Below are 219,938 nucleotides of genomic sequence, written 5' to 3'. Positions count from 1 at the left end.
AGCGTGGCGTACATGGTATAAAATGCTGGCTTAAATTATTGTAACTATTTCTATTCTCAGCTGTACCTATCTTCTGCTATAGACGGAAGGGGAAACATAATGTAAGTTTTTGGAATTGCTTGCCTAGTTATTATGAGATAGGAGACCTCTAAGAAACAGAACTTTGTAGTATGCATTTGGAAAATACATGCTAACAAAATTAGCAATAGGTATAATTTTTCAGTCTGCAGTGTTTCTCTTTGCCATGATGAAGAATTTGAACAGGAAGAAGCTTTTCCAGCTGCTCTTCTTCTTGGTTGGATAGCAAGTCTGCTTTGAAGGAGTTCCTCCACTCTCATCCAGAGGGTGATTAAAGAAAGAGATGACATCATAGTGTAGTAAAAGGGTAATTCTAATTGTCCCACTCAGGCCAAGACAAGAATATGGTGTAGATTATCTGTAATATTAGTTGAATGAATGAGTTACACCTCATTATCAGTTTTTATCTCACAAGGATAAAATTGTACTTTGTCCTGCACTGCATTTTTCCAATAGCAACAGCTGACTTTCATGTGTAATGACGTTATTCTTCTTCTAGCTTTGTTCTCTAAACTTCCTCCTCCTGTAAAGGATTCAAACATACTGCCTGGATGGTCAGAAAGTTTGCCTTCATGGGAGTTAAGGAAACCCAGAGGTCTTTACGGGTAGCTGTGAAGAACATATTGCTGATTCCGTGTGTAGTGGGTAAGATAACACATGCAGGACTGATTGTAGCATCCATTCCCTCTTTTAGGTTTCAAATCCATTCACCAAGCATGTTTTGTGTGTTCCAGTTGCTGAGCATTTTTGTAAACGACCGAGTGCGTAGAACAGAGGTTCAGCTTGATAAGGCACTTCCTATTTGTACCCTATTTGGTTGGGTGTAGGAATCGTATCATCTGTTCATGGGCTATTCCCTGCCAAATGATTCAGTCAGCACAGAAGGCAGAGCTGTCATCTTCTTCTAGCTTGTAAAAGTGGAGTCTTGCCCCTTCTTGTCCCTTCCCCTGCTTTTGGTGGAAGGAACTGAAGATGGCAGGTGGTGCCATGTCCCTTCATAGCCTGGTCCCAAGCACGTGGGCAGAAGTGTGAAAATGGGTGGTGACTTCTCTAACAGGGAAAAGTCACCTGTTACAGTGACTTGCATATATGTTATAATTTTCTTTTATATATACCTATATGAGAAAACCTGATATAGAAAGGTTTTAGCATCTAGGCAGCAATAGCTGCCAGGTACCATCAGCATGGATGGTATTGTTTGCCCTGAAGAATTGGGAATGCAGGTATGAAAAGAAGAGACTTCTTAAGGTTCAGGTTCATGGCAAGTAAACGGGTCTCAGAGGAATACTTGTGCATCCTGCTAAACTCCTCATGCTATGATGAAAAATAATTTTTTTTGCCTGTGGTGGGTAGAAAGGCTAGAAATGAGCTGCATGTAGAAACAGAGGTATGTGGACACTTAAACACGCAGTGCCTTTTCATTACTGGATTGTTTCAGTGCAGCAAATTACATGTGTTTTGTGTGAGCAATAAAAGTTAGCAATATACAGCGAAGCATAAACAGCAGGGTGTTGACACTTCTAAAGACTTTACTATATCTGTAATTATTGCTTCCTCTCTCTTGATTGTTGTCGTATGTTGCTTTTAATGTGATCACATCAGATTTGTTCTCCAACTTAGCAACAGCTGCTTTTTTGCACAAGAAAATTTTTGTGCTCTTTTTAGATGTTAAAGCAAGCGATTGAAATGAAGATTACTCTGAAGTGTCTGCACTGTAAAGGATGTGAAACTGTATTAGCGCTTAAGCTGCAAATAAAATTGACCACTCCATTTTCATTGCCTATGGAAGTGCAATGCAAATGGTAGGCAAAACAGGATACTGAAACATTCATTTCAGTAATGAAAGCACTTCAGTTTATTGGAATCACAAACGTTTTTTACTAATGGAGTTATGTAAAATGCTGCATATACTTTTGCAACTTGCCTAATTTTTTTGTATGCATGAGATTCTTCAGCTCCATTTCACTTTTTAAGGAGAAGAAATAATGGGACATATTTTTAAAACCTTGTGTCTTTTTTTCTTTTTAAGACATGAGAGTGTTGCTAGTCAGGAATTACTCATTAAATTTGTGAGTTGCTTCTTTCTGTGGGTGAGAGTGGTGAAGCTGCTCCAGGTTGAAAGGACTGTTCTGCATCATTTATGTGTTTTGTTAATATAAAAGTCATATGCTATGCTAATATTTTGTTTTTCAAATTGTTGTGAAAAGGTCAAGTTCTCAGAAACAAGGTGACTCTTTGCATTTCTTGTGCTATTGGCCATCAATCTTTTCCTAGAGAAATCCAAGTATTTCTCTCACTTCTGTTGCTTCTCAAGAAGGCCAATGGCATCCTGGCCTGTATCAGAAATAGTGTGGCCAGTAGGAGTAGGGAAGTGATCGTGCCCCTGTACTCGGCACTGGGGAGGCTGCACCTCAAATACTGTGTTCAGTTTTGGGCCCCTCACTACAAGAAGGACATCGAGGTGCTGGAGCGTGTCCAGAGAAGGGCAACGAGGCTGGTGAGGGGTCTGGAGAACAAGTCTTATGAGGAGCGGCTGAGGGAACTGGGGTTGTTTAGCCTGGAGAAAAGGAGGCTGAGGGGAGACCTCATCGCTCTCTACAACTACCTGAAAGGAGGTTGTAGCGAGGTGGGTGTTGGTCTCTTCTCCCAAGTAACTAGCGATAGGACGAGAGGAAATGGCCTCAAGTTGCACCAGGGGAGGTTTAGATTGGATGTAAGGAAAAATTTCTTTACTGAAAGAGTGGTGAAACATTGGAACAGGCTGCCCAGGGAAGTGGTTGAGTCCCCATCCCTGGAGGTATTTAAAAGACGAGTAGATGAGGCTCTTAGGGACATGGTTTAGTGGACATGGTGGTGTTGGGTCGACGGTTGGACTCGATGATCTTAGAGGTCTTTTCCAACCTCAATGATTCTATGATTCTATGATTCTCGTCCTGAAGAGCAGAATCTAGTGAGATGTGGTCCCTCAGGGCGACCAGGGGTGTTTGTCAAAGGCAGTCCTTTTCAGGATGCGCTGTTTTCCTGGCTGCCCTGTTATCAGTCAGCCTCGGCATCTGTTTTTGAGCAGACTCAGAATCCGGCAGGTGCAAAGGTCTGCTCAGGCAGAGCTCTGTTCATCCTGCGCTGAATTTCCTACAGCGTTTGGTTCTTGTCTGTTACTGAAGGACCAGCTTGCTGGTTGGGGAGTAGGGAGGAAGAGCATGTTCATACAGTCTTCAGCCCCTTCAGCCATGGGCAGTGCCCAATGCCTCTGTGCTGGATCTCAGCACATGGGTGCAGCACCCTTGTCTTCTCTCCCACTCTGTAGTGCTGTGGCTCTTTCTATCTCTATTTATAATTTGTCTGTTTGTGAAAAAGAAAGTTAACTAAATGAAGACCTGCAATGTTCATTATTCAAAGCAAAACGTGTGAGATTTGTTGTCTGAATCTTAGTGACTGGTTAATGGAATGGTGTCTTCCCCAGAGCAGTGTTCACCTGTGCAAATGGGACTTGTCAGTGTTTTGCACCCCTAGACAGAGCGCCTGCTGGCTCTGGGTGCCTTGGTGTGTGCGGCTGTGTGATTTTATGTCTCTTTTTTTGGGGTAGGGGTGAGGGACATCCTCCCTGGTGAGCTAATTGCCCTTCAGCTCTGGCAGGAAAGGATTTGGCATAAATATTTTTCTAAAGCTTCCAAGCGCCCTCCTCATGCTGGAAAAATACACGTTGGGTTTGTTTTTTTTGTTTTGTTTCGTTTTTAAATATAAAGCTTGGCAGAACGAATTAGTGTTGCTGGGAAGAGAAGGCCACCGCAGCCCTGCGTGACGGAGCAGGAGTACGAGATGCTCGGAAGACGGGATCGGTCTTACCCCCACGCGTCTCCATCCCTCTTGATGCTCCGTGTGCAGGGGCCTGGATTCCGCTGGGACTCTCGCACCCACGGCACAGTTTCTCCTCCGGTGACAACGTTCCCTGGGGGACTTGGACAGGAGGATGGAAGTAAGAGCAGGGCTGCTCCCGAGGCTCCGTGCTGCCCCCGGCGCTCCGTTACCCGACCGCTGCTGGCGGCACAGCGTCGCGCCGGGCCGGCCCACCGCCCCCGGAGCCTGCGGCCCCGCCCCCGGCCGCCCAATGACAGCGTGTGGGGGGCGGGGCGGGGCCGGGCCGGCGCTGGAGCAGTGCGCGCGGGGCCGGCGCTCGTGCGGCGGCGCGCGGCGGGACGGCGCCCGGCCCGGCCCTTGACGGTGAGGTGAGGCGAGGCGAGGCGAGGCGAGGCGCGGCGTTCCCCGCGGGCCGGCTCCGAGCCGTCCTGACAGCCGGCCTCGCAGGCTGGGCGGTGGGGCCACGGGGAGCGGGCGGCGGGGCGGGAGCTGAGGGGGGGCCCCAGCCCCCGGGCGGGCCCTGGAGCGGGGCTGCCGGCGAGCGGCGCCCCAGGCCGGTGGCTCGGCTTGGCCCGCCCCGCGGCTCGGCCCGCCTGCGTGTCGGGCGCTTCCGCCGCCTGCGGCCGCTGTCGTGCGCTGCGGCCCCGGGCGGAGGCTTTCGGGTGGGAGCCCGGCCGAGGAGGGGACCCGGCCCGGCCCGGCCCGGCCCGGCCCTGCCCGCGCCGCCGGAGGGTCTGCAGTCCTCGCTCCTCCAGCCGTGGGGACGGGAGGTTCTGGCTGGCGGGGAGCTCTGGAGCGCCTTCCCCGGCGTGCTGCCGGGGGCCTGGTCTGGGCGGCTTCGCCACTTCCTTCTCAGACTGGGAGGGTTTGAGCACCTGCGCCCCCGCCCATCCCCTCCCTTCTGCATCCGCCTCCCTGCGAGGGACGCCCCCCCGGAGCTCGCCGGGCACAGTGCCGGGGGTGCGAGGGGATAGTGCTGCACCGCCCTGCTGATTCCCTGTGGTCAACTGAAGAAGGGAACCTGAAGCCCCACTCATCTGGCACGCACCAGCTGCGGTCCTTCTCCACCTTCCCTGTGCGTCCAGCTCCTTCTAGGCAAGCGCGTGGTCTCCGGCGGACGGTGCTGCCAGCTGCAGCAGTGCACCACTGCAGGAGAGAGCCATGAGACCCCTTTCGTGGTCGTGACGAGGGACAATGTTCATAACGGGAGTGAGGGATCCGTGTTTCAGGGAGAGGCGTCCCTCCTGGGGCAGCTGGGCATTTGTAGTCTTCATCCCTCTTCGTTGCAGTTGTTGGATTCCTGATGCATCAGTTGGTGCCAACTTGGTGTAGTGATGTTAACGGGTTGCTGTTGCCTAGTGAAACAGGTAAAAGAGGAAAGTTTGCTTCTGGTGGACTGAAGGGACCTGATTTGAGAGCTCCTGCTGAGAGTGCTTCCTTGCTGCTCTGCGTGGGCTCCCACTGTGCACAGGTGGTGGGGATCCCTTCCTATGGGAGGCACCAGTCACCCTGCTCACACTGAGGAGCTGGGAAACTGGCATTACTTCAGACCAGCCTTCCGCATAGGTGAGAGAATGGAGCATCGTAGTGACTCTGTCACTGACCAAAAGATGCCGTACTTGGAGGATTTTCTTTGAAAGCCCTTGGTATCTTGTGTGGGCACATCCTCGGGTGTAAGCTGCCTTTCCAGATTTGCTGCTAGCTGAAAAACACTGTCTTGCTTCTGAAAAATAAGTTTATTGCATCCAAGTAAAGGTAAAATTCATTGCGACTTCGAAGCTACTTCAAAAAGCCAACAAAAAGTACATAGCTACCTAAATTTTGTAAGTTTTGTTCCCAGCTGCTCCTTCAGAGTCACTTGGGGCTGAGAGCGACAGTCATTCTGCCACTGTGCTTCAGGGAGCTGATTTAGCTTTGATGCCTGGTCCCTGTTTATAAGAAATTATCAGGATAAGCATGCAATGCAAAGGAGTTCAGGGTGGGTGAATGCAGGGAAGATTTTTTTTTCTTAGAACTGCTAATATTACGGTAACATTGCATTTTAGTTTTGCATTGGTGAGGAGGTAAGTGAGACCTTGTTCTGGCTCACCTGGGGTGGGAGGCTCTCAGTGCTGTTGGACGCTTTCTCTGCTCTGCCCATAGAGCCTCTCTTTCTTGCCGGTGCTTGCAGTCTGTCTCAGCCTTCATGCTTCCACTTTCCTCTGCCTTTCATTTAGACAGCCCCTTTAGCTGAAATGCTTCCTAAATCATGGCACAATGTTTTTTGTTAAGAAATGTCATATGTAGTCATCTTACATAAAACACGATATGTAACTATAATTGGTGGTGAAACTGGAAATAGTGCTTGGCTTGGCTAATACTCCTCGCAGTTTTGGTTTTTGAGGCAGTTGGAGCAGGCCAGGCTATTTGGGGATTTTTAATAGTTTTAACAGTATTAGTAGCATGCACTGGGAGGGCACTGGATGTTGCATGGGGAGATGCTCACCACTGCCACACAGGAGGCAGGGCACTGCTTTTCTAGGGAAATGTGCCTTGCTTCTGCGCATTGTGTTTTCTGCCTAGGTCGTTGTTAGACCTTAAAAATCTGAATATATGCTGGCTGGGTACTAGTCTAGCAGTAAATATTTTTAGGAATGTGTCGTCAGCAAGACACGAGGCCAAGCCCCGTTGAGTTCACTTTTCCTGTTAACACCTGTGAGGAAGGACTTTGACATCTGCAGTTTCTGTTTGACGTGACTTTGGTCTCTCCTGGCTGGTAACCAAAGCTAGTAAAAGTACCCAGGAGCTCCTCGTTTAGTTCAGAGTTGGATTGCCTGCCTGCCTTGCCTTCAGGAACCGGCTGGCTTCAGCTGGAGGGGAGGCTGCCGAAGCCTTTGTGCCACGGGGCTGCTCCGTGCACTGCCTCGGCTGTGACCGTTCACATCTTTTTCCTTTTGAGTAACTGCTGTGTCTGTCCCTTCCAGTAGCCGTTTATTCAGAACAGGATGAATGTGTTCATGGAGTGCTAGTTTTAAGAGCAGTTGTCTAATAAATAGCCTCCTGAGGAGTATAACTGATTCTAGGCAACTTCAGTTGCTTGTAAGCTTCTGAATAGCAGTAACAAAATCTTACCATACGGTTAAGTTACAAGGGACACAGAATCAAGGGGATATAGGTGACACCAAGCTATGGTTTCTCTTCAGATTAGCAGTTAACGGTGTAATCTGGGCAACTGTCTCTGCTGATTTTTGCTGTTGTGGTTTAAAATTTGTGACCTAAAAGTTTTTCTCCTTGGCTGTGTAGCCACACAGACTGGGAAGTTCAGTGTCAGGATATGCACAAAACGGTCTGAGAAAGACACTTTCTGCTGATTTGTCACCTGAAACTGGTAGGTCAGGCACTGGGCAGTGTACGCATACTTTTAAAGTTGAGATCATCCTTCTCACACTTTCTCGTCATGTGTGTCATCAGCTGGGAGGCTGGAGGCATCTCTGTGGTGGTCTGTCTCAAGCCGTGCAGCTCAGGCAGGGCTCTGCAGCACTCGCAAGGGCTCTGAGAGACCGCTAAGCCAAACAAGCCTTGTGGTAGGTGTAATTAGGTAGGAGGCATCTGTCTCCTCTCCTGTGATAAGTTCATCTGTACAGGGGTCTGCAAGTATAAACAGAAAAAAAAAAACCAACCCAAAACATTGAAACCCACTGGTCTGCAAGCCAGGAAGATGTTTGGCCAATCGCTGTGTGTGCAAGGATTAAAACCTAAAACCTCCCACTGATTTTTAACGACATGTAAGGCTGGCTGCATTTAACTCCACAGAGCGGGCTGCCTACCTACTCAAAGCGTAGAGGGACAAAGGAATGTTTTCATGACCTGCTTCTCTCTTTTTTAGACAAAACACGTTTATTATGAAACAATAATCTAACACTTCATTGAATTTTTCGTAGTGTGGTGGCCATGCGAAGGCTGTCCCAGCGTCGGTATCCACATACTTTCAATTGTTCAGACATAGTGTGGTATTTGGGAATTGCAACCAAAAGCACTGAGGAGCCTGTCCGTTTCTGTGTGTGTTTCTGCTGAATGCCTTGCACGTTGTCGCCAAATACTTCATGCCAGTGGTGAGTGTGGGGCAGTGGCTTTGTTGGATGTGTTGCATCCTGAGCACATGTGCCTCGCATTCATGTAGACCCCACTGCAATCCCCCTGCAGATACTGCCACTGCTCCCGTGGTGCAGGAGAGCCAGGGGGAGGCATGCAGGTTTTTTTCCCTATGTCAAATTAAACATTTGCTCTGCAACAACTGCTGCCAAACCATGAAAGTAAGGATCATGATGTAGGAGTCAGCCTACTTGAACTAGTGTAGATTTCTGTAATTGAGATTTTTGCCCACTGACTTAATCTGGGTACAGCACAGGTTTGCTAATAAGGTGAAGAACTGTTATCTGCGACAGAAATCTGTGTTACGAAGGCTCTGAGCTGCCAGTATTGGTTGGAGTAGTTATGGTTTTGCATGAGTCATCATTTTGGGGAATGAAGAAAGAATTGTTCCTGTTATGTCGGGGTGTGGTCCGACGTTGTAGCAAAGTCAATGGGATGGCTAGGTACTAGTGAAAGGCAGAATCCTGCCTTATCCTCCACTGCCTGTTCCAGGTGGCTTTTCTTGTGCTGTCAGCAACGCTCATGCTGCTTGTGGTGACCTGGTTTGGGAGCTAAATGGGCAGAAAAATTAACCAGAAATTAAAATGGCAGTGTGTAAGGAGGGCGGAAGGCACAGATTTGAGTATCCTATTTCGTAACAGTGTTTTGGAATAGTTTTTTTTTTTTCCCCAGTTATTTTTCTTCCTAGCAGCTAGATTTTTGACCAGAGTTTCATCAACTTTATTACTGGTTTTGATAGCAGGATGAAGAGCATTAAATAAGGACTTTGTGTGTGATTGTGTTTCAGTGGGTAATATTTTCATATGGGATATTGGTGGAAAACTATCTTTCAGGCTGTAATCCTCTATTTTCTTCCAGGTTTCTTTAGACTCTGCTCACTGTTGAAAGATGGGAGAGATAGAAGGAACATACAGAGTACTGCAGACTCCTGGCTCTCGTTTGGGAGTCCAGAAGACTCCGGGAGTGAGTACCTTGGAGCCGGGACAGAACCTCTCTACTGCAATGGCATCATTGCCTGCCAAAACACACGAGCGGGACCTACCGATCAAAATAAAGCTGTTGGACAACACGGTGGAAGTACTTGACATTGAGGTAAGAGAGGTTTAAATCTGATTTCAAGTACACTTAGCCTCCGATAATGTAAAGCTCACAGGATGTGCTACTGTACAGAGCTGGGACGTTTTGAGGCAATATCTGAATAAAGATTCCTGTAGGGATTTTACCTACTTACAAGTAGTTAAATGAGCACATCTTGTTTTTTAAAATCTTTTAAGTATAACAGATGTTTTGTGTTTTTAACAGACTTTAAATACAAGCACATACTGTAAAAAGAAGCTTTAACTGTTATTTGCTTTGGGGGAACACCAACTATCTTCTGCCAAACTGTTCTTGCTTCCTGAGCCACATACAGCTTTGTTGATTTGGCAGTTGGGAGAACACAAGGGCTTTTTTTTAGTTACTACTTTTTATTAATTATTTTAATGGTTTGTATCCTCTTCAAGTAAACTTGCTCCTATTTGAAAGTTTTTGCTTGTTGCCACACTTTGGGAGGGAGGCACCAGAGGGGTAGCAATGTTTCTGAAAATTTGTATTTAAAAGTATGCTTGCTTAGCAGTGGGGGAAATCTGCCTTAAGAAATACAAACCGTGCTCAAATTGGGGTGGTTCTGTTTTTAAAGAATCAAAAATTTTTGTTCTTCAAATTCTTGTTTCATTCTCAGCATTAACCTCAGACTTCAATTTTAGCTTGCTTAAAGATCTGTTGTTAGAAAACAGCTCTGTTCTAGTGAAGATACTCATCTATCAGATATTCTACATTAGTATCAAATTGACTTTATAATTAGCACTCGTAGCCTTAGTTTGTTGCATAGTCTTAAACAGGTTTTTCTAAATAGAGTGAAAAAGATGTCTGTGGAGCTCTAAAGAAATAGTGGCTTTTGGGGATGTCTTCTACGGATTGCTGTCCAGCTATTCAACTCTCAAACTTGAAATCTGGGGTTTTTTTGGGTTTTTTTGGTTTTTTTGTTCAGTTTGAGGCTGTGCCTGTATCCTCCTACCTGAGGACACAGCAAACCCATCCATCCCTCATTTACTGCACAGAACACAAAAGCCTCTTCCCCCTCCCCCCCCAATTATGTTAGAATGTTTTTAAAAAAAAATCTGCTGACTTTTGTTCTTTTGAAGTGTGATTTTTTTTTTTTTCCAAGTTGGTGTAGACATTGGTGCTTTTGTGTTTTGATTCTAAAAAAGAAAAAAAAAAGAAAGAAAAACAAGCAACCCTCCCCCCCCTGTAATTTTGAAAATCAGTGCAAGTCTACCATAAGCTGTTAAAATCAAGAAAGAATTTATAACTCCTAGTTCCTGCTTTATTACATGAAAGACATATTATGTAAAAAACATAAATTCCTCACTCATGCTATTTTTTTGACCGCTGTGAGTCATATTTCAGTCTCACCTGTCTGACCAATAATGTAGTTTCTATTCACCTCTGATTCCCTCATTTCCTTTAGTGGCCCATCTTCTGCGGGCACGCTGTACAATCTCTAGGATGGTACTGTTTAACTAAACAGTTAAAACTCATCCCATCTAGGACCACCTAAATTCACACCTTCATTGTTGTGATCACCTTCTTGTTGGCTTTAGCCTCTCCAGTCTTGCTGCATAGGTACCCATTTCACATGTTGCAGTAAGAGTCAACCTGCTCAGTCGTTGCTGGCAGCGGCTACTGCCTGACCATTTTTTGCATCCCTCCGCTGTCTCTCTCTCTTTATAGCTTCAAATGTAGGTTGCTTATTTCTGCTTTCAAGGTCCTTCAGGGCCCTACTTGTAGTCTTCTGCAAGAAGGTACTTGGCTCCATCCCCTAACTGGGCCACAATGCAGTACCATTGTTCTTGTTTTCCCATCACGACAAGAGGTTTCCTATAATTAGGAACTATCTTAGTTTTCTCTTTTTACCTGGAAAGCTCTCTCTGGTTACAACATCCACAGAAATACCTGAATTTGGGCAACTAGCATGCTGAGGCCACAGTTGATATCATACTGTTCTTCTTTACGAGGTCAGTCGGAACTGAGCAATTTAAACTTTTGCCTGGTGGTGTAAGCGGTGAGGAGAAGGGGTCATCCTTTGTTCATCTATAGAGTATCGAGCACAAAAAGGTCCATAGTCAGCAACTGTAGCATTAGAGTCCTACTAATACGCTGCCTACGTCTCCTTTCATTTTTGTCTAAATGAGGTAGCAAATGATAGCAAACAGGGATGAGGTATTAAATTGTAACCCTTTGCCTCCTGATTTGTTGGGTGGACTGGTGGGATAGCAGTAACTGCTGACTGCTGTTTGTGATGGAAAATTGAAATTTTTCACTTGGGGATTGAGGACAAGAATTAGGAAAAGTCAGCCACATTTGCTGAATAGGTGGTGGGCTAGCACAGATGTTTTTTTTTTAAAAAGCAATGAGAGAAATTAATGAGTAAGAGCTGTCCTAGAGGGATTGAGGCTCTGATTGCAGTGCCACTTGCCCACTCTTTGCTTTTGCAATTTTTTTCACTGGGTGTGGAAACGAGAGGGGGCGTTGTCTTCATTACCTGCTTCATGGGGTTTGTGTTTATTGATTCAGGTCAGCAATAATTTTTCAGTGTAGTGGGACACTGTTGGCACTGCCTTCTAATGGAGATGTAGCTTATGGCAAAAGACCTTTTTTTCCATCTTCAAATCATTTTCCCTTCTGTATTTAAGAACTATGCCAAATAATTTTTTCCTGAGAAAAGTGTTGTGTTGGTGGAAGAGACTGACTAGGCACAGTGGTCAGCTTCTGGAGAGGAGCCTTCTCTTGCAGGGTGGTAGGGAAGCTGACGCAGGAGCCCTGTGTACTGTCTTGCTTGTGAAGCTGCCTAAAATGAGCCACATCAGCAATTTTAACCGTACAGGATAAACAGAGTAGCCACAATAACGATTTCATCGATGCGGCTTTTCCTTGTTATCCCCTCCTTTCTCCAAGACGCATTTAAAACACTTGCTTATCTCCTGGCAGGTGTTGGTGGATACTCTTGTTTGGTAGCTCTTCTCTGTCGCTTGGGTTTTTTAACTCACCAAAGAGCAAGAAAACAGACTGCCAAAGTGGCATAATGGATGGGATAAGAACAAAATAGGAAAGGACAGTCTTTCCTTCATGATGTTCTTGCATCTAGAACAGTGTGTTAAAAGTTCATTATAGCTACAATCCACTGCCTTTTGTCTAAAATCCGCTGTCTCTGTCCATTCTCACCATCTGTACCGTGAGGTTTTCTTTGTAACTGAATTTTGTTAATTAGTGAGAGGGAGTTATTCTTTAAAGTATGCTGGGGCAGAGCTCCTCTCCGGGGAATCTTTTGAATGTTAGGGGATGGAGAAATGCTCAAATGTTTTCTAGAGTTTAAAAAACTGGAAACTGCGTATTTATGGTTTCTCCTTTCCCTCCCAAAACAGAAAAGAGAATGAAACATATCCATCCAAAGCTAGACTAGAATATGAATTGCTTTCATGACTTGTGTTTTTTTTCCCTTTTTACAGCCAGCTTCTTTAGTCAGTTCAAATCTTGCATGTGCCATATCACGGTGTACCTGTCCTCTTCCCTCCCAGCTAAGTCTGTCCAAATGGGTGGTTTTGCAGACTACTAGATGAATGATTGGAAAATTCAATTTAATTCAGACCATGGGCACACTTCAAAGTAATCAGGGTTTTACAATGGAAGTTCTGCCAGCTTTCCCGATTTTCTTAAGAGATTAAACTTGGAGGCCTTTGATCAGCATAAAAATATGGCAGACTCTTAAGTAGAAGGGCCTGGGCTGGGTTTAATTCGTCAAAATGACCGCTTGGTGAAATTATACTTGTCTGGTGTTGGCTGTGGAAGACAATAAAATGTACTGCAACAAAGGACAACTTAGGCTATAGGAATTTAGGGTATAGGAGGTTGTGATTTATACTTGCTGAAAGCTTTTGCATTGATTTGTGGTAGAGTTGGAAGAGAAACGTATTACAGCGACAGACCTTTGGGCTGTCGAAGACAGAGTACAGTGTGTGCATTTGGGTTAGAGGAAACAAGGGGTCTTTTGCATGCCATAGTTGGAAGGAGAGTGGTACTGATGGTAGGTGAGAGTCTGGTGCTGTCTTAAAATCCTGGTAAGTGAAATAGCAGGTTTAGTCAACAAGAAAGGGGTCAGACTTGCCACATCTTCCAGCTGCTTTCTCTGATGCAATACTTTTTTGGGGGGTCTGTAGTAGTCTGTAGTTTTCTTTTTGCAGTAGCTTATAAGACATTTAATGGCATTGCTGCCATAATGTGATGTTTAATATTTGGTCTGTATGTTGTTCCTTATGTAGGAAATACATGTGCTTGCTTTCCTACGTGAATTATGCTCTATGCTATGAGGAAGTGCCCTGGAAAAAGAACTTTAGATTATTATGCTTCAAGTTTACCAAACTCTGTTTGGGGAGAACTTGGCACCTCTTCAATTGCATGTACTTCCTCCTCTTCTTCTGCTTGAATGTAAAATAAAATTTGGGAGTGAGAAATACTTATGTGTTATAGTTAAATTTTTCTGTGTTTTCACCTGCTAGAGAATGAATTCTGTAAAAATGTAATAGCCATCATAAAATCATAGCACAAGTTCTTAGCGCTCAGTGAAATAGGTGGGTCTGCCTGCCTGTTTTACTCAATGAGAAAACTTAAACTAGAATTTTTTTCTTCCATGTTATTCTTTGTTGGGTTGCTTTGAGCACATGAGTCTGTTCGTTCTTTTTTTTTTTTTTTTTTTTTTAATATAATGAAGTAACTTGCTTCTCAATAAAACGTAAGTCTTGGTGTTATGCACATGTTAATAGTATGAGTTAGCTTTATGTTGGTTTGAATTTGCCGTAGATTTCAACTACCTTTTGTTGGAATTTTGGTTTTGTCCTGCTGTCTTACCATGCTCTGAAGTTAAGTATTGTTTGAGGCCTTCTCTGTGGGTCAGGCTAATGCAAGCATTCTTGTGCCTCGGAGTGTGAAGCTGGGCCTTAGGAAAATGCTTTTTCATTTTGTCAGGTTTTTTCCTGGTATTTCTACCAGGCCTGTTGTTTCCTTGCACATGACTCAGTTTCTTGAAGGTGGTTGTATCTTTTCTCATTTTCTTACCAAGTATGTGAAAGGCAGAGCATGTTCCGCATCCCTGCAGTGCTGTGCAATGTGTCCCTCTCCTTTTGAGAACAGTGGGCTGCCTGAGAGGGAGAAGCTGAACTCCACTCGGTTCATGAGAACTGGCTAGTCAAATAAGATTACACTTTTTCCCCCCTGTATTTTCTTATTAGGTATTGTCCTCTCACTGCTCATGTCTATTTTAGAGTTTACTGATGTACCTCGTGAAACTTACTAGTATATTACTACAAAATTTAGGTGGCTTATTCTACACTAAGTTGAAAACAGCTACTTGATGATTACTCTGTCCGATAGTGATACTGTCTTTGCTGGCCACCTATATGACTCTTCCTTGGTTTATTTAAATTTACAAATTGCATTATTAAAAGTGCAAAATTACTTTCCATCCATATGTTTAGAATAGAATAACTATATTTAGTTATTCTGGTTTCTGTGCAGTTTGCAGGCATCTGTAATTGAAAAGGTGTCATGAATATAGCACCTCTTCAGATGCCCATTGTTTCCGACCAGCCGTCGAAGCCCATGGCCGTGACTCACTGCAGTCGGGGGCCCTGAGATCAGGAGCTGGGCTGGGACTGTGGGAGGTTTTTGGGGTGACAGAGGAAGCGATCAGCTTGTACGTGCTTCATGACTTCCCACGGTTTGGAGAGAGTGTTTTCAGCTTGTGCACACTGGAAAATACTGCTTATCAGTAACTTCTTATGGTAGCATTAGTACCCCTAAGAACTTGGTTGGGGCTGAAGCAGAAATTACGCAGCTTAAAATGCTGCTATTGAGCAGTAAGAAAGAAATATGCATCTGTTAAAAATGGAGAGCGTGTTGTGGGCACTGAAAAACATATACTCTGAAATGATTTTTCAGAGAGGCTGTCCTTACTGCAGGCCATGGCGAACCCTGAGCCAGTGTTTCGGCACTGCGGCTTCTCCGGCAGGACGGGGCAGCCTGCCGCCGGCTCTCTGGCACAGCCAGGCTCCGACGTGAGCTGCCTTCCTGCCTCTCCCTTGCTCTCCCTTTGCCTGCTTAGACCTTCCTTTCATAAAGGCTTTTTTCCTTCTGTGCTGTAAAAGTATTAACAGCTTAAATATGTTGGAAGTGGGAGGACGGGCTACTTCTGAATCCTATTAAGCGCTATGCTGAAGGAATCGAGATGATGTGTTAGTCAGCTCAGTGTTTTTCTTCCTTGGCCGGGAAGAAATAGTCAAAATTCCAGAAAGAATCATAGCCAGATGTTTGTTATTGCTCTGGTTTGACTCTCCTAAATATGGCAAATAAGCTGCCTTAGGACTTATTTTTGTCTGACCTCAGAAGAGAAAGTTAGTAATTCACTATTTAAAATTTGCAGTTACTGTAGGGTTTAAAAAGAAAGTAATTGAAGCTTTGCAATTTGTGTACTGTTTGATTCTACTATATTTTTTTTTTTTTTAGACCTGTTATTTTGTGTTTGGGGGCTTGACTTTTTTGATGCTAAGTGGGAATGTGGTATTGGGTGGGGAAAGGTAAAACTGCAGCCATTTTATTGACAGACATTTGGGGTGTGTGGGGTTGGGGTTTTTTTTGTTGTTTTTTTTTTTTTTAAAGGAAGATGTGAACTTAGATTGTATTATAAAAACAATTTACTATTTTACATTTCTCTGGACGTTAGGTGTCCCGTTATGTGAAAAGAAAATTGAGTTATACTGCAACAAAGGAGAAACAATCTGAATATTTCTGTACAAAAAGTCTGTTATATGCACATATTGTAAGTTAAAACACAGAAACCATTTAGTAAAATGGTGATCAAGTGTTATCACAGTTGTTGAAATATGAATTTAATAGATTGAGTTCATAACTGTTTGTATGGCTGTGATACACTATAGTGAGTATGCTTCATCACATGATGTGCATAGATGAAAAACTTATCTTGTATGGATTCAGAAGAGTGAATTGAGGAACAGTACGAGAGCCACATTTACTTAGTTTAACATTGAGTTGGTGTAAAGCTGAACTCTTTTTAAGCTCTCTTTAATTTATTGTAAGCGTACTGAGAACTTTCTGCCTGTAATTGTTCTGTCTGGATGAGATCTGATAAAGTAAACCAATGTGTAACTTAATGGTCTTGGCATATGTGCAGTGGTACAATTCTTGTACGTAATTCCTTTTGGGTGCCTTCCGAAGTAACTGATATACAACCTTGTAAAGAAAAAGCTGTTACCTGTTAGCTTCCTTACTAATTCCAATAATGTGTCGTCATCAGAAAAGAAGTACTGTTAGTTTCTTAAACACTTCTGCAGAATGCAGGGGTTCATTTCTTTTTTTCATAATCTAGAGATGAAGGATAGTGAAAATCAGCTGAAATGATTCTTATGACATTCTATCAAAATAATGGTAAGAAATGGTGTATTTAAAAAAAAAAAAAAAATAGTTCTCTGGAAGCCTCATTTGGGTGTGGGTCACATTCAAAGTTGGTTCCACAGATGGATAATTCTGTAGAATATATAGAGCCTGAAAGGGAAGAAAAAAAAAACCCATGGAACAACCCACAGTCAGCTAAAGACAGCTACAGAAATGCAGTGTGCTAAGAGGCAGTTCAGAGAAATTTTAGGTTAGTGCCTACTGAAAAAAGGGACTTGATGTTGAGTAAGGATGGCATCACCTAGTACCTGGTTGTGTTCAGAGAAGAAAAGCCTTGTGAATGTGCGTTTAAATAAACAGGGTTGCAAAAGCATACCTGCGTGTCATCTGTTTCTCCTTGCAACAAAACACATTTCTGGCAAGGGCAACGTTGCCTACTTGTGTGAGAGGGAGACCATATAAATTGAGTATTTAAAAAACTGTGCTGTGGTGACAATACCTAGTGTAAAAGATTTACTTTTTAAGACTGTGATGTTGGATATGGAGGGGGGAAGACCTGTCTGTCTGACAGAGCAGTCATTCATGAATAAAAATAAGAAGTTGAAAAGAAAAGAAAAGGAAAAAAAAGAGTATTGAGCTGCCAAGTGACTATATTTTGACTTCAGAGACACTCCTGGAAGTCTTTGAACAGCTTCTGCATGCGCTGCTGCCCTGACCTGACCTGAGCTGCGTGGTCGAAACCCACAGGTACGAAACGTGGAGGGGAAGCAAAAATTGGGCTCTCTAAATTGGAGTATATTGCTCTTTAGTAATCTCTTTTCACTTGTAGTGGAATTTGTGATGCCATTTTGACACATTTGTAGCACCGTACTTGGGTTTTGCACACATGCATGTATTTTGGAGCGCTCTTGTGATGGTGAAAGCAGGTTTGAAAACATAACTTAAGAAGTCGTTTCTTCCCAGCCTCATGGCAGAGGAACGGGAGATGAAGTATTTTAACTATTAATGCCTCCTCACTGCTCAGGCAAGAGAAATGATGGGAGCTCAGTTGCAGGCCTGCTTTCCCAGCAGTGAGATCCGGGCTGACAGGTTTAACATCTCTGCTACCTGAGCTGCTGCTCTTCTACTCCGGCTGTCCCTGGCAGAAGGCTTGGGCGCAGCACTTGGTGGAGCCTGAGCACAAAACGGGAGTGGTACAATACCCATATTAGTTTAAAAAAAGGAAAGAGGACTTTTTAGAGACTCTGTGTTAGACCTGTCCGACATGTACTTCAACTGAAATAATGAAGGATGAACATTACTGTGCCCCTCAGCCCACTTCTCAGGCGACTAGCCCGAAGCCAGAGGTGTAGGAAAGACTCCTACTGGAAAGAGGGAAGTTAACAAAGCTTTGGCCTTATCTAATCTGGCCTGTAGGTATTTATTAACCCATCGCCATGGTATCGAAGCTCTGCTCAAAGTACAGTGGGGAACGATGTTAGGACAGCTGGTACAATTTCAGTTTTGCACAAAAAAAAAAAAGATAGTTTTGGCCTTTCCTGTAAAAATACCTAATTTGTGTAAAAAATCTTTCATGATCATCTTATTTCCTTAAAGTTTTAAACTGTTTCCTTCAGGCAGGCTTCCTCAAGTGGTGTGCCAACCTGGAGTACCGTAACACCTCATAGGAAAAGCCCAGATCAAATCTTGTTGATGTGAGCATGGATGATGGTTTTGAGGCAAAAGCATAATTAATGGAGAAAGACTAGCAATTTTAGTAATCTTTTTTTATGAACAAAGGGAAGCAAAGTAATGTCTGTGTTTAAAATGACTTTAAAACATAGGGTTTTATTTATGTACATATATGCACATAAGAAATGATGCTGTGCAAGTTCCTAGAGTACCTACAGTCTAAATGCATGAAGTGGCCAGGCATGGTAGAGGGAGTGGGTGTAGGAAGGTGCAGTGGTTTGCACAAGTGTGTAGGGTCTTGTAGCAAAGTTTGGGGGGGGGGAAATTGAGATCATCAGTCTCCTAACTTCTAGTTTCTTAGCTTTATTATACTGTTTTACAGCTTGTATGAACAAAGTAGGTGCTTAGACATTCTATTATGAACCTTAATTTCTTGAAGTGGAAAAAGGCTTTTTTTGAGAATGGCTGTTAATGGCATACTGCCCATTTTGACAGCGGGCCATTTTTATAACTAGGCACTTGTATCTGTCCTTGGTTATTTCAGCCACCAAGTTTTTTAAAGGCTTGAAATAGTGCAGATAGTTAATGCAGCATTCTGACGAGGCTGAGCCCTTTCAAGTGTGCGCTTGATGTTTGAGGAAGGCTGTCAGTGCGGTGTTGCTCTGGCCCTTTGCAGATTATTTGAAATAGTATGTGTTGTAAAAAAGCCCCAGCGTCACCGTTAGTGCAATTTTCTGGCATTTCCACTGCCGCGATCTTCGCTGCTGCGTGGGATCAGCCACCCCAAAGCAGCTGCTTTGCATGATACTGTCACTGCTGTTCTCTGAATGTTTAATTATTAGCAAGCACCAACTCTGGTGCCAAATCGTCAAGCAGTAGTGTCCTGCAAAACTTTTCCAGTTATGTGGTCCAGGGTTTTAATTTGGGTGACTTACCAGTTCCCCAGGTAGTCTAGAGCACTGTATGAAGCAGAGGTGATGGGGGGTGCATGTTTGTATTTTTCTCTCCAGGTAATGAAAGCGACTGAGAATTTCTGCTTGACGCCCAATATTTTTTATGTGGCTCTTCTGTGTGCTGTTTGTATATAGCACTTGGGGACCACGTGTTGGTTGAATGCTCAACCGTGGTGCCGTTTTGTTTTTATCTGAGCACAATGTGTTTTATTTCGAGTGCTCCAGGTATTTCAGCACGAGAGCACTTTTGATACTTGGGACCATTTTTTGTCTCTACATGCTATCTACCTAAGTATACATTTCCCAGTCTTGTTCACATAATTCCCTCCCTTTTGGGGATCTTTTCCCATGTCAACAAATTATTGTTTTCCTACTTTCAGGCATCCAGCAAGTCTAGCCACTCTGGAAAAGCATGTTTGTTGGGTAGAGCTGGTTCATTTGGCAGTGAAGTGCTTTAACACTGCTTGAACCTTTTAAATGATGACAGGTTTTAAAGCTAACCTTAATTAAATGAGCCAGAGGCTTATATTTCTAGAATAATTTGTCTGGCTGTGGATTCTGTTTAAAAAAAAAAAAAAAAAAAAAACAACCCAAAAACCAAAACCCACAACAAAACCAACCACTGAAGTCTTAGGACAAAATATCTTGGAGGGGAGTCTTAGAATTTTTTTTAAAACAAAAAATTGTGCCCAATATGCAGTGTAATAATGTAACTTAAAATAGGTCAGAAATTTGTATTTGGTTTTGCAGCTTCCATATTTGAGTAAATTGGATTTCCATGCCATGTAGAAATACCATGAGACACAATATTTAAAAGAAGTAGTACATTTTCAAGGTGAAAATGTATGCTATCTGAATTTGTGAAGAAGTTACAAAATGGTTTTCAGGGTGGCGGTGTATTCCGAAAGTTCAGTCTGTGAACGTGAAATAAGAAGTGCCGCGCAGCTGCGGCTCAGGGCTGATGTGGATGTTCATGTTGCTCTGACGGCGGTGCTTTCCAGCATCCGGGGGCTGCCCTGACGGTGCAGTGATGGTGTAGGCTGCGGGCGTGGGAAACGAGGTCTGGTGATGGGTTCAGCTTCCTTGGGCTGAGCCGGGAGGTGCCGGGGGTTCTCCCAGTGCCATGTAGAAAGGCAGCCGCTGCAAATGGGAGACCTCTAGTGCACTGGCAGCTGGACCGTGCTCCCTCGGGTGGAAAAAAAAGTTTAAAAAAACCCAGAACAAAACATGTTTGTACCAGTGACTAGGGTAGATAAATGGAAGAAGTTTCACAAACCTTATGTGCGTGCTGGGTTAATTCGTCTAGCTCTTGACCTGATTCTGGAAAAAGTCAGGATTGTCTTCTTCAGTAAGCGGCAGGTAGAGACTGTGGTGGTGTGAAGCAGTGGGGAGGACCCTGTACGATAGAGTCAAATCCCCTGACATCACAGGCTGTGCACCCGATGCTCTGTAAGTTGTTAAATGCACTGCAAACCCTTTTTGGTGTTGTCTTAGCAAAATAACCTGTAGTTAGCACCTGTCAGTATATAAGAGTGAATAAAACAAACACATGTATTTAAAATACAGGTTTTTTCACAAAATATTAAAAGAAAAATTGAAATAATTGAAGCTGAAAGTTATTGTTAAATGTTCAGATAATCAAAATGAAATAGTGTTTAAGCAGTATTTGGCTGAGCGTGTGAAACCAGAGTTTGATACATCTGTTGTTACCAGGTACCCATTTTTGTGGGGAGGCAAGGACTGTTTTCATTTGAGTTACTTGTTCCAATCAAAATTGAAGAAACTAATAAAGTACTGAAAAAGACGACAGTTATTTTTTTACTTTTCCAGTCTGCAGATTAAAAACTAGATATGGAGCCATAAGTTGTTCTTGTTTTAGCCATGAAAACGAAAAGTATGGTATTCCTTGCCATCTTGTATTATTTCCTTCTTTCTAATAAATGTGGTTTAAACGTACACCCTGTATTCGTAAATGCAGTTTTTGTTTATACGTGGCATTAATGATAGTTATTAATAGGGAGTTTTGAAGGCTTTTTTATGTATCACGCTGTATTTGGACAGAGATCTAACAGATTACAAAAGGGCTGTAGATAAACAGAGCTATAAATTCACTGAAATGTTTGTATATTTCTGGTTAAGAAAGGAAATAACAAGCCTAGTGTAACTACTATGTTTAGTTGCTGATTGTCTTTTTTTTAATTTGCCAAAAGATGAGAAATCACTTTTTTATTAGGAAGACCACTAAAGTGCACCAAAAGGGGAGGGGAAAAAAAAAATCCATGAACGGTGAAGGGGTCTTTATTTAAATCAGTTCAGTTTACCTTTTCATGCCTGTGCTTCTCTTTGCCTGCTCACGGGCTGCTCTGTGTTGGCCATTTGTCAGTGATGATGTCAAATATAAATATAAACTTCTTCCTCTCATGCAGATACACTGTTTACTGGAGGATTTGGTCTCTCAACAGTTGTAGATTTCTGTAACACAAAATCCAAGGTCAGCTGGTGTTTGCTAAAGTTGGGGGCCAGTGGCTCCTCTGGCTCTGGCTGCACAAGAGTTTCTGTTCTATACCTCTGCTTTATAACTCTCCGTTTTTTCCAAACTCTTGGCTTTTGGACTGAACTGATTTTTTTTTTTTTTTTTTTTTTTAGATTTCCAGCCTAACTGTTGCCAAAGGTGGATTTCATTTTTGGAAAGTTTGAGCAAGGGCAGTTTGTCCATTTTGGAATATGAGAATGCTACTCACTATGGAAATACAGGGGTTTTTTTTTGTTTTTTAAGTTAAAATACATGGAAGCAGAAAGTTAAGATGTTCTGGAAGACATGTTTGGGAGTTACTGAGGAAGAATTGGTTTTGATAATACTGAACTATGGTCTACTGAAAATCATAGGCTATGTGTTCCTAGTTTGGTTTTCTGTCTTCCTAAGCTAAAATGTTACAGCAGGGGGAGGATCTGCCATGTAGGTAGTGACGTTTGAGAAAATAGGAAATAGCAGTTAGGATGATAAAACAAAAATAACTTGTTGTTCCGACTTTTTTTTAATTTATTTACATTTTCCTCCTCTGTCCTAAAAATTGCTAACATTGAATATGTTTACTTTTCTGACTGAGTGAAAAATACAGATACCTCCTTCAGTCAAGAAACTTAAGCTTAAAATGTTTGTTCCTATTCATTTCTATTCCTGCCTGGCGCTAGCTTAGCACTGAGCCTGGTCTGAAGGCGTTACTCCTCCTGCGTGTGGGCAGGGGATTGCCATGCAGGCGTTTTGCCAGTGCAGGGCCCTCCGTAGCATCATACCCTGCTTGCACAGCTCTGAGGGATCTTTTCAAGCTTGATCTGAATATACAAGTCGATTTGAAAAAATCTATTGTACTGAACTGTCTTCTAATGATGACTTGTTAAAATAGTCTGTAGTACAGTTAGGGCTGGGTCACTAGGGAAAGCTTTTGTTAGCTGCCTATTTAATATTTTTTACCCTGTTTTTTTCTTTCTTTCTTTTTTTATGTGGAATAATTCAGTAATTCAGTAATATCAGTAGTCGTCGTCTTGGCTGCATATAAAGAGTAATTGAGATGTCTGGAATGGAAAGCATGCCGTGTTGTGAATTTGTATTGAAAATGAGACCTTTCTGAAATGCATTCATGCAGCTTCTTGCCCTGACGTCAAAATTACAGTAATTAAGTAATTACTTAGAAGATTTTGCTTTGTGCTGCTTTTATGGAGATTAAACAATGACATGGAGTTACCCACTATATAACCTTAATTTTTGTCAACTTCAAAATGTTAAAGAAGCTTTTTGGAAAAGATGGTTATAAATGTAACAAACAATTTGAGGAACTAAATAGCTCTAACAAGAGTTTTCCCACAGCATTTGGGACATAATAATAAAAGATTGTGTTCTGTTTCAACCCATTTTTATTTAAAAATAAAATAAAATTAATACTGTTCTTTTAAAATGTGGCATTGTTATTGTTGCTTTATACTTTGAAGGAAGTACTATGAAATGATATTCAGCTTAGAATGAGGTTTTTCTCAACTTGTTATTGTAAATGACACCCAAAATTACAGTTGATAGCCCGGTCAGAATAACTTTACACTTTTAACATTTGGATGGCACCTTTATAATTTAATCAGTTCCAAAGTGCTCCCAGCTCCAACCATCTCAATTTTTTCATCTCCAGTTTCTCTTAAAGGGAGTGCAGGCTCGGCAGTGGAAGGAGAGAGGTGCCGGGGTACATAGGCCATACAGGTTCCCTTTTTGGGAGAAATGAAGGCAAGTTGGACTGTCATTGGGCACGGAGCTTGATGGAGCCACAGACGTAACTCAGTTTAAACGCTGTGCATGGGAGAGACCTGCATATTACAATCTGATCGGGATAATTTTAATGGCTGTATATAACTAGTGATGGACAGGACACAGTTTCCTTAATCAGTACAGCACACAGTTTGACTGTAAAACTTGTCTAACTGTTACCAGACATCTTTCACAAGTTAATCCAAGTTTATAAATTCTAACAGAAGGTGGTTGGAACCAGGATTACTGCCTATTTCACAAATGAGAAATTTGACACTTGGGATCACAGGACATCTCCTGGTCAATAGCTTCTAGAGGTTAATAGATCCATCTGTGAAAAGGCAGGCTGGTGTGGTCCATCTTCTGCAGGTGGAAGTATATGAGCTTGGTCAGGGTATCGCTGTATCCCCACAAATATCACTGATTCTTTTCTCAAATTCCTTTCTCAAATCTGTGGTGCCTGTAAACAGTAGGCATACAATAATAATAAATGCAAGTGTATCTGTACCTTAAAAAAAAAAAAAAAGTCCTACTATATTTAAGGATATTTTCTTCTGTTACTATTTTAAGATTTATTCACAAGTGCAAAGCAACAAATGTATTTCATTTGAAAGTTAAAAATTTAATATTCAAAATGCATTTCTCCAGGAGCATGTGGGTCCTGTGGCAAGCAGTCTGTAACGTGCCTGAGAAACATGCCTGTAGACAGAAGAACAAGAACGTTATTTACTGAAGATGTGGTTTACCATTACCTGTATCATTCCTTATTTCATAGTCATCATTTAAAAACCAAAACCCATACCCACAGAGTCTTCTGCAAGCACAGATTTTGGCTAAAAAAAATTCAGCTGTGTTTTTACAAAGAAAATGCCATTTTAGACATCACAAAACTTGTCCAGAAAAAGAGGAGGGCGCTCCTTCTCGCCATACTATGTCATCTCCCAACGAGGCATCTCTGTATCCACTGAAGTGACGAATCATTTCTCGACTTGCAGTTTTATTTGGGGATTTCGGCATCAGTGGCCTGATCCAGCATGATACCAAGAAACTTTCTGAATGAATGGTGTTTGTGCCAAGTGAATTCGCCTGACCTATGCTTCACACCTGTGGTTGCCCTTATAGGTAACCGTGACTCGTGAAAGCGTGAATGAGAAAGACGAGCCAATCTCGTATCATTCTCTGTCCTTCTGTTTCTGAACTTTCCTCCTTATTTATAGTACTGGATTCAGTCAGCTCCATTCACATCAGTGTGATTACCAAAGCTATGTCAGATTTGCAGTACTGCAGAGCTGTCATACTTTTTCTCACTGAGGTTTTTTTCTTTTTTGAAGTGGTACAGAGGTATTTAGTTAAATTTCACAGTTCTAAAAACATCAACAGTTTAATCTCTCTTTCCTGTAAGAAGCAATTGCTCTTGAATTTTTATGCATCTCAGTACTGTGAAACAATTTCCCCAACTTTCACCATCTTTTTTTACTTTTTTTAAACCCTCTTTATTTTAACCTAAAGTGGCCCATTCTTTCTGTTAGATATTTTCATTTGCACATTTTATTAAATTATTCTAATTCTATTACTAATTTGTTATAATACTTAATACTTTTAAAAGATACACCATTCTGAGTTTAAAGAGTCAATTACAGAAATGTGTGCCAGCTTTGATGGGAAAGTTGTAGAGTCTTCTGGCACTTTGACTTTTCCAAATAAACAAGACTGCAGTGGCATGCAAGCCCAAGGTGTGTTCTGCCAGATAACCCGGCCGACCAGTTGATGCCAGACCCTGTTGCCGCAGTTGCGGGATTACTTCCGTGGTCCAAGGTAGAACATGGATGTCAGTGGCCATGCTACCTCCTTCTGCAGCCTACACTAGCTGTCCTGCTAGCTTTTGTGCGTTGCTGGAACAGGTACCAAGGCACACGAAAGCCCTTTGGATTCTTTTCTGTGTGATCCGGATGGACTGATGTGTGGGTGCATAAATGCTATTTTTCTTGTGGTGGCTGCTACAGTCGTACAGTAATAGATGGTGAGAGCAAGCTCGTATGCAGACCCAACCGTAGTTGTTCTGGGTGTGCTGTGAAAGTTTCCTGTTTTCTCCCATGTTACCATAGCTGTTTCTGCCAATGTTTGTTTTGTGACCTTGCACCTAACTTGACTGTGAAAAGGGCTAGTTGAGTGGGTTTCTTGAGGGAGGGATTCATCACAGAGGACTTTACACAGAAGGCATGGTGCGAGAGGAGGGTGTTTGGGTTCCCACTATAGCCTTCCTGTTTATTTCTTAATTAACAGAATAAATACTGTCACCTTGGGTTTTCTTGAACACTGTTGTAAGAAAAAAGTTAGGGTTTTTCAGAGATGTTCTTTTGTAGAAGACAAGTTCTAGTTCTATCAGCAAAGGCCTTGCATGTGCTGCAATGAGCAGCCTCTGCTCAGTTGGCGTGATCCCTGGCAGCGGTCGGCCTGGCCCCATGAAGTCCTGCTTGTGCAGCTCTTGCTTTCCTGTGGGGCCGGATGGGGCTTCCTAGGTCAGGGTAAATTCTGGTTGGGTAGAAACTGCCCTGCACCAGCCTTCCTCGGCTGTCTTGGGCTCGCTTAGAACATCTGCATACGTTTTCAAGTCTTGCTGGTGTGAAAGTTGCACATGGCTGTGTGGTCCCTGGTGTTGGTACGAGCGAGGGGGTATGCAAGTGAGCAGGATTTTGGCAGCCTCTGCTTCAGTCCACTGCAGCTGGGGGAGAGCCACACCATCCAGCTACACAAACAAATGGTGCTGGTTTACTGAAGGAGCTGCAAATAGTTTGCAGGTGATCTACTCTGGCCTCATATCTGACCCTGCTTTGAGCAGGAGGTTGGATGTAGGTGACCTCCAGCGGCCCCTTCCAGCTTGAGTTCCTCTGGTTCTGTGAACATTGTTTGTATGGAGCTGTGCCTGTATATTGGATGTTTGCATGTTACAGTGACAAAAATAATGTGAAAAATCTTTGAGATATTGTTCTACAGTTTCTAAAGATGCTATAATTTTTTTCTAATTTGCTGTAAACTTACTCATCTTCATCTCACCGTATTTTTTTTTTTTTACTTCCTTAGTCAAAATACTATGGCCAGACATTATTGACAGAAGTTTACAAGCATCTGAATTTGATTGAATCAGATTACTTTGGGATTGAGTTCCAGAACATCCAGTCATACTGGGTATGTACAGTTCCCTGATGAATTTGGTATAATAAAAAGGTTGGGTGAAATGCGGTTGCTTGAGTGTCAAAAATTTCAGTCTGCTGGAGTCTTCTGTAGGATTATCTCTTTGATTCTTGTAAATCTGCTTCGCTCACCAGAACAATGACAACTAATAAAGCAGAGGGGAGGAATCAGATTCTACTTCGTGTTAAATCTCAAAAAACATAAAGCAGTTAAATAGTTGCTGATGTTCCCACTTTCAGGGGCATAAATAAAATCCTCTTTCCCTCTGAAAGGGGGAACATCAACTCCAAGTGTAGTCTATGGAGTACTTATAAAATCATATTATAGTGTGTAATTTTGGTAGTGTTCATATTTATCTTCAGTTAATTCAGTCTTCAGTTAATTTCCCTGAAGAGTCATTATGAACCTCTTTCTAATAAATATAAACCTCAGCAGACATGTAGACCTGCAAGCTTTTTAAATCATTGATCTAGATAAATGCTGACACTATAAGCCTCCTAGTCTCTTATCCTGTACCTTGCAAAGAGGACAATGTAGCTTCTAAACTAGAAAATGTTCCCAAAACTGTCTTCATTATTTTTTTCTATTACTTTTTCTAGTTTTAGGACTCACACGCAGAAAATATTACTGAGAACATAGAGAATGCTAATAGCACTAATACACGCTACTCTTGAGCCAGGGAAATACAGTAAAGCTTGTTTAGTTTCCATTTCTTCTGCAAAGTGTCCGAAGTGTTTCTGCATCTAATGAGGTTCTTAAAATCCTCAGGTCTATCTCAGACAGAGAAGTAATTAGTAAGGTCCAAACAGAATTGTCTTGTTACAATTTTTTGTTTGGAGGAGTTAAAAAAAAACAAAAACAAAAACAAAAAAGTTGAGCATCTAGAATACTTTGCGTTAGTTTTATGGATACTCCTTCTACTAGAACAACAATAGTTTAGTGTTTCTTTAAAAATGTGCTTGTCAAAAGAGAAAAATTTGTGGGAAAATTAATATCGAGTAAAAATACTTGCGTAGGTAGGTAAGAGAGATGGACAAAGAATGGAAGGGAAAAAAAGTTGGACCTTGTCATGTTCTTCAGACCTTCTGTAATTCTGTAGCCTGGCTCCTGTCTACAGTCGTGTGTCTTGGCATGATTTCTGTCTTCTCAGCAGTGGTGTGCTTTTGCTGACTTGACTCCTCTTCTGTCCAGATGAGCTTTAAGCATGGATCAGTGTTTTTTCTATTGGTACACGATAAATGTCAATTCAAATAGATAAGTACTTTTTTTTTTCTCAAAGCAAAGGAATTACTGCATTACTGCAGTGAGGAAGAAATGCATACTCATAAATTACTGCTTTATTTGAATTTACTTTTGATGTTTTCATATTGTATTCAAATATGAATGTCAGTTTGTAATATTTTTTTTCTTTAATTTCAGATTTGGCTGGAACCTATGAAACCTGTTATTAAACAAGTACGGAGTAAGTAGTTTTAAAAAAGGAAGTTTTCCTTAATTTGCATCTGCTTTATGTGGGTTGCTTTCACAATTACTGCTTGATTTACTGGTTATGCTTCCCTGAAAGTTGTACTTGGTAGGGGTGATAGTGGTTCCTGTTTGGGCATGCAAACCTGATGTTTTTAATATGTAGTATGTGGTGGGTGGAATGGAAACTTACTGAAGGTATGATTCTTTCTCTGTGATAAATATCTATCTAGATTGGGTCAGCTGGTGTTAAGTTTAAGTGAAACATGGCATTTGCTGTTTGTGAGTTTCTGTAAGTTGTGTTGTCCTACAATGGAAAGAAAAAGGAATATTCTGGCTTACTGCACTTGTTGCATGGGAGGAGGTAGCATCTGCAGTCATGAGGTCTTGTCTGAGAGCTGATGCACCTTTCAGAAGGGCTGCAAAAAGCTGCACTCAGAGCTTGCTGACACGCAGGGAATTTTAGTGGGGTGGGTATTCCCATCTCATTCTCAAAAACTCTCTCCAGTGTGCTCAGGAGCAGCTTTGCTAAGAGAGCAGAGGTAGGGATCTCCCACCTGGTGGGTGGCTGCAGCTTCAGAGTCCTCTTCGCTTCAGTTGTGAAATTTGGTTCTGCTCTTTGGCCAGGAGGATATTGCAATAGCAATGCTATCTTTGTTTTATGCTACTCTAAAGAGTAATATGAGATGCACTCTAAAGGCTAAAAATAATTGAAGAATACAGTACACTAGTTCTTCTGATGTTGAAAGATTAGATCAAACTTTTTTTTCCCTTAGAATGGGGTTAAGCTGTTTGCTTATTTTCTGTTTCTGATTGTAAAGTCTTTGTGGAAAAACAAGATCATGAGGGTGTGGTGGATTCCTACTCCTTTCAAAATCTTAATTGAAAAATGTTGAAAATTAGTACTGGGAGGTAGTTTTTAGTTACTCTCTGCCTAAAACTGATTGCCAGAAAAAAAGAAATCACCAATTCTAGCTAGATCTTTTTAATTCAAGGTCATGGTTTTAACTTTTACTGACATTGGTTTTTAAGCAGAAGAGCCAAACCAGCTATAAAAGAAGGCTTCCTTAGGAGGGTATATAATACCGTCATTCTCTATTCATGTGTGTCCCCGTCCCGTCCCCCGTCCCTCCCCCCCCAAAAAAAAAACCCAAAACAAAACAACCAAACATTGTTGGAATGCCATTGTTTTATATACTCCATGCAGTTAGGCTTGTTTTGTTTTTCCGGTTCTCCTGGCTGGAAGGAATTATGTCTTAGTCAAAAGATTTGGTGGACCACAGGCCTGTGATGCTCTTTGGTTACTCCTTCTGTACCGTCTTCTATACCATATAAATTGGGGAAACTTTTCTTAGGCTGTAGGCTGATGGCCGTGTGTTCCCTGATGATGCATATATTGTTCTAAATGGTTTAAAACCATGGGGATGTGCTAAAATTTATGGCTGCACTGCTGCTTGGTGGTCTACCACCCACATTATTTTGCCAGTGACACTGAAAGATTATTTTAAAATTTTTTTTAATCTTACTCTGTAGGAGACACCAGTCAGTTGTCTGGCACATGTTCAAGTTCTGAAATCAATTTTAAATTTGTAAAGTTTTGATAGCTCGGGTGAGAGCTCTTTTTTTTTTTTTTTTTTTTTTTCTTTTTATGCTAGTTGAATGCCTTCCCGGCATTCTCCTGTTTTTAAAATTGAAATGAGATATGACTGTAGAAAGCCCTGAAAATGTTTACAATTAAAACGTTAATTGCATGCCTAGTAATTTAAGCTGTTCTTTCATTGAATCCAGTAGCTGACATATGATTGCATAGGAGCATCTTCCTAAGAACTCCTTTGACAGTACTGCTGAATACAAAGACTTAAGAGGAGAATTAATTTAACTACTTGATAATGTGGATATTTCAGAAGCAAGGGACTAAATAAGCTGCAATAATGGAAAGACGTTTACATCTGACAATACAGTTATGCAAGGCTAGCCACATCTACGATGGCTTCAGCCTCTACGCTCCCTGGCCATACGGGGCTGCCCTTCTGTGGTGCCCCTCTGCCTGGGCTCCCTGGGGGTGGCAGGTAGCAGCTGGATGGAGGCAGGCTAGCCTGGCAGCAATGCACGCAAAAGGCAGTCTGCTTCCTTCGGCGTGCCCCTGCTCTGCGTGTGGCTGCTGGGTGTTTCCCAAGGGAAAGTGAAATTCTGTAAGAATGAGATTTGGTGGGTTTGCTCATGCTGTTAAGCAATGCCTGAACTTGGCACGGATGGATGATCTTTTCCTATATTCTCACTTTAAGAAGTTTCGTTGAGGTTCTTTTTTGTTGTTTTTTGGGGGTTGGGTTTTTTGTTTGTTTGGTTTGTTTTTTTACAATTTAATGATTTTGGAGTTGACCTTGTAACTTTTAGTCCAGCAGTAGGGGAATATTAGATGTTATCATGGACTTTAAGGTAATACAGCTCAAACCTGTTACTTTATGTTGATGGCGATTGCTGTGTAATTGTAGGCATGCAGTTCTGAGTCTTTGACGTGCTCTCTAAAAACAAAAGATCTAGATTATTAACACTTACTTCAAATTAATCTTGGCTAATGACCTATTCTTGAGATATATAGAACTTTGTTTTGTATGATAAGGATTTTATTTTTGATTAATTTCAAATGAATGCAGTTAGTTTTACTACTGAACCACTCCGGAAGGCAAGGAGTTTACATCCAAATTTTTGACTTCCTAACAGGTGCACAATATCAGGTTGGCATTTGGGTACCTTCTCTGAGGTGTTGCCAGTTTTATATAGTATTGTGTTCACCATACCTGCATGGGTAATTTTTCCTGACTTCTTTTTTTTTTGTTGTTGTTCTTGGTTTTGCTCAGATTGGTTTCTTACAATAAATTCTGCATCTTGGTTAAGACTGGCCCAGTGTTTCTTTTCCTAATTAGAATGGGCTTATGCATAGAGGAAAGGCGAGATTAAAAAAAACAAAAAGAGGAGTTGTTGTGCTACAGAAGCAAATATGCAGCATTATGTTTTTAATTTTTAATATTTGTTATTTAATGTAAGTGATGCTCAGAACACTGCCAAAATCGCTCCCACAGCAATACTTTCCAGTTGATTGGTGTGAGTAACATGCAGGTCTGTTCTTAACATTGTGAAGGTCTTCCAAAGGCTCGGGGTATTTTCAGAAATTTGATGTAAAGCTTTATTTTCCTCACTTGGTGTGTCTCAAGAACTATAAAATCCTTAGCATGGCTTTAGTCTCTGCCAAATGTGAGCTTTGTGTATTGTTATAGGGTGTTATTTCTAGCCTCCTTTAATTTCTAGATATTACACTGTAATTAGGATGAGGATTTTAGTTTTTTTGGTTCACCAAAGCTTTGGTAATTCTGGGATCGGAGGCTGGGAGCTGCTCTTCTGACAGCTGTGATAGTCTGAGAGTTAGTTCTCCCAGCTACTTGGCAGAAAGCAAAGTTTGTTAGTCCCCTGTTAGCAGACAAGAGGGTGAGTGAGCGGAGGAATGTTGGGCATGTGGGAATCAGGTATTCTGGACGAGAAATCAGCGTACTTTGGGGTTGATGGGGTTAAATTGGACTTTGTCAAGCTTTAAGAGATCTTGGTGCTTAAAATAAATTCAAGCAGGCTGGCTTGTGCTTACCAACATGCTCAAACAAATTTGATTTTTTTTTTTTTTTTTTTTTAAATTTGGCTAAGCTTGCTTTGAAACAGCAGCGGCACGCAGAGTCCTGGGGTGGCTGGGGCTGGAAGGCACCTCTGGAGGTCACGCATAAGCAGGGCTGGCTTGAGGTTCAGTCGGGTGATGAAATATGTGGATATCCTGCCCATAGCGCCTGGAGGAGAAGAGTCTAGCAAGAAGAGGGGTTGCAGTTTTTCCCTTCCCAGGTTTTCCTCTGCCTTTTAGAGGGGGTCTGTATTTCCTCAGTTTGTCCTGCCTTTCACTGGCTCTGCATGCTCAAGGCACACTGTCCTCGCTCCTTGTGGGAAGGTGCATGCTGGGGACAGGTCTCAGTCCATCGCAGTTGGGTGGAGATGCTGTCGGTGGAGCGTGGGGCTGCGGTACATGAGTGGCACTCCTCTTGTCTGGGGGATGCCTGCAAATGTGAGATGGATGCTCAGTAGGCTTCTGTAAGCAAAGGTTGGCTAGTGTTCTGACTGCCTGCAAAATACTCAGCCTTGTCTACTTTAAGACAGGAAAAACAGCAGCAGAACGGTGGTGCCCAGTTGTGGCACGGTAAGTGATTGTGGTACCCTGTAATATTCCTCCAAAAATACTGGTGAAATAGGGGATTGTGGGCATCAAGTCAGCCTGTTCAGCAGGCCGAGTTGTGACTCTGAAACTGTTAATGCGGCCTGGTCACAGTTGGGTTTTCTTGTTGCAAAATGTTACACAGAGCATTATGGACTATTCCAAATAGTTACTTAGGATTCTGGTTAGATTTAAAAGTTAAATTAGTATTCTCCCGGTTGTCGAGATTGACAAGAACAGTGTTAAAAATGGGAAGAAATGGGTGTTAACGGGCATGCCAGGATCAGGTTGCAAATGCACTTTTATCTCTGCGGGGAGCCAGCTGGGTCTGGCTGGACTCATGGATTCGGCTCATTGACAGCTCTGGTGGTGGCGGCTGGGGTTGGGAGAGCCTGTGGGATGCGTCTCCACCCTCCTCTCCTTCTGGGAACCTCTCACTGGGTCATCTGTGATGCCTTTGTATGCAGTCAAGTAGTTGCTTTGGGGTATTATAGCTTTCGTGTTGCACAAAACTATTTTTACAGCATTCAGACCGCAGACTGGCCTTGGAAGTAGTATAGATAGTTCCTCTGAAAACTATCTGCTGTATCTCCATTGACATGGACAATCTATACCACATAGGCCCGCTATCGTTAGCTGGCAAGCTGAAAGCTGGCTAGACTTCAAGTGCGTTGTATTTCTGTGCATGTTGGAAAACATATTATGCATGTGCTTATGAAGAGCAAGAGTTTTTTGTGAAATGACTAACTTTTCTTATAGGACCAAAGACCACAATGCTTCGTCTAGCTGTAAAGTTTTTCCCTCCAGACCCGGGTCAGTTGCAAGAGGAATATACTAGGTAAAGTATTTTTTGAAGTATTTGATTTGCATTACCTACTGAAACAAAAGGCAGGTAAGAGTAGGAGGACATTGCATCTGTTTCCAACCAAAACTTACGTTGAAGATGAGTGAAATCAGTGTCACAGTTTTAGCACACACAGTTTTGGCAATGAATGTTATTGGAAAAAATATTTTTCAAAACAGAAAACACTGCAGGTTAAGGCTTGCCAAACATCAGTGTCAAGAGGCAGGGTATAGAGGAAATACTCATATTTATAAACAGTACCTGTATAAAATAATCAGTATATATTTTAATAAACGATTTATCATTTAAACTTCCAAAGCCCACACTTTAAGTATTCTGCAACTAGCAAACATGTTTTACTGTTTTTGTCTATTTCTGGAGTATTTATTGTGGAATTCTGGTCTGTGCTTAGAGCTCTAGGTATTTCATAATGCTATTAATGATATGTACACTTTATTGTGAGTGTCTTGAAGAAACCAAGATAGCTCAGCCATATATGCAGAAAACAGAGCATACTTTATAGAAGTCTTTAATACATACTTACAGTACTTTAAAAAAAACCCTCCACATTCAAAATGTATACCTTTTATTATCTTTTTGCTTCAAGAATGTGATACATAATGTTTTAAAATTAATTCTTCTTTAAAAAAATAAATTACTGTTCTCTTTCAGGGTGTAATTCAGTAAAGAATATTGATCAGTCTGTCAGTTCAAAGGTTTATAGTAATGAGTTGTTGCCTATTTACTGGAGTCCTTATTGCGCCTTCTTTCAAATAAAAAGCAAAGCACAAAAGACTTGCCAGGATTACATTCATAAAAATATATTAAAATTAGGTTACTAAATCAGTCCTTATCAGCACACTTTCAAGGCTGCCACATTTTTCTTCTAGCCTTGTATGTTTTGCAGGCAGCTTATTACTTATACAAAACTGTTAAACAGAAGTCTATTCCTCTTTAGCAACTGATTTGGGAAATACTTTAGTTAAATGAGTATAGTGTTATAAGAGAAGGAAATTTAATTTCTTACTGTCTTTGTAGGCTGCTAACATTATAGTCCTGGAAAATACAACCACTGGGTAAATTAATTGAGTGCTAGCAGAAACGTTCATTATTTTTCCTAGCAAGATATTGGAATCAGTGATGTTCTCCCATCCTTGTTCTAACAGATAAAATCACTTGAAGTGTTCATTAAGTTTCTTTCTAGCTAAAAATTACAGCTGCTGTATTACTTCACAAATCAAACTTGTTAAAAGCATGGTTCTCCTTCTGCTTCCTTGTTCCTGTGTGTTCATTTATGCTGATAAATTGCACTGGATTAGTCACAGGTTGTTTGGTTTGATTTGACTGTCCTTGGTAGCAACACTTCTGTGTTATCTTGTTTTTGGAGAGAGGAATAATTGGAAGATGCTGGTTTTATAAAATACTGCTCAGTCGTTTTACTGTTCTTTCACATGTCAATGTGGTACTTGTAACTCCAGTACTTGTAACTCTCTCTCAGGTACCTGTTTGTGTTACAAATCAAGAGAGACTTGGCAGAGGAACGACTGACCTGCAGCGACAATACGGCCGCTCTTCTGGTCTCTCATCTTCTGCAATGTGAGTATCTCAACTGTGGTGACATCGGGTGATGTTGCCATTGCTAACCCCAGTTAAATAGCATACAGAAGCTTTTGGTAACTAAAAGCATTTTCCGTCTCATGGTAATCCCTTCTGTACGTGTAGTAAACCCATTGATTTTGAACACTGGGATTATCATCAGGGCTAGCTGTGGTGAGGAGCAGCTGGTACTTATGTATGAGATAACTTTGGCTTCATGGAGACTGTATGAATCCAAACCCTTTGCATGTTGTCTGTTTTCCCTGATTCTGCAAACTGGGTCACTAATACTCCTCATCTTCCAGACAGCTGCTCCCGTCTGCCTCTGTGCTTCCTTGGCTTCATTTCTCAATTCCCCTGTGGCTGGGGGGAGATAAGTGTATAGAGACTGGGCTGAAATAAAACTAGAAACGTACCAGAACAAGTTCAACAGTAGGGTTGTCAGCAGCTTTCCTCCTTGCTGGGAGTGCAAATGGAAATGGGAAGCAATTGACTTGGAAGCTCTCCATGTTGCTGCTCGCTCAGTCTGTAAGCGCCTAAAGAACTAAAAAAGTGGCCTTTAAGATGAGCAGGTTGAAAAACTTTGGGAAATACGTTCAAATCAGACACCAAATCAGTTCAAGCAGCAGCCAAATGATATAGTGTTTACAAATCTGTAACCTGAGCTGCAGAAATGGGTTTTTGTGCCTCCTTGCTGGTTTGAAACAAAAGCTGTTAAATGATACCTCTTCACATGTGCACTGCTAAATAGTTATTAGTTATATAATTCTGCACTGTAATATAATAATACAATTATAATAGTTATGGTGATTTTATTGGAAGAGCAAATCTATCTTGTGTGTGTGTGCCATCAGTGAGTGACACAATTAAAATTTGCTCATGATTTTCCAGTTTAAGTTCTGCACTCCACAGTGCGGTGTGGAACTGGTGAGCAAATCTCAGGGTCTGGTCTTGCTTAGCTTGCTTCTACCCTACTAGAAAATTAGAAGTGAGAAAGAATATGATTATTTTTAACATAATTATTTTACGAAAGTGCCTTTCAATTTTTTTTTTCTTGTTGTTTCATATGCTGGCTTGATTTTAAACAGGATATTGCTGTGTTCTTTTTAAGAACAGCTGCCTTGGATGAGATTATTAGTTCACTTAGTCCACTCTCCTTTCGCTGATGGTAGTTGATAGCAGATGCTATGGGGAAAGCCCTCAGAAATGGAGCAAGCATATGGTGATTCTTCCTTTGCTGCATTCATCTAGTAATCTTTGTATGTGGCCTTTCTAAGTCAAAGATTGACTCTGCATCTCTTTGTTTAATTGCCTTTGGTGAACTTTGCTTCCATGCATTTGTCGAACTTTTGAATTTGCTTATATTTTTGGCATCCTTCCATGAAAATGAGCTTCACAGCTTAGTTTTTGGGAGGTTTGTAGGCTAACTTATATCCTTTTGTCTTTTTAAAACTTTTGCATTTTAATTTAATATTGTAACTTCATATTTTATTATCAGAAAAAGTAAATAACTTTTTAAAAATTTATTCAACTTGTAATTTTTATATATGTCTGCAGTATGTTCTGCCTGCCTCATGCTTTTCTTTTCCAAGCCCAAGACTTCTGGTCTTTTCATGTCTTATCAGATGGAAGCTGTTCCACACTTTTGATTCATGCTTTTTTCTTCTGTAAATCTCTTCCTAAATCCACAGCGTCATTTCTGAAAGGCGTGAATATGTGAAGGGGAGACCAAAACTCAAGATGTAGGTGCTGTGGGGATTTATAGTCAACACCACTTTCTCTTTTTGCTATGTATTTATTTTTGGACAATTCCTAAAATCTAGTTTGCCCTCTTCCCAAGTAGGCTTGTCCTTAACTATTTCACATATATTTTGGAAAATTAAATTGAAATATGCTGGTTTGGTATGAGGTATCTGTAAGGAAGAAATGTTTAGACCACCTCACAGATCTTCTACAAGTCTCACATCTTTCACCGTAAAGACGTCTAAATTTTCCAAATGATGTTCAAATACTGCTATAATCCCCAGGAAGTCTGCTTGGGATAAATGTGGGTGTTTTGTAAAATGAAGCTGGATACAAAGTGTAATGCAGAAATGTGAAGCACTTAAAGGAAAATACGTTCTGGCTCTTGGGGTCTCTGTAATTCCTTACCAAGTATTTTCTGTCATTGTTCCTTTTCCATTGTTTGTTCTTACTCTAACATTTTTTTGTTTTCTGTAATAGCCGAAATAGGGGATTTTGATGAATCAGAGGATCGAGAACACCTTAAAACAAACCAGTATTTGCCAAACCAGGAAAGAATTGAAGGAAAGATTCTGGAGTTCCACAGGAAGCATGTGTGAGTGAGGATTAACGTATACCCCTAATGTATACTCCTGGGGAGCAGATGGACTTGTTTGGTGGAGGTCGAGCACGCTGCACAATAGGATGACGTTAAGATTGTATAAGTTAAACACCGTTTACATCTAACAAGAAAAGTTGGATGTAGCAATAGTTACATAGTTAGGACAGAGTTGTTGGGCAGTAGTTTTTCTCAAGTGATTTTTCAGTGTACCTTTAATAACATACCAAAGAAAGCTATCATGAGCTTGTAATAATGGTTTTGGGCAAAATAATTCTTCAGAATTTCCAGTCCACAGAGTTTAAGTTCAGCTTGCCGTCAAATGCATAGGTCTTGCTTTTGTCTAAATAATGAGAAATCAGTTGCATTGTACTCATTCTGTACTCATTAAGTATGAAGAAAATGGAGAAGGATGAAGGGAGTGGGGGAGAAATAACTTTCATCAGAATTTATGCAATACCTTAACTTACAGCTGGAGTATTTTTGAAATAAGTAAAGTTTATTAGGGACAAAGAAACTATATATCACATCTATAAAATTAATTCCAACACGCAGTCAGGAACTGCAGAAACGAATGCTTTATTATTTGAAATGCCCACTTCTCCCACTGTGCATGTTCAGTGTACAGTAAGGTCATGTGTTTTACAATCTAATCTGGCTGGTCTTAAAATGTGAAGGTCTACTCGGTGTGTGCAGTGTAAAATATTTTGATAAGAAGAAGGATTTGGAGCAGACAGTTGACATGGTGCTCGTGAAAGAGAAGTCAACCTACAGGGTGGCTCTGTTGTGACCAAAATACTACTTGGAAGATCAGGGTTTGCATTGCACAATCTGTATTTGCCACAGCTTCGTTCTTTTATGCTTTTAAGCAATGTTAATATCACTGAGAATTTTCAGACTATTACCTGCCATAATGGTCCTAACCTCGCTTGTGCAGTTCTCAAGTTAAATCAAGAGAAGGTGTTTGTTAAAATGGTGACAGAGGTTTGATTTCACCCGATAGGTCTTTCTTTTCTGTAATTTTTGAGACCTTGCCTATTAGGATTTAGCAATTTGAAGTACATTAATTAGTTGTGAATATCCACACCACAGTTCATTGTGCATGGTTATGTGTTATAATCCAAATACTGTATTAGAAATTTAAATTTTCTTTTTGCTCTGTGTGGGTAAACTTGGGGATTATTGCCGACTGACTTTCTTTTAAGACAGAACAAGGAGGTTTTTCAGGGCAGCATCTGTGTTTAAGGCTAAGACATATCCTGTATTATTAGAAAATCAGTTCCTGACAATTTCAATAATTAACTATTTGCTTTTTATGATGACTCATTTTCAGTTGTACTGAAATTATTGGTACTGATGGAATTTAATCTTTGTCGATTCTTGATGAAGTCAGGTGTTTGTTACTTTTTTTTTGCTTTTGAACCTTTGAGGTGCATGTGGAGAAGATGAAGGAACAAACTAAATGTTGTTTTGCAGTAATTTTGAAGTAAATTAAAATGTATGCTAGAATTCTTCACCTTGGGAGAAGGTAGCTGAGGGAGAGAAACCATTAATTGCACAGAAATATTTCATTATTTTTCTTATGTCTTAAGAAAAGTGCTGAAACAATTAGGCAGTAACTTCAAAGCAAATTAAAAGAAAAGGAGGAACATCCTTTTCATACAACTCGTAACGACATTGTGAAACTTACCGCTGCAAGATGCTGTGGAGTCTAAAGCTACAAATGGCTTCATGAAAAGGTTTGATGACATCATGCAGTATAGGCTGATGGCTTTCACATTTGAGATGAAATGTGTGATTTTGTAGTTCTGGGATAAGTACATCCAGACCATGCACAGAACAGCCCTTTGTTAATACGTGCCTGGATCCGATTGAGTTGCTTCTGCTTGTGGGGAATTTTCTTGGTGTACTTTTCTTGATGGAAAGGTCGTGACTGTCTTCTGAGTGAGTCAGGGACTGGTAATCTTATTAATTAGGTTTGAGCTTTTTTAAAACAAATTACTTCTAATCGTTCTTTACAGTAAGGAAAGTTTGTATTTTTGCCTGTCAGGAAGAAGTCAGAGGAAGGTTAGCAGGAAAAGATTCCTTGCTTCATAAGTGTACTTTTCATTAGTTTAATGAGAATTGCATCTAATACAGCCATATTATTAAAATGATTGCAAATCTTATTTTAAAGCAATGTCTTAGAAGTTACATTCAAACCACAATAAGATTAAAAGCTGAGGCATGTGGTTAGAAAAGGTTACAATCAAACGTTAGTGATACCTGAGTACCTTGGATGCATGTTTTAAATCCCCCCTGTGCCTTTGGAAAAAATTGTGTTGAAGAGATGTAATTTTGGAAGCACTGCAATCCTAAAAATAGCTGTGACTTCCTTACACGTCTCTTCTCTCTTCCCTTGCCCAGGGAGTATTGGTCACCCTTTTCCATTTTTAGTAGGAGTTGTGAAGGTCCCATGTTTTCTCAGAGTTTAGACACATTTTTCCTCATTTCTGTTCCAAGGAGCAAGTGGGAGTATGGATCTTGGGTGTTCATCTCCTGCCTGGTGATGCACAGTGCGGTTAAACAGACAAAATGCTGCTCTCTCTCATCATCCTTGTGCGTCATATTTTTATTTTTGCGTTTTATTTTCATTTTTTATTCCCTTCAGTTGACCTTATTATTCCCCCACTTACCTTTAGCAGACTGGTATTTTCTTCCACTGATGATTGCTTTTGATAGAGACTTCTCATATAAACAGAGCCTCCAGGAAAAGAAACCCGTTTCTGGCAGGATGGCTTATCTCCAGATTGCTACTGCATCATCTTCTTTCTGCCTCAGTTTTCCTTCTTTGCAGCCCTTGCTTTGCCTTGAACACACTTACTCATACGCCAGTTTACAGGGGGTTTCTGTGTCATATCAACCCGGGAGCATCGATTTGGCTTTCTCGGGCTGGAGTTGCAGCAGGACGCCTTCCAGCGCCGTGCGTGAGTTGGGGGAGCAGGAGGGTGCTTATGCCTTTGCAGAGGGTGCTCAGTCTCTTTGGATGACGCTATGGAGTGTCTCTTCACATTAGAAAGTTGTGGTTTGATTATTATTTTTTCTTTAATTGCTTCACCGTAGCTATTAGAAGTGGTAGAAGAACACAAAGCTGAATAAAACAGATCTGTGTATCCAATCCATTCTGTATCAAAAGAAGAGAAAATATATTGAGAATGTTGTATTCAGAAAGATGGGAATTGAAAGCTTATTTTCTATTAAATATCCTTTAATTTTTTTCTTTCACTTTGACAAATACTTTCTTTTACTTACAAAAATATAGAAATATGGTTTTTATATTTAACTTTGCAAATGTAGTAACAGTAAACAGGATGAGTTATGTTTTTGGTATAGCATGTTACTTAGTTGCTTCAGCAAGAGCCTGAATTAACTTTACTTATTTTATTTCTATAGTTTATTAAAAAAAAAAAAGTTTATATTTTGAAGATGGTGTATCAGTGGTGGTGCAGTTAAATACTGGCACCCCACACATTCAAAATGCAATGTTTACTACCTTCCTGCAAGTAGTGTGAGTAGAATATTTGCTGCAGGGTGAGTGTAGTCCAGAATTAAACATAACATAATTTGCTTGTGTTCAGATGGCTGTGGGTTTTTTGTGTGTACATACATAAATCAGGAAAGAAATAGAAGATTTAATAGATTTATATTTACGTTTACTGTTATCCCTCATGTCCTTTCACAACTTGTTAGCTTAGTTGCCCATGATTTAAATTCTTTAAATTGTTTGTAAATTAGAAAAACTATCACTTTAGGTTGCTACATAGTCTAACCAATTTCTACACATGCAGCGTTTTGACACTTCATCTTTAAAATTCTATATTAATCACTGGTTTTAAACGCTCTGTAAATCACCTAACAGTTAACAGCATTTATTTTAAATCGATCGCCCTGATTGCAATATGAATATTGTAACACACTCCCAATATTTGTCTAGATGGACGTATGTAAGGAACCTTTACACTAAAACCTATTGCATTGACACCAGTTTTTGCTGGAAGATACTTGTAATATATAGTCTGTTGTCCATTGACCTGGGGAAGATTAAGTAGATTTATCTGCTTAATGGATGAACAAAATTAGACCAGATTGTTTTCAGGCTGGCCTGTGCAGCTTAGTCTGCAGCAAACATCTGAGGGTAATTACTCTGAAACTGCTTCTCATTTGTAACCGTTTGGGGTGCCGTGTGAGCTGCCTGGCATCACTCCCGGCTTTCCCCACTCAAGGCTCTTCTTCCTTCTTTGGTAGGTACAGGCAGGTTGTGCGCATGAGAACACTCTTAAAATTACTTTTTTTTTTTTTTTTTAATCTTTCTGAGATGTGCTGTGCTTTGGATCATATCTAATGGAATGTAAAATAACTGTCAGTGGTTCTGCATCAGTTATACTGGACTGTTCATGAAGAATTTTTAGTACTATATAGCTCCAATTTTCTAGTTGCCATTTTATCCTAATTTTCATTTCCCTTCCCTTCCAACCCCACTTCCCAACCTCTGGCAACCTTAGCATCCTCTTTAAAAGACAAAGCACCACTTTCATTCTTAATGTCACTCTGTTCAGGAGAATTATAGCAGGAATTAGTGTGGGTGGGAGCTACACACAGTGCTCTTAGAGTGTAACTCGGGAAGCTGTAGCCAAAATTAATATTTATGATCTACCTTTTTTGTCTTGTATGTGTTTAATAAACAGGAACCATGGTACTTCAGCTATTTTGGCTCAGTTAAGGAATCTGTGGAAGAAATGCTAGTAACACTTAAAGCCAGTATAAAACCACTTATTCCAGCATTACTCATTTCAGTAAGGGGAAGAGAAATCTGCTTTACCAGTTTAAGCTCTTAGACATAACTAGTACGTGTGGTGGTATCACGGGTAGAAATGCAACTACAAGACTCTCTATGTAGTTTGGCATTTCTTTTTCCATTTGAAATGAGATTTTTCTTCCTGTGTTTGTTCTTTACAATCCCTTTACACGTACACGGTCATATAATACTGACGTTTGGATAAGGTTGGAATATGGACTGAACTAGTAAAGTTAGGAACTTCACTGAATCCCTGCTTTTTCCAGTTGGCAAAAAAAAAAATTTTGGATTTCCTGTCATAGTGGTTTAGATTTTTATTTTTTCCCCTCCAGAATGAATAAGGCAATAGAAGACCATTGAAAACCTATCATCAAATGTATGTGCGTTCAGGCTTACTTTCTCAGTGCACTTTTTTGTGTGTGTGTTTTAGTCTAAGGAGCATTTTACTAAGAATCAAAGAAGCATTGTTTCTTCTAACAACTTCCATTTTAAAAATGTTAGCATACTAAATAAGTTTCATAATAACACTCTGAATTTTAGAGACAGTTCCTACATGCAGTTCATATCATCATCCCTGTTTCTGATAAATTCAGATGTAATAATCATTCACTTTAATATTCTCAAGTTATATTTAAAAGAAATCTATATGGAGCAAAAAAGTTGTTTAATCTAAAACATGACTATAGGTAGGTAGAAGGGAGGTATTTTTAGAGAGCATGCCTAGAAAGGCAAGTCAGGGTAGCAGGAGAATTTATTTAGTACTAATGTTGTGGTTAGCACTACATAGTACACGAAAATAGATCTTGCTACAAATAGCTATCTATTTTAATGAAATGAAATACAGATTTATGGAAGGAAGACCATTTCTTGGAAAACAGGATTTTTAAAATTTGTCTTTGACTATGCGTGCAGGAATCTAATCTGGTTTCAGCCCTAGTTGGTGTAAATAGAATAATCAATTTTTATCTCCTTTGTCTTCCTTGTACCATTACATTTATCCTAGCAAACTTGCACGTTGCAGGAACAAATCAATCAATGCACTAGATCATAGGTGGCTCATGCAGCACTTGCTTGGAAGTAATGTCATATTTATTATTTCTAATCATTTTCAGTGGGGATGCAGGGGTCACATTATACAGCTGTGGCTGAAGCAGCCTCACCAGTCCTAGTGCCCCAGCAGGTCCTGTGCTGCTTGTGTTTCTGTGCAGTTAGCACAGGAGAAGGGTCTCCTGCCTTAGCTAGTCCTCCTGGACCCTATTTATGCCTAAAATTGTCCAGTAGTGTTGTCTTGCATTATGTTTTTAGTTCAGAGACTACCTGAGTCAGGTGACAGGCTTATGTTTGTCATAAGGGCGTTTTTACTTTGCAGCGTAATTGGGGCACGTACAGTAGCAAGAACTCCGGCATTTCCACGGCAGCATTTGTTTGTTCTTGGAATCTCCTAAACGCTCCCTCAGGACCCCTGAACTGATGCAGACAGTTTTGACTTGTAGGGAAAAGGTCTTGTCAATACAAGTACCAGTGCTTCACTAGATCATTTCAAGGCTTGTGAAATTATATATTTTGGGGTGGTCCATATTTTGGGGTCTTGGCCCTCGCGTGTCTTGGTGGCATGAGAGCTCTGCACCGGCTTCTGTGTCCTGGGCAAGAGGTGTTTCAGGCACTGCATCTCTCCTGCTCTGTGGGGGCTTTGTCTTCTCTGCGCTGGCTCTGCTGGTGAGCCCGGATGCATGGGCTGTGGGCACTCCTCCTGTTCCTGAAAGCTAGCTGAAAAATGGACTGTAATCCAGTAAGCTCCCCCTCGTGGAGAAAAATGGGGGGGGGGGATGGACAAGGGGGGGGAGAAAAAGAAGATACAGGACTGTTTTGTCATGCAGGAAAACAAAATGTCAGTTGTTTGTCTTCAGCAAACTTGTGGAGAAATAAATGAAGGCTGAATCTGTGACTGGTGTGTGCCAGAGTCTGTAATAGTCTCTGTATTGCTTGCTTGGACTTTGTGCACACTCAAAAAGGAGATGCTCCATGTGTGTACATCTTCCTCCTGTTCTCAAAGTCATTTCAACAGCAGATGATACTTCAAAAACTATTTTAAAAATCTTTCTCTGGATTCCTTGGCAAGGAGGAAATCATACAGCCAAAGACTGGGGGAATGCGTTGTACCCCTGATAGTACTAGCGTAATAATTCTGATGTAGTCCTGAAACCCTACCTGAAATGGGTCATTCTGTTGCAGTATTTGCTTTGTTTCTATCCTGCTGGCTGTGCAGCTCTTTCGTCTCTCACTTTTTATCTAGTTAATGTTAATGTGTACACAAGCAAGCAGAAGAAGGAGCATTGTGGATTGAATTCCGATTTGTTCAACTTTATTGTTTCTAAACTGAAAAAGCTCTAAACTAGTTAACATTTGTTTCAGTGCCTCTGTCTATGGAATGCATTTTAGGTTGGTCATCTGCTGTTGCATATTGCTCCTATTACAAAAGTTTCAGTGTAATACTTAACTTGGAGTGAAACTGCCCAACTAGATGAGATAGAAAATTCTCATTTAGTGCCAGAGTTAAGACTTAAGTGCATTAGCCATGTTGGCAATATTGTAGAATCAGATTGTTCTTAAAACTTTATTTATTTTTCTTCCTCACTATAGGGGTCAAACTCCTGCTGAATCAGACTTTCAAGTGCTTGAAATTGCTCGGAAACTGGAGATGTATGGCATCAGATTTCATCTTGCATCTGACCGTGAGGGCACCAAAATTAATCTAGCTGTTTCACACATGGGTGTGCTGGTATTCCAGGTAAGGCAGGGAGGGCGGACTGGGTACGTGTGTCTGTCTTTCCATTACCACATCCTGGGAGTAAGTCTCTTGTTTTAACCTCAGGTGTCTCTGATGATTTTAAAACTTAGCACATTTTTATGGTCAAGGGAGTGTCATTTAAGCCCCCAAAATAGTTTGGTGCAGTTTGCCTTTGTTGGTGCAGAGAGAACAGCATCAAAACCCACAAAACCAACAGTGACACCAAAGTAGAAGGTTTTTTGTTGTCTGTTTGAAAGTTACGTATGTGTTCAGAAAAAATGCTCAATTCATTTGGTACCACCCTGGAACAGGTCTGTAATTCTGGAATTTTGGTTCGGTTTCCCTTGTTTTAATGTTACAGTGTATTTTTGCTGGGATAACATTGCTCATAGAAGTGCTGTTTCATTGAAGTGATTGGACCAATTAGAATTACTACTTTTGTTGTAGTAAATAAGCGACTCGATGATCAGAGTTCTGTTTATGAATGCAATCATATTATTTTCTTCCCCCCATAACACACAGGCAGATGACCTACTGAAATATTTCCATTTGGGCACTCATTTTCTGTTCAGTGTCTTACCTGTTCTTCTGTTACTGTGGGGCAGCTTCTCTTTGGAGATGCATCAGCCACTGCGGTCCTGCAGTTCCTCTCAGTCCTCCCTAGTGGCCTCTCAGCCCCTGAGGTTTCCATCATTTCAGATCATTTGGGTCTTTCTCTTGAAGTGCCATTTTTAATCTCCCTTTTCTTATAGAGGGCGACAGGAGAATTGCTGCGGTAGGGAGTGCTGATGGTGTCCTTCCCCGAGGCTTTGGGAGTCAGTGCTACCGGGAGGGGAGGGCTGATGTAGGGCAGCAGGGTGAAGGCAAGAGCCTGGTTTTAGTCCGGTTTTAGCCAAATAAGCAGGCTTGTGAGCGAGAGAGCTTGGCAGGATTTCTTGCGTGTGTGGCAGGTACTCCTCAGTATATTGAACTGCCAAATTAGAAAAATTGGCTTGGAGGAGTGTGTCTAGAGTTCTGTCCAGAGGAAAAGGAAAGCATGTTAAATAAAATGAAACCCTCATCTTGCTCATACCATAAAGTATCCTGAATATCGATGGGATTGAAACGTTCCTTTCCCATTCAGTTTTCTAGGTTTTCATTCAGTTTTCTAGTGTCTGTGCAGACAGACATTGCACACTTGTAGCTATCCCTGTACTGAAAGATAAAATTGTTTAAGGGAATATTGTCACTAGAAATAAAAATCCAACAGAATGGGTTGGGGGGGTGGTGTGTGTGTATGTGCATGTCTGTATGCCCACAACAGAATTTTGTTTGCTGCTCTTACTTCTGAAATTTTTGCCAACTTCTAACTATTATCATTTTAATTCAGGGTAATACGAAAATCAATACCTTCAACTGGTCAAAGGTCCGTAAACTAAGCTTCAAGAGGAAAAGATTTCTTATTAAACTCCACCCAGAGGTCTGTGTAAGTTTTGCTGTAATAGTAGGCTGGTCACTGTTGGAAAAAAATATGTATACTTAATTTTATTATGAAAAATTCTAGAGTTTGTAATTTTATAAAACAACTTCAGCAGGGTAGGCTTGGCTTCATCATTCAAGTCAAAATCTTTCCTTTCTCACCCCAGGTCTGTCATCTCAGATTTTTAGATTTCGTGTATCAGCCTCAGCTTATCCTTGACATAGGCATACACACGTGTAAATGTAAGATAGGAGAAAAAAAAACCAAACCAAGTATTTGGTGCATCCTGTCTCAGTACTCTATTCTGAAAAAGTTACATTTAATATTTCCCTTAGATATAAATGGGGGTTAACGCTCTCATGAACGCTCTGATCCATTATTGTCAAAATGAACTAAGGTAACTTAAGCATTGAAATAGTAAACCTCTGTTGTTTAGGTGAAAGTGTGTTAGGGAGTGCTTTTGGCTGTAGCTCCTTAAAAGAACCCTATAGTACACTGCTGATACAAACGGTGATTGCTTTACATGACTGTTTCCTCCAGGAACTTGTTGAATATGTGCTGCTTAAATGAAAAAATCTGGTAGAGTGTCCCTTGATTCAAATGAGAATAACCTGATATACCTCAGGAAAGAATAGATGGCTGAGTTTATATTGTTGGAGCTTAATTTTAAGGACTGTGTGATTACTCTTGCTATGGCTTTATCTTTTCTGTATGTCTGTATAGCAGAAGTGTTATTTTTCATGCTTGGCTGATTTACAGTAGATGTTTTTGATTGCATATGTCATCAAAGTTGTTGTTGCTTCCACACTGGGTGACTAGAATATGTTCAACGTAGGGTTGTATTAAAATGGGGAAAAAAAATGTTTGGACATATTATAGTTATGTGTATCAAGGAAACCTGAAGCAGGACACACTGTTTGCATGTATAGTAATGTGTCTTGCAAAGAGACCCTCAGAAATTTCATGTGATGACTGTACTCTGAAATACGCAGTATTTTCCAGTCTCATCTAAGTCTCAGGAAGTAAGACAAGCGTTGGAACTTCTAAGGAAAAAGTATTTAAAATCACTACTATTTCACTTTAAATATTTTAATTTCTTTCAGATTACTAACTTTATGATCCATATTTCATAAGGTGGATTATATTGAGCATGTTTCTAAAGTCCAAGTGAATTTTAAATGTTTTTACAGTTTCAAGGTAAACAAATATTTTTGAAAGCTATTAAATTATTTAAACTGCATTCAAAATCACTTCCATTGCTTTAAGGCATATGAGAAGTGACTTAGCAAAATATTGCATCTCACTGGAGTTCAGCCTCTTTGTTGGCACTTATTTGTACTCTCCTTTTCTCCTCCATTGCCATTTTATGTGCTACTTTGCTTTTGTGTTTTGTTCCCAGGGCCCATATCAAGATACATTGGAGTTTCTTTTGGGAAGTAGGGATGAGTGTAAAAACTTCTGGAAAATCTGTGTTGAATATCACACGTTCTTTAGGCTCTTTGATCAGCCAAAGCCAAAGGCTAAAGCAGTGTTCTTCACCAGAGGGTCATCATTCAGATACAGGTAGGGAGAAACATAACAGATTTATTAAAGCTGAATTCCTTATATAGTAGAAAATGAGATCAAAAGGAAGAAGTATTCTAAAGTCATTCCATCTGTAATTCTCATCCACTGTGTTTCATAACGTTTGTACTTTTGTGGGTTCACAGTGGACGAACACAGAAGCAACTAGTGGATTATATTAAGGACAGTGGGATGAAGAAAACCCCATATGAAAGGTAAGTACAAATAGTTGTGTATGGTGAAATCTAGTTGAGACGTTCACAGTGCCCTTATTTCCTAAATTTCAGTGTTTCTAAATGAAGCTTGGAGGCATGCTCACTTGCTGACCTCTCAGTTAATGAGGTCTACCTCAAACTTAAGGTAACTGAACTAAATTAAAAAAAATAATTTTGTGATGATGTAAAGAAGCTTAGGAAAGTTTCAGTATTGCATTTTAATGTCTGTGGACAACGTGTGACTTAGCCATGTAAAAGTTCAGTATGTTTCGAAGATTCACTGAAATTAGTGAGGACTTGTCTGTATGTCACTGTAGCTATGCAAGCAGCCAGTGGCAGAGCACATAATTGAACTTGGGATCTGCAAGTCTGAAACTGTGACCTTAAATACACATTCATTTCTAAACATATAAATAAATAAATAAAGAATGTGCATTTTCATTCTAAAATTGTCATTTACTTACTTGACTATGAAACCATCCTGTCTACCTCTGGGAAACTCTTCATAGTCTTTCATCAGAAAGATTATAGGAACTTAATAGGAATTTTAAGAAGTTTGCATTAATATACTATTAATAAATAGTTTTAATGTCTTGGACTCCAATTGAGCTCCTTTTCTGTATGAAAGACTGATTTTCTAGTAAATTATTGACATAGAATGAATCTAACCATGAGTGTGATGCAGGATACCACTTTTTGGGGTGTAAGGTATAGAATTTTATATGCCATAAATTATATGGTTGACTGAATTGTAAGTTGTTTGTAAAATTGTTACAGATTAACTCATTCTGTTTTTGAAGCCATTCATTTGTAGATGTTTATACTGACGATGAAGAAGTTAAACTAAGTGTGCTATTTAGTCTAGTCTTCTGCCCCAAGTTGTTCTTGAGTTCTCCTTCAGTGGTATGAATGATCTGGATCTTGCTTTATTCCATTTTTTGTATGTTTCTTACTCCTGCGTTGTTTAATTTACAACTCTTGTGACTTTTTAAATCTTGAATTAGTTATTAACAAAACATGATAAAATACAGCTTGAGATGTTTCTGTTGGCTACTAGAATGGAAATAGCTGAAAGGGGAAGGGAGAAGGCTGACTCATGTCTTGGATACTCACAGGATGCTCTCTGTTTTGCAGGAGGCACAGCAAAGCCAGAGCGTCCACTTGTGCTTCGAACACCAACATGCTAAAACAGGTCAGTTCTGCAGCACTCTCGATATTGCAGTCAGGGAAGCTGACAACCAGCTTTCTGAGATGACTGTGAAGGAAGGGTGATCTGATGTGATGCGAGTGAACTGTTTGTCTGGAATTGCTTTCACTGTTTGATCTTTGTCCCTGACGTACAGTTTTTCTTCTTTCTGCGAGTGGTATCAGTTTTGATAGTTGTAGCCAATGGAGTCTAAAGTGAGGAATATTTTCCTTTTCAGAGTTCAGCTTAACTGAAAAGAAAATGTCATACTTTCTAGTATGTTGTTATTTCAGAGGATTAGTTTGTCTTCGGGTACTGTCTAAGTGGTTTCTGTGGCAGTCTGAAGTTCATTGTATAGATGCCTTCTACAATCAGTGGCAAGAAACAAGTGTTTCACCAAATGGGCTTGATTTACATGCGAGAGGTTAAGGAGGCATCACAGAATTTCACTGTCCTTGTTTTGTGTTACTTTCCCTTGTGGATGCTTTTTCAGCAGAGGCTATAAAATACATGGATTTAATTTTCTATCCAGAATTCAGGAAAAAAGATCTCGCCTCTTCACTGGGGATGCTGGATCTGTTCTGTATGCAATGTTTTATTTGCTGTAAAGTGGGCTCTTTTGAAGCATGTATTCCTTCTGCATCAGGAACTGGATGTTGCGTTTGTTTTTATCTATTATAAGACCTTTTTATGTGTTCTGTTTCTACTTTTTTCCCCTCTTAGAGTGTCCCATTCACTGAGGACTTGAGAACCCCAGGGTCTCCTGCCTCAGCAGCTGCCCCCTTCCAATCAGTTCACTCATCGTCCACTCCTCCTACAGTCCTGCCCATCTTTGCAGAAACCAGCCCTTCCTCTTTGGGCCCCCAAGCGCCATACACAAGGATTCCAGAAAAAAACACTGCAGCACCAGCAGAAGAAGTGGGGAGGAAACTGATGCAGCAGCCTGGATCTCCCATGCTCCAAGGTGTTGGGTTTGGTAGTGTTGCAGGAAACTGTAACCCTGCTTGTCCTGTTGTTAAGAGTGGTTGCGGTTTAGATCCAGATGTAGAGAAGAGTAGTAAGGAGAGCAGGGTCACTGTTTGTAAAAATGACAATGATGAGGATGACTTTACCACAGGTGTTTTCGTTGCTGAACAAGAGCATCAGCATGGCAGTCGGGGTGCCCCTCTTTTCACATTGACAAATTCACAGTTACAGGTGTCAGAGGAATTTATTGATGATGACCCAGCAGAAATTTCCTTTTTTGCTGGGGGCTCTGAGGCATTTTCATACATGTACAGTGGTTTAGAGTTAAAGGGTGGTGATTTTTCTAAGTGTGTGTCAGAGTCGCCTGGCTTAACTACAGATGCCCTTCAGCAAAATATGGTCTCTTCTCAGTCAAGCCCTGACAGGTACTCAACTGAAGCAGTAGATATGAATATGGAAGAGGAGTTTGAATTTGAAGAAGGGAGCGATTTCAACGGCAATGAGAGACCATCAGATACCTCGGAGCTGTTTGAGGTGAAGGCCCAAGCAAGTAGAATGCAAAGCCTCCTGAGCCCGTCCGAAACGAGTTCGCTCATCAACAACCGCTCCGAGAGCAGCTCTCTCAATAATTTGCCGCTGAACGGTACGTCCTCCCTGCACGCGTACAGCTCTGCAAACCATTCGGAGGCCAGTTCTATGGTGAACTTTCCTGCCTACTCGGTCCGCTCCGAGTCCAGCTCAGCCTTTCAGTTCACGGACATTATTGACCAGCTGGAACAGCTGAGCTATCCACCTACCACCACGGAAGACTCCAGCAGCACAGACACAGACTCCTGGGACTCCGAAACTGCTGCGCCACTGGATGTAAACCTTTTCTTTAGTAACCCTTTTGCTCAAGCCACCGGTGAAAACTTTGTTTTTGACTTTCAGAATAATTTAAAAAATCTCACGCAAGAAGACTGGACAGAGAAGGCACATGTCAATTGATTGATTCTTGATTTTTGTGATGGATCCCTCTATGCTGTTCAGGCTTAGAAATCAAAAGGGTGTGATGTCAGTCACTTTAAGCAAGAAAACTCTAATCCAGTGGCTGGATTTTAAATCACATAACATTGTTGATTTTTTTTTTTTTCACGTATCTCTTCAGTTTCCCTCGAAGTATCCTAGCTTTGGTGCTGCATTATATGCATCACACTGCATCCACAATGTGTCATAATAGGCTACGATGTTTGCAAAATACTGCATTTAGGAAAAAACACTGATTTCAGAGAAGTTAAGTATCATCAGCTGGCTCATGCAGACATCACAAATTACAGTATATTGAAGGATTTCTTTGGCTATAAATGTATCTGTAAGAATCTGATATAATATGCTGTTCCTCCAACACCCGAATGCAACAGTCACTTTTGCACATGCTTGTTAACAAGCAGCTGCATCCAGTAAATTAGCTATTTTCCTGCACTGCAATGAGAGTCCTCATTTAGGTTTTTTTTTGTTTCCACAATCAAAGAAATGGACAATCTTCAAATCAACTATGAAGGAAAGTTTTAAAATATCAACCTATGCAACATATCTGTGGTATACATCGAAAAAGAAATAACCTACGTGGTAATTTAGAAATGGGAATGTGTACACAATCAAATGAGAATAGCAGTCGCCAAAACTTCTTGTGAAGACAATCGTATTTTCTGACTTCAAAGTGCCTTCAGCAGTCCAGCAACAAACAATTACCCTTCTGCTTTGCAGCAGTTTGGAGATACATGCATAGACTATAAAAGCACTTAATCCCCATTGCATTTTGTCTCACCTTCTTTTTCTTTATTTAATCACTGCATAAAAATGCTTACAAATGAATTCATAAAAGTGTCCTTTATATGTGGAAGACAGGTGGTGGTAAACCCGGTGATAGCTTTAACTTTTTCTTTAAAATATGAGTTGTATTCAGAAAAATACCATAATCTTTCTGAGAAATTGATTTGTTAGAAGGAGCAAATACTGTAGGCAACAGTTAGAGCTTCACTGCTTTCATAAATTTCTTTAGTCAGGTGACTTTGACGTGAGACTTTGATCTGTAAGTTTGAAAGCCTAATTGAAAAGACAGTTACTGAAGTGGTCACATCTAATTTAGCAACATTTATTGAGGTAAAACAGTGAAAGTTGTGAAACATCCTTCCTATCTGCCAACCTGATGGATTGGGGGGGTGAAATTCTAAACTTCAGCTTGAAATAGCATTTTTTTTTTTTTTTTTTAGAGTATTTTGCTTTTGTATGAGCAAGAATGTGAAATACCTGACTGAAACCTTGTGATGGAAAGCATCATCTCCTTCAGCCATTTGGTTTTGGGGTTCCCTGTTGCCCAGTTTTGAGTCCTTTGCAGTTTCCAGGAGAGAGTGCAGTACTAGTACAACCAACGCCTCCAAAATAAGCAGCTTACAGTTACAAGCATAACTTTATGCTTGATATTATTCATACTGATTTTCTTAAACGTGGTCTTGATATATCGTTAAAAGACCTTCATTCTTTACTCAAACGTTTTAAAAAAAAATATTATTTCTCAAAATTCTGATAACTAAAACTTCAAGTGAATTCCTCTCAAGCTATGGTAGAACACGAGGAGGTAAAACCTCCTTTAGTCACCCATTTCTTCTAGTTTAGCTTTTACCAAGGTATGATTACTCTTCACAGCACTTGCTTTTATGTTGTGGTTACTGTGTTTGAGTGGAATCACTGTTGTTCCATGAGAAACGTGTCGCCTTTGCCAGTGGCACAGAAAATCAAAACACATTTAGAACAAAGTATTAGGTTGGACCTACAGGAGTGTACAGCAGTTTGATTGCTCTTTTTTGTTTATAAGTGCTATACATTTTTTTTTTTCCTTCTGTTGAATGTGTGTTCTGGCTCTTTGTGTGACTTTATTCATACCTGTGGAGATGCTGTCATGGATGTGTAATGTGACATTTCTAAATAGGCACTTGGAGGAGGTCTTCAGTTGTGTCCAGAGCTGGTACCTTTAAGTGTGTTTTTAGGTGGTTTGTCTTATTTCCTTCCCACAACTAACTACATCATGTAACTTAAAGAAAAACAACAGAAAAAAGACTTCTGTCTGAAAACTCTCTGACAGGTGGTAGAGTCAGGGACAAATACATAGATAAAGATTTAGAGGAAGGCTGTTAATTTCTTTGATCTTTTAAAAAAAGAATCAGGATTCAGCTATTTACATATAACCGTGTCTGCCTCCGCTTCATGTTCCGTGCCTCAATCACAAGCATTCCCTCTGAATGTTTTAGAATTGCTTAATACGGGAATAAATCCAACTAAATTCTCTAGGTTTTCAAAAGATCTTAGGAAAAAGCTGCCTGTGTTTTCAATAAACATGCTTGGCAATCCTGAGAGAAGTCTTGCCAATATGTTTTCTTGCAATGCAGTTAATTTGAAAAGGCGTCTTCAATGTTTTTCTTCTTGTATTTTGCAACTATGCAGATCTTTTATTGGCAATTTTAAATCTCAGGGAGTTTTGGGTTTGTTTTTTTTTTTAAAGTAGTAAGAGTCTTGATGTAATGCCCCCTTTGTTTTCTAGAGGAATGGGAGTGACTAGGATCTCACTCCTTTTGCTTAAAGCAAGATGTGTGGAGCCACAGGTGAGGGACCAGGTGGTGGGGTGGGAGGAGCTTTGACCTGGGTGCAGAGCTGTTCAGTTGAAGGTTTTAGTTATGGGTGTCACCAGGAACACTGGCCTTCATGTCATCTGACTCCTTTGTATACCTGGATTTGGGATGCTTGCGCAAAGACAATGCTGGTCAGCACCTACAAGTCGATATCCCTTGCCGGGGTTGCACATCATGGAGTATTTGCAGTGCTGCTGCCTGTGCCCCTGCTGCCTGTAGTTATATCTGTGCTGTTGTTAATTGATAGCATACAGCTGTTGTGGTTTCTTTCTGTGCTTTTCTGCTTTTCAAAGCTATATGGCTTTTGAGGATGTAGTTGCATACTTAGCTCTGTTGCTTTATTCATGGTTTCCCAGATATGCACAAAAGAGGAGAAAATTTAGTTCGTACGTAGAGTTTTTATTATAGGAAGCAAGCTGTGAGAAAAGGTTCTTCATCATTTCCTCCAGAGGGATAAGTTCAGGTTCACTTTCCAATAGAGATGGAGAGAAAAACAGCCTTCCTTCAAGGGAACGGGATGGCTCAGTGCTTCGCAGTGAACTCGAGCACCAATTGTGAGTTATTTTAGTGCATTAGAGCCATGCCAGGCATCCTCTCCTCTCCGAGCTGTCTCCTGAGGTGGCAGGAGAAGGTGAGAGAAGGAAGGGCTTTCCTTTCTCTGTCTGTTGTTTGTCTTTGGGTAGCATAAGGGAATTGGTGAACTTCAGTGCAGTGTGGTTATGTCCCAAGTACCAGCGATGCTGTTAAGCTTTCAGTGTTGCTCCTTGCGGTTTGTTTTGTTTTGTTTTTACAGTGTTGATACTACTAAAACTTAGTTCCTGGTACTGATTTCTGTTTTTTTTTCTGAGAACAAAAGTTTTCTTTTCAAGAAGGTGAGCAGTATGCTGGCAGGTGTGGAGTTGGTGCCAGCCACCTAACCGAGAGAGCTGGGACCCTTGCAGACCCTGAGCAGAGAAAGCTGCTGCGGGAATTGCATGGCATGAAAAAAGGTGTGAGATTACATAAGAAAAATCAGAAGATCTTTGTCAAGTATCCCATGCATGCTCGCCTTGAGAAGAAAGCATTTGAGGAGCTGTGGTAGGAGCAGAGAAAAGCCTAGGTGCAAACCTTCACTTGTCTGTGGCAAGTGAGTGGTCGTCCTCTCCTCCCCCCAACACTGTCACTTCTGCAGGTACGTTCTTTCATGTTTGCTTTCTGCCCCCATCTTCGGGAGGCGGGGGGGGACACACATATATAGGTACTTAGATTTCTAGTCGACGTACAGGTTTTAGTGCCATGTTTTTCCAGTATGGAGAACCACTGGAGTTTCCAAGTTTGTTCTACTCCAGACTGTGCATCCATCAGCTGTTGCAGCGGTAGCTCAGCGGAGGGAGCATGCTGGAGCTATCGCTCCCACTCCTCAGTGAAATAGGGCTGTTTTCCATCCTTCCACTTCTCCGTTTTCCTATTTTAGCAAATACATGCAGCCATAGAAAGCATGTCAATATTAGTGGCTTTTCAAAATGAGTTAGGCTGATGGGTTTAGCTTTCTTGCAGTACTCAACTTGCGCGTTGCAGTGCAACTAAAAGGCACTAAGAAACGCGTGTCTTGAGTGGGTAATTTAATCTGCACCTGTAGTCCTGTAGGTGTATACTTAGAACCGTTCTATGCTTAAACACATTTATTAAATGTAAAGCACTACATCAGAACACTTTTGATCTTCGTGTATGCAGTTAGTGGAACTCTTTTAATTTGCACAAAACACGGGTCATAGAATATTGTCTGACCTATCCACCACCTGGTTAAACATTGGTAAACTTCACTAGCCTGTGTTATCTATTGTGTATAGACTTTGTAATTTTAAGGTACTCATTCATTATTCAAGTAATACATGATGTATATTTCCCAGGACTTATCATATTTTATCTTAGGATGGAATAGGGTGATACATTGATCTGCTCTCAACTTTCACTTTTATTTCCAGTGAATTTCAGAGTTGCTGGATAATACCAAGTATTGATCTCCTTTTTCCTGTGTATATTTGTATTGTGGTCATAGGTGATTTTGTTTAAGGGATTTTTTTTTTTTTTTGGTTGGTGGCTTGGTTTTGGTTTGGTGTTGGGTTTTGTTTGTTTGTTTTGGTGGTGGTAGTTTTTGTTTAGCTGCAAATCTTGATAAGGGTAAGATTTCGTGGAGACACTAATGAAAGTCATTATAATTTTATGGTTTTTGATGCAAACCTGTCGGTAAGTCATTCCCATTATTGTCATTTTGCAAAAAGTTCTAAGCCATAATTATCTGGTATTGAATGAATGAGTATACAATACAATTTTCCTTGTAGTCCTTTAGCTGTCATTACCTGTAGTTTTTAGTAGATCCTACATCGCACTTGTCACAAATGCTACGTGTATATGTATGGGTATACATATACACTCTCTGTATGAATATGGGGAGACTTTACAGCTCCAAACATGTATCTTAAAATCCACTTAATTTATTATCTGCTTGTGGGCTATCGTAGAATTACTCCACCGGGTGAGCTGTAGCTTTGCAGGTTTCAAATTTGGAGCATGGTTAATTGAACCTGGTTTGCGGGGAAGGTGTTGCTATAAATTTTCCAAAGTCACAATATTCTGCTGTTGTTCGAATGCACAAGGCTCGGATGGCAGCTGAGAGCACGGCTTGTGACAGCCCTGCAGATTGGTAAGAAACGCGAAATGCCTGTTTATCAATACGTACAGGGGTTCGTGTCCCTTGGTTAGAGTGACTCCCCAGTTAAATAGGTGCTGCTCTTTTCAGGAAAGGATTACGTTAAGAAAACAAAGAGGGCTGGAATTTCGTAATTGATCTCTTGAACTTAATCTTTTATATGGTAAATGTTTTATTGAATTACATGTTGGGATTTTTAATATCATTGTGTCTGTTCAGCTTGCCGGTTATGAACCTACAGATTTGTACTAATTCATAATTTTAATTGTTTATGCAATAAAATAAGGAAAACTTTGATATAAATGACAATGTGGGCTTTTTAGCTTTATTTTTCGTTACCCTTGTGTTTGAAATAGAATAAATATTTGTTCTCCTAGCCAAGGCATCTTAGAGTTTTATTACCAGATTTCTCCAGGCAGTTTTCCTCCTGTATACCTTTGTTGAAAGTACAGCACAGCTGGGGCAACTATCAGTGTGTGGTTTTCAAATTACTGTTTTGTGCAGACCTTTTGCTTGGGATACAAATGAGACTAAAAGTCCAGATTTCATTATAGGAATTACGTTTATTGTGGAGATACTTTCTTTTAAACTGGGTATGTCCCTTGAACTCTCTCCTGTATATTTGTTTTTATTGGTAGCCTGTCCTTTATTGTAAACATAGGGTATGGAGGCAATTGCATGTTTTCTAGGTTGAAAGTTCTCTTTCAGGATTCTGACCAATGTATGAGTAAATCCTCTTTTCCTGAATCATGTAAACATTTGCTTAAAAAAAATCAGTAGTACTTGCATAAGTAAACTGAGCAGGCTTCTCGACTAGTTTGAATTGACAATTTTTAAAAATTATTCTTCATATTATGTTTGTTGAGTTATAAAACAAGGAAAACACCCACTCCAAAAAACCTTGCTTTTCAGCAAGGAGGAATTATTGGGCGGCATTGACTCTGACTTCCTTTTGAACATCAGGAGATTTTATAGTACTTTAGTAACAGGGGTTGAATTTGATTAACTTTGCTTTGATTGTTTTTGTTGCAAAGTTAAACCAATTTTACATAGACTTAAGGAAAATATGTATCTGACATAAAGAAGTGATTTAGGTTGAAACCCTGACCATTCATTTCAGCGATGCTGCAAACAGAGGTTTGTGCAAAGTCGTAGTTTGAGCACAGACAGGTCAAAGCTATTAATACAGCATAAAGAGATTTCTGTTTAACACTGTGACAATCTGTAGTCTGTAACAACAGATACATATTCTTTCTTGCCTGCAAATAGTGTAGCCTTTACAAGCGGAGGGAAGGTGGCAAAATAAGGGCAGTCATTTCAGATCCTGGACGTAACTGTAAAACCGGGACCAACGTTAGGACTCTTCTACAGTATCAGGTGTATGTGTAACTTCACAGGTACATACGGTTTCACTGGGGCACGTGCCAAGTGCTATAAACTTGTTCTAACATTTAATGTGATCTGTACCCATTTGAGGATAAGAAAGAAAGAAATCTTTGAATTTAAAGTCTCTTAGATAATTTTTTTAGGCTCTTGGATAATTATTTTTTTCAAGATTCTCTATCTCCCAACTATCCCTCATTATTTTAAAGGGAAGATTTGCAGGGGTAAAATGTATTAGTTGTGATATTTTGAAATAAAGAAGATTGGGGATATTCCAGGATTTCGGTTGTAGTACATTAGCTTGTAGAACACTTTCACTCTAGAAATAGTAATTTGGTCTGTGCGTGCGATGGGTTCAGCAGGGCATTGGGCAGGAGGGGGGTCTGAGTGAAGTCCCATCATCTTCTGGTCAGCCACTGCAGGGCTTTAGCATAAAAAGAATCTCATCTGTTTGTAGTAGTAGTAATAATAATAATAATATAATAATAAAGTTATATCTTTAAAGGGAATCAACCAGTGAAATGCAAGAGGCTCTCCCTTCTGATAAGGAGTCAAATTGCTAACATTTGAACCTCACATAGGTTTTAGTACATCCAATAATGCTCTTTGTTATTGGGATACTATTTTTGTTGTCTGTCTTTGAATTGTTTTAAGCATTCAAGCGTAAAGCTTACAGAACCAGTACTTGCATGTTATTTTTGTCAAGCTTTGCACTCAAATCGGCTTTCTGTGTAGAGATTGAATTTAGATTGAAGAATGGAAATACCCTCTGAAAATTAACTGAGAAGTGATGCCAAAAGCTTATTATCTTACTATCTTATCATCAAGCTTGTTATCTCAGTGTAAACCAAATGAAGTCTGCTTCTGCTTAAACTTTTAGTAAAAGCTAGTCGTATTAATATAATTAGCAAAACCTGTATTCTAATAAACTGGCCTAGTCCCCTAGTGGGAGCTTTTACCATTTAAAATTGTATTAATCTGGGAGAAAAGCCCACAGAGCTGTGAGCTGTGTGCTTTTTTTCTGAAACAACAGATGGCCAGTGATCTTGGTAATGTAAGGTATGACAAATCCTAGATTTGATATTTCAGATCTGAAAATCAAACTCTCGTCTTTTCAGTTAGTGTCACCATGGCCGCAGTGATTTTTTTTAGATTCTGCCTCGGACCTGGACCGCCTCCCTTTTCCTGCTGGAGCTGAATGTTTCCCATAGACTAGAATTTTTCCAAAAGAAACAGAATTTTGCTTTGCACTTCTAAAGGTATGCAGTACTGACAAGGGGTGGCAGGGGAAAGGCAAAAGCTTTTTCTGAGTGTCAGCTGACGTGCTTCTGAAGGCACACAGAGAAATGAGATGTGGGGGTTTAGCATGCCGGTTTTCTAGAGCCACTTGTAAAATTAAAGCTGCAGTTAAAACTCAGATACACAATTTTAAGCCTTCCCCCCCGCCTTTCCTTTTGTGGGAGTTCAAAGGCATGAAACTTAACTTAACTCTCCCTTAACTATTGTGTAAGTATGCTTCAATTTAGCTTGGTTTATAACTGGGGAAAAAAAAAGTCTTAGTATATTTATGGACATCTAGTAGTTTATTAGACTAAAGGCATCACATGACTGATTTCAGACAATAGGAATTTAGAGGCTCCTGATGGTTCAAATAGTAAAATTTAGTGTTATGGTTAAGAAAGTAATCTAGCAGGTTGTTACTCAATTTATTAATTTATTCTTACTCAATTTTTTCATTTGCAGAAAATAGTTGTAATTTTTCAGTATCAGTTTCTTTTTAGTCTTGGAGCTTGATCGGGAAGGTGGTTTCACCTCCCTAGCATGTTGCCTGCTGCTGTCCCTAATGTGAGACCAAAACTGGTTTATGCTAATGTAGTAAATTACAAGTCAGACTTAAAACCTGGCTGCTGCGTGCTTTCTTCCTTGCTTTCTCTGGCATTGCTGATTGTCGTCAGGTGATAGTTTTCCAAAATTTTCCTTCACTACCCATATCTCTGAAGTTTGCAAGGGCTAAAGAAGGGTATTCCCTGTGAAATGCCTGACAGGTTAGAGAAGATCTCTGCTGTATTTCTATTAGCAAGGCAAATAAGAATGGATTTTGGATATTGGACACTAAATAGATGTATTGAGGAAAACAAAAACAATTGTATGTTAACTGTAATAATGTCAGTGAGAGGGATGGGATTTGAGTACTCTTGAAGAAAATACAAGGTAAGGTGGACATGAGCCGGCAATGTGCACTCGCAGCCCAGAATGCCAGTCATACCCTGGGCTGCATCAAAAGAAGCGTGGCCAGCAGGTCGAGGGAGGTGGTTCTGCCCCTCTGCTCTGCTCTGGTGAGACCCCACCTGGAGTACTGCGTCCAGCTCTGGAGCCCTCAGCATAAGAAAGACACGGACCTGTTGGAGCGGGTCCAGAGGAGGGCCACGAAAATGATCAGGGGGATGGAACACCTCTCCTATGAAGAAAGGCTGAGAGAGTTGGGGTTGTTCAGCCTAGAGAAGAGAAGGCTTCGGGGACACCTTCTTGCAGCCTATCAGTACTTAAAGGGGGCTTATAAAAAAGATGGCGGCAAACTTTTTAGCAGGGCCTGTTGCGACAGGTCAAGGGGGAATGGCTTTAAACTAAAGGGGGGTAGATTTAGACTAGATATAAGGAAGACATTTTTTTACGCTGAGGGTGGTGAAACACTGGCACAGGTTGCCCAGAGAGGTGATGGATGCCCCATCCGTGGAAACATTCAAGGTCAGGTTGGACGGGGCTCTGAACAACTTGATTTAGTTGAAGAACCGCCCCCCACGGCAGGGGGGGTTGGACTAGATGATCTTTAGAGGTCCCTTCCAACTCAAACTATTCTGTGATTCTGTAAGGTCATTGTTACAGCAGCTGGCTTAAGGTTGTTTTGTAATCCCATCATGAACTTCTCATGACTGGTTTTGTATAATATTCTAAACATATTTCTTTTTCAAATTTGAGTATGAACCTTCACATCTGTATACACTGAAGATCCTCTCAGTAAAAAGTAGAGTGGACAAACATTTGTATTAAGTCATAGTTTTATATATTGGGTAGAGGCTTTCGCATTTTTATACCTGGACAAAAGAAGAGGCAGCATAAACAATAATAAAACAATTTGACAATATTATACAGTAACTGTGAAAGATAAGGCTAGCATCCTCACTGAAGTCCGTAGCTGTGTTCATGCAAAATGCAGTGCTTTTGCAATGTTTTACTGTTAAACTTGATTTTTTTTTTTTTTCCCCAATTATATGCATGCTGGTCTTTTTATGAAACTGTGGTTTTGTTTGCTTAAGGATACATGGTTATAACTACATAGTGTAATTAACTAAGAAGTATTAGTATTCTTAAAGAGCTTTGCGTACGTGGAGTATTACACCGAACTGTCACATTTTTTTGATGTTGCATTGAGTTAAGTGCATTTGTGTGTGATGTGAAAGCAGAAATTTGTCATGTACAGAATTCAGTCGTGTCTGTGAGGGTCTGGTTTACATCGCTGAATACCCATGTCATTGCTCGGAAACCTTGAGTAATGCTTACAGTGACGTTTCCCATTTTGGGATGTTTGTGTTATGACTTACATGTAGAGAACAAATTTCCACTTCATGCAGAATGTTGAAACATGGCAACATCCCTCTCAAAGAATAGTCCCTTTTAATATACCTGGAGGATGCTGCTGCCTGTGGGGCAGGGAAGACCTCTGTGCACCAGGGTTTGATGTCGGAGGAAATCATTCACGTGTTTTGATCTTCACACCAGTATTTCTACCTAATTAGGAGTTTTCTACACTGAACAGCTGTTCCACAGCAGCAACTCTTGCTCCAGCTGTTGTATGGATTCTTCCTTTACTATCCTTCCCCAGGAGAATAGAGAATTGCTGTACATCTACCTGCTTGACTGCGAGCTCCCCCCTTGCTGCTGTAGTGGAGAAATACTGTTGGATTACGAGAATGAAAATTTTGGTACATGCTTGTAACGTCATCTGCCAAGATATGCCATCATACTGAGTTTATATCAAACATTTAAACAAATGTTAGCAAAAAAGCTAACCCGAGCTGCTCCATGACATTTTATAGCCTTTTCTAGAAAATACAAATTTCGGAAGTCACATTAACCTCGGAAAGTCCCTTTGCAGAATTTTCCATTTAAGTTGACAGCCTATTACAAGTTGCAGCTGCAACAGCTCCTTCCTGGATTCTTTATTGCTTTCATCCTAGGGAAATAAACAGTAGACTACAGGGTGTCCTCCTATAGCTATCAGCGTGCAGGGGAAGGGTGCTTCTGGCCCCGAAGAAGCGATAGGCATTTGCATCTGTAGGTTAGCCCCCTCCCAGGCCTGGGGAGAGGGGAAGCCCTGTGCTTCTGCATCATGGGTTCTGCTTTTTGTTTCAGGCTTCTTGAGGAGCTGAACATGCCTCTCATTTTCATAAATCACTCTGGCTTTGAGCAACTGGGTTATTGCTGTCAGATACAAATGGTCAAGCGTTTGAAATGAATTTAATGGCCAGCTTCTGCTGTTGGAGGTTATAAAAACTAGAACAACTCAATTGACATAGGCAGGCAGTTGAGTTTGTAGCAAGTTATATCCCTTTTGCTCCCCTTGTATCTGAACATTTGGTCTGTCCAGAAGCAATTCAAGTTTCAAATTCTGGAACGTGTTGCTACATCATGTTAAATTCCAAGAATTTAAAGAAGCTCCTCACCCCTGTAAGCTTGTAGCTTATTAGTTTCTAAGCTGTTGTTTCAGCATCCCTGACATGTAAAAGCAAACTTCTAATAAACTCCTGTCCCTGTATAGGTGAAACAAATGCCAGATGTTGTTGCTTTCCTGTGCTAATATTAAAAGCAGTGGGAATGAAGGAAATGCTCAGGCAGAAACAAAAATCCGCTCCAGAATGACTGTGCTTGACTAGTGTATTAATAGTTAACTCCACAGCCTCGAAGATCTGAATCTCTTCCAGGTGACCGAGTTCAGCACTGTTTAGCTTCCTGCATTTGTCAATGTGAAAATACGTGCTTGGGCTCCCTCGCCATTGACACGCTGCTGGGCGCCTTGCAGTGGTTTTGCTTCCTGAGCCAGAGAGCAGCAGCCGTTCCTGCCAGTAGTGAATCGAAAAGCTCGTAACTGCTTCTCCTCCAGCACGCGTGCCCTGTGTCTGTGTCAAGAAATACTGGATATCCACAGGGGCTGATTTTTTTTTAAAGCTTTTTGGGATGATTTTTAAGTAGTCTGGGCATGGATGAGTTGGCATTTTTGGCTTCGCTGTTGATTTTTCTGTTTGCCTTTGGTCAGGTGATTTAGCCCTTGCTCTCTGCTTGTAATGCACAACAAATCATGCTGGGGAGGGTTGCAAGCGTGGCTGAGGGTTTGAGCAGCGTGGTGAAAGTGGTAGATACTGAAGTGCTTGGTACCCATTCAGTTGCCTGATCTGATGAAGCTTGTCTGTTTATCATAGGGAAGATCAGAAAAAAAAAAAAAGGTGAGCTTAGGTAGGAATTTTGTGGGCGTAGTGTGAGTAATTGGAGTGTCTGTTGCCTTCGTTTGGTTCCAAAAAGCAGATCATCTTGAACAGTCGTTTTCACTGTGAACCCCCAAGGGGTGTCTGTGTGCTCTTTCTAAGGGGTCTGCAGAGGAGGGGAGAGCAGCTACTGTTCATAGGCTTAAATTCACTGTAATGGTGCTTTATGTCAGAAATCTCTAAAGGGTCCACAAATGAAATAATAATATAAAAAAAACCTGACAATTAATAATCTAAAGCAAAGCAGTGCATGTTACTCCTGCTTCAGACAGGTTTTGCTGTGCAAGAGGATTGTGTCCATCTAGTTAATACTCAGTGCTGCAGAATTGTTCTCCTTTGAGATCAGTAGATTATTCTATTCATATACTTAGAAGAACCAGGAATGAAATCTCTTGCATGGTCCCTTTTTGTATAGCAATATGTTTTCCTCTCCCATCGGGACAATTTTGGAGATTCCCTGATTTCTGAGTGTTTTTTTAATGAGCTTTATCTTCTGGATTTTTTTTCTGGAGTGGAGAGTAGTGGAATGATTTGTCCTAGCTTTTCCCTCGGGTGAAAAGCAATTCTTATTTTAAAAAAGAATTATTAAAAGCTGTATTCTTGTTACTACGCTGTAATCCTATGTTGCAAACCCCGCTGCTACTCAACAAAATCCAACAGGATTTGAGCACTTTTTCCTAGACACTAAACAGTTTATCCTTTCCCTTAAATGCAGTTGTAAAGGTGTCTGTCCTTACTGCGCTGCCACATTAACAGCTGGGTTGCAGGGAACACGCCATTTGCTTTGAGATATGCACTTAAGTCTTTGGATGTATATGCCTTTTTTCTTTTTTTCTTTTGCCTTTTTTTAATAACGTGAGATTGCAGTTATGGTTTACCGTAACAGTGGGTAATCGTCTTAGATGCACTACCTTTGAAACCTTTTTCTCCCCTTTTCCACTCCATCTTCTTGTTCTCTTCCCACCCAGGCCTCCCAGTGGACCATCCTCAGCTCTCTTCGCTCGTGCTGAAGAGTCCCCTGGGCTTGAACCCGGCATTTAAGGTGAACTTGAATGCAGCCGGCCAGGGTTCATCTCCTCTTCTGAGTCCTGTCCTTAGTGATGCTGGCGGTGCCAGGATAGAAGAGGATGATGAAATGAAACGTAAGGTAAGATAATGATGAGACTGGGAATTTACATCACGAGACAAGTGATGGTTTCAGATGAGGAGCTGTGCTTGTTGGACGCTGAATGCTGATTGCATTATATTTTGTGGTAGAATAGATGTGTTTGGTGGTTAGTGTTAAAAACTTCAGTGCTGAAGGTTTGGCCGGGTCTGTTTGTTTCGCTGTTGTGGCTGGAGTGCCCGCTGCCATCTTGGCGTAGGGGTCTTCTCAGCCTCAGCTGCTGGGACCACCTCCCGCTGTTTTAGCAGTAATCACTGCCAAGGGCCCCAGCACAGCAGGGAGCTGAGCTCAAAATCTGCCTTTTATACCTCAGAATGGAAACAAGAGTTTCCATTGGAAACTCCATGGAACTCCATGTTTCCTCCATGGAAACGAGTTCAGATTGGACGTTAGGAAAAGGTTCTTTACCGAGAGGGTAGTCGGTCCGTGGAACAGGCTCCCCTGGGAAGTGGTCACGGCACCAAGCCTGTCAGAATTCAAGGAGCATTTGGATGACACTCTTAGTCAGTGTTAGGCAGTCCTGCAAGGAGCAGGGAGTTGGACTCGATGATCCTTATGGGTCCCTTCCAACTTGAGATATTCTAAGAGATGTGGCTTCCTGAGATAAGCTGTTTGGGGGAAACGGTTGATATGTATTTGATATAAAACAGTAGCAGTGCACTTGGTGCCTTTTGGGCTGTAATTATTATATTAGAATGTAAAAAAACCCTTGTCTGTGTGCTGAGACTATTGAAAGGACACTCCAAAGCAGGTGAATTGTTCAAGGTGATTCGTCAGGGTGGTATTCTGAAAGGCTGGTGGGGGAGGTGTCTGTCGATTCTGGAAATCGGTTGCCTTTGGCTCATTCAGTAATGAAAAATTTTGTCACATGGTGACGTTTAATCTGTCCTTGTCCTTGCAGAATGCTGTCATGTGTTTAACCTGTGTCAGCTCACTGGACTGTGCTGTCAGTGCAAAGTGCTGTGTGTCATTAATAAAAATGTGTTTTAAAAAATTTCATTTACCAGCGTAGAGAACAGCACAGAGCTACCATTTCTTAATATATAAGGTACGTTCTTCCTAGGTTCCTTACTTCCCACACAGTCTCACCACGGTCTCATTGATCCATCTCACCATACATTGGTCCTCCAAGCCATTCTTTCTAATCATAACAGGACCTTTAGAGTGGTCCTGAGGTGTCTTCTCTCGGGCTGTAGGGGACCTGAGCTCAACTTCAGCTCTCTCAGCAGCAGGCATCACGATGAATCCTCTTACACCCAGTCAGTCACGAGCTTGTTCAGCAGAGCTGGCTGTATCATTGAAGCTGCCCTCTCCATGGCTGACTCTTCTGTCTGGTGAGAGGTGGACAATGCTCTGGCCTTGCGGAAGCTTGAGGCTTGCTTTCTGAAAAGAGGGGGGCAAAAACACCTCTGACTTTGTGGGTGCAACAAGTGTCAAAGCAAGAACAACTTTAGGTCTTCAAGATGTCTAGGTACTGATCCTTAGCCTAGGTTGCTTCCCTTAATTTCCACCAGTAAGCACTGGTTGCCTTAACTGGGAACTCCCCAACATGATGTGGGGTATTCCTCACCCCCATGTAGAGCTCAGGATTCACCCTTGCTTTCTCAGGTAATCCTAATCACAAAATGTTTTTGTTTTGGAGGTGATTTCACCTTTAGTCCTTGAGACATGAACTTCAGCTCCTCGCTCTGTGCTTCAGCACCACCGAGCAAGGCCTCTCTGCCCCAGTGCATCATCTGTATCCATATCCTCTTGCGCACTGGAACACTGCAGAGCCTTTCTGAAAGGTGAAGTAAGTGGTGGTAGTCCACAAATTCTGACCAGCGTCTCCCAGGAGCTTCTCCAGAGTCCCATGTACTCTGTGCAGCAAGCCTCCTCTTGTCTATGTGGCAAAGCTGACGTACTGCTTCATACTGACATTTGATCGTGTACTTTGGTAAGCAATGGCTTCGTGTGCCTCCACAGTTTTTCAAAATGGCAGAGATGGCCAGATGTCAGTGTGTGATTCAGATTTTCTTTTTTATCCACACTGCACCATGTTATCAGGCTTTCACAGTGGTTGCTAGCAATAACAAGAATCTGCAACCACAGAATCGTTGAGGTTGGAAGGGACCTCTTGAATCTTCTAGTCCAGCCAGCTCCTCTTTCTTAAGCAATGACTCCAAGCATTTAGATGCACTCAGGTGAAATAAATGAGTGCGTGTGTATACATACATTGACACATGCATTCTTTGACTACTTTTCAGGTGTGGATAACAAATTACGAGACTTTGCCTTTGTAGGGGCATGGTATATAGTAACTGACAAACTGCACACCACAGAACACTGCATTTCTCCCAGTAAGATAGAGAAGTCCACCTAACAGCAGACTTCTGTGACCATTTTTCTGTAAGCTGCTTTGCTCCCCTTGCCTTGCCTTGCCTACTTGCAGAGAAAGAGCAGCCAGGTTTGTTGACTCTTCGGTACTTGAGAAGGATCCAGGACCTTCCATTACAGTGCAAGGAAGGCTCCATCGTCCAAACTCAGTTCCTTATGCAGCCAGTGGGCACACTGTAATCTATAGTTTTAATCTCAAAGTTACACTTTGAGTGTAATCTCAAAGAAGAAACCACCTTGTGTGCTCTTTACTCCTGCTTTTCTGCTCATCCCATCCAATGTTCTGGTTGTCTTACCTCTGTCAGGATCCTCAGGCAAGAAGGTCACAGGCCCATGCTGTTTGCTGTCTTCACCATGTCGTTGGGTACTTCTTGGTGCCAGCAGGTGCAAGCTTGCTCACTCTTGTTTCATCTCAGTTGATGATCTGGAGATCTCTGCACCGTATGTCCTGACTGTCAGCTGCTGAGGGAACATACAGCACTCTTGCCACGAGCAAAGGTGCCACTCTGGATTTAGTGCTTCCAAAGCTCACTTCTCCCGTGATTGCTTCTGAATGCTAAGGGACCTTTCTGAGATCTGCCGTGCAGCTCGGTGGAGCCAAGTGCTGCAGCATGAGAGACACAAGTAGCTCTTCGCAGGACAATCCTCCAGGCACTCTTCTCCTGGAGACCCCAAATAACTGAGTCAGATCGTGTGATGCTGTTAAGGACTACCCATAGTGTGGATGTGATATGAGTACGTGCTTGCAGGAGAGAGGAAGGTTTAACCAGTAACTGGGAGTTGAGATGGAAACAACCCAAGTCTGTTGGTTGTTTCCACCTACCTACCCCCAATTTTCAGCCTCCCTATCTCATTTAGACTTTTTGAGGTAGAGTTTATAGCTTTGACAGATCACTCGACCGTTAGTTTTTCAATAGTTTTTTTAAAAATACTTCCTCTCATTTATCCTTATAATTGGCATAGTATATACCCTAGAAATAACGAGCAGTGACTGCCTTGTCTGTCCTAAATGCTGAAGCCCAATCCTTTCTGCCTCATTTTGCAAAGTCTGATATTTCAGCAGCTTGAGTTCTCTTTCAGGTTGAAACTAATTTATAAAAGTGAGAATCCTGGAAGGGAATTTTATTGTAATTGGTCTTAAGCTTGGCCAACTTCTGAGACTTCTCCATTTGAAGACAGTGTTTTAAGGGAAATAAACCCAGGCAGAAACCAATGTTGAATTGGTTAAATTTAACCAAGTTAAATTTCACAGCAGTTTTACAGCTTTATTGTACAAGAAAAATGTAATCTTACAATATCACTATTAATAGAGCTCTGATTTTAAGGGTACTGATGCCGCTGTAATTCCACCTGGTTAATCAGGGCATTTATATGTAAACTCTTCAGCAAACTCTTCAACTCTTGCAGTGTGTGCTTTCCACTCCGTGCTGCTGTGATGCTGTTGTTGCTGTACTGAAACCTTGAGAAAAGCTGAGTTTTTTTTGTTACTTTTGAAGTCACTGTGGTTTTCCTTCATCTTACTGGTAGATTTCTCCCTGTTCCTTTTCTAATGGAGGTTGGTTGTAGCAACCTGGTTTAAAAGAGGGTAGAAGCTGGGCTTTTTTGGTGTGGGTTTTTTGGTGGGTTCCCCCCACCCGGAGTTATTTTTAACACAGTTGAAGTCTGGTGTTTGAAGTGAAAAGTTAAGCATTTTTGGTTACGTGGAATTATTATTTACTTGTTCATTTATTTCCAGACTCGATAGTTTTGTGACATTGTGATCTATGTGCAAGGCAGACAGGAAGGTCTTTCTTAGTCTCATAGTCCTTTATCTTTGGCCTTTGTGAATTCAGAGTAGAGCTCTTCACTCGACATGAGCTGGTGTTACTGCATCTAGCGAGTGTTTGAAGGTTTCCAGGTGGGATCGTATGTACATAATAAAGTGAAATACTAGTTTTTCCAAGTGGGGATATTTGCCGTGATGCCTGCTATGGTTGTAGGGATGTTTTCTTTGGACTTTGAAAGCAGACTGCCTCCTCAGAGAGTTTCGGGGTTTATTTTTTTTCAGGCATGAATTAATTTTCTTTCCTCTTGCAATGACCGGCAATGAAGGTGTTTGGCAGGGCCAAATGAAGGTGTTGCACTGTGACAGCCGTACCACTTTGTGGTGCTTCTGGTACAGGGTCTGCCTAGCAGCTGCTGCCAGGACTCAGCACAGGGGATTCAGTTAGGACTGGTGTAAGGCCAAAAAAAAGAAAATTAAGGGCACTAAATTTCAGCAGGGAGCAATTTGGAAAGCAGCAGGAACATCAGAGAGTAAACAGAAAGTGATGATGCAGTGGGGAGGGAGAAGGGAAGAGAAGATGCTTGAGGAATGAAAAGCATCTTCTGTTCCTCGAGCTGGCACGCAGTCAGCTGGAAAATAAAGTGAAAAGCTGCAGAAGTGCTCAAAGGTGGTGAAAATGGTAATTCATGCAGGCTATGAAAAGTGCGAGGTTGTGGGCACGGTGTGTTTTGGCCTTCACGCTCTGTAGGTTTTTAAGGAAGAAACAATCCAGAAAAATATTTTTGAGAGTGGGGGAAAAAGCACTCAAGTGAGGATCAAAACACAAGGTGTGAATTAGGGACAGGCAGGGTCCTTTCTAGAGTTCTCAAGAGTATACTAAGTTATATACATTGCTTGAGAGTAACTCTTTAAGCAACTGTTTTAAATGGATACGAGATGGTGGCGGGTCCAGGTGAGCTGGGAGGCTACCAGGGAGTCCCCAGAGTGGAGAGGCGATGCTGAGGAGAGGGATGAAGCCAGTGGATGCGCATGTGTGCAGGGATGCTGTGCAGAGCTTGCAGCAGGGTCATCTCTGCCTTGGCTACAGAGAGGAGGCTCCCTGTGATCACCTCTTGTTGCAGCCTGTGGTTGATTCCATAATCTAGGGTTTGCTTTGCCTTGGGAAACTCTCTATTTTTTTTCCATAGGAGTTCATCCCTTCTGGGCATTGTGCACTATAGTATCCTGTGCAGAACCCAGGAGGAGGCGTACACAAAGCTGTGTTACACAAAAAAAAATCTGTTAGCAGTAATTCTCATATCATGTAAGAGACTGCTGAAGTTATAGTCAAGCTAGCGTGCGTTGTTCCATCAGCTTATAAACAGGGTGTTTCAGAACAGCTAAGTGCTGCAAGAGGAAGTTGGTAAGTGAGATAAAAGAGCTGTGTCACCTTGGTCTCCAGGGAGGTCAGAAAAATGATGTCGTATCCTTTGCGAAGAGGCTGTTTGAGAAGGGTGCCCACTGAGGTTCAAAAGCATTTTGAGGGTTTATGAGGCTACAGTTAGGTAAATAGCCCAAGAAAAAATAAAAAATACCTGAAGCCAAGATTAGTTAGGACTTTCCCTGACACCATGTACCTGAGACAGGTACATTAAAGTTAAGAGGATGGCTCTGGAGGAAATAGAAGAAAGTATGTCCTCTGGTACCCCTAGGGAGGTGGCTGATGTGTGGGACTACAGTAACTAGCATAAAATAACCTGAAAAGAGGCTAGACAGTTTCTCAAAATTAATTATTTGGGGATACACACCGCCGGGGGTTCTGTGTGGCTAAGATGAACTCAATAGATACATTACTGAGCAACCAGGAAAACATCTCCTCCATGAGCAATATTGAGATGGAGGATTTAGAAGCACTGAGTAGCTGTGCTGGTGGCACTGGAGGGCATCTCAAAGTGTCTCTCAAAAGAGAATTTTTTATTAACGTGGTACGTACAAGGAAAAGGGAGAAATAATTTCAAAGGGAGAGAATAATTTCAAAGCTGTGTTATCCTCAAGAGGGACAAAGATGGGGAAGGCCAGATTTTCATGTAACTCAAATGGGTTTGCTGTCATTTGTTTTCACCAGGTGAGGATTTGGCACAAAACTGTGGCACAACATAGTGAGCTAAGGGGGCAAAGCAGCATCTTAGCTTGAAATGTGATTAGTTCCTTAATATTACTTATGTAATTTTTAATAATGTATGTTTTCAGGCTAACTCTGATTGTGGTTTGTTGCAGCTGCAGAACATCTCTTTTCACCATTTCATTCTTTTGTGCTTTCATGTCCATTCTGTCTTCTCTTTTCTTTAAATAGCAGCCCTGGAGCAACCATGCAGCTAACAACTACTGTAGTTTGATTTTGTGTTTTCTTAACTAATTAATATGATCTTCAAAGGATTTGGGTAAAAGCTGTGATTGGAAATAGAAAAGTTTTGGTAAAGGTCTGTGTTGCGGATCTGCTGAACTCCGTTCGGTTAGAGAAGTTAAAACCTAGGAAATCTGGAGTAACTGTTTCCGTATTTTTGTAAAGTGCTTCCTTGATTTTGAAACGGGAGTTCATATAACTGACATTATTTTTTAATAATCTTGAAATAAAAGAATATTTTATAGTAAAGTCAGTATTTGAGAATATGGTACTGAATACAGAGATGCCCTGTTAGTAATCGACTGCTCCATTTGCACACAGCAAGGGGAAATGTATGTAAGGTTTGAGCTTGTGCTTAATAATAAATAGAGCATTTATATTTTAATACCTGTTGATTACTTTGTATTCTTTCAGCGCTATCCAACTGACAAGGCATACTTCATAGCAAAGGAGATCCTTGCTACAGAACGGACGTATTTAAAGGACCTGGAAGTTATTACAGTGGTAAGGGTTTTTAACTTTCTTTAATGCTTTTCCTTTTCTTAACAGATTTGTAATTGTTAATTTGGAAAAACTTGGAATTTCTTCCAGGTAACAGAAGGAAGAAGTCCTATGATAAACTATAACCCATGAGCCATATAGCTGTTACCTTCCTTGTCCTGTAGGTCCTCATGTGGGAGAGCAGATATCTTCTCTGGACTTCTATTGTTAGCTCCAATAGTTACATCACGTGTCATTTTGATGTCTTAAGCAAACTTTCTCTCTGAAAATTGTGAACAGGGACAGCCTAAAAATATTTTGCATTCAGCTTCAATGATAGTCATTGCTGTCAGCTCTGCTTATAATCTAGTCATCATCTCTGCGGTATTCCTTGGGAAGCTTTACTTTTTGTGCCTTCAGATCATGAGAGCAGATGAAAATTGCAAAGGGTATTAAGGTTCCATACGGGTTTGAGGAGTTACGTCTTTTTTTGTTGCTGCTTTTTCTTTCCTCTCCTTTTCCCCTCCTTTCACCCATAGTAGACAAGTGAGTACTTGTTTGGAGGACAGCTTGAGTTTCCAACTCCTTTTCTTTAAGAGCTTTTTGGTCGTTTATTCCAGGTTTGAACACTGACTGTTGTGTTTCAATAAGCTATTGTTTTAATTTCATCAAAGAGAAGTTTGAGTCCCTTAATGCTGTATGTCTTCTGTTGAGGTGTTCTCTTTGAGCTCAGTGAGCACCATCTCACTCAAATTCCTCCTACAGGCTTCCCAGCACTTCTCCTAAAAGATGGGGGAACATCTGGCACCTCAGAGGATTTTTGTAATATTCACGTCCCTGCCAGAAAGCAGGGAACTGAAAGTGATAAAAAGTGCAGTGTGTGACACACAACAAGATGTCTCCAGCTACTGAGTAACTTGCACAGGGCTCCAAGTTTTACGAAAGAGGAGTTGTATCTGCACTGAAGTACAAGCAGTGGTGTAACATCAGCTGTGGCAGCCACTTGGTAATTGACTGTAATTTAGAGCCCTTACCAACCATCTCATCATTGCATTAAGAAACATGCTTGTGCCCAGAACCAGTAATAAGCCTCATATTTGTGATGTTTGGCAAGGAAAGAAATTACATCTTTTCATCTTTCCCAGATTATGTCTTCCCTAAATATTTCTCCTTCCTTCCTGCTGTTGCCCTGTGCACACACTTTCTCCTCCCCCATCGCTGCAGGAGCAGAAACCTTTACACTAGCGATTAATTTCTTAAATAGAAAAATTTATCATAATTTATGATTTTTCCGGCAGTGGTTTCGCAGCGCAGTGATAAAGGAGAACGCTATGCCAGAGGGCCTGATGACATTACTCTTCTCTAACATAGACCCAATTTATGAGTTTCATCGAGGCTTTCTGAAAGAGATTGAGCAAAGACTATCGCTCTGGTAAGCATTAATAGTGCAGTACATGGGCAATGAGCTGGGGGACCTTTTCCTACGTTCTCCCGTCAAAACCGTACTTAATCTATATTGAAACTGGTATTTCTGCTTAAATAGAATTAAGGAAAAAGTATTTTAATATATTATAGTTTTTAAAAAAAAAACTAAATAAATTTTGCAAAGCCCATTTTTCAAGCACTGCCTTGTACATAATATCCAGTAGCTGTATGAATTCTCCACCAGACCAAGGTTTTTGTAATTACAGAATTGTTTAGGTTGGAAAAGACCCTTACGATCATCGAGTCCAACTGTTAATATAACCTATGTTGTCTCTCTAGCCTTAGAAAAGAGAAGAAACACAAGGTCAAAAAAATAACGTGTGTTTTTTTTCAATACCTTCCAGTTAATGAATCTCCAGGTGAAAATCTAGGAAATGCTTTTTGGTAATTAAGATTAGAGTTCAGTTCTTGCAGCACAATTTATTTCAAAGAGCATGTCTTTAGTCTTTTAACCTTTGTACTACTTTCTCCTGACCTGAGATGTAATATATGAGAATCTATTTACCATTCAAAAGGAGGTGGTTAACGTAAACTAAGTACAAACAAAAATAAGTTCAGATGGGATCATGTTATGACATTTATTCAGAAGTCTGAGAGGTTAAACTCCAAAATAGACTTTCACACAAATTCATTTCTATTCCTTTCTCAGTTTTCTAAGCATGGCTTTATGTTTGTTATTTTATGCAGCTTCCATGTTTACTGTACCAAGTTTTCAACCTGAACAATGAAATGGGAATGTCAAGTGGCTAAAAATGGATAGAGGAGGCATTAATATTAGTACTACTTCCCTTAATTTTACTAAAACAGTCCATAAAATACACAGGTACCCGGGAAGCGTTTCTTAAAGATTATGTCTTGAAGTACAGGGGAAGGTGGAGGGAGGAAATTGAAATTTCTTGATCTCCCATGTACTGCTCCTTCTTATTTCATCTCCTTATGTGTGTTTCAGGGAAGGAAAAACCAATGCTCACATGAAAGGAGATTATCAACGCATTGGAGATGTCATGCTCAGGAATATGCATACTCTAAAGGTAGATAAAGGATTAAAATAATGGAATCTCAGGATTGTTGAGTCATTTTTTCCTTTTGTCAAGGATGAGAGTTCAAGGTTTAGTATTTCCACTAAACTTGAAGTGACTTGCAAACAATTATTGTTGATGAACAGATTAAAAGGAAAACATAATAAAATATTTACAGCAAGGCTTTATACCACTGTTGCTTATTTAACCACCTACATTTACCTTGAGAAAAGGTTGTTTGTTATTGGTTATTCAGCAGAAGGCAAAGAAAAATTATATCATTAGCTTCTCCGTCTCTCCTATATTTGCACAACTTGAACTCTCCCCTATGGAGACACTGTTTCATAAGGTTGTTTAATTCCAAAATATAATTTTTTTTTTTAACTGCAGAGTAGTTTATTCTGAAATGAAGTCACCTTTATTTGGAGTAGAGTGCCTTCATGGGACAGTTACACTTGTGCTGTAGTAGTGGAGTAATTATTCCATTAAAACCAGTGGCTTGAATGGGAGTGCAGAAGTGTGTGACTGCTATCCCAGCAGGCATAGGTGTAGTGCTGCACAGACACCTATTTTGATCCGGACTAGGAGCTGCCTGCCAGTTTCTTCAATAGATAAACCTAGATGAGACAACCCTCTCAGCATGCTTCTGCCTGTCCTAACTTGAAAAAAGTCAGTAATTGACAAGAATTGTCTTAGAATGGCAAAGTATTAACGGGTGGTGCTACAGGCTGTTCTCATCAGAGGCACGGCTGTGGTAAATAGTTAACAGAGGACAACCAAGCAAATATTTTTATTTTTAATACTGGTTGGTTTTTTTTTTTAATGAAGCCATTGAAACATAAAATGTTGTTAATGCTATTTTTGTCGATATTTATGACAATATATGCAGTCTTGGATTATATAATCATGGTCAGAGACAGAAGCAGAGAGGGGAGTGCATGTTTTTCTTATTCACTGTGAGATCTATTAAAGACTGTTTTCCTTTGATCTGAGTAATTTTTTGTACCATTCAACAGGAGTTTACCAGTTATCTGCAGAAGCATGATGAGGTCCTGACAGAACTGGAGAAAGCAACTAAACGCCTAAAGAAGCTGGAAGTGGTTTATAAGGAGTTTGAGCTGCAGAAGGTTTGCTACCTGCCCTTCAACACGTTTCTGCTCAAACCAATCCAGAGACTGTTGCACTATAAGTTGATCCTGGGGAGACTTTGCAAGCACTACACGGCAGAGCACCGGGACTTTGCAGATTGCCGGAGTGAGTGAGCACTCAGCTGTATATGTGCTAGGCAGAAACCTATTCCCATGTACATACAAAATTTTGCCTGTACCCCAGGGGGGACAAGCGTCACATTACACTTTTTCTCCATTCAGGACCTCTCTGACTCTCGCAGAGTCTCCTGTGCGAAATACACAGGAACTTGATTTAGATTGCTGAAAACACAACTGCTTAGTGAATACTGTAATTTAAATATCATGGAAAAAAACCAGATTATACCAAGTAGAACAGCATAAAACTGGCAGGAGGCAGCTTAATTAAAAAAAAATGTTTAGCTTACATTTTAAAATTAACTTTGTTTTTCTTTAAGGTTTTTGGTACCAGGTTTCACTACTCTCCTACCGTGCTCTGGTTCAGGACTCTGAAGCATTCTGCAATAGATAGAAAATTGCCTTAACTGCTAGTTTGGAAAATGCAAAAGATGACTTCGATGTAGACTGTTCTCTTTGCATAGGATGAATGCTTTTTCTGGCATTCCAGAAAGTGTTCTTCTCATGGTAATCTTGATGGATCTTAATGTTTCAACCATAGCTGGAAAATTAGTCCTTTTCTTGTCCCCTTTTTTAGCAGAGAAGAAAGTAGGTTTTTTAGGAACTCTTCGTCATTTATAAGTAAGAATGTGACAAAAAAGAATTGCTTTGTAGTGTCAAAAGCTTGCATAGTAAATTCCATTCATTTATAAAGTAATCTTTGGCAGAAATAGTTGGCTTTAATTTTTTAATTTACTTTTGGCTATGTGGTAAATACTTTTTATATGCACAAAATCTGAGATATGCCATAATCTCCAGAAGCATAGGAAGCGCTATGAAGTTACTTGCTAGTCTCCATTTTGCCCCTAAGTAGCTATAAAATATGCTTTAAGTTGGCAGTTGGACTAGACAATCATTGTAGGTCCCTTCCAACTGAACTATTCTGTCCTATTCTAAATCTGGCTATAAATTTCAGATTCAGTTTTCCAGGGATAAAATTGGTGGCGTGGGTTTGTCTGCTCTGTTCTGATCCCCTCAGTGCCATTTTCCTTACAGATGCGCTGAAAGAAGTCGTAGAAATGACGTCGCAGCTGCAGCACAGTCTCATCCGCCTGGAGAATTTCCAGAAGCTGACAGAGCTGCAGCACGACTTGATTGGTATAGATAATCTCACAGCACCCGGTAGGGTAAGTACCTTTGCTTAGTTTTTAGAGCCTTTATTGGTTTTATTGCCAAGGAAGTGCCTTTCAAGCATGTATTTGCCATCACTGCCTCTCTGTTTTATGGAATGACTGTAAAGGCTTTGTATAATTGTTTTCATAGCACATAGTACACAGACCCATGGACGTCTTGGTGATGTCCTAGGGAATAGATCAAAAATGCTTCTGCTTAGACTCTGGATACAGTTTGGTGTTTCCAGTACAGCAGATACTGAGTATGCTGGGGTACGGTGCTTTGTGTTTGAGTGGGAAGCGGTATGTCACGTACTCAATAGGAAATCCGTTACCAGGTCTGCTTATGTCTGGCTGATGCAATCTCTGTCTGTGGACTGAGACTGTATGGAGAACGTAGTGATGGTGAGAGCCATGTCACTGGGCAAAACTGATATCGGTGAGAGACTGTTTCTAGGAGTTTGTTTAGCTCCTGCTTGGTTTTTTGTTTCTTTGTTTTTGATAGATATACTGAGCATAAGTACAGGAGCATCGCATATGCTTTTGGGATGCTATGGCAATCACTGCGGTGGGATGTAAGTGTAATAGGTGAACTGCTGGTGTCCAACAGGAACTCTGCTCCTTTTTCCTTCTCTTGCTTCATTGATTTAAATGCTGGCTGTAGTAAGGAGCCGATTCATGTTACAAAATAGAAGGAAAGGTGTCATCTGGTGTTTAACAAATCTGTTAGTGATCATTGCTGGGCACCGATCAACACCTGTATACTCTGGGATGAAAAAAAGGAACGATTAAAATTCTCTATGTTTGGGAAAGATCAAGCTTTGTCTAACTTCTTATTTTCTGCTGCAGGAGTTTATCCGGGAAGGTTGCTTGTACAAACTCACTAAGAAGGGTTTACAGCAGCGGATGTTCTTTCTGGTGGGTGTTGCTTCTGGTTTTCATAAACCCAAAGTCTTCAAGATAAAGTTGTTGTGAAAGTGTGTTTTCATGTGCTTGTGATGAAAATCGGCAATTGTAACTGAAAACTCACTCTGAGGGATTTTTAGATAGAGCATGACTGTGACAATACTGTCTGTTCAGTTTGCTTCCTTAATGGCACATAGTTTTAACAGAATTTAAAAAATTAATTGCCTCTCTTGTAAGTAAACAAAAGAGTAGTTTTAAGGAAAGTAGGCCGAATTGACTGAGAAATGGTGTTTGTTCATGCATCTACAGTGGTCTTTAAACAACAGTTTTTTAAAAAGATGTAAAAAAATACTTGGCCCTACCTGCTGCCTTCACAATGTTGATTGTATTCTTCCTGCCTTTTTCAGTTCTCAGATATGTTACTGTACACAAGCAAAGGGGTTACAGGGACAAATCAATTCAAAATTCACGGACATCTTCCTCTGCATGGCATGTTGGTAAGTGGTTTCAAAGTTGCATCACAGCATTAAGGAAATGACTTTGCCTGAGGCAAATGTTGAGGCATTCCTTCAGGGCACGAGGACCAAAGCCACAAGCTGCTCCCAGGCCAGTGACAGCAGCCTGCAGTGCTGCTGGCCGTGGACTGGACCTTCACATGCCCCAGCCTGTGTGTCAAACAAAGACTTGTCTGCAGGCGATAAGCTTATTCCTTCCATTGCATTAGCAAAACAGCTGGCGCACGCCCTTTTGACCATTCATTTTCATGTTGCTGTGAGAGGCTGATCTGGAAACAGAGATTTGTCCTGGCATTTTACCCCTGTGCACACACCTAGGCATGTAATCAGTCCTCCTGTCTTCTCACCCCCCTATTCTAATGGGACTGTTCTTTCTGTGTTTGATTTGCAGCTGATAGTGCTCGACCCACCGGTAAGTAATAAGCTGAATCCTGCTCAGAACCCTCCTTTTCTTGCCCCGTTGGATGTGGCACTCTGCTGCTAGAGATGCGGCAGTAGAAACGCACGATATAGATTACTGCATAGAGCCAAAATAGACTTGAAGTAGGTGGTATTCATAAAAGAGTAGCTGTTTTGCACTTATTGCAACCGGGTTGTGATCATATTGTGATTCAAATTCCTAGCCAGCCAAGGAGGACAGTTTTAGTGTTTGTCAGTCACTGAGTAGTGATGAGATAAACCTTTTCTTTTTCTGCAGGTGGAGGAGAGTGAGAATGAATGGGCTGTCCCACACTGCTTCACCATCTATTCAGCACAAAAAACCATAGTGGTGGCAGCAAGGTAACGTTTATTTTCCTCAAATGCCTGTAGGTTTGATAGATACCTTCTCCAAAGAGTTACTGTTTGATTGTGTGGTGCAGAGCCAGGGGGGTGTTTCATGCGTCCTCTGGAAAGCATGTCTTCAAAACAAAAACACAGGACACTTCACAACTCCTTTATCAGTGTTGTGTTTTGGGAAGGAGTAGTTTATCTCACTGAACGGTGTGTTATTAAACATACAGCAGCAGCAATAACATTGCCATTGTATTGTTTTTTAGTTAGCTGAGTTGTCAGTGTCATCCTTTAAACAACTGCTATAAAGCAGGAGACAAAACCAGATCTAAACGTACAAATATTTTAGAGACCCAAAAAGAATTAAAATCCAGAACATGCAAATGGATGTAAGGAGGGGAGAGTTCCTGCATGGATCTCATGGAGGAAGCTGGGAAGGGAGAGGAAAAACTAAAGGCTGGCTTGGAGAGAAAACCAATCTCTTTTCTGTGTAACTTGTCCCGGTGCAACGGGTTTGGCACCTTTTTTTACTTTATAGCTGAAATATACTTAGGATGCCTACTACACCTATTCTCTCAGGATCAGCTTTAGGAGGTTTTGTTCCTCTGCAGGTCTCCTAAAAGACAGCCGGAGTATGCTAAAAATGTAGGATGGGAGCACTAAAATTCGACCTTAAATTTATAGGGTTTTTTACTGCTTGATAACCTGTTCTTGAAAAATAACCATTACTGAACATTTATAAATCAGGTATGTAGTGGTACAGGAGCCAGTACTTTTGGTATGCAGACGTATTCAGCAAGCAAAACTTTTTTTTTTATTCCAGCCTAACACCTGAAAATGTCAATTATTTTTAAGATAAACCATTTCTCAGCAGCTGCGAATCAAAAAAAGTGCTTGAAAGGTTCTTGGATCTGGAAAAATAAATACAATTTTTACCTTGTCAGACGTAGCTCAAAGGTGGTTGTTTTTCTTGTTACCTCTCCCTACCTGTCAAAAAAAAAAATTGCTGCTGGGCTTAGACCGTGCATGGAATTTTCAGTCTAAATTAAAAACTTTCAGAAAAGAGATGACTATCAAAAAAAGTCCCACAGACCCTCCCAAGCAAACACAAGAGCGTGTAACTGTGTGTGGCACTTCAGACAACAATTGTGCACACAGGGAATGTAGCCAGAGGTAAAAAAGAAATGACATGGCCATGTGGCCATGTCTAAAGGAAAACCTTATGCTCTTGAATGCTGATGGATATAGATAACGCGTATATGAGCTGTAAAGCTCTTACCCTGTAATCATGGCGTGAGCCATGTAACCTGTAATGGAAACTGTGTGGGATGAAAGAAGTCCTCATCTTCCTGCATGCTGTGTTTTTACTTGCTTGAGATGTAAGGTAAATCCTATATCCCCTTTAAAAGATGTGCTGTCTTTCAGGTTGCTTTTTATCCTTCGAAAAAATAATTTCCAGTATGGTCGTACCACCCATCTCCAAAATGCTTTTTGGAGTGAAAACATGATTTCATGTTTGAAATAACCCATCAGCTATAAAGCTCTCTGTATGAAGAACAGCGATGGCCTAGACCACATAATTCCTGTTCTGAGTCCAATAGCTCCAGAGGGGGATATTATGTGGCCCTCTGGCTGTCTATTCATTCTCTTTGCTGTAAAGTCCAAGTTTTTTATGATTTTTAGTCTTGTTTCAAGGCTTGAAAGTAGAGGTGAGGGCTGTATGAGGTCAGCTTCCTGTCTGGAAAGCTCATGCTTTGGAGGAATTTTTGTTATTTTTATTTATTTAATGGAAAGGGACTGCTCCTTTTATCGGGCAGTGGCTTGTGCCTTCCTTCAGCAAACTTGCACTCTGCCATGGCTCCAGGCTGGGGTGGTCTCCATTTGCACCATTTGTCTTGCAGTACCCGCCTGGAGATGGGGAAGTGGATGGAAGACCTAAACATGGCAATTGAAATGGCCAAGAAATCTGAGAAATCTGGCATGCTTCTGGAAAACTCAGTATGCAATCGCTCTAACAGTAAGTGGTGTTTCCTGCCTTCTTGAAAAGCATCAGTTGTCATGTCCTTTTCATTTTTTCCTATTGTGAATTTGATGACATAGATGGGAGTGTTTTTATAATTCATACAGTAATGGAGAATTATTTGCTTTTCTTTTGTTTTAATCAAAAGAAATGTGCTTGTCTTCCTAGACTGATGTTCCTGGTAGCTTTAAATGCAGCAGAGATGCTCCAGTTGCAGAATTGTTAATTTTAAAGGTCCTTATTCATCTGTTACATAGATTTTTCTCAGTTTAACCATGTAGTGTATTTTCTGTCCAGAAATTTGGTGTCTTTGGAGATCAGCAAGTTCTTTTATAGCCCAGTATTCTTGTGCCTGTCTCTGGTGGTGGTATGGATGTGCTGAAACATGTAGTATCCCTTCATGGAGCACTTCTTCCTATTCCTCACTAAGAATCGACTGAAGATGAAGTGTGGGGATTTTTTTTTTGTTGTTTTACACAGTATTGAGTCAGCTGCCCCAAGTAGAGCTGAGTAATGAAAGACACAATGATCTGCTCTGAGTGGCCTTTAGAAACTGTGTAATAAATTCAAGTTGACATATTTTAAAACTGGATCATTGCAAGAGAAAACAATTTTTCTCAGGAATCCCTGCTTCTCTTGCTCTTTGTATTGCACATTTTTCTTAAACTGCTGCTGAATTCTCCTCCCCCCAGGATCCTCTGATGAGGTCTCTCTAGAACAGGAGTCCGAAGATGACATACACTCTTCTCATAGCTCCTTGGACAGGCAGAGCCACCACCGTGCCAACACAACCATGCACGTGTGCTGGTACCGCAACACGAGCGTCTCCATGACTGACCACAGTGTGGCTGTTGAGGTACCCGCAGGGCGCAGCTCTCACGTCTCACTCTGTCTGTCCTGGCTTGCTTGGCCACCGCTCGGCCTCCACTCCATCTCCCATTTTGCCTTGGCAGCATCTCTGCGTCCGTGGGAGAGCATGGGCCATTAAAAGGCTGCTGCATGCTTGCCCTCCTCTGTGCATGTTTGTGTGTCTGCATACACACGCTCTGCTCTCCTCGCAGCAAGGCTTTGCTTCGGCAAAGGCACTGAAAGAGGGAAATTTTAAAGAAAACCCAGGATATCCTAGGACTGAATTGTTCCTTTGGGTTTCATCAACCTTGCTGGAGGATAAGTTATTTATCCATGATATTTTCCTTTAGAGATTGACTCTGCTGTACTGAGGTCTGGTTAGCTACTGTACTGCACCTAGAATTAAGAAGAGTGCATTAAGCTCAGTGGGAATATGACTTCTCTGCCCTTCCCTCGCTGGCAGGGGTGAGCAGCAAGAATTAGGAAGTGCCATTTTACGGCACTGTTGTGTTATGCTGAACAGAGATTTATTATGTGCCCGCTGAGCTGCTGTTACCTCAGGTCTTACTACTCGGCATGGCTTGATGCAGCACTGGTGGCATCTTTTGGTACTGAATCCTGCAGATTTCAAGACAGATGTCTGTTCAGCGCTCCTTATGCAGAGTGCTGCTTGCCACCGGCACTATGGTTTCACTTTAGGCAGCAGTTTGGCAAGATCAGTTGGGTAGGACACCTTCCTGCAGGCTGGCATGCTTGGAAGACTTCCAGAAGTGGGAAGGACCCTTCCTAGACAAACAGGAATGGGGCAGGGTGCTGCATCCGTGTGTTTGTACCTTCCTACCTTCCCTCCCCTGCTGTTAAGGCACTTTTTGTTTAATGGAAGGAGTTAAAAGCTGGGCACTGAAGCTCCTGGGTTTTCGTGATATAGAGAGCATATCAATCAGTTCAGTAAAGGAAGTCCTATAGATGTTACCTTGGCTTAGACTCCAAAAGTTGGGCACTTTAGCTGGCACAGAAAGTGGTTTCTATCGGAGGGGACAAGCCTTCCTTTCCCTGCCGATACCCTTGTGAAAGGCACCATCTTGCTGTTCTGTATCCGGATAATGAGACCTCCTTGCTACAGACTCTGGGATTAAAGGTGTGAGTTCTTGCAGCTCCCTCTCGCTTTGATCTGTTCCATGTTCTAATACCATCATTTTTTTTCACAATCCATTTTCCTTTAACAGACGCCTTTCTTGCATCACTTCTCTTATCCTAATGTTCTGTTTTTCTCTTTCTCTTTTCTTTGCTCAGTTTTCTGCTCTCTTGCTGTTTCTCCAGAGCTTCCTCCTCGCTATTTGCTGGGCCAGGCCCAACGGCCCAACACAGTCACCCATGTTTGTTGGTACCGGAACCAGAGCCTATCCCTGTCTGATTACCTGTGCATGATCCAGGTAAAAATGCCTCTCAAGTTCACTGGTGGGGAGGAGCCATGGGATGCCAAGAAAAATGTACTGCTGCTCACTTCGTAATTGCTCAGGGAGCCCACATGTGCTGGTGTGAGGATGCCCCAGCCAGCCAGCAGCAGAGTTGTAATGTTGCCTTGTTGATACAGGATTTCCTCCTGTTTATGCTTCCCAGAATGGTTCTCTATGTAATTCTGCTGCATATCCTGTCTTTTTCTCTAATTACAAAATCCACTTGCTGTCATTCCATGCCGTAGGTTTCCTTATCTCGCTGCACAAGCGCTCGGTGACTCTGACTCCAAGGCAGCAATGTTCAACTTCCCTGCTTGCCATGCCGGGCTTGGCTTCGCGTAGCTGCCACATACAGCTTGTCCACAACTCTGGCATCCTTTGTTTCCTCTTCTGCTTTATTTTCCTTCTCACACAGTGTGTTCTACGTGGTTTTTCTGCATGTAAAAAAGGGTGGCTAAAGGGATGGGTGCCCTTGTGGCTGTCACCATTCCTCTGACCGTAGGCTGCAGAGGAGAGCGGTTGCTGGAGGGATGAGTTGGTGCAGCACCCTCCTGTGCGCTGTCTGAAACTGCGCTGAGATGCGACGAGTGCTTAAACATAAAGGGGAACTTGCTATTAGTGGAGAGAAGTCACTCACTTGTTCATAAGTGGATGGTTGTGAATTAGTGAAGATACAAAGTCCTTCAGTCACCATGTGAAATATCTGGGAGGCCTTTTACAACACGGGAGCAAGTGCAGGAGCAGTTACAGCAGGCAGCTTCAAGCTTTTTACCTGCAGCAGCTGTCGTTTTTTTTCTGAAGGACAGTGACCTGTGGTTTCATGGTAGGTTTTTGGGGTTTTTTTTTCCATTCTGTGCTAGAACCAGCTCTCTGGATACTTGCTGAGGAAGTTCAAGAACAGCAACGGCTGGCAGAAACTGTGGGTCGTCTTCACCAACTTCTGCTTGTTCTTCTACAAAACACACCAGGTGAGCAAACGTAGCTGAGGGGACTGCATTTGGGGTGTCGGGGGGAACCTGGAGGTCCTTGGCTTTCTGCTCTGGGTGCAGCTCACTGCTATTTGAAGGAGAGTAACAAGTGGAAGAGGAGGTAGTTCATAACGAAGCCAATCTCTGTAAGGCCACAGGCCCTTCTTGCAGAATTTAATCAGTATTTCCAATTCTGTTAATGATACTGACCTTCTGTGGGTGAGGGGGAAAATGTCTCTTCAGGCAGTGACTAATGGAGGTGAGGGAATGGCAGCCTTTGGTCAGTCTCTGTCCGTTTCTCTCCCTGCTGGGCTTCAGCGCAGTTAAACAGGCATCGGGGATTTTTGTGCCCATGGTGCATTCAGCGCCTGCTTGGTAACGAACTGTGCTGCAGTGCAACCTGTGCCTTTTCATCTTATTAACCCAATAAACTGTGTTTATTTTATTCAGGCTTCTTGCCTTGAGGGTACATTTCTTTTGGGAGGGATATTTTAACTTTTGTGTCGGATCTGTGCTTGGAGTTCCAGAGAGAGGTGCGGAGGGGGAAGGGAGGAGCCCAGGAGGCAGTGACAGGCAGGGGAATAGAAGGAAATAACTCTATAAGAATAGTGAGAGGAGTTGGGGGAAGGTTTCATTATAAGCTATCAGAGGCCTCGCAAAAGATAAAGGCTGCTCCTCCTCCCGTTCTCTCCTAAACAAAAATATAAAGACCTTACCTGTACAGTACAAAAGAGTGAGTGTGCATTGGGATGAACTGTGTGGCGGGGGATGCCTCACACTAAGGGCTGGGCTATTGGGCTGTTCCAGGACGATTATCCCTTGGCCAGTCTCCCACTGCTTGGCTATGCAGTCAGCTCCCCTGTAGAGGCAGACGGCATTCAGAAGGATTATGTCTTCAAGCTGCAGTTCAAGTCCCATGTGTATTTCTTCAGGGCTGAGAGCAAATATACCTTTGAGAGGTAATTTTCCTGTTTTCTCTGTCTGTCTTGGTATATAACATGCTCTTAACTCACTGGTTCATCATCCAGAGCCCTCTCTTTCCTCCTGACTACCTCCTAGTCTGAGTGACCTTATAGCACATTCTCAGTAATAAAGTTCTCTTCCTCTTCCTACTGATGATGTTTGGAGATCCCTCCTCTGCCAGAACCATCGTCCTTGTGGGGGAGAGCTGGTGGTTACACCTAGAGCTGTAGGCTCTGCTTTTGTCTCAGGAGCCTGGGGCTTCCTTGGAGCTGAGGAGCAGCGCGGGTGGAAGGGCTGTGAGATGCTCAACCCCACTAGGTCTTGGGAGTCAGATTTCTAGGTTAATGAGAGTTCTGATAAGAATACTTTTTTTTTTTTCTGCTTAGTCTCTGGAAACAGGAGTTATAACACAAGGCTGAGAGCAACAAGTGCAGTGCTGCTTTTCACTTTACTGCTTTCTCTATAATTATGTTTAGCAGCGCTGTTAGGGGCTTCCACACATGGTCCAAAGTGAGTCATGTTTAAAATGCATCACCTACAAAACTTTGCTATTATGTTAGCTGTTGAAAACCCTTGCATTGCGTTCTGCCTTGCAGGGTAGTATTGGTTGTTGTGGAGTGTGGTTGTATTGAGAAGGTGTCACATACTCTCCCAAGGAAGGAGAAAGTATCACACACTTGTGAGCAATGTACATATCAGCTACCCAAGACAGCAGAGTTGTGCTCTTCAATCCACTGGTCTCATGTAGTGATTTCAAGGAAAAAATGTCTAATTCACAATGGATGTTTGTCTTGCTTTTTTCACTGTTGCTTTGCTTTCTTCCATATGAGCAAGTCTGTTACATAATTTATTGTAAGAAAAGCAATCCATTGACTAAGGAAAATTTTTGTCAGCCTGTCCTCCTTGGTAAACACTTTCTGTACACTTACAAGAGAATACAGTGTGCTCTCATAAGAGCTGTCTGGAGCTCAAAGCGCTGTAGAGCTGTTACTTGGACAGGCAACCATGTTGTGCAGTGTATTTACTACATCTCAAGCTATTGATTTGAAGAGTTAGTTTCCTAAAAGAATTGTAAAAGAAAGGTAGAAGATGGATGTTTTGTGAGGTTTGGTGAAAGGGGTACAGCTCATAACCAAAGGACAAGATTATGCATCTGTGAATGAGGGATTGAGCATTTCTCATGTTCTTCCTTGCCAGGTGGATGGAGGTGATCAAGAGAGCCACCAGCTCTCCAGCCAGGTCGAGCCTGCTGCTTCCAAAGGATGAGAAGGACAGTCACACAGACTGAAGCGGGCCAGAGCTGGATCTCTGCTGTAAACATCAACAAAAGAGGCAGGTGGAAACAGGAGTCTCTGGAGTTGATAAAGCAAAGAACCAGGAGGCTCATTTCCACCTCGTATGGAAAGTGGGAGCAAGGGAGTTGCAGAGGGGATCACATCCATTCCCAAGGGTATGGAAGAGGGTCAATTCTGTTCCAGTTGAACCTACTTAGAGAGAACCTAACAACCGCAGAGCTCTGGTGTGCACACATCGTGGAAGGTTTATTGTTCTGGTTGTACCTGTACAGTAACACCCTTGCCTGCCCTGAAGGCAAATGACACCTTGTTTTTACATTTTGACTGGATGATCAGCACATATGGGAGAAAAATAGCAGCTGTCTGGTGCGAATGGCTCACAGCTGCTGGTGCCAGGGCTTGCTGGCTCCCAGAAGTTCCCTTCCCCTGGTGCTCGGCATGGCTGGCTATACAACTGCTGTCTTGCTGCTGTTAACGTCAACCTGCTGGCACAGTTGTCTCAGACTAACAGGGGATCCACAGATGCATTTGCTTAAACACAGTTCATTTTGAACAGAAACCGCAGGTCTCATAGGACAACCCTGCTCTTTGGAAACTGCCACAGCAGCAATTTCCAGGTGAAGCGGGAGGACTGAACCTCTGCTAAGCTGTTGAGGTTTCGGTATATTGTGGGTTGGTACAGGTAGGGTGCATGTTTTTTCCTCTGAACTCTGCTATGGCGCATGCTGAGAGGGTCAATCGCTATACTCATATCACAGCTCCAGAGTTTCTTTATCCTGTAGTAGACATTACTTAATGCATGGGATGGCAAACACACTCTCCACCCTGATTTGGGTCATGTTTTCAAGGCATTTAAGCAATATGGGAGAACAAGCTTCTCTGAAAGTCACCGTTACTTGTGCTTGTGTCATGCAAAGACTTCTGAAAATCCCTATTCTTACCTTTAAATTTGGGGTGGGATCCATCTTCCATTTCTCATGAAGGTGTAAAAGTCACTGGATTCCAGATGGACCATTAGTGTCTGTGGACACTATTAAATCTCTGTATTAAATCTGAAATGTTTGCAGTTTGTTCTGTTTTTGTGAAGCTGTCACCTTTGGTTGCCTCCACGGAAGGACTGAAATAAGCTAAACTCCACAAAATGCTGTTGGACGTGGCTTTGATGGGCTCTAGGGATTCTGCTTTTTTATTAGATAGAAGAGTATTTGTGTACTAGAAGAAGGAACAATGTGAAAAAAGGTGTAGTGAAAGAAAAAGGAAAGTGTTGCATGTTGTGAGGATGGAGGAATGTGGAGATCCCTGTGAAAATGGGAAGTAGGGAGGCCAGCATTTGCATTCTCCAAGGCTGTTTCAGGTTATGGTCTAACACATGTGCAGGATGAGGACTGCAAGGAGGGGGTTCCAGAGGGATTTTCCAGACCACTCACTTGGCATTTGCATCGTAGAGAAGACGAATGACTGCAGATCCAGCCTCCACTACCACTGTCACAATGACCATTGTCCCATGTAAGTTAAATGTACTTAATTTATTAGTGTCTCTTTTCTTTTTTTTTTTTACCTGTTGTAGGTGTATACATGTGGATTGACTAGATATGTTATAATGCAGCTGAATATGACTGTTGAAAGTAAATAGCATCTTGGTGTAAAATTATCTCAGCCTCTTATTCCTGCGCCCACCATCCCCATCCATGGCCACGCTCGTGGGGAAGGTGGACGGCATCTGCACAGAAGCATTGCTTTTCCTCAGACCTGAGAGAAGAGGTTTCACGCTATTGATTAACAGGTCTTTGCATTTGGTGGTTTTCCTGGATGATAACTGACTGCTCCTTTGTCATGGTCACATACTGGAGTCGCTTAGCAGGAGTGCTTTCCTCTTTCACAAGAACTCTCCCATGCAGTTACTGCCCTTCGCTGGTCTCCTGCGGGGAAGCTCTGCAGGAGCAAATTGCAGAGAGGAGGAGCAGGGTGTCTGTCAGCAGCTGGGGGTCTTGGCACTTAACCCCAACCTTTAGTTGCACTCACCTACTGTAGCAGGGCTTTTTGAGTGTTCAGGTTACTCAGTAGTTTCTAAAAACTGTGGTTCTCAGCTCACCCAGCATCAAACTATGCTCCATCCACCGCAGAGAGACAGCTCCAAGTCAGAATGATGTGGAGGTGGCAGAGCACACCTTTATTGAGCCTGTGAGTGCCACCAGGCTGGGGGAGCAGCTCCAGGGCAGGGCAGGAGGAAGGGACTGACAAACACTGCCTGAAATTCAACAAGGATAAATGCAAAGTCTTGCATGGGGGACAAAGTACCCTCTGCAGTACAGGCTTGGGACTGCACAGCTGTGTCGCAGGCCTGGGGCAGAGGCCCTGGGGTCCCCAAAGGCAAGCTGTGTTTGTTGAAGGGTAGTGCACATGCTCTGGCATGTGTGTGATGAAAGCTAGACCTGGCCAATTGAGGGTGCAATGTTTTCTGCCTGGGGTGAAATAGCCTGGTATTTGGCCCTGGTGGTTTTAATTTTTTTTTTTTTTTTTAACTAGCTGACAGAGATAGCTTATTCTCTTAGCATCAGCTAGACTTTGTCTAAATTACCTCCATAAATCAGCTGTCAATCTCCCTAGCACCATGCCTTAAAGATCAGACTGACATGTACCAGGTGTTAGCGGAGGCAGAAGGAAATGTACAAGCCCACCTTGCCCTCAGCAAGCAGCGTGGAGGCTTGGCTTTTGTACGCTCCCTTGAAGGCTCCAGTGGAGTCTCTTCCCACCGGACTTGTTTTCCTGCCTCCTATCATAGGGAACACTGCTTTAGCCTGTAACACAAGGAAGCAACTTCTGACACTTAAAAAAATGATCAAGGAACACAGTGGAAGGACACGCCCTAAAGGTGTTAGTACATGACTGGTAGGTACTTACATGGCTAATCCACACTGTTTGAACACCTACACTCTATTTATCCTCCCGATACCTCTGTGTAGCAGAACAGTACTGTTACAACTCCTGTTACAGGAGAGATGCAGTGAGCAAGAGTTCTTCCTTAAGATTTTTGGGCAGTTGAGGAGTGCGTGATCCTTGAGATGCTTATGTGCTTAACCTGCAGCTCAGTACTTCCCATTTTGAAGATGCATGTGCTGTCTGCAGTGGCTGAGATGTGGTCCCTGAAAGAGGAGCCTCTGGTGCTAGCTGACCAGAAACCAAGAGGGACAGCAGGCAGCAAAAGTCCCTTCTTGGGTGGAGAATACCGAGCTCAAATGTCTGTGCATTTAAAATGCAGGAGCACAGGCTATAAAAGCCAGAAACTTCACTATTTCTGGCAAAACTGCTTACCTCTCACCTTGGCAAGCTTTCAAACTGATGAGGATTTCAGTGGTGTATCAGTTCTTCTGTGAAATACCATGTAGTATTTTTACTTCACCAGAACTCTGCAGGAGTATTTTTTCTTTGCTACAATCACGAGCAGTTTCCTTAACAAGAGCATGGGGAAAGAACAGAATACAACTGGTCCTTACTCATTAGTTTCTTGCTAGCAGGATGTACGTTAAGGGAGAGATGAACCCATGGTCTTGGGACCTCATGGCTTAATATCCATGGTCTCGTTTCATTTCAGAAAGCCATAATTTCTGGTAAACACTACCAGTTTTCCCTGCTTCCCGCAGGTAGTGGCTGGCTGTCCTTCATTCAGTGTAAGAGAGTCCTGCTTCATTGCTTAAGAAACCAGAACAAGTAAGTTTTTGCAGTAGTTCCTGCCATGTATTCAATGCGATGTACTGGAGCTGTTCTGGTAAGTGCTGCCTTTGTCTCCCCCAGTCACAAGCCCCTCTTTCATAATGGCCACGTCATCACAGCTTTATCTCTGCTGAAGTGTCAGCAACGTGCATGTACACGAGGCGTTCAGCATCCAGCTGCACTCATACCGCTTGGGTGCAAGTGGAACATGGCTCGCGTGCGGTGAAGTTAAGTACTGTGTTGTGAAGGTTTAGAGTCTGACAGTTGGGGGAACACTAACTGTCAGAGCTTTAATTTTATAAGGCAGAGTTTCAGTCATCCACACAAAATACAAGCTGCACCCATCCATATAGCTCTGCATGCTCACCTTCTGGCTTGTCCCCAATGTGCTGCACTAAAACTACCATTCCCCACTTCAGCTGCAGATGAGAAAGGCTGCACCATCACCACTGTCCTGTCACCAGTCTGTTGAGCAGAGGTGAGTGCAAGCATGTGGCTTTTAACAAAGTTCCCCAAAAAGCACAGTCAGAAGTACATTTGTCAGTCTCTTTTTGGCTCCAAGGAGAAAATAGCTGAGACAGTACTGCACAGCTTGAACAGAACCAACTGTAACCTCCACCTTTGTGTTGCTGCTTAAGGACAGACAGGCATACACAAGGTTTTAAACATGCTTAAAGTGGTGTCTCCAAAGTGTTCATCCTGTAACTCACAGAGTGGTTGGGGTTGGCAGAGACTTCTGGAGGTCATCTGGTCCAACCCCCACTGCTCAAGCAGGGCCACCCAGAGCTGGTTGCCCAGGACCGTGTCTGGACAGCTTTTGATTATCTATCTCCAAGGATGGAGACTCCACAGCCTCTCTGGGCAGCCTGTGCCACTGCTCAGTCACTCACAACTGCAAAGGGAGAAAGATGAAGGCAGAGATAGCCTGTTGTCAGCTTTTACAATTGAACCCGAGTCTAATACTGCAGATCAATAAACAGACTCCAGCAAAAACTGCACCAAAGCATTCTCCAGAGCACAGCTACACTTTTGCAAACAGTGCGTGCTTCCCTTAACACCAGTGTATGTCAGCAGAAAGGACTAACGTAACGTGCCTTTCACCGTATTCCCTCCTTGCACAGAAGGTACTTAAACAGGTCTGTCTCATGGGTCACTGTTAGATCTACATGAGGCAGGAAGATGCAGGGGAAGACCAAGAAGAATGCAAAGAAAAGCAGCTTGAACAAATACTTTTTCCCTAATAATACAAAGTTACACCAGCCTCATTTGTTTTGTTACTTTATTGAAAGTGGCAGATCCCTTTCAATGTTTTTAAAAACTAAAACCGTTGTTGCTTTGAATACTGGACGAAGTTTGTGGGGATTGTTTGCTTTAAAAAGTTTTCTCATTACACTGCAGTGCATGTGAGTAATATAATAATACAAGGTACCTTATCAACACAATTTGCTACTGTCATGAACAGCAACTTTAAAAGCAGCAGGAGCCCTTCAGCCACCTTTCTGCTAGACTGCAGCCTGTGCCTTCCAGCTCAGCAAGTTTCCTGTCTATATGTTAACGCCTTCTCCTGAGGAAAAAAAATGGGTTTGTCCTGTTCTTCATAAACGCAGGCTCTCACCACTGAGAGACACTGCTCTGCAACAGATCTCCAGAAAGATCAAACGGCAGCACCTCTTCTCTACTAGACAAGTTCATGGTATTTGCCGAGCCTGTATTTATCCATCAGAGAGGAAAAGTAAAGGATAGTCATAAGCTAAAGTGAACACTGCACACTGGGATGAGGGAATGTATGGTCCTTTTGAGCTACTTTTAGCCCAGCACTTAAAATCTGCAAGTCTGAATCAAAGTACCAAAAATCAAGCCTTGTCACTAACAAAGTGGCCTATCTTTTAAAAAAAAAAATGCTGAATATCTACAGCTTTTGTTCTCAGTGGCTTTGGGGTGAGCCACATCATTCACACACAAACACCCAGACAGAAAGATCTGGATATCTAAGGTCTTGCTGACTTAATGGGAATATCTTTACAATTAGAGAGCAGATCTCTAAGCAACCAGCTGTCAGAACTTGTTTTCCTAAGTCTATTTTTCTAGACCTTTAAAGTATAGATTTAAGATCTGTGCATTTACCTGAATTAAAGATTTGCTTTATAAACTAGCATACAGAAAGCAAAGCTAGTTGGGGATGGCTCCACTGGGATACCTTAAGCAGCCAATATGGCAGTAGATGCTTTAATTTCTCTGCTAGCAAACACCACCACAGCTTGTCAACTGGAAGCAGAGCCCTGGCTTCAGCAAGTTTAGATCCCAGACTGAAAGAAGAGCCAGAAAGGGAAAATTGAGAAGGGGATGGAGGCCTAGAGTGGCTTTTGCGACCCCCCTGCCACACCACATGGATACCATTGCTGCTAGCCATCCAGTTTATATCCTTCTGTAGAGGAGAGGTTTCTTGCTTCAACTGCTACGCAATGTCGATCTGCCTTTTGAACTGAAGCCCTGTCAGTGCCTTTGGCTGTTGTGTTCCCCCTGCCCCATTTTTTTAATCCTTCTGCAACATTTGGGCACACACAGTAGATGTCTACTCAGCTTAGAGACTAGGACTGCCAAGCCTGTATGTATCTAGTTGCTTCAGTTGCAGAAAGCACCAAGGAAAGGAACTCCACCAGCTCCCAAACCAAATGTAACCATTTTGCCTTCCAGTCCCTGGAGACCCAAAGGCAAGTTCTGCTGTTGCCTGAATTAGATGAACCAAGGCCTAATACAAAATGATATCCCAGAGCCAAAAAAAGTAGAGTCAGCAAACCCATCCTCCTGTGAAATGACAAGCTGGGAAAGAGCAGCAGCATATTAGCTCAGCTGCTGCTATACTTGAAAGCTTTTCGTTACTAGTGTGTGAAAGAGTTGAAGCAATCCTCCAGAACAATTGGAGAGCTGCTCTGATGCATGGCCAAGTAATGCATCGAGAGCTTCCAAACATACCTGCACTCACACATTACTGCTCACAAACACTTCTTTAGGAAGGGCAGGAGGCTAAACCCATGAGACTCGCCTTTGAGATATGTTTCAATGGAAGAGAATCTCCCTCTTTTCCAGCAGTCAGGCATTTACCAATAACAAGCTGTGAATCAAACCAAACCAAAATGGATACATCCATAGGGAAACAATTAAAAACTGCATTGATTACATTGTAAAAACAATTAGACCACCCATCTTGGGTTCTGCAAAAGGTCTAAATTGTACTTGCATTGCAAACCCCACCCTGGGTTATCATGGAAACACGTGTAATATGAAGGCTCTGAAATGTCCTGGAGTCCGTAACACAATATTACATCCAACAGCAGATGGTGGTCTGGATTAGAGATGTAGTTCTTATGAAGCTGGAAAAAATCCTTCCACCCTCAAAACAGCAGCAGGGAATGTAGGTATCAGCGGGCAGAGGTCAGGTGGTTCCGACTGTGTGAAAACCTGCAAGAAATAAAAATGGGTGGAACTGGTCACTGCTGTCCATTTCAAGCCCTCACCTGGAAGACAGTCCACACACACTGCGCCAGCCAGCATGTCTGCAAATGAAGAGGTAAGTCTGGATGTGTTTGTCCCCACTCCCATTGCCACTACCAGTTTTCTAGATAAAGAAGTATTGAAAGAAAAAACCAGCAATTTAACAAAAAGCCAAGGCAGCACTTTTTTCATACCTCTAAGATTCAATTTTAGGCTAATAAGAAATTTTGAGCACTAGTGTTTTACAGTAAGAAACCAACCAGGGTCTCTGAGGTTTTGCAAACCTCCAAAAAAACAGTCTTGTGCTTATGCATCATCCAGTAGTGCCATTTCTAGGCTGATAGAAGGGAATGATACTGAAACAGCTACCCCGCAGACTCACCCAACGCACATCTGCGAGTACCTCCTGCTCAGCTAGAAGCTAAAGTTTTTGCAGGCATCACCAGGATACTTTCTGTGACCTCTATGGGTCAGCCAGAAGAGACAAGAGTGTTCTCTTTCCAGCTTTAAGTGATTATTAGATGAGGGAATAGCATATTTGCTTGAAAGCTTGAATGACAGTAACAGAAGCCCTCAAGGATGGCCAGTATTTTCAGTCCTTAATATCTAAGGCTCTTCTTTGCTTGACAGCATCCAACCGATACTTGAGCTACAAGGCACAAACTATGCCAGCTTAAACCCATCAGAAATAAATGCTTAGAAACCCCAAGTTCAAGGTTGTAAAGACTGTAAACCTTGGGTTGTATTTACATTAGCAACCAGAGCACAGAATGGCTCCTTTGGTCACACATACAGCAAAATACTTTACTTCCAGCCTTCTGACCAGTGAGGGGGGCCAAATGTTAAGTTTCTCAGCTAGTGAGGAAAGGGCGAGATTTAGGATAGCCTGCTGTGAAAGGCAGAAAATCCAAATTAATGTTAAATAAAGCCTGATAAACCTGTGATCAGATCTGACATTGTTGCCTGCACTACATGGATGTGACTGAGCTTGGTGCCAGTAGTGGAGGCCAGTTTGACACAGCACCTGCTGAGCAGCAAAGAACCTAATTCTACCAGACTATACTCCTTCCCTGGTTTAATAAGTAATTCACTTCAGGGAAAAATAGCTTCCTGCTACTTGAAGCTGGGCAAGCAGAGTGACTGGCTGCACGTAGTGCTGTAAAGCACATTCCTTGCAATGAAACAGATAGATACTCACTATTCCAGAAGCGATCCCGATGACATTTTGCATAGTCCTTGCTACCTGGGTAATGGGACCAGCAGGACGTCATATATATATATATATATATATATGTGTGTGTCTATATATAAGCAAGATGAAGGTGAATAGCAGCATCTTTCTGTGCTCTGCAACATTCGTCTACACTACAGAAACCTGTTCAGTGTGAGAAAGGACTTCTGAGGCAGGAAGAACTGCTTCCATTAAATGAAAAGCAGTTAAAATAAGTGACTTAGGGACTATTAGGTCAGCTGTCATCAATATTCACTTTTTGGGTGTCTTCACTGCTCAACACCAACCTTTACCATAGCTATGGAGTATGACAATGGTTGGGTTCACTGCCAGCTCCACCCCAGCTCCCACTCTAGAGGACACTCACCTTTGTACCCGCTCTACCATGTGTGCTATCAGTTTGTCAGAGATGCCTGGGCAGGACTCCTCAGCCAAGCTAAAGGCATTCTCCAGCTCTTCCATAGCTCCCACATTGCCTCCAGTCTGCTTGTGCTTATCTTTAAGCTGCAACCCAGAAACAGTGCGTTAGTTCCTTATCTCATTGCAGAAAGCACTGGTCAAACAGTGCAGTACAGACATTAAGTTCCTTTCCCTTTTAGTATGACTCCACAAAAGTGCAGGAGGGCACCCACATTCTTAAAAAAATATAAAAGGGCTCTTTTTTGTAGGTCAGGAAGATGAAAGTCCAATGTCTGGAGTTCAGACTTACCTCCAGGTGCTAACAGCAATTGACATCCTTAACAAACAGGCCCTGATGTACTGTTAAACTGAATGATATTAGAAATAGATCAACAGCCCTGAAAACCCATGAGTAGTAACAGAACAAAGAACTCCAGCTGTATCTGAACCAGTACCATCACCTTTGCTGCTAATGACAGCTTAGCACCCAGACACACACAAAGGCTTGCAGACAGGTAGGGCAGAAAATATTGTATCACCAGGAGTTAGTCACCACCACTTTTAATAACCACAAAAAAGTTTCAGTTACTTCTAGTGACTGGAAGGCTGAGGGAGACTACTGCCACGCTACAGATCCTGAGCCACTTGGCCTTTAACACTCCTCCCCAAGAGAGAGCTTTCCCCAGGATGACAGGGGAATGAAGCCCACACACCAAGACCTCCACGCGCAGCATCTGATCTAGATGAAAAGCCTCAGTTTGCATCTATCATTATTAGCACACTCCAATTAGGCCTCACCAGCCACAAGTCTACTTGCGCATGGTTCCAGTTGTTAATTTGAAATAGCTAAACCTCTGTCATTAAGGAACTCCTGATGGGTCACTGATGCTGAGCCTGAAGGAGTCTGTCACTGGAAAACCCAGAGTCACATCTTCTGCAGCATTTCCCCACCTCCTTCACACAAGCAGCTCATGTGGAGCCCCTTCCCTAGTGCGCATCATTACGCAACGAGATGAACAAAAATCAAAACCTTTTGTTGAACAAGCAATGTCTGCCAGCTAACCACTGTCCAGTTCAATTAAGCTCCCATTAGGCTACGCTGATTAAAGGGCTTTATATAAGCCTCACAGTTCTTTGCCTGCAACTCTAGGATCAGCCTTTCCTGTTGTTGGAGCTCATCTTCTCTCCATGGTCCAGAAAGTGGGACAATGTGAATACTAATCCCCAGCTGGAGCCGTCCCTGTGCTCCAAGTCCCCTGCTGGAAACAAATGGTTCCTAGCCAAAAAGAGCTGCTGCCTCTTCAGTGGGGTAATTGCTCACTAACACAAAGCCTCAGCTGTGGGAGCAACTCGCACATGTCTCTGCTCATTCAGAAGTGGCAGGGGGCATGGAGGGCAACTCAATTACACATCAAGGATACAGATGTCTTAGGCCAAAAATAGTTGTGATGCTAAAGCCAAGGATTTGATTTGACATCTATCTGATCAAAGACTGCCTGCTCAGAGCAAAATGAGACACAGGGTCTGTCCTGCAGGTAAGTTGCCAGTTGCCAGTAGTTGCCAGCTACCAGCCTTTGATGCCAAGCCACTGACCTTTAGTTTGCCCAGCAGCCTGTGATGTGAGCAGTCTGTATTATCCTGTCACTTTCCACTGCAGAAGAGCTTTCTGGAGGTTAGCAGGGGGTTAGAAAGCTGTACTGCGCAAAGCCTTACAGGTTGGCTTTTAGTCACTTCTTGGCCCTCCAGGCCCAAATACCTTACCTTTCCTCCCTGGTTATTTCAGAGACTGCCCAGAACCTTCCCTGCACCTGATTTCGCTGAGTGGGATCAGCAGAGCCAGCAGGGAAGTCTAATCAAAGGAAAGGAGGATCAGCAGATCTGGGGCAAGGGAATCAAACTAGCAGAAATGAAAGGCCCAAGAAGCCACTTCCCACCTGGAACTGGTGCAGCAATGTTGGTAAGGAGAAGCATGAACATGCATTCATTGGTTTGGAGAACTCGCAGCTCTGAGCACCCCCTCCCCCAGAAGGCTCCTAAACAGAAAGGACTGAGAACCAGATGTCAGTGATTATGCTGCAGGAACAATGCCTGCATCAGAAGCCAACATTACTTTTATCCGTTTTTATCTCATAGGTCTAGGCCTACAAGACCCAGACCATCTGCCTCATGCTCTGACCTCTGGAAGTCAAGCCCAGTGGAGTACAGAAGAGGCCAGTTAGCTGAACTCTCAATTTCCAAAGCAGTGCTGTCTCAAGAGTACTGCATGCCTACTTTTCAGAATGACCACTGCTTCCTGCCCTGCAGCAAACCCTCTTTCCACATAGCACTAGACCTGAGAAAAGAGATTTAAGTCCAGAGACTATCCCTGAAAAAGCACAGCTCTCTGCTGGGCCACGCCTGGAACAGCATCAGGATCCAGAAGACAGCAAGTCATCAGGACCAGAGAAAGCGTCTCTGTGACCCAGCACCCCAAGAAAAGAACCCTGACATGCAGTGTCTGTGTAAGTGATTTCTTCCAAAGCAGAACCTCCTTTCCTACACTCCTGCTGGAAACAGCAACTGAAGCCAGTAGCCCCCCCTTATGATTATCATTCTCTTCTCCTCCCTTAAAACATGACCCAGCTGGAAAGACAATTCATCTCTCTGCTGATACAGACACTATCCCATCATTAATGGTAGCTTTTACTTCAACTCCACATCCCCACCCAAAACATAAGGCAGGGAAACAGGGTGGATTTTCCAAAACCATTTTCTCTGTCTACCTTCCACAGGCAATATAGTAGGTAACTCCTTAGCCTTGGCATGCTAGCAATAGCAGGCATCTATAAATCAAGAAGATGGCCTACTAATTGGCAAAGCCAACTCCTGCTCTAAGCCACCCACATTCCCTTCAGTGACGCTGCTGTGGGTAGCAGCATATAGCATGAGGGCAGGGAACATGCACAGCAACAGGCAAGCTCAAATACCTGCCTGCCCTAACAGGAGCTGCACTTCAGCCACGGAGGCCAGGGACATCAGAGTCCAGAGTTGCCTAGGCATTAGCAAGCCTAAGACACAGATAAGAAACAGGTACTCCTCTACCTTATCCTTACCAGAAGACAACACAGTAATGCTATGCTTCTGGGACTACAAGTGTATTGGAGAGGACACTCCAGGGACATACCCACTTTCCTAACATACTATATAGACCTCTGAACAGAGGCACAAATGCTTCATAATCCCTTAACCGTAGTAGGTACCTCACCCCACCTCCCTTCTCCAAATCCTTCCCATCTGTGCCAGGTACCTCTTTGTCTCCAACCTTCACAGACACCAAGAAGGTTCTACTCACCTCCCCAAAAACTGGGTGAACAAGCGTGGAGAGACACTGTGACCGTGGCTGCCTCTTGATGGGCTCAGTAGGCTAGAATGCAACATGAAAAGAAGTTACAAGCATAGCCAAAGGCTCCCTGGGCACACAAACTATTAGTCCTTTGGTAAATTCACAGCACCTCAATGGCAGCCCCCTCACCAGGTCTCAGGACAGCCACAGATTGCAGTACCCTGATGATGTGGAAGAGGCAACTCTGGGGCACTAGCCCTTGATACCAGACTAAAGTAAATTTTAGACAGAACGCGAGTAACTGGTAGCTTCCCCAAGACCCTCAAAAGCTTGTTAGTTCAGTCCACTTCTGAAGGAACAGATGGCAAACAGACCTTCTGGGAACCATGAAGAGCCATTCCTTTGTGCAACTTGCTCAAGGAGTTGGGGCGAATAGTTGGTGGGAATGTCCAGATTGGACCCTGGTCTCCATCCTCTGTGTCTCCATCACTGCAAATAAAAAGGAGGAGGTCAAGACAAAGCCTCAGCTCCATACACCGAGTGTTTTATCCATGCATTCCCATAGTCACAAGCTCTCCCCTACCTGATTGTCATATCACCACAGGGCTCCAGGCATTTCCCTATCCCAGAAAAAAATCCTAAAGAGAAATCGCTTGTCTCTACAGCCCATATACAGCACCACAGAGATCTGAGCCAAGTATTACATCATGTTTCCAAATCACCACAACCACCTTTCTGCTCTAGCCAGCTTGAAGACAGTTTCAAGTACTAGTTAAATTTAGGAGAATTTCAAGACAACCCAAGTTCACAATTTGAGGAGCCAGGCTTAGGTGTTGCAAGCCAACCTCCCAGAGTCATTGGTCACTGGAGTCACTGCCACTACAGGTGAAGAGAAGCTCTGCGACACCAGCCTGCCAAAAAAGTGCCCTTTCCTCACCCAAGGCTCATAGCCTCATTATCCTCCACATCAGTAGCAAAGCTCTCTACCCCTGAATACACAAACACACATACACAGCTGTTGCCACAATTACTAAAGCCTGTAGCTCTTTGGAAGGCGATGTATTTAACTGAACGTGCATAAAATACAGGCAACAAGAGCCTTGTTTTACTAGTTATGCACATGCTAGATGTTTCTTGTTAGTACTTCTGATTCCTTACACACAGCAAAGAGGCTCCACAGGTTAAGGTAACAGCCTGTTTTTTCAGGCAGCAGTCACCTGCTCCCACAAACAGATGCTCACAGGTCTCCCTGAGCTAAGATTTTCCCCTAAGTAAGATTTCCAACCCAGGTGGGGAAAAAGACCTGAGCTGCTTGCAGTAGGCTACCCCGGCACATGCAGGGTATAGCAGGGGCACCCTTCCATCCAGAACATGTACGTACATATCAGAATCGCCAGAACTGGAATCTTCTCCATGGCCCTCCGACTTCCAGCGCTTGAATCGATCTATCAGCTCCATTAGGAATGAGGTTTTCTTGGTGTAACGTGTGATGAACTTGTGCTTTAGTAACTCTTTAGCTGTCGGCCTCTGGAGCAAATAAGGAAAATATGCTACATCTAACCACCTCTGTACACTAAACATGCAAGTGCGCTGACTTCAATTCTTGCCAGGCTTGCCCGTCCATTCTGCAAGCCCAGTACTTCCTTCTCTCCAGAAGACTTGCACCAAAAGGTCTTCCTGCTAAATACATCTTTGACCTCTGCAATACTTTACCCAAATTCACAGGTGGACAGCAATACTCACAAATCTAGGATCCTTATTGAGGCAGGCTTCCACAAACTCCTTGAAGGGCTTGCTGTGGTGACCCTCAAGTGTTGGAGGGTTATTTTTGGGGATCAGGAAGAGAACCCTCATAGGATGCAAGTCAGAATTTGGAGGCTCTCCCTTTGCTAGTTCAATGGCTGTAATTCCAAGGGACCAGATGTCTGCCTGAAAGAAGAGCAAGAACAGTGACAGCACAGAACAGCGACAGCACAGAACAGCAAGGAGCAATTCTGCAACATGGAAGCATGCAACTTTAGCACAGCTGAAGGGCTGATCGGCTAAAATCAGATAGGGTGTTTCATGTCTAATAGACAAACTTCTCCAACAGACCCTGAACCGTAATAGGAAAGTATCATTCTTGCAACAAACAGCACTTCCAATATTAACCCTAGCACCACCTCATATATAGTAGCATCAAGTAGCAATCCTCCTCCTGCTCCCAGCTCACCTTGAAGTCATAAGCAGACTGTTTGATGACTTCTGGTGCCATCCAGAATGGCGTCCCGACAAAAGTGTTTCTCTTGATTTGTGTGTCTGTCAACTGTCCAGCCACTCCAAAGTCAGCCAGTTTCACATCTCCTTGTTCAGAAAGTAGCACGTTGGCAGCTGTTCACACAAATAAGCATTAAGTCCACTGGTTTCTGAATCATCTCCACCTCACACAGAACTGAATACTGAGAATGGATCTCCTGTGGCATCCTCCTTTGCCCCACTGAAAACCCTCAGCTCGGATTTCCAGCCTCAGACTCATTCTCATGCCAGGCCTCTGCTGGGTAACACGCAACAAGTTCATACACTTGGCTGGATCAGAAGGGGAATATTTCTAGGGTAGTAGCAAGGAGTAGATGTGAAGGGCCACACAATCAACTAGATGTGATTCCTGGCCACACAAAGAAGAGAAGGCAACATGGCCCAAGATACCTCAAATGGTCTCAATTTTTTTTCAGAGCAGCATTCAGCACAGGTTAAATAGCAGATCCTTCTAAAGAGCTCACAAGTCCTGGTCTTGTACCGCCTCCCACTCACTCAGCTTAAGACAGTGGCATTACTCAGGTTTTGGGGTGGGGTTTTTTTGTAGGACTTTTCATTCTGAGAGAGACCCCGCCTACAGACTTTCAGCATTTCCCCACTCTGCTGGCAGCCAACAGTCCTGCACGGCCTGCAGTGCTAGAAACATGTAGTCTCACATACGCAACGGAATCTTTTCTACATATCTCCCTGCATGGGGTTTCTCTGCTCTGCTTGTTCATATCCCCTCCTGCAGAGGGTCAGAGCAGTTAGCGTCCAACACGTCTCCACAGCACTGTCCTCCTGCCCTCCTGCTGTCCTTTGATGCTCTGTGCTCGGTGTGAGACTGCTCTTTGAGAGGCAGATGCCAGGTGTCCCTACACTGCATACGGCCAATGACTATAAAATCAGTAACAGGATAAGCTGACACAAGCTGCGCTGATTTTCTAGGGCTGTGAACCCTGTGTGAGGACAGCTCACTTTCACAGTAAGTTATAACTACGATAACCAGCATACACAGGCCTTGGGGTCCAGCAGTAAAGCAAATGTCCAGAAATAACTGAGAGTCAGCTGAAGTTTGAGCGTGCCTTTCATTGACTCCTTTGCTTCAGCCCCCTGCCTGTCCAAACTACAAATGCCAGTGAAAAGCTACAGATCCTTACTGTTACTCTAAACCCTAAAGGCACGAAAAACATGAGTTGCAATGAAATTACAAGCGTCAGTTTCAGAAACAAGCAACCCAACAGGAAAAGCAGCACTAAGAAAGAGTCTTTGAACTCCTTCTCAGATTATTGCTGTATAATACTTCTGAATCTTATGTTAATAACAACATCCCTTACAAGAAAGAGAGCTGAGCTATCCACTCTTACCTTTGATGTCCCTGTGGATCTTCCTCTCAGAGTGTAGATAATCCAAACCCTTTAGGATTTCTCTCAGGATAGTAGCTATGTAAGTCTCCTCCAGGGGTCCCGGCTTCAGCTGATAAAGGGCAGAAAGATGACTTAAGGAGGGTGACTGATGCCTTGGATTTTCCAGCCTCTCAGTTTGTTACTTGGAAACCTTGGTCAAGCAGGTCATATTCAGCAGGAAGCACCTACTGCAAGCCTGGTGCGCATTCTGCAAGCAGAATGCTGGACTTTGCACCTGGCAACATTAAATGGAAAATCTTGGGGGATTTTCTGTTAGTCTATTAAAGGCTTCCCAGACAAACAGCAGGATGCTCATCTCTCGCTTTGGCCTGGAAATACATTGGTGAACAGAACATCTTAACAGTTTCTCTTGTTCAAGTCTCTCTGCTAGCATGCAAGAACTGAATTTCAGCCACTGCAACAGCCCAGAGACAACTTCTACCCTCTGGCTGTGGAGCATTGTATCAAAACTCTTCTCCTTTCAATCAGTTCTCCTCCAAACAAGCCCTGCCTTCTCAGTGCAATAATTGAGGTTCTGACCCTAAGATGACTTCTACAGATGACAGCCCCTCCCCCCCCACCTTCCTCCAAGTCAGTGCAGGCTCAGCAGTTTTCACTACATGACCTTAGTTACTGCTCTGGAAAAACAGGCTTTATTGTCCTAAGGAGAAAAGCAAAATCCTGTGACAAAATACAGCACAGCAGAACTTTGCCCATGTGTTTATTCTGCATTTGTACTCCCTTAAAATCTGAGGTAACTTGTTAAATGTAATTTGCATTATCAAACACCTGGGAATCCTGATTATAGACCAGGTCCCTGCTGAGCTTGATGCCATGCAAGCACTGAACAATACCACGAACTCTTTGCAGGCACAGAACTTTGATTAGGTGAAATATGGATTCACACTGCTCAAAAACAACTGGCTGCTGTCCCATTTCAGTTCACTGGCTCTTTCCATTGTAAAGCAGCAGAGCATGCTGGAGAATAGTGCTTTGACAGCTGAGCTCCGTGCAAACATTTCCTCTGTCCTAGGATATGCATAACCAGCATGTCTGTCCTGCACTGCCTACCCTTCAGGCACAGGGCTGTCAAAAAGATGGTATGTGGCAAGTGAGTGTCTGGCTTACAGACATTTCACAAACCAAGGCTCCCGCCAATGTTCTTCATGGTCCAGAGCTTACCACGTACTTACCAAATCCAGTGCTGAACCTCCTCCTAGGTACTCCATGATTATCCACAGCTTGGTGCCCTGCAAGCAAGCGCACAAATCAAGAGCAAAGACAGTAATAACAGCAGGCAGAAAAGTTAAACACCCCAGAGGCAGCAAGACACATGAGTAGTCCTGTACACAATCCAAGAGATGCTGCACATCACAGCTCTCGGAGGCTTAAGGAGGGAGCTCTGAGCTCCCTCTTTCCTGCTGACACAGCATTCTAGCGGTGGACCTGCCCCCAGTTCATTTCTTTCTCTCGGTCTGCAGTTTCATCTGAGCAAGCTTAGTGCCCCTACAGGCACCAGACTACACAGCCCACAGAGATAAGCATATTCTCAGGTTGGAGCCATTTAACATCGCTCCAACAGATCTAGCACATCTCCTTGACAATGACAAGGGAGCTTTGCAGCCTTTGATCTCATTAACAGGACTGCCAGCTTGAAGGGTACGATCAGCAAGACAATCTCTTACTCCTCAAGGGAAGAGATTTCCAGACTGAGGTTCACAGGGTTCTGGTAGGAGATAAGCAGCAGATCCATGAAACCACAGCTTGCTTGGTGCTTTCAGTAGAAGGTTGAGAAAATGCATTGTGGCCTTTGAAAAATATGTAAGGAATAATCAGGATCCAAAGAGCTCAAGAACTGTTTGCTACAGAGCCAGTGTTGCATACACCTCCAGCAGCCAGCATGCAGAGGACACTTCTGGTCATCACTACTAGTAGCTTGCACTGGGGATTCCTAAACCTGTTCTCAACGGAAGTGGTATCAGCACTCCTGCGAAGACTCAGGTCCTGTTGTTTTCATCATTTCTGATGAAATGATGATCACAAGGTCACAAAGTACAGTTTCAAACTCCTCTTCTTTCCAGAGTCGTAAAGCCTTCAGTGGTACTACCTCAAAACTGTGGCATTTCGGAAAAGCATTCCACAAACTTCCTTTCGAGAATGGTCAAACAGGGGAGAGGTCAGCCTCTTCAACGAATAATTTTCTCTCCAGTGAAGTGCCCTGCTTTTGGGACCACACTGTACCGGGCACCTCATTTCCATGTGCTTTGCAAGTGTCTTAAAGCCCAGCCTCCTACTAAGACCACATAAATGCAGTGAGCAGAGCCACTGCTGTTCCTGCTGCCACACTGACACTCACAGATTGGGCACCTTTCAGTGCTGTATGCCACCATCAGCTGCAGCACCCATAGAGAAACCCACCCCATTCCCAAACTGCTGGCAAGAGAATTGCCATGGCTTTGTCCTACCTTCAAGTAGGAGCCATAGTACCGGGTGATGTAGGGACTATCACACTGGCTGAGCACCGTAATCTCCTGCTGAATGTCCTCAATTTCATCCTCAGCCTCCTCCAGATCAATGATCTTGATAGCAACCACCTCCTTGGTGCGGTTGTCAATCCCTTTATACACTTCACCAAATGATCCTTTGCCGATCCGCTCCAGCTTGGTGAACAGCTCCTCAGGATCCACCCTTGAGTGCTAAAGCAGAAAGCAGAGATGGGAAAAGTCCGTGAAGTCCCACAGCAGCCTGTAGAGCGCCATGCATACCCAAACAGCTCATTTCCCTATCTATGCATCTACTGTGTTGTTTAATTCACCTGAAACTCACATATCCTAAAAGGTCTCCACATGCTGAGAAACTTAACACAGAACCTATCCAAGAAGAGAAGAACTGAAGAAGCCTTTTACATGGGCTTTCCACCCCTGCAGACTATAGTGGGACAGGAAGGGGAGAGAAGCCCAGAAGGAGAATGTCAGCAAGTATCTCTACAGAAAGCGTCAGCTCCTTTGGGACAGGACTGCTCAGCTGCAGGCACCAAATTGGTGCCAAAGCAGCTCCATGAGCAAGCACTTGTTCACACTTGAATAAAAAGGCAGGCAAGGTGTACCAGAACCAGCCTTCTTTTGAAGACCTGGATGAGAAAATGGGCACAAGCAAGAGGCCATAGGAAGTTCACAAGGATGTTTTCCTAGTCTGCTTCCTGCATTCAAAGATTGGAATGATTTGAAAGATTTGCACCCTTCCCTACTTGTTTGGAGGGTGAAATACTCCAGTAATATAAATACCAGTTCACATGAGCTGTCTTCTCTGCTGCAGCCTGATTTCCAGGCAGCACCCAGCCCAGCTCTCTTCAGATGTTTGCAGAGGGAGCCTCACATCTTTCGGAAGGTCAGCAGCAAGGAGGCCAGACACCTGCCTATCCCAGAGGAGACAGGAGACCTGAATGGACACTCCATCTGCAGACCTGCTTTTCTGGAACAGCCTCTCCTCTGGCTGGCACGCCCAGATGCAAAAGCAAATAGCAATTCCCTCATTAGATAAGCACATCAGCTGGGAAGCTACTAACACGATCATCATCGGAGAAATACTGACTCTTTAACAGCAGCTTCAAAGTTAACTCTTTATTAAGATGAGTATGGATGAGAAAGGGAGGAAATCAGAATCATTTTCTGATGCTATTTCATTCTGCCCAGCTGCAGACCACGAGGTCCTGCTCTGCTTCATGCTACTAAAAGGCTCTCTGTGATTAGTTTTTCTGCCTTTTTTAAAAAATAAGTTTAAAACAGTTTAAAAAAAAAAAATCTGGAAAATATGGCCTGAACTACAGGAAGCAGCCAAGCCATTACAGTGAGTTTTCCACACCCAGAACTTCTCAGTCTCACCTCCAACACGTCACCCAGAGGGACCACTCCCTTGCAAGGGCCTTGAGCTGGCAGAGATTTTATCTGAGAACAGGGCAGCTGCATTTTTCCATCTAACACCAGGTTCTAGCAGCAGTTCATCACTAAGCAGCCCTAGGTGCTACTTAATGATTAAGTCAGCCAGTCATTACAGGTTGTTTGCCTTCTGTGTCCAGGGCATTGCTATATGGAGTAAGCCAGGTCCAGAATGAGCTTTACAGTCAGCTCACTCAACAGGATTTCCACATGCATTCCAGTCCAAGATACAGAAGGACAACTAAATATCCTTGTGCATCCATGGCAACACCCAAACAGGCTGTACTTTGAACAAATGCACTGGAAACAGACTGGAAGGGATATGCAGAGATGAAAGGAACTGGAGATACATAACAGGGACTGGAGAGAGGGAGGCGGGGGACAGGAAGAGGATTTGAGCTTGGGAAATGCCAGGAGACAACATGAGACTGCAGCACAGGGAGAACAGTCAGGCTAGCCCAGGAGCAATTTCCACCTCTTGACCAACTTACAGGAAGGGGCAGCAAGGTGGCCCAGACGTTACCCTGCACAGTCACCTACCACACCATAAAAATGCCACTCACCACATCAGCCATTCCACACATCAGGGAGAAAGGAGAGAAAGAGGATCATCTCCTACAAGCACCTGGCTCAGCTGGTAAAGGAAACACTATCCACATGAATCCTGCAGGGAAGCAACCCTGCAAGAAAACTTTCCTCCCCTCCCACATAAGTAATTTTTCCATGAGAAAAGAAATGGCAAGGTTAAGTTACTGCTCCCCTCCTCAGCCTGGCATGGCACATCAAAGAACCAGGACTGATTCTTCAAGAACGGGACATTAAACACAAGAGCACCGGCAGCTTTTGGGACAACCACCATTTTACATATCGGGCTCTGTAATCACAGACAGCTTTGTAAAGAAGCTTCCATACTTCAATGCTGGTTTGTCGCGTTTTCTGCAGAACAAAGCAGTTGAGGTAGGGGTGGAGAAGGAGACAAACCTTCCTGACAAGCACACGGAAAGTTTGCCCAAGGGACTCAGGAAAACAATACAACTCTGATGGGCAGAAGAGACAGGCCTACCACATTAGGTTGGAGCAGGAAACTTCATTTGTAGGTACTAGATTTACTTTCCCAGTACTTGTCACTTCAAAACTGATCCGGAAATGCTTCCGAGCTCTCAGGTGACAGGGCAAGAGTATGACTCTATGGAGGGCCTGGGGATGTGCATCCCTTGACAGAGTTGCCAAAATCACAAAGGCCATATCCAGCAACAGCCAGAACCTAGTGAGTGAGTACGGGGCAAAGTGGTAGAGAGTCATTCCAGCCACGGTTACAGTCTCCTGGATGCCTGCTGCAGACCAGAGTCTGCTAACAAATTTCTTCACTTTCTGTAAACATGGAGGAGGAAACAGGCCCATCCCCGATTCAAGCAGGCCAATGCCTGCCCAGTGGAACACCTTTTGAACTACCATTGTGGACACCACAGAAGACGTTGCCAGGTGGCATTTTCGTGGAAGCAATTCTGAATTCCCATGACAAACTAAGATAGATAAAATTATGCTAGCCTGCAGGACGTGCTCAGAAGCTCTGGTCCATTAAAAAAGTTCCTGTTGGAGCTGCCACATGGTAACTCGCAGCTGACGAGCAAATGTTCAGATCGATGGACATACGAGCCTCACCAGACAGCAGAACAAAAGCAGTTATGCCAGGAACAGAGAGCTATGCAAGTGCACCGCTCCATCAGAAGAGAAGCACACTGCCGTACTCGGGGGGCTCAAGCAGGGGGGAGCAGGGGAGGAGAACTCATTTTGTATAGCCTGACTCTCCCCTACCCCAATAAATTTGCACCTGCAGAGCACTGCAATGAGGGGTGTAACAAGCAGGATCTTTCCCTTTTCTAAATACAAATTGATCTCAGCACCAGTCTTGTTGTCAGAGAACCACCCTGGCTGCAAATCCATGTTCTGGAGCTGCACAGCTACGAAGACACCTGAAAAACTTCATTAGTAGAAAGTAACAGAATCCGGATGAACTGCTTTACACCTGCATAAATGAGCATAGATAACCCAAAGGAGCTTATTAGCACCTGTCAACTTTGCAACTGCTCACCACCTTGGGATCTTTCCATTTTCTTCCACATTCACAGAACCCACCAGGGCTGCAAAATGGACCTCCAGGCCAGAATCGGAAGAGCTGGCTGACCAGCTACTGCTCCTTGTTCTACTACAATGTGTAAAGCCTTTAAGGGATGGTCACCTCATCGTACCTTTTTGCTTGACTGAATGTCAATTACACAGCAGTTCTGGAGCAAAAAGCCTCATGCTGTTTCTCCCCATTGACAGCAGTCAGTGACTAGAGATGGATCAGTCAGGCATGAACAGGCTTTGGGGGGAGACCACACAAAGCACTATCTTGGTTGTACGTGCAGGAAGGGGAGGGAATAACTATGAGAGGGATGAGGACAATCTACGAGTAATGTGCTCCACTTCTGCCCTCCAGGAGCTAACCTCACAGCACAGGAAAGAAGGATGCTCTGTCATGACAGGTGTGGGGGTGTTTGCCATCACGACTGATGATGCCATGTTTTAAAACAAAGCAACTCACTGCAGACATCAGGAATTAAGAGTTGCTGTGTGTTATGAGACAAACCTGGCAGTAACACCAGCTGCTTCATGGGCAAAGAATGGGTTTGGCAGCTCTGCCACCTCCAGCTGCAGAGACATGATATCCACAGCTGTTGAGAGGAGACTAGAGAAGTTTCATTTCAAAGCTACTACCTGGAAAGATAAGCTGCATATTGGGAACAGAAGCAAATACCCTTTAAACCAGCTCAAGGTCTTCTCTCTGGGCTGTGCCCAGCTGGATCTCACTCTCAAAGGAGTCATATTCAGCATCGTGAGCAAAAGTCACATCTGCATCTGCTGCATAAAACACTGAGAGGTGCTTAAACCCTTTTGGAAGTGAGAGTTCCTTGGTCTGGAGCAGGTCAGGATCAGAATCACTGTTCTATATGGGAGAAGTCTGTAACAGAAGAAGATTGTCAAGGCCATACTACTTTAAGAGCTGAAGCTGACTGGGAGTGTGGCAGCCTCCAAAGTTCCTTTATATGGAACTACAGCAGCATTTAGTGTTACTTCTGACCAGAGCACTTCCCAACCAGCCAAACAAACATCATTTTCCTCTGCCAAACACAGTGGAAGGAGGAAGTTGGTTTTAATAAATATCAGCTACTGACCTTCTTTCATTCATTGCCTCCTCTCTGCCCCAACTTCCCATCCAGCATTCACCCACATTGCATGCTACACGCTAACCTCTGGGCCACCAACAGCGATATCTGCAGCAGGCACTATGTTCTCTTTGGGAAAATCAGCTTTGTATCTGGAAACATTTGAAAGCTTTCCTGTCTATATGAAATTTGTGCACAGCTCTTTTCAACTGCTAAACGTGAGACAGTTTTGAACTTCTGGAGTGTAGACAAGAGGGAAGTTTGTGTTCAACACTTTGAAACACACAAATTTGTCTGAGACTCCCAACTTGCTTCACAGATAGTATTCTTTTGCTTCAAGGGAGTGAAGCATTACTTAGCCAGAGAACTTGAACGGCTTCTTCAAGGTCACATAAGGAACAACAAAACTAGAAACAGAGCTCAGATCACAGCTTTAAACACTAATGCAAATACATCATCTAGCAGATAGAGCTCCCAAAAGAGACCAGAGGCCCACTGTGCTGTATGTACACAGCAAAGAGCAGCCAAGAAAAGAGAGGAAGCCAACTAGCTGAGACAGGGAAATGGAGGCACAGAGGTAAAGCAGTCTGGGGATTTGCCTAAGGTAACCCTGCACATCAGCGACAGAACTGGGAATCAAAGACAAGTCAAGCCTCTGACATCCCCATCCAAGTCTTAGTCTCTCGATTTTCACAATACCTCCCACCACTCCCTAAACTAGGGTGAACAGAACTTTAGGCCAATTCCTACTGTCCTTCCAGCAAGCTTCAGTTACACAGATAACAAGGTTCCATCAAGGATTCCTGAAGAGACCCAAGGAATGGACAACACAGACTGCTTTCCCATTCCAGGACCAGACAGAGAGTCATGGGATGACAGAATCTGAGAATGCCTTACGTTTGCATAATAAATTCAGAGATGAGACCACTGGAACTCTGATAAGCTTCATTAGTCAATGTTGTGTACAAAAAAAGCTTCAGAGCAACCTCCTCTGTAGCTACAGAACTCAGTTCTCAGCCCTAACCAGACAGCATCCTTTCCTATTCCTTTCATTTCTCTCCCTGTACTGTGACTCACTCAGGCACTATATTTGCATTTAATTCCATACACGCTTTGGGGAAACAGTTTATGTGAAAGACAGCATGCAAACTAAGATGCACTGCAAATCAATTTTAAATCAGAAAAGGCTTGGAGAAAGCATCATCTCAAACCACTAAAGCTTTTAGTATTATAATTCTACACCTAGGAGCAGAACAGAAAAATGCCAAAAATTCTCACAAAACATGGTTTAACAAGACCTACATTCAGTATTGACATCTGCCAATAATCAAACACACCCCACAACCAAATTCAGAGGAAAGAGGATTCAAGCCAATACTATTAATGTGGTTTAGCTTTTAGTCCCAAGTCATGACATCATCCTTCCACATTCCTCTTATGAAAATGTCATCACAACAACAGGATTTAACCACTTCCACTGAGGCTGATATCTCTCTCAGAACAGTTAAACGTTCAGTATCAAATATCACTACCTCTTACGCATTAAGGTTGCAAGCACCGTTTTTCTCAGGCTACTGCTATGAATACTTCAGTAAGGTATGTCTGGCACAGCCTGCACACGCAGCTTTTCTGTTCCCATTTCTAGACTTCCCCTCCCAAAAACACTCAGAATGCCAATGATTCCTGTCTCCCTAAGAAGAGCAAAGTTAACCTCAGAGAAAGGCACCATACTGGGCGAAGAATTCCCTTTCTATACAGCTGGCAACCTAACACTGTCAGTCCAACACCACCACAGAGTAAGACACAAATCAATCGCCTAACAGGAGTAAGCCGAGACATGTGCAAGAGAGATAAAGAGTGGCAAAAAGTGATTTTCTGGTGATTTGTTTTAAACTCATTTAAACAAGAGTTTAAAACAAATTTTTAATTGCCACTTACCTGGCTGGCAAATTCTCTCAAGTGAGCCATGCCTACAGGATGGTCAGACATCAGCTTTTGCAAAATCAGGGAGGGTTGGGATGTTGTAGCACAGCGGGAAAGCGATGCTTTCTCATCCACTGGTCAACTGCGACAAGCAAGAACACAACAGCTCTAACTTGAGGTTTGCAGAGCCTGGCTCATTCCCCAAAAGAGCTACCCGCATCTTTTTTCTCCTCGATTTGCAGTTCTCCTTGAACCTACCAGCCCATTCTAAGTATGCCAGCCCCTCCTTGCAAATGCCATTTCTCAATTCTTTCCAGACATGCCTTCCAGATGTATCAAGGAACCTCACTTTAAAGATATACACTGACAAAGCCTCAGGCACCATTTTCCCCACCATCACCTCAGCGTGCTCCCCAGTATTCTAGTTGCTTCTACAGCACTATCCCCTCATCACCACTCCCAGCATCTTTCCCAGCACAGCCCACAGCGTTATCCTCAGATACCCCTTTCCTCCTACTACTCCCCAATAATCCTCTCACTGAGGGTACCCCTCCGCTCCCATTCTCCCCAGTACACCTGCTTGCAAAGCACAGCTCCCCAGTGCACCTCTTCCTCCTCAGGGAACCCCAACCCTACACCATCCCTGGGCCCTCCCCCACCAGTGCTCCCCAGTTCTGCCCCCAGACACCGTGCTCCTCAGCAACCCTCTCCACAGGGCTCCCTTCCACCCCAGCAACAGAACAGCCCCAACCCAGCACGACCCCTCAGCCCAGCCCAGTCCCCTCTGGGCACCCGCGGCCCGGTCCGACCCAGCCCAGCCCTCTCCAGGGCCCCCTACCCCGGTGCTCCCCAGCACGGCACCCTCAGCTCCCCACAGCCCCCCTCAGTGTTCCCCTGTCATGGCGGCCCCCCGCCCCCCCCCCCCCCAGCCCCGCTCAGAGACCCCTCACCCCACCTCACACCTCAGGGCCCCCCCTAGTCCCCCTGCAGGGCCCCCCCGCCCTCCCCAGGGCCCCCCGCCCCATCATGGCCTCCTCAGAACGCCCCACGCCAGCCCCCTCCACAGGCCCCGCCGCCCCGCACAGCCCCCTCACGGCCCCTCTGTTGCGGATCCCCGACCCGCACGGCCCCCGAGGGCCCTACCGGCCCCGGGCGCCGCCGCACCCACCCGGGCAGCCCGCCGCACCTACGGCCAACGGTCCCCGCGAGAACGGCGGCGCGGTGCCATGCCGGGCCCTGGCACATGGAGCCGCCGCCACCCCGCTGCCGCTCCGGGCTGCCCTGGGACACCGAGCTCGGCCGCGGCGGCGGCGAGGGGGGGGGGAGGGGGCGCCGGGAGAGGGGTGGGGAGGGCCTGGCCGGGCGCAACAACACGGCGCGGCGGGGGACGCGAGGCGGGGGAGGCCGCGCTGCGCTGCGCTGGCTGCCGGGAGGCGTAGTTCCCGCGCCGTGTCGGCCGGCCGGGGGGGGACGCCTCCGTGGACTACAGGGCCCGGCAGGCAGCGGGCGGGGGCGCGGCAGGAGGGGAGGGTGGGGGCCAGCGCGGGGGCTGCTGGGACGGAGAGTCCTCCGGCGCGGGCGGCACGGGCTGCGCGGGGGGGGGGGGGGGCGCGGACTACCTATCCCAGGGGCCCCCGCGGTGTGGGCGGGGCTGCACCGGCCCAGGCCTTCCCGGCGGGGCGGGGGGCCGCGCTGGGCCGCCGCGCGGGGCGGGGCGGGGGCGGACCTCCTTTGCCCTCCGGTGGGGGCGGGAGCGGGAGGAGTTCCCCTTTGTCCTCCCGGGCTCGCTTCCCGCCTCATGGCGCCTCCCCTCAGGCTGGCAGCGCTTCTCGCCAGCCCTCACGGGGCTGTGCCCGGGAGCCCGCTCGGCCGCGGGGTACCACCGGGCCGGCCTGTCCTCAGCCCGCCGCGGTGGCAGCTCCTCTCCTGCCCGCTGCCCTCCGTGAGGGCGAGGGGCCGGGGCCCTCCACCCCGCTGTGGGGAGCCAGGCCCTCGCCAGGCGGGCAGAGGAGCCCGGCAGAGCAAACCGGGCGGTGCGCCGTCACGCTGGGAGCAGGAGAGGTGAGGCGAGGCGCGGGGCGATGAGAGCTTTTTGATTGCCCTTTTCCCAGGGCTTGCTTTGTGGGGTTGGTTTTTTCTCCACGTGCTTTAATGCTAGTGGCTGATTCACGTTTTGAAAGGAAAAAATAATTCTCACAACTTCTGTTGCCAGTCAGCTTTAAAACTGGACTTGAATTTTCTTCCTCAGAGTTAACAAAACAGACGCAACTTTTTACCAAGCTCTGGCGTGGCTGCCTGCACACAAAGCGTTTTTCATAAGCGGTTTCTTCTGATGATGAACTTTTGCTGCTTTTGTGAAGAGCTGTAGCAAAAGGAACAACCTTGGCACGTGTCGCTGCATGGACAGGTGGGTCTGCTGCAGCGAGCAGCCCTCTCACATCCCTCTCGTTTCCCTGCCCCCTGATCACACCATCCAGCACTTTGAGGTACTTGAGTGAAAACATCAGTTAGATAGAGGACTGGTATGAAATACCCCTGTAATGAGACAATATATTTAAATGAACTGTATCTCAGCTGGAAGGTTTTCAACAAAGGTCTTACCTGTCGGATCCCTGGATTGCTTGAGTTTTGAGTTTATACCTGCAGGACCAGTCTTCTAGCCCCACAAAATACGATCATCTTGTCTCATAAACATCCCTATTCCAGCACAACACCTTGACTTAAGAGATCTAGGAGCAGACAGAGGAATCAAAGCTTCCTTGTGAGGTGGGAAAGGAAGGAGAACGGAGTTCTGCTGCAGCAAGGACCAAGGGGTGAATGTTCCCTGTTTGCACATGTACAAATCGCCCCATAGGGGGGTAAGTTGTGAGTCCCTGTGTACTTTACTTGGAAATCATTTCACCCCAAGGGCTTGGCTCTCCACCCCCTGTCATGGAGACTTATTAATTTAGCCATGTAGTTTCATTCTTGGCATCAGGCAAGATGCCAAAAGTCTCACAAAAAAATGTTTGTTAATTAATGTGCCAAGTCTGAACATAGACCAAAAAGTGGTCTCACTAACCTCACCTATAGACCTTAGGATGGTGGTGGGTGTCGGGATGATAGTGACATGGAGCTGCTAATGACTGCAGGGAGGAGCAGCAATTAACTTGTTTTGTCAGCTTAATTTAGGGTAAGTCTTTAATAAGGGTGATCAGCATGTGGGATTAGCATGGCATGCCCATCTTAAATTGCAAAAGCTGGCTAGCTGTTTTAGAGCTGGCCCAGAAGCACAGGAGACAGAGGGGATTCAAATGTAGGCTGGTGTTCCTCCTTGTTTGGGACCTGTGGGCAGCCTGCCTTGTAGCAACAGGGTCCACGGACAGGCAGGAGATGTTGTGTGGGAATTGTGGTCTAGGTTGCCACCTAGAAGAAACCATATACGGGTCAGTAGCTGGTCACTTTGGTTTGGACAAGTTGTATGTATAGGGTTGGGGATGATTGCTCTGTTGTAAGGCAGTTATTTCTGTGACTTTCTTGTGTGGGAAAGGATTATTAATGCGCTCAAAAGAATGCGGAAACAAATTGCTGACCCTGGGGAAGGAGGCTTCCCTGACTTCTCCACGGCTGTCGATGGCATGTTTGTGTCCATAGCTGCCTCCATTTGATTCCCAGAATATATCAGCTGGAGCCAAAGGAAAATAGAAGTGTCTTCTTACTCTCCTTGTTCCTCTGTTTTTCAGTCAGTGCTGTATTCATAACAGTCTAGCGCTTTCTTTTTTTTTTAACTTTAGCAATTGTGACTACAGAGTTGTAGTCATACTACATACTACAATCATACTACAAGTTGTGTATATATATTAAAAAAAAATGTTGCTTCAGCACCCAGAAGCTACCTGTTAAGAGCCACACCTCCACAGAAAGAAACCCAGTCCCTGCCTCCAAGAGATCTATGTTTAAAAAAAGCTAGCTAAGCAAGTGCAAAAGAGGAAATGCTAGAGGAAAACAGCAGAGAGTTAATTACATGCTGGAGTGCCCAGGCCTACAAAAGGTCTGTCACTTGCTATTTAGGGTTAAAGCTTTCACCTGGCCCTGGGAAGCAGGGCTGTGTTGTCCTCTGACTCTGGCTCAGTGTAAGCAAGCAGCTCCTCCTGGGTCTGTCACGGTAGTACGGAAGATTAACTTGTTCCTGAAGCAGGTAGGCATGAAAGTGAGTATGGCTGATGGAGCAGGCAGCTCTAGGAGCTGAGCCAGCCTTGCTGCTGTCCCTTTCTTCTATGCCAGTTCTGACACTGCTGGTTAGCCTTTTCCTTCATAGCAGTATTAGTAAGCTCTTACCTGTTCTTACATTTTGCTTCACAAAATTGTAGGCACTTTGTGCTTTGGGGGTTCCTACTCTTTTTCCCAAGCTGATTAAAATTGGTCAAAAACTATGAGCAGGAAAGAGTCAAATAGATATGCATGTAAGCACACGTATTTGCTATTCATGTGTGCTGTATGGCTGCCCAAGCCTGGATGCTGTGGGGAAATAGGGCTAAAAAACAAAGATGTCTGTCCATGTTGTTGGGGTTTCTTTTCATAATAGAGAAGAAATAACTTTTTAAAAGTATTCTTTTTCAAGGGGATAAGCTGGTTTAGTTAAATTTTTTTCTTCTCCCTTTTCTAGTTCTTTCTGTTAAAGCAGAGGAATAAATATCCAGAATAAAGAACAATTAGGTTAAAAGCTGGTGACAAAAAAATGTATTTAAACAAGTCTTCTGCTCAACAACCCCTCTGCCCACAAACCCCACCTCAATTCTGAAAGCTGCTTAAAAATAAGCTGTGCTGCAGTCCCCATTCCGAAGTCAAGTTTTGCCTAATGACTGTGTGAAGCCTGCTGTATTCCTGTCCACAGAACTGGAGCCTTTGTTGGAGATGAGTGGGTCAAAATTGCTTAACGTTCTCTTTATAAAAAAGTAGTTATTTCAGAAAACTGTTGTATTCTGCTGACAATGTGGCATGAACACTGCTTGAGATAACCTATGTAATTCTCTCGTAAAAGAGAAATCTTGACGCAGGCATAGGCAACTTTTACCCAATAAGCTGATACACCTGGCTATGTTTCTGTGAAGTCCAGAGAAGAGTGTGAATAGTTGTTACAAGAAACTTTGACTGATGTGTTCTTAAATGTTCCACTAAAGTAACACAGCTTTTACTTTTTGCTAGGAAGTGTTGAGTGAATCACAAGGGGTCCTGTAGCCTGCTCTCCAGCTGTTTGCTGCCCTTCACCAGATGTTCTGAGAACAAGAAACTCTTCAGTGAGACATTTCAAAGTTGCTGCCCCACTTGAAGGTAAAAGTGCTGCAGCTGTATTACCGTATCCCCACCTGTTGCATACGTACCTGGGTCAGACAGAAAGTGGAGGGGTGGGGATTTTAAAAAGTGTGATAAGACATCTTAAGGAGGGTCAGCCTGGAGCCCAGTCAACTGATAAAAGCAAGAATGCCGGTGAGTAAACAGGCGTCTGCAGGCTTGCCCAGGGCTGTAACTATGGCCAAAAGAAACCATGAAGAAAGGACCTCAAGAGCTATTGCTCTACATCTTACCTGCTCTGGCTTATGAAACTCTTCCAAGAATGTTTGTGGTTGGTTCAAATTTTTCTGTATTAATTACTCAAAACACCCAGATCTACGTTGTTCTGTACCTCTTGAGAAACTTCTTGTGACGCTGCTGTCAGAGAGGCTGTGCAGGCATCTCTCAGAGCTGAGCAGAGCGGTATGGTATGGCCTGCTGTGAGATGTCCTCCAGTCCCTGGGGCGTGTGGCAGCTAGTCTGTTTGAGATGAGGACGCGAGCCTGGTGCTGTTGTCCGAGGTCTGGAGAGCCCTTCCAGCGCCCTCGGCAGACAGACCGTGCTGTCTGAGAGCTTTTGTGGTAAGCAGTTTTAGAAGCAAACCTGGGTTGCTCTTTTGCTGCTGCCACCAGGTGGCAACAGCGCATTGCAGCCCCATGGTCCTTGCAGGAAGGCAGCAAATAGCAGCATCCACTCCTCCCAAATCCCTGTTACTCTGTTGCTGCTCTTCCCTTTCCTGCGTGGGTCATGCTGTCTGCCTCCTGCAGCCCTTCATGCCGGAGCATGAAGTGGTGCTCAAAGCCAGTAACTCAATACTGTGCACTCAGCTTTAAAGCACACATCTGTTGCTTGCAAAGCAGAAGGGAGTGGCTGGCTGGGGAGCAGGGGAGGTGGTGGCCAGTGGCTAGATCACTGGGACTCTAAGGTTTCCTGCTGTGTGGCCCAGGCCAAGTCTGGTTCAGTTTCTCATGTCTACCCTGGGTACAATAATAGCAATTCAGGCACAGCGAAGGTAAAACAGCAGAGAGTAAAATGTGTGCACAGTCAGTCACCTTCCGTGACACACAGATGGAAACAGCTGCTAAGTGACTGGGTTACATGGTGGCTGGATGACATCAGGTCTGGCTCCTCAAATTTTTCTGTACTGCTCCGTGGAGTCATTATGGGATGTTATTTGCAGCAGCAGCTTAGGCACCTTGAGCCTGGAGAGCCCTGAAAAGTGGTAGTACTTTCATAGCATAAACAGAGCTGTGCAGCACAGTGGTTAGCCTTAGAGGGTGTGCTAGGTGTTAAGTGCTCTCCCTGAAGATAAGAGTTACTTAGCAGGATAGATGGGTTAAAACTTTACTGTAAAAAGTGCAACAGAATAACTCTCTCAGTGCTGCAGTGCTTGTTTGGAGAGGAGCTATTTCTAGCACCATTAGTATGCCGAGAGGCTGAAGTGGTTTTCTGTATTGTACTTCTGGAGAGCAGCGACGTGGAAAAGCACTATTGCTGCATTATGCAGTTAAGCAGTAACACTATGAGAATAGAAGGAAAGTTATCTTCCTGACAAGAAGATCCTTTTGAATTTGTCACCTTCCCAAGGTATATGCTTTTGCCCAGTGCAAAGTGGAACTTTCAAGCCCTAGGAAAGAATGCACTTGTACAGAGAGAAGCAAGAGTTGGACTTTACCAGCAGTTTTCCTCTTTGCCGTGGTTTATAGTTTGCATATGGACTTGGCCACTGAGCTTCTGTATACCAGATGCTACTCAAGCTCATGCCAAAACAGTCTCTGCTTGAACTTGCAAGCTACGTTGGCAGTTTTAAATGGGGATGTTCTCCCCACTCACACTTCTTTTTGGTGAAGGTTCTGAATTGCAACAGTAAATATCTTATCTGAATTTAGCAAAGCAAAATAGTAGCAGAAAGTGCTCTAAATCAAAATTGCTCCTCTCTTTGGTGTGAGGCATAGGGCTGATTAGTTCTGCTCTACCTGGGTGCATCACAGGTACTGATAGGCATGAAGTGATTGCTTTGTTTTGGCAGTAATGTACTGCTCCGGCCCTTAAACCTTGCTCCTTGTAGGAATGCAAGGGGGAATTCAAAGAGGAATCCATACCCTTACAAGGTAGATCAGACTGAGCTGGTACTGTAGAAATCCACTTGCTTTGATGATAGCTCTTTGAGATCCCTGCTTGTACGGAGACTGCAGCAGACTGTTAAAGCTAAGTACTTTCGTTCCTGCTTTCAGACTGTATTGCTACAAATCTTGCAATATTGACTGCATGGGGCTTGCTTTCTGCTGATATTGTGGCTCTTAAAGCTGTCTTGAGTGTTCAGCAAAGAAAAGAGCCTTTATCGCCCTATTCTGCTGGCAAAGTGGAATAAGTGAGAGTGATGCTTGCAGCTGTAAAGCTGAGAGTGCAGCTGACTCTCCTGTTGGCTCAGCATCCCTTTGCTTCTCACAGTGACTAATGCCTAAATTAAACTAGGGTTCTTCCAAGCTGAGAGCATGGAGTACTTGTTCTTCCAAGCCATGTTCCTGTCTAGTGGTAGAAGACAGTTTAAGATGATGAAGCTGAATCCTGGGCTCTTGCAGACCTCTGTGCTCTGCTGAGGCAGGAATGGATGTGGCTAGTGTCATTCCTGGAGAGATTTTAGCTTTCCTGCTAGTCTTTCCTGACTACCCTGGAAGTTGCATGCAGATGGATGGGTGGATCCCTGTTTAATTGAGTGACAAAGGATAGGTGCTGGCATACAGTTTACCCGGGGGATGGACCTGGCACTCACTGAACACTTCGACTCCTGTCTGGAATCACGGACTATCTATGGAAATTAGTGTAAATGCTTCTTGAAACAGAGGACAAAATGCTCTGCTGGAACTGATAGCATGACATTATGCTTCAGTTACCTACCTGCTTTTAAACTGGAGCCACTAAATGTGGTTGAACCCGTTTGGAGTTATCCACCCAGGAAAATGAGGAGAAAGAGATGGCACTATCCAGAACTGCTGGAGGAAAGAAGATTGTTTTAATTGCCTGCCTATTGCCTGTGCAGATTGGCCAAACATCTGCTTTCTCACCCATGTCCAAATAAGGAACAGGAGTACTCAGCTATAATTCTGTTAAAACCGCAGTGTGGTCATGCTTGTGTTTACAAAGATCTCTGCAATTGAAAATGACAGCTTAACTCATTCTTCTGAGATGCCTCTGACCCCTTTTGCATTTAAGCTTTCCTCTATGAAACTTCCACTGCATCTTTCTGAAGCTTTTACTGTCTGAGCTGACCTGCTTTGTGAGGACAGCTCCAATGAGTGGGAGCCATTTTGGAGACTCCTTGGAAAGAAAACTATGGTTTCTTTTGTGTGTTGAGAACCACAGTTTCTCCAGTGGAGTAAACCCATTGTAGTGCTGATCCCTGGGTCCGAGTTCAGTATGCAAGGTCTTACAGAGAAAAAAACCCCATTCTTTCTCTCCCCAGGTGACTTGATAGCTGTTATTCCCTTGCTGACAGAAATTTTTTCTTATCAGTACATGTTTTTTATGTCATTAAACTAAAATATAATACTAAATAAAACCGATTACTAGGATGCATGTACATCAGAGAAAAGAACTCCCATGCTGTGCATCCGAGATGCCTTGTAGAAGGGAAAACTAGCAATCCATGTTTTGTTAAGGAAAGACTCTTCTTTGCTCATATTTGTCCAGAAACATTTGTAAACATGAAGATGCAGAGCTACCTGATTGAGTGCATAGTTGCTTGAATTAGGATTCTGAAAAGCTTTTTCTGTCCTCTTGTAAAGGAAGAAGGTGCAAAGCTGCCTGTTCTTTTATGCATCTTTCTGATGAGTGGCTTAGTGCTAGCATCAAACTTCTGTTTATTAATGAACACTTTCTTGGCCTCTGCTGTGTGGACCAAAGCTACCATTAACAGCTCTTTCATGTGAGTTTCTGCAAGGTTCAGTGATAATTTATGTAAATCACTTAGTCTCACACTGCAGCGGCCTGATCTCCTGGCTGCTTCTAGAACTGAAGTTCTCCTTGAATCACAAAGATTATATTTCTTCTAACAAAATGCTCTATGTATGTTAGTGCCAACAAGAAATTTTGTGCTGCTTTGGCTTCTGTCCAGAGAAACTGGTCTGTAGTTACCAGGAAATGAGAAGTAAGACCTTGAGTGAAAATACGCCTTGGGAGTGTGCAAGAGAAATAGAGCATAGACCCTGTGCAGGTCTGTGTGAAGCTGATTTTGCTCTGATAACTCACGATGAGCATTATCTACTTGTTTTAAATCAAGAAGTTATGTCTGTTAAATGACTCATGCTGTACATCTACCCTACTTTACGACTTCTACTAGAGGGGAACCTCTGCCCCTTAAACAACAAACGTTTGGCAGGAAGCATACAAGACGGCACGCTGGCTGCCTGTCTTCCTCACAGTGGGCTGTGAGAGATGTGCTTAACTGCTCCCAGTATCTTGGCTGTAGTGGAAAGCTCACTACCTGGGAGGGTTTCTCGCATTGCTTTCCCCTCTCCAATGCAGCCACTCTTAAATGCATGATCTGATTGTGTGTGTGTTATTTCTCACTGTCTTTGCCACACAGAATGATGCTAAGCCACACTAACTCCCTCCCTTACAACCACTAACACTTCACTTACAATTACTGAAGTAACTATGCACTTCAGCTGAAATTAGTCACTTGAATGAGATACCTCTCTTCCCCAGAACTGTAGTTTTATGTATTTCCACTAAATTCTTTGAAAACACTTCCCCTAATTCTAGTTTCACTGATTAACCTCCTCCTTGCTGCTGAGAGACTTCAGATTTAAGCTGGCTAGAGTATTGCTGGTGTTCCTTCCCTGTATGAGCTGTGGGATACTGCACTCTTACTGCCAGTTCGTGTGCACCTTCCTCAGGTGAAATTTCTGGAATGTTAAAGGGAACTTTTAGTGCAAGTTTTCACTTAAAGTTTATTCATGTAGGTAAGTAAATATTTCACAGAATCATTTAGGTTGGAAAAGACCCTTAAGATCATCAAGTCCAGTTTAAGCCCTTTCTTTGCTGTAAAACAAAAATATTAGAGCTGTGAGCATCTGTTGAAATTCTGAAGTGATGTAAAGCACAGCAGAGTGATATGTGAGTGTCTTGCAAAATACAAGCAAACAGCATTGCTTATGTTGAGGTTGTTCGTCAGGCTTTTTGTGAAAAGTCATTCGTCTTGCCCAATATGTAGTAGGTTTTTTTATTTTTTCCCCCCCTACCTCCTCATAATCAAATTACAAACTGAACTAGCTCAATAAGAAAGACTTCTCTGAGGTTGCAGCTTCTCTGAAGTTTTGACTTCCTCCAAAGGCTATTTGCCTCAAAAGCTACGTATTCATTTCAACACTTGACTCAGTTCAGTAGCTGGATAAAAAGTCTGTGTTGTGTGTGGGGGTTGGTTTTGGTTTTTTTATTGTCTCGGAAGCTTTTCTGCATTCTAAAAACCTTTTCAACTTCATGTTTGCTAGTTTAGTTTAGCACATAAAATAGAAATAAAATTATGTCTTTTTCTTTAATTGCATTTGTATGAATGTTCAAGGGGATGTACACTAGCAACATGAAGTAAAAATAACCTAGTATGTAGAAAACACCCTGGACACATTCAGATTTCTGATTTGTATTAGCTGTAGAATTGCTTAAATACACATCACTTTCCTCCTTTATAGCTGAGAAAGAAAACAGCATTGAGCTGTGTTCAGATGCAAATAAACAGGTCTTAATTCCTGCAAGTCTGAGACTCACCCTCTCTTAGAAACAAATATAAACCCAGATTAAAATCAGTGACCTCAAACAAGATTTCCTGCTTGCTGATTCTTACGTATGATTAAAATTGACTTGAATCACTTTGAAGTGGGTCCACCCTGAGCATCTTTGGCAATGGCTTTTAACATCTGGCCAGATGTTTGCTGTTGTCATGCCAGTGTGCAGTGCTAGAGTCTGATACACTGGAGGAGATGTGCAGGCTGGGCAAGAAGCAGAGCACGAAGAGCTTCTTGGCCCTTGTCGAACTGATGGTCCAAGACCTGTAGCAGATCTTTCCTGAGAGCCTGGAAAAATAACGAGGATGTGCTGTGGAGCCTAGGAAGGGACCACTAACAATGATGGTGGGGTTTTCCTTTTTCCCTAAGCAGGGGTGGGTATATGTATTGCCTCATCCCAAACATTCAGAGCAGCTACTGCACCCAGCTGCCTTTCAGAGTCATGTAAACACTCTGGTTCAAAGGTTTCCGATTGAAGTAAGGGAGATGATGGAATTCAAAGTCAACAAATATAAGTTAACCCTGCTTTGGACACCCACTTGATCAAGCTCATGTTTCAGCCAGAAGGAAGGAATTGCTTTTGTCCTGGCTATTGTACATGCCTGATTTGGATATCTCAATGTCAGGTAACAAAAAGTTGCCATCTCTTTTCTTCCCCCACCCTTTTAATTAAAGTCTCTTGCATCAAAAGTCATGAAAACTGTCATCTTAAAAGTGCTGGGAAACCCAGGCATGCTGAGCAATCATTGCTTTTGTGGAAGGATCTGTTGATTACCTTCTGTGAGCATTTCTGTGTCTTCTACAGTGGACTAGGAAGCTCCAGATCACCACAGCTGCATTTTTATATGCAGAAACAATCTAGCGCTATAGTTTCATGGACATTTGTCTTGATGGCAAAACTGAAATTGTTTCCTTCTGCTTGTAGCTATCTTGGTTGTACTAATGCAACTCTGTCTGCAGATGTGCTTTGGATTGAAGGTTTATTGCATCTGGGTGAAAAATAACCAGCCAGCTCCCTGAACCAGTCCACAGTGCCAGTGAACACAAAATTATAGCAGTGCAATTAGGAAGGACAATTTGGGAATGGGTACGAGCAGCTGGAGGTGAAGTTTGCTTTAGCTGACCCTGCTGCTGAAAAAAACAGCCTTATACTGCCCCACCAAGTAAGAGGGGTAAATCTTGTTAACCAAAGCAGTCTTGAAGAAAATTTTTGTCAACAGGGAGTTCTACAAACTCCTGGGGTGTAAGGAGTGTGTAGAAACACTTTGCTGGCAGTCAGGGTGGAACTGTGCATCCTAATGGCTGAAATGCTGCATGGCATAATCAATTGCATATGAAGGAATCATGCGCTCCGAATTTGATCTGTGCAGAGACATCGGTCTACCTTCCTTGTCTGACAACTTGAAAAGACAGATTTTTTTAAAAGCATAGTTGCTGCCCTGCCCGGCACTAGAAGCTAAGACTGAAGAGCCCTTCTGAAAGTCAGTAAGGGTTTAATTAAAAGTAGGGCCACATTCTGGATATGCAAAATTTGAGTCTAAATCCCTTGGAGCATGTTGAGGGCATGAAGATGTGTGCAGGGTAAAGAGTCCTGCCTTGTGGTTATCAGATCCGGCAATCCATTTGCTCATGTAGGACATGTCCGTGCCCCAGCACATTGTCTCGAAGCAGCAGATAAATGCATCAGAGCTCATAAATGCTGCTGAGCCAGTGCAGAAGTGCCTGCACCCGCTTCAGGCTCTTGAGATTTCAGGATCGTTGCAGGCAGAGGCACCTGCCTGTCTTCATCTGTCCACGTGCGTGTTTCCTGTGCGGAAGTGTGAACTGATTCCCAAACCTTGTGGGTGATCAATCGCTAGAATGAGACAAAGGCTTATCCTCTGCCTTTGTGGCTTAGAGCTTGAAAGGGAAGAGTCCTCTTTGCTCTCTTGGGGATAGTGACCTCATTAGGTGTTTTCTGCCTTTTCTATTTTGGTGGTACAGTATGTAAATATTTTATTTGTGTTTCAAAGCAAAGCTATAGCTGTCGAACAACTTAAAACTTCTTATTTCTTCTGTGTGTCTGCCTTCTTCTTGGCTTATGAGATGATCTGTTCAGTAAAACGTGTCATTTTGAAGCAAATTAGAGGATAGGAAACCATGAAAACAGTTATATCTACTCAATTAGGTTCTTAAGCTGATGATGCAGCCTCATCAAAGTCCTAGATTTAGCTAGAAGCTGCTGTTTTACAGTGGACAGCTGGTACCTGAGTAGCAATGTTTGGTTAAACTCTTCTCAGGCAACATTTCCAGAATAAGATTCAGGAATACTGGTAGACATTCAACTTATGGTACTGCTTGCTAACATTAAATTCATGCTACAGTTTCCCCTTCAATGTGTTTGTATGTCAGTTCTGGAGTGCACTGTATCTTTGTTCTGCCTTTGTCAAAACATACATATAACAAGGAAGTTGTGTCTAGAAACAGTGGTAGTGAGCATGGCAGTGGGTTAAGAGAAGATAACTGGGTATTGGTGATAATCCATGTCAGAAACCCAAGTAATAGACTGGTTGCTAAACTTGATGCATTTAAGTCACTAGACCCGTATCCTTATGAAGGAGGACAGTCTAAAGGCTGTAGAAGGTAAGTTCACTGTGACACAGCCTCTTTCGTCTGGCATGTGACACTTGGCACTGCAAAATCCTGCTCCAGTGTGATCCTGATATGCAAGTAACACAAGAAACTGGCTTTCAGGAGGCTTTGAATCAAACCCTTCAGAAATGAGAGAAAGGTTCAAAACGCCTCAGTATTTTGCTTGGGTTCCATTAAGCTGCCATTTCCATTTATTGTTTTCCTGTTGCAGCTGGCAAAATATTTCTGTATAAAAAGAAGCTTCTTCTAGCATCCCTGCTCCTCCTGTATGGTTTTGCAACCTAAAGCCTGACATTGTAGGTGTTTTCATAGTGGTAAGTGATAACCTCACAAACACAGAATTGAAGTATTGCTGCAAAAATCAGACAGGGAGAGGCAGTGGGGAGAAGATGGTATATTAAAACTGGGTGAGATAATGCAGAAGAATGCCAGTGTTTTGCCAGAGCATCTTCTCTCTGAAGGGAAACCTCTTGTAGCAGGTGGGGGCTAGTGGGGTTGTTTCCCAGGCTCTCTGGCTATGAACTGTGTGTCTCTGGCATCCCTCTGCTTCTCTGAGCCCTTACTCTGCAGGTGTTTTAGAACATCAGATCTATGTGTTACAGTGTATAGTTTCTGCTGGAATTGTTGTAGGCTGTGTGAAGTGGCTGGGATTGGCACTGTGAGGTGAAACAAAACAATACCTCTGATAGAAACCAGGCTGTGTGAACACAAGGCTGGAAATGACCTCCTAGGGCACTCAGGGTTATTCTTGTGCTATTGCAGGAAATCGTATTACGCAGACCCTTTCATAAGCTTAGTGTGCTCACAATTAGCACAATTAGTTGCTTCCACTGCAACTGTTAAAAGGCCCTTCCAGAGACTTACTTATCTAACGGTTAAACTATTTAATATTGAGCATAAGCTGTCCACATTTAGACTATTGCTGTGTTCTCACTGATGTGGTTTCTCCAGGGTTTGCTTCCACTTGACGTACTTATAAAATGTAGTCATATCACTGTGGTCCCCTGGTTTTACTAAACGAATGCTCCGAGCTGTTTTGGTCACCCCATTGGAGATAGGCAGAAGCTGTGGTGTGGATCCTGTTGTTCCAGCCAGAACACTGTCATGCTAGTAATAGCTACACTGTGAACAGTGGTTTTGGGTGATATAAGCTGTTTCTGCACTGTTTCCTGGTACTCCTTTGCCACAAGGGTTTTTCCAGTATAGATCTAGCCTCTAAGTGTTGTAGCCTAAACGTACTATGGAAAAAGGGGCTCAGATTACACTGGCAGCTCTTTGGATTGTAACACCCTGGTCTTTTGCAGTCAGCTGATCACTGTATGCTGTGGTTTCATCTATTTTTACTTATAGGGGTATCTTTCAGTGTGAAGCTGTATTTTTAGTGTGTAAATAATATAGGTAGAATACCATGCACTTTTTTTTATACAAGGTTTTGTTTATTATACACAGCCTTCACGTTTCTAGTTTTTGTGTCTTTGCTGCAGGGTGGAAGTTGAGGGGGTGCTGCATGCTGTGACAGTCGGGCAGGGAATACATGGGATGGGTTTGGCACCTGTGGAGAGCTGGAAGGCACTGTGGCACTTGCATATTTGCCAGAGTTCTTGGAAACATTATCATTAGTTAAGCAATACTGATATTTAAGCACTCATCTTTGTTTCAGAGCTCTACTGAATAGGGGCAGTTTAAATAGGACTAATGTTTCAAGCTGTCAGCTGCTGCAGGAAGCTAAGATGTAATTTTTAATGATTTTTCAGACCATCAGGTGCACTCTGCAGAGAAGGGGTGGGTTAGGGATGGGCAGTAGCACAGGATCTCTGGAGTCTTGATTTCAGCTTCTATGGGACAGGCCCCTGTCTATAGTGACTATATTTAAATTTGAGGAAGGCTAGTGGATAAAAACAAATTTCTGAGAGAATCTTTGAGCAAATACTGCTGGTGCTGAAGATGCACAGTCACTATTGCCATCTTAACATGATCATCTCAAGCTTAGCCAGGGGTCCCCACCTGACTACTGCTGCATACACGTACCTCTCCTTAACCCTGCTCATTTCCCAGAAGACAACAGCTCAGAAAGAGGATCTGTCGCTGGAGGGAAAACAGGCTTTACCGCATCCCCCCTCCCAATGCAGCAAAACACTCTCCAGCAATCCACTTAATGGCAGACCAAAACATACACTCTGTGTTAAGCCTGCGTGCGAGTTGTGTGTTGGATGCTGGCCAGAGTATTTGATACATCATATAATAAGGCTTTTTCATGCAGTTCATTTGTTCCTTTTTATTACTCAATTTTGAGACTGGCAGTGGTGCAGGTTGTGCTTGGGGTTTTATTGTGATCAACACCTTGGAGAGCTGTACTTGCCTCTGTCTTTTCTCAAAGGCGACAAGCAAGAGATGGCAACCTCTTGCTTCTGACCTCCTTTTGGAAAGGTTGTATTTTGAACATGCTGCATACCCAGTTGTTAATCTACAAATTGTTATTTGTTGAGGAGAATTTGTGCTTGGGCTGGTAGAATTTCTTGTCTGCAGGAAACTTCTATTTCTAAAACTTCTTTTGTTTCAAATCATAACACAAAAAGCCAACTCAATAGAGTTGAAATGGCATCACACACACACGGAAAAAAGGTTGAGCATTGTGGCATCAATACGCTAATGTTGCAACAAGTTGATGTTGAAATTAATTTCTAAGTATGTTGGAACTAATTGAAATGTTTTCCTTAAACTTTATATGTTAGTTTTCTTAACACACTGAGATGAAATGGACATGGTCCTGCAAAACACTTCATTCTGGACAAACTATTTCCTATCAGCAAACCCATTTCATTTTTTTTAACCAGACTACTCATAGTTTGGGAGAATGCAAGCACCACTTGCTTTAGCCCTGAGCCATAGCTCTCTTTGTTAATCACCTCCACCGTTTAGGATTGAACTGGTGTGACTAGCCCACTGTTGAAGTATGACGTCCTGCAGTTGCCCAACTCGGGTACCATCTGAAAATGCCTGGCCAACATCAACTCTGCAAAAGCCACCACAGGAATTCACCAGGAGCTGTTCCTATTTCAGCAGTGCATTCATCGCTGTCTGTTACATGGGGTAACCTGGTCCAGAAATTATGCTCCTACTCTCACGCCAAAGATGAGTCCTTGAACGAAGCCCCTGCGCACTTGCAGTAGAATAACAAAGAACCTCCTTAAGAGAGAAGAAAGGGGAGGAGAAAGCATTGCTCTCTGGCTATAGCAACCCCACCTCCCGGTTATTTCATCTTCCTTACAAGGCTAAAGCTAGAAGCTTTCCTCTGCTGCCTGGGTCACTTAAAAGCAGCAGAGCAAGCCCTGAGGATCCCAGTGGAGTGCAGCCAGGATGCGAGGCTGATGGAGATGGGAAAGGAGGCACTGGCGTGAGCCCTGCAGAGAGCACAGCTGAGAAGGCTGGTGCTCTCCAGAGGAGAAGTGTGACAGTATCCTATGAATCCTAAACCAGGTGTTCATTGATGCAGATCTTCCAAAGAAACATGAAACCAAACCCAAAAAGAAATCACTGAGGGGGAAAAAGTGCAACATGAGAGGTAAATATATTTTTCATTGGGAAAAACAAAAATAACTGGCTTTATTTCATTTGGAAATCGTTATTGTAAGTAGATGTCTAAAACTAGGGACTGAAAAATACATTTACTAACATCTGAATAAAGACTTTGGTCTGACTCCAACTTCAAAAGCAGCACTGGGTTAAAAAGTCAGATCAACAGATGAATTCAGGTGCCTCTGAAGAAATTTTTTTAATTCACACCTGAAAACTTTCTTAAAATCTGCTTTTCTGTTTTGCTCTCTCTGCTATTGCTAAAGGGTTTTGAGAAGTAGTATGCATGTTGCTTGGGGGAAAAAAAAAAGAGAAAAAGAGTGGCAGAACCAAAACCTAAACTGAGAATGTGGTAAACTGCCTCCAGCGAGACATTTCAAATGCTTCCGTACCTCTGTTCTTGCATTAGTGCCATTTCTTCAGAAAGATCCATGACCTACTGAGCTGGAATGTCTGTTGACATCTGGTTGAGGTTACTGTAGCTGGTATTTGAGGTTCAGTTTTTTCCAGTTTAATTGAAACAAGCTGAGATTGTCTACACATTCTATGAATTGTTTCCACACTCTGACCATCTAGTCTCTCTGAAGGGTAATTCTAGGGCTGCTGAATCTGAACTGGAAAAGAGGAAATACCTTGATAGTTCAAAACTGCAGCCCTTCCGAGGGTCATGCTGCCAGTGAAAGTCAGAGCGGCTGAAAGGTGGAAGACTTTGCCCTTTGTCTGTAAGATGCACCGAGACAGATGTTTTGCAAATATGATACTACTGACTTTAGCGTAACTGTAAGATATAATACTTGGGCTTCTGATTTACATCTTTGTAATGCTAGAGGACTTACATATGCTTTTATTCACCAGGTAAAATGAAAAACTGGCCTTTTGAGAATAGCTGCTGGGAGCTGTGACAAACCAAGAGACCAGAGGATTACTACACAGCTCCTGCAGATTCTCATCTAAGGCATTGGCTCAGCCTTCCAGCAAGTGTATGCTGAGGTGTGAGTTCAGCAGCCAAGGATGGAAGTGCTACGCCGTTCCTCAGTCTTTGCTGCAGAGGTGATGGAGGTTTTTGACAGGTCTCCCACTGACAAGGAGCTTGTGTCCCAAGCCAAGGCTCTCTGCAGAGACTACATAAATTCGAGGCTAATTCGAGCGGGTGTCAGCTGGAGCAAACCTGAGTACAATGCACCAGTGCCTGGCGGTAAGCTGGCTGAGGTGTCCACCATACTGCTGCGACTAGGTAAGTCCCTGCGGGTATAGGTGGGAACTGAAACTATATGGAGCAATTCAGACCAGACTAAAGTTTCTGGAACTGATGAGTGCCAAGAGGCTTTTCATGTGATGATATAGAGGTTTTTCTTCTCTGCTTTGGGCATTTAGATTTGTTTTTGATGATCTTCCCTAAACAGCTCCTTTACTTGCATTTCCTCAGTCCCTTGGAGCACTGCTCAGCACAGTGTTTCTGCAGAGCTACTTTTTTCTGAGGACTTGCAACAACTTAAAAGCATGATGCAGTCCAAGAAAGCCCAACAGCAAACTAATTTTATCTGCAGAAGACTCCAGCTGTGTAACAGTTTTCACAGTAGTTTCGGTAGTCTTTCTCAGCTTGGCATTTTAACAGGTCTTGCAGTGTTTTCTCCAGACGTGGGTGACTTGGCTGCCATGACGCAACCTAAGCTGGCATCTTAGTAGAGTACTGCTACCTCTAGACTTGGGCTTCATCAGTTGCTCACCCAGCTGTGAGGACGTTTAATTTGAGGGTAGTTGCTTAGACCATGTGCATTGGAGATTTTATAAAAGCTGCTTTTCAATGACAGTGTGTTGACAGTGTGTTTAATTGTCCTTTGCCTACCTTAATCATTCATCAGGACATGAGTTTTCTTGTGTTTTGTTGGAGCAAGGAGGAGTTGGCTGATGTTGCCTGGCATACACTGCCATTCAGTGCCCAAACTAGCCAGCTCCGCTCACGGCCAGGTGACTGCCAAGGCTGCAGGGAGAGTGATTTGAAGGTTATGCCTGTAGGCTGCTACATGAAGACATGCTCTGGAGTTGTGCTTGTACCAGGAGAACCTTCTAAATGCTGACAGTTGCCTGGCCTTTTCTTTAGGTTTTGGCCTCCTGCGTGCTCAAGTCTAGCTGTTTGTCTTTTGGGATCCCAACACCCTCATTCTTGGAAGTTGCTTCCAACATCCCTCTTTGCCTGCAGGCTGTATATTAGTTCAGATCTGGCTTGGAAACTACCACTAGCATTTGCATCTGATTTAATTACACCAAAGTTCAAATAAGTCTGGTGAAGTAACATTTAGCTGTGCCTAACAAACTCAGGAGCAGGCTGGTCTCCCCGCTTTCTCCCCTTTCTTTCTACTTCTGTTTGATATTATTCCAAATTTCTTTTTAAGGCATAGCTGTGTTTCTTTTAACTGACTTCTTTTTTTCGTTCATTCTTTTTCACTTTTTCTCTCCTATGCTGACTTTACTTCTATTTTTGTTTCCAGTGGTTGTTTGGTCTTTGGGGTTTTTTTTTTTTGTTCTTCTGTCAATCTCACTGCCTCTTTGTCCTCCATTTCTTCTCTGCCTGACTTGGCGGTTGAGATTTGTTTGCTTTCAACCAGATCTTCTGTGGGTGGCCAGGAGCATGTTAAAGGGCAAGCAGGTGGCAGACTGGATCTGAAGGCGTCTCCTGGATGACTCTCCTGTTACTTATTCGTGTCCAGATGGAAAGATTTGGCTGATAGTCCCAGGAACTTGGTGCCTTCTCTGAGCAAATCTGTTTCGAGAGCGCCATGTGGTACCAATGCAACAAGAAGGGTGAGCAGTCCTCCTTATTAGGATGAAGAGTTGTTTCCATCCTGTTTGTTCAGAAACTCTGCCTGCCACGTGGCCTGTCCCTTTCTTTTCCCCTTCGCTGCTATAACCAGTACAAGGCCGAGTGGTATCCAGCCACCTGCCAGGAACAGTAGTCCTTAGCTGCTTACTAAGCAGTGCAAAAAGCCAGATCAGTTTTTTCTCCATGGTAGTACTGAGAAGCCTGTGGAGATAAGAAGTTGGAGTATTTCCTAGCCCTCTTGCATGTAGGGAGTCCAATGAACTGGCTGGTGGGCCAGCAGAGGTGCTGGGCACAGGTGATGCAGTTGCAGTCTTGGGGAGTGAAAGCCCATCAGCTCAGTGAGGCTTAGCAGCAATTAATGAGTCAGAGGTGGCAAAACCTAATGAGACACTGCAGATCAACCTGCTGTATGTGTCAGAGGTCTGGTTTATTTGAACTTGTCTATTCTGTGGCCAAGACCCAGGCAAGTGCCCTTTCACCGCTGCACTGAGCTTCTGCATGTGGGAACTGTCACTGCTGCCCTCCTTGTTCCTCCATGATTACTGGAGGGAGGAGGAGAAGCACAGAAATTGCTCTAAATGTTGCAAAGTGTGCAGCTGGGCATCTGAACATGGACACTGAAGACTGCCACCAATGTAACATGCTGCTGGAGCGGTCCTGGGGCTGCCAGGGTGAGGAGTCTCCATGAGCCTGGGACTGCTTTCCTGTGCTTTTCTTCCCCTGCCCGCTTTTGTCTGCTCTGTGCACTGCTGCAGGGCAGGGCCCGCTTTAGCAGCATGTGTGCCTCCAACCAAAACCTGATCTCATCTGGGGCCTCCAGGCACTGCTTGTCAAAAGCTGTAACAGTGGCAGGCTACCAAGTGCTGATCCCAGCCTCCCATGCCTCCCTCTCAGCTAACCACCGGCAGGGCTATCCCCGTTTCCTTGCATTCACAGGGAAGCCTGTGTGCTCCCTGCAAGGAGAAAACAGATGTTGAGTAGTGCAAGTAATGTTTCCTCTTATCAGGGTTGACCATGTGTTGGCAGGGTTTCCTCTTGCCATCAAATTGTGTGGGAGAATCACACACAAAGGGCCCGGAGAGCTCATCTGTGGAATTCTGTAGGGCTGGGCTTTGCCTGTGCTGTGTGCCAGTGACCAGTTAGATGAATTAAGGTCCAGTGACATGACTGATAAAGCTAATGACTCTATAACAAGCTCCTGACTAGGGTGTCATCTTCCTCTTCAGTCCTCATCTAAATGAAATTTTCAGGAGGATCAGTTGCCCCAGTTGCAAGTCATCTGGGTCTTGCAGTAGGACATAAAGCTGTTGTGACAGCTCTCCTGTTCCTCTGGGTGCTCCAGAGCACCCTTGTGCAGGAGAAGGATGCAGAATGTCCTTCTAAATCTAAACCAAATAGGACTCTCCATGCACAAAGGGCCTTGGTCCCATGCAACGTTTGCATTGTGTAATGCTTCTACAGCAGCTGTGCAACCCTCATTAAGTATCTGTGAACCCCTATAGAGAGATAAATCCATTGGAAACTGGGCTTTATTAATTCTACTGCTCAAAAATGGTTTGTTTTGCTACAGAGGAAAAGCATTGCTGCCGTTGCCCAAGCTCCATAGCACAAACCTGTGGGAGGAGGTTCCCTGCTTGTCCTTGGTATTTCCGTCTTGGTCTTCAAGCTAGCCTAACACCTCCAACCATTTCCCAGCTGGGGAGAAAACAACCTGGAGGTTAAAGCATGTGTCTGTGTATGTCGGGAGCCTTGTTGCTGAGGAGTCAGCCAGGCAAATGAATGTCTCTTTAACCATTTGGAGGAGAGAAAGAAGTCCAGATCGTCACTCAGTGCCTGCGTGAGCGTAAAATAGCTGAGCTGATAGTCTCTTTGCTCAATTAATGTTGTGCAGCTCTGGGTGGATCCTTGGCTTTCATCAGCCTCCAGCATTCTTTAGTCGCTCTCATCTTGAGGCTTTTTTGTACAAGTCTGATGGGGTGTTGAGAAAGGGTGTATCTCTCAAAAGCTTACGTAGAGGTACATGCCTCCTTTTCGCTTCTGAAGAATAATGAGATGGCTTTGCTTATCTGAGGCCTGCCTCCTGTGTTGGAGGAAAGGCAGGCATCCAGCCTGGGAACATCATTTATATCGGGGATTACTGCAGCCACACCACTGGTACAGGGCCACTGCCTGTCCCCACTCCCTTTAGAAGTCTCAGGCACAGGGGATATTAGGAAAGCATGGTGCAGGTGGCAGGGGGTTGCATCTAAATGACCCTAAGTGCTCTGCTGCCTGTTTAAAATAAGATGGAGCTGGGGTTAAGTCTCTTCGACTGGAGGAATATGTGGGGTGGCCCCAGCTGTAATTCCTACATGGTGAGAGCAGGACTTGGTGTTCTGCATGCTGACGCCTGACTGTTTGTTTCCAGGGGATGAGCTGGAATACATTCGCCCCAACGTCTACCGGAATATCGCCCGCCAATTGAACATCTCGCTGCACTCGGAGACAGTGGTGACGGATGCCTTCCTGGCAGTAGCTGCGCAGATTTTCACTGCAGGTACTGTGCCCTGACAGATACACAGACAGGGCTGGGCAGAAAGGAACAGGATAGAGCCACCTCTCTCAGAGAAGGCATGTTTCTGGGATGGCCTGCAAGGTGGGGCATAGTTTCTGAAAGGGCTGTGGGCAGTTTGGCAGTGTGCCCTGCTTTAATGATTTAATGAGAGCTCCTCTATGCTCTGTTGTTCTGGCCGGGAAATGCCCTGTTTTATTATATCCTCCTGGCAGGTTCTTGCTCATTCTAGAAGGCATCTCCTGCCCTTCCTCATTAGGAGGTGGTGTGTTACCTCATTGCACAGGGAGGTCACTCATTCCAAGCTCCTTTGCTCACCATTGGCAACTGGAGAAGATTCATTACATGGGAGTTTCCCTTGTTCCAGCTCATGCTGCTGATGCTAGGAGCCAGAACCAAATCATCACAAGGGAGTTCCTCTCTTTCTGGCTTCCTTTTCCCCAGCAATAGCCAGAACTGCAATGGAGCCTGCTGCTTCCAGTTGTTGCTTCTACTTTCTCATACTCAGAGAGACAGGAGCCTCGGCCCTCAAGGCTAGCTGTTCCAGACAAGCGGTTGCTTTGAGCTTTCTCACTGCTTAGACGTGAATGTTCTTCTGCTTCTGTTTGGCTCATCCCAGATATGATAGAGACGTAGATTTACGTCAGGCAAGTCCTGACACGATTGTAGGTTTTCTGCAGTGTCTTGTTGTGTTGTCCATGGAAGGGACAGTAGGTGTTAGAGACTGGAAACAAACAAAAAAAAACAACAAAAAAGAAGGGAAAAGACAAAGACAGCTACTTGCTAACAGCATAGTAGTGTGAAAACACTGGATCCAGTGACATTGACATGGGAAGTGTCACAGGAGGCAGTGATTCTTGTTACTTTGGGAGTAGTTGGTACACGATAGAAGTCCAGGTTTCTGTTGTACTTTCAAATAGGCTTCCTCACTCAAACCCTTTTTATCTTCACAATTGGTGATGTATCTTTATGCGTATGAACTGCATGGGAACCACTGACACCCTAGAGAAGCCCTGTGCTGACATCCTGGACTTCAGATCTGAAGTGTGTTGTGGTGGAGAGCACAGATCCTCTCCAGAATCACAACAGATGACAAAATAGATCTGAGAGAGACTGCAAAAGCATGGCTTTCAGCAGGTCTAGTAGGGCAGATTTACTCCCCAGATCAGGGAAACTGAAGCTGTGCCATAAGAAATGGATAGAATTGGATTCTGTAGCTAGTAGTGCAGCCCTTGGCATCCTTTCAGAGCATGCCTGGAATGCAGATTGCCTTTGCACTGGGCTGACTTGGGAGGCCGTATGGGCTCAGAAAGCAAGAGCTAGGCAAGTATGGCAGGAATGTCTGAGTGTGGCTGTGTTCAAAGTTCAGGTGCCCTGTCTTGTCACTTAGTGCTGAGCCTTACTTGCATCAAGGCTTACAGAAAAATGAAGATCAAGTTTGCAGGCTCAGGTATTTGTATTGCAGGTAAGTAGGTTATCTTCTTAGATGACTATAGCTAACTACATCAGAACTGGCCTACCTCCAAAGCTGAAGTGACACAGGGAATTAAGCCAGAAAGGTGGGTGGCTGCAGGTGGAGCAGACTGTGCGTGCTGCTATGCTGCATAAACATGATGGAGGAAACAGGAGAAAGCCCTGCTGGCTTCTGGGAGTCCTGCTCTCGCTGGTGTATATTGACAGATTCATTGAGAGCCGCATTTTTTGGAGTTCTTCAACTTCTCAGTTCAGGAGTCAAGTGAAAAGTGTGGATGGTTTAAAATGTTTCTGTTGAAAGTAAAGCTAGAAATTGTAACTCTTGGTTCTAAACTTGTGGTTTTCAGGGTAGTAAGAATGAGATCTGGACTCAGCCCTTTGAGGCTGGCAATGCTAGAGACTTTGGGAACATGGTAGAAGCCCAGGCTCAAGCTCTGTTGTTAGTTCTGCCCCTTATCTGGGGACACCGTGCTGCATAAATGGCTGGCAGTTGGCTGGCTGCACATGGGGTGGATTCAAACCTTCCTGGTGCTCTGTATGCTCTGTTTTTTCTTCTTTCTCATCTCTGCCTCAGAGCAACTAACAGGATAACCTGTGAGCATGAAGCTGGGGTTGTGTATTCAATTGCTTTTATCAATTCATTGTTGTAATTTCTCTTGCTAGAAGGCTGCTGAGAGGCAGAGGGGGGGAGTTTGCTGATTTTTAATGTTCCTGGATCTCAACTGCAGTCTCAAGACTTAGTATTTAATGCTAAATCCAGCAAATCAGAGTTGGCTGTGGCAGCCAGACACTCATTCCTAATTTTTTTTCATAGTTCAGAGGAAAGAGGCTCTCATTGAGCAAAGGAAAACAGAGATTCAAGTGCAGTCTGAGTTTTCATGCTAATTGCCAATGACTAAAGCATCTCAGCGTGTTTTTCACTGTCCAGTTTATTAAGAAAACAGCTACAGTCTGGCACTGCAATGCCTAGACAGTCTGGGGAGCCCCATTAGTCACTCGCAATGCCTTTCCAGCAAGAGAGTGGGGGATTTTGACCCTATCTTGCTGGAGAGGTTTTCTCCTTAATCTTTTACATGGCCTTCTTCCACACTCTGGTCTGGTTTTGAGTCTTTACACTGTAGCTCTGGCTGTGCTCACTTCCTGCCCACACTGTCTGCAAGTCTTGACTAAGCACAATCCCTAGATGGACCTCTCAAGAAGGCAAAACTGAGGACATCTGGCATCTTTGTTGGTCCCACTGCATGGGTACGTTGTGCCATATTCGACTTCAGAGCATTGTCTATTCCCGTTATCTCAGGTTTGGCTCTTCTCTGGTGTAGCAAGGACAGCTTGAATCCCAATTACGGCAAGATTAACAGCTGACAATATAGGCAGAAGGTGAGCAGGTCACAGAGCATGGTAAGGTGCAAGCTGTATTTTGCTTCTCTGTTTCCATACAACCTGTTAGTTATTCAGGGTGAGGAAAGCTCATCTGTGTGGAGACTGGCACCGCAGAGCCCTGACTTGCTTTGGATGTTGAAGGATCTGCAGCAGCATCACCTCTGTGACAATACCACTGGTTCTGGTGTGGGGTCCAAAGCTGCTCTGCAGCCAGCAGGAAACTTTCCACTGACTTCAACAGCCGTTGGATTGGGCCTGGCTGAGCTGGCATTTACATTAGCTGTTTAAATAAATCCCAGAAGGCAGGGGTCACTTGTTGGAAAAACAGAAGAAGAAAAGGGAGGTGCATTTTCCTTTCCTAAGGGAAACAATTTCCTCCAGTTGGTAAGAGCTGCTAGGCATGAGGGCTCTCTCAAAGCTTTCATCCTGGTTTTGTATTGTTTTAGGTGCTCATTAGTTTTTAATCAAGAGTGCTTGGGCTGAAGTGAACCCTGTACAACAGGAATGCATGGTTAATGGGTTCTAGGGAGAAAATACTTTCCCCTGCAGGGCAAATGCTGTTAGAAATGCATCCCACTGCTTCCTCGTCGCTTAGGCCTTATGAGTTGAGCTTCCTGCCTTGCGCACGTCCTTCTTGGCTTCTTTCTCTCCACCGGAGGAAAGTATATTGTGTCTGGCTGTGTCCTCCCAGCTGTTGAAATGTAGCACTTGATCATGTTTCTCTTAGGTCTGATTTGAAAGTCAGGCTTTGATGCTGAGTGGAGCAGAGAGAAGTTTATTTGAGTAACCTTGGATAGTGTGGTGCTCTGAGACTCTGTACAGTCGTGTCTCGTGGCTTCTTGAGCTCTCCCCTGGGGCAGGCAAGCTGATGTGCAGCAGGAATGTTTCAAGAGCAGTCCTCTCCTGCTAATTCATTTTCCCCTGGGCTCACCAGTGTTTACATACCTTCAGCTCCATGACTGGCCTTGAGTCTGCAACTTGTATTTCTTACTTTTTAAAATGCCTTCTAAGCAACTTTTCACATTTTCCGTGTCCTTTTGTTCTATCTCTGTGAGCAGCAGTTTCAGAGCTTTCTCTGTTTTGAACACTCCTTTATGGACCAGTTTTCCATTCCCTCTTGTCGTTAGCTCCTGTGCATGCTAGTCCACACAGTGGGAAGCTGGGAATGATTGTTTCTCTTGGCGATGAGTGCCCGTTTCACCCAATGTGGAGGGCAGCCAGACCTTTTGAGGAATTTGGAGCAAGACAATGTGTCTTCTCTGCTCATGTGCACTGGCCAGATGCAATTCCAGCTTATGCCAAGGGATGCATCAAGCTAGTGTCACCTTGACCCTGGCCTGGACATCACAGGGGCGAAGGCACTGCCCTCCCAGTAGACTGTGCTCCTCTACCCCTGCCAAGGGAATCCTTGAGAGAGAAAAGTTAATGGAGCTGGTGTCCTGGAAAAGCATAGATGGGGCTGCTGTGGCCTGTTCCCCTGCGCTGCCTGGGGCTGGGCAGCTGCTGGAGCCCTCCTGGGGCAGAGGGACTGGCCACAGGCATGGCCCAGCTTTGGTCTAGAGCAGCTGTTAGAGGTGTCTGCTCTTCCCTTGCTTCAGGCCTCCCCTACAACATCTTATGCGAACAAGAGCATAAGCTGTGCCCTGCTGTCTTGGGTGAGGAGCCCAGCCAGCTGTGTCTATCTTCTGCCTCCAGCAGTGGCAATAGGAGGGTCCATGCAGAGAAATCAGGAGGGGATTTCCTCCTCTCCCACCCCTGTGGCCCAGCTCTGCCAGTAACAGGAAAAGCAGACTGAAAGATTGGTTTGACCCTTATAGGCATGCTCCGTAAATAGGAGGATAATGGGAAGTGACCGCTGAGCCCATCACCACGATAAGCATTGGCCAACAACTTGCCCTCTTTCTACTGTCCATGTGAAAGGGAGAGGGGCTCTGTCCATGTGCTGGGGAAGCGTTTACCTCATGCAAGTCCTGCAGCAAGCACCACTACGTAGCAACCTTGGCAGAGAAGCCAGAGCTGAAGGGCTTTCTCTCCATCCTCCCTGGGAGGAGACACCTGGACTGACATGTCTGTAGAGCAAGCTGCTTTCCTGTGTATTAGGGAAATCATGGGTCTATTGAGCCTTTATCTTTCATAGGTTGTGGATACACTTTTCTTCTGTTGGAAGGCGAAACTTGGGTTTAAAACAAAGTTAAGACTGCAGCTGTCTTTCTCTACCAGGGTGGCCTCAGCCCCCTGTCAGTCTTAGTTACTGCCATGTAAATATCTCAAAGCTAATGGACTTGCTTCAGATACTTAAGAAAGAGTGCTATCAGTAAAGCTTGGGAATAAGCCAGTGAACTCTTCCCTGGAATTTCTGGGTAACTTTGGTTCATGTAACTCAAGATGCAAGGAGACACATTTCTGCAGGGATGGAGAATAGCAAAAACTGATTTACACTAAAGCTGAGTATAAGCCAGCTGAGGCTTTGTTCCAGGAGATTGCGGTCAGCAAGAGGTAACCCCTTAAAGCCTCTTCATTGGGTGGAGAGGTATTGACGTGCAACAGAACAGCCTCTTTCTTGCCAGGAGAAGCCCTCTGTCTAGTATTTTCTCATGTGGTTTCATAGCCCCTTCCTGGCTCGTTCTGCTGGCTGTCATGGTGACATGCAATGTGAGAAAGACAGATAAATAGTGTGAATACCACACAGGTGGTGAACTTCCTGAGTGACAGCTCTGGGGAAGGGACACTGCAGAGCCTACTCAGAAACTAAAATCAGAATAACAGCCAATTTAGCTATATTAATAACTTCCTCTGATCTTGGAGATAGTGCTGGTGAAAGATAGAGTATCACAGGAGACTCTGAGCTACTGCTGTTACTGTTGCTATAGAGCCTCACAAAAGGATCATCTGTAGACTTTGATCTCATATCAGTCATGAGCGAAAAATGGCTTTTTTTGGAACACTGAATGGATTTTCTTCAGTCTAACAAGCCATTCCTGTGGCTGACATTTGAACAGTTTCTCTTAAGTTTAGTACTTTTTTTATTTAAAAAAAAAAAAGCAAGCTGTTCCTAAAAGTGTTAGTGTGAGTGTCCCTTTTGAGGTACTAAGTGGAAGGATTGTGGAAATGCTCTGAAACCTGCATGTATTGTAAAGAAACGTGGGGAGCTCTGCTGTGGTGTGAACAGGTGTGAGGAGTCTGGATCTGCATTCCAGAGAGATGGGTCGGGGTGCCTAGGGATCTGGGAGTGCGATGCAGGGAAGAGGGAGACTCTTAATTTCATTTAAATTGTATTTAAGGGTTTGCTTTCTTAGCTGATAGATTGCTGAGCACACCCAGTTTCCTGATCATGTGTTTAACCCCTTCTGGTCCTTATATCTCATGACTGAATTAATCTTTCCTTCCTCTCACGCGTTTTCTTTCTTGTTGCAACCCAGCAAGAATGGTTTTGTGTGGGTTTTAAATACTGAAACTTCACCTGGCTTCTGGCTACATTTGAGAGAGACCTTGGACAGACTCTGTAGAGACCTAACACTGTAAAATACTTCACAGTATGCTTGTCAAATACTGCTATTCCAGATAATAAAGTAAGGGGGGCAATTAAACTTCCTAGCGGATCCAAAGGAAATCCACATGCCATAGCTTTTCTGCATGGGTGCAGAAGGGTTGTGTTTCCAGGTCACTGGTCCTGATAAAAGCCTGATGAGGGACTGCTGGCTGCAATGTTTAAGCACGGAGGATTTATGCCCAGTGGTGTTGGTAAAGTGTGGGGGAGACCCAGGGAGGTTGGCTGGTACCTAGAACTGAGCTCGAGCGCTTATCGCTAGCACTAACAGGAAGATGACTGCTGCTGGGACAACTTCTATGGAGCATTCACTGTTGGCAGGTCAGCCTAGCAGGAAGGCTGTTTTCTGGGAGATTAGATAACTGACTGACACTCTGTCCCTGCACTGCCTTCAGTGGGATAGGATATGCAATGTTAAGTATTGTAGGCAGAGTGGCCAAATTCTTGAAGCTACCTGGTTTTCACATGGTGACTGAGACATACTCCTTACATCAAGGAGGACGCCAACCCTCTTGGCCCTGTAGCTTTGCCTCCCTTTTTTGCTCTTGTGTCATGGTAGAACTGACTGAAGATGCTTATCTCACATGTGCTTTGCATGCCACATTGGAACACTCTCCTCAATCTAGAAAAAAACAGGAACGCTTTGTCTAAAGGGTGTTTAAGAGTTGCACTGGTGACAAAAGCCCCAGGTTGCTCAAACTCTTTGAATTCAATTGCTTCCTGTGCAGCATGTGCATGGCTGAGAGTTAATGGCAATACAAACCATGGCGGTGCACATCTTCCCTATTTTGATGATGTCTTTGGGCTGCTTTCTCCAAAGCTGTGCACCCAGTGCTGAGAGGGGGTCATGCCCTGGTCAGACCACTTAATTCTGTTCCTTTGGGTGGAGTGTTTTCCCCAGTCCTGGTCCCCTAGTATTTCTTTTCCCCGATGGTGGAGAGCGTGCAGAACTGTGGCTGCACCTGAACTCAGAGCTGCATGCATGCAGTGTGGGCATGTGTAACGAAGGAGAGCTGTTTCCCTTGATTATTCAAGACTGAGCTATGTGTGCGTGTGTAAATTTGAATGACTTTTCTTCTTTTCATAGGCATAACGTGGGGCAAAGTGGTGTCTCTCTATGCTGTGGCAGCTGGGCTGGCAGTGGACTGCGTGCGGCATGCGCAGCCAGCCATGGTTCACACCATCGTAGACTGCCTGGGGGAGTTTGTCCGCAAGACCTTGGTGACATGGCTGAAAAGGAGAGGAGGCTGGGTAAGAGATACTATCTGATCAAGCTTGCTTCCACATATGCAGACCAGAAAATATCTCAGTTGATGAAAGTCAGAGTGCCCCCACTGCAGCTTTATGCAGAAAAACATTGAATGAGATTCTTTTCCACAGCTCTGTGGCCACCACTGTCCTACTTACACCTGTGCTAGACTCCATATAGCTCTTACTGCCTCGTGGTCCCGTCCTCGACAACATCAGCTATTCTGGTCCTCAGCTTCCTGCATAGCTGTGCCAGACTAATTCAATCCTGACCCACCAGGGCCTCTTCTGTTCCTATCCTGAACATCTCTGGAGCTGCCAGCCAGTCATAGTGGGAGACTGTAAATATGCATCATTCTCTTGGGCAGCTGTTTTCTAGAAACTGAAGAAAATGAGGCCTGCCAACTTAATTCCCCTTTCACCTGCCCCACAGTTCCCCAAGTAAAAGCTTAGTATATTAATGTGACTTGACACTGTAAGGAATTTTAGAGGGATATTAAAACCTGGTAGTTTGTGCCATTCCCTGACTTTACCTTGATGATGCTCCATTAATAACTTCTGATGTAGCTCAAATTGTAGTGTGCTTATGCTTTGAAGGGCACTACACATACACTGGCACATGGCACTAACACCCATTGACAGTGGGAGGGCTTGTGGCTCTGTCACTGGCCTGCTCTGAGACTGTGGGTAAGGCACGGTGCTGCTCTGCGTTTGAGTGTGGCTCCATATCGTATGGTTTTAAGGATCTGATTTCTTTGGTTCTCTCTATATGCAACAGGAAATACAGTGCTCCTGTGGAGGATGGTTCAGAGTAAGAACTTTACTTTGGTGCTGTGGAATAGCCAGACACCTTTCTAGTGACCTCCCCAGGAGACAGAGGTGACTGGTTGGCTACGTTAGCGGTTGGTAGCTGGGTGATGTACATAGGTACCAGGGTCTCAGTGCCTTTCTGGCAGGTATATAGACTCCTTGGAGCGATACAGCCAAAAGCACTTTGGTGTACTGCATGGCAGATGCTGCCTGGAGCAAAATGTTGCCATATGACACCACTGAGCTCATGGGACATCTTGTTCCCAAGGCATGCACTCTTTCCAGACCGAGCCACAGTGGCAAATTCCCTCCTTTCCAAGAGGTGATATTTATTCCTGAGCCATCAAGAAATGGTCAGGCTTCCCACCCCGCACAGACCCACAGAGAAGGGGATGTCTTTTTCCAAGCTGATCATTGTTCCTCTGTGCTGAGACTTCCCAAGTGTGACTGTAGCTGATTCAGTCACCTAGTTTCTCCAGGAGTGAAGGCACCTTTTTGATGAAGGGCAACTGGAAAAGTAGCGTTGTTCTGATTTTGGATCCCTTGCATTTACTAAGTGTCATTGCCACCTTAATCATCCCTGCCCTCTCTAAAAATGTGTGATCTTGAGGCCAACTGAGTCAGGGAACTGTTTGGTTGGGCTGAAAAGTAACCTTTGATTTGAATGCCCTGATCTCTTTCATCTTGTGTCTGCACAAATAATTGTGCCGAGGTAGGTAAAGAGGATGTCCTGGGAAAGCGACTGATTAAGAACGGTGCGTTCCTGCCTGTAAAATCCCTGCCTCAGTATCATTTGAGGCTTGCTTTAACTGGGTACCTGTAGAGCTGGTTGAAATGTATTCTCTGAAACAATTTTTCCTTTGGAAAAAATCCAGTTTCATTAAAATTGAAATGTTGCATAGGAACATGTCTCCTCCTAGTTCCAACTAATATTTTCTTTGTTTTGGTAAAACATGCATGTTCTGATAAGTTAGCATCTTGTTTTAATTTTTGTATTATATTATTAGAGTTCAAAACAGGGTGTTTTGATAGTTCCAAATGGATCTTTTTGGAAAGTTTGTTGCATAGCAAACAAGCTGCAAAACCCATCCCCAGACCAGAAGTCGTTCTTTGCAGCTGAGGAGATAAGTCCTGTCCGCTGCTAGCTCCTTCTGCCGATCATTCCTCTTTAGATGGCCAGCACATTTCTATTGGAGTTGCTGAACCTACGCTGCTTGCTCTTGGGATCTGGCCCTAAGAAAGGGAAGCCAATCTCACTGCCCCTGATCAAACAAAACAACTGTGAAAGCTGCTGGGTTGTGCTGATTACAGCCTGTCTCCAGTACCCTTATCGGCAATTTTGGGCTGCAACAAGGAGATATTTTCCCTCTAGAAATGAGTGGTTCCTTCAGCCTGTGGAAAGGCTGCTAATCCTCTTGCTATCTTGTGCTGTGCTTCCCTGAATGTTCTTCCTCTTGATCTAGGCACTGCACCATGAAATTTCCCAGCCTTGTTCACAAATGAGCCAGACAAAACAGCTCTGTAGTGGGGACCCTTTCATCTGCTGCCTGACCTAGCTGGTTGTTAGTTTGTCTTGGCATGGAGTCCTTGTTTCCCCTGTGCACATGGCCCCTGTCTCTTACACATCAGCTCAGGTTGAGGCTGCCAAGAGGAAGTACTGTGCTCCGAGCTGTTTCAGAAAAGCCACCATGGAGACCTTGGAAAGGCATTTGAAAGTCTCCACTCAGCAGTAGGTTCCCATACTGCTTCCATAAGGTGGAGAAAAACCCTACCCCCCAAAGCCCAACCCATAACAAACCTCTTAGGAGAAACAAGAAATGTTTAACCCTTTGAGGCATCATCTCTCCCTGGGGAGAGTTTGCAGCCTCAGTAGTGGCTTTACAGTAGAATAGAAAGATGATTCTTTTTTTAGCAGCTGTTACATACATTTACTACAAAGAAGAGCATGTGACTTGAACTTGTCTGAATAATTAACAGGCAAAGATCAAATTGCCATAACAACAGTTTCAGTGTCTCACAAGACTCAAAGACCTGTTTTATTAAGTAGCTTTGAAATTTTCAATTCCAGTGCCTTATCAAGTATGTTTTATTTGGATGATAACAGCTAAGGCAATTGTTAAACAGCTGAGTAATTTTGTTTATCTAAGCAAGCACCATACAAATTTGTAAGTGCTTCTGACTGCAGCTCCTCTTGATTAGCCGCAGTGAGGTCATTGCCTTTGGTAGGGCATAGCACAGCTTTAAGGAGTTCACACTTTCTCATCTGGAAGGTAACTCTCTGCAGCTATAATCAACCTGGTGTGCATATTTGGGCCTTGTACTGGTTCACATGAGGCACTAAAACCCTTCAGAGCTTAGGTTTCTTATTGATCAGCTACCCTAACATCTGAATACATGCTCAGACAGGTACCTGCACATCATGACTTCTCTTGACTAAAGAGACAGCTTGACACAGCTGTGTTTTAAATATGACAGCGTGCCAGTCCCTAAAACTGGACAGGCTGAATCAGTTCAGACTTTTTTCAAATGCAAATAGGGTGAGTTTGCTAGGTCTTCACTGAAAGCATTTAGGCAGACCCATTTTAACTTTCCTCCACAATACAGATAAAGTACCTATAACCACTGGCACTACATAGCACATAACAGAAGATGCTGCAGTCTTGGCTGCTTGCTATGTTTGCTTGTGCTTTTGTAGCTATAGGCAGCAGCATTTCCACACCTTGGTGTTCAGCCTCAGGAGAATCCCATGTGCTAATTCAGCTTCCCCCTGTCATACTGTTTCTTCCCATCCTTGCATGCCTGTATTCATTCCTCCTGCAATCTCTACTAGTCAGTTATTCATGGGCTCAGCATCTCCTAATGCTCCCTGGAGAACAGCGGTGCGGGGTGATTCAGCATGCTAGCCTTTCAGACTTCCTTGTGAGGGAGGAACTGCTGGAACTGCATGGGAGGCTGTTGAGGCTGCCGTCAACAGACCTTTGGTCTGTAGGTGACAGTAGAGTCGGTCAGTGCAGCTGTACTCGCTAACCGGACACAGGGATTTGTCCCTTCAGTCCCCCTTTTGTTTTCTTCTAATTATTACCAAGGTCGGTCAGGCAAGGCTCACCCATGTCTTGAACGCAGGCGGAAATACTGGAAAAGATCATTGGAGTATTCAGCAGCTCTCGTGTCCCATTTTACAGGAGGAACATCTCAGGGTTGAGAGTCTGACTTCCCTCTGCTTGGTCAATGAGAGACTTGTGTCAGAAGGCAAACTTGGAAGACTGCTAAGCTAAGCTTGTGAAGAAAAAGCTTTTGGGGCTGATGAATATTTGTCCTCCTTGTGACCTGATTCTTCTTCACATTTGCCACCCAAAAGCTGTTTCTGAAAACCGTGTCAAGCTGATGTGCGAATGGTGCTCCCTCTGTTACAGAACTATAGTCCCTATCTCCTTGTGCTAGGCTGAAGTTTAACCACAAACTCAATTATATTGCTGGCAGAACTTTAATTTGATGCAATTTTCTATCTAGCTCTGTCCTGTTCTCTTTACCCTCCAGATATTTTCCACCTTCTCCTTCCATTGCTAGCTGAGATCCTGTCTTCATGAATTTGCTGGATTGTTGTTATTTTTTATTCATTGCAGGCCAGCTTCTATTCTTGTTAATACTTGAAACCAGCTGCCCAAGCGATCTTTAAATCTGGCCCACGCGTCTGGGAGGCATCTCTGCCAGCATACATATTTTGACAAACAAAGCTTGCATTGCTTTAGATTTAAATTGGGGGTTGGCTTGCTTGAATGAGTTCCAAATAAAACATTAAGGCAAGAGAAAAAGTGCAAGCAACTTGAGCCGATAATAAACAGGACAACCTCTGGGAAACATCTTGCTTTACAGAAAAGGATGAGAATGCTGATATTGCCAAGGCTTCCTAGCTCTTTTGAAAAGGGGAAGAAAGTTTTTTATTTAGCTATTCAAAATGGAAAATGCTTGACAATCTTCCTGTAGCATTTCTTTCCCCAGGGGTGGCTGAAAGGGGGATACTTCGCCTTGTTGATGCAGAATGCAGAAAGTGTATTTCGCAGAGCTCTTGAGCCTGATTTAATAACTTGCAGTGTGTGGAAGTGTCAGAGCAAGCATTTGTGGCTGTTGACGGTGTGGCAAAATGGTGCTGCAGCAGTGGTGGCACAGTGCCGGGGGTTGTGGGGCCGGGAGAGTCTGCAGCAGTGGCTGGTGTGGTTCTGGGCATATCTCTCTCTGACCTCTGTTCCCTCCTCATTAGGCAGACATCACAAAATGCGTGGTGAATACTGACCCCAGCCTTCGCTCCCACTGGCTTGTGGCCGCTGTTTGCAGCTTTGGTCACTTCCTCAAGGCTATCTTCTTTGTCCTGCTGCCTGAGAGATGAATCTGAGTCGCCAAGTGCAGCTGCCCTACCCCATCTTCTCCCCGCTCCAGAAGCAGTGGTAATGGCAATCTCTGAAGAGGAGGAAGAGAAGAACCAGGACAAATGAAAGGCTTGTTCTCCTCTCCCTTCAGCTGGGAGCAGATGATCAACAACAGTCTCCTTTTTGCAGCCACAGGAGCCTCTCTCACCATTAATCCTTTCAAGAGTCTTGTTTTCCTGGGTGACTTGTGTGTGTGGCCTGGACGTTGCCAGTCCCTGGGCATGCTGATTTCAGCTGTGTGGAGCGTGGACTGTCAGTTCCTTACAGCTGTGTTGCATGCTTATGCTAATGCCAGACAGAGGTGAGGAGGAAGGGGATATTATTTGAAATGGGATAGAAAATAGGAGAGGGGGAGAGTCTCTCCTTTGCTCCATGTGATTCCCCTTTTAGTCCTCAGACTCACCTTGCGTTGATTCTTGTCACCTTTGTGCTTAAACTCCACCTCCTCCTTTATACTAAACTCTGACTTGCTGGGCTCTGCCCCCAGCATGGTGGAGGGGATAATGCAGCTGTGGGTTTTTAACATGATAAAAACAAACATACTGTCATCAGATGCTTTTCCCTGACTTATCTTGGAAATCAGACTGAGTGGCTGTGTGAGGGCAGTTGCATGTGATGCAGTTTGCAAGTGTATTTTGTTGACCCCTCTTACTGCGCTCACGCTGTTTCAAACAGGAGAGCGAGGGGCAATGCCTTCAAGCAACAACTCGGGATTGAATTTCATAATGAAGAAAAATGTTTTCTCCACTGAGATTTCATCAGAGCTAAGCATGTAAGTAGTAAAGGCTGGGGGGCATGGGCAGGAATTAGGGGAACAGTAGGTGAACTGTCTGGTGTTGTGAAGGGGGAAAGCTGTGTCAAAAGTAGTTGCTTTATGTTTCTCCTTTAATGTCTTTGGAAGTACAACTCGCAGTCGTCTTTGTGGCAAACGATAAAAGAAAATAGGTGGTGTTTCAGTATTGCAAAGGGTATTGTATTTGTTTCCAGAGTTAAAAATTCCAAAAAAGGCCAGAACAGTGCAGAGACAAACACTCAGGCTATGCTAAAAATACTTCAGCTTTTCCCCTGGTAGAACATGTTAACGTGTTAAAACTACAGCTCGCCTGGTTCATGCTAGGAATTTAACCCATGTTGTTACCATGTCAGAAACGTGCTGTTTTCACCGACAGAAGCAGGGCCTCACTGCCATTGGCAGGGGAAGGCTGTGGAGCCTCTTCTCTGCCAAAGCCTTGTGGGAGACACCCTGCTCGGTGCCTTGCTCCCAAGAATGTGGTGTTGCAGAAAAACACTGTTCTGGATTAAGAACACGTGGCATTACAGGAGTTTTTGCTGGGTTTTTTTTTCCCCCCAATTTCCCTCCCACACCCTGTGTTTAGAAGGGCTTTACTGTTTCCGTCCAGAAGTTACAAATGGGTTTAAGAATAAAGCAAAGCCTTCACTTTTCGGTTATATCTGTGTGACAGGTTTCTGCTAGCAGTCAGTAGTGCTGTGCTCTGACCAACAGAACCTCTGGCAGAGCATATGTAGGTGGTTATACCCTTGCATAGTACTGCTTTTGACTGGTCTAGCCTTTTGCACTTCTGCTGATACCTTGACGTATGGGTACCGGGCCCAGCTTTACCCGTAGTACTACACCCGCAGTGAAGGGTGCTTTACCAGCTCAGTCTACTAGTACTTTTCCAGTAGTAAAGTACTACTAGTTCTTGTGGAGCAAAACCCTTAAAAGACAACTGCCCCCTGTCCCCAGTTGCCCAACAAAAACACTCACCAAGAAGGAGAAAGCCTCCTGTTCCATATCGAAGCTGCGTGCTGCCTTTGACAGTGTCTAGGCAGACTTTGGCTACACTATTAAAAGTTGGGGAGGGTTATACTGACGAAGTTCCCAGTGTGGATGCAGCTGATGGTGCCCTGAGGTTGGTGCGTTTTTGTGTGTGTAAAGCTTGCAGCAGTTCCCCAAATAAAATCAAATTGCCAAAGGAATTTTTTTTTCTTCCTGACATAATTATATCGGCATTAGGGGTTTTTCTGGCAACTCTCCCACTTGGGATTTTCTTCCTTAATTCCTGACAGATCTGGCTATGGAAACTTAGACCAGGTATAGCGTACGTGGTGAACTAAACTAATCACACTTTGAGCAGCACAGAGAGGATCCCCTCTGATCTGCAATAGATGCAGTAAAAGCCCTATAGTTCATTGCAGGGGGATGCAGCTTCGTTGTGTTAAAGGAGCTTATGAAAAAGTAGACTTTGGATTTCTGGAAATATCTTTGTCCAATGTCTTTGACTTGGACAGTTTCGCAGCTCGTGAAGTACAGCTTGCCTTATCATGCCTAGTGTTTTTGTGAAGTGTATGTGAGTTAATGGAGCTAGCACAGTCGAACACTCGGACTGTCAAGACCTTTCTCAATTTAGATGCTCTTTTGAAATGTAATACTTAAGGCTATGACTGCTTTTTCAGTAAACAAGTGATATCAGAGGGCCTGTTAAGGAACATATAGAGTTAAATGCATCAATTAAGTGGATTTAATAAAAAGATAATGATAAGCCAAATAAAGCAGCATTGCTGGAAAGGAATGTGTGTGGGTGGGAAGGGGGTTACACAGGCAGGCAGACAAAGACTCAGTCTGGATACTGCCGATAATGAAGAGGTGGTGGAGCTCCCCACAAATAGGTTTCAGCTTCTCTGGCTTTCGTCTGTCTTGTTGCATTTGCTAGTCCCTGCAACGTATGTACCAGAGCTGAACAGTGGGCTGCTTGTCTTGCACTTAGTGCTAAACCAGGGTGATACTCTTACCCTTCTCACTCCTTCTACAATAACCACATTGGCACTAGTCTTGCTACCAAAATAAACAGCAAACAGCATTGTGCGCACCGCTGTGCATTTGGCAAGCAACAGTCTTTAGCCTGATTCAGCCAAGTATTTATGTTGCGTTCAGTTTTAGTTGTAGTATTTAGGTATTTCAGAGTACTTCCAGAGGTCCTTTATAATCTCAGTAGTTCTGTGGCTCTGTGATTTTTTTCTTTCCCTCTTCTCTGGCCAATCCTACCTGGATTGGTACCATCAGGGTTGGTCGTTTATCACCCCAATAAACATTTTCCTTTTATATGATTGGTGATGGTCCTAGGAGTGTGTCTAATTTATTAGCTGTTAAAGAAAACCAAGAATGTAAGTACCAAGGTTAGTACTATTACGCTTCTTCATATTGAAAGCCTGGCTGTTGTTCCTCTTCCAGCATCAAGAAATGAAAACCCCCAAGCTAGCCATCTCACATTTTCTGCCCCCCCCCCCCCCCCCCCCCCCCCCAGTGTTTCCAATTATCTGCTTGAGAAAATTCCTTGTAGTGAAAGTTGCCTTCATTTTTTTTAAGCTGTTTTGCTCACATTGAATGTTCTAAGTGAGACTTATCTATGCACACACTGTCTTGTGGGGTTGCTCCCTGTCCCCACTCACCTTTCAGTCCACTGCCCAATTTCATCTCCTTTTGCTAAAGGGCAGCAGTCACCACAGGGGCAGGGGACAGACCTCCTTTTCGCACCGGGAAACGTGGCTGCTGTTCATCCAGTTAGGCAGCAGCCGCTTGGCACACGTAAAATCCAGCCAAGCTTTTGCTGTCTCCTGCCTTGCTGTCACACCAGAACAGGCTGGGGGTACAGGGGGAAGGTGAGGCTTTTGCAGTGGGGGCCGGGTGGAGGTATGGGAGATGTCTAGGGAGTAGTGGGAGGAGGGAGAAAGGGCTGAAAATGGGAAAATGGCATCTTAAATATTTTAGTGGATGTGGAGTATTTTGCAGATGAGAGCAGCTTGTGCGTTATTACTGCAGGGAATGTCAAGGTCAGAGAGTTGAGCCTGCAGGAGCCTGAGCTTCAGCACTCCTTTGTTCATAGAAAAACTCACTCCAGTAAGGATTATCCCACACCCCTGCCCCGGTGCCGTCTTCATTCTCAGTTTCTTTGTAATAGACCTACATTCAGTCAACAGAAATATTTGCTTTATCAAAAAGGTAGGGAGCAGAAAAGCTGTCTCGGCTTTGGTATTTCAATGACGGGCATTTGAGCAATGCTTATCGTGTCCTAGACCTAACATTGCTTCAACCGCAGCCTTACTTATACCTCTCCCTTGTCAAACATTGGCAGTGTGTTCACCTCTTCAAAGCAACTAGAGAAACTGAAGTCGTCTCAATCTCGCAGCAGATGTCACTTGTGTTCCTGCACTGCCTTTTCTCCTGTAAATGGAAAGAAAACAATCTGTGAAGCCCTTAATTTATCAGACTTGCATCTGTATTATATACTGAAGTACGGAACAATAGTGTCAGGGAGTGACATTGAGGTTTCCTGGAAAATTTCAATTTCCTCATTTTCAAACTTGCTGTTTAGACCCTGAGAAAATGCTCTGCCTATTTTTTTTATTCTCCTTTTAATGTGCAAAGTCTGCAAGTGCGTTTTTTGTGCACAGTTAAATTGAATATGAAGCAGGTTTCAAGTCCCTTAGACGGCTTTCTGAAAAGATGCCCTTAAGGCATTCCGACGGCTTTGCCAAGAGCCTACTTGATGTGGCTCTCATCAATGTGTGGCTCCTTGAATTTCTTTACTGTTGTTGTTTTTTTAAATCTAGTATTTATAATATTTATAGTCATAAATTTGCCACAGATTAGTTATTCTCTTAGGGCTATGTGAAAACAATGTATGGTACCAAATTAAAGACAAGAAAACAGCAATTTAATGTACTGCTGGCAGAGTCTATAAATTTCTTCTATGCAAGTGGTTTGACAGATGGAGTTTAAATAGTCCCTCAGAAAAGCCTGTAACCTCTTCAACTAAACATTTTGACCCACTGGGATTATAAGCCTCTAGCACAGCTAAACAGAGTGATCCTTGGTTGAACTTTACACCGTCACCCAGAACCTGGAAGTCCATTGCATGTTCAGGCAGAGTCTGTGGGAAATAGAGTGCTCCTGAGTCAATCACATGACATGCAGTCCATATCCAGGCAAGGTCAGATGAAAAAAAAAAACTTCCCCTCTCACGGAGGGGGGGGCGGGAAGTGTTGGGAAGGGAATTTCCAGCTTCCTTACAAACATTTCAGAGCTTTAGCTCAGAAGAAACTTCATCTCTTTTCTCTGCCCATAGACCAGCAGACAGCACTAGAGCTTGTCTTCTCCATCACCGCAGGAAGACTTGATACATCTCTACTTATGTCAAATACTGAATTGTGAAGCTAAGCTCAGAAAAAAAGCACTAAAGAGATCAATCCCCTGTTGTTTAAAATTTCCACTTCTGGCTCTATCTCAAGACCTTCACTCGAACTTTTCTTAAGCTCTGCATTTAAGCAAGATAAGGTGTGTTTTCTACCTCCAGAACACACCCATCCCCTGCTGGAACATGACTCGCACTGGGCTTCAGTCAACTGAAGGGCAACTGGTTTGGACTTTAGAGGACTATAGGCAGTACTGGTTACCTTCATCGTCACTAATCTGATGGGAGCTGAGAGGACTGGCCCCTTGGCAGGATCAGGCCCTGCAATAGCTCGCTCTGTCCTGCAGCCCAGGTGCTCCCTCACAGTATCTTGCCTGACTTTCATTAGGCAGCAGCTGGAGTTCCCTCAGCTGGTCCCTGCAATGCAGATCCGTTCTCCTAATGCTCTGTGACGCTGTCCAGGTAACATAAAGCAACCCGAAGGTTGAACTTGAAGCCCTCTCAGCATCAGGGTGTCACCTTTTTGCTCCTAACGTGGAGGTGTGAGTCGGGAGCTGCACAGTGTCTGCCACAGGGACAGTTTGTTCCCGTTTCCCACCAGAACTGAGTGTGGATTTTCTGGTAATCTAAGAAGGGGATTAAAAAAAAAAAAAGCTAAGCCTTTTATTTTGAGCTCCTTGGCACTTCAAAAGAAAAACTAAATCACCGGTAAGCTGCTAGAACATACTTTGCTCTCAGTTCCTCAGCCAGGAGATGGCCATACTGCCCTTCTTAAGTCTGGCAAGCTCCTGCCAGCAAAAATCCCTTGCCTGTGCTGTCAGGCTTTGCCTGATAATGCTTTAAGTGTAGGTTTGCTGCCAGAGCTCCTGGGAAAAGGTGTCTGACCCCCATGGCCATCTGACCCAGCAGGTTGTTTTTTCTCCCAGAGAAAAAAATGCCTGGTACTACGGCAGAGTTGGTGTTATCCTGAACAGCATCATACTCACAGCAATGGCCCCATTGCCTGGCATATTTTCCCTCTTATTACGGCTGACAGCATGCATTTATACAGGGTAGAAAAGGAGAAAGCACGATTGGCATTTGAAAGGGAGCAAACAACCCCAAAAGTGTTGTGTTGTGTTCAGAGCCTCTCCTGCCTCCTGAAAGGGTTTGGGTACACGCCGTTGTTTCCCTTTGGTACTCACCAGGCTGATGGATGCTGTGAGTCTGTGATTTGTGGCTGATGGTAGATCACTTGAGGCTGGGAAAAGATACTTTGAATGTCTGTGCCCTTGATTTTTATGGCTTAACTGGAGGAGAGCAGCATTACTAAAAATACTTACATGTTCAATCTAACATTTTGTCTCTGAGGGAGAGCAATGGATTCACAAAGTGAAGCCAAGGCTGTATATTATTACAAGCAATAAATGTACTGGAGTCTGTAACTAGCTAGATCTAAATTATGAGACATCCTTCCCAAACCTTGCAGCACATCAGTGGGAAGACTGGAAAAACTGCACAGCAGCTTTGCCTAAATTTAAGCAGTTTAATTAAAAAAAAAAAAAGTTAGTAGTGTGTCCTGTGTTATTTTGACATTGCATTCACGGACTTGAGGTTTTCTGTAGGGATGATGACTGGTTGGAGTGGGGAAGCTGAGTGGGACATCTCTGCTAAGCACATTAATTTTTGCTACAGTGAGCTGCCATGCAATAGTTACATGTCTGGTGCTGTGAAGGCCGTGTAAAAGGGGGTAAAAGTCACGGTAATATTGCTGCTGCAGTTGGCAGGCCAGCATCCAAGCTGGATGGGACAGCCTGGCCTCCAAAGTGACCGGCTCAGGGCTGGCTGGAAGCTCAGGGAGATGCTCTGTACTAGGTGACATTCTCAAGACAGCCTTCAAAACCAGCCAGGCTCTCCTCAAGCTGCCAAGCTGTGCCAGGGTAAGGCGTTGTGGTAAGAGTGTCTGGCAAGAGTGGGCTTGAGCCTGAGGTTGTGCCTGCAGCCAGGCAGGGATTCAGCCCCAAAGCAGGAGGGAAGAGCACTGCCGTCCATTGAGAGGGATTAACAGGCAACATTATCCCCATCCTTCCATGTGGGCAGGCTGCAAGTCTGTGCCGCACAAGGACTCGGGGTGGCACGAACTTGCCCTCTTAGGTTGGAAAATGTTGAACTTGTGTGAGTGAATGCTCAAGTCTTGTTTCTACAATTTCCAAAGTGGAGGAGAGCTGGGCTGGGGTTCATAGCGTTCAGTCCTGAGCTTAGCACATGTACTAAGTCTGCACTTAGCCTGCCATCAGAGCTGGCAGAAAGGTTGCCCTGTCAGTTTTAGGCTTCAGCTCTAGTTTCAGAGCTGGAGCTGGAGGAGGAGCATATAATCATTGGGTGATGGGTAAGGGCACAGCAGCTCCCCGAGCAGCCACTGCAGTGAGAAGGCAGGTTGGCACCCACCTCAGCGCTTTGGTCCTTCAGATCATTGCTGCATGTCGTGCCAAGGGGCTGTTTATATTTGCTGCCTCCTGGGGCAAACACAGCTCCAAGGCTGAGCAGAAACAAAGTCTTAGGGACACCAGGAGCCTGAACTGACAACGTGCTAAGATTAATTTGCAGTGACTTAAATCAGCCTATTTAGGAGTTCATAAAATGTAAAGCACTGAAGGAAAGGAGAAGGGAAAGCTGTAAGGAGAGCAGTGTGGTCCAGGAGTGTCCCGTGGATTCACAAGGTACTTTCCAAAAACCAGTTATCTTGTGAAGATAGCTTCTTACTAAGAAGCATTTGTTGACTGCATATATTTATGTCTGCAGACATAAAAATTTCAATCAGCCCCTCTTTTGAAGAGAAGAAGAGCAGCTAAGAAAACATTTGCCCTTTTTCAAAGAGCTTTATTTACATTGGGATCAGAGTGATTCAGCACGGAGGCACCAGCCGGGGCTCGAGGCAATGCTGCACTTCCCTTGAAGATAGGGTTGAGGATTATATCAAAAGTGGAATTTAATCCTGCTATCTTTCACTTAAAAGATTTAGCAAAGTGCTTCCAATTTACTTCAGCAAATTCTCCAAGGACAGTGATGTCCTCAGGCTTTGAAGGAGTGAAATAGTGGGCACCTTGTCTCAAGGAAACATTTTGAGAGGTAGCTGTGGCAGCTGGAGAACAGGAGGTCTTCCCGTGCTTGCAATCTTTTTCCCAGTCTCCCCCAGCTGTGGCTGGCCTCTGGCTCGTGTCTCAGCAGGGCTGCAAGGCAGCGCTGTGTGTGTTGCTGGTAACTGTAGGACTGCCAGTGTGCCAGCCTGCGCTGGAGCAGCCGAGGCTGCGTGGGTGTGCGGAGGGCTGTGGGGGCAGCAGCCAGGAGGAGCAGGATTGCATGCAAATGCTGTTTTCTGCAGCATTTCCTGGCTTTTTCAGTGACTAGTGATGAACTAGCTACACAGGAAAAGGCACATTAAAAAAGAACTCAAAATGCACTTACGTTAAACTCATGCTGAAATTATTTCATGGTGCCATGGTTTCCACATGGCCCACCCTGACCCATTACCACTGGTAGTGCTGAACTGCTCTCATCCCATGAACAAAAAACAAACACTGAAGGAAGAAAGGGGCACTAAGGGAGCGAACAGGATGATTTAATGTTCTACAACTGACGTTGTACAAAAGACCCGACCCCTCCAAGGGATCAAACAGGACAGCATAGCTGGCCTCTGCCTTTGCAGGCTGCATCGTTCCCAGCCTGACCCCATTTGTAGAGAGAGGCCCTTCCCCGTGGGCTCAGTGCTCAGGGTGCTGGCTTCGGGCTGGGTAGGGGCTCCTGGGCAGTGCGGGTGCTACAGGCAGGCAGCACACCTGAGATGCTGTGGCGGCTGGCTGCCACATGGATGCCAACGGGGGACAACAACCTCTAAGCATGAGCCAATTGCTTTCTGTGTCCCCCACCTTATCTGACTTAAACACAATGCTGGCTTTAAACTCTTGGGAAAAAAATTATGAATATCTACCCCAGGCTCTCAGTGCCAGGCTACATGGGTCTGTCTGGCTTTGCACATCCCTTGGGCAGCTGGGAGCCTCAGACAGAGGGGTCGGACCAGGCACGTGGCGAAGCTGTTCAGAGGAGAATGAGAAGATGCTGTCACTCACTGGTGGCACTGGGAGACAACCAAAAGACAACTGGGCCAAAGCTGGCAAAAAAAAAAAAAAAAAAAAAATCCCAGGAATTTCTCAGCAACTAGGGAACAATTTCTAGCAGAGAAACTGTCCTTACCCTACAGTTATGCTGTGTGACGAAGACTAGATGAAGCTGTGGCTGCAGTGAGTCAGTGGCAGGCACAGAACTGCATGGAGGAATCAGGGTTCAGCAACACCGCAGGACACGAGCCTTAGAATGCAGGGGAGCATCACACAGGACACCAGTGCAGCAATCTCGTGCAACAACAATAGCACGAAATAGCCTCTCAGGTTAAGCCTGTGTATAAATGTGTGTCAGCTCCTCCATGCCAATTTACTGTCCCTGCCCTCTACAAAAAAACATCTCTCCTGGGTGCTTTGAGGGAGCTGCTTGCTCCACTGTGTATTGCCATGCAGAGGAGGTGTGAGGTTCACGAGAAGGTGGGACGTGCTGCGGGAAAATGGCTGTGTTAAGCTTCTGGGTGATGCTGAAAAACCAGCTCTTCTGTCTTCCTCCTGCCCGGTACTGTGTGCTGGGTTTGCCGAGCGCCTCGAACTCGAAGGCAAGCAAAGGGCTCTCTGATGAGGGGTGGGTACTTTGGGTATAATCACCTGTGCTATTAAACCAACCAAATTGGTATTGGGTTTTGGATGGGATGAGACCAAGCAGCCTCTCCCATGACAGGAGGGGTTGTTAATCAAGTTTTACCTGGCTGACAGCTCCTGAGCATGGACTTTGCTAGAGCACGAGGGGCTGAGAGCAGAGCAGGGTTTAACCTGCCCCCTTAAAATGGGCACGTTTAAGGGGGCAACGCTACCTGCCTGACCCTGCCCTAAAAGCCTGGTGCAATAAAGGGCAGCAGCCTCTCCCGGGAAGACTGTGGGCAGCCTCCGATGCCACTTCCCATGGCTGGAGCTGGGGAAGAGCCTGGTGCCATGTCCCTGCAGACCTCTCACACATGCCGCAGTTGTGCTGGGGAAGGCACCAGCATCAGTGCGTGTCGGGGGATTACTCAGTCCCCGATGGAAGTGTATATACACGGCACAGACAAATGGGATTTACAACTGCCCACTTCCTGGCCTTACTTTCCAGGAGCAGGAACATCAACAGTGCACAGAAGACAGAAAAACAGCTCAAAAGAGTAAAAACATTTGAAAACATGCCTGTTCTCCAGGCACTCCTGGGAGAACATAAACAGAGTGTTTGGAAAAAACCCTGACACCTTCTTCTCCTCCTTCAGTAATAGTTCAACCTGCTGAAAATATGTTATTTGACTTAAAAAGCAGTCTGGGAACCTACACGTCACTCTCATCTGTGCAGCTCCGGTCTCTCTGAGCCAGTCCTAAAACCCTAAAGGCAGGAAGGCAGGCAGTTGTCTTTCTTACTTCGCCTCCCAGGCAGCAGCAGTGATGCTGAGTAGACCCACCCACAGTGAGATGGTCCATTTTCTTTTAAAATGTTTGTAATTAAGAGCTCTGGTTCCCTGGTGATGTGTCCTATAAAGCATTAAAAATAAAGCCATTAAATAAAGGAGGCACCATCGCTGCTCTTGAAAAAGAAAACAAAACAGCAAAAATCCGTGCACCAGAAGGAAGCAGAGTTTGGGCTGCCTTTCCAGGCTCAGGACACTGCTTCTGCAGATATTTATGGGCATGCATTTGTGAATGCAATTGAAGCCATGGAGCAGAGCTACCACCTCGACGTTATCCACAAAAACTTGAACCCACAATTAAATCTGGGGTTGTGCCCTTCGGATATCAGCCACCTCACTTTCCCAGCCAACGCGTGCTTGAGAAAGTAAAGCAGATGCAAGAACAGACTCGTGTCTGCTTTTGGTAATACTTTTTAATAAAGCTTTTCTTCCTGCTTTTCTCTGCCACCGCTCGGCCAGCACAATGTCATGCCTGGCCGCTGGCGCTCCAGCTGTGCCCTCCAGCTGTGCCCTCCACTCGCCATGTGGATGCTGGCAGTGGCAGCCAGCTTTCCTGGCTCCGGCCCAGCAACAGACCTCTGCTTGCCGCAAGCAACCAGGCTGTTGCAAGCCTTCATGTATAGGCACCATTATAGTTAGGAAAAGGGAATAAAAAGCATTATAATAAAAAACAGTATCCAGATACACCATGCCTTCAGTAGGTGTGATTCCACGCTATCCTGAAGAAATGTGTCCAGAACTGCTTGTCTGCTTGCTGCTTACTCTTCCTTAGTCTTCCTTAAATTTGCTTGGAAAATCCCCATGGTGGGGCAGCACGGCCAGTCTGCGGGAGAGAAGAGCAGAGCTCTTGGGACCCTCCACCCCTGACCCTTGTGGTCAGACACCCCAGGCAGGCTACAGGCCACGAAAACTTGCAGCTCTTGCTCCAAAGAAGCTTGATACGACTCATCCCAGTGATTAGATGAGCAAGGGACAGGAATCCTGAGGGCAGATTTGCTCCTGCTGTGCGGGGTTATGCAAACCATAGGAGGGTTGTTCCTCCTGCCTTTCCAACAGACCCTTCGGCAGCTGCATTTGAAGAGGAGAGAAGCCACCAGTGGCAAGACCTGGGGCAGCCTTCCCAGAGGAGATGGGCACCTGGCAGTGTGAGCAGAGTCCAGCTGCCTTGAAGGCCTTTGGTGAAGCTCTGTAGCGCGATTCATTTAAAACCAACAGTGCAACCCCAGAGAAACCTTCTCCGCAGCAGTTTTGTTCATAAACAAGACACAACTGGCATAGTTTTTTTTAATCTGCTTAATTTGTAAAGAACCAAAACGCCATAATTAAAAGACATAACTTATTTTATTGCCTTTGGCCCTGACCAGGTTAGAACATTTCTCAACCCAGATGCTGCAAAGGGAATTTAGGACCCTCAATTTGAAGTTAGCAGAGCTTTGAGCCTCAAGGAGCTGCTGATCTTATCAGGCTGGCTCTGCCACCCCTTCTTCACCAGACCTTTCGTCAGATGCACAAATGATCTGAGGCAAAGAAGTGTCTGCAATGCCTCAAAACTGGCTTTGCTGTGTCCTCCTGAGCTGCTATTGCAGAAGAAGAAATAACAGGGACGGTCAGCACGGATCAGAGCTGGTAGCAAGATCAGAGCTGCCAGCCCCGACCAGCCACCACCGGTGGAACTAGGACCGGGAGCAATGTGAATGCCCTACAAAGTCAACCATCTGCCAAAGCTTTCAAAGGCTTAGGGACCTCTGTGTGAGGGGAGTGAGCAGGAGGGAAGCACAAGATAATCCTGCTGATCAACCATGGGAAACTGCAAGAAAAGTTTGAGAATCTCTGAAATTCAGGAATTTTTTTTTAAGGTCTGCCAGAGTTTCTCAGTAACAGCTATGATTGCCTTTGAAGGCCAGATCCAAAGTCCAGTAAAAAGCTAAACAAAATTAAAAAATCCATACCAAACAGTAAAAAATTAAATACATGCCTATAAAAGTGTGACTACATTCCTATAGCTATGAGATCAGACCAGGAGTTGGAGCTTGTTCTCGGACTTATGCAGCTCCCATATGTCCTACAGGAAACCAATCTGCAGGAAATTTTGCTGTTTTCATTTTTCCAGAGACACAGTTTATTCAAAAAATACAACAATAACTCCAAAAAGTTGTTTATTAAGTGGAAGGACTTGTTTGCAGAGCAGAAGTGGAAGGGCCTGGAGACAGCTGGAGCTCCAGCGGAAGAGAGCAACACCCGACATAGGGGGGTCTCCTGCCCACAAAGCAGCTAAACCTCCCGGCACACGGGCAGGCGAGCGTAAGCGTGTCCCAGGGAGAGCTGCTGCTGGACACTGCACCTTCCCTCAAGTTTGAGTTGTTCCGGAAGACCAGCACTGACAAATGCACTCAGCTGCTGTACAAGGGTATTGAGGCAAGACTTTCCTATTCTCTTCCCGAAGGACCTGCCACTGACCACTGCTGGAGATGGGTTCTGGGCTGGATAGCTCTTCGGCATGGCTCAGCATGGCACCTCTTGCTTTAACAATCCCGCCTCATTTTGTAATCCACAAAATAGCTTCTGAAGACTGTTACGGAGAAGATAAGCAAGGACACTATGCGATATTTCCAAGAGCTCCTGAAGGCAATGTGTAATTAGATCCAAACTTGGGCATCAGCTGGGTCTGAAAGTTCTTTCACTTGCAGCAACTCAGATGAAATCTTTACCCTCATTCAAGGCACCCCTTCCAGACAGTGGGATATTCTCCTAGTTTAGAAGACAAAAAAAGAGGACTGCACTGAAGTTAGGTTACTCTTCAGTCTTGCCAAGGCTGCAGCAGAAGAAACCACCCATCACAGCCGTGTGGAGGCTCTTGGTAGTGCCACAGCCCAGGCAGGGTCTCTAATAGGGAACCTGCTATATGGGTCACACCAAACACTCCCGGGTGGAGAGGCTGCAAGTGGGGGTTAAAACCACCACAGCCCCACCTTGCCAGGGCCACAAGCTCTACCCTGCACCGCAGAATCAAATACAAGGAGTGTTGACATTGGTAACAGTTTAAGTGGAATGTTAAATCTGACCCTCCTTAGAAGGAGCAGCTGGCCAAATGTGACCCTAGCAATAGAAGAATGATGCCAGACAGAGGAGCTCATGAACCAAGGCATGTACCTCTCTATTTCCACCACAGGGTCAACTGTGGCCAACTCACGAGAGCAGTGGGAAGAGGCAGTGCTCTCTCTGTGTGTGTTCCTCCCAGGAAAGCAGAGTAGGGTACAACAAAGGTGATGTGCATGTCACCAACCATCTGCCATCTCAAAGACTCCAGCCTCTATTTGATTGCAATTTCTGCTACACACTGAGTATTTTTTTGGTTTACAAACTATTTCTGGAAATACCAACCTATCGTTTCAGGAGAGGAGACCCCTCCTTGTATCTCCCGTGAGTGGTATTCTGATTTATTGTGACCAGAGAGCTACTGAGCCAAATGCTCTGGACAAAGGCATGCAGCTAGTCCTGGAAACGTGGGGCTTTGAACATGAGGTTGTTACTGCCAGAAAGGGCATGCTGATGGGATATAGGGATGAACCCTTTAGAGCAGCCCAGTTAATTTTCCATATCAAGTTGAAAACAGCACTAAGAGAACAATGATCACACTGCTCCTCACGCAGCACTGCTTTTACTGCTGCACCGACGGGTCAGGAGGACGCTGGGCTGCTCCCTGGGTGCTGGGCACTGATGGTGGCCACCTTACTTGTGTCAGGTTTGACATGGATGAATCTACACTTTTAGTGCATTGCTTTGCTGGTGTCTGGCTGGATGCATGGAATCAGGTTACAAAAAATGCTGTAGTGCTACAAAAAAAACCATGGTGCTTAGCCTGGTCTTGTCTCAGAGGAAATGCTATTTTATTTAAACACATGATCATTCATAGTACTTAGATAATGAATGCAGGATTAAAAGAAAAATCTCCATGTCTGGATACACCTTGCTGATTCTGTCCATTTATGTCTCTTCCACGACAAAGGTATGAATTAATTTTTAAATGCTCAGGTATGTGGGCATGCTTTTAGGCTAGTGAGCCTTTGCTGCCTGCAGGTGTGCAGCCTAGGACATGTTTCAACAGTGCTGCAAACAATCAGCAGTTTTAAAGAAAAATGAAATTATCAGGCCATCCAGCCAGATCTTGTCAAATCCTCTCACCTGGTGGATGAAATCTGTTTACTTTATTGCTTTAAAAAAAAAAAAAAAGTGACGCCAACAAATCTCACTGGAGCCATACCTGCTCCGATCCAAAAGCTGCTGCCAACACACTTCTGGACTTAGGAAAAGTTGAGCACGGGCTGTCCCACATAAGAGATGTGCACTTCTTCCAGGTCCTGGAAGGGCTTCATTGTAGGGAAGGTCTGAGGCCCAGGTGCCCAGCATCCAGGCCAGAGGCTCCATCACAGGGTTCGGCTGGGGAGTCTCTGTGCAGGAGAGGAAAGAACAAAGAAGGAAAGTTCAGGGATCTGTGCTCTGCAGCTTGCTGTGAGCTGCTTACAGCTGGGTGGAGGTGAACAAGAGGCACCTAAGCAATGCTTTTCTGGGGCTATGTCAGCTCCAGACTACAAAGGGAGATAGGGAACTAAGAGCAGTCATGGAAAGTAGGTCTAGCTTCACATGTGCTCTTGGTCTCGCACTAGACACGAGACAAGCTTCCAAAAGACTGGTATCTGACTCCTATTTCTGATACTGATTTGGTGCATAAATCTGGTGGCCCTCATAGATTCCAAAGTTTGGCTGTGATTTTTGTAATGCCTCCCAATAGCTGGTGTGGATGCAGCATCAGATGTGAAGATGTTATTGCTGCTCCTTCCTTCCACAGCTTCTCCTCTGCCCTGGTGCCACCAGGGAGGGAGTGGTGGATGGAAGAGGCAAGACTGAGTTTGGCTGAATGTTTTTCTGAATAAAAGAATAAAAGATCTATTTTGCAGGAGTTCTGGACACAGTGGTAGCTCCCCAAACGAGCTGCTAGCCTGGTACAAAGCATGGCATCACTAAAATGTTACCGCACCTACAAGCGTTGAGGACCATTGCATTCATCAGCCCATCAGCTTCAAGTTCAGTAGCTCACAGAGGCTTTCCCAGCACACACAATGGGACATGTGGATCTCCTTAGCAGACCCCCCCCCCGCCATGAACATCATCCGTGCTCCAAGCCATAAAGACATGCAAGATCTCCTGGTTGCGCGCACAGTTAAAGGAATGGAATCAGAGCCAGCTTACAGATGTGCGGGGCCATCACCCAAAAATGGAGTGAAAAGCGCTGATCATCCGAAGAGGTGGGAATAATGCAGGAGTTACTTTGTCCAGGCTCTGGATGGAGGCTGGGTAACACCTGGGGTGCAGGCACGTTGAAGCCCAAATGGAGCAGCAAGGTGTTTTCTCGTGTCGTTACATTTAGAGAAGTAACTAGGCTGTGTCTGGCAGAGTGACAAGGCTCCTTCTTTAATGACTCATTTCAGAAGAACAGCTTTGGTAAGCAACAATTTTGCACTTTGCTGTGATTTCAGAGGGTGTGAACTAAAAAAAAAGAAAGAAAGAAAGAATCAAAGGAATCAATTGAGCCCAACTCAGAATGGAGGCCACATGGCTGCAGGCTCAGCCTTATGCTGCAAGCCAGGAGAGGGACACACTGCGGCCCATGTGCCATGGGGAAGACCAACACACGCAGAAATGGAAGCGCCTGCAGCAAAAGCCAGGTTGGCTCCGTACATGTTGTCAAAGCGGTGGTTAGGATTTCAGTGTGACTGTAAGGATGGCCTCCTCCCACTCACCTGCTACATGACTCATCCTGGTGATCTCATCCAGTAAAACTAGGAAGGTGCTACCCGTCTGGCTGGGCTGAAAGGCAGGGCCACAGCTGCACAGGGAGATGCTGACCTAAAAAGGTGATGCTGCAAGTGAAGATGTGCAGTACGAGTTTCATGGCGTTCAGTTGTGAACCTCAGACCAGGCTGGGAGGGAACCCGTGTTTGGGGTACCAAGGTGGAGAAGTAGAAACTTCTCCTGTTTCCTACCTTCCCTTTCAGGGGCAGCCAGCTCAGCAAGGGAAAGGCAGCCGGTGTGCCCATGAAGCGCTGGTAATCATGTTTTAGTATCCTGAAGTGCTCAGAGTGAAGCCACAAGAGCTCCAGAGCAGGATCTTATGGGCTTTTAGCATCTCTGCGACAGCGTGAAGTGCATGCACTGCATGTCTTACCTTCCACCTCTATTGGGAACATTCCCCAGCATCACCACCTTATTTTCTGGTGCTGTAAAAAACATCTGTACAGTGATCAAAATCAAAAGAATGAAAGACTGCCGTGGAAAGCCCTGGCACTCCAGTTTGTTGTCAAAGACCATTTTCTTTCCACTTCTACCTTGAAAGCAAACAATTTTGAGGCCCAAGAGAGTGCCTCTAGCCTGCCCACTGGGTTTTTGCGTTTTGCTTGCTCTTTCCATACACTGCTTTTCTTTCTCAGCTTTCTCTGAGCAGCTTAGGAGATGAAGACGAGCTTCAGAAAGGGTAGCTGAGGCTGCAGCCTGGGCTGCTGCTGCCCTCTCCTGGGTCTGAGGCAGCCAAGAGCTGATTTTTTAAAGAGGTTCCTGCAAGCCTGGGTGCAGGTCACCCTCAGCATGTCCTCTTGCAGCCTTGCAGGGGAAAGCGTTGGGGCAGCAGGTGGGGAACGGCCCTTGGAGGGTGCCAGGCCCAGGGATGCTGCCCAGGCTAGTACAAGGGTTGGCCTGGGTGCACCATTTGAAGACCTTCTTTCACTGGATCCCCTCACGACTCCTAGCAAAGTTTATGGCAGGAAGATGGATGATCAGCTTGGCTAGCCCTTGCAAGGGTAACAGCTATGCTAGCCCAATATTGTGGGAGCTCATGGTTTCTGGCCTCAGTTGCTACCTGTTCTCTCCAGGATAGTTTTATTGATATTAAACTAAAAAGCCTTCAAAATAAGATGTCACAGCTGATTACTTGTATGCCAGACAAGTCCCCGACTCTCTCCTCCAGTCCCTCACCCTGACTTCATTGCCAACTGAAACAAAACCTCCCACTTGCACCTTTTGCTTTGGCTTGCCCATGTTGTGGGTCTCCCCCACCCAGGACCCCATCCTGGCCGGAGGGCTGTGCACACAGATGGGTGAGCTGGTGGCCACTGCACGCTGCCAGTGCAAGAGGGACCTCACCCCAGCTTGCTCCTGCTGCAACGACGTGGGGGCACCCCCCTACCACCACCACCTGAGCCTCTGGAAAGCTCCTTGTTGATGCCTTTCCGAAAAGGGGCCGAGGAATGATGGAGCCTCCCCCGTGGCACTGAGAGCATTTAATGCAGCAATTGGCTAATGGTTTCAAAAGCCACTTAGTGGCTTATTATGGTATTATTGCCTTGTGAGTGGTTGGAAACTCAGCACTGGAGGGCTCAGACACTCCGAGGTATTTGTGCAGGCCCCGCTTTCTTTTCAATGGAAGCACAGGAGAAGGTGGTTTCAGTGGTCTCCCTCTACCTACAGCCTGCCCAGGAGTGGGAGACTTGGAGTCAGTGATCTGGACCCCCATCTCCTGTGAAAGTCTGCCCGCCTGTAGCCTAAAGGAGAATAAAGCCCCAGGACAAAGGCTGGAGCTGAAGTCCCCCCTACCATGTGAGTGCTCCAGCCTGTGGGTATAAAATAATCACATTTTGGATACCAAAGATCTTTCCAGCTGTGCTACCACACTGTGCTGCAGGGCCACAAAACACCATGGTGGCCAGGAGCAGAAGATGGATAGCCATGACTTAGTGCCAGACCGATGCGAAGGGAGCTGTGTGCCCTGCACACCCCTGAGTGATAGCACAGCGCTTGGTGGGTGGATGATCCTCACCTTTTAATTACTCGTGAGCCCAAATTTTTCCTTTTTTTTGCTGGAGCTCACCCATATTGAAGTTGGCTTCACACATGCAGCCACTCATGTCACTCCAGGTATTTAAAAGCCAAATTAACCCACTTTTACTTATTGAAAAAAATCAAATGTTTGAAGAGCTAGGGAAGAGAGGAGTTGCTGCGATGTGACCAATCTCCCTGGCCAGGGCAGCCAGATGCAAAAGCTGCAAAGCCCAGACGTGAGGCCACCATGAGGGCCAAAGGGACGCTGGCCAAGTGGGAGCTGTGTCTCGCTGCTTGTGCAGAGCAGCCTCTGACCATGCGGCACCTCTGGTCTTGGTGGCTGTGCCGGGCTTGCTGGGCCTGCTGGCTGCTGTAAGAACAAGCCACGTGGGCAGTAATTCTTCCCAGAAATGCTCTTCCAGTCAGGGATGGACTATTAAATATGAAGTCCCTGAGCCACAAATCGTGCCCCAGATGGAACTGCTAGACTATTTATACACTCCTGTATAAAAGCCACTGTAGACCTTTGGCTATCATCTCTATTGCTTTTTGAACATTTTCCAGTCCAGCTATATCCTTCTGAGATGGCGAGAGCAGAAATGCAGTCAGTGAATTATGGATGTGTAGAGGGCTGTAATGATGTTCTCCCTTTTACGGGCTCCTCTTTTCCAAATAATTTTTAACATGCACCTCTCAGTTGAACAGCTTTTGGACTATCTGGTAAAGCTGAGCTCTTATTCCAGGGAGGGAATAGCTTGGTGCACATTATGAAACTGTAAAGAGAAGAAAATAGGAAAAACACATTTATCCCCATTCAATACCAGCTGCCATTTTATTATCTGCTCACACAGTATCACAAATTGTTGTTGACCCTGAATCATCAATGGTCTTGTTACCCCACAACCTGAGTGGGAGGTGGAAGCAGTGATGTGGAGGGTTGGAGAGGCTGACACCAGCACCAGGGTTTTGCCCAGCCTGGACGCCTGAATCCTCCCCAAAATGCTGCTTCGTCCTTCCCATCCTCTCTGCTCACTCCTCATCATCCTCCCCAGCAGCCTGGGGGGGAGCAGGAGGAAGGCAGGAGGCAGATGATGCTGGGGTGTGCAAGGAGGGGACCAAGGTGGTCAGTCCTGGGAATGGAGCAGTGGTGGCCTCAGCCATTCCCAGACCTGGAGGGAAGCGGTGGTGGCCCTGGTGGTGCTCCCCAGCCTGGCTCCCCATCCCACTGCATGCTGGACTGTGGCTGAGGAGGGTTCATCCCCATGCCCTGGAGTGGTGATTGATGGGGCAGGAGGTATGCAGGGAAGCTTTTCCACCTGCTTCCCCTCCATCTCCCCAACTCCTAGCAAATGCTAGCGCAGCCTCCGGGCTGCCTGGGAGCTCTTCTCTCCATCCCTGGGGGGGGGCTGCAGGCAGGACGTTGAGCAGCTGTGGCTTGCCCCTTGCCCTTGGGGGGGGGACTGAGTGGGACGGTGCACCCAAGGCAGCTCCACCCCCTCTGCACAGAGCAAAAGCCTCTTGTGTGCAGCGGAGGGAGGCGTGATGTGCAGCAGTATCAAACGAGGAGAAAATTCTTGATGACCTGAGTACTTAAAAGCCAGTGTGGTATCAAACCCTCCAGGGTCTGAACCCTTTTGTCCCACGCTGACAGGCTGGAATAGAAAAACACCTCTTTTCCTATCCTCACCCTTTAGCAAGAGCAGTGCATGGGTTGCTCTTGGCCCCGCGCCCCCCAGCCCTGCCCGCAGCAGGATTTGCAGAGCTGGTTGGGTTGTGGTGTGACAAGCTGCTTGATGAAGGCTTTGAAAGGCTTTACCTTACCTGCTCATCCTCACTGTCCATAACTGGTCCCACACACTGGCCATGCTGTTGGGTTGAGGTCCTGCTGCCCTAGGCCATCTGCCTGCCGGCAGCGCTGCCGGTGGCCCCATTTTCCCCTTGCTCCATCCTGAGCACCAGGACTCGGTCTGCTGAAATCCCCATTGAGGTGGGATTACTGGGCACTGTCTGGAGCTCAGATTGCCAGCAAGGTTTTTCACATCCCCTCTTGTTTAACTTGATTTTTGCAGTCTTAGGCAGAGGACAAAGATTTGTAGAAAATAAAAATCGGGTAGGGTTGGGAGTCTGGCACGAGCTATGGGTATGTGCCCAGGCCAGGGGGTTTCACTGTACTGAGAGCCCTGTGTGGGTGCAGGGTGCAGCCAGCGCTGCTGCCTGCGGGTGCCCAGTGGTCCTGCTGCAGCCCCTGGCCCCAGCACAGCGAGGAGGACTTGCCCTGCAGCTCCTTCCCACCTGAATGTCTCCCTGCTGCTAGATGGCCACAGGTTGCCCATACAGGAGAACCTACTTGAGCATCAGTTAGAGGCTTGCTTGCCAAAACACCAAGGCTTGGTGCCATGGAGCTCCCTAGGGAGTACAAGGAGATATCTTCAGGGGCTGAGCAGCTCATTTAACTCCTGGAAGGCTTCATGCTGGGTGAATTGGTTCATTGCTAGATGTTTGGGACACTGCTTTGCCCTGCCTGGGCTAGGAGACAGCCATGCTTCTCTGCTCAGCCTAATACTTCAGTAACGAAGAAAGAAGAGTAGGTCAAGGAGCTATTAGCAACGTGGCTAATGGCCAGGAGTGGATTGAGGTGAGGTGGGACCGGGAAGGTCCCAGCTGACTGGATGTGATGCCCATCTACAATAAGGGCTGGAAGAAAGATCTGGGGAACTACAATCCTGTCAGCCTGACCTCGGATCTGGGAAAGGTTATGGAGCAGATCATCTTGAGTGCCATCACACGGCATGTATAGGACAACCAGGTGATCAGGCCCAGTCAGCATGGGTTTATGAAAGGCGGGTCCTGTTTGACCAACCTGATCTCCTTCTATGACCAGGTGACCCACTTAGTGGATGAGGGAAAGGCTGTGGATGTGGTCTACCTGGACTTCAGTAAGGCCTTTGACACTGTCTCCCACAGCATTCTCCTGGAGAAACTGGCTGCTCATGGCTTGGATGGGCATACTCTTCGCTGGGTAAAAAACTGGCTGGCCGGCCGGGCCCAAAGAGTTGTGGTGAATGGAGTTAGATCCAGTTGGCGGCCGGTCACGAGCGGTGTTCCCCAGGGCTCAGTTTTGGGGCCAGTTCTGTTTAATATCTTTATCAACGATCTGGATGAGGGGATCAAGTGCTCCCTCAGTAAGTTGCAGGTGACACTAAGTTGGGTGGGAGTGTTGATCTGCTCGAGGGTAGGAAGGCTCTGCAGAGGGACCTGGACAGGCTGGATCGATGGGCTGAGGCGAACTGTATGAGGTTCAACAAGGCCAAGTGACGGGTCCTGCACTTGAGTCACAACAACCCCATGCAGCACTACAGGCTTGGGGAAGAGTGGCTGGAAAGCTGCCTGTCAGAAAAGGACCTGGGGGTGCTGGTCGACAGCCAGCTGAACATGAGCCGGCAGTGTGCCCAGGCGGCCAAGAAGGCCAATGGCATCCTGGCCTGTATCAGAAATAGCGTGGCCAGCAGGAGTAGGGAAGTGATCGTGCCCCTGTACTCGGCGCTGGTGAGGCCGCACCTCGAATACTGTGTTCAGTTTTGGGCCCCTCACTACAAGAAGGACATCGAGGTGCTGGATCGTGTCCAGAGAAAGGCAACGAAGCTGGTGAAGGGTCTAGAGCACAAGTCCTGTGTGGAGCAGCTGAGGGAACTGGGGTTGTTTAGTCTGGAGAAAAGGAGGCTGAGGGGAGACCTTATTGCTCTCTACAACTACCTGAAAGGAGGTTGTAGCGAGGTGGGTGTCGGTCTCTTCTCCCAAGTAACAAGCGATAGGACGAGAGGAAACGGCCTCAAATTGCGCCAGGGGAGGTTTAGATTAGACGTGAGGAAAAATTTCTTCACTGAAAGGGTTGTCAAGCACTGGAACAGGCTGCCCAGGGAAGTGGTGCAGTCACCATTCCCGGAGGTATTTAAAAGACACGTAGATGTGGTGCTTAGGGACATGGTTTAGTGGTGGACTTGGCAGTGCTAGGTTAACAGTTGGAATCAATGATCTTAAAGGTCATTTCCAACCTAAACAATTCTATGATTCTATATAAAAGCATTGCAGCACGCAAGGACCTTCCATCTCTCCACTGCCACATCTAGGGATGGAGTTTGGCTGGTCTGTGAAAAAAGCCTGCAAGAGAAGAGCCATCGGTGTCTCCAACAGCATCGCCCCACCACCCTGCACAGGGATGGGGCTAGGAGCCAGTAGACACCCCAGCTCAGCCTGCTTTGAGCAACTAAAATAGAGGCCAACATGACTGGGCAGTTCTAGGGTGTTTGAGCTTTTTTCCAGGCCATCAGGGGAAACACAGACCCTTCAACTGAGTCAAGTCCTTGTGGAGCAGCCCTTGCCCTCCACCCACCTCCTTCAGCCTTTTGCAGACCCTGCTGCTCTATGGGGATTTTTCCCAGCCTAGAAATGGGGCTAGTAAGTGCTGGGGAACCACTGCCAGAAGCTCCTGAAGAGGCTTTCCTCTCTGGGTGCCAATGATGGAGGTTCCCACCAGCTTTAGCCCTGCTTGATGGCAGGGGGCCTGGGTTTCCAGGGGAGAGCAAAGGGGACAGAGGCAGCTGGACCCACTAGCTGAGAAACCCTTGGGAAGAGGCAGTATTAAATTGCACCTCGCTGGGCAGAAGTTGCCCCTGTTTCAAATGGATCCTCTCACTGGATGTGGCTTTGTGAAAGCCACGGCAGCATCCAGACCCAGAAGCAACAGCCCCAGGACTGAGGAGAAGACAGGGGGGCTGGGGAGAGGGCAGCCCTGAGCTGGTGACCTGCACCCCCACTTGGTCCCAGCTCCTATGAAGGACGAGCAACAGGCCATACCCTGGACCACTTCTGCCCCCACCAGCACATCCAGAGGCTCCCTCCCAGCTTGGGCAGTATCCCACAGCACAGGGAAAGCAGGGGCCTAGGCAGGCAGGGAGGAACAGAAAGCAAGATCCTTTATTGTACATAGTACAGAATGTAATGCAGCTTTGCAGGAGATACATAGCCCTGCTTGAGTAAAGATTATTTCAAACTAGTCCTCAGATTAACCCCTTCTGCACTGTAGACCTGCCACACTGAGCAAATGGTTAAAACCCTGTCCCCAAGGTAGGGTTCCCGCAACCGAATGCTCCCCACAGGTACAGGCCACTGCAGCCACCGTGAGGAGAGCAACTGAGTCTACCTAGAGTTAATCTTCATACTTCCCCAAAAAATGAATGAATCAGTCAGAAGAAAAAAAAAAAATCCAACCAAAGCTAACTAAGGAAGAGAAAAAAATTCCTATACAGCATTTACAACAAAAACATGTAGCCGGTGGGGGGATAGGCAGGTATGGATATATGAATGATGGAGGAGTGTTAGCAGGTGCAGCAGGGAGAGGGGAGCTGGAGGGAAGCAGGGTACCTGGGAAGCAGGGTGGGGGACCCCACCGCCCCTGCCGACTGCAGCCTTACAGCCCAGCTCCAAGGCCATGCCGAGCAGCAGGGGAGCACAGCTGAGCTGGCACCATGGTTCAGTCCTGGCTCCCCTGGGAAAGAGGACTTGAGCAGTGAAATGGAGTGGACCAGATACTTCAGCAGCCATCCTGGCAAGCCACGGGGAAAGCCAGGGGGGACATCCCCAGGGGCTCTGGGAACAACAGCCAGGCTGCAAAAAAATAGCTTTGCCTTAAAATACAAAAAAATCTACAAAAAACAGTTTAGAAACTTTTTTTTCCCCCTAAAACATAAAAAAAAAAAAAAAAAAAAAAGAAAGAGGGAAGGAGGGAGATAGTGTCAGGGTCTCCTCCCCTGAAATGCAACCCATGGCACGCAGCCGGAGCTGGGGAGGAGGAGTGAGAGGGGCACAGAGAGGACCCTGTGGGGCTGGGAAACTATTATATCAGGTTATATCACGAGGGTGGGGCAGGGAGAGTCAGTTCGGGAAGAAGGCAGGAGGCTCCTCAGGGTTGGGGTAGGATGCTGTGCACATCAGCCCTGGGGTGCTGGCCCAGATGGCCCCCCCTGCATCCCTCCTCTGTGCAAATCAAAGCCCTTTCCACCACACAAGGCAGCTACGCGGATCGCGCTCGATGCAAAGCAGATTGTCATGACAATTCGCCAGGGGGCCACGCCGGCTCAGCCCAGTCCCGGGGCATTGCTGAAGCCGTCAGCCCTCACAGTGCTGGCGAGGAATGGGGCCTGGGTCAGAGACTGCATCTTTAGCTCCTGTCACCCCAAAACATCGCACCGATGCTTGACAGGAGGTGGCAGCCACGGACAGTCCTATGCACTAGCCCTTGGAGAGTAAGGGTGGGAATTCAGCGGTGACACACAGGGGGCATTTTAGATTCCTCCAATTTGTGTGTGCACGCGTGTGGTTTGTTGTGGGGTTTTTTTTTTTCCTTATGAAAAGCAAAAAAATATTCTTTAGAAAACCATATTTGCCCAAAGTGGATGTGCTAGTGCTCGTCGCTCTGCCAGCTGGCCGAGTCAGTAAGCGAAGCCCTCCGCGTAGGGAAGGCTGCCGCAGGGATCCATCTCCAGGAGGTACGCTGGGCTGTCCTCAAAGTGCGTCAGCGGCACTGTCTCCTCCTCGGGCACCGGGCAGTCGGACTCTGTCTTCAGGAAGGGGCGCTGGTTGTCGGGGTAGGCCATGGAAAAGAGGGCATCAGGGTCGCAGACGAACTTATAGACATACCGCTCGCCGGCCACCTGCAAGGAGGAGAAGGGCATGAGAGGTGCCCTGCACCTTCCCCCCCAGGGAATAAAAAGTGCGGCACAACCAACACTGGACCTAGCCCCCCTCCTGCTGTGCCCCAGGATGCCGGGTGATAGTGGGGGATGGTCACACCCTCCACCTACCCCCCTGTGGCAGCAGGGTCACTTGCCTTCTGCATGATGCCCTTCTCGTAGTAGTAGCGCAGGGAGCGGCTGAGCTTGTCGTAGTTCATGGCTGGCCGGTTCTTCTGGATGCCCCAGCGTCGCGCTACCTGGGGGGAGAAGGGCGGCAGCCATGAAGGCTCCAGCTGGGGCTTGGACATCGGCCCTTGAAGGAAATCACAACCAAAATGTGGGGTAGGGGCTTGTTTCTGGGGGCTGGAGCAGCCAGGGGTGAAAGCATCAGTGTGGTCCCGGAGAAGTTCCCCACTTGCTGCGATAAATGCTCCAGCTCTGAGTGCCAGCTGCCACAATGCTGCCAGCACCAAACCAGGGGCCGAATCAAAAGACATTTGATTAGGGGAGCCTGCCAAAAAAGCCGCTTCAAAAAAAACACAATTTCCATGCATGGCATAAGAGATATTATGGGTAATTACCCACAATGCGCAGCTTGGTGCTACAGCTGCTTTCAATTACTGCCCAAACAGCTTCTTCCTCTGTGTCACCCTCCTGCAGAGCCGCACCACTCCGACACAGCACTGTGCCGGCATGGAGCCACCGCTGGGGACTCAGCACGAAGCAGTTTGGGAGGGAGGGAGCCATGGCTGAGCAATGGGTCTCAGCAAGACACCCAAGGCACGGCACAGATGCAACGCCACTGCAGCTGGTGACCACCAGTGGCTTCGGGAGCAGAGTGCGTACCATGCCGAGAGGCAGTGGAGGAGATTAAAGGCAAATTTCTATGGCTGCTTAGCGCAGATGGGTGGCTGGCTTTTCTCTCTCACCCTTAAAAGCTGCCCAGAGAGTAAGACACATGTCTTGCTTCAAGTGTGAGCCTGAACTGCTGTGTTGCATGGGAAAGATCCAGCCCCCTGCCCGCACCCCCAGGCTCTCCCTGCTGCTGTTCCCAGGCTACAGCCCTGGCTCCAGCATGCCAAGCACTGGGGCAGGAACCCCCATACCTCCTCGGGCTCAATCAGCTTGAACTCCATGCCCCGACCAGTCCAGGCGATGAAGTGGGCATTGGCAGGGTCGTCCAGGAGGGTGACCAGGAACTGCCAGAGCTGCAGGGACCCACGCCGCTGGTAGGGAGGGCCCTCACGGTACAGGGTGGGCTCCTGCTTCACTTTACCTGCCCGCACCAAGACATGGCTGGTTAAACAGCCCAGCTCTGGCTGTGCCACCCGGCAGAGAACACGTACAGCAACACTGGGCTCGCCCCTGTGCCAGGATCCCCTGTGCAGGATCAGGCCACAGGGCAGGAGAGGGGAGAGGTGCTGGGGATGGCACTGCAGGCAGACGAGGCTCAGGGTGGGTGGCAGGGACAGGGCACAGCAGTGATGCCGAGCAGCCCTGTGGGACGATGCTCTGCAGCTCTCAAGAGCACTGCACCAGCACAGCTTGGCCTTAAAAGCCAGCCACTGCGGGGCCCAGCTCCAAATCTTCCTCCACAAGCCCTGGTCACCCCCCAACCCTCCTCTGGGGACAGATTCTTACCCTCCAGCCTCTCTGGTACCACGCACGTGTCATCAAAATACAATCGTGTGTCCTTCTCATATGAAAATCCTAGGGGGAAGAGACCCTCAGTGAGCACAGGGCCCTTCCACTACCCCGGCCGGACCCCAAAAAAACCCTGGCTTGGCCCAATCCAGCACCAAGACCCCGCTCCCCAGTGCCAGGAGTGGCCACGTCCCCAGTTATTTCAGAGGCATCGCACTGGCTTGCCGGCTGAGCGCCACACAGCTCTGACCCCCCCCTCATCCCAGGGAGCTGGGGGAACCGAAACCCTCTTAACAGCTACATCAGGCACATTATCCTGGATTACGCAGTGCAGCACTGCCGTGCCCTTGTGGCACGCTTGCAGGGACTGGCGGCTGCACAGCAGAGGCCCTGTTTTTAACGGCGGTGCTGGTGCTACTTGCATGCAGGCTCTCGCTAGCACCATGGTGCTCTCACAGGCGTTTTTGGGGTGCCTAGCAGCTCTGCCAGCTGCAAGGGGGGGGTCTGCCTGCCCCGAAGGAGGGATGGGACATGCCAGGGATGCCCATAAGCGGGAGGAAGCCAGGGGGGGCACTCACCGTCATGGCTGCTGGGGAAGATGCCCCCCCGCAGGTACGAGGACTGGCAGTTAGGCACTTCTGCAAGGGAGATGAAGGTGGCATTAAGGATGTACATCCTGTGGGTCCCACCGAGCGCTTGGCAGCATCTTCCCCCCCCCCAAGCATGTCCTGTGGCCAAGCCAGGGCATCTCTCCCCCCAGTGCACTCTGGGCCACTGCACCCACCCCCAGCCCCCACACCCAGCTTTGGGGGAAAACCAGTATGATTTACAGGGAGGAAGGGCACTGGAATGAGTGCTGGGAGCAAGATCTAAGTCAGCTCAGGTTTTCACCACTTTATTTGGGCCCTGCAGGAAGGGAGACATCACCGCACCTCCCCTGCCATCTGCTCAGCCGTGCCACCCTCCATCCTGAGGTCGGGGTATTTTTAGGTCCTAAGGAGATTAGAGGATTTTCCCGTGATGCTGGTGGGGTCCAGCAGCCAGAAGTCACAGCTGGCCCCAGGCCAGGGCTGCAGGGGGACCCACTGGGTGCTGGGGGCACCCCAGCCTGCGGCTATGGCACAGACCACGCCATGCAGCATCTGGTGAATGCCTGCTCTATCCCCCCTGCTTTGGAAAAGAAAAGAGACGGAGGAAAAAGAGGGGTGGGGGAAAAAAAGGAAGAGATCATCTACCACTGCAGGAGAAACAGCAACCGGCACCGGGCAGCCCCAGGGTGACATGTCACCCCCTGCCCAAGGCTCCACCCTGAGCCCACCACACTGCCGCCCGCAAGTTGCAGATGGCAGAGATGGCTCTGCTCCCTTGGGTGCTGCTGGTGTAACCTGCACTCCCCTGAGCACCGGCACCCAGCTGTCCTCCCCCTCCAACTTGCACCCACCTGAGTCGATGCAGTAGTCCCGGGGCTCCTGCTTGATGCCCATGGGGGGCTGGAAGCCGTGGCTGGGGGGGCCGGGCAGGCTGGGGCCACTGTGCTCGTAGAGTGGGTCATGGTACTCCTGCTTGAATCCCTGAGGGGGGTGGGGGGCAGCAGGGCCGAGGGGCTCTGACAGCTGCCGGTGGTAGACGGGGCGGCTGTCCCCCGGGACCCCGGGCTGCGGTGGGAAGGGGTGGCAGGGCTCTGACAGCTGCCTCTGAAATCTGGGGGGAGAGGGACGCAGCGTTACCAAGGCGTGGTGGGGTCAGCCCTGCTGGCACGCCGCTGGTTTCTGCCCCAGACCAGGACCCCGTGCTGGCTCAGTGCCCTCAGCCCGGGGTGGTTTGGGTGGTGTCGTGTCCCACCCGCAGTGGGCTGGGATGGTTCCTCAGGAGCACAGCCACCACAAGGGTTTGTCCCATGGGGACCCAGCAGGGTGCTGGGGAGCCCCATCCCCCTCCAAGTGCTGGGGACACCTGCGGGGGGAGCAGGACAGCACATGGGTCATCACTGTGAAGCACTGCACAATGATGGCAGCCCTGAGCTGCAGCAGTGATGTCTGGGTAAGAGTGGGAAAGGGAAACAAACAAACAAAGACACCGCACAACAGTAAAATCTCTGTAAACCAGTAAAGTCTCCCCTGAGGGTGGGGGGCAGAGCCATGGGGGATGCTGCACCCAGGCGGGTGCTTACGCAAAGCCAAATCCACTCTGCAGCCCCACAGCCCCAGCTGGCTGCTAATCTGCCTGTGCGGCTGGGATTAAACCTTGAACTCGGCGGCAGGGAGCACTATTTTCAGCTCCAGGGTGCCGCTACCGCCAGCTCAAGCCCCAGCACAGTCTCTCCTGGCTGTGGTGGATAAGGGACCATCTCGAGGGGGTGCTGCTGCATCCCCTTGCCCTCCAGCACCTTGAAAGGCGATCTCTGTGCCCGGCTCCTCTGGGCCAGCCTTGCGCCATTTGGCTTTGTAACCAGAGCCCTCCCAGCTGCTGGGCTGGGATTACTCCATTTCCGAGCCGCGTCCCTCTGCCCTTCCTGAGTGAAACCCAAGCCACACGCTGGCACGGCGCTTCCCGAAGGGTCACGGCCAGCCCCCTGCATAGATCGAAGGTCGCCTGGAGCTGAGCCCTGCTTCACTGGGGAGGGATGCTTGCCCGCTGCGGGCATGTCCCAAGGGTTTCCATGGCCCCATTGCATGGCCTTTGCCGGGCTGCCACGTTCAGTCCTGTGCCCAAAGGGGACACCCTGCCGCCAGTGACACAGCAGCTGTCACGGCAGCAAAGGGCATCCAGGAGGCCACAAGCAAAGCTGGAGGCTGACTGTGACCTGTGCCATGCTGCCTACCGATAGTGTGAGCAAACCTGGAGCAAGGGAGGGGACCAGCAAAGCCTCTGGGGACACAGGGGTGATGTGGGATGAAGCCACGGCTTGGAGAGGAAGTGGGGAGCAGGGCCTCTCCCTCTACAGCCCCCAAAATCATGGGGATGCTGTGCGATGCACAGGGGAGCTAAGGACCAACCCTCAGCGCAGGGGTGCTCAGGGGCAGGATGGGGATGCCCGCAGCTCCCCAGCCCAGTAGGGCTCAGCTTGGATGGCAGAAAGCTGCAGCGGGTGGGATAGGAGAGCGGGAGTCCTGACTCAGCACCATCACCCGTCACTGCAGGGACGGATGCAGGCAGCAGCCTCTGCCACCCTTGCCTTTCCTGAGGGGGAGGTGAAGGGTATGCCCAGCGTCCCCAGTGCTGGGAGGAACAGGTCCCCATTAGCGGGCAGCTGCCTCGTGGAGAGAAAGAGCCACAAGATCCCAGTGGGAAGCAGCAAGTTTTGCCGCATTGGTTCCCATGGGCCCCCAGGCAGCAATATCTGGCCCATGGTCTGTGACCGCAGCAAGGAGACGAGTGGACAGGCATCCCTCTTCCCTCCCCACAGCTTGAGGCCACCGATTCATCCCAAGAGGGCCAAAGTCCCTATAAACACCTGCAAGACACCAGCACTCACTTGGGCAGGGAAGCCTTACCTGTGCTCTGCAGGGTATTGGTTTTCAGACATCATCTTTGGCATGTGCACATGCGGGTGAGGCGGCCGTGGCACGGCGAAGGTCTGCTGCCTCTGCTCTTGCAGTGGGTGTGGGGCCGCAGCTGCCCCATGGGCGGCTGCCTGCACAGCTGGGGCTGGTGGCGGCAGGGCCGATCCCTGGTGTGCAGGAGACACTGGTGTGGCAGGCGGCGTTAATGGCTTGAACCCAGCAGGGGGCTTCCTGTCATAGGCACTGTGGAGGGGAGAGGGGCTAGGGGCTGACAGTGACACTAACGAGGACACCTCCGCACAGCAGAGGCTGACAAGCAAGATGAATCCCCATGCCGCGACCCAAGGGGCCTGCAGGCAGCAGCTGCCCCACCACTACCTACCAGCAGTTGTAGAGGCACTTGTCCCCGTAGCCGGCACAGAGAGCCTGCTCGTGGCTGCAGGATGACAGCTCTGAGGAAGGGCTGTGCAGCTCCCGCTTGATCTTTGCCGGAGGTGGGGCGTGCAGGACCACTGTAATGAAAGAGAGGAGAATACAGGCTCATGTGTGTGGGAGAAGGTGATGGGGGACATCCCCCCTGGGGAGCATCCCCTTGGGTGCTCTTTGCTCAGGAATCAGGTGCCAAATTACCCCCCCGGCAGCATCAGGCAACCAAACCATGGCAGAATGATGCCCCAGCAGACCCTGACATGCCAGTGGACTGAGCCAGGGTGGCAGGGCTGACTTCTGCAGGGGAGGGCAGAGCTCCCAGGGACGGTCCCTCCAGCCCAGGACATCACTCACAGAGGGGAAATCGTTCCCCCCTGGGATCCAAGAAGGGAATGGCACAGGGTGAGAGGGGGCAGAGCAAGGGCTGTGAGAGGGGAACAGGCAGCTCAACAACAACCATGGATGAGACACACGCCTGGGCCAGGTCAAAAGCCTCTCAGCGAGGGGAGATGAGCCCAGGCACCACAGGCAGCAGCTGCCTCCTTGAGCCGTGGGGCAAGGAACAAGGAGGCTTGACAGCCTGGAGCTCGACAGCCTGGAGCTCCGAGACCTTGTAAACGGGACACAGCAACCCACTCGCCCTCGCAGGGGCATACCCAGCTCCCAGTTAGCTGGCCAGAGAGCCAGCAAGTGGCTAAATGGGATCCACCTTCCCCCAGCCAAGGTGCTCCAAGGGGACCCAGACCCGGGGTCCCACAATTGCATGAGTACAAGTGGCAAATGTCCCATTAGACCCAAATCCTTCCCAGCCCCCTCAAGCCCACTCACTATACATAATTTTAAACCAAGTAATATACGCTTAACCTAATTAATTTCTAAAAGCAGGCGCTCTAGGAAAGGGAAAGTGCCTCAGAGATCTTTACCTAAATAGTGCCTGCAGAGGAGAGCCAAGACTAATCGGAAGTGGAGTATTAGCTTCATGCAAAGTCTAAACACAGCCCGACTATGGCAGAGAGGACAACTGTTCATGGCTTGCCAGGTAATTAGCTGCTCCCCTAATTTGTCAAAACCTTTAAGAGCTGCTGACTCCCCTCTCTACGCACCGCCCCCCCCCCCGCCAACAGCCCAGCACAGCTGGTACCAAGGGCATAAAACCCCCCAAGGAGGATTTGAAACATGAAGCCCAGCGCTGAGCCAGCACAGCCCCCCACACGCCTTCCACTCGCTCCCAAGCCGGATTTATCCCCCTCCTCCTTCCCCCCCTCAGTGCAGTTTTGCCGCTCTCAGCATTTCTAGCCTTAACGGGGGGCCAGCATTGCGGCGGCAAAGCCCGGGCGCCCCGCAAGCCACGGGAAAGCGAAGGGGAACTGGCTTTGGAAGGGCTCCAGCTGCCTATCACGGGCATGTTTCTCCCTAACAGGCTCCGTGTTGTTGAAGCGGGTTGTTTTTCCGCCAGCCATACAATGGGGCCTGGTTATTCATTAAAAAAAAAAAAGTCTCCAAGTGGGCACCACCCTCCATTCACAAACAATTTGGAGCGCTCCATTCATGTGGCTGGGGAAAAAAAAAAAAAAAAAGGAAAAATTTCCCCAGAGCTTAGTGCTGCCATTCAAGAAAAGGGAAACGAGCCTTAAGATCCTAACAGAGACCAGCTGGCCAAGCCCGGACTTTGTGCAACGTTTGGATTCCTTACACAAACACCACAGGGCCGGCCGGCGCTGCTCGGCAAGATGTGTTCTTGCTGCCAGGCTCATGGCCGGCGAGGCCAGAGCACCCAGTGGCAGGAGTCAAGGCGGGTACAGAGGCCAGTGGTGCGGCTCTCAGGGGGGAAGGAGCTGATTTTGGGTCCCTGGCAGCGAGCGGGGAAGGCAGCAGGAGGGTTCCTGGGGAAGGGGATGCCCTGCCCCAGCATCCAACACCTCAAAGGCACGTTGGGTGCGCAAGCACTTTTAACCTTTCCGGTCCTGTGTTTGTCACTATAATTAAAGGCTAAAAAAAAAAAAAAAAAAAAAGAAATAGGCAGAGGGAGCAACTTAACTATAGACAGGGCTGGAGAACACAAGCCTTGGCACACCCGCACCAGGACTGAGCCATGGGAGCAGCAAGAGCCCCCATGGGTGCCTGATGGCCCCTCTCTGGGCTGCTTTAGCCCCTGGGTATAGACTGACCCTGGGGAGGCTGGGCAAGGGGACCGGCCATATGTGCCACTGCTGTGCCCGGCCAGCAAGGCAGCACAACCAGGAGGGGAAGATGGGGGGCTCAGGCATACCCCCCCTCAAGTGCCATACCGCCAGCCAAGCTGGAGATGCCCAAACGTTGACCTTCAGTCAAGAGATCTCCTGTGGGAAAGGTGACACCCCAAAGCTATTCAAGGCCTTGAACTGCCAGTGAATCCCTTGGCGGGGGACAGGATAGGTTGTTCCCAACCATCAGCATGATGGGACCTCTAAGAGGCCGAGCCTGGAGGACGCTGGCTTTGCTGGTGGCACCCGCTGCCCGAGCCACAGGGAAGGCAACCAAACCACCATTTCCAGCCTGGCCAATGGCTAGGGACCTTGGCACCCGCTCAAGCTGTCACCTGGGAGCTGAGCTCCACGCCTGCCCCTCCATCCCCCTGGTGGCACCCGCTGCCCGAGCCACAGGGAAGGCAACCAAACCACCATTTCCAGCCTGGCCAATGGCTAGGGACCTTGGCACCCGCTCAAGCTGTCACCTGGGAGCTGAGCTCCACGCCTGCCCCTCCATCCCCCAGCATTACAGGACGCACCCAAGGTCACACCAGGAGAGGAGCCAGAAATAGAAGCCAGGCTCCTGCTTTCCTTTGTTTAAACAACCCTTCCTCAGAAACAAACCTCCTGCTTTCATTTCAGTGTGTAAGAAACCTCACTCCGTGCCCTGCCTGTGGCTTTAGCCATGCACCACCCATGCAGGGGGCCACAAGTCCCCGGGGAGCAAACCTCTGCAAAAGGCAAAGCCTCTCATGGTGCTTGATCTCCCCAGCACAACCCCATCACTTCCCAGTTATTTAAACAACCAATCAAGATACAACACTGTACATATATGCTTCTCCCCAGGACTGTGCCGCTGGTGAACCCGCACCTACACCCAGCCAGGGATGCAACGCAATGGCCAGCATGGTGAGCTCTGTGGGAGTCACCCATGGCCTCCTCACCTTCCCAGGAGAATCTGCTGCTTCTCCAGGTGGCTTAGAAGCACCAAATTCAGCCTCTTGCTGCTCAGTCCACGGCGCCAAGAACAACGCATCCCTTATTCGGAGGAGCCCTGCTTTCCCCATCCCTACAGCGGGATTTCCTCCGTGGCGCAGCTACCCGCCGCCCTCCGGCATGTTATGGCACTTTGCTGCCAAACCCCAACTTTAAGCCCATGTATGCCAGAGACCTCGGCTACAGAATCAGGAACAGTGAGCAGGCAGCAGCCAAGCTGCAGGCAGCTGCCATGCGATAAGGGTTTTTTAGCAAGGCAAGAACAATGCTGCAGTTTGGAACATCTCCGAGACTCAACACAGCACACGTGGTGGCATTCCCCACAGCAATGGGGTCAAAACTGAGCCTGGTTTGTCCCTTTTTGCTGCTGGGCCGAGGAAGCTTGGCCCTGGGAATGCCAGGGCCACGGAGCAGGAGATGGAACTGGTTTGCTCGGGATAAAAGAGAGCAGCAGCTTTCTCAGGGAAAAGGCATGGAACAACACAATTGTGGGAACAGAGTCCAATGCATGCCCGCCAACATCCATACAGACTAGGGAAGGATTTACCTTCACCCAGGAGCTAACAGGCACTGAATCCCAATGTAACCCCCAGCCCAGGAAAGGAGCATGTCCCCACTAGAAAAAAAACAGATGCAGGGTGGAAGCTGCACCGGATTTGTTCTCCTCTTTCTTCCTACACCGCACATGGTTCAAAACCAGAGTGAAATGAGAAGATGGGGCCAGAAAGCTGTAAGCTAGAGACTTCTCCTCTTTAAACGCTCTCCAGTGCTGGTACGGAAAAGCCAGGCTCCTCGTCCCCCTCCACCCTGGTCTGAGTCCCCCCAGCCGGCACAGCCCTCTGCACGACAGCGAGGGAAAGCTTTGCTTTCTCTCCCTGGGAAAGCTAAGGAAGGTTACTGTAGCAGGGAGTCACACAGGGGGATCTCTTTTCAGGTGACAAAGTCGTTTCAATACCAGGTCTGCAGAGGCCGAGCAGGTCAGGGGAACATTTTAAGAGTCTTGAGCAAATGCCTTTTTTTTTTTTTTCCCTCTTCTGCATCACCCAGAAAAGTTTGTCTCTTCTCTCTGAGCTCTTCAGGTTACAAGGAAACAAGAGACTGCCAAAAGGCACTGGAAACAGCTTCAGCTCTAAGAGCCACCCTCCCACGCACACTGCAGTTTCTACCGCTCCAAGCAAGAGCTGCGGGGCTGTGCTAGGATGTCAATAGCCAGTTGCGTTTCTCTGACTCTGGGCTCGCCTTTTATCTCAGGGGAGACAAGGAAAAAAGCACATCTGAAACTTGGGCTGTCTGGAACAGTTTAATGGCAAGCTTCCCGCTCAGAAGTAATCAAAGAGCAATAATTAACATACGTTTACTGTCAGAGAAGATACCCTTGCTGCATGCTGTGACAAAGCTGGAATGAAAAATCTGTTCGACTGCAGGCTAAATTTGATTTCCTTTAAGTTCTGTAGCTGTCTGCCTCAGCAGCAAAACGCAGCCACCGACACCAAGCTACTACTTCTGTTTGCCAGGTAACAACTCAAAACATCCTGACACCCCCTGCCTCCCTTCCCCTCCAACTGAGCCTTCAATGCCAGGAGAGCCGGTGCCTGAGAGCCGCACAAGCACCACATGCCATTAACCAGCCCCTGCCCTCGCCACTAACCCATTCCAGCAATGAACCACGGCTCAGAACCAACTCTTGCTCTTATGCAATTCAAGAGGGACTGCATTTTCACTGGCCTCCTTTTAAACACGCTTGCTTGCCAGTGATTAATGCTGCTTAAAGAGGCTCAAGTTTCACCATTCAGGTCCACTCTTGCCAACAGCACTGGGCCAGGACTGTAAAAAGCTCCAGAAACTGCAGAGATTGTGGCTAACCAAGGAGCCCAGCACGGGCTCTCGCATCCACTTGAAAAGGAAAAGGAGCATTTATAAGCAAATCAACATTACTACGAACAAGCGGCAAGTCTCAGGGGAGCCCAGAGATCAGTTAGAGATATTTCCATGCGTTTGGCTATAATTTTCCCCATTTACAAAGGACAGGACACTGCAAGTTTTCATCTCGATGAGCCCAAACCACACGTGCTCTCTCCCAAAAGTCCGTGATTTCACAGTTTCAGCCCCAGCAACAACCACTTTCCCAAGAAAGCAGCTCCAAACCCAGCATGAGGTTTTGCACAGGCACCCAAACACTTCCCCCCCAGAGAACAAAAAACAGAACAATCACTTACAGTTGTCAGACTGGAAATCTGGGACAAATTGTTCATCATCGGGGACCTGAGCTAAAAAAACAACAAAAAAAGTGGTTTTATGCTGTTTTCAGTTCTCAAAAAAATGCTCATGGAGAGATTTTACACGGCAAAAGGCAGAGGTGAAGACTTGCCTTCAGCTAGCCAGGCCTCTTGGAGCTGGCTGAGATCCTGGAAGAGCTCTGGAACAGAGTGAAAGACTTATGCGCTCCACAGAAGAACAAATAAAACTGCCATTATTCGCAGGATTATTTCTAAACCGACAAACACGAGGAGAGCGGTCTCACGGAGCTGCAGCAAGGCCACGGCTGCCCGGGCCAGCCCTGCCTACCTTCTGAGTCGTGGGCCAGGTCGGTCTCCAAAAATTTCCTTTTCCTATCAGACCCCGGCCGGCCTCGGCCCTCCTCTGCGCAGGACTTCTGCAACGACCAGGGCGAGAGCGGTTTGGGAGGGTGGCAGCCCCCAAGGACAGGGCATCCCCAAGAATGGGGTGGCCCAACATGGAGCAGGGAGGGGGCACAGGGCAAACTTACCCCGGGGCCCATGAAGGGAACCTGCTGGTCGTAGAAGCCGTCCATGGTGCAGGGGAGGCAGGCAGTGCCCCCGGCCTGCTCAGCATCGACGCCGGCCCGGGAAGGGGGGTCCGCCCGGGCTCCGGCAGGTGCACGGCTGGAGGGTGGAAGGGAGGGGGGGTTCAGGATGAGGCCCTGGCCCCTGCCGCCCCCAGGGCTGGCTCGGTGCGGGGCCGCCGCGCCTCCCCGGGGTACCGGCCCACTCCTGCCGTGGCGGGTCACAGCCCCCCAGCTCGTGATGTCACCCAATTTCTATAGAAACGGCCGTGACATCATGCGCCGAGGGAGCGGGAGGAGGGAGACCGGCAGGCAGGCAGGGCCGCTTCGCTTCGCCTCCCCTCGTCCGGCGGCCGCGTCCCGCCGCCTCCCTCCGCCCCTGCCGGTGCTCAGCGCTGCAGGGCCGCGCCGCAGCCGGGCCCGTTCCCACGCCGCCCCGCGCGCCCCATTCATAAACTCCGCCCCCCCCCCCTCCCCTTCCCCCGCGCGCGCTCGCGCGCGCCCCCCACCATTCACACCGCGCGGCCCGCGCCATTCATAAACACCGCCCCCGCCCCGGGCCGGGCCGGGCCGCGCCGCCAGGCCCCGCGTACCCGGCCGGGGCGCCGCGGGCTCAGTCGTAGCGGGGCGGGGCGGGGCCGGCGGGGGCCGGGGAAGGCGCCGCTCCGCGCCCGGGCACCGCGCTGCCGCTCTGCGCCGGCCCGCAACCCCCGAGCCAGCGGCCTCCGCCACGCCACGCCCCGCCCCGCGCCGCTTGTTTACCCTCCGCGCCGGCCAATGGGACGCCGCCGCTCGGCCGCCCGCGCCGTCTGATTGGCTGTAACACCGCTGCGTGCCCGCCCGCGCGCAGCTCCGCCGAGCACCATTGAGAACGGCTGGGTGGGAGGGGGCGGCGGCAGCCAATGGGCGCGGCGTGATTTGCATGGCTCCGCCGAGAACGTTTTTCATTCATAAAAAAATAGAAAGGGGAAGAGGCTGGCGGGTGGGGCTGGGGCAGCGCAGGATTTAAAGGGACCGCGGCCTCCTCCAGGAGGGGGGCTGGGGGGGGGGGGGGCTAACGGGCGGCCTTGGGAGGTTGGTGGGACAGCCCAGGGGGCTGGATCCGGGGGGAGAGACGTCCACGCTGTGTCCAAGAACCTACCACACAGCAAGCTCAGGAGATGGTAGTGGACCTTGGGCCTTGCACACCATGGGGTCCCCTCTGCTTTCTTGGGAGGCGATTTCGCACCAGCAGGGCGGTGTCACACAGGCCCCACTGTGAGCCCGGTGCTAACCCACACCTGAGTGCTTTGGCAGCCTTTCCCCTGCAGACACCCTGGAGGCGGGTTTGCCTTTGAGAGGGACTTTTTGTAGGAGGCCATGGGGAAAACAGTTACCACTTGCGGGGGCTCTGGGGCTGCCCTGGCCACAGATCCCCCCGAATGGGTTCATGGACACAGGCCCTTGCAGGACTGCAAATGGCTCAGAGGATTGGGAATGAGCTTAGGACAGAGCCACGCTGCTGGGGGCCTGCCAGGCCCCCCACCCTGGCATTGCTCTGCTAAATGCCTCAGTTTCCCCATCTGTAACTGAAGGTGGCGAGACCCGCCATGGAGACTTGCCAGTGGCTGCTCATGGAGGACGCAGCAGGTTGCACAGGATAAATGAACTGTGTGGAGGCCTCACGTTGTGGAGTGAGACTGGGAAATTGTTGCTGGAGAAGGGAAAAACAAGGGATAGTGCTCGGTTAAATATTGCTCTTCTCAGCTTGGGAAGGAGAGGTGCCTTCTGCTTGGATCCTGGGAAGGTGCCCAAGGGTTAGGAAGCCTGTTGGTACAGGGTTGTCCCGATCATTTTGAAATCCTCAGCCTCAGGTCATGGGCTTGCCGGTGTGCTGGGAGAGCTGCCCAGCATGTCTCTGGGCTGGTGGTGGGAATTTTTCTGTTGATGTTGGGGTACTGATGAGCTTTCAGAGTCTTCCAGGGCCATCACCATCCCCCAGGGATAATGCTGGTAATGGCGGGTAGCTTGTCTCCCATTGTGTCCTGGGTGAAATGGGGGGGGGGGGGGGCTGCCATGATATGCCACCTGCTGGGTGCTTGCATGCTGGGAGGTGGGATCACACAGAGGATACAGGGTGTCCTTGCCACGAGAGGAACACTCCCGGTGGGCTCTGCAGGCGCTGGCACTCCCACTACCCCTCTGCAAGAAGGCAAGCAGGATTAAATCACCACTGGTAAAATTAGCAGATGACACACAGGTGGGCAGGTGGCAAAACCTGGGCCGGGGAGCAAGGCAAGCTGCTGGGGACGAGCCAGGTCATCGCAGAGCTGGGCACAACCGGCAATCCAAGGCAGCCGTGGCCCCGCACCGGTCACGGGCTGCTCAGCACCCCTGGGGCCTCTTGCTGCCACCTGGTGCAGGGAGAGATGATGGGGGCTGAGCACAGCTGTGGGGCAGGTGGGTGGGTGGGTGGCTGCAGGGGTGCCCTGAGAAGAGCCGAAGTCCCTGGAGAGCCAGGGCTGGGAAGGGGGGATGGCAACCGGCACCTGCTAAATTTAGAGCCCACTCAGGGGAAGAAAAAAAAAAAAATCGCAGGCTCCAAATTTAGCTGGTTGCAGCTCCTGTCGAGTGCTGCTCCATTGTGCTGCCGCTGACAACGCCCCTTCAGCCCCGGTGCCCCAAACTGAGCACCTCCCGTTGGAGTCCCTGAAGGTGGGGACCCTGCGCATGGCTGGGAATTGGGGAACCCTGGTGCACCCCAGGACCAGCCGAGTATTTCATCACCATCTTTATTTGAGGCAAGCCCACAGCAGTCCAGGTGTACATGGCAACACGCGCTACACTATAGACACCATTTCCATGCAGGCAACCATGGCTACACACACAGCAGGAGGATGGGGCTGGCTCCGGGCGGGGGCTCCCATGGGAATGGGGTTCTTCAGCTCTTGGGGGTCCCCCAGCATGGCACCGGCTCAGTGGGGTGCTCATGCACTGGCACCGGTGCCTGGGGCTGGGGAGGGTGTTTGGGGGCTCCTGCTCCATCCCGCAGCCTTCGGGGAACGAACAGAGCTGAGCCAGGAGACACCGAGGGGGATGAGGGGTTTCAGAGCCTCGAGTGCCCTTTGGCTGCATGGAGTATTCCTCCCTGGAGTTGGGGACAGCCAGGCTGGCGTCCCAGCCCCTGCGGGTCCCCTCCTGGACATTTGTACCATTGGACTAAGGAGGTCATTAGCTGCCAGGCCCGTTGAACCATGGCTTTGGCATGGTGAGAGCGGATCAAAGCTGCGTCCCCTGGGGGAGGTGGCAGGGACCGTCTCACTGATCATCAGAAGGGGATGTCTCTATCAGAGCCCATCGCTCTTGGCAGACTGGTGTGGCTGTGTCATCATCCTGCTGCCCCAGGGTGGTGGCCCTCGGCTCCCTGTGGCCTGCAGGACACGTGTCTGAGTGCTCCCCCCCGGCTTTGAGCTCAAACGAGCGCTCCTTGCCCCCAGCGTGCTGCCAGACCCATGGGTGCGGGCATGGGCACGGTGCCTGCTTGCTTCCCCTGGCTCCACCACCACCACCACAGAGAGACCCGAGTGCTGTGGCAAACCACAGCAGAGAGACCTGAGTGCTGCTCTTTGCCCAGAGCCCAGCAAACTGTGACTAGGTGCAAGGAGCAGGTCTGTGGTGAAAACCGTCGCTGATTCCATACAGGCACTTTCTAATCGGAGCCCTGGGATAAAACCCCAGGTTGAGGCCGAGTGGGCAGGGAAACGGAGCCAAACCTGCTGCTATAAATGCTGCTGACCTCATGTGTTGTCATCCCATGGATCAAACTCATCACCCCGCCTGCCAGCAAAGCTCTGGAGATGGTTGAGGTTTTTTTCTTTCACCCCCCCCCCCCAAGTGCGGGGGCTGCGAGGCACAGCTGCTGTCGGGGACAGGCTGGGGAAATGGAGGCTGCTGGTTCATGGGATCCGGGGTTTATTTGGCCTAGCTCCCATATGAAAGCATCACCTGGCTACTCATTAACGGCTGCCCCGGGTGACGAGGAGGAGGGTGAATTTACGCTCCGCGGGAGCGTGCCTGTGTACGCAGGTCACGGCTCCGGCGAGCTGTGGTGACCTCTGCACCCACTGGCTGGGCCTGTGCTCATTCCCGCTCGCTCTGTGGTGCAGGGCCCTCTCCTCATGGATTCTCGGCTGCCGCTGGTGCTCTCCTGCAAGCACGTCCCTGGGTGTCGCATTGCAGCAAGCACCTGCCCCCCAGCTCGCCCTTGCCCTGCCCAGTGCTGGTGCCGAGGGCAGGAGGAGAGGGAGCCACGGCAGCCCACCAGAGCCTCCTCCTGCACCCTAGCTGAGGAGACTCGTGAGCTGGAGGCCGGCTGGGGCTCCCCTGGGGCGCTGCCAATTCCTCCTGTGTCAGCAGGGCCCTACAGCCACTGTCAGAAATGTCCCCAAGCTAAAGCTTGAATGGGCACACAACAGGCACTGTCCCTGCCCCAGGAGGGTGACGAACAGCTCCCTTTCAGCTCACTGTTCACTCTGAAACTTAATGACAGCAGCACCCTCTGCACTGCCAGGGTGATGCTATTGAATGGGGACCTGCAGCACGAGCAGGGACCGGGTGCTGGGTCACCAGGTGGCTTGTCCCAGCCAGGGCTCCCTGCCCTGTGGCAGGGGCATAGCGGGGACAAACCGCAGTTTTCCTGCCTGCAGCAACATCCACAGGGCACATGCCACTCCACAGCAACACTCCACAGGGCTTGCTCACAGCAGCACAGGGGCCTCCGCCAGACCTGAGGGAGCTGCCTGGGAGCAGAGGCTGATTCAGGAGCTGGGCATCCCTCCATGCAGGGCCACCGCAGGAGGCAGTGGGTGCCTGCAGAAGCAACCAGCAGCCCTTTCCGTGGGCCAGTCCTGCCAACTCCCGGCTCCTGGGAGCACCATGAAGCGGGGCGTACATCCAGGCCACCGCCTCCTCTGTCCATTCGTCCGTTTTCTGGTCCCTGTCGCATCCTGGGTAGAAGCTGCATCCCGCAGTCTGTCCCCACGTGCCTGGTGGGAGGACACATGGGTGATGCCACTGAAACCTGCCCATGCATCCCGGCCGGGCTCTGGCAGCTGGCTGGGTGAGGAGAAAAGGAGCAGCCAGACGGTGAGCAGCAGGCACCCGTGCAGGCAGGGGGCTGGCAGCAGCATCTGTGAAGCTCCTCGGCTTCGGGGTGGGTTGGGGGGAGACCTGGCCATGTGGAAACCCAGGTGCAGCAGCTCCCCCTGCTCCCTGCAGCCATCCAGGAGCATTGGAGGCAGCAACGGATGCTGCCGGGAGAGCACGGGCCTGGCGAAGCACATGGGGAGACATGTAAGAAGGCAGCAGGGACAATTCCAAACAAGAAGAGCTTCTGGATGTCTGCCCCCAGGGTCCCCAGCCCCTGGCAGAGGCTGCAGGCTTTAGGAGAGAGGAAAGTCCACGTAGAAGGAGGTGCCGTGGGTGGAGCTGGGGGAACAGCCAGCAGAGAAGTGAGGTGGTGTTCGTGTCCAACCCGGGCTCATAAAAAGAAGGTGACCCCCAAAGCCCCCCCCAAGTTTGCTAAATAAATACATAAATACAAACCCGAAGCTCAGAGCTGGGGCACTGGGGTTTCCCAGGGTCAGCAGCTCCTCCCAAAATCCCTTTTTTGCCGTTTCCACATCAAAACACAGCCTCCTCCCGTCCACCCCGTGCTTGTCCCCACAGCCCAGGCACCATCTGTCCCCAGCCCGTCCCACGCCTCACAGCTCCCAGGGCCGGCAGCGAAGGCTTAAAACCTGTCCTGAAGTGCTAGCCGAAGGCATGGCAAAGACCATCTCCTCTAGGCTAAGAAAATAAATAACTTCTCCAATGTGCAAGGGTTGGTGGACAGAAAGCCAGTGCAGCAAAACATCGAGTGTCCTTCAAGAGGATTAAAAATAAATAAGTGAAGCTTGGCATTTTCTCCGGAGCACGTTCATTTGCAGCTCTGCCGGGGAGGGTGGGGGGGTATTTAAATAAAGGGAAAAAAACCCCAGTCCAAGTGCTGCTCTGGTGAACGCGCTCCCCGCACGTTGGCCTGCCTTCACCCACCGCTTCCATCCCGGCTGGAGAAGACGCTTGTGGTGGTTAGGAAGGAGCCTCCAACACCTTCCCAGGACAAATCATCCCCGCTGGGCTTGGGGGGGGTGTTTTCTCTCCCTGCCACAGAATGGGGATTTGGGGACCCCTTGCAGTGGGCGGGTGTCCGGGACACCAGGTGCCTCTGGGCCATGGCTCCTTGCACGCTGTTTAATCTCGAGTTCGGTTTCTCCTCTTCAGGAAAAAGAAGCTGCTTTTCTGGGGGGGGCCCAGCAGCATCGGCACTTGGCTTTTATGTGTAATTTTGACCTAAAAAGAAGTGAAGAACCAAGCTCAGTAAGGGGCTCCCAGGCTCTGAGCCCCCCTGGGCATCCCCCAGCCCAGGGACCCTGGGGGGTTACCCGAGCAAGCCAGGAGCAGCTCAGCACCCAGCATTGGGTGAGGAGCCACTGCCACCCCCCAGCTGGGTCGTTAAACGGTTTGCTGCATAGGAGCAACAGCTCCGGAATCATGTCCAGGCAGCACTGGGACGGGCAGAGGATCTCTCCTCCAGGCAAGTTGCCTGCCGGATGGTGGGGGACCCCAATGCAGCCCCCCCCAGTAAGGGATGCTGCTGTGCCCACCTGCCTGGCAGGGGACAAGCATGTCCCTGTCCCCACAGCTCCCACGATGGCTTTCCATGAGCTTGGGGCTGGCATGGGTGCAGACAGAAGTCACAGGTGGCTGGGCTCTGCGGCCACCCACCAGCAAGTGCAGGAGCATCCCTCCAACTCCAGAGGCTTTGCCACGCTGCACAGGGAGCCGCGGCTGCCCACCCTGCTGCCAGCCCCTGCCTGCCCCATCCCGCCATGCTGCCAGCTCCTGCCTGCCCTGTCCTGCTGCGCTGCCAGCCCCTGCCCATCCCGGCTGCCCATGGCAGAGGTGCCCCCTCCCCAGGGACTCACGGTGCAGGACGGCTGCATCCAGGGCTCCCCGTCCACCTGCATGGGCAGCAGCTTGGATGTCCTGCAAGGCACAAAGAGAGGGAACACAGGGTGACACAGGCACCAGCTTTTGCCATTGGTTGGGCGCTCAGCCGGGACGGGGACAAATACCTGATGGTGACAGATGAACACTGGGCCAGTCTCTTCCCAGCACTCTTCAGCCCCGTGTAGATCTGCCCCATCTCCATCGCGCCCTCTAGCCCCACCACCTCCAGGAGGTGGTCGCTGAGGTCTGCAAGAGAGAGGGATCTGAGTCGGTCCCCCTGTCCCGGGGGATCCCCTGCCTTCTGCCATCATCTGAAACATCAGGGCCAGCACAGTGGGGCTGGTGGCACGATGGGGATGCATCACGATGTCCCCTGTGCCCCGAGATCGCCGAGCTGGGCGTTTGCAGCATTGGGCAACACTGCTGTCCAAAATCTCTGGAGCAAAAATACTCCCTATCTGAAACAGCACCCAGTCCTGCATGGCTGCAGGGTGGCAGCCCGGATCCCCACCAGCTCTTTGACTGCTTGTTTGCAGTGTTGTATGAAATGGCGGCAGAACCCCACTCCCCCTTGGGTGTCCTGGGGCGCTGTGGCCCCCCGGGAGCTAGGATGCACAGGGGAATCCTCCCTGGGAGGGATCTGCTCAAATCCCAGGGCATCACTCCTTTTTCCAGCTCTTCCTGCTCTTCTGGGCCGCCAGCGAAAGTGCCTGATGCTGGGGCAACTCGCTCTATCTCATTCCCTTCAGGGTCCTCTTTCACCCCTGGTGGAACCCCCCACAGGAGAAGCCCCCTGAGCCCCCCCACACCCTCCTGCCCACCTGCAAGAAGGGATGTGCCCAGGGGACCAACCCCGCTGCCTCTCGCTACCTTTGGAACTGGCCTTTGCTCTGCCCTGCTTCCTGTTCCCATGAGCCTGCCCGGTGAGGGACAGTCAGTGACAGCTTAGGATGGCTGGTGACACCGCCATCCCAGCAGCCACGCAGCAAGGGGGCTGTTTCCCAGCCCCAGGCTGTGGGAGGTGCCGGGTGGAAAATATGGGCACTTTGCCTATTTTGCTGGCTGCTTTCTAACCCACTGCTCTCTGATGGGGAACCCTGCCAGCACTTTGGGCTGCCTGCACCCTGCCCATGCCCGCAGGGATGGCTCCAGTGGCTGCAGCAGCGGGTGCGAGGTTCCAGCTGGGGCATAGCACAGGTACCATGCTGTTCCCAAAACCCCCCAGCTAGGTTGGCAGCGCTGCGGCGGAGCCTGGGAAGAAGCTTACAAAAGCCATCGGTGCCAGCTCTGCAGCTCGTCTTCCGACTCCTCCTCTGCAGCAGCGGGCACCCGGCCCTGCAGTGGCTGCCTGCCAGTCCCACGAGGCGCCGGGGGCTGCCCAGCCTCACGCCCACAGGTGACAGGTCCCATCTGGGCACCCCCCAAGCCATGATCCCCGAAGGGTACGGGGAGAGGTGCCTGCCAGGGCATGGGAGCCACCTCCTCTCTGGCCACCATGGCACGGCATAACCAGCCCTGAGAAACGCGGTGCTGGGCCATACCCAGGCAGGCAGAGCCATGCTCCTTCGCCATCTTGGCAGATCATTCTTGGGGTCACCCCAGCACCCCAAAAGACAGTGAGCTGATAGCAATCCCTCCAGTGCTGTTGCTCCAGCACCATGTGCACTGAGCTGCGGCCAGAACCGGTGGCTGCCCAGCTCCCCTGTGCTAACCCCGCTGACCCCATGCATGCCACAAACCCCAATCGCTGCCAGGCCCCGCTGCTTACCCTGCACGCAGAACTTGAGCTCCTTGGTGTCAGTGACCACCATGGCGTGCAGCTTCTCTGGTGCCTTCTTCCCCAGCCGGTTGTAACCGCGCTGCTTCTTGGTCTCGCCCCAGAGGTTGGAGCCGCCATACATGCTGGGGATGTTGAGAATGGCGATGCCCTCCAGGGACGTGTTGCTCAGGTCTAGCAGGGTCCCATCGCACTGCCGGGCACATGGGCAGCGTCAGGCTGCAGGGTTGGGGGGAGCTGGTGCCTGGCACCATGGAGCCCAGCCTCCTCTCTCCGCCTGCCTGCAGAAGGAGTGGGGCTCCCCGAGCATGGTGTGCCGCCGGACGGTCCCCAGAGCAAACCTGCTCCAGGGTGGCATGGGCAGCCCTGGGGCGGCTGGGGCTGGAGGTGCAAATACCCCCCAGCTTTGCTTTTCTAGGGCTGACAACCACCATGTCCCTTTTCTTGTGCTGCTTTCCCCTCTATTTTGATATGAATTTTACTACACATTTGAGATGGCAGTTTTGAAAAGTGAATTTCCTATGGGAGCACATAAAACCTCGGGCGGGCTCAATGCTGCGACCCAAAATAGGATGCAATACCACCTCGGCCCTGCAGCAATCCAAGCATCTCCAGCACACGCTTCCCCACCTCCCCTTGTTCAAATTGACCCCAAAGAATCAGGAAGTTTGGCTGCCCAAAAACTAACTCAAACCAGTTTGTTTTTCAAGTGCAATTTGGAAACTAGAAATGAGGCTGGAAGGAAATGACAGGAAAGGTGTCAGAGGAAAAAATGTCAGTTTTTGGAAAGAAAACTGCAAGGCAGCGCACAGAACTGGTATCCCGGGCTTCGCTGTCGCAGCAGGACTGCCCCAGCTGAAAATCCCCTGTAAAAGGTAAAATATCTGTTGCCTGCCGCTTTCCCACAAGACTGGAAGCAGCAGCCATGGAAATGCATTTCTTAACTTCAGGTCTTCTCACTCTCGCACTACCCAGATGATGGTGGATCCCCTTTCTAGATACCTCTGGAGGAAGCAGCTGCTTTCCCATTCAACTGTATTTTCTCTAGAGTGTTTGTATTTTCCTTTACGCATCTGCTTTCTACCTGCCACGTTATGCTTCAGCAAATACCAGCACATTTTTTTCCTTGCATTTTGGTGATGTGACGGCATTTCTGCCCTCTCTTGCTTTGCTGAGAGGAATGCGAATGGGCTGATGAACCCCTGCTGCTGCTTTGACTCCAGTTGTTTTCCTCTAGCAAAGAGTGAAGGTCTCGAGCTTATTTTTAATACCCTGTCAGTAAGCGCTGAGCATGCCGGCTGCATATATGCGGAGCTGGGCGCGCACATGAGCAAGCATCCCTGTATGCTCTGCCTCCCCTGATGCTCTGAGAACTTATTTTTAGCCTTGCGTTGAAAGCAAAAGGCAGGAATCTTCTGGTTTGGGAGTGAAGAGCTGTCTCTCCGAGGCTTGTAAAGGATGTAAATCCTTTCGTTCTCCATACATCTTAATGGTATTATGATTGGTAGGAACAGAAAAGACCCTAACACTCTGAGCAGCAGATACCGCGGTGAGAAGGCTCCGATTCCTCAACGGATGGACAAAACATCCCACGCCTGGCCGAGCCCAGCATCGCCCCTGACCACAGGCATCTTTCCTGCCTGCCTGCGAGGCGGCAGGTACCGACCCGGCTGCGGTGGGATGGGAGCAAGTCGGCTGCCTGGGGCTGCCTGGGCTGTGGGATTTCTGGGGATGCTGTGGGAGTCCGTTCCTGCCCGGGGGCGTGCGGGGTGGGCAGGACCACTGCTGCCCACGCCTGCCCACGCACACGTGTGCAGGGAGCCATTTCTCCCTGCGTAGCCCTCCCCTGTTAGCGTGCCAGCGAGCTACAATGGGCTCTTTGAGCAGGGGCAGCTGACGGGGCGCTGGCAGCGATGCTGGAAGTAGAAATTTGCAGCTGGGGAAAAAGCAAATTCATTTCCAGGAGCTGTAGGGGAACGAGTGCCAATTTCCAAAACAAAACTGCCATTTCTCTGCAAGGCTGACAGTTGCCTGGGAGCTGGAGGGAGGACAGGCTGCTGCTTTCAACTTCAAATACTGTGGGATTAACGCTTTCCTGCCCGTGTGGCGCAGCCGGTGCCGATGCACAGTTGGCAGGGAGCGCACGGGGCACCTTGCAAGGAGCGGGGGGCAGCTCGCGCCCATCTCTGGCAGCATTGAATCCCACAGGCACGGACTTTATCTGCCCCGGGACGCTGGTGTGCGGCTGGTGAAGGGGGTGAGATGGCCGTGCCCCTGCTCCTGCCCCTTCCCACCTGCTGAGGGCACAGCTACCCTCTTTGGGCCTTGGGAAGGGCTGAAACTCCCTGTGTAGAAACAGGCTTCAAAGTCCCTCTGCCCACAGCCGCACATGCTGCACTGCCAGCTCCCCGGGCTCTGCCCACTCTCTGCCTGCTCTCTGCCCGCCGCCAGTGACCCTGCGACCACTGCCTGGTCCGACTCACGCCAGCCCTTTGCAGCAAGCAATGTTTTTTTCCCCTCACCCTCAAGCCTAAGTTATAAAAGGGTCGTTTATCCAGAGATAAGGAGAGGCGGAAGTTTACAGCAAAGCACGGCCCAAACCCCCGCAGCGCTAGTGGAGAAATGACAGTGCTCTTAGCAACCGCGGGCCCTCCTCCCCGCTCTAATTAAAGGCTGTTTCCATGTCATCCAACGAGGGCTGGGAGCAGACGCGGAGTTTACAGAGAGAATATTCCAGGCACGCTCTCGAATACAGCTGGAAGGGGGGGAAAAATGCAAGGCTATTCTTCTGCCTGCAGCTGGCCGGCTTTGCAGCAAGTGCCACGCGGTGGAAGAGCAGCCACCGCATCCTCCTGCCTCCGTAAGGGGTCAAAGCTGCCACGGCACCCTCTCCCCGAACAGCCAAAAGCCTGCCTGAGGGACCCATGGGTGACATCTCCCAAAAAGCCTTTGTGCCATGGCTGGAGCCAGGGACCATCCCAGGAAACTCACCTCCACCTCGATGTAGTCGTGGAGCTTCTTGCAGGTGGCCGCAAAGGTCTCCGATGTCCCGAATTCGAAGTACCACAGCTTGTTCTTCATCCTGGGGCACAGAGATGTGTCAGCATCCCACTTGGGAGCAGTGCCTTGCCCCAGCCGCCCCCAGCCCAGCCGGCAGCAGGATGGGCTGCCAGAGCTTTTCTGGAGCCATTGCGATGGGGACACGAGCTGTTGATGGAGACACGAGCCATCGTGGGGAAGGACCACTGGCATCACAGCCCCAGGGAGCTGTGCTGTGGGACAAAGGGTGGCTCAGGCGGATCTGGCTCTGACACCCTGCAGAGGGGAAAGATGCGGGTGCTGGGTGGTCCCTCAGCATGGGACAGGGTGCCTCCACCAGCTCTCAGCAGAGCTGAGCACGGGCTGTCATCTCTCGACAGGGCTGCTGGGGACAGGGTACCCCACGGAGGGGATGTCCCCCACCTCAGCACCCTGCCTCAACACCCTCCCAGCACCCTGCCAGGCAGCCCCTGACCACTGCTCATCCCCTGCATCAATCGCTGTGCCAGGCTTCAAGGGGGAGCTGTAAGCTGAGGGGACCTGAATTTTAGAGCAGAGCCAGACGCTTTGGTCCATTCAAGGGTTTTCTAGCAGGTATTTCTGAACATGGGGATGGGGGTCACAAGCCACAGCTCCTAGTGCCGTCACACCATTGCCATGCATCCCAAGCACAGCAGGAGCGAGCTGCGACCTGCTGCCTGGCCTGCCCTCGCTGCCTGGCCTGCTCCTGCCGGTCCCGGAATTCAGTGCTAATTATAAAGCATGGATGAATGTAATTGGGTGCGCGGCCAAGTTCGAGCAGCCTGCCACACTGCACGGGGCTCGAAGGAGCACCCCAGACCCCCACCATGCCTGGGCCCTGCCCCCCGGCCATGCCTGGCACATCCCCTGCCTGTCCCCTAAGGTTGGCCGAACACCGCACCACCTCCTCGGGGCTGCTGCCAGTCCCATGGGGAGAGGAGCCCAGTGGAAGGGGAGCAGGCTCTGGCATGTCCCCTCAGTGCGGTGCATGGCAGCGGCGGGGTGTCCCCCCGCACCCAGCTTTGGGGGGGGACCACAGGCAGCCCTTACCTGCTGTTGAATTTCTCAGGGTGCTTTTCTCGCATGACATGGAAGCGGTGGGCGATGGAGGCATCCTGTGGGGAGAGGGAGTGCAGAGACATCGGCAGCACAGCAGGGAAATAGAAAGCCCCCCTCTGCGCCCCACCGGCATGCACCAGGATAAGGGGGCTCAGCTCTTTGCCCTCACCGCCAGCCCCCATGGCACAGGGGCACAGCGCGGGGGCTATGACAAGGCAATGGAGGCACCCTCAGCCAGGCTGCTCACAAAGCGTTGAATGGGCTCGTTAAGCAAGACATAATTAGTGTGCTTGGCCTCCTTCCCTCATCACAGGGGCTCTGCATGGAGGTGATGCTGAGGGAGGGAGGAAGGCCTACCAGTGGGGCAGCAGGGCTCTGGGGACACCCCAGGACCCTGCACCCCGACAGCTCCCCTGGCAGGGTGGCAGCTCTCTTGAAACTCATTGCAAACTCTCCTATGTGGGGTGGGGGGCGTTTAAGCCTGACTCGGAAGCTGTCACCAAATGCCACCTGCAGTGACACTGCCTGGCGTTAGCAGGAGCTGATGTGAAACCAGAAGCATCCCGCAGCGCTGCCGGGTGTGTGACCCATGCCATGGTGGTACTGCTTGGGCACCCATGACCCAGGACAAAAATGCTGCAAGTGCCTGGGAAAAGAAGCGCTTTCCACTTTGCTGTTCCCCCAAAGCCCTGCTGCTCCTGGGATCAACCCCCGTGGCATGGGGCTGCCATCATCCCTGGGCTCCCTAACGCTCTCATGGGGGAACGCAGGCCCGAGCACTAAAGCGCGGCTTTGCCAATGGGTGCCGTCTCGGCAAAAGCTTCAGGTGGGGGGTCCAGCAGATCTCAACCCGTCCCCAAGACTTCAAACTTCCCTGAACTCATTTAAGCTCCTTGCACACTTGCTCTTGCAACATTCCCGGTTGGGAAGAGAGAGATTCCATGCCTGTTTATGCATTTAAGTGCTGCCATTACAAATGAGAATAAAACCAGAGAAACAATGCCAGGAGGCAGGGGGAGGTTGAGCAAGGAAGAGCAGGGTGGGAGAGTCCCCGGCTTGGGAGACTCAAGCTCAAATGTAGAGTTTCACCAAACACTTACAAAGGCTTTTATGGTCTCTGAGGAATGCCACCAGGAACCAGCCCCTGCTCCTGGGAATTAACTTGGGGCTGGCTCGGAAGAGGGCTAAGGATGACTCTAGGAGGAGACAGGGAGGGAAGTGTAGGGGGCTGGCATCCCTCAAGTGCACCCGCTGGGCTGGATTGCTCCAGTGACTTCAGGGCAGCCGAGGCATTTCCCACCGGCTGAGTGAGAAATGCTCCTGGGAATCTGCTGATCTGGGTGGGTTTGAGGCTGTGGCTGTGCTAGGGTCCCAGGTGACAGCTCCCGTGCTCTCCTGGCCTCTAGAGCTCTTCCCTCTGCTTTGCCATGGCTGGGCGGCTCCAGTGAGCATGGCACAGTCTGAGCACCGATTACTAGCCCTGCACTGTGCTGCACTCTTCAGCTAAAACACGTGTGTGCTGTGCTCTGGGCTGCCCTCAGGACCCATCCGTGCCCCACAGTACTCACCACCCCAATGGAGAAGTAGTTATTGATGATGGTGGATGGGACAGGGTCTCCGTTGGCCTCTCTGTCACTGGGAATGACATCTATCTGCCAGCGGTCCAGCATCACCTCCGTGCTGTGCTCGATGTCTTTCAGGACCTTCATCAGGTTGCCTCCTTCATAGCCTGTAAGAGAAAGAAGGTGGGCGTCTGAGGAGGATGAAGGAGGACAAAGGGGAGCACAGCCATGTCACATGGGGCTGGGGGCAGTTGGGTGCCGAGCACCCAGGGCAGCCTGGGGCTGCTGCTACAGCACCAGCGAGATGCTCGGCTCATCCTTGCAGCGGTGGCAGAGATTTCAGCTAATGGCATGGCTCTCCCAGATTAAAAAGGTTGTTGGGCAGCACCCTGCTGATGGGGGTTTAGAAAGCAGCAGCTGCTTTTTTTGGCAGTGGTTAGAGGCGCCATCAGGAGGTGCCAGGGATGAGGTGCAGCCCCGAGCCTCATCCCAAGAGCCTGGAGAATCTCCCTCCCCCCCAGGACGGCACCCACCGAGCTGCACCGGATGGTCCCTGCGGGCCAGCCGCCCCCCAGGCGGTGCTCGCCCGGCCTCACCTCCTCCCCAGCGCAGGCACCGGGCCAGGTCATTGCCTGTTCCCAGGGGCAGGATGGCCACCGGCGGGTGCTTCACCAAGTTCGCCTTGTCTGCAGTTCAAGGGGAAAGAGAGGTTTGGGGCTGAAAGGGCTCATTCCCTGCTCCTCTCCATGTGCCTTAGCTGGCACCCCAGGTGGGGGGAGCCCGGGGGCAATGTTGTTGGCCCAGCTTTCGCCGGGGAAATATCAGGAATCCACGGCAGATTGCCAAGGATGCGGGCGGATGACGCTCTGCGGGAGCATGGCTGGTCCTCGCTCACCTATGCAGTCTAGGATCCAGCCCACTGTGCCATCCCCTCCGCAGGCAAGGACGCGGAAATCCGGAGTGTCCCGAAAGAAGCTCAGCCTGGAGAAAGCCAGGAGAGACAAGGGGTGACATGGGAAGCAGGGGCCGGTGGTAGGGGGCAGAGGGTCAGCCGCAGCATCTCCGTACCCCGGCGTGGGCCCGCCACGGTCCAGGTTGTACACTTGGCGTGGGTTGAGCAGGTAGTGAAATTTCCGGAGGACCCTAGGGAAAGAGAGGCGTGAGGGATGCCACACAGGTGAGTCCCGCTCCGGGAGAGGTGCCAGGGCAGCCCAAGGGACTGGCAGCTGCCGACCCCGGGGGGATGGTCTCCCCAGGCAGGACCCCACCTACCGCTCCCCTTGCCTTCCTCCACTCTTGGGGTTCACAAGCACCAGGAGGGGGTGCGTCCCAGGCTGGGGGCTGATCTGGAGGGCAGAAAGCGCGGCTGCAAATGCCTGGCCGCTGCGGGGCTCAGTGCGCACCTGCAGCAGAGCTTCCTGGCAGCCCGGCGTGGGAACCTACCTGCAGACCTTGCCCATCCACCGTGGTGGAGTTGAACTTGAAGCCTTGGTTGTCCTCGGGGCTGGTGCTGGCAGGGGAGTCGCTCTCCGATCTCCAGCAGTGGGACTGCCTGTCCTTTGGGGAACAGAGGCACGGATGCACATGCCATCCCGAGAAGGCAGCGCTGGCAGCCAGGGGAGGCAGGTCAGCCATGGCGATGCCCTGCCGGGTCCCTGCCGCCCGGCAGCAAGGAGGGGGACACTTACCAGGACGACAGGGCAGATGTAGGAAGGCAGCAAGATGTGGTCCCGCAGCGGGCCCCCGTCGCACTCCGACTTCACGTGGGTGGCACATTTGTTGTGGAGCTGGAGGGGGCAGGAGGAAGGGACGTCAGGCAGGGGACACCCAGCCATTTCCTATTCATGAGCCTCTCCTCCCCCTGGGGCTGGCCATGTGGGGTGTGCTGTGGGGTGCACCCTGGGCCCCCCATGCCTGCATACTCACGGTGACTTGGCACCAGACGCAGTGCAGGCCTGTGATGCCCTGGTAGCACTTGATGCTCTTGTGGCATCTGTCGCACTTCACAGGGGAATTGCCCTCGATCCAGGTGTGCTGCATCACCTGCAAGGCATGGGGGGGGCACTGCGGGTGCAGCACCCACTGACTCGTGGGTGTCTCCTCTCCACTAAGGGCTGCCACCGTGATTTCAGAGGGTGGCTCATCGTGCAGGGACGCTGACTTGTGCTGCCCTTTCCAAACCAGCCCCTCACATGGCTGCCTTCCCTCCCTGCTGCTCCATGTAGCACATCAGGGACACCCGTCCCCCACCCAGAGCTGCGGCAAACCTCAGGGCCGGGGTCCTGCAGGTCCCCGGGGGCTGGGGCCCACCCTGCTGGGCTCTGGATGCTGGGAATGCCCATGAGCTGCTGCCCAGGACCCAAGGGGCAAATCCCAGGGGAAAAAGCCATGGGGGACCAGGGCAGGAGACTGAGGGGCCAGCTGCTGCCGGTGGTGCTGCCTCCAGGAGGGCTCTGCGGGAGACTGGCTCAGAAACATGCTGGCCGCCTACTCACGCTCATGTTTCTCTTAGATTTCACGTAGGTGCTGATGCAGGAGGCGATATCTTTGGACACGCACCTCTCGTGGACAGTGTACTTGCAGACTGGTGGGAAAGAAGGTGGTAAGCATCACTCCCTGGCATGGGCACTGCCCCCTCCCCGCTCATCCTGAGCACCCACAGGGCTCAGCACTGATGGGGGCCAGTCCCCCCTCCCCAGGGCACTGGGATGGGGCAGGAGCTGCTGGCCTGGGCGCGTGGGGGGCCGGGACTCACAGGAGCAGCAAAGGCCCTGCTTGCGGACCCCCAGCAGCATGGTGCGGCAGAAGTTGCAGTAGGCAGGTTTCTTGAAGTGCTTCAGCCTCCAGGCATGCTGCCCATCGTCCTTCACGTTCTGCAGGGCAGGAGAATGGAGGGCGAGGGGGGTCATTCTCCCGACGGGAGTCCCAACCCGCCACTTATATTAGGTTTTTGTCCCGTAAAAGCCCCCAGTGTGTCTGCAGGAGTTTTCTCCCAGCAGGACCATGGGCTCCCTCTGCTCCCCTTCTCCCCAGTGTCCCTCAAGCATCCCTGCCGCTGCATCCCCCCGCTCCCCAGCCATGTCCGGCTCCTGGCACTTCTGGCACCGAGCTCCAGCTCCCCACAGCCCCTCGGCACAGCCCAGCTGCAGGGATGCTCTGCCGGTGGCTGACGGGAAGGAGGTGACCCCACATCTGAGGCCAGGCCACCGCCACCATGGAGTGACCAAAGCAAGCTTCTTACGTCTGGGTCCAGGCACAAGCACCCTGCAGGAGCCACTTAAAATTCCCCGTTTTCTTGAATCTTCCTGCCAGAAAACTTGCCCCCCCCATCCCTCTGTGGGAAGTAAACACAAGAATGGGCACTGGGGAGCAAAAACCTGGATTTTCCCTGGAAACTATTACCTGATGGCCAGGGATGCACCTTGATGAAATGAAGCCCAAAAGTATGAAAAAACAACACGGAAATAAGGGGGGGGGGTCTCAAACCACCCCATCTCTGCTCTTTGAAGCTCACCCCAGGAGAGGAGCTGGTATTCTAGGTGCCTGTCTTATTTTTGGATTAAATATTCATCGAACCGGTGTGCACTATGGATCCCAAGGAGCAAGCCCAGCCTGCCTGGGCATGGCAGCTGGCAACGACCACAGCTCAAAACTGAGCTGGTGAAGATTTGGGGGGCGAAGGCCAGTCAGCAGAGGCAGGATGGGGGTGTCTGCAGGGGTTGGGGAGCCGGGGGTGGGCATGGGGCTGTGCGGTGCCAGACGGGCGTGCGGCGTGTTGCCAGGGGTAGGGTGCCCTCCTGTCGTCCCTGCACGCCCTCCATCACTGCCCTCCCCTCCTGCTGCCACCAGCCCCAGGCTTTCCTCCGAGAGTGGGCAGGGCGGCTGGATGTGGCCAAAGCAGGTCCCCGCGTGGGCACTCACTGTCTCCATCCCCAGGAGGACCAGCAAGGGGATGGTGGTCATGCCGCCCCGGATCCACTCCTCCAGCGTCACGGTCCCGTCGTGGTTGTAGTCGATCTCCTCCATCATCGCCTTCAAGATCTGGAGGAGGGATGCAGTGACTCGGCGATGCTGCCTGTGAACTCTGGCTGCCAGCTCTGGCCAAGAGCCCCTGCGGCCCTCCTGGCCACCCCAGCCCTGGCACTCACGGGCTTCAGCTCGGTGGAGTCCCACTCCAGGTACTCGGCCACATGCACCATCTGGTTAATGATACGATCCAGCTCCTGAGCACAGAAAGACAACAGTGCCCGGTGCTAAGGGACGGCTTCAGGCACAAGCGGTGTGTCCAGCCTCACGCCTCCCAACTGGGGACATATCAGGTCTATGTCCCGCTACGGCCAAAGCTGCCCCAGGCCCCCGCCTGCACAGGGGGCCAGCAACACCCCACTTCTCAGTGGGTACTGGTTGCTGCTTTCTCCTCTGAAAATCTGCCACAAAGTCAGCAGTGGGTTTTCCCTCAGAAAAACTACTCTGATAAAACAGATTTTTATTTGCAACGGGTTTCAAGGGAGATACCCAAAGGACAAAGAGAAAACATCCCGAGGGGAGGTTGTGCATGATTTTTCCTTTTCTGAAACACCATGACCTGATGTAGAGCTACAATTACTGGTGAGCAGATTTTCTGGAGCTGCTGCTGGATGCTGCAGAGCTGGTGTGCATCCCCCAGCTCCGCTGTCTGACCCTGTAGCAAATGCTGCTGCCTTCCTCCTCCCTTCCCATATCCCTGTTTAGCTCGGAGTGCCTTGACGGGGGAGCAGGCATCCCGATAGGGCCCTGCGTGTCTCCGGCCCCCAGAGCAGCCCCTGCTTTCTCTCCCGAGGGAAGGCTTACCGAGCTGTCTAGGAGGCCGTTTCCATCAGTATCGTAGAGGCGAAACATAACTAGAGGGAGAAGAGAAGCCAGCTGCCAGTTAGAGCCCAGCCCCGGGGCACCCCGGGCAGCCAGTACTCGGTGCTGGGGCCGCCGGGGCTGCCAGGGCTGCAGGATGGGAGCAGCGCTGCAGCTCAGCCCGAGCGAGATGTGACCCGAGCCTGTACCAGGCTGCGCGGTATTGGTGTGAAGCCGTGGCACCCCTGGCTGCCTCTGCCAGACATGGGTGCCGGCAGGCAGGAGCAGAGGGGCGATGCTGAGCAGGGCCCTTTTCTAGCAATAACCCACCCAGGAGCCAAAGCCAGGTTTCCCAAGTGCTTTTAATGTTTCAGCATTAAAAAGTGAGCAGGAGCGTCCAGCCCTGCACCCCTCCTTGGGTGTACCCCCCAGGTGATGCCTCCCACCACTGGTCCCCCCTCCACACGGCGTGACCGGCAGCCTGTGACCCCAGGGTCCCACTTACACTCCAGCTTGTCCTCTGCCCGTCCCCTCTCTAACAGGGACAGGTAGCAAACGATGTCCTTCAGGTGGACCACCTGGGCCAGGGGGGCGAGGGGCGGCAGGGGAGCAGCTTTCAGGGAGCTGTGGCTCTTCCGCAGGCTGAAGGGTAACCTCTTCTCCATGCTCCTCAGGCCTGTGGGCAGGGAGGGGGGGATGAAGGCCATGCACAGGGGGACAAGGAGCCATGCCAGCTGGGACATGGGGCTGGCAGCACGTGAACTCCAGGGCAGGGTCCCATTCAGCGTGGGGCGGGCAAGCTGCGGAGGATGCAGAGCTGGGTGCCATTGTGGGAGCAGGGCTGGGCACACGAAGGGAACACGGCACTGGGTGCCATCGCAGGAGCAAGGCTGGGCACATGAAGGGGACGCAGGGCTGGCGCAGGAGCAGGGCTGAACACTGCCAGTCAGTCCCCAGGGCGCAGACCTCTGCACCTCTGGCATGGCAGGTGCGGGCAAGATGAGTGGTGGGAGCCCATAGGGACATGCCCTGCCAGGGACAAGCACCCAGCCAGAAGGAGCGAGAAGCTCGGCTGGCGGCTGGGCAGCTTGCTGAGGTGCCGGGACAGCCCACGCTCGCAGCTGCCTGCGCCGGCGGCAGCCTTCGGCAGATGGCTGCTCCTGGCGGAGGGGCCATTCCCAGCACTCCCCTCGTCGGTGGCTGGCAGGAGCTTGGCTGGAGGCAGCTATGAGTCACTGCTCAGATCCCCCCTCGCTAGGAGCTGCTGCCAGGTAATTAAGACATTGACTGGCGGGGGCTCTGTGGGATGGGATCAGTGGCTTAAGCTTGCAAAGCAAAGGTGTCAAGACACCAGGAACCCACTGAGTTTGGAAGGTCACCGCCACCACGCTGGGGACTTGACCAGCTGCACCACCAGGGCAAGGTGCGGCTCTGCGGCTTGGGAAACCGGGGAGGGCTTGTCACTGCCTGTGTTCCCCGTGGAGCCCCAGCCAAGCTCACCTGGTGACTGAGGGCTGAGCAGGGACCCAGAGATCTTTGAAGAGCCTGAGCAGTTGTGAGCAGAAGGGGTGCCGGTGGTGGACTTCTGGGAAGATGACCTGGACCAGCTGGGGGAGGTGTTGGGGATCGATGCTGGGGTGAGGGATGCTGGCTGTGGCTCAGCCACGTTGCTGTGGCAGCTCTTGGGCTCAGGAGTGTGTCGTCCCAGGGCACTTAGGAGCATTTTCCCGTTGATCCCTGCAAAGCAGACATAGGCCCGTGGGCAGTGTGACACCAGGGTGCCTGTGCCCGGCAAACCCCCTTCCTCCAGGAGCCCCGCCTGGGTGCCAGTCGCTCACCCTGGGTCCTCTTTGCTAGCCCAAAAGCAGGCTGGCATCCCGGCCCCAAGGCTCTCCAAGGGGCACTGTGGGCAGCCCCTCACCCTTCTGCCTGGCCCAGCGGCTCCCAGCAGCACTCCCGTCCCCAGGTGCTGGCCGCCACAGTGCTCGGGACCAGGCAGGGAGGACGTGGTCCCCTGCCACCATGCCCCGATGCGGCAGCCAGGCACCCAGGGAAGATTCTCCCTTTTCTTTTGCAGTTTATGGTCCTTTCAGCAGATGTCTCCACGTGCTGTGAATCCACCCAGGCAGGGGCCGGGGAAGGCAGAAGCTGGATACCCAGCACACGTCCCCTGCTCTGGGTGCAGCCATGCGCTCGGTGGCCGCCCGTGCTGGTACCTGCTGTGACAGGGGCGCAGGCCACCTTGGTCTGGATGGAGATGCCAGCATCGAGTGACTTGGGCTCTGAATGCGCGGAGGAAAGGGAGCAATCAGTGCAATGGTGCCCTGTGGGTCCCCACCTTGGGGAAAGCCCTCTCCTCCCTGGAGCAATGCAGGGTCCCTGGGAGCCTGTCTGTCAGATGGGACAGAGCTGAGCTGTGTGCTGGCCCCAATGCCACCCACTGTGGGTGCCACCCCACAACCTTCGTCCCTGTGGGGTGGCGTGGGAGTGAGCCCAACGTGCCACGGTGCCACGGTGTGCCCGGCTGGGCAGCAGGGGCAGGGCTGGCTCACCGAGGGTGTTGAGCTGCGAGACGCCGGGGCTCTGGTGCTGGGTCTCAGGGGAGGCTTGGCATATCTTACGCTTGAAGGAGGTGAAGAGGTGTTGGCAAAGCTCTTCGGGCACATCTGCCTCCAGGTAGGTCTTCATGAAGAGGCGAAAGCCCTCATAGTCAATGGGCTGGGGAGGGGACAGAGGAGGATGACAGAGGTGCCCTGGGCACGCCATGGGGGTGCAGAGCTGCCAGCAGAGGGGGCATGTCCCATGCCCTGGGTCCCCCTCACCGGGCACATCAGCTGCAGAGCCCTCCCCAAAACTGCTGGCTTCCCAAATCCCAGTGATGGGATATAACCTAAAGGGACCCAGAGGCAGCAGGGCCAGAAATCCCCAGTGCCAGCTGGCTGCTGGGGGCTGGCGCAGCTGAGCCAGGTCAGCGGTGTTGGGAGCAGGGACGAGAGCCGCAGCAGCTGGGGTAGGAGCTGGGGGAGCGGCAGGGAAGGGCAGAGCCGTGGTGGGACGGCACTTGCAGGCGCTGGGGCAGCAGCCAGCTTGCCTGCCCGAGGGTCTGCAGCCAGTGGACCCCCGCAGATGGTGGACAGCTCACTGGAGGGGCAGGAGGCTCTGACGGAGCTGGGTGCTCAGCTCCTGGCAAACAATTGAGGAACTAAATACAGACCTTCTGGCACAGCCAAAGGAAGCTGGGGGTGTTGGAGGAAGAGGGGTGTAATGAGCTGTGCTCTGAAAGCCTCCCGCTCCCCCAGGGCAGGGCACAGAGCAGTGGGACCCTCTGACCCACCCCCAGCCCCTGGGGTCTACCATCCTCCCGAGGTCTCCTCGCCTCCTCCTTCCCTGCTGGGCATCCCCATCACATCGGGACATTGCCTTCCCAATGGCTTTTGTAGCCCCAGCTGAAGCAAGGGTCCCGTGGTGCCCTTGAATAGCAGGGTAGTTTTGCTGCCCCTCCTCGCTGCATTCAGCCCACTGATTTTTTGTTTCGCCTCGTTTCTAGTGATTATGGCCCCTGTGAAAGGCTCTGTCTTGCTGGCACACTAATAGGTCCCTCTGAAAGCACCGCTTAGAAAAAATAAACCCAGCCTTCCCCAGGCAAAAGCGAGAAGGCATAGGGCCTTCCCCTGTCCCTGCGCTGGCAACAGCAAAATCATTTGCTTTTGGGGAAAGAGAGAGTAAATCCCTCCCGGCTTCTGCCTGCCAAGGAGATGCCCCAAAACGCTCTCAGCAAGGGAGCCTGCAGCCAGCACAGGACGGCAGTGCGACCACGGAGTCCCGGGAGCATTGGTGGGATGGGGTGGGATGGCCGTGCGGCAAGCCTGGTCCCCGGGATGGCCAGGGGAGGATGTGGTTGGGGGCTGGGAAAGATGCTCCCCATCTGTGGGAGCATCTTTCCCAGTCCTGGGAGCACGACCATGGGGAGAGGCGGGGGGGCGGACAGACAGATCTGCCTTCTCCTGGCTGCTTTTAGCTGCGGGAGCTGGGCTGAGGGAGGCCAGGAGCTGCCAGCAGCATGCGGGAAGGCTGGAGGGGACAGGGCCATACCTGTTCAGGGTTGTACCTCGAGAGGACGCCATCCCCGTGGAACTCCTCCAGGACATCCTTGAGCTTCTTGGTGGAGTCTGGGGAGACAAAGGCATCGCACTGAGCATGGTGCCGGCGAGCCCCCTTCGCCGTTAGACCACCATTCAGGATGGTGGAGTCAAGTTTATCTGCTGGATACGCAATTTCTGGTCCCCTCCATGCCTGGGAAGGGGCCACCCATGCCCTGCTTTTCCCTCCCCCTTTGGAGTGCAGGTAAAGCTTGCCAGCAGAGATGGGTCCTCTTCCTCCTACCTATATGAAAATAAATGCAGACCCAGAGCGAAGCCACGGCGCTGGGCAAGGAAAGCCCGGACCACTCCCTGGTCCCAGCTGCTCCGGGGGCAATGCTGAGCACAAAGCCTGGCCGTCCCTGCCTCGGCCCCTCCACACAGGCTTTGGGTGGCTGCCCCCACGCTGAGAGCTTATGCCTGCTCAGCAGCCTGAGCCATCCCTGAAGCCTGCCCTGGGCTGCTCATCAGCATCTCCAGGAGGTGCAGGAGGGAGAATGAGAAGGGTATTGCTCCATGCAAACCTCCACACAAACAGTAAATGGCCCATGAGTTCTCCTGGCTGGGTGTCCTCAGTGCTGGAGTGGCTGGAGGGACATCAGTCCTTCCAAAATTGAGAAATAAGGGAAAACCAGAAAAAAAGATCAAGGGGAGGTAACATTAAGCCCTAACCTTCAGACACAGATCTCTGGGCATGTCCATTTAAAAGGTGCTCAGACATGCCAGCCCTGTTAACTACTGTGAAATCCTCTCCCCAAGCAGGGGGTTGTGCTGGCTCCTGCTCCCCCTAGCCCTCCACTGCGGATGGAGCTTGGTGCTGGACCACGAGTGTCCGGGATGCCTGGGGCAGGTCTGGGGGTTGCAGAGCACAACTCGGGGACAGCATGCACTTGAGGAGGGGGCTCCTGGCCCCAGGGCTGGGGAGGACCTGTGGGAGGACCCCTGAGCCCTGCTCCGCAGCCTGGTGCCAGGCCACCCTCCCAGGGAGGAGGCAGCTGCCCACGCTGCAGCCTTGCTCGCCAAACTTTGATTAACGAAACGAAGACACCGTACATGTTCTGAGCTCAGCATTACAGATGGCGTTTTATGGTCTGTGATTCAAGAAAGCAGAGCCCGTTCTCCGGAGAGGCAGGATGAGATGCAGACAGTGATGCTGTGCACACACCTCTGCTCGCAGCCCTGCCTGCACCTGCCTGGGATGTCTGGCAGGCAGGCAGGAGGCAGGGAACAGCTTGCACTGAGCTGTTTGGATTCAGAGACCGTGCCTCCCTGCGCTGTCAGCCCTGACACAGTTCGCCTCACCCCTATGATGCGCAGCATCATGAGGACAGCCCCAGGGGGCTCATGGGGTCTCCTTTGCCTCCCAGTCCTCTCCCACACAGCTACAGGAGCCTGCTCATCCTGGGGTTGTGCTGCCCCTGCAAAGCGATGCCCCTGAGATTTTACACCCCTTCTCCCTTCATCCCACAGTCCTGGCTGGGCTTTTCTGCCCATCCTGCCCTGCTCTCAGCGCCTCCCTGGGCTGCACCACTTCTCCATTGCCTGCCGCAAGGAGCACGCCCGCACGCTGGCTCTCCAGCAGGCAGGACATCAAGGACCTGGTTTTGGACCCCTGGGCTTTGCCCAGGCTCCCTTCGCAGCTGCTCACAGCCCCAGGACCCCATGGCACTGCCGCCAACCTCCTCTCCTCGGCAGCAGCTGCAGGAGAGGGTTGCTCTGCAAAAGTGCTAAGTAAAATTACCACAGAGGGCTGGCAACCTGAGGCGAGCCGTGGAGCAGCTCTGCGTGTTTAGGAAAAGCCAATCTGCTTTCCTTGCTGGCATTTCGCTTTGCTAACGAACGTGGGAGCTGGCCGCCTTCAGAGGGACCGAGCTGTGCTCATGTGTGCGTCCCCCAAAGCAGGGGGGGCTTGTGCTCAGCTAAATCCTCCTGGGCACGCAGGCATGGGGATTCCTCTGCCATGCCCCACCAGCCAGTGCTGAGGGTCAGGGACCTTCCCAGCCTCCCCATTCAAAACCTAAGAAGTCATCTAGTTCTCCAGGACATCAAGGACATGTAGGACACCAGTCCGGCACAGATCAGCAGGACTTTTAAAACCCCTCTCCCTGTCCCAGTGGGGATGTGTGGGGGGCGCAGGGTACTCACAGTCCGTGTACTGCTGGAGCTGGGCAAACTCGGTGGGGCTAAGCGAGATCCACCCACCATCACTCATCTTTGGGTGGCAGGGCCCACCTGGGGGGGGCCACGAGCCACTGCGCTCCCCGTGCTGGGCTTGGCGCCACAGGTCCCAGCCAGCTGCTTGGTCACATCGGCATTGTGAGGGGTATGGGGGGCTCTCGGACAGCTGGCATCATCCCGCTGAGCCCGTGGGCAGCAAACCCCAGAGCCAGGAGCAGCCGGTCAGCACCTTCCTCCCTAGAGTGAGGACAGAAAGAGAGGAGGGGGTCAGCGGTGCCCTGCCCGCGGCAGGCAGAGGCTGGCTTCTGTCTCCACAGGGTACCCTGCCATGGCTCCCCCCCGGGGGAGAGTCGCCTGCAGCAGTGGTGGTCACTGGGGCTGGCACAGGGGGTGCATGAGCTTGGAAATGGGGTGCAAGGGTGCTTTCCCAGCTGGGGAGGGCCCCCTGCCGTGGATGTGGGAGACCCCTGCTCCAGGTGCCCCACGGGAATGGAGAGGGGAGTGTGTCAGCTGCAGTGGGGGGCTGGCAGAAACGGGGGCGAGTGCAAGGAGGAAGACAGAGCACCTTGCCTTGTGACCGTCCTCGGAGCCCCTCTGCCATGGAGCTGGCATGGTGCCACCTGCAATGGCCACAGCTCTCAGCGACTGGAGGGTGTGGCTCGATAGAGGCAAGGCAAATGCTGCGGCAGAGAAAGGAGCTTGTTGCCTTATTTACCCCCAGCATTTTCCAGGGGAACCCAGCATGATAGGAGCAGAAGGAAGGACACAATTAATTAGAGAAGACGCAGTGCCTGGAGGCAGGGGATCTGATCGAGAGGAAACTCCCAGCTCGCACCTTCATCTCCAAAGCTGGTGGTGACCTTTAGCTGGCTCCACCACCGAGAATTATTGTAAATGAAAATCTACATTCAAAATTGGGTGAGAGGGAACCTGCTTGGGCTGGAAAAACCTGTGCTGCAGAGGAAATGTCAGAAGCGGCCCTCTCCAGCCCATCCATTTGCAGGCTTCAAAATCGATTAGCTTCTTCACTTAACTGAATCAGTCATGGGGGGAAAGGGCAGCTTCCCAAGGAGGTGGTTGTTCTTCAAGGAGCAGAGGAGAGCAATTTGATCTCGATTTTAGGACCATCTCCTTGCTAAATGTTGCCTCCCGGTTTTCACCAGCTTGAGCTGACGGACTGGAGAAAGCGGAGCATGGGCGAGCTGGGAAAAGCTGCGCAACTTGGGGCGATGCTCGGGGAGTACCCGCACCCCCCGCAGCTGGCTGGGCTGCCCATGGTGCCTTTTCATTCATGGGAAAAGGCATTTGATTAAGGTGAATGAGTCATTTTGGGGAGCTGCCGGGTCGCACGTGCCACACAACCCCCAGCCAGTGTCCCTAGGGACAGTCGCACACAGGGTGCAGCAGGGGCAGGCACTTAACCCCTCATCCTCAGGATTTCCACCACAGCCCGTCTCTGGGATAGACCTTCTTCACCCCAACCACACAGGGCAGCCCCAGTGTCAGCAAGGAGATGTGACCACCTTCATGGGGCTTTTGGGATGCGATCAGGGAAGCATTGCTGCTCAGTCCCCAGCAGAACCAATTTTCTTTACTAATGTTATTTTGGCTTTAACTCCAGCCGCTGCAAGTACTCCAGGGCGAGACATGGCCCAAGGGCAAAGCCCCATGTTGTCGGAGGAGGGAGTGTGTTGTCGGAGGAGGAAGTGCTGCAAACCCCTCCTCGCGGCTACGGGGAGGACGGTGACCCCTGAGTGAGCAGCACAGGGCTGAGCACACACCCGGATGGCTGCCGAGGGCTTTTCCAGCCACGGGGAGTGACTGTTCATCTGGAGAGAAGCCCACCAAACCCCGGGCGCATGTTTGCTGGAGTTAAATGACACAGGTTGTGCTTAGTCCTGCTCAGCCCTTTCCTTCCGAGAGCAGCCAGGAGCTGCAGCTCGGAGCACACCCTGCTTCACTGCCAGGGAGCTGCTCCAGCCCTGTGCTGTGTGGGGCCAGCCGGCAGGCAGAGGGGATTTGCCTCATGGCAAATTTTGCTGGGTATGAAGCTGTGCCCTGCCGGGGATGCTGCTGCCCGAGGATGCTCTCCAAGAGCTGGGCAGATGCTGCTGCCCAGAAATGCTCCTGCCCCTCTCCCCCGTGGCTCTCCCCTCCCTCTGCTAGCAGGAGACAGCCCCGGGGGGCATAGCTGCTGGGGCTCTTGTCCTCAGCACTCCTGTCCCATGGCCTGGGGCTTCTTGGCTGCAGCACAACATGGCTCTGAGGCTGTCAGGAGTGCAGTGGGGGCTGAGCTGGCAGGGGCTTGGGGACCGCCCGAGATGCTTCTGCTGCTCCTGCCTGGGGTGGAAGCGGGACGGCTACCCCAGGGCTGGGGGGGATGATGCCATGTGCCCGCACTGCTCTGCCCTTGGGTCACTTGTGTGGGGACAACACACAACCCAAGGGAAATGTCACCTCCCCACCCCATGGCAACTTGCCTCCAGCCTGCGGCTGTCCCAGCTCATCCCGGTGGCTCTTTGTCCCCATGCCACCAAATGGGGACAAAGCTGGACACAACTGTTTTAGGGCTAGAAAAAAATACCCAACGTCTTCCCACACTGGCATTGGTTTTCTGGGGATCTTCATCTCGGGGAAAGGACAAGCAGGAATATGGTGTTTGCACCTTTCCAGGATGAAGGGTTTGTCTCGAGGTATCTCTGAGGCGAGTCCAGAAGAACTCAGTCTGTAAGAAACCCTCCAGGAGTGCACACAGGCTTTCTGTTTCCTAGCAAATGAGCTGTTTGGCTTGACCAGAACCTTTTTTATCCTAAATTTATATAAGGAGAGGCTGAGAGAGCAGAGCTAGCTCAGCCTGTAGAAGAAAAGGCGAAGGGGGGAACCTAGCTGGCTCCAGCTGCCTGAAGGAGTTCGGGGGCACCAAGTCCTCCCATGATGGATGGCAGCAAAAATATCCTTTGCTTCTTTTAACGGTGGGTTATGGGGCAGCACGAAGCAATAGAAGGAAAGCAAAGCAGAGCTAATTGGGCCATCCCAAGGGGCTTTCCCCCAGCAATTGCTGCAATAACAAATGCCACTTCTGGTACGTCAGCCTTGGATTTCAGGAATGGCAGGAAAAAGCCTCCTTAGGAATCCAGCTGCTGCTTGTTTGGCCGCCCTCTGAATTGTCAGTGGCAAATTATGTTCTATTAAATCAAATTTGCCTCTCTCTAAAAATAGCTCCCCTACTAGTGTTACAAATAACACCAGATTACCCTGCCTGAAAGCGCTTACCGGGACGTGGCCACTCTCCCCCTTCTCGCTCCGTGCCTGCCAGCCATGCGCGTGGGCTTTGCCGTTCTGCCGGCACTGGCGGTGCGGTGTGACTCAGGGCAGCTGAAGTGGCCAGGGGAGGATGGAGAGGGGGGAGCCAGCAGGGCTCCGAGCACCTCCCAAACCCTCCCGGGGGATTAGCTGGTGCCAAAGCCCTCGGGAAGCCCCCGCACAGAGCATCCTGCCAGCCCTGGGGCCGGGCAAGGGAGCTGAGGGCTTGGCAAGGGGTGATGAAGGAGGCGCCACAGGGAGCATCTCCCAGTGCGGGCACAGCTCGGTGGGAGCCAGGGCCCGGCCATGTAGGGCCTGAAACGCTCACGTCAACAAGGGAGATGCCAGGCTGAAGCTGGCGATGGGCCAGTCCCCACCGGTGAGCAGGGCCTGGGCCGGCAGCGGCAGGGCCAAGCCATGGGCAGTGGGCACGTCTCAGTATCCACGAGAAAGGGCTGCCCACAGGCACCCCCAGTGTCCAGGGCTGGGGGGGCTCCTGGGAGCAGTGATGGGAGGGCAGAGGAGCTGTTTTTCCAACCAGCCACCCCTGCCCACGAGCCTCCCAGCCATCCCCTGGCCACCTGGCGCTGCCGAGGATGAAGGACCCAGCTCCTGGGCTGCTCCCCGGGCACGCAGCACAGTGCCATGGGGCTCGCGGCAGGTTTGGGAGGGCTTGTTCCACCAGCACCTGCCTGCCCTCTCTGGGACCAGAGATAGCGATGGAGACCTAATTCTGCCCAAGCTGGGGCAGAGCAACTGTGGGTGGTGGGATGGCAGCCTCCAGGTGCTGGCAGAAGAGTGGACACTCTTGCAGAGCCTCCAGCCTTCGGACTGGCTCTGCAGGGGCATACAGTGGGGCTGCAAGCGCATGCCCTGCCTGCAGGAGATTTCTGCTTCAGATGCCCTTTGGGAAGGAAAAATGTTGGCTCCTTGAGCTTCAGGAGATGGCATAGGGAGGGAAAGCTCCTGCTGTGCATATGCACACTTGTATGTGCAGAGACTGTAGCTCTCCGACTGTAGCAGTGGGGTACAGCACGGCCTGAAGCCGGGCTCTTCCCTGCATCCCTGGTTGGGCCTGCTGAAAGCCAGTCACTCGCAACATCTTCTCCCAGGGCAGAAGCACAGTGGGTCCCTGCAGAAATGGCATTTTCCAGCCCGCCCGCCCCATCTTTTGGAAAGATCAGCCTGTTTTTGTGTTGGGCTGGGGAGAGGCCCCTGAGACGGTGGGTGGAGTGTAAATCCCTCCTGTCCCACTGCAGCAAACTAACCCAAACCAAGTCACGCTCAAACTATTTTCTGCAATGACAGGAGAACGCACTTTTCTGGATTTTGCCAGCCTGAGAGGACACTTGGGATCTGCTTTTTCAATTCTCCCTGCCTGTTGCTCTCTACACATTCCCCCAGCCCTTTGCCGACCCACCCACCCACACAGAGCCAAGCACGCTGTCTGGGTACCTTGCACCAACTTTGCTTTGGGTGCCGAGCACCCTCGTGGCACCAGAGCAATGAAATGTGCTGGCAGATGTGCTGAGAGCACCTGGGCAGGCAGCTGCCCATAAGCCTGTGCCCGCCAGCCTTCAGCACCTCTCGTGGGAGGAGAGGTGCTCCTTCCCACCTGGAGTAGCTACTTTTCGGTGTGTTGTGCCAGCTACCTGCTCCCCTGCCTTTGGCAGCAGTCCAGCAAACACAGAGGCAGTTGTTGGTGCACAACCCCAAACCCCACTGTCCTGGTTTCAGCTGGGATGGAGTTAATTTTCTTCCTGGTAGTTGGTACAGTGCTGTGTTTTGGATTTACCATGAGAATAATGTTGATAACACACTGATGTTTTAGTTGTTGCTAAGTAGTGCTTACACTAGTCAAGGACTTTTCAGCTTCTCATGCCCTGCCAGCGAGAAGCTGGGAGGGGGCACAGCCAGGACAGCTGACCCAAACTGGCCAAAGGGGTATTCCATACCATATGACATCATGCTCAGTATATAAACTGGGGGGAGTTAGTTGGGGGGCGGTGACCGCTGCTCGGGAACTGGCTGGGCATCGGACAGCGGGTGGTGAGCAATTGCATTGTGCATCACTTGATTTGTATATTCTTTTATCATTATTATTATTATTATTTTCCCTTCCTTTTCTGTCCTATTAAACTGTCTTTATCTCAAGCCACAAATTTTACTTTTTTTTTTTCCCCGATTCTCTCCCCCATCCCACTGGCAGGGTGAACGGCTGTGTGGTGTTTAGCTGCCTGCCGGGTTAAAACCACACCTGCGTACACACATGTGCCAGGAGCACATTGCTGGGCCTCTGCACACACTCCTGGCTACAGGGCATCCTTCCCTAGCAGCTTTTAAGCAAGCAAGCAGCGTTTCGCGAAGAGATGCTCCCCTCTCCCCGACTGCTGCGTTAGAGGACCAGCAAAGCTGGGGAGAAGAGACCCAGGGAGAAGAGACCAGCTGCCACCATGACTAGCTCTTGCATGGCAGGTGCTCTCTCCCGCACAGCCAGGCAGTGACACGGGAAGAGGAGGGTAGCCATGGCTGGCCCTCTGGCCCCAGGGCTGCGGATGTACCGACTCCCAGCCGGGAGCTAGGAGAGCTTGGCTCAGCCCAGCTGCATGAGGACAGCGGGGACCCAGCACAGCCCCCATGGAGCTCACTCCCTGCCCCCCCATCAGCCCACCAGGGCCAGAACAGCTCATCTCACACCCTAGGCTTCCCAACTTACTGCTGTTGCCTTTTTAGAGAATAATTTTGCTGGCTGAGTTAGGAGCAGGCTGGATCGGAGCTAGGACGAGAGCCATCTCGCTAGAGCGAGACCCATCCCCTCACCACCTCCCCTGCAGGTCCCAGTCGGACCAGAGCTTGTCTCACGGAAAAGCCCCTTCGCACGCCAGACTGGGAGGCAGTGGCTGGCCCTGCAGCCTGGGGGCTGGGATCCTCCCTGGGATTCTCCCCGGGCTCCAGGCTCCATCACCTCGCACCTACAAACCCAGGGCTTCCTGCTGCCGGCACAGGGAAGCCCCAGCTCTCTCCCCACGAGAATCCTGCGGCAGTGAGTCCCATGGGTGAACTGCACCTTGCGTGGGATAACGCTGCTTTCCAGTAGCTTTGAAATATGTTCTTCTCCCCTTTCATCCCCTGAAACAACCTGAAGAACAAGTTGCAGACAGCCTCTTTCCGCAGGCCAGGCACACTGAACACCTCCTCGGTCCTCCTGCCCTCCAAAGCAAACAGCCCCAGCAATTTTTACTTAAGAAGAAAGACACTAACAAGCTTTTCCGGCCTGGCAACATGGGGGAACGGCTGACTGGGGCTGTTTCTTTGCCCATCGAAAGGGTGTGTGGTTTTATATCAAAGCTGAGAACCAACACATGCTGTGACACCAGTGAAGATCGCATAGCCTCCCCAGGCTGTGTTAAAGGCTCGGTGGCAGCCATCTTTTCTACCCTGGGGGACAAGGGGATGCTGTCGGGGGGTCCCTCCCGACCCTTAGGGCAGCTTTTCCCCCGCCCGGGCACCCCGGGGACCCCGGCTCCCGTGCCCCGCTCTTTGAACGTGTGTCCCCGCTCCCCAAACCGCTACAAACCCGGCCCAAAGGCCTCAGGACGGGGTCGGGACCGGCCCGGCGGGTGTCGCGGGCTCCGAGGGCACCGTGCGGGGCGCGGAGAGCCGGGCGGGGGGGGGGTGGGGAGAGCATGGCCGAGTCGGTCCCGGCCGGGGCAGGAGGTCGCGGCTGAGCGAGGGGCGGTCCCGCGTGGATGGCGGGATTTTCCTGCGGCTGGAGAGGGGCGAGCCCACGGCGGGTACCCGGTGCCCCCCCTTGCCGCAGCCCCGCGTCCCCCCGCCGCTATCCCCTTACTTGGAGGCGGCAGCGCGGTGCCATCGGCGGCGGCCAGCGGAGCGCCCGCGGGACGGCGGGGCCGGCCAGGTCGCTCCGGCGGTGGCGGCTCCGGGGCTGCCGGTTGCCGGCCTCGCTGGGCAGCCCGGCAGCTCCCCGCTCCCTCGGCGAGGCGGAGCCGGGCGGGCGGTGCGGGGGGATGCGGTGGGATGCGAGCGGGCCCAGCCCGCGCCGCGCCGCTCTGCCCGCCTCCGCCGGCACCGGCGGGCAGTCGGGGGGGAGGAGGAGGAGGAGGAGGAGTTGGAGGGAAGAGCCCGGCGGCCCCAACCGCGCCCCCGCCCCTCCCTGGGCCCGAGGCAGCGCCGGGAAGCGCCGTGGCGGGTAGCAGGCGACTTGCGGGGAGGACCGGGAGCCGTGTTTCCACGATAAAACTCATTTATTATGAATTCCCACCACCCCACCCCATAGCGGCAGGACTTTCCCCATCTCCCAGCGGCCCTGCACCGTGCCCCGCCGCTCCGTGTCCCCATCCCTGTCCCCATCCCCGTCCCCGTCCCGCTCTCTTCCCTGGGGCTTTTTATGCCCCTGCACCTCGGTCTTTCCTGCTTTTGAGCGGTTTCACCCATGGCAAAGGTTGCTCTTTCCTAAGGAACAGAACAAACCGTCAAAAACAAACAAAAAAAATACCAAAACAGATAAAAAGCATTTTTATTTTCTTTCCATGACGCGTACGCTTGCCTGCTCGGGGGTAACACTATTTCAGGCATGTCTATTATTTATGTTTCACTATATTTATATTAATTAGAGACGCCATTCATGTACGTAGTTCTCCAACTTCAAAAAAAGCAGGAGAAGGGGACTGACAGCTGAGACAACTTTCTGGAGAGAAACAGGCAGAGAGGAGCAGAGTACACAGCTATAGCTGTGCTCTGCATGCCGGTCCCGTATGACATTCCTGCTCTATGTCTGGGATCTCTCCAGTCCCAGCCCCAGTCCCTCTTGGCAGGGAACTCAGAGAGACAGGTTGGGGCTCCTGGCTGGGATGCTGAGGATGACAGAGTCCCCAGTCATGCCAGTTTTAGGGGCGATGGTGGCACTCATGTCATCTGTGCCTGGGCAAGAGGAGCATTCCTTCAAAGCACCCACCGGCCCCTGGGGATGGGCTGTGGTGAAGCACAGAGGAGTCTCACCTTGTGGAGCAGTGGAAAGAGGGCCCTGAGCTCCCCCACTCCCGTCCATGCCGACTGTAACCTGTGTCAACAACTAGCCAAAGTGGGTGACCTCTCCTCTCCCCTCAGACGAGTATCCCAGTCCTGTCCTCGTCCTATCTGATGGCTCCGGATCACTTCTCCTCCATCCCGGGGAGGTCTCTCTGCAGGGAAGCAGTAGTTTGCCAAACACATGGGTATGGAGGAGGAGAATGGGGAAGGCTCCTAGCTGGACACCCACTGTTGCCTTTGCCCAGGGTACCAGGGTACATCAGCTCCGGGCTGGGCAGGCAGAGACCCAACCAGAGCTAGTGAAATACCTGGTGCAAAGGCTCAGCTGGCAGACACAGAGTCTTTTTCCCAGAAAGAAACCTTGCACCAGATGAAACCTTGTCCAGCTCAGGGCTGACCCCAGCCCTTGCGGGAGCGATGCACTCGGGATGTGCTATTACCTCCAGCAATGCTCTCTGGCTGGCAGTGGACCCCAGGGCTTTCCAGATGGCTGGGAGCTCCCACAGCTTTTGCCAAGGGTTGGAAATGGCCCTGCATGAGTGGTGCATGAATATGTTTTTCAGGCAGGGAGTCCAGCTCGACCACAAGAAACTGACAGCCCAGCTGGGATGCTGTACTCCTCCACTCTGTGTTGGGTTTGCTAATGCTCTGCCCAGGCTATTGGTGAAACACTCCCAGCACACTGAGATGAAAAAGTTTAATTCTTTCCCCGCATCCAAGTAGGTATTCCTTCCAGGGATTAATTAGTAAATTAAACTGGTAGAAAGACAAAATTATTATGATTAGGTGCAAGCCCCAGTGATGATGTCTCTCTCTTGCAGATCTGCATGCTATGTCCCAGCACATTCCCACCTCCCTCGGAGGGCTGCAGGCAGCTGATTCACCCCCCAGATTGATACCCTTAGTGGGAAAGACACTGGGGTCAGGGTTTGGGTGGATGAGAGCTACCTATGGGTGCCTTAAACATTGATCCCCTGGCCTGAAAGCCCTGACCATGCGGCCCGCAGTGCTCTGCACCCACAGGAGAAGGAGGGTCCCTTTGCTTGGGCAGCAGACACCGTGGTCCAGGGGTGCTGGCAGCAACTGCAAAGCCTCCGAGTGCTGCATCTGTGTACACTGGAGGAGGAAAACCTGGGTCCATAGAAGTGGGAAGAAAAATGTGCCGGCACGGGGATGCTGCCGTGTTTCATAATCTCCCCCCCTGGTGATTCGCAACTTCTCCCCGGTCCCTATCAGTTTACCAATACTCTCCTTGCTGTGCTGATGGCTCCCTGCTGTGGATCAGTGATGACACACCACCTGCCAGAGAGCCTGCAGGTGTGGGCTGCCCATGCCTCTTTGGCAAAGCGCTCCTGCCAAGCCCTGTGCCTCGATGCCAGGGCTGGCCGAGCCTCGCTTTCCAGATTAATGCAAGCAATGCGCTGAAAGCTGGATTGATTAGAGCTGCAGCCCTGTTTTCTAGTCCTGTCCAAAAAAGCCATCACATTTTGCCTGGCAAAAATTGTCCTTCTTAAATCTGAGTCACTTACAATTCCTTGTTCTGATGCTCAGTAATTTCTTTTTTTTCACTGGTTCCCCCTGGCAGGGCCCAAACCCCAGCGGGGATCAGCAGGCAAAAGGGCAGGCAAAGCTGTAGGCAGAAAGCGCAGGTCCCTATGGCTTTGGGGGCTGAAATCCCTTCCCTGCCTGCTCTGCCCAGCACCCGTGGGACTGGGGCACCCGGGCTCCCAAGGAGATGGTTGTTCTGCAAAGCCATCGCCCTCCAGGGTGGGCACTGGTGGGCAGCCCCCGCTGCTCCCGGAGGTGTGGGCAGAGGCACAGAAGTGGGGCAAGCTTTATTTTGGGGCCACCCAAAGGGAAGAGGATGCTTTTCTCAGTGCGACAAGCAAAGGAGTGGTTAACAGTGTCTTTTCATCATCTGGGCAGATTTGGGGGATTTTTATCAGCTTTCTTCTTGCTTTAACTCTGGTTAATTTGCTCTTGAAATGTTGACCCAAGGCAACGCTGAGGTTTGCTTCTAACTCAGTTGTAGTGCCACCTCCCCTGCCTAGGCTCTGTTACGTAGGAGAGAAGGAATCCCTGGCAATTATAACTTGATTATTTTACTGAACATGTGATTACAAATGGGAACCGCAGAGCCCGTTAGGGCTCTGAGTAATGAGCACCGCAGTCAAGATACAATTAAAATGAGCCCTGGCCCCAGCTCTTGCTCCAAAGACAAGCGGGCTGCTTGGAAAGGCATTCACCTGCCCTTCA

General features: G+C 47.6%; 5 protein-coding genes across 25 annotated transcripts; 2 read left to right on the top strand and 3 right to left on the bottom strand.

The window, feature by feature from the left end:
* The first annotated feature begins 4,257 nt into the window (after positions 1-4,257).
* FARP2 (FERM, ARH/RhoGEF and pleckstrin domain protein 2) lies at positions 4,258-87,930 on the top strand. Of its 10 annotated transcripts, none has more exons than XM_076341881.1 (27): positions 4,258-4,304; positions 8,926-9,159; positions 26,566-26,670; positions 28,096-28,138; positions 33,146-33,224; positions 34,729-34,826; positions 37,050-37,164; positions 44,642-44,789; positions 46,159-46,248; positions 47,648-47,811; positions 47,958-48,026; positions 49,161-49,218; positions 49,936-50,176; positions 64,421-64,599; positions 71,556-71,645; positions 72,920-73,053; positions 74,056-74,137; positions 75,142-75,379; positions 76,426-76,556; positions 77,391-77,459; positions 77,855-77,944; positions 78,660-78,742; positions 80,635-80,750; positions 81,446-81,609; positions 83,920-84,027; positions 84,835-84,986; positions 86,188-87,930. In XM_076341881.1, the coding sequence occupies exons 2-27, from the start codon at positions 8,956-8,958 to the stop codon at positions 86,276-86,278; spliced, it is 3,141 nt and encodes a 1,046-aa protein (XP_076197996.1). In that variant the 5' UTR covers positions 4,258-4,304; positions 8,926-8,955; the 3' UTR covers positions 86,279-87,930. The 10 variants fall into 10 exon arrangements, with proteins under 10 accessions (XP_076197996.1, XP_076197992.1, XP_076197997.1 ...); XM_076341877.1 differs by having other exon boundaries at positions 46,159-46,254; XM_076341879.1 differs by having other exon boundaries at positions 4,264-4,299; positions 46,159-46,254.
* Positions 87,931-91,261: 3,331 nt separating this feature from the next.
* Positions 91,262-112,493, bottom strand: STK25 (serine/threonine kinase 25). Of its 3 annotated transcripts, none has more exons than XM_076341874.1 (12): positions 112,356-112,493; positions 111,203-111,329; positions 104,586-104,816; positions 103,314-103,370; positions 102,082-102,190; positions 100,653-100,810; positions 100,184-100,369; positions 99,822-99,967; positions 98,815-98,929; positions 98,450-98,521; positions 95,087-95,223; positions 91,262-93,455 (listed from the first exon to the last, which is right to left on the bottom strand). In XM_076341874.1, exons 2-12 carry the CDS (start codon positions 111,251-111,253, stop codon positions 93,416-93,418), a joined length of 1,302 nt encoding a protein of 433 aa, XP_076197989.1. In that variant the 5' UTR covers positions 111,254-111,329; positions 112,356-112,493; the 3' UTR covers positions 91,262-93,415. The 3 variants fall into 3 exon arrangements, with proteins under 3 accessions (XP_076197989.1, XP_076197990.1, XP_076197991.1); XM_076341875.1 differs by having other exon boundaries at positions 112,374-112,493; XM_076341876.1 differs by having other exon boundaries at positions 112,378-112,493.
* An 804-nt stretch (positions 112,494-113,297) lies between these two features.
* On the top strand, positions 113,298-149,994 carry BOK (BCL2 family apoptosis regulator BOK). 2 transcript variants are annotated; one of them, XM_076341871.1, is made up of 7 exons: positions 113,298-113,594; positions 116,372-116,497; positions 127,831-128,473; positions 129,340-129,718; positions 133,713-133,841; positions 141,344-141,507; positions 146,573-149,994. In XM_076341871.1, exons 4-7 carry the CDS (start codon positions 129,496-129,498, stop codon positions 146,696-146,698), a joined length of 642 nt encoding a protein of 213 aa, XP_076197986.1. In that variant the 5' UTR covers positions 113,298-113,594; positions 116,372-116,497; positions 127,831-128,473; positions 129,340-129,495; the 3' UTR covers positions 146,699-149,994. The 2 variants fall into 2 exon arrangements, with proteins under 2 accessions (XP_076197986.1, XP_076197988.1); XM_076341873.1 differs by having other exon boundaries at positions 146,577-146,619.
* Positions 149,995-170,320: 20,326 nt separating this feature from the next.
* On the bottom strand, positions 170,321-184,321 carry ETV5 (ETS variant transcription factor 5). Of its 3 annotated transcripts, XM_076341869.1 has the most exons (13): positions 184,293-184,321; positions 183,664-183,799; positions 183,462-183,549; positions 183,265-183,312; positions 183,113-183,163; positions 177,626-177,755; positions 177,235-177,504; positions 175,182-175,441; positions 174,319-174,378; positions 173,738-173,806; positions 173,203-173,372; positions 172,252-172,353; positions 170,321-172,075 (listed from the first exon to the last, which is right to left on the bottom strand). In XM_076341869.1, exons 2-13 carry the CDS (start codon positions 183,706-183,708, stop codon positions 171,854-171,856), a joined length of 1,515 nt encoding a protein of 504 aa, XP_076197984.1. In that variant the 5' UTR covers positions 183,709-183,799; positions 184,293-184,321; the 3' UTR covers positions 170,321-171,853. The 3 variants fall into 3 exon arrangements, with proteins under 3 accessions (XP_076197984.1, XP_076197983.1, XP_076197985.1); XM_076341868.1 differs by lacking the exon at positions 184,293-184,321 and having other exon boundaries at positions 183,664-184,075; XM_076341870.1 differs by lacking the exon at positions 184,293-184,321 and having other exon boundaries at positions 177,235-177,486; positions 183,664-184,075.
* Positions 184,322-186,454: 2,133 nt separating this feature from the next.
* On the bottom strand, positions 186,455-216,571 carry LOC143162098 (diacylglycerol kinase beta-like). 7 transcript variants are annotated; one of them, XM_076341867.1, is made up of 26 exons: positions 216,484-216,571; positions 209,298-209,567; positions 207,106-207,182; positions 205,566-205,731; positions 205,230-205,295; positions 204,514-204,750; positions 203,519-203,689; positions 203,017-203,066; positions 202,335-202,409; positions 202,108-202,227; positions 200,942-201,059; positions 200,682-200,770; positions 200,113-200,229; positions 199,875-199,973; positions 199,630-199,743; positions 199,459-199,532; positions 199,255-199,329; positions 199,082-199,167; positions 198,783-198,872; positions 198,193-198,353; positions 196,616-196,680; positions 195,497-195,587; positions 192,497-192,698; positions 190,854-190,974; positions 190,704-190,764; positions 186,455-190,068 (listed from the first exon to the last, which is right to left on the bottom strand). In XM_076341867.1, the coding sequence occupies exons 2-26, from the start codon at positions 209,362-209,364 to the stop codon at positions 189,970-189,972; spliced, it is 2,691 nt and encodes an 896-aa protein (XP_076197982.1). In that variant the 5' UTR covers positions 209,365-209,567; positions 216,484-216,571; the 3' UTR covers positions 186,455-189,969. The 7 variants fall into 7 exon arrangements, with proteins under 7 accessions (XP_076197982.1, XP_076197976.1, XP_076197977.1 ...); XM_076341861.1 differs by lacking the exon at positions 205,230-205,295 and having other exon boundaries at positions 200,113-200,250; XM_076341862.1 differs by lacking the exon at positions 205,230-205,295.
* Between the last annotated feature and the right edge of the window lie 3,367 nt (positions 216,572-219,938).

The sequence above is a fragment of the Aptenodytes patagonicus genome, chromosome 6 (genome assembly GCF_965638725.1).
Source record: "Aptenodytes patagonicus chromosome 6, bAptPat1.pri.cur, whole genome shotgun sequence".
Taxonomy (NCBI): domain Eukaryota; kingdom Metazoa; phylum Chordata; class Aves; order Sphenisciformes; family Spheniscidae; genus Aptenodytes; species Aptenodytes patagonicus.
This window is presented reverse-complemented; position numbering and strand designations above follow the sequence as displayed.

What these genes read in the sequence shown, in the direction of transcription:
- LOC143162098 (XM_076341867.1), bottom strand. Translation starts at nt 209,364, where the DNA reads ATGAGTGATGGTGGGTGGATCTCGCTTAGCCCCACCGAGTTTGCCCAG. An exon ending in CTCGCAGCTCAACACCCTCG is followed by an intron (nt 205,296 to 205,565) that starts GTGAGCCAGCCC and finishes CCGCGCATTCAG; the next exon opens with AGCCCAAGTCACTCGATGCT. An exon ending in GCAGGGCCTTTGCTGCTCCT is followed by an intron (nt 200,771 to 200,941) that starts GTGAGTCCCGGC and finishes CTTTCCCACCAG; the next exon opens with TCTGCAAGTACACTGTCCAC.
- FARP2 (XM_076341877.1), top strand. Translation starts at nt 8,956, where the DNA reads ATGGGAGAGATAGAAGGAACATACAGAGTACTGCAGACTCCTGGCTCT. An exon ending in TGGGTGTGCTGGTATTCCAG is followed by an intron (nt 44,790 to 46,158) that starts GTAAGGCAGGGA and finishes ATTTTAATTCAG; the next exon opens with GGTAATACGAAAATCAATAC. An exon ending in GGACTTTGCAGATTGCCGGA is followed by an intron (nt 75,380 to 76,425) that starts GTGAGTGAGCAC and finishes TTTTCCTTACAG; the next exon opens with ATGCGCTGAAAGAAGTCGTA.
- STK25 (XM_076341874.1), bottom strand. Translation starts at nt 111,253, where the DNA reads ATGTCTGACCATCCTGTAGGCATGGCTCACTTGAGAGAATTTGCCAGC. An exon ending in ACTATGGCTCCTACTTGAAG is followed by an intron (nt 103,371 to 104,585) that starts GTAGGACAAAGC and finishes GCTTGCTTGCAG; the next exon opens with GGCACCAAGCTGTGGATAAT. An exon ending in GAGGTTCAGCACTGGATTTG is followed by an intron (nt 102,191 to 103,313) that starts GTAAGTACGTGG and finishes GCCCTTTATCAG; the next exon opens with CTGAAGCCGGGACCCCTGGA.
- ETV5 (XM_076341869.1), bottom strand. Translation starts at nt 183,708, where the DNA reads ATGGACGGCTTCTACGACCAGCAGGTTCCCTTCATGGGCCCCGGG. An exon ending in GGACTACTGCATCGACTCAG is followed by an intron (nt 174,379 to 175,181) that starts GTGGGTGCAAGT and finishes TCTCCCTTGCAG; the next exon opens with AAGTGCCTAACTGCCAGTCC. An exon ending in CTTCCCCAGCAGCCATGACG is followed by an intron (nt 173,807 to 174,318) that starts GTGAGTGCCCCC and finishes TCTTCCCCCTAG; the next exon opens with GATTTTCATATGAGAAGGAC.
- BOK (XM_076341871.1), top strand. Translation starts at nt 129,496, where the DNA reads ATGGAAGTGCTACGCCGTTCCTCAGTCTTTGCTGCAGAGGTGATGGAG. An exon ending in CACCATACTGCTGCGACTAG is followed by an intron (nt 129,719 to 133,712) that starts GTAAGTCCCTGC and finishes GTTTGTTTCCAG; the next exon opens with GGGATGAGCTGGAATACATT. An exon ending in TGAAAAGGAGAGGAGGCTGG is followed by an intron (nt 141,508 to 146,572) that starts GTAAGAGATACT and finishes CCTCCTCATTAG; the next exon opens with GCAGACATCACAAAATGCGT.